Source organism: Rhyacophila brunnea, unplaced genomic scaffold (assembly GCF_057557595.1).
Source record: "Rhyacophila brunnea isolate RB1 unplaced genomic scaffold, BYU_Rbru_1.0 scaffold_12, whole genome shotgun sequence".
NCBI lineage: Eukaryota > Metazoa > Arthropoda > Insecta > Trichoptera > Rhyacophilidae > Rhyacophila > Rhyacophila brunnea.
Window position 1 is genome coordinate 17,656,354 of NW_028232774.1, and position 288,358 is coordinate 17,944,711.

Consider the following 288,358-nt stretch of genomic DNA (forward strand, 5'->3'; position numbering starts at 1 on the left):
AGTCAATCTCAAATCACAAGAAATTAATTTTCCAAAAAATCGAGAAATATAATTACTCGAGATATCATCAATGATATTCTCGAGAAATCAAGAAATTATCAATAGGGTAAGCTGCCTAAGAAAATTTGATTGCTCAGTAAAAAAAGCCCTCGGCTTCTGATTTTGAACGGAATTTCATAAATTTTATTTTAAGAAATTTCGAAACAATGAAGGTTCATCGAAAATCTCGAGAATTGTTGAGAAAACAAAGCTTTAGTCAGATGCACATAACAATTAATTAGCACCAGTGACCAGACAGATGTCAAAACTGGTTGTCATTTTTTTCTTAAACTTACCCATCAATTTTATTCAACATAATATGTTAGAAGTGTTAGAACTAAAATCGCTCTTGAATCAATATTAAAGTTTGAAACATAAAAAGTAAATAAATGATTCTTTCTAAGCATAGTAAGTACCTAGGTACAAGGCAGGATTGCTAGAAAAGACAAATTACCAACAGGCAACAGGATATAGGTAGGTACCTACATATTTTTAATTGCCAATATTATAATGTTGTTTCTATGTACCTAGGTAAGTACCCATTAGGTATTTAAAACTGAAAGTCAAAAAATAATTCAAATATTTCATAAATGTAGATCAAGTTTCGGGAGTTATTTCACATGAAATCTCGATAAACATTTACGTCAGTAGATACCTACCTTACACGTTGACTCACAGTGCTGACAATATTAATCTCATCTTTACTATGTAAGGATCATTTTACAACATCAACAATAAGTCGCAACTCAATGAGATAATTGTTATTAACTTTGCTTCTTCTTTCAACACTAATTGACTTTTCACCAGTGGAGCAGTGTGGAAGGCACAATAAATCGAAACATTTTTTTATATTTATTTGTTAAGTAAATACATAAGTACCTACTGTTTTTCTTCATTGCTTTACTTTTACAATTCCTATATTTCCGAATAAGTATTACACAATATTTGTGACAACTGACATCCATTCAAAAAAAATGATACTTCCCCTTACAATAAGTTACAACTAATGAAGTAACGTTACTGCTAATAAAGCCTTTAAGGCTATACCTCAGTTGAGGCATGGTCTAAAAAGATCGTGGCTAGGCTATGCGCGGATTGTGCAAATGATGCGTGTCGAACGAAATATAATCTGTCATATAAATCCAACATGCGTCCATTTAATGTTCTATTAGTAATAATAATAATATATTCATTGACATGGTTTCTTTTTCAAGTAAATGGGTAATGTTTTTTAGTCATTTTTCCACGATTTAGGGATTAATACCCCCGTCGCCATCACGAAACAAATTGACGTGGTCACAGCTCGACGTTTGCTCTCCACTTGCCAGCGAGTCCAAAATTTCGTCGCACCTATAGTTGAAAATTATTTGCCGTTTCACTGAAGTACCTACCGTCTTATTATTAATAACAAAAAAAAACGAGTAAAAAATTTGGCCAGTGTTAGCTATTGTCCGGAAATTTATACGTATGAGTTGGGTGTATTATGCCCGTATAGTATTGAGATCATAATTATGTCTAAATAAAATACGTAATAAAGCTACCGAAACACAATAGGAAGACAGAAGGAAATATGTTGGTAAATAAATTAGAAATACAAGTACTTATATCGTACCTAGGCACTTATATGTTATATAAAATTCTCTTAGCTGCTAAAATATCTAATAATAATGACGGTGTTAATAACAGATATTGATACCAACCAACATCAAATAAATGTTCACGTTGAATCTAATAAAATTGGTGTTATGCTCCACGAACAACGCGTTGCGTTATCTCAGTGCTATACAACCATCTCTTTCGGATAAAACAGCTCACGATTAAATTTAATACCTACGTACAATTTAGGTACATGTAACCACTACGGCCGAGCTTTGGATTAAGCATTGGCGAAGGGTGACTTTTGGAAAGAGGTAGGCTGTGGAGATCTGATAAAAAGAGCACTCATGTCAGGTATAGGTACCTACTTACTAGTAATAAGAAGATAATACGATATTAGGTACACACTAATGACAACGACACACTAATTCAATGAAACTTCAAAAACTCACTGACGACATTAAATTACGTATTTTTCAAAACATTTATCTCATATACCCATCAAAAATCAATAGATAAAATCTCTTTTTATTTTTAAAAACAATCTATGTTGATTAATATTCGATTAAAAGCCATAGAAATTATATTTTTAATTTATTCATTCTAATCTAATTATTAATTATTTTGGACAAAGTGCAGTCACGACAACAATATTATGCACGAATGTTTTTCATGGTCTCCCGGAGTGTCGTCTTGCCTCCGGGTTTGTTAAGTGCTTCGTCGATGATGTATTATTCCTTCTTCGTGTGTCTTAAAGTTAATTAGGTTAATACGTCGGTTTTTTATTTCTCTATATATATGTACCTAAATGCATATAGTAAAAATGCAGTTGTCAGGATATCACAATATATTTAGTGCACCTACGCCAATGTGATACCGGCTGTCAATCTCACGAGCACGCGCTTAGAATGCCTGAGATAGCGACACATCGCGACCAAAACATGGTACTTATTATCATCCCGGAGGACATGACAAACATTAGGAACCCAATACCCCCAGTCTGCAAATCACCGTCTACAACCGTGGTCAGTCTGCTCAGGTAGGCAATTAAGATAAGTGACTTGCATAAGTACTTCACCTGAGACGACATTATTCTCTCGATAAGTTTCTTGTCGCACTATAATGAGAAGCAAAATGGGTTTAATTGTTCGCAATGTCCGGTGTAGAATAAATAAATACCCACCCTTGCAAATTCTCCCACGATCGCGCAGAAATTCAATATGGATCTACCTTAGTTAAGATCTATTTTATTGAAATTGATGTCTTTCGTAATTTGATATTACCGATGATGCATGCATAATCTTTTTATCATAAAGGCCAATTTATTTATTTTCTCGGATAATGATAAAATATTCTCTCCCACATCCTGAAGCGGGCCTCCAGACCAGGATGTTTGGCGGGCCCCCTATCTATCGCCAAGGTTATGGGCAGTTAGGTGCTCTATAGTAGATTTTCCCAAAATGGTATTGCGCGGAACCGTTAGTTCTGCAAGGTATAAATTAAGGGCGTTCCGTATACTTACAGCATTTTTTTTTATATTTTTCAATAAATCCACTAGAATAATTATTTAGTTGTCGGCACTCTACATCATACCTCATACCTATTAGGTATAAAGCACTGATCGCAACCCCCTTTTATGGTAATCACTAATCAAGTAACAAGCGACCATTCCCTATATTGGATAAATAGCCATTTTTATTAGTCAAGAAACACTTAAAATAATTATAAAATAAAATTCTACACGTGAATTATCATTTAATAATATCAATCTTATCTCATAAAATTGCATTGCACAGACACATATTTTAAAATATAATATTTTTAAACAGGCGACTTTTTTTTCTATTTGAGCAAATTTGTGGTGCCAAGATAGTAGGTAGGTACGGAAACTCTTCAGTCTGCATTTTGAACAAATTTACAAGAAGGAAAAGTGTCGTTTATAATGTGTTTGTTACACTACAGTGTTAGGTACCTACACAATGCTAAAATGCTCATAGATTTCTTGTCAACAAAGATCATTTTGATATCGTCTATAAGTTTAGTAAGCAGTAAGTATCTTTTTCAAATGTATACAACTAAAAGTAAACCATGATTTGAATATTAATAGGTAGATAATATCATCATCAATCGTGGTCGATCCACTATTTGATATATGCCTCCACTAGCTCCTTCCACTCTTCTCGATCCAGGGTTCTTCGCTGCCTCGTACATTCACAGACCTGTATGGGTTCGTTGATCAAGCCGATATTAGGGAGTCCTTTTAGTGGACTATATATTCAACGTTTAAGGACCCTTGGGTAGTACCTACTGTATGTCTGAAACTCTATAAATATAAGTAAGTATATTTTTTGGCTCTCAAAAATTTGGCTGCTATCAAAACTTGGATAGCTAAACATGTTTACATAAATACAAATTAACTTTGTGGGGGTTAATAAGGCGTAGGTATAGGAAGTTAACTATATAGCTATTAGGTAGATACCTATATAAATATTATAAAATAGAAATTTACTAAGTTAACGCTTTTTGAATTTACGAAAGTAAAGTTTTCATTACCTACCTACTCTTAACATTAATGAGATAACAAGTAGGTATTTATAGCCAACGTTCTCACTAAGCTGTGTGGGCAGTTACACAGCTTTATTTATAATCAATCAAGAAGGATGTAATTATATTCATATTGTAATATCTACTTATGTGTTATCTACTTTTACTTGGCATATTCTACAGCTAATGCTTGCAAATTAGGTAAGTAGGTAGGTACCTACTAAGGTACTACAAAACATGATAATTTTTTTATTTAAAAAACATGTAAAGTATAAACACTTATTTATGTTCACTTGACCCATTATCTGTTCATCTAGCTAGCGGTCCGTCATATTTTATTGTGGTCACCACACCATCGCAGATGACAATAGGTATGGCCTCTAATTCACAGTAAGGATCTCTCTCGATTGAATACTTGACCCTAATCCTAGCCGAGCAATTCGCTCAGCGCTGATTTGCTCCTGCCTTGCATACTAATTGCTCATTTATTTAAACTAAGTATCAATATAAGTACACATAGTGTACAATAAAAAATATGTAGTAGATAAGATATGCATAAATATAGCCAGATCATTGGCAATATCAACTCGCAGTTCAGCGCATGGAAAACTAATAAGTATTTATGTAGGTGGGAATTTAGATTCAATTTGTTTTCCAATGAAGTGCGTGAAGGGTAGGTATAAGTGTATGAGTATATTATTACAATAATTGAAGGCGTCTCCGGAAAAGGGGTCTATATGCAAAAAGAAAATTGTTTAGGAGAGGAAAAAAACGTTTTATTCGATCATGCGGACTTTTGGAGTAGGTACCTACCTATGTACACATTATCTGTGATAATAATTATGTTCATGAAAACACTCTTTATCATTGCCAAATTTTTATTTTTTTTATTTTGGATAATAAAATAATCATACCTATAGACCCCTTTTCTACGGTAAGCATTTTAGTGTTGCCAATATCTCAAAAAGTGGGGCAGTTAAAATAATCAAACTTTCCAATATAGACCCGTTTGACCCGAGCAATCTATATAGACCCGTTTTATTCAATAAAATCACTTTTTGACATGAGGTAAATATATAGACCCCTTTTCCGGGGACGCCTTCATTTATTAATTCTGTATGTAAGAGAAAAGGGAAATAACTCTAAAATCAATAGGTATCTACTACTAAGTAGGTAGGTACCTACTTTTCAGGAGAGGAAAAAGAAGATTGAGTTTTAGACAACTTTGAGAATTTCTATTTAAAAATTACAAATTCAGTGACGTATATTTGACTCTCCCAATTTGCAATATTATTATTTTGGCATATTTAACATTTTTTTTTAAATTTTTAGACACCTTTCAATAATTACTGTAGGTACCAGGTCCCATTATTACATACACAGAATAATATATACAGAATTAAACGTTAAATAAAGCAAAGAATGCTCTTATAAACATTTTTTTAATTCTCAAATCTTTCGAATTATTTCGTTTTTTACACAATCACAACCCCGATCATAAGATCAACATCAAGTAGTACCTACCTAGTATATTAATAATTATAGGTACAAGAAAAATGTAATATAGGTACGAAAATACCTACACAGTACACACTACATGTTCTAGTATAGGGGCCCATTGTACCACCTGATCCCAATTTCCGTCCGCAACTGCTCAGCTAAAATCTACTTACATTCCGATGTTCCTAGCAGCGAATTTGGACATCATTTGCATTCTACCTAGATCTCTCATTATCTGATTCAATTTGTTGCAACAATATTAAATCGCTAATAATACCTACCTATTATTTTTATGTATAAACTTTCACAGAAGCACTTTCTTATCAGTAGGAATGCGTGGTGGTTATGATTCAAGTTAATCTGTTCAGTTAAAGGATGATGTTTTATGGTTAGTAAAAATAGTGAATAATCAAAACATTCATTGTACCTGGGTGTAGGTACCTAAGTAGGTACATACTAAGTTACCTACCGACGCAAACCTGTTGAGGTAAATAGATGAAAATAATTTTAATATATATATATTTGGGAAGGTACCTACCTACCTAAATAGTGATAGGTTTCGTTAGACAATTAGGTAAGATGCGCAGATCCAACTTCTTTTGTACACAGAAAATAGGCGGGGTTATTTTGTTTGTCATCTACGGTCGCTATAATCGACAGTGTTTTGGTCGCGCATGTTGTATTGCATTGTCTTACCCCTCACATTTATTTTTGCTTCCTCGACGGAAGGGCGCCGAGCTAAAAAAACCGAGTAGGTACAATCTGATGAAAGCAACCGTAACAATAATCACATTAGTCATTTCTAATTCCTGTACGTTTAACGTAAAGTAATAATGGTTTATGTTGATAGGCACTTACTTTACCTACTAGGTTACTGCGCCCTGTTACTTTCCAGCATAGGGTAAGCACAAGGCATCGCCACTCCCCTCGGCCATAGCCACATCCCGAACCTCCAGCCATGTGAAACTTGCAGCAAGTAGATCACGTTGGTAGCACCGCTGTACAGTGTAGAAAGGGTTCCCTTTATCTGTGCCGCATGGTGTGTAGTGTCGTAGGTACTCTGGCGTCATCCGGAACACATGTCTAAGTCACATGAAGCGCTTCTTAGTGATATATAATTGTCTGGCTTTTTGTTAACTTTTTTACGATGGATGGCTGTTATCCAATATATTGGTCCCTTGCTCTGGATCAAATATACATTGAAAATACGCAACTTGTCGCGTCCCCAAGTGGCTATCGAGTGCGCGTAGCCTATCGGTCATAATTATTAGGATCATTGATGTCCTTTTATCTAATCCGCACCGTCTTGTGTTTTAGACATGACGCATCAGAATATTCAAGCAAATATTAGATACCTCAGATGGTTTCACTAATTTATGAACCAGGAGTAGAGTGGTCAACCTGTTGAGAAATCATCCTGGTCACGGAGAAGGAGAAGAATTACCTATCTAGGTAATATTACATTAACCTAAATTATTTGTATTTTTTCGTTTCTTGGTGGGTCTGGGCATGAGCCCTTCCTCTCCCACAATACAAAATAAATACATCCATGATCCGTAATTTATTATTGTCATAATATTTCTAAGCTCTGAAGTAGGTATTTCGAATATGTATATAAAGTGCTAGGAAACATTGCTTCAAAGGCTAGGATAATCTACATTTAAAATTGTATTGTTTTTCGATATCATAAAATTTCGATACAAATGCACAAAAGTAGGATGCAAATATATCGAACAGGTATCTTCCTTTCTGAGAGAGCAAGAGGGAACATAAGGTATTCCGTAAGAACGAGAGCGACTGTCGCCTGCTTTTTATCCGTTCTTTATAGCTGATCCTTCGTAGATGCAGACTGACACCCGATGGACAAACAATTCAAACGTAAACTGCACTGCGTAATGCACAATTATATCATCATCAGCCGATCAATATAATACTTACATAACAATATTTTTTATAGAACCATCTAACACCAATGACTTAGTTTTGATTGTAGGCACCTATAAGCGATTAGAAATTAAATGATGATAAATATGTGGCAGCTTAACTGCAAGTATGTTAAAAGTGAGAGCAATGCTGTTAGTCAAAACTATACCTACATATAGATACTTACTTACTGATCATTTTCATTCAAAATAATCAATATGTAGGTAGGTACCTAAAAATATTTCAAAAATAAATTTACAATTAAAAAAACTACGTACCTACTTAGATATTTAGTAGTTATAAAATGTGCGTTCGTTGATTGACCAATATTTTTACTATTAAAAATTAAATTCTAAAAAATATTAAGTAGGTGGTATCTATTTAATTGTACCGACCTTCTTAGGTATTTATATGTTTCATTATTATTTACTTATACCTATCGAATCGTGCTTTGATGTGATCACAATACCAAAACTAGAATCGTTATAAGTAAATAAAAAATACTTATAGTTATACTAAAGTAAGTAGGTACCAAGGCTACAAAGTGTACGTATACGCGAGCTTTCAAAGGATCGCACTTGAGAAATTGATTTCTGCACATACCTACTCGTATCTACTTTAATCAAGATTTAATAAACCCTACATATTATAATTGTTTATGAATTGAAAAATAAATTAGTCCACTATTTTTTTGAAAGTACCTATATACCTAAATACCCACTTACTTGGGTATTAGGTACATAAAGTTTTGATAGTGATTATTCGTTTTTTATTTGCACTAAATTAGACGTGGTAGTACAGTCAACATTATTCGAATGGACACGGTGACAATTTTCAACATAAAGATGATAGGTACTCAATGTACCTATTACTTATTTGTATAATTTGTACAATCTACAATGTATATTTATCAAGTAGCTATATACCTACAGATGACAGCACTAATCAACGCATATCCTGAAACCAATATTAAAAGGAACGTGATTACACTAACTAAGAATAAAAACAAGTAAATAGATAGGTATCAATGTAATGTACCCAGTGTAACCATTGATAACATAAAAGAAAATGATCTTAAAAAGGTAGATATACCTTTATTAGGTATTACTAATATGCACTTATGCAGTTTCGTATAGGTATAACAGGTCAGTACAGGAAACTAAAATAGGCAAACCCGGGTTGTGAATATTTATAGATCAAGCGAGGGTTTTGAATTACGTAGGTATCTATGTACCGATATAGAATTGTCTTTTCTTACATATATACCTCAGTGGCGAAGGGTGGAGGTAGGCTGTTAAAATCCGCCATAAATAGTGCACATTAACCTTTTTAAGTCAAATGTATATATTTTTATTGAAATAAGACTACAATTTACAGATGATATTGGTTGGGTTTTAAAAATCAATTAAACCCTGTCTAAACCAAACCATAATAGTATTGTTATATTTTAGGCGATATGACAAAATTGTTCACATTTTTTCATTGTTACTTATTTGTTTTCGTTAGATTAAAAATACGTATTACACATATTGTTGGTTCATTTTTTTAATTCATCAAGCTTTGCCTAAACCAAACTATAATAGATAAAAATTATTATTCTATCTATAAAATATCCAAATTTATGTATGATTTAATTGAATATTTTTAGATATTTTATAGATATACGAGTATTTTTTGACTATTATCTATTATGGCTTGGTTTTCGCATGGTTTAATTGAATTATAAAAACTAACCAACACCATCTGTAAAATGTAGTCTTATTTCAATAAAAACAAGTATGTATGACTGACAAAGTTTAGTGTGCACTATTTATGGCGGATTTTAACAGCCTACTTCCACCCTTCGCCACTGATATACCTACATACCTACCCAGGTATCTATGTAGGTACATATAAAATCTCCTTCAACAAAATGTGGAACTATAATTTTGGGTGGAATATTTACCTAGTTTATCGTTTAATTAAAACTATTGACCTACATATACCATAAATTGTCATTCATACATCTGCTGATAGATAATAAATGTCGCTTCAACAATATATTCACAACATGAAATGAAAATGCACAACGTCATGGTGCAGCGTCGCAATGTATTGTTGTAGAAACAGTAGTGCAGTTTACGACCGTTACCCCAACTCGAGCAAATTATTTCGTCGTAGCTCTTTACTTTCGGCAAAGTCTCTTGTCGTACACAGGTGTGCGTGTTTGGACTCACACAGACGCTTATGTCTCTTGAGAGATGGGCGCCACTTGGTTGTAGTGGTGCACTCGAGAGTGAGAGACGCATTATCCTGAATAGCGACATCTCACTCTCTCCTCGCTCACCTGTATGATAAGCGATTTTAACCCTTACCGCTCGGTTTGTTAGAACGCGAATCGATCTCGCGGCTGCCGGAGCAATATGGATCTTATCGACAGAGTGCGCAAGGACCAATGGCCATCCGAGGGTTTGAAATTCGAACGGATAAATTTCTTCTCTCTTCTCATAACATCTTTGCGCGCGAAGATGGTCAGACGCCTTTGCTACATTGCCGCATCCAGATTAAATTTATCTCTTATCGATTTATGATCTCCTGATACTTTTGTCACAAAATTTAACTTAAATTCGTAGAGAGATAATTTTTACATCTCTCTTATTCCCGCGTTGTGCTTAATAATTATTTATTTATAAAATATTAACATAAAAATAGTGTGAATTTTAACAAAATATAAACCCAACCAAATTAAAGTGTAATGTTTTTCTTCGCACGGACATTCAGATAATATATTGTTAACAGTATCTAAATATGTGTAAATAACTAAATTTATAAGTTTTTTTTTAAATATTAATAATGTACAATCAAGTTTCCACCGACCTGTGTAAAAATGTGACATTATTGTGTGACGGAAAATATAGTTAAATAAATTTAAAAAAATAATCAGTGTTTGGTTTATTTTTTACGACTCTGACAAATCAGTTGAGACAAAATCAAAGAAATAAGTGACATATGCACCTAAAAAACATTGGATTTTAATGTGTCCTACAGTGACATTAATAACGCAACTATTATGTGGAAAATTGTGCAAAAATATGAAGTGTTTTCCGTCTTCTATAAGGTAAGAATTTTTACAAATTTAATATTTTACCAAAATTTATTTACTTCATTTTAAACAGAATTTTATTGACTAATTGGAATAATACCAAGGTATTTTTCTACCTACCTGAATTCGTAGTGAATGATGTTAATTATCATATTATATTACCTAATATTGGATCGAAAAAATATTTTTAAATGTCTTTAGCTCTACATGACACATGATTAATTTCGCATACTTACTTAAATTAATGCTGACACAAGAAATATGTTAGCATCCCATACCTGCAATAGTTTGATTTAAATGTATATGCATTTTGCAACCGTCGATTGTTATCAGCAATATTATATGTGCCTACATATTTATTGAGAAATCCAATAAAAATAATAATAGATACTGCAATTTATTTTGTCGTACTTTATTGATTTGTGTTTAGTCGCTATCACTGCATATGGCTGTCTGATTTTACGAATTTCTGATTTATTTCAAGTTTTATATATTTATTGAATGATTGTCGTTAATAATCAAATTTAAAAATAACTATTTAATTGATAGGTACCTACACTAACATACCTACTTATATATAAATATTAAGTATTTATTTATCAACGATCTATTTTTAATAAACAAAAATCGTGTTCCAAGTTATATTACCTATCTACCTACGTTCTTTTGTGCGTTATGAAAAACTCACTCTTTATCAAATCTGAAAAGAAAAATTAATAAAACAAAAATAAAATTTATTGACGATTAATAATTACCAGTAAGTAGGTACCTATTTTCATTTATAGATACCTACCGAAATTATGTCCCTTATTTGCATATTCTTACAGAAATAAAGTGGTTGGGTATCTTGTAGTAGGTATCTATATATCCACCTACTAAGTACATATTGTATATATACCTACTTATAATATACTCATTGATGTAGCTATTATATAACCATAACCCAGTGTTTTTCAACCTTTTTGAATTAGCATCAGATGTTGCAACTAATTAGTCGTTATCATGAGAAACCAAAATTGTTAATTTATTTTTTGCTTTGAAATAACGCATTTATTGCACGTATTCTCGGTAGATAGAAAAATTCACTACACACTGGTTGAGAAACACTGGTCTAATCTGTAATATGTGTGCTGAGCACCAAAAAAATTTAATTCCAGTTGTTTTATAAAAAAAATCATAACTGTGTCATTAGCAACTAGGTAAGTACCTACTAGTAGCCTACCTACCTACCTATCTAGATATTTTTTAGTAAAATAAGTTATTAAACAAATTAGTAAATATTACTTATACTTATGTATTTTTGTACCAATCTACCTAAATGGTTAATAATTGAACAGCCATGTGCTTATAGAATATCGAACACTTGATCACACGGCGATTACCGAAACCTGTGATAATTTATTATTGGCATAAGTAGGTGGGTACTTATAAGTTATATGATTTCTGAAAATATCTACCTACATTTATTATGCAATTGCGCATAATGTGACACTATCCTAAAGTAACACCAATCAATACCTACGCGTTTAGGTATATAGATACCTTTATTAATACATATTTAAATTGTCACTTATATCTATTTAATTTATGGATTTATTGGTTAGGTAGGTACAATATGAGATTTATAGTTGACTTTTAGTTGAATATCTATAAGTCTTAATCAGTTAATATCTTGGTATGCACATAGGTATACATATAACCAATATGAATATGGCAATTCAGATCCTATAAGTAAAGTATAAACTGCAAAGTGTAAAACTATCGTTGGCCAAGTTGAGGAAATAGACAACAAAGAACCTATGCAATTATTGTAAACTCTTCATACCTAGGTACCTACTTACCTACTTGTTTTTAATAATATTATGTAGGTATAATGATATATCATTTTAAAATGACTCTTTATTAGATACTTATACCTAATTATTATACTAATATATTAAAATATTGATATACCTATACGTAAAGTAGATATTTATTTATTTTTACGAATGCTGTTATTGTTTGTTTCATATTTAAATTAGAGACATTGCTATGAAAATACTAACATTTTATTCAAGTATGCACAGAAGAACATGAAGTGTAATTAAAACATTTTGAATAAACCACTTACCGGTTTACTATGAACTACCTACGTTGTAGAAGTATTATGCAGATAACGATATGCTCCTAATTTACTTTTTACTTATCTTTATGTCACACGGGCTCTTTTAATCCTCAGCACCTCAATCATTCGGTACCTAGGTACATTCATTTTATTTCGTTTTGTAAGTAGGTACCTATTTAAATAGGTATGTGGGCTAAGTAACTAGTAGGTATTTAAATTTTAAATCTCTAGTTTTAGTTTATACCTACCTAATACTATTGTCTTGCTGTGTTCATTTAATATGATGTTGATGATCAATACTCAATAGTATAGTAACACCTCTTGTTGATAAATATTTTTTTTTTGTCACAGTTTGCCTAAAAAAATCGTCTTCGCTCGTGGCTGTATTTCGACATTCATCATGTCCTAGATTCCTCGAGTTTGACCCAATTATTATAGGCGGCTAGAAAAATTTGATACCAACAACATTACGAGATTAGAATCGTAACTTCTACAAATATTTTGTGATCGTTATTATCGATTGTCGATTTATTGTTACAGCGAAACAATTGCAGAACATCCCTAGATTATGTGCCTACTTGGATCATTAACGCGTTTGAAAAATAATTTACTTTCTACGAAACTGACACTTACCTAAATTGGTCGCCTCGTCACAAAGTACCAAATTTTAAATATATAGGTACGTATCTTTCACAAACTGAATTTAAAAAATTCAATTAAAAATATACATTAGCCCTGGGGACATAATTATAAAACACATCTATAATAATATCTACGTTGCCAATGACAATAATTTATCGCTGAGACATTTTTTTACACGGGAGGCCTTTAAACCACGCCACTGAATATTGTCCCACATGGGATCTATTTTATTTCCCTACGCCTAAAATCTTGAATAAAAATTAATGTGAAGATGGTCTTTCTATGAAATTGAACATAAAAAGGGGCTCCTTAGACAAAAATGATGAATTAATTCATATGGTTTTACATTAAATTTGATTTAAGCTTTACCTAGCTAAAAATGCCTTGCATCAGTTTGATGTTTAGATGAAGAACCACGTAAAATATCAACGACTTTCATTTACCTATTTAGGTACCTACGTAATACTTACTTACATATGACATACCCACCTACCAGGGAACTCAGAAATAATCTGTTCTGTGCCACCTACATATCTACCAGTGGCGAAAGGTGGAGGCAGGGTATTAAGATCCACCATAAATAGTGCACACTAAACTTTGTCAGTCATACGTATTTGTTTTCATTGAAATAAGACTACAATTTACAGATGGTGTTGCTTAGTTTTTAAAATTTAATTAAACCCTGCGACCACCGAGCCATAATACATAATAGTCAAAAAATACTCGTATATCTATAAAATATCTAAAATTATGCAATTAAATCATACATGGCTTTGGATATTTTATAGATAGAATAATATTTTTATCTGTTATAGTTTGGTTAGGCAGGGCTTGATGAATTTAATGAACTAACAATAGGTACCTACCTATGCTTAGGTACTTAATTCTTAATCCAACGAAAACAAGTAAATATGAATGTAAAATTATGCACAATTTTGTCATATCGCCCAAAATATACCAAAACTAGTATGGTTTGGTTTAGGTAGATTTTAATTATTTTTTTAAAAACTAACCAATACCATCTGTAAATTATAGTCTTAGTTCAATAAAAACTAATACGTATGACTAACAAAGTTTATTGTACACTTTTTATGGCGGATCCTAATAGCCTACCTCCCCACCCTTCGCTACTGATATCTACATACATCCACCCCTACAGATAAGTACCTACCTACATATACTTAAGCAGATAGCTACTTAAATTATTAGTGCGTATAGGTACAAATGTTTAAATAATATATCAGTTGCTTTATTTGGTGAAGGTAACTAATCGACAGTGGAATCCGTTGTCATCCGAGCACTCCAATTGAAAATTATGTAAACAAATAATTAGGTAAACGCAAGTATAGGAAGATCTGCAAATAAATTAAATTAAAAGAAAATCTTTACATGAAGCGAATGTTTTCTGACCAATTAAAGACCGGCCGTTAAAATTCTTCAAGAACTAGCTTATTATTCAGACGTAGTTATAAAAGAATTTGAGAGGTGTCGTTGATTAAATTAGCAATAAAACTGTATGCGTAAAACTGAATAAATTTTCAATCATATCGTCGTAATCATATTTTATGCGTAAGTTTTATGATACCTTCCATACACCACGTTCACTTCCAGGGGCCATGGTATAGTTATACCTGTCCTATAAGCCAGTGGTCCCCAACCCCCGGTCCGTGGATCAAATGGTACCGGGCCGCCCAAGGAACATTAAATTATTTCCATTTTATTTACTGTGGCGACCCTTTTGTCAATAAACCAGGCGCATCTAGCATGTCTGTGCAATAAGAAGATCAACTGCTGGAGATTGTAAATGACGGCGGCCTTAAAACTACGTTCGAGACAACAACTCTGCTGGTGTTCTGGATTAAAGTCATGGCAAAATACCCTGAGATTGCCACCACAGCACATAAATCCCTATTACCATTTCCGATATCCTATCTGTGTGAAGCGGGGTTTTCTACAATGACAGCAACCAAAACAAAACAACGGAATAAACTGGACATAAGCAACACACTTCGGGTGTCATTGTCTCCTATTACCCCCCCCCCCCCCAGATGGAACTGTCTCGTTGCAAAGAAACAAGCTCAGGGGCCTTATGTTAGAACTTGCGAGTTGTAGTCACCCGGTCGACATGACATCATATGACATCATTATGACGTACTACCGGAGTGATAATAGCATTCGAGAAAATAACGCTACTAAAATAGTGGCGTTATCCACTGTCCCCATACACAAATAGGTGTTTCAGCATAATAATATCTATGGTGAGCAGTGTGTGTTGGGCGGCTTGTCTCGAGCGTGTATTGGCTTACGTCACAATTACGTCATGTCGTCGGGTGACTTTATATCACCAGTTAGAACATAGGGCTGCAGGGTTCTCATTGATTTAGCGTTCTAGTGAGTTAAAATGTTAAATCACTTTATATTCATTTTTGGTGTAACTGTATTTTATTGTGAAGGCATGTTTAAATACAATTAAATCAAAAATATTAAATCAAAGCAAATATAAACAACCAATGTCCCCCCCCCCCCCCCCCCTCAGTGGACCGCGGTAAAATTATCAAACGTTGACCGGTCCGCGGCGATAAAAAGGTTTGGGACCACTGCTATAAGGTATCCACCAACACTTAGTAGTTACTAACAATAATCAATGTTATGCCAAATTCATAGTCTTACCTCTTAAGTATCCCTTTACGAAACTCTTGTCTTATTGGAAACGATGAATTTAAGCGACGTGTTTAATTGTTATTCTTATTAGAGCACGATAGTTGTAGTATTACATTTCACCGTGGAATTTTGTATTGGAAATATATGGCCATATATTAAAGACAGTCCAACGTCTTTAGAGTTTAGTCTTTAGTATCTACCTACCTACCTACTGACATAAAATTCATGTCTAAATAAAACACGGTTCTTGTCGGTTTACACTTTACAGGGAGCCAGCAGCAAACGAATTTTGAAAATAGCCGATAGGCAAGTATACCTATTTGATTATTTTGTTAGGTTAGGTTTTCATTCTTAAATACATGAATTTTGCCAAAATCAGATATGAAAATTGAATTAACGTTCATATTGTATCTAATACAATTGGAGACCGAATAGTACCTAAACGGTCATCTCTTTCCGATAGAAAGCTCACGGCGAACTATGCCACGGTGAAATGTTTTACATACAATTTACATTTAACCGGGTTTTGAATGTGTGAATGTCCTACGAAAATGAACCACAAATTATAGACGTGCAATAGTGTGTGTTGCAATCTTCAAATACACCAATATTGAATAAGCGTCAGTGTATAAACCGAGAGCAGTTGTCAGAACGAATCACAAACTTAGAATGACGTATTCTTGACACGTGTTTAAGAGTATCCCATATTCTTGCACACTTGAGATCGGTTGCCTGTTAATCGACACCCTCTAGGTACCTATTTCGGTTCCCATTAATTTTGTGTACCCTACTAACCACCGACATATCTGAAAAAAATGTCTACACTACCAAAAGAATCTGACGGCATTCTCAATAACCATTTTTTTCTCAATGGTATCTAGGTACTTAAGGTTAAGTAGGTGTAGGTACCTACCTATTTTTATTTTGTTTGTTTTTTGTGTTTTTTTTTTATTCTATTGTTTTAAGTACCTACCTACATTTTCTTCATCTTCAACGTAATTTGGATTTCTATAAAAATGCTATTCTTATGTCTAAGTATATATTCATATAATAATATGATGTGGGATCCAATGAAACCAATTTTAGCATTAATTGTTCAAGTGGTTAGGATATTTACAAATACATGCGTAATTTATTATTAGCACAGGTATCTACTAAGTAAGTATGTACGTACCTACCTATATAAATGTAATTTACCTGATTGAATATTTGAGATAGGTACCTAGGTACATCACGTAAGTATCTCGTTAATTAAATTAAGATTTATTTAGACGGCCTTGTATCGACAAATTAAAACACAAAACAAATAAATTTTCCACTCACTTGCCTTTCACAGCGGAAATCTCAGTTTTTCGCGAGTAACTTAAGTATATCTTAAGTAAGGCCAAATTACACCGTTAAACTTAACTTGAATTTCTGGGCGACGTCAATACCGGTACATATCGTTGAATAAATTAGATCCGAGATACGCCGATCGCAAATCACGATCGATGGCGTGAGATCATTATTGTGATGAACTGTCATCAATAGTCTATTGACAGCAAACGTTGTATTATGCTCAGTATATATGTTTTACAAATAGGCTTTTCCATAAACGTGTCTTCTTATATCATCCTTACCATGGTTAATCATTTACGTAAGTACCTATATTACTATTTTTTTTGTCGTACCTATGTTATGAAATATTGTAAAATCATCTCAAGTAATTTATTTACGTGATTTACGGCCAAGCTACTAATATAGGTAGGTAATAGGTGCCATATTATATAGGCACCTACTTAGGTGCTAGGTAAAACTATGGAAGTAGGTAGGTACATGCAATATTTACCTATACTGCCCTCATAAGGAAAAAAGGCAGCTTTTCGACAAAAATCACAAATTGAGTTTAGTGTACAGATAATGCTTTACGTACAATTCTGAACCATTTGACATAAAGTCTAAAGCGGTATAAAATGTATTTCAGTATAATAATCAACACATTCTTTTTCGTTTTTTTTCACAAAAACGGTAGTTATTCTAAACAAAAAGACATTATAACGAGTTTCATAAGCAAAAACACAGCATCGATTGAAAACATACTAGTTTTTGCTTATACCATATATCAAATGATTCATCCACATTATTTAAAAATTTATTAAGAAAAGTTGAAAAAATGTTAATGTCTCATTATCTCAAAATTTGACTTTGCCAAAAGCTACCTTTTTGCTTATGATGGCGGTATACCTACATATAGCTATAGAAATATTAAAGAAGCATAAATCTCTGTGTATTGAATACCTACATCTTGGCTTAGTTGAGAACTCTAGGGGTGCATATTATAAGACAAATATCGGGTTCTCAAATGTGGGCAATTGATGACCTACCTATCTAATGAAAATATATAGAATAAACCGACAAAGCCACCGACAATCATTGGACCGCATTGAAGGAAAATAAGACTATTCATAAGACAGTCCGATCTAACGACTGAAAATCATATAATATTCGCTCATCGTCCGGCCATAGGAAATGAAAACTGGTGGTGTAATCGGCCATTATATGAACAAGTGCTGAACACCAAGAGAACTTGGTAAACATAATATTATTTTAATTTAGGCAGGCATGGAACACCTAAAAATAGTTTAAATCTGTTTTCATCAGTTCCAGTTGTCACTGGATCTAGCTATAGCAGATTATCTCACAGGTGCACAAACACCTACCTGTGCGCCACAGAATTGTGAAAAATTTATGATTAATTAAAATGACCATCTCATTGGCGTAGGTAGGTTACCAGTACAATATTTTACTATTCCCCATTTTATTTAATAGCATCAATACTTCAGATTCATAAACACCAATAATAAATTAATAGGTACTTATCTAGATAGGTAGGTACCTACTGTTAAAATTGCAGAAAAATAAAGGTTAAACTAATTTCAGATCGCGGTTCGATAAACTTTGACGAGAATATTTTGTATTTTAAGGTTGATCCAAAATGTTCTCATTATGTAGGTACCTACTTATAGGCAGGTTGGTAAATATCTATTAGAAAGTGCTAATCCCATGATTACAGGATAAATATTTTTTTCAATCGTGTAAAATTGTAATTAGAAAACGGTATTTTTATGAGGTTTCTATTTTTTTTAAATTTATAATTTAGGTAGGTAGTTACTTACACTTTTTTCATTGTCAAAAATAATTTAAGAGTTAACCCAAAATTTTCAATCCCAGGTTTTCGGGATTAGGTACCTAATACCTAAATTGCAATCGCGTTTCGATGTAATCGATCGCGGAGTGGATTTTGGTTGATCGCATCATAAGCACATAGGAATTGAGTTTTAAAAAGGTAAAAGCGTGCAGGTACCTACCTACATTAAATTTTAATAAGTATTATATGGTTTTATAAAAAAATGTCGAAGCATTATCAATTCCTATTATTATTTCCTGAACCAATTAACGTGACAGGTAAGGTATACATAGTTGTTTTAAAATTAACTATGAACCCGCGTGACTCCGTTTTATCATTTAATTCGTATTTTATTACCCATGATTTGTCACAGGAGTGAGATATAGAGAAGATGCGAATCCTCGCGCTTTAAACTGTTACTTATTTGCATGGTATGATAATAGTTTGACGATGAGTATCCAAAAGTACCAAAACCAAAACCTATAATTTTCACGATAGAAATTTAGTTTTTCTTTGTGTATGTCAAAGACAAGTTGCCTTGCCAAGACGCCTTACTATCATCAGCCACATATAACCCATTTATTCAAGTTCAAAATGTCAATGAGTGAATATGGTAGATCACTGCCAGTTTTGATAATGGACAGTACATCACAACCTTCCTACCTAATTGAAGTTGGATATGGATTACTCAGGTTTAAGATACAATTCTATACTATACTTAATTACGATACAATACACTAAGGGCGCAGACACACTGCATTGCAGTCGACATGCGTAGACGTGCGTCGACGCAGGTCTTATTAATTTGATGCCATTTGAATCCGATTAGAATCACCAATTGGATAAAACAAATCCAAACGGTGATTTTAATCGGATGTAGATAATTGAAATCGCACGTCTACGCACGTCTACATACGTCCACTGCAATGCCGTGTGTCTGCAGCTTAAATCCACAATAATAAAATAAAATTATTGATAAAAGGGACGTTGGTCTGACAATTAGGTAATAGTCACCTACCAACTGTACCAATACCTATGCATACTACTTAGATATTATCAAATGAATCACGTATGTATCTACATAATTCATTGATGATGAATCACCCACAACATCCCATATTATGTAGGTGTTGGAATCAGTAGGTATAAAACACACCCACTCCATTAGATTAAACATTTTCACCTTGTGATGATGATTATTTTCCATTCGATCTGGTTTAATAAACTGGTAAGGGATGTTTAAATGCCCCTAATGCGATCTCACCACCTAATCTCATTATTGTTACGAAACATGTCTGACTTGGGGTGTAGCATCCCTTCGCATATTATCACGATAACCTGATACACTGATACAGTGCCGTAGAAAACTTTATTTCATTATTCGCATATAATTATTGCAAAAATTTTACGTCATATTTGCACTTACCTATTACCTATACTCATAGTTATACTTATTTTTCACACATCGTTATTTTGTTATACATACATATTTATTTAGGTACCTATATGTACATAATTAGATATTATTATACAAAGTTTTCAGTGCGTTACTTATTTTTCTTTATCTATTGTAAATGTCATATTGTAAACGATTTGCACTTATAATTTGTAATAATCCCTCAAATAAATTAATTAATTTTAATTATATTTTTTTAAGTTATAGGTAGGTACCTACATATAACTATAACCGAAACAATGCTTAATTCTGATAGTTTATTTTTTATTTTAGTGATTAGGTAGGTACCTACTATTCCCACTTGTTCATACTGTATCTCTTATTACGATTTTTTTTTCTTTTTGGAAGAACGCTTGAATCTTGTACCTACCTACCATGGTTCTCTAGTTAGAATCGATACTTCATTCAATTCATTTCGAGTCATACTCAATGAATTGATTAAATGACTTACAACCAATCCCTATAAAAAACGAATAATAGGTACATTTACAGGCTGACCTCTTGTAACATTATATTATATAAGATTTTTTTAATTTATCATAGGTAACCTAACCTAACCTAACCTGTCCTTTTTCGTACGCTACTGTACTTAGATATTCAGCATCTCCTATTCTCCTACCCTGCTAATAGTCATATTAACCTATTGAGCGTATGCCTTTTTAGGGTCTATCACCCCATCATCCCTAAAGCTAACCGTATCACAACGATGTGTAACAATGGGCGCCACCCGTCATAATATCTATTGTAAAGTTTATTGACTTCCAAGTTTGAAAAAAACTTAATTAGTTACCTTTACGCAGATGTTTAATTAAATTTAAATATGCATTTATAAATTCTACATATCCACCTCAATATTCGCAAAATTTAGTAAATTAGGTTTAGTTAGCAAATAACTAATACCTACGTACATTATTCATATGGAAAGAAATATTTATATTTATATTGATAATAATAATTATTATCTAGTGTTGGATAGAGAACCAATCATACCTACCGTAATTTCCAAAATATTTACCTAAATAGATCCCTAGAAATAATATCAACAGTTTATACCTACATACACGGTGATTTATGGAAAGTAGGTAGATACCTAGGTACCTACTTATTTACATGCCTAAAATTTAACTATTTAGGTGGATAGAAAATTACTTATTCTTTTCCTTCATTAGGACCTCATGACTTTGGGTCATGACACGGATGAATTGACTGTGGGATAGACTTCTCAACGGGTTGGCCTCTACCCTATCGGCATTCTACGATACACAAGGCATGTAGCCACTAGAAGACCAATGACATTCATAAATTGATGCAACTATCTGGGGCTTGTGTTTAATAAATGTTTCCTTTAATATTCTGACGGTTATACGAACACGATCCCAATAATATTAATATGATAGTTAAACCGCATGCATTTAATAACCACTTATGGGTGCGACAACTCGCAACAACTCGTGCGGATTGTCGCATTGTTGCACTGTTGGGTGTCTGGGTAAGATGCGAGGGTTCGTGGTTGACGATTTGTAATGAGAAGCTATAAATAGTTGGTGGGGTAAATGCGGAAGTCAATGAAACCTGCTTGAATATGTTTAGCCGTCCCTTTTCGCTGCCTTAAAAATCAATACTTAATAAATTACTATGGATAATTTTTTGAAATCGACATTTTTCTGTGTGCGCATCTGATGTCACGTGTATCCTTTTAATCTTTAATGTAGGTTAGCTCTTGGTACTGAATATGATACATATTGTCATTTTTTTAAAGCCGAGAACTTTCCTTGCTACCATTGCGACCCTGGTATTGCATAGCTCAATGCAGGCCTCTTTGTATATGTTAAAATCTGCTGTTATAATATCACGATATTTAATTTCCTATATGTATCAATCTGTAAAGGGCAGACGGCATAATAAAAACAGTCGACAATTTCCCCTCTATCAGAGAGATAATGTTTCAAATCAAACACAAAATAATTCACCAATATTAATTGCCAACCTGTGAACGAATAAACTATGCGCAAATTTCAAAATACATTTTCGTTAAATCATTGATATTACAGAGGGTGAAATTAATTTAATAAAGTGGTGGAAAGGTGGGTAGGTTGCTATTTATTTTTATGTTGAACTTGGCCGAGAAATTTTGGGGCTGATGCATTTTTTTTTAAATCGATATCTAAGTATAATAACAACTCCATGTTATTTCATTATGACGTCATGATTCAGCCCTCTAAGTAAGTACCCACCTGACACCTAGGTAGATACTTATCTGTATTTAAGCATTCAAACTTAAAGGATAGCACTACGTATACGTATCACATGTAGCAACTTTCAATGATTTATTGTGGTACCTACCTAGTAACCTACATACTTTAACAGAGAGTTATTTCATTTCAAGGTGGAGTGGTAAATGATAATGTACTTATACACGACTCATATCTCACAGGATATATGTTTTTAGGCCGTTTATTTTACAATCTGTACCTACCTCATGGCCCACACAAGGGGGGGGGCTGACAGGGCTCTAGCCTGGGGGCCAGGAGTCAGGAGGGGCCCTGCGAGGCGAAACGACCAGATAAGTGAGATAAACACACATCAAAAAATTGCTTTACTAATAAAAAAGTCGCCTGCGGCGCTATTTCCCTTCAATAATATTATTATTTAAAGTTATGTGGTTATACGATACAATTTTTAATAATTATGTATATCAATACTCGACATCATAATTCAAATTGATGTATTTAAAAATACAATAAAACATACACATTAATTTTACCGCGTATGTCTACCATTTGGAAAACGCTACTTTAAAGCGACACATTGCCTTTATCCTTAGCGATAGGTAGGGGGGGCTGCCTAAGATTCTAGCCTGGGGGCCCGCTTCACGATATGGGGCCCATGACCTACCTACACTAAATTAGATCAAAGTTATGCATTGTTACAATATCATTGCGTAAAAAAAATAGAGTATGAAATAGGTATAGATACCAATATGACTTTCTTTAATAAATTTTAGTCACGAGGTGAGACTAAACTTTGACTGGTAGTAAGTACCATAGCACCCCATAATATTATGTTCCTTGCAAAGAATATAAGTAAATGCAGGGTGATCATTATAATGTCTTATATTATCTTACGTAATATATAGGTACCATCATAAATCGTCTGTTGTTCGAATTGTTCGAATTTTGAACCAGCTCATCATAGTTTAAAAAGTATTGAATGATATGTCAAATATTAGCATGTGGCGCCTTCACTCAGAGGACAACTTATAGGTACCTATTACTGGTGGATCTATAGTAAGTTATAAGTATATTAATATTTTCGCCGGTAAAGTAAAGCAAACATTTGGCGATCAAGTCAATTTGATCCAGATTTAACGCGAAATGACCAGATTGAAGAGATGAACTGGTTTTTAACAACTACGATCCGATATCCAGATTGAACATTTAATCCTGTCCATTTCCCCCACATTCTGAAGTGGCTTCTTATACAAGGATCTTTGGAGGGCCCTATTACAAACCAACGTTTCCCAAACGGTACCTATTCCGTATATTTTTTGCATTTTTTTGTATTTTAAAATATTGAGCTGTTGGCACTCGGCATAAAGCATCAAACGTAATCCCCTTTTATGTTAGCCAAGTAACATACGACCCCTCGTCATATTATTATCTTATTGATAAATAGGATCAGAAAACAACTTCTATCAATATTACCTAGTAGGTTAAATTTTAGCACAATCAACGCTATTTGTGTTCCTAGCGATTTATGGCGTAAGTCATAAACCAAACCCCGCTTCAAAACTTTGGTTCGTGGCGATTGCCTATTACATTTTTCTATCATATTAATCTATCCTGTGAGCCAACCCATAGGATCATTGCTCTGATTCATACATACATTGAAAAAACAACATCTGTTTATCATTTATAGATAATTATTTTGTAAGGAAGGATGTATCTTGTCTCTCTTGATATGTCTTTCTTTTTTCAGTAATGGGTGAATAATATTATAAGTTTCCAGTCAGAAGAAAGTATTCAAAAGATAGTTAACTAAATATACCCATCTATCAACAAAAAAACACAAGTAGGTACCTACGTACAGAGGTAATTGTAGATAAATTTATTGTATGTAATATACCATGTACCTAGTACCTAGTACCTAGTACCTAGTACCTACTTATATAATATGATGTTTATGTAGTAATTCTACGATAGCCTTTTAGTGATGCCTTCATCTACTAGACAGTACGGCAGACTACAGTTGATAATGATCTTGTCGCCTATTACGGCAATTATTATAACTGTGAAAGTATCAGGGTGGCAGAAATCGATACCGGTGCGACTCAACTTTTTTCGTCTCGATAATAATTAATTGCGCACGCTTCGTGTTTGTTACTGTTTGTCTTTGTTGTGTGCAGTGTGTTCGTAAATGTGCACGCGGCGTGCGTTCGGAAATGCAAATGAAAGTGAGCGAAAACGAAAAAAATCTAACATTTTTCGTCTCTCGTGACGAAATTGCGAGGGAGTTTGGTTTGCGCCAGTGTTATAAAACCTTTTATTTTTCTTATTATTAAGAATTTGCAGCCGTGTTAATATACAATATCTGTACAAGTGTACAGTGTACAGCAGTGGCGGAGGGTGGAGGTAGGTTGTTGAGATCCGACTTAAATAATGCATACTAAAGTTTGTCAGTAATACGTAGTTCGACTGCTAAATCTGCAAACCAGCTAACTACACTTTTGACCAAAAATTAGATATTGATGGCAATTGTTATAAAACATGTTTTCTATGCTCATACAAAATTTCAAATTTCTAAACCTATAAATAAATAATTTATCATTATTCACATAAAACAGCCAACTGCAGGTGCCAGATTTCCAATATCATAAATAACCGACTCCACTCTTTATATAAAGTTTCTTTAAGTTCTATACCTATAAAAGGGAAGCTAAACTAGTGTATTTATTAATAGTGTAACTTATTTGTCAAAAAAAAAAAAATCCACGTGTATTTTTGGAATTGTTAAATTCCACTCGATAGTTTTTTTTTCTCCTTCCTGAACCAGTTGCAGATTAAACAGTCGATTTGATTTCATTGAACTGAGACTATAAATACATTTTGAGTCTAGCGATAAATATCTCTAGCCAGAGTGTCAAGAGGAGTGGGTTCACTATCCTAAGTCATGAGATCCTGGTGAAGAATAAGAAGAAATGATTCTTTTTTTACCATTTACCTCTCCATCAGTCTATATTCTGTACGTCCCATCTGAAGCAGTTCTCTTTTTCTGAGACCTGGATAAAATTAATAAAAATAAAAAATAGATAAGTACTACGTTTTTCTATTAGAATCGCTTAGGTACTTCCAATATGTAGTTAGATACAAAATTATCCTACAGATCAGTAACAAGTATAGATATGGCGTAGAATGCAGATAGTATCAAATCTGCAATAGAAGAGAAGCATTAATAGGTAGGTACATATATTATTTCTACTGCTTACATAATATGCCAGAGAATCGTTATAAACTGAATCTACGTATTTAAATTATTATTCTCGCATCAACCGTTGGCGACCGCTGATTTAGACAGCGGTTGTTCTAGCCAGGCGCCATCGGTCTATCCCCAACGAATCAGGTCGCGTGACGCTCGCCGTTCGCTTTTCAAATCGCGCGGGGTAATTTCCCGCGCAATCAGCCCTAATGGACCGAACATTGGCGCCTTTTTTTCCTCTCCCGTCCTCTTCTTCCTGTTTTCCTCGCATTTATTTATTTATATTTCCTGCTCCCGAGTGTATGTGCCGTGCGAATGCGTCACAGAGGGAAGAGGGTCTTTACAACCCCCTCCACCCCACCACACGTGAAAAACGATTATTAAATGACATCATGAAAGATTACCATCGTGGGTTTTTGTTTGATAATATGACTAAGTGACCGTTCTATATATTTTTAGACACACTAATTAATATGTATGTAGGTACCTACTTACCATTAGTAATAAACTAATCTTTCCTATTTATTGTATGTATCTACGAGTATTTAAATAAAACCCAAGTATAGATAACCACGTAGGTAGGTACCTACCTTGGTTTGTTATGTAAAAAAACTTTCCATATTATTATAAAAATGAGAGAAACAAAGATCTTTTTGTTAGAACTTAGAGATACAGCTTAATTAAGTGGTTAACAAATAGAATTTTGACAAGAAATAATGTTATTTAAATAATACATTTAAATTTATAATGCTTTGATTGTAATTTATATGATTAAAAAATGATTAAATTATTAGGCTTGTTTGTAGTGTTGTATTAAGACGAATTTCACTTTTTTTAATGTTGCACATGTATTATATCCAATTAAGAAAAAAACCTTGTCTAAATGATAATTTTTATTTATGAGTAGGTAAATTAAATTAATTCGCTTGGCGATAATTACTTTATGAAGTTTGTAAAAAAATATCTCGACAGCATATAATAAGATGGTTATTTTTTCATACCTACGCCAATTTGTCATCGTTTTATTATTTATATGGGTAGGTAGGTATCATATTGATATTATTATTTAAACATGTTTTTGCACTTGTTCAATGTGTGTAGGTATGTCAGTGGCGAAGGGTGGAGGTAGGCTGTTAATATCTGTCATAAATAGCGCACACTACACTTTGTCAATCGAACATATTTGATTTCATTGAACGACTACAAAGTGTAGATAGTATTGATTAGTTTTTAACATTATGGTTTGGCTTAGGCAGGGTTTAATGAATTAAAAAGAAACTAACCAACACCATCTGTAATAATATGTAGTCGCAAATAAACATGTTTGACTTAAAAAGTGTACTTACACTATTTTTGTTGGATCGCTATTAAATCACCTAAACTGTTATGATTTTGTTAGGTATGGTTTAATTTTTTTTTTAATCGACTCACCATGTTCAAATTGTATTTTTAATTCAATGAAAACAAATAAGTATGACTGACAAAGTTTAGTGTGCACTATTTTTAAGTCGAATCTTAACAGTCTACCTACCTCCACCCCTCGCCATTGCTACGTATGGTGTGTAGTGGTACTGTAGTACCTACCACAGACATTGGAACACTTATGGACAAAGCAGAACATACTTTGAAAAGTTAAATTAATAACAATTATGTAATGATTCTTTCATTCAATTACGTAGGTACCTGTCCCATATTATATTTTATGTCGTAGGTAGGTATATTATATTTAAATACCACTGCCCGCTTCTTCCCTAAAGATTCTTATGTATTGAACAAGAAACGATAATTTAAATTTCTTGCAAAATAACTTCCTAGATATATATCTATTAATATACACAATTCTTCCGTAGGCCCACTTACCCCGATTTGATTATTTTTTTATATTTAACGCACTTTATGTTGTTATGTTTTGTGTAATACGGTTGTGTGTAGCTATCTAATACTTTGTTGTTTTTCATTGAAGTACACAATGTGAGATATCCTTTGGCCTCGCACAAAATTACTGCTACTGAATTTATTATTAATTTTTACGAACCTCAATGTTTTATGACAATCATGTGGCATTGTAATTACCCATTAACAAGATGCGTAACATTAACGCAGGTATCTGTTTATTTATTAAATTACAAATGCTCCGGCTGCTTGCTGATTTTGCTTTGATTTAATTAGAGTGATATGCGCGGCCCGCCATGGCTAAGCGGTAGTGCGTTTTCCGTTGATTACACAATAACTCGATCGAAACCTCCATATTTATTATGCAAGTAGGGGAGTCTGGGGTCGCAAGTAACAAGGAAAAAAAACATTTTTTTTATAATTAATAAAAATTATAAAAATCGTCGTGAGAGCATTTTATTATTTGTCACACTAAAGAGTCTTCTTTACTCTACTCTATTTCATTTGATATTGTCATATTGTAATTAAAATTATAAATCAGATAAGTAAAACAAAATATACTTACATATCTATAATACAACTGATGTAATGCTCTGTAATATTCACTTATATTACTAAATATAGTAATAAGAAAATTAATATAGGTACTTATAATAGGTACCTACTTATAAGTACTTATGTAAAAAAAAATTTAGAATAGGTAGGTTTATTACTTCATTTTCATCCTAGAGCCGGGAGTGAAAAGTTATGAAGAAACAACTCTACACCAAAATTGTCGAAAATGAAATGAAAAAATTTACTGCCACCACACATTCATTCGTTGCTGTTATGTTCAAGATATTTTCGTAAATAATGTAAATTTATATTAACATACTTACCTAATAGGAAGATAAATAACAATAAACACGTTTTTATGCTATAAATTATGAGATTATTACTGTTTGTTACGTTCGACCCCAGGCTCTTCTAACTATCTACCTACTTCAAATTCATCTATAATTGAGATCAAATTCAGCTTAATTTTACATTTTAAAAAATAGTAGATAAAAATAGCCCGAAAATGTTATAACTGCATTATCTAATAACCTAAATGTAGGTAGGTAGGTATATGGACAACCCAAATTAAATAATAATAATATGTTGAATAAAAACCTTCTTCCGTGCAGATATTACGTAAGTAGGTAGGTATAAGTGTATCTGAAAGAAGTGGTAGATACGATTAATAAGTAAATTAAATTAATGACGGTATCTGCCAATTATTGCTGAAAATTTGTGATAATTCGGTTCATGACTGAGGATCGTGATCCGGATGATTTAGATCTCGAATAACCTTCTTAACGGGTTGACTTCTCTCCTATTGGTAGGTATTCCAAGCAAGACTAAGCCTGTGTCAGTGGAACTCATGAATTGGTGATAGCATCTGAAGCTATGAGACAAATGTACACTAATGTTCCTAATAATTATGACTTTTGGGTCACGCGCATTCGATACCCACGTGTGGATATGACACGTCGAAATAACTCAAAAGCGTGTGTCTGGGTATGAGGAATCGGAAGTCAATGGTGTCACAAGTAGTCACAATAAAAATCTTTTTTTTTTTTTTAGAAATGTACCCCCTCTCCAATTTTATATGTGCGCATTTGTTCTGGGATAAGGATCGTAAACAAAACTGACAAAACTCTAAAAAATAATACTTACATTAATAGTTAATGTTATAATAGCTTAGTAGGTACCGTAGCATCACAGAAGGGATGGCTTACTACACACAGTGACGTCCCGTGGGAGTAAACAGATTGAGCGTCGCTTGGGGGCGGCAGTCACTCGAAGGGCGGCAAATCGATGAGAATCATTTGGTATATACTATAGAAATAGCTATCTATACTTAGTAATTACGAAAATATCTTTCCATTAAAAAAATCAGCTCACTGGTTGGAAACAAAATGTATTAATTGACATAAAAGGTTTAACAGGACTGTATTTTTTGTGGAGTTCGCGATGTCTAGTTTACTTCCGTTGCCCTTCGACGTTCTTGGTGACCAGAAACGACACATGCACGGATGATAAAAAATACTGTATACAAAAATGAGGCAGCATTTTGGCGCTGTCCAGGGTCGGCATTTTGTCTAGGGACGTCACTGACTACACACATCTGACATAGGTAGTACCTAGGTGTAAGTAGGTAGATACTCAATTTTTCATTCATTGATTGCCTGTAAAAAATATGTTCACCTTTAATTTTTATTTCGGGCCGTAAGTATCCGGCGAGCAGAAAAATAAATCGATCAGGTGCGGCGTTAGACGAGGACTCATTTGTTAGTCTAGTGACGAAACGTAGAGATAAAAGCACATTTCCCTTTGAAATGTAGTAACATCCAAGAATGGTGAACGATTACTAAAATCGTTAACTCTGGGATCTATCCCCCTATCTACCCGACCCATTTTATTATTCTTCGTCAACATGTTCATTACTGATGATCAAGATTATTCGCAACCACTATACTGTAGAAATTGAATACACTTTTTACACGATTTTTTTACAAGATTTCCAAATAACACGGTGCAAAGCCACCAACTCTGAATGTATATTCGACACCAATTTGGCCAGAATGTGTTAAAACATAGTGAATAATTTTTGTTACATTTGATTTTTTTAAAGTATTTTAGTGTAACCTATAATTTTTTTACACGTTTTTTTTTAACACGGTATTGCTTGGAAATGGGGAGTTCAGTGTATAGGTTCCATTGTATTCCGTCTTCGTCCAGCTTTGAGGTGGAAACCTAGGTACCTACTTAAAACTTCACTGACTGCGGATATCAATAATTTAGATTTAAAAAATCAATTAAACCCTGTCTAATCAAACCATAATAGTTTTGATTAGTATATTTTGGGCGATAATAGAAAATTGTGCATACTTTTTCATTCATATTTAGGCTGCAGACACACAGCATTGCAGTAGACCTGCGTCGACGCAGGGTTTTATTTGATTCCAATTGAGTCCGATTAGAATTACCAGCTAGATTTGTTTTATCTAATTGGTGATTCTAATCGGATGTAATTGGAATCAAATGAAACCTGCGTCGACGCACGTCAACTGCAGTGCGTGTCTGCAGCCGTATTTGAATACTTACATATTAGTTACCTTACACATATTGTTGATTCATTTTTTTTTTAAATTCATTAATCCCTGTCTAACCAAACTATGTATGTATAGATAATAGATGCAAATATTATTCTACCCATAAAATATCCAAATTTATGTATGATTTAATTGCATAATTTTAGAGATTTTTTTAAATGAGTATTTTTCGACTTTTTTTCAAATATGACTTAATTTTCGCAGGGCTTAATTGAATTTTAAAAACTAACCAACACCGTCTGCAAATTGTAGTCTTATTTCAATGAAAACAAATACGTATGACTGAAAAAGTTTGACGTGCACTTTTTATGGCGGATCTTAACCGCCTATCACCACCCTTCACCACTGGCAGATACTGTCGCAACTCAGATCTTGCTCGATTCCAATTGATTGGAAACTATCCAGGAACAAGACCATTCCAAATCTGCGTGCCAAGCCACACGGTGCTGTATGTTGAATGAATTAGCCCAAAGATTACTAGTTTGACATTTTCTCACAACATTAATTTTACGGAAACCCTAATAAAATTATGGTATGTGGGTATTACATCATTCATCTGTCACGGATAAGACTACCGTGTTAATGTTTCACCCGTACCACGGTCCTTGCGTTGCTTAGCAACGGCTGTGTCTATCAACAGAGCCGCGAATCGACTCCGGAGAACTGCGAGTGTGAGTGAAGAGTACCAAACCAACACTTTTCTGCTTTCGGCAATACCTACGTTCTACACCAGACACGAACAACGTCGAATGTTTCGTTTTCTGACTGAAAAACTGCAGGGTGGATAAGAAATTGATAATCCTCTTATATCTAGTAGATATCTAGTTTTAAGGCTGCAGACACACGGCATTGCAGTAAATGTGCTTCGACGGAGGGTCTTATTTGATTCCACTTGCATCTAATTAGAATCACAAGTTGGATTTGTTTTATCTAACTGGTGCTTCTAATCATTGGACGTAATTAGAATCAAATAAGACCTGCGTCGACGCACGTCAACTGCAATGCCGTGTATCTGCAGCCTAAGCCTAAGAAGACATAGGTACCATATCTAGTGCACGCATACCTACTTAAATATACAACGGTATTGGAAGAGAAAGTCTTGAACACTTATTTTATCTTCGGTCTATTGTAGGGGAACTTCTTACGCCCAAGCCTTAGGTAAATTTGGTGTATCTTGCCTGATTCAAATTGCAATCAATTGGAATCGGGCAAGATCCACCACAGTACCTGAAAGTAGCAGCGCCGCTTGGGCTGGCCATTAGGTGGTTTGGTTTGTTATCCATCTTTGAGATATGGTCAGTGGAATGGTGGATTATATGAAGGCACAACCAAGAAAATGATTGTGCCTTCCGTTCCAGATGCCACTCACGTCGCTTGCAGCTCCGAAAACCCATCTCAACATCTTCCTTTCAAAGATATCCAGTTCACTCTCTTTATTTCAAACTTCCACCACTCCGATTCATATGTCAATATGAATCCGATAAAGGTTTTGTAGAGTTCCATTTTAATTTAGTAAGACGAGCCTTGATCAAAATTCTCTAGATTCTAGAAGGATTTGTTTTACAGTGTAATATTTCTACTATCTAATTGTCGTGACGTTATTTTGCCGTTTTGAGGAGTGAAAGTCTTGGTAACTAATTGTATTTTTATGATAATAATCTACATTGATTTGTTTACTGGGTATGAGGTACTTTAATCTTTATATACTTTGGAACATACATGTTTCCCGTTCGCAACTTCTTGGTGGCCCTGTCTTTTTAGAGACTGATATAAAACATTATTTACTCAGTTGTTTGGTTGTCGCTGATAAAATCGCTTGAATTTTCGGAAGTTTATTTTGGAAACAATCATTTTTATCTAATGGTTATGTTGACAATTGATTTGATAGATTGGTAAGGTAGGTATCTACCTACATACTCACACGTATGTATATAGGTAGATGGGGGTAGGTACATATTTGTTGATTTGATGGAAAACATCATTGGCATGGTACAATCAATACTTAAAAGGTAGTACCTAATATTCTAAATATAAAAGCAATTAATTAGCATATACCTATTATTCGACAGACCTGCATCAATAACTGATACCTAACTAGGTAAATACATTTGCTTTAAAAACCTTATTGGATGAAACTAGAAAAAGTAGAAGGAAAATTCGACAAAAGTAGGTATCTACTTAGGACCTACCTATGTGATAATTGTAGATTTTCATTCCTATATTCTCACTTTATTGTGATCCTTCCTGAATAATTTGTTAATTAAGAAAAAAGCAATTTGTGCCATGAACTTGCTTCACAGATAGTAAGTACCTAATTTTCTTCAATACCTATCAACTTTTTTATGCCATATTTCCACTTAAAAAGTGATTTTTAATTTGTGCTGGCACTCGAGCAGCAGACACCCTTGGCGCGTCCCTGCATGGCAGCGAAAAACTATGCACCATAAAGAGTAGAAGGAGATATGGGAGGCCTTCATTCAACAGTGGATAAACCCCAGCTGATGATAATGAACATAAAATAATGCGTGCTTTAGGTATATATACATTTTTAATGCTTGCTTTATCTCTAGTTTTTATATGCTATTTTGGTATAGTAACGTCATCATTAGAAAGAAAAATGAATCATTTTAAATTCTATCCTGCGTCACGTAAGCCATTGCACCTACGTACATAGGTATCAGGAAAACATTAGCGTGGAAAGCTAGTAAGAATGTAGGTAGGTACCTACTCTCGCCGTTACTCTTATAGTCATAAAAATAATGTCCTGGTAATTATTTTCCCTCCTAATTTGCTGCCTGTAAACACTAGGTAGGTACCTACCCTGTGACATTTTTCACATTTTTATGCAGTGGCGTAGGTAGGTATAAGTAAGTACTTACTTGTATTTACAAAAAATAATTTATTTTATATGGTAGTAAAATTACTTAGGTATTAGGTACGGAGTAGATAAACACACAGCAATCCAGGTCCTTACTTCATTCAAATTGTATCTAATTGGAATAGTCTTGCTTAATTTCTTTTATTTTGTTAACTGTCAATTCATGGTGGAACTGCATTGTATTGTTGTTTTTATTCAATAAAACGCATTTTTTTTGTAGTAGGTACTTATTCCACTTTTAATCAATAGATTAGGACCGGTTTCGTCCGCCTCAGAGGGACATTTTCAACATTTTCAACACACACACAAACACACAATAGAAAAATTAAAGGGAACGTTGATAATGACCCTAGCAAGATTCTTATTGCACTATTCTTTCAAGAAAATTATTATTTATTAATCCATATAAGTAGGTACATTTTGACCGCGTTTTGATACAGTTGAAATAAATAAATCATCTTATTTTAATGAAAAGCTAATCATATTATAGGTATTTAAATATGTAGGTACGTAGGTGTATTAAAAGTAGATATACCTACCTTACTTACTAATAACTTATTTGATGAGTCAGAAAATTTCACCCTACGCCTTTGTGGAAACCTGCGTGGAGTATGTGGATGTACCTAGGTACCTACCTGTCCAACCCTGAGAGTATAATACCTACCTTCATGCTTATCTACCTGTGTGTGTAAATATGTTCAGGTCGCAATTCCTGGTAAAGCCAGCGAGTGACGGTCGCCATGGCAACTGGCCGCACAAACACGCAACGGAAGCCTCCCCCACCCCCTCCCTCTCCAGCTCTCCTCTGCGATGATTCAAATTTCGAACCTGCGGAGAGTGGAATCTTTTGTGCTTCCCTCCGCGGCATTTTGTTTCTCCCTCTCACTCCGGCCGTAGCGCTCCCGTCTCTCACTCCCTCTTCGTCTTTGGCGAGTCGATTTGAATTCGGAATCGAGAAGTCAGGTCGCACAAAGGATTCTCGATTGTGTACAATGAATCGGTTTTTAATACCTTTTGAAATGTCATGCTCTCCTGATAAGTTAGTTTTCGATGGCTTCTTGCGAAAAATAAAAAAAAGAATACAAAATCTAAGTAGGTAGGGAGGTAGCAGGAGCGAAGGGTGTAGGTAGGCTGTTAAGATCCGCCATAAACAGTGCACATTAAACTATGTTAGTCATACATACCTATTTGTTTCTATTGAACTAAGACTACAATTTACAGATAGTGTTGGTTAGTTTAAAAAAAAAACAATTAAACCCTGCCTAAACCAAACCATAATAGTTTTGATATAGGTACTTTGGGCGATAGGTCAAAATTGTACACTCTTTTTCATTCATACTTATTTGTTTTCGTTGGATTAAGAATTAGTAGGTCACAATACATATATTACCTACCCAATATTGTTGGTTCATTTTTTTTTAAATTCGTTAAGCCCTGCCTAAACCAAACTATAATAGATAGAAAATAATTAGGTAGGTAGGTACCTACATTTTAAATGTAAAACAATAATAATTGTGTCATCAGGACAGATGAGGGTTTTTTTCACTCATTGCTACAATGTCGACTAATTTCCTAGTATAATGAATCATAGGTAATAAAATAACAAACAAAATAGGTGTACTTAGGTAATAGGTATATCTACAATAAAACCCCTCTATGTGCCGTCTTCTAAATGAAGATTGCCAATAATATTATAGTTCATTATTTTGACTTTGAAAAATGACTGTGCATTGATTGACCATACACCATACGATCTATAGGTACCTATAGGTATTTACCCATGGTACCCACATCCTAAAGCGGGCCCCCAGACTAGGATCTTTGGCGGGCCTCCATACCTATCGCTAAAGATAAAGGCAGTGTGACAATCTACAGTAGGTGTACCAAATGGTGTACGCGATAAAATTAATGTGTATATTTGGTATTTTTTGTATATTTTAATACATCCATTTGAATTATGGAGTCGTCGGGTATACACAATTAAAAATTAAATCGTACTACCACATAATTTTAAATAATTATAGCGCCGCAGGCGACTTTTTTCACTATTAGAAGGAATTTGTGATGTGAGTTTATATCACTTATCTGATCGACTCGCCACGCCGGGCCCCCAGGCTAGAGCCCCGCCAGCCCCCCTTTATGGGGGCCATGTATTTACATACATACGTCCTAAGGCTGCAGACACACGGCATTGCAGTGTACTTGCGTCGACGCAGGTCTTATTTGATTCCAATTTCATCCGATTAGAATCACCAATTAGATAAAAGAAATCTTATTGGTGATTCTAATCGGATGAAATTTGAATCAAATAAGACCTGCGCCGACGCACGTTTACTGCAATGCCGTGTGTCTGCAGCCTAATTAGTAAATATTTTGTAGATAGATTTTCATACTAAACTGAGCAAAACATCCAAAGTTTGTCCAACTCTGCGTCGATTTTCGTTTGGGCTCTGTTCCAATCAGATAATATCGGACTGGTAAGATTCTAACCGGTTTCGGACTCCCCCTTCTTATAAAAATAAAAATAACCAAGGTGGGTGCCTATGGCCATAACTTTTATTGCTCCAGCGTCGCAGGGAGATGTATGTGTGTGTCTCGCGGGTGTCTTCAAGCGAAACGAGCGAGGAATAATAAAAATGGTCAGGTAGGTAGGTACCTACCCATCTCCCTGTCAGCTCACTTCAATGTAAAATTATATGACTTCTCGTAAATATTAAGGACTTCGTGACATTTTCTGCCTCGAGTCAATTTGTTTGAAAGGGGTGCTCGACGTAGTAAAATCAAGAGTCACGTCCGGTTAAGTTAAGAGCCTGGAATTAAAAAACAATGCTTGCAGAATTATTGCTGATAGTCAAGCAAGACTCAACTGGTTTCTGCAGGTTTAGTTTTTGTTGTTGTTTAGTTGTAGGTAGGTACTTACCTACCTACTTCCGCCCGTTTTTAACAAAGCGATAATAATTAATAATGGAGCAGAATCAGATGGTGCTAAATCTCACACAGTTTGAAAGCAACTTATAGATTTGTAAAATAACTTAGATAATATTTATTAATGTATCTAAATATAAATTACTCTTAGGAAGGTAGGTAGCAGTGGCGAAGGGTGGAGGTAGGCTGTTAAGATTCGCTATAAATAGTGCACACTAAACTTTTTTAGTCATATGTATTTGTTTTTATTGAACTAAGACTACAATTTACAGATGGTGTTAGTTAGTTTTTAAAAATCAATTAAACCATGCCTAAACGAAACCATAATAGATTTGGTCTAATTTGGGCAATGCGACAAAATTGTGCACACTTTTTCATTCATAGTTATTCGTTTTCGTTGGATTAAATATACATATTACACATATTGTTGGTTAATTTTTTTAATTCATTAAGCCCTGACTAAACTAAACTATAATAAATAAAAAATATTATTCTATTTACAAAATTTTCAAAGTTATGTTTGATTTAATTGCATACTTTTAGATATTTTAGAAATAGACATGTATTTTTTGACTATTATCTATTATGGCTTGGTTTCTAATGGTTTAATTGAATTTTAAAAACTAACCAACACTATCTGTAAATTGTAGTCTTATTTCAATGAAAACAAATATGTATGTGTGAAAAAGTTTAATGTGCACTGTTTATGGCGGATCTTAACAGCCTACCTCCACCCTTCGCCACTGGTAGGTAGGTAGGTAGGTACCTACCTATGCTACTAGGGAACACAAAAATACTATCTACGATTCTCATGTGTGGATAAATTTTATAATCAATAATATATTATTTTCAATATTTACGTCTGCATCATAATATTATGCATTCAAGTTAGTCACGTAAATGCAATAGGTAGGTACCTACATATACATATTGGTAATATTTGAGGACATTTAGAGAGCTCTGGTTTACTTGCGTTTAACGGCTTGACTTTCATTAAGTTGTAAATTAAAACTGCCTTCAAAGTTTTAGTCAATTGCGATTGGCTCGCATTTCTATCTCATTAATCTGTTACGTGTATGATACAGTAGGTACATACTATCTTAAGTTGATAATCTATCCTATAGATAGGGAGTATAGGAACCGAATCACAGTTAATTACATACTAGCATACCTATCATACCTTGCCCTTAAAGTCCTGGCGGTCCCGTGGCTTTGCTATCCAGGACGCCTGAATCCCTAGTAGGTAGGTAGGCACCTAGGTACCTAATAGGTATTTACCTATAACTATACTGCCCCCATAAGCAAAAACACAGCTAATGGGAAAAAGTCAATTTTGAGAAAAGAGAGGTTATCATGTTTTTCATTGCTGCTTCATTAAAAGTTAATCAATTTTAATAAATGTTTCGGTTTATAATAGATTATTTAAAAATTGATATTTTGATTACATAAAAATGGCAAAATTACAAAAATATTGATTATAAAACTTCACTATTGTCTTTTTATTTATGATTTTGAATGGAATAATGTCAGTTTCATAAGAAAAAAAACAGTAAAAATGTTTTTTTGCTTATAATTTAAATTGTAATGGATATTTTTGAAAAATTAAATACTTGTAATGGTATTTTATTTATTAAATAATATTGGAATGACAATATATATTTTTAAATATACAAAAATCCGTTAGTTTTGGTGGGAAGACTCCCAAAACGTCATCCTATTTGTAGGCATTGCTCTTCCTTATTTTTGAATTATGCATTTCTTCTTTTCCTTTATTGCATCTGATGGCTTTGACAATCATCATGTCCTTCATGTAGGGTCTACACCAGTGGTTTTTATGTGTGGCCCTGGTGGCCGCATGCCGCCACCAGCGCTTTACAGAATAATATTTCAAAAATGTATTTATAAAATTATGAAATTGGTTGAATACGCATGACTTTCTTTCCACGCTCAAAAATGATCCATAAACTGCTGACCTGTTAATTAATATTTAATTACCACATTTAAATATCATGTTAACTCTATCTAATGGCCAGTCGCAGTGTCAGCACTAAATGAGTTAATATTGTCAATTTTTCCTACTACTGTATACTGTGAAAGATTATTCAGTGTAATGCACTTCATAAAAAACAAATATCGAAGCCAGTTGACAGATGTAAACGTAGAAGCAGTTATGCGGCTCGCATTGGAAAAAAGGAATATTGAGGAATTTCCGTTTGCATTATTTTTAAATATCAAATGTTCAGAGACATAAGTACAAATATCATTAATATAATAAAACTAGATAGCTAGAAATGTGTTTTATGATAGATTTAGATTAAAATTAATAACCCATTTAGTGTTAACAAAGGGCTGGCGCGTTTTCAGTAGTTGGCCATTAGATATAATTAACATGATATTTAAATGTGGTAATTAAAAAGTAATTAACTGGTCATTCGCATTTTACTTGCCATTATAATTTCATTGGATTTTGCAGCATTTTGATCAAGTATATCCAATTGCATACTCTCCAAAATAAAGTTGAGAATCTTTTTTTCACGATTCTTAATCCAATTTAGAACTTAATCACATTTGAGTATTAAAATATCATTAAAAATGTAGGGCGATATGAAGTTAGTGAATGATTAATTTGAGGTTATCTCATTATTACCAGTTAGTTACATGCGGTATTACGTTTGTGTAAAAATTCTAGAATCATAAACAAAAAAACAGTAAGCCAGCGTTTATAAGCAAAAAACACAGCAAATCAATAGATGTGCTGTGTTTTTGCTTATGAATCATTATTTACTGTTTTGTTGCTTCGAAAAGCCTAACATTTTTGCAAAAGTAGTGAACACATTATGATGATTTCTATATTAAAATAAATGATTTCCAGTTTATTTTGTTATGCAATTATGTTCAGAATTTTATCTAGTAAGTCACCTCATACTTACTTTAATTTTTCATTTTTTCCCATTAGCTGTGATTTTGCTTATGGGGGCAGTATACCTATAACGTCATCTACGAAAAATGCATTCGAAAATAGTAGTAAAGAAGAAGGAAATTCTTGTGGAAAATTATTTAACGCTGTCAAACAAGAGTAGGTACCTATAAATAAAAATAGGAAATAGTTATTATTAGTTGCATTGGCATAAGATGTATTTGTTTACCTAAGTAGTATGGTACTTTGTACTAATACGTATCTAATGATATTTTCCCTTTTGATTCACATTATTTATTTTGCAGTCTCGCACATAGTTTAAAAATTATAATAGATAGGTACCTACCTAGGTACATATTATTATCAAATTAAATTGGTAGATAGGTACAAAGCCACTAAAGTTTATCGCCAAAATATTTGTGACCCTTTTATGCTAATTGAAACGCTCTGTGCAGCGTTGCGTGACAAAGTGAGGTTAGGTCGTAATTTTTTATCCACCTTTTCTGATATATTTATCGTGTATGATCTGACTGCATCTTATTCTTGCAACAAAAAAAAACTCAATTAATTGAATGGCTTCTTAAAAAGGCGTGTCGTTCAACTTTGAATGCTGATCGGTTTTTTTGTAACCATTGTTGGTTGGCTTCGGTTCAATTTTGCAGTGGCGAACACACTGTTCAAAAAAGGGTTAAGAAGCCATAGTAATAAAACTATAAAATACTGATTTAAGATGAAATAAGATGATCTAACCCTAACCTAATTAGCTAATTATGTTATATACCTATAATATGAAGGTATACCTATAACAGTGGCGAGGGGTGGAGGTAGGCTATTAAGATTCAACATTGTTCAACACTAAACTTTGTCAGTCATCCTTATTTGTTTTCATTGAACTGAGAATTTAATTTGCGGATGGTGGTAGTTAGTTTTTTATAATTCAATTACACCATGTCTAAATCAAAGTATAATAGTTTAGTATGCCACGGGTGATCTGACAAATATATTTCACCCTTTTTAGTCACACAATTACGTATGGATTAATGGCATAAATTTACATTATTACATATCGTAGTCTGTTCAATGAAAATAAATACCTAAGTAGGTATATTTAACTGACAAATTTTAGTGTGTACTATTTATATCGAATCTACCTAAGCAGATATAGGTACTAGATTCGTTGTTGTATTAAATTCTTATGTGTCTATAAGTAGGTGCATCGTTGATATATTTTCTATAAGTAGGTAGGTACTTATAGGTACCTACTTACATACCTATCACAAAAAAACAATAACACAAGTAGCATACAGATATTTATAGAATACGCGTGTTGTTTCTATAAATACTTCTTCGATAATTGGTGTTGTAAGTTGCTAGAATTCATCCCACGATTTAGTATTTTACTTAACTAGCCATGGTGTTACATTACCAAACAAAAAACCAACGCAACATAATTTAAATCATTTACAAACTAATAATTTGCAACCACGCGCCGCCCTTGTCACCTACAACAATCTGAAAGATTCGACAGAGGTGCTCGGTCAATAGGGACACTCGAGTTGTCGACCGCAAGAGTAGGACGGATGTATCTTCATCTTGCAAGAAGAAAAGAGAAATCCCAAACCGTTTCAGTCGACCAATCACGTCCTCGCATCTCGGGCATGGGCAGACGTCACAGACGCGAGATGAAAGACGTGCACCCACACATGCAGACTTAAATTACACCTTATCCAACTGGAGCTTTGGAATTCGAAAGGGGTTCCAAATACAAAATGGCCATCACTTGTATTGTTTCTTACATACTTAACTACTTACTAACTGTCGTGTACGATTTATGTGATCCTAATACTTTCTGAATTTAGGTAGGTGTAATTTCGTAAATCATTAGAATAAAATGAATATGATTAGGTAAGTAGGTATCTATGTACTTTATTGAGATTTTTCTTATTAAATCTGACGATGGGTCGTCTGTACCTACCTTCTTCTTGATCGTACACTCATGGCTGAGGATCGTGACCACGTTTGAATTTAGCCATCCTTTGAGCGACCAAGACTTTCCATCCTTCTCGATCTAGCTCGACCTACATATCTAGGTATTTATAATTAGGTATTCCAGTAGATTACACCCACGATGGCCGCGTGGCTTAAACGCCGGCCTATAGAGTCGAGGGTCCCAGGTTCGAATCCTGGGTCTGGCAAGTACACATTATTTTTCAATTTGTGTATGAGTCAGAGTATGGACCTAATAGGTTGAGTAAGTGGCTGACATCCATTTCTCGTAAAAATAAAATCTGTTAATACAAACCTCCACTCTGTGTATAGGGGAAGGTTGCGATCATTGGACCAGTGCTTTCATTGGACCACGTAGGTATATCAGAAATAAAAGACGTTAGAAACCATCAGTGACCTCACAAAGCAAGCTTTCCATGCCTCTTCTGTGCCTCTCTTGTTTCAGTCTCGTCTTGGATGTGGTAAATGAGTCACGTTCGTTGGTGTATTCATCGTGCATAAAATATAACAATCAAGTAAACTAAAACGAATGTAAGTATGATTCTATTTACTATATTTGGTTGTACTTACATCAATTATGTTAGGTAATTTATTACTATTTGCAACTATGATAGTAGTTGTTACGCTAATACTTTGGTTTTTTTGTGAAACTTGTTTTTGTGACAGCACCCGTAGTTGCTATCATTGGACCGTGGATAACCTCTACCATTGGACCGGTCCAATCATGGGAACGATTTTATAACATTTTTCACATTATATTCTTTTTGCATTCCATAATGGCGAAGAGAGGTAATACTATACCTGGAATGAGCCCAGCATGTCATTGGCATTACAGGCATTAAGGAAAAAAGAAGTAGGTTTGAACAAGACAAGTCGAATGTTTGGAGTTCTAAAAGCGACAATGAAACGAAGACTAGATGGAAGCAATCAAAAAGCCAAAGAATAAATTCAGATAGTTGGTTCCGAAGGTGATCTACCATTAGAATTATTAGAGACAGAGCTTTGCGAACACATTCTCGAGCTTGAAAATTCTTTGTATGGTATCACTCCAGTAGATGTCGGGCGATTGGCATTTCAATTTGCTGCGTAAAATAATATAAAGAATAGATTTAATAAAGAAAAGCAAATTGCAGGAAAGAAATGGTATTACGGGTTTATGAAGCGGCGTCCAAACTTGAGCCTACGACTACCGAGAGCTACTTCATTCAACAGAGCTACCGGATTTAATCAAGCTACAATTAAAGATTTTTTTGATAAACTTCAGACATCTATGGATATGAATGACATTAACGATGCTCGGCGTGTATTCAACATTGATGAAACGGGTCTCTCCAACTTGCAGAGAAAACCTAGAAAAATTTTGGCATTGAAGGGTAAGCACCAAGTTGGAGCAATCACTAGTAGAGAACGTGGCACAACGACCACAGCTGTATGTTGTGCCAATGCTGCTGGCCTATTCGTTCCCCCGCTTATCATATTTAAACGGAAGAGAGCAAAAGATGAATTGAAAGATGGAGCACCACCTGGTTCGATATTTACTTTCAACTCAGGCAGTGGCTATATTAATAAAGAAATATTTTTTCTATGGATGCAACATTTTGTGGAGAATGTAAAACCATATCCAGAAAAAAAGTTTTGCTTATACTGGACGGTCACACAAGCCACACCAAAAACTTGGATGCAATAGATATGCAAAGAGACATGGTATAGTAATGCTTTGACTTCCAGCACATACATTCCACAAACTGATGTGTCATTTTTAAGCCGCTGAGTAGTTATTACATAGATGAAACCGAAAAATGGCTTCGTCAAAACCCTGGGAGATGTGTGACGACATTTCAAGTATCTATGCTCTTTGGAAAAGCCTATTCTAGGCTGCTTCTGTCGGTACGGCTGCAAATGGCTTTCTGAAGACATGCATTTATCTCTGAATAAAGATGTATTTGCTGACTATGAATTTGTGATAGCCCATGAAGAATCGGAGAATGCTTTTGTTTCATTTTTATAAAATATTATTATAAAGCACCTTGATTGGACCACGTGTGTAAATTATTATTATTTTTTCAAAGTCCAATGATGGAAACTTAGTGGTCCAATCAAAGAGCATGTGGTCCAAAGACGGCAACAAACAAAAATTTGGTTTTCCTGTTAAATCTCGGAAATGGTTAATTTTATTGGATTGATGCTAAATGTATACATAATAATGTAAATAATACATTGAAATGAACAATTTGTTTTATTTTATCAATAATATTTGATGAGTTACACCATCACAAAGTTAAGTGGTCCAATCATAGCAACCTTACCCTATATATTAGGATGGGACATGGTCGAAAGAATTCCAGTAGATAAGTAGATACCTAATCAATTAATAATAATTAAGAAAATTAGAAAAGACTATACCTACCTATACTGTTCTAAATAATCTATCGACGTACATAATATCAACTATTTAACACCATGTTTGATTCGTCAAGGATTGTAAATGGAGTACTAACGTTCGGTCAGTGTCCATTGTGTCCATCGTAAAAGATGATTGATTTTTTTCCCGCTGACTGGCAAGGGTTAACTGCTTACGGATGATTCTGAATATTGCTATATTATGGCAACATAGCTGTTTACGAAACCGAAAGTAATCTTATACCTATCTACCTACTTAATAATTAAACATAATGACTCAATGTCACATTAGGTATTACCTAAAATTTCACTTTTTTTTAATATAAAACTCTAGTCATCCATAACTATGTAGGTACTTATGCCATTTATTTACCTAACCAAAATCTAAAATTCTCTATCCAATTTCCATCTTATCCAATATTCCAATCTAAACTGTCTCGGATTTGCACATCACACGTTCAAAAATACGACAAGAGAAGAAATCTACTGCGCCCCTTCTATGTCCGTAGTACGCAATAGTGACATTAATGGCCCCACTACCTAGGTACCTATATCATTTATTTCTGCAATAGGTACATAACATCGACTCCTTATGTTTGTGGGTAGGTAGGTACACACAATTTCTATGAAAACCCAACCCGAAAATCACATAGGCAGTAAATTATATTACCTGCATATTTACTTATGAGTGAATACTGTCTTTTTCAGGAGATTAATAATTAGGTTGACTTTTCAGGGAGGTCTATCAGCGCAATATTATGTTGGTATGTTTTTACATTGGCGCACGTAACAGTGGGTGCGCTCGCATATAGATGTCTGGGACACGCCATAATGCCGCATAGCAGATGAGCTTTTCGGCGATGGGCAAAATAGGGTATGCGAACTAATTACGTTTTTCCTTAGGCACCTACTGCTTACTACATTACAACATCCGGGGTTTCTCTAAAATATAATCAACAAATAAATCCATAACGTATGAATTATCAGATACTTACCCATTAGCTTGTCTATTTCCTAAATGTCCTGACTTCTGAAACCGATCTAGGTACTTATAAATACCATTTTCATATTGTAAATAGCAACTTCAAGTATTTTTTGATTAAAGCTCAGCTGCCTAATAAACTTAATTTTGTCCTCCTTGCTTTTTGGTGTAGGTAAGACTACAATGTGTATATAGTTTTTAAAATTCAATTAAACCCTGCTAATGGTCTAAAAATATTCATTTATCTATAAAATATCTGAAAGTATGCCATTAAGCCGTACATAATTTTAGATATTTTATAGATTGAAGAATGTTTTTTATTGATTAGATATGATTTGGTTAGGCTGAGCTTAATGAATTTTAAAAACTAGCCAATATCATCCGTAGTTAATACGTAGGTAGGTATTAGGCATAAAGCCCATTGACGCAGCGAGTGCGGCGCTCGCGCAAAATTTCTACAAGTGGCGCGTAAATCATCGAAAATACAACGTAATCAAATACGCCAGCGCACACTGGACTTGACGATGCCTTGTGTCCCGCCTGCCGCATGAGTCACCGTTTTTCGCTTCTCGGCGATACGATTTAATGAAAATACAAAGAAGTCCATTCATTGAACACGGCTTCCAAAATCACGCTGCTCGAGGCGTCGTCGATCGACGGGCGAAAAGCAATTATTTAATAACAGAGAATCATTGTTTAATTTTATTGCGTGTCCAGTTTATCGCTGGTTGAATAATGTCGTCGTAAATATTAATTACAAGCCCCGAAATAATATAATATTTTTATTGCTTTGTTATGAGAGGCGCTGTAATAATAATTATTTTGTGCTGCTTGGGCCGCTTATTACATAGGTGAAGGGTAATGCGCGGCACGAGACGTGTGATTATGGTTATGAATAAACGCTTCATACGCGGACTTCGCCCGCTCGACGCGTTCTATGGGCACTATCGCTTAGGGATATATTCTTATTTCAACAAAAACAAATAAGTACCTACCTACCTATGACTAAATAAGTCTCCACTATTTATGTCTACTACTGACGAAGGTATGCACTGATAATTACCACACTATCGAATGCCTTCACAACCACCCCTAACAAATGCCATTCTATTCTTTTATTATTCTAGAGTTCATAGTTATTATTCACACGACAAACCAGCAATGTATTAAATATTGCATTTATAGTGGGTAATAATTCTTTATAAAAGGCAAAGCTAGCATGTAAAATCGATTATGTACAACTTAAAATATTAAATATCTAAACCTCGAATGGTTAACAACTTCTGAATCCTATTTTATTAACGAATGCGAGAAACAAGATCTCGTTATGTCTGTCGTAAAAAAATGTTTTAAAAATATGTGTTCCACATATATAAAAAGGTCGGTCCTATTATTAACTATAGGTACGTTCTACTCAAGTAGCTACATAGATGCAAATAGTATAGACAGGTAGGTTATAAGGTTATCTATGGAAATAGTTAGATAGATACTAGATCATGGCCCCCACAAAGGGGGGGGCTACCAGGGTTCTAGCCTGGGGGCCCGGGCTCAGGAAGGGCCCGGCGTGGCGAGTCAACCAGATAAGTGATATAAACACACATCACAAATTCTCTCTAATAGTAAAAAAAAAGTCGCTATTGTTCTTCAATATCGTTATTATTTTTAGTTATGTGGTTGTACGATTTAATTTTTAATTGTGTATCGATACTCGACAACTCCATAATTCAAATGGGTGTATATTATGTACATTAAATATACACATTAATTTTACTGTAGAGCGTCACACTGCCTTCATCTTTAGCGATAGGTAGGGAGGCCCGCCAAAGATCCTAGCCTAAGGGCCCGCTTCAGGATGTGGGGCCATGTACTAGATACACAGGTAACAGGTACCTACCTACTACTTACGTGATAATACGTAGGTACCTACTACCTAATTATCTAATCCAAATCGATGTTTACCAATGGTAGTGTTTTTAATTCGAGACATTCTGGGAAAAGACTTTTCCCCTTGGAAATCAATTTAATTGTCAAACCTTGGTCTTGGCAATTTGGAGACTCCTAGCTATAGCTCTTTAAGGGCAATGAGAAATCTAGGCTTAGGTATATGTACTTACTTAGCTGACCATGTAGATACATTGATGGAAATGAATTTAACACCTAATTATACCTATCCACACATATTTGTAATGAAATGGTTACAACTGTTTCATAGTTATATAGTCATAGTACATTTCATAGTAAAGATTTATCACTTTATCACACTGTTTTCCATGTTTTATCCGCGTTACATTGAGATACTGTGAGTAAAAATACGTCTTCGAAGAAAAGGAGGTCCATGAATAATGCATGTCCATTCAGTGACCTGGAAAATATTTTGAAGATTGCACTCCGAAGTAAGCTCATGCGGCACGTTACCTGACTATTAATTATTTACCTGTGCTTCGCCGAGTCTCATCGCAAATGGGCAGTGACGCACGGAAAATTATGTGGTTTCCATGTTTATAGTATGAAAATTTTTGACAAGTAAAATAACTTAGGTAAGTAGGTACCTATATACCTAATAGGGAATCCTTGACGTTGGCAATACCTCGAAGAACTAATCTCGGTTTTGGGTTGCCCGAAACACCTCCTCATCACCTCGCAGGTGTTGTATAGTTTGGTCACGACGTTTTCTTCCATTCTTCTTTACCTCGGTACCCCTCAATCTTGCTCTCCAACATTAAAAAAGTAGTCTTTTAGGTAGGTACATTTTCCTGACCAAAAATGATAATTATTATTTTTCAAAATGTGATAGGATTTTCAATTAGCTATCGTCACCCATCCACGCTTTTAATAGAGAATACTAAAACTGTTAGGTATGTATTACACATAATACCTATTTCAGTTGTGTAGGCGAGAGGAAAACGATCGCCCAAAAGCCTTTTGCCTAGTTTAGTTTATAGGTATCTTTAAATATACCTACATATTATTATGTTAGGTATTTGCGAGACCTTTGTAGCTCGGCGGATAAAAAGCCCGTCAAAGGATCTGTGGCGTGAGTCCAGGTTATATATTTACCTAATATCTAATATTTTAAAACTTTTTATGAAAGAAAATTCAATTTCAATTCCCTTAAGTATGACTACATTAACACTTTTTTCAGTAACCCACAGCGTACCTTCTTCCAACAGGCGATCTTCGCCACTGATGTGGGTGCCTTTTTATTGTTTATTCGATTTCTTGGCACGCCACTGATTGCGCCCCAGTCTCGCCGCGAAGTTATAACGTTTTTAAGCGCAAGTCGGTCCTGACAGTGACTAATCAACTTTCATCAAATTCTTCAACCTCATAATAATAAAATAATCCGTGAATCATTATTTGATAAATTATCTTTTGTCTACCGATTATCCTCATTGCTTCTATCACCTGATACTACTTACTTATAATTTTCAATAAAGTATCAAGAATAGGTACCTACCTACCTAGGTGTATGTCATATGGCGTAGATATAATATGTAAGTACCTATATGGTGTCTACCAGTTGCGAAGAATAGAGGTAGACTTTTATGATCTGACATAAATAGTGCACACTAAAATTTGACAGTTATGTGTATTTTGTTTTCACTGAACTACAATGAGTAGATAGTGTTTGTTGTTTTTTTTTTAATTTCAATTAAACTCTACCTAATCTCAACCATAGTAGGTAATAGTCAAAAAATAGTCTTTATCTATAAAATATCTAAAATTATGCCATTAAACTATAGGTACATACCTAATTCTAAATACTTTAAGGATATAAGAATATTTATTATAATAATACCTACGTATTATAATTTAAAAAAAAAACTAACCACACCATCTGTGATATTATGTATTCTTAATTCAACAAAAAACAATAAGTAGGTAGGACTGAAAACGTGTGCAATATTTTTCTATTATGGCCCATAACATACCTAAACTATTATGGTTTGGTTTCGGCAGGGTATAATTGGATTTTTAAAACTAACCAGCACCGATCTCCAAATTGTATCCATTATTAGTTGAATGACAAAAATAGTTATGACTGACAAAGTTTAGTGTGCACTATTTATGTTGAATCTTAACAGCCTACCTCCACCCTTCGCCACTGGTGTGTAGGTTTACGTCAATTGAAATATTATGTTTGGTGTAGGTATTTGTAAGTTTGTGATATCCGAAAATAAATAATAAAACTATGTACCGAACGAAACTATAAATGGAAGGGGGTGGCCTTCTAAATCTATTTAAGGGCGTCACTTTGCCTAGGGACGTCACTGCCTACAACAGTAAATATAATTTTTTCTTAGTTGTAAGAAATTTTAAAAGTCACACAAATAGTCAATCTTTTCACGTAGCACTTCTAAAATATTCTTTATCAAAAACAAAGGTTTTGGTTTAAAACAAATTAACAAATTACAACCCTGAGTAGGTACCAGTGGCGAAGACTCCATACTAGGCGATTATTTAAAGCCTACCTTCTTAAGAAAAATATTTTTTAATTGCATATTGACATATTAATATACTTAATCACTTCATTATTTTATGTTATATAAAAATAATTTATTTTGCCAACGAGATCGCATATGTAGGAATGTATTACAGTATTACACAGTTTACAAAACAACTGCAAAGGTATTAAAAAAACCACAGCGCGCCGCGCCGTAAATTAAATAATAAATGCCGCGATTTCTCGACGTAAATAAATTTCCGATTATGTTTGGAATAATTCTGAATTTTTTTTGTATGGACTTTACGTCTCGTAACCTCAGCAAGTCTGCTGATTTGTACGAAATGAGGCAAGCTCCTTTCGCAGAGCCTAAAACATTCGCGCATAATATTGTTGTCACAACTGCGCACTTTGTCCAAAATCATTAATAATTAGATAATTAAAAAAATAATTTCAACGGCATTTAATCGAATATTAATAAATAAGTAAGTATAGATTGTTTTTAAAAATAAAAATAAAGTTTATCTAATGATTTTTGATGGGTATACATGTTTTGAAAAATACGTAATTTAAACACATCGCTCATTTTTATGTCGTCAATGAGTTTTTGAAGTTTCATTGAATTAGTGTGTCGTTATCATTTATTAGTGTGTGCCTATTCATTAGTAGTAAATATCGTACTATTCTCGTAAGTATACCTGACAAGTGTGCTCTTTTTATCATATCTCCACAGCCTACCTCTTTCCAAAAGTCACCCTTCGCCACTGGTAGGTACATATTAAGAAGATAGAAACGTCAAAAATTGGGTAATGAATATTCCTTTATCTCTGTGACTCAGATTCGTTGGAACGTTAGAATTTTCTGTTGACGACGCCGACGTCGCTGTCATGACAACGCCCTCTGACGTCACTGGGCGTCCGCGAGAGAGAGCGTCTGTTTTCACTCGCCGCTTTGCAGGTGTGTTTTTCTAGGTGTGTGTCATCCATCATCGTTCAGTGTAATGTGTAAATTTTACTTTGCAGTGCCAATCATTGTATGCCAGAATAATATATTATGTATACCTAATACCAAACAGTTAAATAAATTATACCACCCATTTATCTACCAATTTTGACGTAGACGTATGTAGATAATATTGTCTAGAATTATAGTTTTATTTGTTAAAAATAGTAGGATAACTATCCACCTTTATAGGTGCCTAACATACATAAAAAACGAATTTCTACCTTAGATAATGACTATCCTAGAGTAACGTCTCGTAGGTAGGTATAACACATTCACGCATATTACTTACCTACTCTACTCACACGAACAAAATGATGCGATGGGAAAAGTAACCATGTAACCACATAATGTTTAATAATTAATGAGATTTTCTTACCAACTAGGTACCTACATATGTACACATTTATATTAATGAGATTTACGAAAATATTATATCGTAGATGTAGATAGGAATACGGTCATCTGCCAATTGTATTTAGGTAGTAGGTAGGTATGTTTAGGGCGGCGATTCCAACCTTGTTTAGATAGAGAAAGCCTTATTTATAGCTTGTCTAGTTATGTCAATCTGTCTGGTTGGCATATAATATCGGGTAATATTAGGTTCAAAACGAGTAACAGCTTGGCTTTTACAAAAAACATTATGTAGATACCTACCTAGGTAATAATTAATTATATCTAAGGAAGAAAGTGACTTAATTTTCACAAAATTTCACGATCCACTCAAAAGAGGGCCACAATACTCCTATATATCTACTTATTTCTTACCTAACACCAACCTACTTATAGTTATAGGCATGCTTACTTACTTCACTTACCTATAAGCTCAATCATACGAGTACTTGTTGCAATGCCTCTCAACCGGCTCATTCTTCGATTACCTACCCATTAGATTAGGTATTAATTATTACTAGCTATGTAAATTACATACACATCTGCATACATAGACACCTATTTGCGATAAAACATAGAAAGATACTTAGCTGGTTATCTTTTTAGGTTAATTTCCCCCTTTTTCTTGCCGAACGCAGCTAGCTCGCAGTGAGCAATAAATTGTATAGTGTTACAGTGACGCGCAAAGATGATTATTGGAAAGTATTATTTTTTTCTTATCTAAGGTTTAACTTAATACGGATTTATTCACCTACCATCTATTTTCTGACGCAGTTTTGCAATAAATTTATGCACCTACTATTTTATTTTTATTTCATATTTACTTTGTGTATCTACTTAACTATTCATTATATTTTTTATGAATAAGGACATAACTGTTAGGTAGGCGTAGGTCCTACCCAGGGAGCTCAGAAATAATGGGAACTGAAATACACAACGGGTAAGGCGATAGCAGGTAACCGACTCGAGTAAGGAAGAATCTGGGTTAAACTTACACACGTGTTAAGAATACGTTTTACGTCGAATACTAAAAACTGCTCTCGGTTTATGCATTTACGCTCATTTAATGTTGGTGTATTACACACACTATTGCACGTGCATAATGCGTGCTTCATTTTCGTAGGACACTCACACATTCAAAAGCCTGCTTCACCATGCGGCGTATTGAATATTGCCTATCGGTATTCTATTTATTATCTGTTCTGTCGTCCTATAGTGAATTTGAAAGTTAGGTTCCCAGTTGATAGACGAATCCAGCGGATTTGCCCAAATTCATATTTTATTGTTCAATCATTGTATTAAAAGTAGGTACCTACCTACTTATAAATATTGTGTTTGTTGGCATGACGTGCGCGCCAACTTGGGTTGGTAATGTAGTTGTTGTAATATTATGTTATAGGTATGGAAAACTAGATTGGTAGGTACGCCACTGGTTATATCTCAATGTAAAATAAGCGATAAATACATTATAATTGAATGCTTTACCGGATAGGCGTTAAAATACACACACCTACATACCTACCATTTCTTAGATAACTCTATTGCATATGCATGCATTGATAAGGAGAATGTCACATCTTTTACCTATAGAGACACCTGGCTGGCCAATTACATTTTGCTATTAATAAATAAATTATCTACGTACCTACATATAGATAGGTACCTAATAATATAAATAAATAATGCTTATTTCTTATCGGTAAACAAATAATGAAAATTAAATGAGACGAATAATTATTTATTTTTCTGTAACTATAAAGAATCAACAAAGAAAAACCCTACAACTAAATATGTAGGTATGATCGCCACATTGATATTCAATGGATCGCCATTAGTTTTCTATACTTAACTTTTACCTACATAGATGTTTACGGATTTTATAACGATTACAAGATCTGTTGCCCATGTCTTTTTCTCATATTATCCAAGCTAGAAATTAACCAAATCCCTTCTTAAATAAATTCAAACGCAATTATGTATTCGATGCATACCCAATGGTTTCAAATAAGTAGATACCTAACTGAGTAACTAATCTTCTCATAACTTATTGAAGTGTGTGTAAGCACCGCTAATGAATTGTGATAACGGGATTGTCAGTCACCGTTTAAATAGGAAATGCGGGTTCAATATATAGGTAGATGCATTACGATGTGTGACACCTGGAGTTATTATTTCCCTTCGATTTCCACCAGTAAGTGAGAGATAGGCAGGCTTTAACAAAGAACCATTTAAATATCTAGGTACCTATATACGTGCATTATTGTTTACTGTTCATCTCTTCTCTTCTAATAGGGACAGCAATATCATATCACTACAAACTACAGCTACGTTTTGCGATATTTCACGCGACATAATCACGCAATTGTAACAGGCAAAAAATGCACATCCTAAGCAAATCAATAAGTAGATATGTATATTTATCGTTATAATGCTCACCTACTCATTTATAGCTAACTCAAAAGTAACCAAAACGTTTAAGGTATAAGGTAGGTACCTACTGTACAGTACCTATGTCAATTGCACAAAAATTAAACAAAACAATATTATGTTACTGATATTTAATCTATGTAGGGAGGTACCTACTTATCATCATCATCATCAACAACCTGACTATATCTACTGCATGATGTAGGCATCTCCAACCCCGATTCTATCACTCTTGTTATTATGAGTAACATGAGAGTAACCTGTGACCTCCACAGAATGACAGTATGTTCTCAAAATAAGTTTAAACTGACGTAAGATAAATTTAAGGACGGATTTTAGGAATTAGAACTAGATATTAGGTAGGTACATAGTTTTTACAAGCATATGAAGAATTCGTGTAGATTTTGAATAAAAACAATCTTGATGCTTTGAAAATTTAAATCAATAAACCAAGGTATATTTAATTTTGTTACTTATTTTATTCTCTTATCTAAGTATCTGTAATCGTCAGTTACCAACATCTGGAAGCTGTGAAATACCACTTTCAGACAAGGAATGTGATTTTATAAATGCAAGTAAATAATAAGCCATTAGGGTATATTACTATTAACTATTTAGACCGGTAGATATAGAGCAGGTATGTACTACCTACTTTTGATTAAAATAGCTGTGAATAGAGTGAATGCTCAGCACACATTTACCAAAAGATATTGCGTAAAGCCTAAGAAAGTACCAGGGTAACATAAAGGCATCACAGCACAAAAGATTTAATATTCCATTCAAACGGATTGCTTGTGTAAGAAAGTGAATATTTTCCTTTATAAAATATATGACAGATTACAATGTTTAAGCAAAATAAAACCTTTTTGGCGTAGACGAGTCGTAGCCTTGGGCGCGTAGATAATCCCTTTTTATCGCTAGCTCGTTATTATGATTCAACATATGAAATGAATGCCTTTCCATGTAGACTAGTTCTAGTGGAAGGATGTATCAGGCTAGAATAAAACGTCTAAGATATAAATTCGCATTGAAAATATTACAATCATTAATCTTGGGCAGTGGCTCTCAACTTTCGCTTTACATTAAGACGTTCGCGGATATTTTTCTATTCCTTGTTACTTGGGTCATCTGGTGAGTACTGTATTCTTCATCTGTTCTTAAAGTTTTAGACTAGTTACAGATTCGTCATTTTTTCGCCCACAAAATTCGACAATCCATAATATAATTTAAAATAAGTAAGTAGGTAATCAGTAGTTACATAAAGTTTAACCTCTTCCAAGTGCCTCCAATTAAAATTCAATAAATACAGCATAAGTACTTATTACTATACATAATAATATCTTCTTTGCTGTTGCATCTTATTTACGATATAAGAAATCATACCTATATATCTACCAACCTACCTACCGATGTAGGTAACAAAAAATACCATAAGATAGCGATCCCATCGTCAAAGTCGTGGTAAACTGACACTGACTTGGAAGAAGTAGCGATAAGTACCGATAGATATTTTTTTACGAAGCAAGTTTGAGTTCTTTGGTTGGATATATTTTTTTTGTTGGTTTGGTAGGTTCGGTAGGTTTGTATTAACAGATTTTGTTTTTTACGAGAAATGGATATCAGCCACTTGCTCAGCCTATTACGTCCATACCCTGACTCACACACAAATTGAAAAACAATAATATGTTTACTTGCCAGACCCAGGATTCAAACCTGGGACCCACGGCGTTATAGTCCAACGCTTAAGCCGCGTTGACACGATCCAAGTTGACTTGGACCGAGCCCACGCGTATGAGACTTCATACTAATGATTCCTATCCAAGCTAGCTTGGATGAGTGGGACGCGGTCCAAATAACTTGGATAGGAGTAATTTTAAGAAGATGTCCCGTACGAGTGTGCTTGGATGGCGCTCGCTCCAAGTGTACTTGGATCGTGGCAATGCGGGTTTAAGCCGCGCGGCCACCGTATATTTAAAGGGTTCCAAATTACCGTTGAAAACAGTTTGAGAAGCACTTTTCCAAAACATTCTATTCGAAATTCGAAAACCAAATTCATATTCCCGCTTTGAATTAATCACATTCAACGCTCGCTGATACCCATTCGCGGCTTCTATCCCAAGAACCGATTATTGTTAGTGATTTTCCGAACGAGAAATTCTCACTCAAAGGTGCCAAGCTGCCCCTTTGTACGCATTGTGCGGCCGCGTCCCATTGTACGGTCAGATAAATGGCGCGAACGCGATTTTCCGAACAGGCCTCTTCCCCGGACGGCGGCCATCTTTGTTTCCGTTCCATTTTCAAAAAGCCTCGATTTATAACATTGCCAGTCGCGGGGAATCGGTGATGACAGGCAGAAAATACATCTGCATTAATTTTGTTGGAGGTTTTCTTTCTACGCTTTTGATGAATGTTTTCGTCTGATTTTTCTTTCTGGTACTACTTACCTACACCTCTACTCACACAAGTAAGCTTACTTACCTACGTAGGTGTAGATACTTATGAAACACAAAAAAAGGCCATTATATTTGAATAAGGCAATCTAAAAATCCTATACCTAACGGTTAATTTATACTTGGGGATTATCCATGCTAGAAATGATTACGTTTTAATAGATAAATAGGTACCTCGATAGATTATTACAAACCGACATATTTTTTACAATACTTGAATAAAATAAATTCGAAACAAAAGATTTAAGAAAGTGGGTAGGTACCTACCTACCTATCTATGCCGAATGAAACATTATACCCCGTTTACACGTGCATGAATGTACTGTGCACAGTAAGAAAATGTATGGGAAAACATGTAGGTATTATCCTGCAGTTGGCAAGACTGCGTGCATAAATCAAACAATTTTGGAAGCTTCCAAATTGTGATGATTTATTACGCGCAAGTAAGATTATTTTCGATCTGCGCCTGAGTAGAGCGATAGGGGCGAACATGCCGGTAAAAAAACGAACTACTCATTTTGAGCTTAATCAATTTACAAAACGACCTGTCAGATAGTAGTATAAAATGATAACCTCGCGTCTCGCTTACTCTTGAATAATGAAATTGGAGAGACAATCACCACTTTTATGTGTAAACAGTTATTGTCATGATAGTTTAAAATAAGCACGATTGCCGACAGTAATTCCATGCACGTGTATGGGTACTATAAGATAGATATCTTCAAATCACAAGGGATAGAGAAGAGGGTCGGTGGACACTTACGTTTACTTTAGAAAGACACACAAAACTTACAAAAGAAACACCTATGCAGCTTTTTTACACTCGTTCTGACTGCCCTCGTAGTCCAAATCCGTGGACAATTTATTACACGCATGGTTAAATTCACATGTACATAGGATGTATCTTATTCTAAAAACTATTAATTAACAAACTTATCATTAACTATTAGTTACATTAAACACAATTTGTTGTATATTACCGATTTGCTTTGCTACAAATAATGATGGTAGTACGTATCGTAGTGTCTTCTTTAGAGTTTTAAATGATTCCGAGTAGACAGCAAGTTAAATGAGCTACTCCCGTTACACCAGTGGATTATCTTTTTATCCATTTCCGACTGATGCAGCAACAACAACGTGAACAAGTAAATTGTATAAAACTATAGGGAATAATAATTAATAATAAATATTGATAATAAAATAAAAATTTACCTTGTTTTTCGTCAGTGGTCGAAATTGTCCATTTCGGATATTTTCCCTAAACCGTAGGCACTAGCGTAGCAGTAGCAAAGGGTGGAAGTAGACTGTTAAGATGTGCCATAAACAGTGCACATTAAACTTTGTTTGTCATACATACATATTGGTTTTTATTGACCTAAGACTACAATTTACAGTTGGTGTCGGTTAGTTTTTAAAATTCAATTAAACCCTGCCTAAACCAAACCATAATAGTTTTGGTATAGTTTGGGCATAGTTTGGGCGATACATATTATTATCTACACATATTGTTGGTTCATTTTTTTACTCATTTAGCCCTGCCTAAACCAAATTATAATAACCTGATAAAAAATATTATTCTATCTATAAAATATCCAAAGTTATGTATGATGTTATTGCATAATTTTCGATATTCTATAGATAGACGAGTATTTTTTGACTACATATTATTTATTATGCCTTGGGTTCGGAAGGTTAAATTGAAATTTTAAAACTAACCAACATCGTCTGTAAATTGTAGTTTTATTTCAATGAAAATAAATACATATGACTGATAAACTTTAGTGTGCACTATTTATGACCGATATTAACAGCCTACCTCCACCCTTCGCCACTGCTATATATAGTGCCTACCGTTTAGGGACCAACATATTTTATTCTCATTTATTAAATTTTAATAAGCTTGCCTTGTAGTTAGTAGGTAGGTACCTACTATTACTATTTTTACACCTAAACAAACCATATGGACATCTATAGTGTGAAAGTTAAATTAACTTATTATTACGAGGAATGATTATTAACCATTTGCCCAACTCATGCATCGGATCAAACACAAGTTTAAAGAAGCATGCATTTTTTTTTGTTTGTTTTACCCATAGGTAGCTTAATTTTCATACGAAAATATAGAACTTTATATATCTTCCTCAACCTATCAGGTCCATACTCTGAGTTCAAACAAGAATTGAAAAACAATATGGGAATTTGCCAGGTTGAGCAAGTGGATAACATCAATTTCTCATAAAAACAAAATCTGTTAATACAAACCTTCACTCTGTGATACTATTATGATACTAGGTATGTGTTAGTATCGGACATGGTCAAAAGAAAATAAATATACGTAGGTATCTTCCTACGTAGTATATCACTAATCTTGATTTGGCTCTTGCAAAATTGTAATTTCAGACATTTTTTCTTTGTCATACAGATACTTATAAAATAAAAGTTCTCGAACTCCAGAGTGTCGAAACGAAAATTCACGTCATATGCATATTAAAATATTGTCATTGAAAACAGCGAGGTATCAATTTTCTTACATTGGTACCCAGTCCACTTTCTATTGGCCCATTGTATTTTGTCTTCTCGGAGAGCCTAACAACGACAATAAAATAACAATATTGTCTCCGGTATTGTGCCATTATGTGTTTCTGAGAGTTTTGATCTTACAATTGCAATTACGCGAGATTTTTCCGTTCCGAGTACTACCTATGTATGACAAATCGTTTCTTAACAAACCAACAGGCCATGCAAGATGATATTGTTATTCTGGCAGCGATTGTCAAAGATTTTCAAGTAATAACATTGTTTTGTGATCACGTAGAGCAGTGGTATTCAAACTATTCGCAAAACTCCGGGACGCCGCAGGAAGTTTGAAAAAAATATTAATTCAAAACAATTATTATTTTAATAAATCGCGCTGATCTATGACTACAATAATAGATTCCACCAGTGGCGGGTTTAAGGTTTTAGTTAATTTGAGATAATGACCGATTTTAAGGCCTCCTGTGGCGCTAACAACCTATGCATATTATTATAGAGAGACTAAAAATAATATAGGTAGGTACCACTGTATTTTGAGTCAAATGAATGGATGACATTTTGCATAGGTATGTCACCGAGTCGCTGTACCTACCTTGCTTAATTTAAAGGATTGAAAAACTGTATGTAGGTAGTAAGTACCTACAGCAAATTAATCGATCCTATTAATAGGTATTCAGTTGAAAAATGTACCTATCTACTTAATTATCATGTGTAAGTAATTATTGCAATAAGTATATTTCTATGATTATTTTCAAATTCGCGTGCATAGGTATATCTGACCTATTCTGCTAACATGTCTACTTTACTATAGAGATTATATGTGGAGGGATATCTATGTCACTGCATAAAACTTTGTTTATTCACCAAGGTTTTTATTATCATTCTGTTTCTAATCAATCTTTTTATTTCCATCTGTTTCAGGTACTTACCTATCTACTTACACGTCAACTTATTCTACTACCCAATTATATGATCCAAATCTATCCAACGGCCATGACGCAGTGACGTCTGCTCTTACGCACAGGTATTTTATTTGGGTACATTTTTAGAACGACATTTTACAATTTTTTTGTCGGAACAATACAGTATAAACAAATTATACCTAATGATTGATTATTGAAATAGGTACAAAATATAATATCTATGTACTTAATTAGTTATCTGCGTACGCAACAAATTGTCGCATCGTCGGGCTGTGGGGTATGGGGACGTCCTCGTAAGCGTAAGAAATAGCTGGCTTAGCAAAAAAAGAGCATGTCTATTTTTCAATAATTAACGTGTGTAAGTGTATATCTACCAGCGCTCGAAATTGAAAATTTTACGAAACGGAGCGTTTGATAATTTTACGAAAATATTAACATAATTATTCAATTTTATATGTATTTTATAAAAATAAGTGTTTTAGATTTTTTGTTATACTGTCTAGCTGAGAGAGTAAAATATATTTTCTACGAGACAGGGTGATAGTTTTGGGAATTCAGAAACTCCGGTTCATTTCGAGCCTTGGTATCTACATAACTACATAATGTATTTAAAATTTTGAGGCTATTGATATATTAACAATAAAATAATTCGAATCCAATATGTAGGTAGGTACTTACCTATAGGTTGTTTATACACATAACTTCATTACGATAATTCGATAGCGTAAAAAACAAGTGTTCATGTACCTACGTGATCATGTTTAGTAGCATATCGGTATTCGATACCGGACCGCCCCATATCTGTCCTGAATTCACCTATAGATTATTATATATTTACTATAAAATCAACTGCTCTTCCTTGAACACTGAATTGGCTCAGTGTGTTGAGGGAAGGCAACCAACCCTTAGAAATAATCCACGTTTAAAATCTTCATGTTTTAATTATTTATCAATTATGTATGAACAACTTGTCATCAATCATTAATAACAAAATATATATTATTATTAATATATTTTCTTCAGTAATAAAGAGCAAAATACTGAACAAATTACAGAACAAACACATTCCACAATAGGTACATGGCTAATTGGCAGATTTACGCGTACATAACCATAAAAAATCATTGAGCAACTAACGACAATAACCTATTGGTGTCTAGAAATTATAATAGTAATTAGGTATAGACATCGTAACATTATAGCCAATAATAATTTGATATTTCTTCAGCCTGTCACGGTCCAGCCTCAGAATAGAGAGCAAGCACCTATCCAAGTTATATAATATGATGGTAGGTACCTAGATATATTGGTACCTGTACTGTGCAAGAAAATAATATAATTTGTGCTTGAAGTTAACTAAGGTATGGTCAAAAACAATTCGTCAGTTGGTAATGTTGGTATGTCTCCCCTGTACCGTGTGTCGGACTTAATTGAATTTTAAGAATAATAAATTATTACTTCTTGTTTGACAATGATAGTATTGCAGTGAAAAAAATGTTGCATCCGTAGGTAAGAAGGTACTTAACCTACATATAGTAAACAATCTGGGCATATTGTCAAATTCGGCTTCATGTAATAAAATTGAAGATATTTTGACGACATCGCCCATAATTTTACTTTAATATTGTTAACTGTCAATTCTTGGTAGAAAGACATTGTTTTAATTATTACCTACAACATATAATAATGTGCAGGTACCTATATATTATATTTATGTCACATGTTTTTTCTTTCCCTATAGCAAACACAATATCTTGTACATGGCTCCCACATCCTGGCCTCCATCGCCAAGGTGTGACGCTCTACAGTAGCGTTTTCCAAATGGCGTTCACGGTATTAAGATAGGCATTTAGTGTATTTTTAAAACTTACATCCACTTGAATTATGGAGTTATCAAGTAATGACGTAATTAAAAATTACATCGCACAACAATATATTTTAAAATATAACCTTCACCAAAGGAAAATAGCGCCGCAGGAGACTTTTTCTACTATTAGAGCAAAATTATGATGTGTCCTTATCTCACTTATTTGGTCGACTCGCCACGCCGGGCCCCCAGACTAAAGCCCGCCCAGCCCCCCCTTTGTGGGGACCATGGTCTTCTATCTGGGTACGATACTACAATGCTTTCTTCTTACGCCTATTGTCATAGCAATACTACAGCGCATAAATCGTTATTGTAACTTTGCTGAGAGATATAGGTGACAATAACTATAACTGTGTGGTTGAATTATGAAAGCGTAGAGTGTATTCTCTCAGCCAGGTACCTACGAATTAGACGTTCAATCTGGATCCTAATCGAGTCAGTTTAATGCATGATTGCGATCGATAATAAACATTTCATGAGAAGATTGATAGATTCACAAAATATACCTATTAATAAATAGAATTCAGATAGGCTATACCCCAATACACTACATTTTGAATGAGAGTGAATAAGAATTTTGAATGTGTAAGTGACACACATTATAGACGTGCAATAGTGTGTGTAGAAAATTGCAACCTTCAAATACAGCGCTAAAATCTCAAGGACGAATCGTATCAAACAATATAATAATTACTATTTCAAGTTTTTGCTTCCAAGTATTAGTAGAAGATTCAATAGACTTGGATACAGTATAATATTAACTGAGTATAGCTATCTCTATGTATCCCGACCCGACCCCCTCCCCTTGTGTGCGCGCCTGACCATAACAAAAAAATAAATCTTCCCAAGCATAAACGTGTAAAAGTAATAAATTCACGACTATATAATAGTAATACCTAATATGATCTTTAACGCAAAAGACAAACAGTTTTATTAATTTATTTCATGCAATATGTTCTATATTACTATTCACAAGTAAACATGATTTAAATAATATACTTTCATACGTATATAAATCACTTTGAAGTCAATTTCCGCGATGCATTTTATGCATTGGTGGTTTTCTATGTCAGCAAAAAATATTTGGATATCGTTAAATTTAAACATCACGTCATTTTCGTTTGGTAGATACCTTCTTAATTACCTCCTATATAACATTATCTTCTTGGCACGTATGTACTTGTTTTTCCCTCCACCACACGTACCTCCCCACACTCGTACCTCCCCACACTCGTAAAGCGAGCATATACCTACCTGAGTGTCGTCTTGAGAATAACACAGGAGTGATCTTCAAAATCACGGTTGTTGTCCACGCCGCAGAATAACCTAATTTTATTATTATTCACGTGTAAAACTGTAGATACGACGAATCCAGCAAAACATTTTCACTTTTCAAGGGCTCTTCAAGCTTTATTAGGTATCTACCTATATGCCTCTTGCACTTGCACGATACCGTTACTTTACTGTGATCTTTAAGAAACTAAATCATTAGAAAGAATTCGTAACTATTTAGGTATAGGTACATATTGACTATAGATAGGAACTTCCCATCGATTATGATTACACAAAACAATCTGAATATACGTATGTAATAAGATTCAATTGCTTCAAAAAATATTTTTATACCTACCTAGTTTATATTTAAATATCGGAATTCGTTTTGTTGCACTATTTTTTTTAAATTACACATAAGCATTCCAAGAACATACTCATACAATAGTCACTATCATTCTATCTTGGGTGTGTCCTGACAGAAAGGATTGGATTAATATTTATAAGGAGAAGGAATATCAATTTCTATTAAATTGCTACACCGATCCCAGAACGGTGTTTCGTATGTACAATAAATTAGTAGTACTCTCTGGTTACGATAGGTGCTAGATACATAGATAGAATAGGTACATTGATACAATTTATAAATAAACACTCAAAATGATAGTTTTTTATTCACGCTATTTCTTTGATTGGGTAGTTATTTCCTTTATTGTAGGTATATTGCATATGTGAGGCGTCTAATTCCAAAAAGCGATAAGTCCACATTTGGTCAAAATCGAGAAAAAATACGCACGTATTCTTTGTATAATTTTACACAATATGTATTGATCTATAAATTTCAAAACGCAACATAACCCTACGAAAAAAATATTTTAAATCTTGATTTATTACAAAAAGCGCCAAGTCCGTGTTTCATATTATTTAAAGCTTGTTTGATTTCGCACGTGTTTAAGTCAACCAATAAGGGAACGTTCAATATTGAAAATGGCGTCTCCCATGCTGTAGCATCTGGTAAACTCATGACAGTGCCACGGAAATATGTGCTTTATGCATTGATATACTACTGGATGAATCATATGCTTCTTAAAATGACGCCCGATTTTCAGCGAGTCGGCCTTTGTTAAAACTTACTGGGTAAGCCCGATCTAGCTTGCATCTTACTCTAACTAATAGTCAGCGCATGACGACTTGCTCTGTCTGCTTTGCGTTGCAGCACCCTTAGGTTCACTATTCCAAGAACGCAAATTTAGTTTTACAGCCAGGGCAATACGGGTGAAATTCGGGAATCCATGTTATCGGTCTTAACGCATTATACCTACAAGGAAATATTATAAGACGATATTCATAATATCTTTTGTGGTACACTTTTAAAATGACACTTGTATGGGAACTGCTCATCTAGTAGTATATCAATGGCTTTATGCGGAGTAAATTAAAAAGTGAAGTACAAATAGCGCTACGTCCAATTTTATTTTGCCTATATTTATTACATTTAAAAGTTTATCGGCTGAAACAAACTGCCATTTGGTTCTAATTTCGACATAATAATCTCACGCTAAAACAAATAATTGTAGCTTGAAACATAAAAACGTTGTTTCCCGAAAATATTGAATTGTGGACTTGTCGCTTTTTGTAATTAGACGCCTCATTTATACTTATTTTAGACTTTCAGTGAGGACCTATCAAATAAAGTGTTACAAATGAACGTGGAATGTAAAATGTCCTTCAGCTATTTTAATCATTAGCCTTTATACCTGACCTTATCATCAGTTGAACATTAATATATAAAGGTTTTATCACCATATAAGGTTTTCCTTAAACATCTTTGATCCTGTCTGTGTTAGTAAAACTTTGCTTTTTATCCATTCGATCATGGATGGCATCATCATGCTGTATTTAAAATTATTATTGTTCGCGAGAGGTTGTAGGTAACCGTGTATTAAATTCAGTTTAGACCAGACGTTTCGGTTGGCATCGCTCACCCTTCTTCGCGCTCCAGTGGTCTCCCTTCCGAGAAGACGCGGGATCGAGTCTCCGCTATTACTGTGGAGTGTGGACAAGGACGCCACGTGAGAAAAACTAAAATAAAACTTAACATTACAAATTATAACTAAATGGTCAACCCGTGGAAACGTTGAAAAAATATAGGCGAATAAACAATATCGTGGTAAATTAACTGTATCTATAAAAACAATAATTGCAATAAAAATTGATTGTTGGAAAATTTATCGCGGGAAAATTGATCGCTTGAAAATTTATGCAACAATGGCGCTCGTTTCAGCAGTGCCGATGACCGTAACTATTCTAAAATGTAATCATTATTTGTGCGACAACGACTCTCCATACCTCGCGGTTCTACGCTTGTCTCAGGCCTGAGTGAGAGCTAGCTTGGATAAGCTCCTTCACTTGGTCACTCAATAGCACCGACGCTCTTCCACTGATTTCCCTGAAGTTTCCTTAAATCCAACTTCTTTGTATTATCTGATTGTATTGATTGTGCGAGAAATTGCAAAATCGTTTTATACATAATATCGACAATCGTTGCGATGATAATTGATCGCTTGATTCGTGGGTACAGATCTAGAAAGTAAACCCACAATATTTATATTTTCTGCAATCTGCATAATAATGTAGGTAGGTATCTACCTGCCTACATTATTATGTATATTATTATGAGTGTAAGTAGTATATAGGTACCTCCTACTGTTAAGTGTCAATTACATTGAGCTTCTTTACGAGCTGTTTGTTGGCGAATTTAATAGCGGGCGATTCAGCTACTGCGATTTGATGATTACACACAAAACTTTCCATTCGCTGAGAAGCCACAAGCCAGCGACTATTTTGACCGAACGTAGTTCGTTTTTTTACCGGGAGGTTGCTACTGCGCTATACTGCGCAGACGCAGTAGGCCCACACGCCGGCGTGTAGCGTGTAAAGTTGACCGGCTTTCAACTTTTCTCGGTAGAGTGTTTACAACCTGCTTGTTAGCTTGTTCGATGATTACACTGGGCGACTTTACAGGCAGATTATAAATTCGCCAACAAACAGCTCGTAAAGAAGCTCAATGTAATTGACGCTGTAAGTGGACCAATGGGCCTATTCTATACTTATCGACCGCTAAAGTGATAAATATTATCAAACTTAGGGTAGGTGTGTATCAAAATATTAGCACTTATTGGTCGATAAGTATAGAATAGACCCACTGGAGACGGAATTATGAAACATGCAATTTAATATAATTTATTTACTGGGCTCACATTTATAATGTACGATTTTATTTTAAAAAATCAGTACCTAACTACCAGATAATAAATACATACGTCGAAAAAAATCTGCGAATGACCATTTTATGTTTTTTTTTAATAATTGGGTATTATAAGTTTATCTTTGAGTTTGAAAAATGATTATTTTTCTTTTTAATATTTTAGATAAGTACATATGCATAGTGTAATTAGGTATTATTAATTGTCCGAATTGTCGAACATTGATACGAATGAACCTCCACCAAACTGTTCCGGGTAGCAGATGGAAGAGGAAAGATCGCCCCGATGGCGGACGACCACTGTCAGGGGATAGCATGTTCATAATTAGATAATTATTAATGTCATACCTAATTAGTAGGTACCTTTAGTCTAGTTCTAGTAGATTTACAGTAGCCTTACCTGCAATTCCTTAATATCAGTCTAACATAATATAGGTATCTACTTTTATATGAGTTACCTACATTGATATATTGATTACGTACTTACTTTATACCTACATAGGGTTGTTTGAGATTAAGCTATGTTTTGCCGCCAAAGTCCAGTGGTCTCGCCTGACAGGACCGCTTGTTTCACGCTTGAACCCTTTCCCATATATATAGGTACTTACATTTTCACCTCAACTATCACATACAGGTAGAACAACACAATATTTCTAATCTCCTTATAGTCGTACATACTTTGGCGCGCAACAAAAAAAAATCAGTGTCTAACCGAATTACAATACTATGGTTGTTATCAAACTTACCACAAAATAGAAATAGGTATGTATCTTAGACTATAGATACATCGTATGTATGCGTTTCCTTTGCGTGACATTTTTTTAATTCATACCTACTTACCTATATGATACAGACGTACATATTGAAAATAAGATATTCTTTAACGGCAATAACAACGTTTAAGGAATGTCCAGGGTTATGCTCTGAAAATACCATAAAAGCTCCATTTTTACATACGCTGAGCATGTGGGCCCTTAACACGTGTTGTGATCCTATATCTCTCCACATTCTAAATCCGTACCTTATTACAAGATAACCCACTTAGCATATTCCTATTATAATGAAATACTTATAGGTACCTACTTAGTAACATGATAGAAATTATAATTTAATATGACTAATGATGAATAAATAGTAGATACCCACCTATACTATACACTAATGTCAACGTAGAATAATATTGTGGAATTTTAAAAGTAGATGGTGATCGACAGTTTTTAAAGTTTAATTAAATCCTGAACGAAAAACTATACCCAAAACATAAAAATTTCACTTTTATTACCGCAATTAAATATAATATTTGTTTTAACGGAGTATAAAAGACCTTTTTGAAATGATCTAATATTTAATTAAGTAGGTACTTGATTGATTTCATTACCTATCAACTTTCAGCTGATTATGAAAAACATTCAACTTAAGTGGAAATTCCGATCTGATACGACAATTTTCCGGTAGATGTCAAGAGTTTCTATAAAAAAACATTATGCTTACATTTGCATACTGATTATTACAGCCTTTGAATGCACGAGTAAAATATATGACAACTGTTACATTATATTACCTATTATGTATCGATGTACTATAAAAATATTTTTTATGAAGGAAAATTTAATAACTTTAAATAATCGCCTAGTAAGGAGTCATGGCCACTCCTGCAAGGTGATGATGGGTCAACCACGGCAACGGAGTTTGTGCTCCTGAGCGACAAAAGTGAAAAGTTTCACCCTCATAGGTGACAATTTACTAGTAGCATGTTTTTTCGTTGCTACAATCCGTTATTTGATGTGAAATAATGTGATAAACACACAATTATCATTATCATCCTAACTATTAATTTCCTTCAATACCACAGTGATTAGAGTTATAACGTTTTTTTTCAATAAGTTGATAAATCTATCCAGGCGTCTAATTTTCGAAGAAGGTACGGAAAAAGATTACTTAATTCAAATTTATTTCTCTTGAAATGATCCGAAGTTGCTTCTTATAAAATATTATTAAGTTGTAGGTCCTTAAGACTTATTTTCTCATACATCAACAAAGATTAGGTTGACGCTATTTTTCGCGGTATATTGTTACATTTAGCTAATCCATTTAGTTGACTTTGAAAAAGCGCGCGAAGGATATCAAACGTTTCCCGCCTTTTGGCCTTCGGTTTATATTATATCGTGTACGCAATTATTTTGGCTCGCTGCATGTGCTTACACGCTCATATAAAATAATGTGTGGACGTTTTCTTTCCCGCCATGTCAAGACTGGTCTAATTCACCATATCCGGTCTGCAACAATTCAGCCGCCATGTTGTTCTCTTTTCAAATCTTGCCGGAAACAATGTTCAGTTTTTATTGTAACATTTTGTTTAATATAATACCCACTTCAATTAATTTATTTTAACACATTATTGACGTTTTATTCGTTTAATTCGTTCATAACTTGACTGTTCACGTTCACATTTTATTTAAAATAATACCTATTTCGATTTGTCGATTTAACACATTATTGACATTAAAAATTATTAATTCAATAGGTAGGTATGTTCATAATTTATACTCACTGTCGAGAGCTTTTTATAGCCATTCTTCCCTGAAAAAAAATATCTTCGAATTTGAAAAAAGTTGAGTTTTTGAGGATTGACAATATCGAAATTTCTGAGAAAATATTACTCGAGAGTCGAGTTCGTCTTTTATCATTACTTCTCGAGACGAAATCCCGATGATAACCTCTAATCTCACATCAGTAGAAACATTAAATACATCTATATATGTACTTCTCTGACAATAAACCTCAAAAGGACACACAATTAACAATTTATTACACCTATAGGTATGTATGTGTTATTAGGGAAACACATATTATGTACCTACCTACTAGCAGCAATTGAAGAGTTTTTATTTACTTTTCGCATACATTTAGAAACACAATCTTATGAGCAATATGAAAATTTATCATTTGGATAAGTACTAAGTAGGTAGGTAGGTTACCAGCAATCCCGTTGAGTTGGATTTGATTAAATATAACTCTCCGTAAATAGTTTAACTATGTTTGGCATAATCTCAGTATGATACATAGGTACAACTGATTTACATATCTCTAAACTAAACTAATATGGACCCGAAGTATTGCAAAACTTGTTGCATTAGCCTCACCGTATGTGATTAAGTCCAGATTTAATGTGTAAACCTAGTCCGAATAAATCTACTAATGGATGAAGAACTTCTCTATCTCTTACTGCTTTTTAGATGATCATTAGATATAATATAGTCATTTAACAAATTTAGGTACCCATTGAAATGTGGCAAAACATTTATAACTGAACCATAAAAATGGCATAAGAAATACATTTATGGCACCGCACCTTTCTCCGTGTGAGCTTCTTCTTCCTGGCATTTCACTTTCATGATTATTCATCATCTTACTTGCGCGCCCAACATATGGATTAAAGGCAGTGTCGGATCTGGGCTTCTTTTAAACCTCACACTACAATTCCACATTAAGTAGGTACTAACTCACCCACAATTATTTGGTAAACATTAAACAGATTTGTAGTTTTCTAAAAATTATATTCCGATATTGGTAATAATTCAGAAGAAAGAAAGAATATTAAAAAACACCTTACTTCCTCTGGAATCAGGGTACCTACATAATAATATCTTGTCGTAATTGATTTTTGGGCTTCCACTGTGTGTTCTTCATCCTTCTTTCCTTAAAAAACACTCAGAAGCCTAAAAATTTATTATGATAAAAAATAACCGTGAAAGTCTCAAATATTATAAGCATGGACCCCTACAGGGCTCTAGGGCATAGGAGGGGCCCGGCGTGGTGGGTCAACCAGTCGAGTGAGATAAATACAGTTCACAAATTTACTCTAATAGTAAAAAAAGCAATTTGATATGATGATTGGTAATAATGATAATTCACGCGTAGAATTTTATTTTATAATTATTTTTAGCTGTTGTTTCCCATCTAATAAAAGTGACTATATTTTATCCAATATGGCGAAGGGTCTCCTTAATATGATGCTTAATGCCGATAACCCAAAAGTAATCCAAATGAATTTATTTAAAAATAAAAAAAATCGTTAAAAATACACTGAATACCTACCCTTAATTTTACCGCGGAATCCCATTTTGGGAACACTCCTGTAGAACATCACACTACCTTTAACCTTAGTGTTAATATGTAGGGGGTCCGCCCAACATCCTGGCTTTGGGGCCAGCTTCAGGATGTGGGGGCCATGATTATAAGTTAAGTATTCAAAATTTTGTATCGACTTGAAAAAAAATTGCCCGTAGGTACCTACTAATTCAAATTGAATTAGGTAGGTACCTAAGTATTACAGTCAATGTAATAAAATTATCCACAACTTGTAACGAAGTCTTTAAATACTTAGTAGGTATAATAAATTTATTCCTCTGAAATCGTGACTATTTTTGTATAAAAATATAAATATATTGTTATTATTATTTTCGTTTGTTGAGACTTTGGCGATGACTTTTCGTGAAGGAAGGTAGATTGAATTGTTATATTAAATATGTCTATCAATCAGTCACGTATTTCAGGTAGATCAATTATGTCATAATCTTTGCACCGGCCCTGTCCATCATCAGCTAAAAGTAAACACTCCATCCGTCATGGTCCACCCGGCTCCGTGCTTCTCCGTCGGCCAATTTCATATTCGCGCATGCATTACCATTAACCAACTCAGCAGTGGTAAATGCTTATGATTGTACCAGTGATCATCATGCCTGTTCACTTTCTCTCTCGAATACCGGCGAAACATCTTGTTAGTGACTGGGCACGGTATGCGATATGTAATAATAACAGTTTCCATTTTTAATCGAGTTTTTTAATGAATTTCATAAGTGTCAGTGGCTTATGAGAAACGAGAGTAGAAAACTCGCGGTCAGCGTAACCAAGAAGCTGTACCTAAAGTGTAGACCTAGTGCTAAATCTGGAGGTGTAGCAACAGCAACCCTAATCAACAACTTAGATGGAGAACGGTTTATATTTTATAGATCAAGACGAAAACATACAGTTTACAATAATTATTATATAAATTAGAAAATTACAATAACGCGGCTCCCGAATGTGTTACCTGAATTAATTCTCAGATGACAGCAACTGACGATTAAATCTAATCAATTGTTCACTTCGGATGCCAAGCGCCGGTGTAACCTTCTCAGAAATGGCTCATTGGCAGATAGATGATTTTGGTAAAGGTATATTACCATATTCCAGTAAATCACGTGTGTACAATATTCAACTAGATATTAATATAATTACATATTAAATTTAAACTAACTATTCGTTCCCTATAAGATCACCAGAAGTTGGTTCCGGCCCAATCCCCTAAACTATAAGACATTATGTACATAATAAATGTCTTAGTTTTCTAGCCGTGAGATTGAATCCAAAAATACACTTATTGCAATGTGTAGGTATTTGACCCACTCTAATGATGATATAGATATGGAAATAGTACATATGTTTAATGTATTATTTATAGAAGTTTAATATTAGCGTGCGACTAAACATTGACTGCTAGTAATATCTTCATGACATACCACGTATGTTTATTTCTCTATATGAGCCACAAGTAACCGCATTAATTTTGTTGTGAGCAGAATAAGTCAACGAACGCACCATTGTCAATGGCGGATCCAGGAAATGTTTCGCCCTCTACTATGTATAATTCTCAAATTTTATTTAAATTGATTAGGTTACCTACTATGGTACCTATTGATATTCAATTTATTTATTTTTTAACATATTGTGGACATTACAAATTATAAGTTGAGGACGTCCACAACATGACATTTAGAAACAGTTAGAAACTCAGAGATAAACTGAGATAACATTTAGAAACAGAGATATAGTGGTATCTTAACTGAATGCAGTATTTTGAAAACGTTACAAGTCACAATCGTTGTGTTTTAGTCAAAATAGTCAAAACGATCCTACTTATATAAAAATCAATAGTGAAAAGTTTTTATGTAAAATATATTATTGTAAGTATAGTAAAATGTTAACTGTTGTCTTTTGATAGTCTTTTGTAGATTTTTGCAACTTATGTCACTCTTTTTAAAATGTGACTTGTACCTACCTAACGTTTTCGAAATACAGCATTCAACTTTTTTTTAGTTAATGCGTTATTTTGAGCAAAGGCGAAATCAGATTCGTACCCTCTGGTAGGGACCTATCCATATACCACAGATGATCACCAATAATTTAGTCAAGTATTAAGCCTACGAATTGTTGGTTTCCTTGCCGTATTCTTAAATCTTCAATGTTTTATACGTCATGGTTGATGCCAAATATGTTTTCTGCCCGTTGTTAAATTTTCTGCTTATTAGCATTCCGATATAAGAAAAAAAAACACGAAAATATTTTTCATTTTTGTACCAAGTATATTCAAGAAGGCATCAGAGCAGCATACTGTGTAAGCAGCTACTTAAGTAGATACCTAACTACAGCTTATCAAATCGTCACTGTTCTGGCAGAAGACACTAATTCGAAAAATGACATATTGAGTTAGTTATACCAAAATGTTCCTTATTTCAAACTTAACCGTCTGGAAACCTTCTTAATAAATAAACAGTCTTTATCTTAAAGTCATCCTTTTAACGATTACTTAATAAACTCACATGATAGACCATTTCAAACATTTTAATATCTTCAAAGTCAAATTACTCAAAACTAGTATTCTCCAGTTAGTGTGTTCTGCCAGAACAAAGACGAAATATGATATATGAAAAACATTCTACTTCTACATAATAGGTACTTATTTATTTATCTTGGATCAAAGCCAACACAAAATAACATATCAACCCCACCTCTTCTCATTTCTTGCTCCCCTGGCATTTACGAGAAAAGGTTACCAGGACTGCATAAACAGTAAAAGGTATCTTCTATCTCTTTTATGGCGCACGAAACGTCAACGTATTCTCTTTTATTAATTTCCTATCTCGCTCTCCCATGGGAGTCATAAACACGAACGGGCGAGATTTTCCGCAGAGGAAAATTGTTATTTTAATAATATTATTTTGTGCTTTATAATTTTAATAGGAACTTATACCTACGTTTTGTTTTTTGAATAGGCTTATGATGGTTACATTTTTTTTGTCAGTGAGTCATCTGCTACGAACTACATATTATATATATAGTATATATCGGCGGCACTTACACCATCCTTAAACCATGGACTAAATTAATTATAACTGCATGTTTATATATATATGTCGGTATCTGTATACTTATATATACTAGCATGACAATAAAGATAAACCTACATACATACCTACCTAACTATAATTATATATATAGGTATTAATAATTATTTTTAAAAAGTTTTTAGTAAAGCATGCACCTTAGAATAAATCAATAAAATATTACAGATTTTGATTATAACATAAACAGTGGTATTAGTGACACGCACTGTTTTGAGTCACGTTAATAAAGAAAATTTCGACGTAGATATTTTTGGGCGTAAAAATGTGCGGGAAACAATTGATCAGTTCAATCGCCAAGAGATTATGGGTAAATATATTTATCTCTAGCCTCCCATTGCTTTATTTTTTGTCTATCATCTGTCTGTCATTGCTGTTACGAAATTGTCATAATTATAAGTTTTAGAGTATATTAAGCTACAAAATACAGATATCATTGATATACTCTGTAACTCTATAGTATATATATAGTAAATATTGCCCTTTCAATGACATGGTGTGCGGCGCATATGAATGTTCAATCGAAGTCAAATTGTGAGGTAATTTTTTTTAAGTAGGTTTATTTCATGTGCTAACATGACCTAATCATCAGAGTTTCTCAATATTGATGGACCGAACCAAATATTTGTAGTTAGTTCACTTAAAAAATAATCAATTGCTTCAATCATGTGACCTTTTATTTGCCTTGATGTCAATATCAGATAGTTACGTCCTGCCTACTTACTTACCTGATAATTTGTAGTTACAAAGTACCTTCATTACAATTAATGTGTACCCACCTTAATGCCTTAAGTAAGAACATCTTGCATCTTAATGCCAGCATTTAAAAACAATAGAATGGTTTTCAATCTCAATATATGAGCAAATGACAAGTATTTTTTATTGCATTGACCATTACGCATTTCTGCGCTCCGGATAACTAGGCAGGTAGGTGTTCACCTTTGTGTAATTATTCTGACACCTTACGACCGCCCGTATAAACAGGTAAATTATTAGAGGACTGTCCGCGAAAATTGAGAGATGAACAAATTAAAATGGAATAATTCCGTATCTATCCAATTTGGCATTATTGCCTTTTAATAATATTTTAATAACATAAAAATAGGTACCTAAGTACACAAATTATGAATCAAAGAATTGATAAAAAATCACTACTAACTGACCTAAAAATAGTCTATTAAATTTTGAAAAACTATGTTGAAATATACCTAAGTAATTTCTTACTTCTAGAAGTAACTTATACAATTTATTAATTACCTTTTTTTATATAATAAAATGAAGAAACTACCTACATACTCTATATAATCGTACCAACTACCCAGATATTTGACCGTAGCGGAATATTTTCAAAAAACTATTACCAAATTGCTGTTGGTAAAAATTTAAATTAGTACCTACATACCTAATCACTATGAGATTCAGTATTGTCATATTTTTACATGCTGAATGTAGTCCGAAGATCTAAAAATTATAGTAGTATTTCTGAAAAAAAAAACTTTACCAAGTACCTACCTAGTAGGTATACGGAACAGTTTTTGTTTAGAATATTTCAAAATTACCTATTGTATTTTTGGCACAAAATTATAGTACATACATAGGTACTTATAACTTACTATTTTACATTTTTCGCGATATAACAATTATGGTATTGTACTATAATTTAAGCATAGTACCTAACTACGACTGGCAGCAATGGTGATGTTATAAAATAATATTATACAACCACTTGTTTCTCAAGAAACTATAAGAATACTATAATATAATTTCTACGGCTGAATTAAATATTTTTGTCGCTTCTCCAGTAAATATTGATTCGAATGAATACATTCATTTAACAACTGCAAGTGTGTGTTGCTGATTTGATGTTAGTGGTAATTATTTTTAGTTAATTTATAAAAAAAATATGGTTAAATATAATTGTGTTTAAATTTGGTAGCCGTACTGAGAAGCAATATGATGGTACCTGTAACGTGTCATAGTTAAGTTAATAATAATAAAATTGAGGTTCTACTGTGCGTTTTACGCAAGAAGCACGGCTTCATTTTGCCGAACAATACCCATTCTCTTTATAGGTATAATCACTCTGAGGTTACAACAATGTATTTTTCTATACCTGAATATTTTAGCTAATATGTAGTAAAGAATTATATCGTTTAAATCATGTACCTACCTACCTAATTAAATTTCCTATAAGTTAATGATCTTTGATTTTCGCCGGCGGTCTATTATTGTCTCCTGCGATAATTTTATGTGAACCCTCTTAATTATGGTGATCTTCATCAAATGCATAACAATTTAAATCACTCTCATTTCGCGAATATCGCCACAAAGTTGCAAGTTCAGGTAACCGGAAAACGTGAATAGGCAATGTTAATGAATAACTTTGTTTGAGTGATTCTGATAGCACCTGCCTATCTTTTGTATTATAGTTCGAACTCCCTCTAAGTAACCAATATGTTCCGACTGCACATGGGAACGGTCGAATCAGCCTACGTAGATAGTGTGAATGCGGAGTCAACGTTCATCAGTGTATAGAGAAGGTTGATACTTAGGTATATTATATTAAAGTAATTTTATTTTTTTACACAGCAATATTTCTATAAACACTTCTATTAATTATTTTCTCCTCGTTGAATATTGTGATTTTAATAAAATGGCTATCTTAAATTATCTCTGGTTATAATATCGAGATGTCCTATCAATTCCGCGTAGAGTCTACGCCGTAGACCCTTAATGTCTACGCCGACAACGAGCATTCGTCGCTACACGCGAAACACCTCCAATGTGGAAAAACCATGTTTGGAGATAGAGACAAAAGACTGTTGTATCTTGAACATAATAATTAAATAAATAATAATGCAGTAATATTATTTATACTATTTTGGATAATAAAATTATAGAATTCGTTCATAAGTTTTGCAGAAAATGATAAAGAAAAAAGGATTTTTTTGACACCAAAAAAAACTCATCGATGACTATTGTCACCATATTAGATTCTGACTATGTGACTAAAAAACTGCAGAGCTTTCTGAGGATAACTACTTACGAAGAGCAGGTAATTTTTCTATATTTAGTTAGAGAATTTAATTCAAGTGGTTAATAATGTCAATCTATTTGATCTTTTAAAAGTCATGTATTATTTTATATGACGTGTTATTGGTTACCTAGTGACTAACATATTATCATATAATAGTATTAGATGTAAGCAATTTCACAATAGTCACATCAGGTATATAAAAAAATACATAAATCTGTCGAGATAAATCAATATAATCAATGACAATAACGAATAATTACGATTCCAAAGATCAGTTTCGATTGTATCTACTAAGTAGGTACCTACTTACCTATATAAAGACAGATAGGCAAAAATACATTGTCGTTTTACTTTGTAATACCTACACACCTATTTTACATTAAAAAAGTCCACATTTCTTTCAGATAAATTGTCTATGAGTCACAAGTCACAACTATATAGGTTATACTTTACTTATCTACAACGTTGAATTCATATTAATATGGAGGTAATTACGTAAATTAAAATATGTAACTATATGTCTATATGTAAATCATTTAAAGAAAAGTGAAAACATTGTAACCTAATAAGCATGTCAACTATCAAAGTAAAATTTTCACACTACTTTGGTATCTTTTGATTAATAAAACATAACATTTCGAAAGTTTAGCTGGGTTGAATATTAACGTGGTGGTTTTTTTTTTGACAATATTCCAAAAACAATAATAGGTTATAAGTATTAACACAAAGCCTTTATAAGTACTTGGTTCACAATATTTGTTAGTTTGTAGTCATACTCATGATTCAAGAAAGTATTTTTTTGTAATTTTACCCCCTATTGAAATTAATATATTATCGAGAGAGAATAAATATGTTATCGAATTCTAGAACTAAAAATGTTTGGGAATTACTGGTTCACAATAATATATTACTGGTAAAATTATCGCCCTTAACTAATCATATTTAAAATGTCGCCCATATAATTAGGTAAGTAGGTACATAATAATATGTAGTTTTTTACATTTTTGTTTGTAATTTTTCATTTTATCATTAAGTTTCATGGCTATCTTAAATGGATACCTAACTTCAAATAAAATCTTTTATAATCAGAAATTCTGTCACAAAAATCAACGATTTCCACGAAAGCTGGCTTAAAGCTTGGAAAGAAGGCTTGTAATAATCGTACTTCACTAATTACCTACTTACGTACTGCTTTATGGAATATGTAGTCTATAAGCACCCCATGACTTGCCCATCCCAAAGAACAGTAGCGGTTTTCCGTGAAACAGTTGAAACGGGCGCTTCATCTGTTAGTACCCCACACATCTGTGGGTACCAAAATGCTAAAAAGGTTCTTATGTTTAAAAAAAATCAAACACAGCATAAAAAATCCTGAAAACATAACTACTTATCGCATTTTTTGTAAGAATGCTTCCAAACCTATCAGTACCTACCTCCCTCAAGGGGGCCTCCACGTAACTAAAACTGCCACTGCCAAAGAGACATCACAGTGACAGACCACTCAAGTGAATATTTGTATTCATTTCATTTATTAAACGTCCAACAACAGTCTTCGCCGCTGCGACTAAATTTTCGTAGCATGATGATGTAGATACCTTTTTACCTCACCCCTATTGTGTGGTACCTACCTACATACAGTTTAATTTCCTGTTTCGTTTGTTCAATTTTGCAGGTGCATCCAATCACATACTTGGGATATAGCACATTGATACCATTATATAATAATATGTAGGTAATACAAACTGATCGGAGTGCATGTCTGAGTACTAGAACTTGGATGCTTCCGGTTTTAGTAGAGTGAAGGTAATTGGGTGCGACAAATGGACGACGTTATGCATTTATAGACCAATAGTGACGTTTTTCTGAATCTGGGATACCTAATACCTGTACATTCAAATGTATTCCTTATGTACGTAAATATTAGAGAAATCGGCTTAATGATGAGTTGATGAGTGAGTGAAGACTCTCTCGTAATTTTATATGATTTTTTATAGGTACCTACTTATAGGTTCCTACAAAGGATTTTTAGAATGCAAAGGATTTTTCACTGATGTACATATTCGTATAAACTAGAAAACATTAGAAACATACCTCACAGGATCTAATGACTATGATAAGGTACACTTACATAATTAATGTTTTGAAATTCCGTCAACAGATGCCTACTATATTTAAGTATTATTGAATCAAAGTCTGTTTCATAGAGGGCGTCTCAAGTTACTCAAAATTTTCGTGTGACGTTTTATATTATTTGAGAATAATTTTAATATTTTTTTGTCTTATTAGGTAGGTAGGTACCTACCTACTTATGTTTCTCGGGTTTTCCATGCCATGAACTTTCTTTTATTAATATGAAGGTTAAGATAAGATTAATATATCAGCAGTTGTCATTCATAAATCGCTTGATCTGTCAATGCACAATGCGATCCAAATACCTACGTACCTACATTTTATTACGTTTGCGTGAGGATGAGATTCACAACATAAAGTTGATGTCTACCTTTATTTATCTCACGCGGTGTACATCCTTGTAGATTGGTATTTAGGCATGTACCTGCCTACATAGGTTAATTATCAACTCGTATAAATTATAATTAAATTATTAATTAACTGAACTGGCGTTTACGTGGTAGAACTCTACTATACCTAATAGTTTTAAAATAGAGTTATTTTTGTTAATTCCACTTTAACGTTGACATTTGTTTCAGGCTATAAACCCATCTTCGAAACGGTCAACTATCACTAAAGTTTAAGATTCGGATTCGGACAAGCTGTTTAAAATTTCGGACGGCTGTGATAGAGCGAGAGGGGTATTTATGATAATATCTTAATAGCAGTATTTCTTCTCGTTCAGCAGTGGCGCTGTCTCGTCTATCATTTTTAAGTTTTTATTTTTATATCAGACCTACAAATATCTTATATCAAGTATTGAACTAGTGACTACTGGATAGATTAACTTCTACACTGATCAGGTCTGTCTGACAAAAATAATAATTAATAGGAGACAAGGGATATTACAATGGGACTACGTTGCAATTACACTATCTACCTACATAATAATATGTAACGAAAGATTGGAGCGTTTAAACAAATATTGCCAGTGAAACTAAATTCAACTTTTTAGTACCTATATAACAACGAAGTAAGTATCTAGTTACATAACTTAGAAAACACGCCTAATAGAAAAATCCTAGAAAAATCATATAGATACTATGTACCTACCCTCCTTGCAGATCTTGTCAATAACTATTATAATTTACATAGTAAATTGCAGTAGGTATTCGTTATGTTCCAACATTTTTTTAAATTAAACAGGGAGCAGCTTTTACGTATGCTTAAAATATAACTGTGCGTAGGTATTCACTAAATCAGCAAACCGAGTTCACACATCACACCCGAGTGACCCGAGGAATAATAGTGGCACAAGTCCATATTTTCATTTTTAGTTAAGTATGCAGAAATGTTCCAAGATATCATCTCTATCCACACAAATAGCGGCATAATTCTTAAAAATATAATGGTGGCCTTAAAAGCATTTTTTTCATTATCATATTATAATATTTTACTTGAATTCAAGCAGAAATAGTGGCACAATGATCATTGTGCCATTGTTATTGCGGATAACATTCAAAATGAGATGACTCAAGTGTGCCAACTTAACGCTATTATAAAGTAAATTAAAAAAAATGATTTAACACACCAAAATAAAATATTCAAACTGCTCTCCTGCAAAAACATGTTTTGCCACTATTATTCCCCAGGTGCGACATAATTTGAGTTAAATTATATAGGTACCTAACTGAAATTATTAATTTTGTAGCCCTTGTGCCCTTCCCCTCTCTGCATATCGGCGGGAATCCATCAGGAATATTATTTCATTAGTCACTGATGCTCGTATCTGTATTTCTATCATCAGTCATCGCTTTTTATCTAAAACAAATATTATTCGAGTCAACTTCGGATTCGTTATCTGAGTAGGTATTTGTGCAGATTAACGTGTCTCGTTTGAGAAATTCTAATAATTCGTACCTACGTGTATCAATCACAATTGATAATATCAGTCTTCTTAGTTCAATGCTACAAGTGATGAAATTGTCATGAAACTAGATACACACCTACTTCATTGATACTTACTTAAAAGTTAAACATAAAAATACTAGGTAGAGTTGCCACTTTATAACTTTGCACTCCGGCTCTAGGATGAAAATTATATAATTATATGTACCTACCTATTCTAAAAATATATTTTTTACATATACTTATTACCCGTTTATTTATTTATTACTATCTGCATATTATATCTATTAATACAAATGAATATCATTTGAACTAATTCTATGCGAGGTAATCGGGCAAAGAGGCGTATCAGTGTAGTAAAAAATGCAAAGTTATAAAGCATATTACACTCTACTACAAATGACGGAATTAGCTGCAAGTCATTTTGCATTATATATTCATTTACAGCTAAGTTTACATTATTATCGTTTGCATCTGTTAAAAACCATAATCATTTCAATGTTAACAGCCAATAGGTAGGTATCATCAATTAATAATTATTAAATATGCAGGTATTGTTACATGTCAAGATAAACTCTCAAACTTGATAGTGTTATGAATATACGGTCACTATTTTAAGATTAATTACAATATAATATTAATAAGTAAATAGACCATTTCGAATAAGAAACATGATTGTCTTGTACCTACCTACCGAAAACTAAACATATTTACTAAACTATTTTTTATATGTCAAACTATGTATGTTCAATAATACGTTCTTAAATCTTGTGAACTATCCATTGCATAAAATATGGTTTATTAAATTATTAGAAAGTGCAAATCGGTAGGTACGAGGGTGGGTCAATAATTCCTTAGAAAAAAGCATTAAAACAGTTTTTATTTTTGTATTTTTTTTTTATTTCTCAACATAATCTCCTTGGAGCTCAATACACTTGGTTAGACGTTTCTCAATTTTTTTTAAACCGTCAGAAAAATAAGTTTTCGGAAGGTCCTCAAAATAAGCATTTGTCCGATCGATGACTTCTTCATTTGAAAAAAAACGTTGTCCACTTAGCCATTTTTTTAAGTTTGGGAAAAGGAAAAAGTCACTGGGGGCTAAATCTGGCGAATACGGTGGGTGGTCGACCAATTCGAACTTCAATTCTTCAATTTTAGCCATTGATCGTAAACATGTGTGAACACGGGCATTGTCCTGATGAAAGAGGATTTTTTTCCTGTTTAAATGAGGCCGTTTTTCTTCAATTTTGTTTTTTAGCTGGTCCAATAAAGATGCATAATAATCCCCTGTTATTGTTTTTCCTTTTTCCAAATAGTCAACGAAAATAATTTCACGTGCATCCCAAAATACAGTAGCCATAACCTTACCAGCTGATTTTACGGTTTTCGCCTTCTTTGGACATGGTTTGCCTTCGCAATCCACTGCTTTGACTGTTCTTTCGTCTCGGGAGTATAGTGGTGTATCCATGTTTCATCTACAGTCACAAAGCGACGAAAAAATTCATCCGGATTGCGTTGCATGAGCGACAACAGGGCTTTAGAGGCCACCACCCTATTGCGTTTATTGTCGACTGTGAGCAAACGCGGCACCCATCTTGCAGAAATATTTTTCATGCCCAATTTGTCATGTAAAATAGAAATGACGCTACCTTTTGAGATCCCTGTAACCTCAATTATCTCACTCAACTTTAATCTTCGGTCACTTAACACCATATCGTGGATTTTATTGATCATTTCTGGTGTAGTCACCTCTACAGGACGTCCTGAGCGTGGTTCATCCTTTGTTGATGTACGACCACGTTTAAATTCATTTAACCAGTTATAAATAGTTGCAAGTGAAGGAGCAGATATGCCGTGAACTAAATCCAACTCATTTTTTATTTCCTTTGCTGTTAACCCTTTTATATTAAAATGTTTAATAACAGCTCTAAACTCAATTTTCCATTTTTCCATTTTCCACAAGCAATTTTTTTTTTAAAATGTACGAGAAACACACAACAACCCGACCAATCTGATTGAAACTTCGCAGCATACTGAATCGGTAGTGCCGCTGCATGAAAACAAACCGCTTACAGTACTAGTCGCGCCACCTGTCGGCTTTTCTAAGGACTTATTGACCCACCCTCGTACCTACGTTATAACAAAAATTTGGGGTGATCCAGATATCGGTTAATTCAGGTAATTTATTGTTAAAATACAAAAGCCGATTTCCAAAAAGTAACGTAATGTAGAAAGTACTTCAGAGAGCACTGTATAAACCGCTAGTTAACTTAATTGCAATTAGATAGGACACGTATAACTTAGTGGTCAGAGCACACGGACACGAATCCGAATCGTACTGGGTGTCGTATTTATTCAAAAAGTTTTTTTCTAGTGGTTATATATTTCTTATACTTAAGTGTTTTAAAATTATATATTCAAGTTATAATGTCGACAGTAGGTACATATCGCGTAAAATATTGTATAGGTAAGTAGCCAAATATATAAAGTACCTATTATCAGTTAGAATACTTCGTTAGATGAACGTTCTTCGTGATATGACTGACCTTCTCCATCAAGTACATAATCTATTATAATACAAAAAATCACAACATTTCAACTAGTAAGCCTTAAGGTTGAACACAGGGCCGGTCGCCATTTCTAGCAGTAGATGTTTACAGACTGGAGAAGTTGAAAAATGTCCCCGCGGTGGAGTAGATGTAGAGTGCTCTACGTTGAAGTTGTATGTGCGAACTGTAATGCACGAATGGTCGAAAAATCACCAGTCTAGTCCAGATGGACCAGTAGATTGGACGACATCGTCGTAAAAATTATTTAATATACCTGATCTCCACGCTGTTGACGGCCATATTATTGATCCTTTTAGAAGTGAAAGTACGTACTTACGCTCTTTCAAGCCCTACGTTCCGGTCAAATATGTATGTTACCAATAAGTATATATATACCAAACTGGGATACTTCCCTGTATATGGAACTATCTAAACCAGTGGTTCTTAACCCTTTCGAAGTCAGGGTGCACTTTTGATCATAAGAAAAAAATGCGGTGCACCAAAATCAAACGGTCATAAAACAAAGAAAATATGCGAACATAACTATTATTACAAAACAGTCAAGAAAAAAATATTAAAGAAAAGATATATATGCATACATGGAAAAACTGTGACTAAAATTACCCTTAACAAAATGTAATTTATTTGATGTGAAAATCAATTAATGTGAAACCAGAGCTTGTCGGATTTTGCAGATTTCAGAAATATGAGGTCGAATATTTACATAGCTACCCTCAATAAAATTCTTCATCTAAATTGGTAAGTCTTTGTTATTTTTTAGTTTTTATATTAATTATTGTTGAGAAACCGAGCTCACACAAATATGATGTTGAAAACTGTAAATTTTCAGTGCCCTCATGTAGAGAGGTGGTTATTCGTCTTGGACAGAAATCCAGAATTCCTCCATAGTTATTTCATAAAATTTAATTTTCCGTTGACAATGTGACCAATTCCATCCAGTATCCATCATAATTTTCTGTATCTAAGGTAGGAAATTATTATGCAATATTTTCTTCCAATAAAGATAAATGTCCTGTTATAGTGGAAATAATTCCCTCGGCAATGTTTTCGTAAAGTGAAGATTTTTCTGTTTTTATCATTTTTATCATCGCGATGCACCAGTGCTCCGCGGTGCACCGGTTAAGAACCACTGATCTAAGCATTAAAAATTAAACGAAAATCATATCAAATGAAATCGATTTTTTACTCGGAATCACTATTTCAACCCTAAATTAGTTACCTACCCTATAGTGCGTGTAATTTGCTTGGAAATGTCGTTCCTGGGATGTGAAGCGGTGACCGTTGCCGGTCGCGATCGCCCATGCGGCACGCACCCTCGCAACACACCTGCTTCAACGATTTTACGATAATAATAATATTAAAACCGATTTTTTTAAAACGTTGAGTTTTGGCAACCATGTTATCGAGTCGCCGATCTAGGATTGCGTATAAAGTATTAGTAGAACCTACCTAAAATGATAAGGATATTTGTTTAATTTTTTTTTTAATTAATTTTATTTTTTTATTCAATACCTACCTACTGCATAGGTAATACACAATATTTAAGAATCTTGAATTCTTCTTACATTATAATTTGATTAAATTGTCGAACACGGCTTTGCTTCGTAAGAAAAATCTCATCTGAGTAGATTACTATTATATCATCCAATTGAGTGCAACTGTTAGTATACAGCGACATATTATGTATTTTTTATATTCATGTTAGTTATTCAAAATTATTGTACCTATGTACCTACTCTAACTCTTAACATATTATTGATTAGAACTGTTTGGTGAAGTGACAGGGCGCGCTCCGCCATGGAAGAAGTCCCGGTTTCCCAACTCAGCGCACATCGGCCTCACTACACCACTGCATATACCTAGAAATATTAAAATATCCTGGAAACTACATAAAAATAAATAATGACCCAGAAATTTATATAAGTATCTATCTAACTACCTAGTTAGAATGAATAGCTACTTCAGAATAGTTGACTATAGAAGGTGAATCTCTAATATTAAATCAGTATTTATTTTAAAACTACTTACACTCATCATTGATGCCACTAAGACCTACGTAGTCATTTAATTATTTTCAGCTTGGAACTAATTACTGTTGGATGAATTCATCCGCAAGCTCCTTCTCCTGGTCCCTAACCGGTCTAACCTAATCCTTCGCTGCCATGTACCTAAGTTTTCATCATTACTTAGCGACGTCGTCGACCCAGTAGGTTTCAGCATTCCAATATCCAGCTGTAATCCACTTAATATTTTGTCCCATTACCATTTCAGCAGTGTGGCAATCTCTATCTCTATCACATCAGATAATGTAGGTATCTACTTTCATCTGCCTCTTTATCCAGAGATTTTTTCGTGATTGTTTTCTCATCTTTCCATGTCACATTGTGTTGCTTTTCTTATCTTACCTACCTACATTAAATTTAACAACTTAATAGATATGTACTCGTACCAATTAAATATAATGAATTTTTCAATGATAAAAGGTTTCCATTAAATGTAATACGTGTTTTCTACTAGATTTTACTAGAATATATAGTTAGATCGTCGCAGTACGTACCTACATACCAATGGCCAAGTGTGGAGGTAGGCTGTTAGGATTCGACAAAGTGCACACTAATAAATTGCAAGATAGTGCACACTACACTTTGTCGGTCATACCTACTTATTTATTTACATTGAACTAAGAATTGGTACAATTTGCAGATGGTGCTGGTTAGTTTTTCAAAATCAATTAAACCCTATATAAACCAAACTATAGTAGTTTAGATAATATGCTATGAGCGATCCGAGCGACCTTTTCGGTGACTCTTAATTGTTTTCATTGAATTAAAAATACATAATATTACAGATGGTGTCTATTAGTTTTTTTTTTTTTAAATAATCGATAAAAAATATTCTTTAATGTATAAAATATCTAAAATGATGCATGGTTTGATGGCATAATTTAATATAAATTAACATTTTTTGACTATTATTTACTATAGCTTGGATTACGCAGGGTTTAATTGAAATTTAAAAATTAACAGACATTATCTACACATTGTAGTGTTAGTTCAATGGAAACAAATGCGTTTGACTAACAAAGTTTAGTGTTCACTATTTATGTCAGATCTTAACAGCCTACCTCCACCCTTCGCCACTGTTACCTACAGAGTGAAGGTACAACAACCTCGTTTACTTGTACAAATTCGATAGTCGCTCAGGTAAAGATGTAGGTACATAATATTTAGATTGTAATTTGTAATTCATAAATCGTAATCGAATAAAAATAAGCAATCTACGAACGTCGATATGAGTGAAGGCGTTTACACAAAGGTGTGGCAAAATTTAACATAAATTCTTGAAAAAAATTAGAGCAAATAAGTACATACATACATAAGTAGGTACTCAGCCTTTTGAGTAATACCACCAATAACATCATATTATCTAGAATAAATAAACATAGGTATACTTACGTTTTCGGAAAGTGTTACATTATCTAGGTACTTATTCTTGGTTATAGATTGTGACTTTCATTTTTTTCATCATTATTTGACATTCGTCTTTGACTCATTTGTCTATTTACTCTCAAAACGAATATGTTTATGAATAAATAGTACCTACCTCCTACTTAGGTACCATCACGTTATTTACGATATTTAAATATTGTGTAGGTACTTACCTATCTATATGGGTATTATCAAATTATTTGGTTCACAGTTAGATATTAGTATCTCCTTATAATAGGTAGGTAGGATTTATGTACCTACGTCTTCCTAATCATCTTGAAGATATAAAACACGTCAATGTGTGCATACTTATTATCATCAGCATCATCATGTCGGCCTGGTCTTTATCTAGTGCAGAATATAGCTCTCACCCACCACATCCAATTCTTTCCATCCTGCGCTGGTAACATACAGGTGGACCACGACGCCGGAAATTTGTCTAATGTCACCCACCCATCTTATTTATCGGTGACTCCTCGCCCTTTAATCGATGTGTGTTATCAACAATAAATTACCATAATTGTATTTTTACCAGACGCGAGATTGAACCCGCACCCACGGGTTTTGAAGATGGGCGCTCTCCCACTAGGTAGGTACATGCGCCAAATTCTATCCATGCATTTTAACACTCAATGGCGGCTTATTACAGAGAATAAATTTTATAAGGAGGCCTTGTCACAGAATACGAAAAAAATATAATTAGGTACACGAAATGGATTCATTAAATTAAAAAAGAAATTTTATTAATCTTATAAAATAAAATATTTTCAATTTATCAAAAGATTTTACTGTTGAGTAGAAAGGTGCTATGTGCAAAAAATCAAAAGTGTGGGAAATTAAGAAAAACGTTTTATTTGTTAAAAACATTTATTCGTTTTTTCAGTAATCTTACAATGCAGCTCCGATATTACGTTTTATATGTTACAATACTTAAAAAAGCAATATAATAATAATAGGTATGAAAAAAAAATAATGAAAAATGAAAAAAATGGTGTACAACATGGGGCACTGCCATTTGTTGATCGATCATAAAATGTTTTCTATACTCCTGGAGCTATAGCCCTTTTGCAATTTAACGAATGATAGTACTTGGCACCCATTCCACGTAAAATATGGTTTTTTCGTATTTTTGGTACTTTGCACCTTTCTACCCAACGGTATTCAATTCCAAAAGTATTGCATACATAGTCTTAAAGTCAACCAGCGTAATTTCTCAAGAATATACTGATACTTACACCTACTTTGCTAACGTAAAATATCGTATTATCATAATCGTGTGATTGCCAGTTTTTGGATTAGTAACATTATAAAGTTTGAGATCCGCTGGTTATATCAATGCTTGCTTCTGGCTTCTGACAAAACGGAAACACAGTGTCATCCTCCAAACTCCGAACTTATTGTCTCCTTTCCTCCCCACAAGCAGGCATATTGAATTTCACCGGACGGACGGGAGCTTTATTTGATCTCCTTCGCCAGAAGGCGAAAGAAGCCTCAAAAGAGGCTTAGGTACCAGATCAGGAATACTTTCCTACACCTACCTATTGTCATTTGTCTGAAAATTTAAATTCAATTCTCAATGTGGCTACGTTTTTTTTTATTAAGCTACGAAGTCTCAAATGAGTCTCACTTAGCTTTACGTTTAAACATACACTGTTAATACATATTACAATAATTACTCATACAGTTATTACAATACAAATTTACAGGAGAGGAAAAAAACAAAAACAGTATACACTTGTAGGCCACACTCACTCAGAAACACTTGGACACACTGGAACGCCTTGATATTCGGCCGAGCCAAAAACATCGCAAGATCCAGTGGCAATTGGTACTTTTGTTTACTTAGATCTTCAAGAAGCCGCTGTCTCTGGGTATCATACAGAGGACATTGCCAAACAACGTGATTAACATCTTCAACCTCACTTCCGCACTGGCACCTAGGGTCATTTATTATACCCAAGCGAGCCAAGGATGAGGCAAGATTATAATGGTCCGCTCTACAGCGATTAATTGTGACAGTAAAGTTGTTTCCCTATTTAACATTTTATTGGTACCTATACCATGGTTTGGTTTCAGAACTGTAATAACTTTTACTTTTTCCCTTTTGTTAGACCTTGTTTTTTTATATTACCTGTTTCAGCTTCGGCTATTTCTCTTGAATGTTTCAAAAAAGTCTGTAGGTATACGGTATGGTGAGTTTATCTATATTCCTCTCAAGAGTTGTTGTTTTTGCAAGGCTACGTTCTCATTCCCCAGAATTCCAATGTGTGAAGGAATCCAGTAGAATGTAATTGTGCTGTTATTTGAAGTAGTTTGTATAAATTTGTTAAACCTTTTTTTAAACTCAAATATAGTATATAAATTGGTTTTTACGCCACATTTTCTACTTTATGCAACTTTTCTCGTCCTCATACAATTGAAGCGCCTAGTTTCAAAACCTCTTGAAACGATTTTAGGTAGCTTTGAGATAAATGAGAAAAACTCATATCTATTACATCTTAGAACTTTATGTAGGTATTTATTATTTAATTCGTACATTCTATAGAGGATTTTGGCTTATCCGTTTTAGGGGTATTTGAAAACTACACCCAACCATTTTAGCGGGTTTTGAAATTTACCCTAACTTTTGATCATACGTATTGACGGTTTTTGGCGTTTTTTAAAGTTCAATCTTTGGCCATCATATAGGTAACAAAAATATTCATCTAAATATATACATATCTAACTCAAAAATTTTCAAAAACCGTTTTAGGGGGATTTGAAACTAGGCACTTCAATTGAGGGTCTTCGGGTACGTGCAAATAATTGCACATATGTAGAAAATGAAACTATTTTTACATCGCCACATCGTTTCATTACCTACTTATTTCACTGAAAGGATTCAAAAATCCAAAAAAAGTTATAATTACTTATTGTGTTCCATAAATTGGATTACGTACCTATTTATTTCATAGCAACGTATCTATTTTGAATATGTTTTCCTGACTAACCTACCTACTTCTTAAACCACAAAAATCATACACTTATAAACATAATGAAATATCAGTATTTTTCTTGTAATCCAGTTAGGTACCTACCTAGGTAATAATCACAGAACAGATTAATAAATTTAATTCAGATATGCTATACCCCAATATATCTATTATATTGAAGCATGGTTTTGAAAGTGTGTGTTGCAACCCCAAATACACCAATATTGAATGAGCGTCAGTGCATAAACCGAGAGCAGTTATCAGAACGAATGATAAGCGTGTTCTCGACACGTGTTTAAGTTTACCCCATATTCTTCCACACTCGAGATCGATTTCCTGTATTTTTAACTTAACTTATTTACCTTGGCTTGGATTCTGTTAATCATCAGCTCCTCAATTATTCTTCTATTAATGTTTTTGTACATAACGCGTTTAAACATATTTTTAAACACGACTCCTTTATTTTTACTTATGTATATTACGAACCACCTACCTTAATCTTCCGTATGTATTTATTTATTAAATGGTTACTTACAGGTAAATTAGTAACGATCGCTGTTGAAGTGTTCTGTAAATAGTCTCTGAATTTGGCAAACTTCTTGTTTAAATATTGTCGTAATATTATAGATGTTTAATCTCTTTGTGCCTTGGTATGTGAATTGATTATCAATATTTTATACCTATTCCCACTCATAAGTAAATAATATACTCACACGGTATTGTAATGATAGGTCTGTACTTATTTATATTAGTTATTTTTAGACTTTATCTCATCGTTTCCAGAAATGTCTTATCTATTCTAATTATTTATCCTGCTAAATATTTTATATTTATATTTTAATCTGATTTTACTTGAATATCTAAGATTTTTTTTATTAATTTTAAATGTAAATAAGTAATTTCAAATAAAAAGATCGAATTTAATATAAATTTAATAAATATCTACATCGCCCAAACATACCTGCAAAAATCAAACTATATTGATTTATAGATTGGTAGGTACCTACGCGTGAAAATGTTCATAGGTGAGTTCAGTAATGTTTACCTACCTATTCCACACCGGGTTGGATACAGAGGGGTGGATTTACACCCAAAGAGGTCCTGGGTTAAAACTTATTAGGGGCCCAAAAATGCAACTGAATAAAACGTATTAAAAAATGGTGCTTAAAGTAAGTTACTTTATGTATTTTTTCATTTATTTTTTGGGCTCCGGGGCCCTATCATTTCAGGCGCCTACTAGGAGGTCTACTAACAATAATATCACTTCACATATATGCCTATTATAACTCTCGTGGGTAAATAAATGCCATAGCAGATTTTCATATAATATGTAGTTCAATACGTAAAACATCAGCTTATTATCTCCGGGTTCGATTCTCAATGAGGTCTCAAAACATTTATTTATACGATCATGTCAATGCCTGGGTGTTTCATTGATTGTTTTACTTTTACTATAGGTAAATCGTTTTACAGTGGCACCATGGGTACGGCAAATGCGGCTTGCAGTTGTAGTGGTATTGTTTGCTAGCATTGAAACAGGCATTGTCGCATGCACTTCAATACACGCGCGAATCGCCTATGGTGCCACTGTAGAATTATTTACCTATACTACACTACTATAATTGCACTTCCATAACCTTTTGTATCAATTGTTAAAAAGAAAAAAGAGCATTGACATTACGAAAATCAGACCGAAATAAGGGTAGGTAGATCGGTAGATGTATCTATAATCTAAGGGTAGGTGACAACCAAATGGTAGTAGACTCACGTAAAAAACGTTACGCAGGAACCACTCCTATCTACCTATCAACCAGCTATTTACTTATATACTTACGTATTAAAAATTGAGTAATCTCTACGCTCCAATAGTCACCCGCTTGATAACAAATAATAACCAGGTAGGTACCTACATACATACAACTGAGTTACGCCATTTATAATATTGATGCATGTTCAATATGTACATTTCTGTATGTGCATTGTAAATATATACAGCGGAAATTTTCTTTGACGCAAATCACGCAACCGATTCGACTGAATTTAAAAATGGCCTCCAAACAATATAATTCAAGTCATCAAATTATAAAATAATCTATAAAAGATGCGTTGGTATTTCTCACAAATTAATGATTTAATTTTTTTAATACTAGGTATGTATCGATTTAGATTTCACAGATCAAACGCTCAACAATGTTAAAATCAGTGAAGTCCCGTGAGAATATTATGGAAATGATGCGTTGCTAAGAGACAGCAAATCAAGGCAGATATAAAAAATAATATATACCTACCTACATATTTCATAGAAGATTACATGGACGCAAAATTGTTGATTTTTTTGTCGTGGGGGGCCTCAAAATCAGTCGGTGAATCGTGCCTCTACGTCACTAAACGCGCCATTGCATAGAACATGGTACAAATAGGACTTAATAGGTACATATTATATTTCCTACTGGGTCTTATCGGAATACTTCAGGCCAGACTGTCTCCCATTTACAAGACTTGCGAGATAAACTGGCGATTTACTCATAGGTATTTTAGATAAGTATGTAAGTAAATTTTAATAGTAATAGTGAAAACGGTGAACTTAGTAAGTAGCTTCCAGTGGCGAAGGGTGGAGGTAGGCTGTTAAGATTCGACATAAATCGTCCTTACTAAACTTTCTCAGCCATACGTCTTTGTTTTCATTTGACTAAGACTATAATGTGTAGATTGTGTAGGTTAGTTTTTAAAATTCAATTAAACCCTGCACAAACCAAGCCATAATAGATAATAGTAAAAAAACTATGCATATGTCTATAAAATATCTAAAATCATGCCATTAAATCATATCTACATCATTTTGGATATTATATAAATACCTAGATAAATATTTTTTTATTTATTATAGTTTGGTAATCTAATAAGTATTAACTATGCTAATCAACACCATCTGTAATAATATGTATTCATAATTCAATGAAAACATGTACCTAAGTATGCTGAAAAAGTTTCCAATATTTTTGGCAGATCACCAATAACATACCAAAACTATTATGGTTAGGTTAGGCAGGGTTTAATGAATTTTTAAAAATTAACCAACAGTGTTTGCACATTGTAGTGTTAGCTCAAAGAAAACAAATACGTATGACTGAGATAGTTTAGTGTACACTATTTCTGTCGGTTCTTAACAGCCTACCTCCACCCTTTGCCACTGGTAGCTTCTCACTTACCTAAATAATAAATAGCTCTACATTGACAATTTTACATATTATTTAGCATTTCGCTATATTATATTATATTTCGCTTATGTACATAATTCTTCAAATAATATCACCTGAGTGACTCGACACAATCTCCCTCCGCCCGCCCAAATCTCCGTAGATGACTTACCAGTGTCGGCTGACGTAGGCGCGAGAGGCGGGCGGTCGCTGAGGCAGGGCGGCGGGGGACCTGCCGTGGATAGTATCGATCGGCGAGCCTCCCGTTGCCGCGGCGACGACGCCGATGCGACCAGCCAGCCGACCGCCCTCCGCCCAAGTCTCGTAGGGCGGATTGGGCACCCAGCGACGCGCTACAATTTCGTATTAGTTATTGTCATTTTCTGACATTAGGACGAGGTCATCCATACTAGATTTTGTTTGTAGGTATATTATCCTAAAATATAACGAGGCACTTAGCTATCTATATAACCTATTGCCGATTTAATTTAATTTAACTTAATCGTGGTTTTCAAATTTTGAAATACTTACCCGCTTACCTAAATCTCTACAACACAACTCTTTTACTGCAGGTAGCTAAATATTTTTAAATTTCAGTGGATGTCAATGACACAGGCCATTGAGTCGGCAATGCACAGGCTAAGCAGGGGAAGGCAAACTTTTTGGCTGGAGGGCCAAATTCAAGAATTCAAAATGAGTGGCGGGCCGCAAGTAAAATACCATTTTTAGATATACACTATTTATTATCACGAAAAATAAACATTATAAAAAAAATAATGAGAAGAATGAAACTGTTGTACATTTTTTTCAAATTCAGATGTTAATTTTGTAGTTGAAATTCTCAAAACTGCTTGTAAATGGGCATCGGAGATATTTGATCGTAAAGAATTTTTATTTAGGTTCATGATCGAAAATGTTTGTTCGCATATATAGATATTGATCCAAAAATAACGAACATTTTTCTTGCATAATCTTTAAGTTGGTCGAATTTGTCTGAATTAAGAGCATTGTAAAATTTGGAGATTTCTTCACGACGATGCAATTCTCTTAAATCAGTGTCACACTGCAGATCAATAATCTGAAGTTGTATCTCTGTCGGTACACTATCAATATCTATTGAAAATGGATCACGTATTATTGCTAAACAAATTTTAATCTATTGTCAATATTTTTTAAAAAATATATAAAAAAGTTATTCGTTATTAGAAGTACAATTAATGATATAGGGCCGCAAAAAAAATTTGCCCCCCTCTGGGCTAACGTTTTCAAAAGAAAAAAAATCGTAAGTGCTATAACATAGATATATACATGAAACAGATAACGCACGTAGGTACGCCAATCTGTTTATCCAAATTAATTAAATGCAATAAAAATTTTACCAATGAGGATGAATTTCTATCAATAGGTACCTATACCTAGGTATCTATCGAAATCAAATCCAAACGTTTAAAATCCAATAAACATCTTTATCAGTTTTAGGGTAGTTACTCTACATTGTTGGCTTATCAATAGACCGTAGGGCGTAGATATATATATCCATAGAATTTTATACCTATATTTTTAAATTAAATTCATTAGAGACTCTAATTATAAGTTAAGTAAAAATGCAGATGAAATAATAAATTCCCATGCAAATATTTTTGTTTCTTTTATTGTATTGACTATCAATTCATGGTGCAAATGCATTGTATTATTGATTTAAATAAAACACACATTTCATCGTCGTGATTTCACTTTTATTAAATATAACTAGACCGGTTTCGTCCGCCTCAGAGGGACATTTTCAACTTGAAATTTTCAATTGAAAATGTGCCTGAGGCGGACGAAACCGATCCAGTTATATTTAGGTAATAAAAGTGGAATCGTATAACAAAATTTGTGTTTTATTTACAATAATAATACAGATTAATAATTTTATCAACGGTATAAATGTTATATACCGAAGTATACTTATTAATCATAATTATATCACTTAATTATTGTACTTCTGCCCCATGGTGGCGTGTAGTCGGTAAACCGCCCGTCTCAGAAGTCATAAGCGTCGGCTCGTTTCATTTCTTTCTGACAAAGAACCCATTTTGTTTATTCAACATCAAGCGTGTACATATTATTTAGAGTAAGGTGTACATATTATTGGTTTTATTTTATCCAATTGGTGGTTCTAATCGGATGCTATTGGAATCAAACAAGGCTAAAAACCATTTCTCATAAAAGAAAATCTGATAATCTAACTATCTATTATAATCTCCACCCCATGGAGGCCAGTTTGATATTACTTGGGACCGAAACATAATATTTTAAAAAAATGCATTTCAAAATAATTTACTTCATAATTAAGATGATCATATAAAAGACGTAGCTACCTACCTAGTTCTAGGCATCTACGTCAGTTTTCAGCAATAAAACTTTCCAGACCCGCAATAAATAGGACTGACATGAAAATAATAGTAGCCAAACTACTTTAAAAAAAAAGGGCATACTAAATAAGAAGATAACAAAATGTGAAAAATTTCACAGTTCGTCCCTGCGCTGTTTCAGGAATTCTAGCCCCTGTTAAGTCTGGCTTCGTTCAGAAGGTCGATCTCACAGAGCCGCATCAAAAACGCTCCAACACTCTCTCACATCGCAGGCAAAAGCCTCCCAAAACTCTACTCTGCACCCTCATATTGTAAGACTAGAATCGCGTGACAGCGCTCGAGGTTTCGTGTGGATCTGCAGTGGGTGGATGACGCGAATCTGCAGATAGCCGAGTAAATAGAGCCTTATTGCGCATACAGTTGTAGAAAATTACCTGTGTGTTGGTGCCAGTTATATGTTATATTCCTACTTATACATATTATGTATAGGTATAAGTAATATAATAGTGGTACAGTTGTAAGCCAGGGAATAATCCAGTTGAAATATCAGTGGCACTCAAAAGTTTTATTTTCAAAATTAAATTTATTACTTATAGATAGTTAGATAGGTACCTATTTAGATATGCTAAAGCCATTACCAGATTTAGTGATTTTTATGGATTAAATGTGGACACATCATTTAACCCCTTAATCTTAACTTAGAATATGAATAAACAATCATGTCTAGGTATCCGTATTACTCCGGGCCAAGTCCAGTCCAGGTCTTAATTGATTCCAAATGAAATCCAATAAATTGTTTTTCTTCTAATTCTACCTATCTGTAGTATGTCACCAACATTACTGGTGTATGTAGGTATAGATGTTTTATATCACGAAGGAGCACCACTTTTCCACTAGGCATGATGCGTACCTGTTACCAATATTCTAACTAGGAACGGATTTCTTTCTACTTGGTTTGCATATTATGTGGACGGCGGATAGGGGACACGCCTTGGTGAGATAACAAACAATAATTAATTGTGGTGTTTGGTAGATTTATGATAAGTGAAAGCCATCCACAGAGTGTACATATACGTCGAAGCTACGGGATGCTGACATGACCTGTCCTTTGGATGATGCAAAAAGACTCACGAGCGACAAGGATTCTTGGAGGCGCCGTGTGGTGTCCATATCATATTCTAACTGAGTAGTGGATATAGATAAATAAGAAGAAGAAGAATAAAACTGACATTTTTATTAGAACAGCTTCCACATTTAGTTTCTCCCTGTAAACAAAAAATTAATTTGCATTAAAAATCGTATAATACCTACTAACAATGAAATACAATATAGGTAGGTACCTACTTATCATTATTTCAATTGTCTGAATAGACCAAAAAAATTATCAATTTAATAGGTAGATGCGTATCATAAAATGACCAAAGATCACGGATTTATAAGTAGGTAAGTGCACCCACCTATGTTAAATATTTATTTTTCAAAAAAGGACAATATTTTTCGTTTGCTTATTTCGAAACAATTTGACAACCACAGTAAACGGAGGCTATTTTCTCGTGAAATGATTTAGTGTGCGTGCCCTCTCTATGTATACCTACATATAATTCACCCAAATACACCAATACACCCAAGCATAATCTAGTTGGAAAAGTTCGGGGGCATTTTCTCCTAACTCTGAGCTTACTTTTAGAATGCAGAATCAAAAACAGCCCTACTACACGCTAATTGAATATAATGATTTCAGCTATTGAAACTTGGAGTATTGTTCATTTGTGTTGGTTTATTTACCTACGTGTTTTCTCTACATTATGTAGAGACGAATGGGAAAATCCATTTGGACTAATGTATAGGATTTTTCTCATTGTTTGCTTACATAACCTACATTATGTAATATAATAATGTAGGATTTTATGCTTATGAAAATAGGTGGGTACCTTTAAGTAATATCCATATTATGTTTACTATCCATAGGTAGGTAGGTACTAGGTAGATACTCGTACTATCAATTTATAGTAGGTACCTACCTAAAGTATGTCATTTCCCTTTTCTGTCTATATTTTTTCATCGTCATATAAATTGAATGAAATCAATATACATAAATGAACAATACAAAAATACTTTGGATATCATGACAAATGACAATGTGTTAAGTTAATAGGATAGTAAATTTCTCCAGCAGTGAATTTTACCGTAGGATGCCGCTATATCCATAAACATGATAGACAATATTAACAGGCTTTAATGATCTTGTACATTTGTACCGATTTTATCCTACTAGTATGTATACCGGTAAATATATATATATATATAAGTATTATGATAAATAGGTAGGTATGTGTAATAATAAGTGTTCTATAGTTTCGTAGTTTCGTTTTTTGTAAAGTGTTTTTTCTTGGGATACCTCCTAATGTAGGTATGTAAGTACGTACGTACAATATTTTATTTTCAAAAACAAGTCAGTCTTATATAATTCAATTGTATTACTTAAATGTATATACCTATATAACTACTTCGTACTTATACTGTATGTATACAATGCCATTTTAATACGAAGAGATAGATTCACAGAACATTTTAATAAATAGAATTCTGATAGGCTAGACCCCAATATGTTACATTTTGACGCAGGGTTTTGAATGTGTGAGTGTTCTACAAAAGTTAACCACATATTATATACGTGCAATAGTGTGTGTTGCAACCTTTAAATACACCAATATTGAATAAGCGTCAGTGCATAAACTGAGAGCAGTTATCAGAACGAAGGACAAGCGTATTCTTAACACGTGTTTCAGTTTATCCCATATTCTTCCACACTCGAGATCGGTTGCCTGTTAGTGCACATCCGTTAGGATCCCTATTATTTCTGAGTTTCCTGGATGGATTATCTAAAAATAAAATCATCATTGTAAATGACCCTGCTTGTAGACATCTAGCTTAATAACACGTTTAAGTATGTAAACAAAAGTATGTAAACAAAACAAAACAAAGATACAATGGTAGAATAATGAAGATTTCAGCAGTCATTTCCTGATACTGTCACTTCATCTAAAATTTCTTTTTTTTTTTCATTTTTGTTGCTATTTTATGTCACTATTAAAATCTTGGTGACTCAGCAGATATCTACCTACTTATACTCACAGATATCTACCTACTTATACTCACAGATATCTGAATTACATGACCTGATTTTTAATTGAGCATTTTTCTCTCCTTTTCAGGTAAGCATCATTTCCATCCACCCACTAGGTACTTTCCAATGACGTCGCCTCTATTTTTTAAACAATCCGCTAAAATAAGTAGGTAAGTGTCAATCAATGTATTTTTTTATAAGTGAAAAGTAACATTTTTAGTCATTTTTAGACATCCGTAGCCAAGATATTATAATGGTAAGGACTTATGATTCTTTTAAATTGTTATCGAAGATATAATTTAATAATTTTGTGTAAGTATACATATTATGTACGTTGGTACGCCACTGCTCTTACGTCTCTGAAAAAGCAGCTAGCGTTCCATGGGGTACCATAAAATCTACATATCTACCCGCTATCTAAGTTTTGCGAAGGTGTGGGTGCATGTTTACGATTATACCTGCTTATTTACCTGTGTGAAGTTCAGTGATAAACAACAGACAAAACGTATCTCATGAACAACACATAAATATTACAGATTTTGCCAAGATGACATAAATTTCAACAAAAATATCTAATACATTTTTAAGTCATTCTGCGTTTAAGTAAGCATCTGGTGAAACACACAATTCATGAAACCTTTTAATCTATTTATTTTACGATTGGTGTGCTTTATCAAGTATGAATATCAAGAGTTGGCATTTGAGTTCAGTGTAGGTGTGTCGATGTTCAACGGCTAAGATCTCAGACGTCAAATCGTCACACGGTGACACTACTCGTAAATGAAGGAACGCCGCTAAGCACACCGTTTCGCATATCGTTGGTATGAATATTCCATCGCATAAATGGAAATCTTGCTGCTCTTCTCTAATTTATTTTTCCATATGGATGACGCAGGAGAAATAAAAATTATTTCAATAGATATAGATACCAATAAGCCACAGATACCTAGGTACCTTCTTTATATTTTTAATATGTTGTTTAATAATCAAATGAAAATAACACTTAGGTACCGAATTAATAATTTATACATACTCACATAATATAGTAATATAGTGGTAGGTCCACCTTGAATTTTCAGTTAGTATTACCTAATTAAGAAGGCATCTAAGTATATGTATATTTATATTATATATATATCAGGATTCAGGAGATAATTTTCAAAAATAGTCAGCTCCAAATAAGGACTTTTTACTGGCAATGCTAAATCACCAACACTCTAAAAAGTACTCGACATTAAGTATGTGATTTTCAGAACTCAGAACGAAATTCAACTACTAAATATTGAACTAATTTTCAATAGTGAATCCAGCAGGATTTTTTTTCAAACAGCGTCAAATCCATTCCATCCAATCACGTCGTCGTAAAGGCAGGCATTTTGCTAAATATCATACATTATGAATGTGATCAAAGAGACGACGTGTTTGTTTTATTGCTAGAAGACACAAACCTTTTAGGAAGGAGGAGAGAAATACTTAAGTATCGCATTTTCTCACTTTGTCAAAAAGTTAATATCACCAAATTTGAAAATTACCTCTTGATAATAGGTAGGTATATACATGTCTTAAAATATATATCAAGATATTGGCGTTCAATATTTTTCCCGTTGAATGTCGATGCAAAGGGTCCTAAATCACTGACGTAAGGCATAGAGATAAGCGGGGGATGAATGCGAGAGCGAGAGGGGCGCGGGTGGGAGCAGATTATTGAGCCGAGAGAGCGGGACGGCATGCATCTCGTGTCGCTACTGAGATGACGCCATTTTGAGAGGGGTCCTTTTGCGCAGGAGGGGTCAAATCAAAATGGCGAAGCCTCCTCTCTTTGTGGAAAATTTGGAAAATGTATTAGGTGTAATATATCTTTACGATGTCCGTAGGTATTGAATTTTTAAAACATCTTTATAGGTACGTACCCAAATGATATATGACCTGTGCAGTATTTTTTAAGTTAAGGGTTAGGTAATTAAGACTAAAGTTCATAACTATTAAAAATATTGGTTGTTTGTGAATTATTTAGTTATGTTTTAAAGTCCGTATATAGGTAGGTAACTACCAGGGAACTCAGAAATAATGTGAAGTGAAATACATAACGGGTAAGGCGATTGCAGGTAACCGACTCGAGTAAGGAAGAATCCGGGTTAAACTTACACACATGTCAAGAATACGTTATACGTCGAATACTGAAAACTGCTCTCGGTTTATAAATTTACGCTCATTTAATGTTGGTGTATTACACACACTATTGCACGTGCATAATGCATGCTTCATTTTCGTAGGGCACTCACATATTCAAAACCCTGCATCAGGATGCGGCGTATTGAATATAGCCTATCGGTATTCTATTTATTATCTGTTCTGTGGTAACTATCTACGCAAGGTTTAAGAAGATGTTTATCTACGAATATAACATGTAGGCAGGTACGTAAATTTGTAGGTAAATCTGTAAAACAGATAATTATATACGTAAGTACCTAGGTATGACATGGTAGTTTCTAGGGATCGTAATCCAAGACAGAATTTTTAATCCTAGGGTTGGATAAAAACCAGAGAAGTTTTTATCATTTTTTTTTTTGTTTTATGTACCTATTGTCCGGTACGGATAGTTATAAATGAATTCATATAAATATATATAGGAACTAATAAAAAAATGTACTTACAAGAAATTTCACATTAATAAGTTCTCGACTGTTTTTTGACTAATTGTCCTCTAATAGGTACCTAGCTAATAATATAAACATACATAATGCATGGTCAAGGTAGCTATTATACCTATCCCATGTTTTTTTATTTATAATATTTATTTTTTCCGATCCTGTGTTTGTATGTTTTTGTGTATTAACTGTCCTTTTTATTTAAATAACTATAGGTACTTGTACCACTTAATAAACGAAAGTAACATGGTTCATCTTTATATCTTTTTTTTCCAACGCCAGAATGGACCACAATGCCGAAATTACAAACAGTAGTTGCCTACACATCCACAAGTATCATACTTATTTCAGATCATTCACATCTTGATAAAAAAATATTATACCTAATTGGTGCAAAAACGTAATTTCCGATACAATGATGATAAAACCAGTCGAGTATTTGACATTGGCGGTATATATACGTGCTGTCCCAAGGAAATGGATGGTTTAACGTTCACCTTGCATTTTTCCTATGTAGGTAATATCGTAAACATCCTGACAATACCTAGGTGTGTCTCCGTGATCTAATAAAATCTGTGATTGACTTTTCATAATCAAATTGTGAATAAATGCACATACGATTTCGGTGCTTACTTTCTACGAAGCGACCGTCCCATTAGCTTCTTAGAAAAATACTATTCGAAGTAATTAGTAGAGACTATGCTCGATTATCGTTTGCAATATTTTAAGGGTCAATTTAATTCTCAAAAACCTTAAATTTTTACATCATTCTACCTGCACAGGTATCTTGCGAGATATCATATTCTAAGTTATTATTATTGGGACATCATAAATTTGTCAACGTCAACGTCATTAAGCTCAACTGTTAATTACATCAGTTTTCTATTCTACGAATAAGTAGATAGATAATCAATTAACTTTCTCTTACCAGGGTCTACAAAGATTACCCAAACTTTTGTGCGTCTCAGATCTTATGCACGAATATTGCCAAATTTATAGACTTCTAAACATACCTACATAATGTACCTATCTATTTATTGCATTTTACTATTGCGCATCTAAGTAAATAAGTGCATTATTGATCATTTGAGAGTGATATTTTATTCATGTCATTTAATTTTTATGTGACGATATCTACACAATATAAAAATAATATTATATCAATAAGTAAATAAGATATACTTAGGTACGTAATACAGTCGTGTGATTCATGAAAAAGAACTATGCAGTAATTGTCACTTGGGTCATACTCATGATATGATTTTTTTTTAAAACATCATAATATCTTTTTATAGAGATGAATAAATCAACTGCTCTTTAAAATAAAATGTTTACCTAAATACCTAGGTTTCAGTGGTAAACACTACCTGAAATTAAACAAATGATCATAAAAATAATAACAATACACACGTAGGCACTCTGAGTAGTGTGTTATACGGTTATACCATAATAATTATACATACATATTATTACTTACCTATGATAACGTCAAGAAGGTAACGCGTGGAAATACATTCAGATATATTAGGCTTAACTGTAAATTTCATAATAAACTGAACAAATAAGATGTTACAGTAGGTATATATTACTTATATTTCTCCAATTAGTGTGTGATAGTTATTTATGTTCACACAAATATTCGTTACGATTACACACCCAATAATGGCATAGTAGCTGGCCCGACACAAAAAAATAATTGTTTGTGGTGTTTGTTTAGCATGTACCTACCACTGACTTCCATATTTACCCATAGATTCCAGTCGCTTCAGTTGTGGAGTATCGCACTTTTCCAAATACATTCACCATACCCACACACTCCCCACTTTGATTCCAGCAAAACGCCTGGCCTGCAGGTAGATATAACTAAGGGTGATCACTTACAAGTTATTGCGAGCTGTCGCACCCACAGGTGGTTATCGGATACACGTGGGTTAATGGTAATATTTATTAGAATCATTAGTGTCCATTTGTATCGTCCGCACTGTCTTGTATTTTCGACATGTCGCATTCGAATATTAAAGAAAACAATGGACGGCTGAGATAATTGCACCAATTTCTGAGTTCCACAGGTCGTAGATGGCCAACCCATGGAGAAGATTGTTCGACAGCCAAGTCATCCGAGTCATGAAGTCCTGACGAAGAAGAAATAATATACCATTTACCTAAATGATTTATATTTTTCGCCGTATTGGGGAGGGGTCCGGACCCGAAACCCCCCCCCCCCCTTGTGTCACGTGTCAAGAATACGTCATTCTAAGCTTGTCTAAGGTTTATGCACTGACGCTCATTCAATATTGGTGTACTTGAAGGTTGCAACACACACACTATTGCACATTATAATGTGTGTTTCATTTTAGTAGGACACTCACACATTCAAAACCCTGCTTCGAAATGTAGTGTATTGAGGTAGGTAGATAGTACTTATAGCCTATCAGAATTATATTTATTAATCTGTTCGGTGGTACTTACTCGTCAAACCTTGTGCCTTTACAGTAGCATATTAAATATCAAGAGATCATCTTATCATTCGCTTATCTAACCAGTGGGTAACTAACCAGCTAGATATTTGATTACTTGCTCTCATACGAGAAACATAATTACCAACAATAATATGTGAAATAAGATATTCTCATTTTCACGTGAAAGTGCCCACTTAGTTATATAAATACACTTTATGGCTGATTTTAATAAAGAAGAAAATGCTAATTTCCGATTTTAAAACATAATTTCAAAACGGTACACGCACGCGCCAAAAATTTTCACCGAATTACGCGCCATATTTTAATGGCAATACGTAGGTACTTACTTTTTTATGACTTTTAAGGCGGTTCGCATTCAGAGTGCACTTTTTATTAGAAGAAAGAAGAATTTCAATTGGCTTCAATATGTAGCTAATAAAGTGCTTACGCCTTATATCATTATTTGAGGATCGTGATTGCAATAAAAAAACTCTCCTCATATCGTCAACCCATTTTTATCTTGTTGTATCTACTTACTTAATTAACAGAAAAAATACTGTTAATGTTATAGTACCATCAGATAGCAAGGCCGTCTATAATCAGGCCGTGGCACTGAAATGCTACTTATAAGGGTAGTACTAGTTATTAAATATCTTCGAATGGAATGCGGTATAAGTACCTACTGTTCGGAGTAAATGAACATTTGAGATTACATATTTTTCGTCCGAATTAATTAACGTACCTACCTACCTATTTATTAAGTAGGTAGGTACCATTTATTTATATAGGTACCTATGTAACTATCATTATTTTCTAAGCCTAAATATTTTATCATGTTGCATTAGAACTTAGAAGTATGAGCAATAACTGGCACTACGATCTAAATCCACAGTTTTATGCCGCGGCCAGATCAGATGGATGATCGCCATCTTCTGTATCGAACCTCAATGTTTTCGCGGCTCTTGTAATGCAGTGCGTAAGGTGCTGGTCTTTCATTCGAGGGCTCCGGGTTCGATCCTGGTGAGGTCACCATATATTTATGTGATTTTCTCAAAGCCTGGGTGTTTGTGAGTAACTTATATTACTAAATATACTACTCTTTCACTACACTACTTTCATTGGACTTCTTGACCTATTGTAGTTTTATAAAGAATATTTTTATGTATTTTTATTATTAGTAGATACCTACCTATTATTATTATAATTACTTATAGGAGTGCATCCTTTGTCTCTTCTATGAAGAAGATATACTTAAATAATTTTCGTCGTTCATTGTATCCTCATTAAGCGACATCACATAAAAAAACACAGAGATGACTAGATATTAATTATCTTTGATAATATAATGTAGTTCTATGTAGGTACCTACACCTACGTTATGTTATATAAATACTTTCCAATAATTTGCCAACAGACTTTTCACTTAATCCCGTTTACAATGAGACCTGTAATAATTGTGTACCCTTGTACCAATAACAATAAGTCCTACATTTGCAAAGCATTATACCTACTATAATATTGAGTATACATAATTTGAAATCATCTCATGCATGTACCTACCCACTAGGGAAAAAATACCTACGACACTTCCTACTTAATTACGACGATTTTAACTAGTAGTTCTTACATGAAATGCTTATCAAATACCGTTACAAGATAATTTCAAATATGTGTGTTCAATAATATATACCTAATGTTGCACTCTCAAATCTAGTGTCTTATTCGTTGATTAAAAGAAATTGTTTATTATACTTAATATCATCATCAGCCGGGGTCAATCCACAGCTGAATGAAGGTCTCCCCAAGCTTCTTCCAACTCTCTCGGTCCTGTGTCGTTCGCTGCCACGTATTTTCGCCGTACTTTACCAGTTCGTCAATCCAGCGGCTTTTAGGGCGACCCTGTGGCCGTTTCGTGCCCCTTGGGTACCACTGGATGACGGCATTTGTCCAGCGGCCGTCCTTTCGGCGAGCAATGTGCCCCGCCCATCTCCATTTCAGCTGTTTGGCAACGTCTATTACATCGCGTACTCCTGTCTGCTTCCTAACCCATTCGTTTCTCTTACGGTCCTTTCGCGTGATGCCCAACATACACCTCTCCATGCCTCGCTGTGCGACTCTTAGCCTTTGGACATCTCTCGTGTTGAGGGTCCACGTCTCGCAGCCATACGTGAGCACGGATAGCACACATTGGTTGAACACCCTACGCTTAAGACATAATGGTAGGTCACTCTTGAAGATACTATTCAGACGTCCGAAAGCACTCCATCCCAGCTTTATTCTGCGAGCAATTTCACTTACTATAATAGATAGGTACTTATTAATAAATGCAAAATTGGATAAAAATGCAACAACCTAAGATAATTATATAGGTAGATACCTACCTATTTAATTGTGTTAACCCGCCACTGTCATCATCCGTAAAATAACGATCTCCATCTTTGACAGTGACGTAGGTATCTATGATAGGTAAGTCATTTATGTTTACATTTAAAATGTTAAACTTTACTTATTCTGTAACTAAATAATACTTATTATTCGTATGAACATTTTTTTATTCCAGGATTTAAATTTTTTATGTTATTATTATTTAGTGGCCATAGGTAGTGATACCCTCTCCAGGCTAATAGTCTAGATCTAGGAAGTAGCTTATTATTTATAGTAGAGATATTTCGATACAGCAAGAGACAAACATTAAATTAAAAATTATGTAGGTAGGTATCCAAGGTTTGTGTTAATTATTAACTAGCACCTAGGTCCTTACGGTATGCATATGTCACGTTTAACTGTTGATTTAGATACTAATAGATAAAAATACACGGGCCCCATAAACAACCCAGCTCATAAATTTGTCTTCCAGATTGACTACATAATATTATGAAAGTCGTTGAAAAACCTAGGTATAATGTATTCATGTCTACAACAACACTGTCATATTCTATTAAAGTGCCAAGTGCTATTGTAAAATACACTAATACTTATGTGTAGTTAAAAATAGATTACTTGGATTGCAATAAGGATGATTATCGTAGATATCCATTATCCAATCATGTCTTTGGCATATTCCGCCACTGCTAACTTTAATTATTGACACTGAGGGAGTATCTTGGTAGGTATTACAATTACATCAATGTACCTACTTACCTAGGCTTAGATAGCCGACTCATTGAAGTTAATGGTCCCACCAAACCACAACCTCTCCACACGACACCCGGTCTTAATCGGGCGATCACAGGACCCTACGTTTGACTGTAAAATCATTTTTTTATAAATTGTAATATCAGCAGTTACCCAAGCCTACGGTCGCCATGTACTCAATTATAGTGATTCCACTGAATTTGCATATAGTACCCATGATCGGCTCAGATCAAAAATAGTGTAGTGAACTTCCGCAATACAGACGATGGCATATTAGTGGGTACATATCTACTTACGTATCATTTTATCCCGCCTACGATCAAAGGCTCACGACCAAATCGCAGTAAGTAAAATTGGTTGGTAAATCTGTCTTTCCTGGGCCACCCGTAACAGCCACTCACGGAAGTTGCGTAAACGAGAAAACCTTCTTCATCCCTGGACTAAATTATCTTCTAGCTATATCCACATTATGAGCTCGACTCTGGAATAAATCATATGGGAAGTATGCAGCCTTTCTGCGATTGGTATAAGCTACATATTATAATACTTAGGTATTTTGTTGTTGCTATTTGTACATAGTGGGTTGATGTTCAATCTAAGTTGCATGTTGAATACAATTTCCCTCTATGGAAGCAATGTGATGACAGATTATGAATATTGATGTCCCAACGTTCACAAAATGTTCGCTCTGTTTACCACAAAAACATTTCACTTTTTTACTCTCGGCTCGACGATAATAATAATAAAAAACGCATCAAGGTAACCAGTTATTACTAAAAAGAAACTAAAATTATATTATTCTGATGCCGATGTTGCAGATTGCGAGAAAATGTACCAATTCGGCAAAGAGTCTGCAAACCAATCAGCTTGAAACAGTGATCTCATTCTTATCATTTTACAACTCTGAACAAGACAGGTAAAAATCTCGTACCTACCTAGTCGTTGCTAGTGATATTCATAATGCTTTGCCATACGTGAAATTCTCGTGTACCAATATTTATTGCCTTATTTATTTAAGAATACAAAACATTGTGGACATAACAAATCTAAATTCAAGACGTACACAACATGATATTTACATTATAAGTCAAACATTACCCTCACAAGAGAGAAGAAGAAAATATAGAGAAAATAGGTATATAATAATAATAATACCAAAAAAATCAAAACATACTTAAGTAAAATTTAATACAGAAAAATATAATTTTTGAAAACAAAAAACATACAATTTTATACAGAAAAATACAGTTTCAAAAACAAAATGTAAAGTACCTACATCTTTGAAAATGTCTATGTCTTTAGGGAGCGCATTTACTAATCTTGCACCCCTCGCTAATGGTGCCTGATAGGTTTGACACGAGGAAACGGTTTCAATCCAGAATAAATCATGGCTGCGACCATGTAGGTAATTGACAGGCGCATGTAAATTCAAATTCATTAGGACACCAGGATTGGAAACCATCCCTCGCGATAACAGGTAAAAGTGTTTCAAAAGCAGAAGAGACCGACGAGATTCGAGAGAGTGAAAAGTAAGCATGCCTTGTAGAAAGGCAGTCGGAAAATAATCATCTGACGAATTATAGAAAGGAAAATAGTTAAATGTTTTAAAATAAAGACATCGAAGAAATTTCTTCTGGACGCGTTCTAAAATAAGTTTATAGGAAACCTCATAAGGACACCAGATAATCGACCCATATTCAAGAATGCTACGCACTAATGAGACGTAGAGTGTACGTAATACATTTGGATTCTTGAATGGTTTGGATTGTCGCATGATGAATCCTAGAAGCTTACTCGTACATACGTATTATATATTACAATATGTATGTATTGATTTATGTATAACCCATGAGAGAAAGCATGTACTTATAGAAAATTTGATGACTACAAGATACGCAAAAGTGTTTACAAAGCCAAGGGCCAAGATACATAGCACTGCAAACCCACATAAACTGTAGTAGATAGGAATTTCAATCAGGTAAGATCGGTATTGGGGTCCGTTGAGATGCCAGAGTATACGTGAATTTGCAGCGCCGTGTGTCTTGGATCTAACGATCACAACGCAACGCTTGATATGAACCTGCATACCATCCTCACTCCCCGGTATGTGGAAATATCAATCAATCTTCTTGTTAAATGCCGCATGCAACATTTTCTTAGTAGTCAATTTTTCCAATGATTGTATATATTTTAGATAATTATGTAGGTGCTTTACTACCTTACCTAATATTAGGTACATAAATAATATTGATAAATAAATGCTTCTGGCACAGGTAGGAAACGTAGGTACCTACATAGATAGTGTGTAAGTTCCTATTTACCTGCTTAGGTATAACCAGTGCCGATAAGCTTTTAATCGACTGTTTCTATAAATTTTCCATCGTAAATTTTATTGCGAACAACGAAATGTTATTCTAATTGCCTCACTAATTTATTTACAATTGGATGTAAGTACTCCAAATAAATACAAAATAATAATTTCTCTTCTTATTACACCCTCTTTAAGCTTTAATTTAAATCATACTTAAGTAAGTCTGGAGAGGGCCTTCCCCGTATTCCTTAATTGAAGTAAGTAATTCTTACTTACCAGTATCGAAGGGTGGAGGTATGCTGTTAAGATCCACCATAAATAGTGCAAATTAAACTTTGTTAGTCATACGTATTTGTTTTAATTGAATTAAGACTACAATTTACAGATGGTATTAGTTAGTTTTTAAAAATCAATTAAACCCTGCCTAACCAAACCATAATAGTTTTGGTATGTTATGTTATGGGCGATTCGACAAAATAGTGCACACTTTTTCATTCATACTTATTTGTTTTCGTTGGATTAAGAATACATAATATCTATTACACATATTTTTGTTTCTTTTTTTAATTCATTAAGCCCTGCCTAAACCAAACTATACTTAATAGATAAAAAATATTATTCTATCTATAAAATATTCAAAGTTATGTATGATTTAATTGCATAATTTTAGATATTTTATAGATTGGCGAGTATTTTTTTACTATTAGGTATCTATAAGGTAAGTTTAGTGTGCACTATTTATGGTGGATCTTAACAGCCTACCTCCACCCTTCGCCAAGGGTACATACTTAATAACCTATCTTACTCTCAAATCGGTTGCTCATGCCTTATATATACCAACGCGAAACTTTGACAATACACCAAGTACATAAACGTTATATAACATAAAAGTAAACGATAAACCAGATCAATATAATATTACAACTTTACTAATGTTATAGAAAAGTATCAATACATCATACATCCGAGGAGGTAAATAAATATAAATAGCATTACGAAAACATCATTGAATGCTTTCCTATTTGAACAAGAGTCGAACTCAGGATTATATTATTATTGTATGTGATAAGAATGTTTAATTTGGAATAAGTTAACATCGAGAAGATGCTATAGGAAATCACAGGCTCTCAGCATAAGAGATACCTAGATAGTAATATGCTTATACTTAGTATTCATACAAAGGACTACGGGTTAATGTCCTGTCACCTGTATGAAGACAGAAACAACTAAGGTGTGTAAGCAGATAATAAAATATATTATTAACTTGACACGTGCGTTTGATCGGAAATAAGAAAAATAAATAAACCGTCTGTAATACTCTAATCTCACATCTAAATATAGGTAAGTACTTATTTATAATTTAATATGTAACACGGTGCTTATTGAAACCCATACCTATGTCGTTATTAACTTTTCTCTTATCTCGTTTATCAGCGAAATTTGTAAATCCTTTCGCAAAAACCTGTATAGGTACCTACATAGATTCCAAGAAGTACCTACATAGATAGCTGGATAGATTACGTATACGTATGTATATATTTACTGAAGGATCGTCTCCCAACTGATCACTGATCACGTATGCCCAAAGGAAGTTACGTAAGTCGTAAAAAGATAGGTAATATTTCAAAATTAATCGATAATAGTATGCGGATATTAATTATTTGTAACTTAGATATATATTTTTTTATTAATCTATCAATTTGTTTACGAAGGAACACAACATACCTATATACTTTCTAATCTACAAGTAGGTAATGCCTATACTTATAAGTATACATTATATATCTACCTATTACCAAACGGCTGAAACGAAAATTGGGTGGAAATGGCACTCACATGTTTGCTAATTCACTGTATTAGTTACCATTTTCACACAAGCAACGGCTGCTGGTCGCAGGCTGTTTAAAAACGAATTGATTTAGTTCGGCAGAAATCTGATAAGTACAGGAAAGGCTAGAGACTGAGAGGAGTGGAAAGTTCGGCTGTCCCAAATATAAACGTTGTATAATACTGGTAGACATTTTTGACAAAATTACTGAAAGCACAGTTAATACAAACCTATTTCAATTTGAACTTCTACGTTAGCTAATCATCCAGTTTATTATTTGACGTGTATGAGTCGTATAGTTTTAAATGATGTTAAGTCACATTGTCATAATTTCGATTAAACTAATAATTACTATATTATTGTAATCAACATTAACGTTTTAAAATATAAATACCTCATTAAAATTTTAAGTTTGGTGTTTAAAACCTTGAAATGAGAGTTGACCTAACTTGCAACTAATTGTGAAAATGACAGGAACAAAAAATGTACTAAGGAAACTTAAGTCGCCTAAAAAAATGACATCAGTGGAGTTAACAATGTTTGAAACTGACTATTATTTCTAATAACTTTCAGACCAGATGACATGTTTTAAATATAATAGACTAGTGAGCTTTACAGGTGGTAGGTACAAACTAGCATTACAAATAGTATCTAAATTCATTAAAGGTGGAGATAACTAATTTTGAAACTGTCTGATTCAATTATGTAGGCAGATTATCATTTTTTAACACTTGTTGACTTATGTGTTGGTATAATATAGTGTTTTTGCGTTATTACTTGATTACGTGATTATTGAAGAACAGCAACGAAGAAATTATTATGGTTGAAGGAACTGCGCACACGCAAAACTCCATATACCTAATATACATACAACTGCATTAAATAGAAAAGCGAAATTAATCTAATAGGTAGGTACTGTAATGTGCATGACCAAGTCAATTGCACTGGGGCTTTTGAGATACGATTGATGTCTATGTCTGACAATCACTGTACTTATGCACTTTTCCCCGTCGCGTCAATCATTACGTATTTTGTATTGTCAACGTTGTGGTAGGTAAAAATCGGTAGGTAAGAACTCATTGGACTCAATCATTGTTCGGCATTCCGTGAATTTTGTATAATTTCGTGTGGTTTTCACTCACTTATGACGCGTCGATAGCGGTTTCCGTTGCATAGATTAGTCAATTAAAGAAACGCAGAAACAAATCACACATTGTTATATTTTTCACAAAGTGGAGTTTAATTGTTTTGATTTCAACTATTTCAAAATTATCCTGGATTTAAAAAAAAAATGGAACTAACCTCTCTGTATTAGGTCATCATTTTATGAAGGGGAAGTATTGATATGTATTAGTTGTAACAAAAAATTATCAGAAGTTAGCAATACATAATAGGTAGGTACGCAATGCACGCTAACTATAAAGCCTTGATTTTATTACCTATTAACACTACCCAACAGTTATTACCCAGTAGGTAAATTATCTATTTCTTGATCTGTAGTCCATCCTTTGCTGGCGTTTCTATTTCGTTTTTAGATCTTTCTGTTATCGCTATCGATCCTTTGCCGATTATTGCATCAGTCTAATAGCATTCAAAGATTTCTCTCATGATATAAAAACTATTTTTGAACAGCACCGATCTCAGCCTAGCTAGGTTCCAAAATACTTTCAAAAAGATAATAATGTACAGTCACACTCATATGGACTTAAGATCTGAGAGAAATGAGCATAGCTCACACACTCACCCATGATTATACCATCGCGTATTTTTTAAGACGAAGTGAAAAACATTTTTATATTATTTTATATTCGTTATTTAAAAAAAAACCACTGTCTTATATCTATATAAGTAGGAATGAGATTCGTCAAGCTATAATCCCCCACAGTGATGTCCCTAGACAAAATGCCGCCCCCATTTTTTTTATACAATATTTTTTAATATCCGTGCTCGTGTCGTTTCTGGTCACCAAGGACATCCAAGGGCAACGGAAGTGAACTAGACATTGAACTAGACAAAAAGTCCTGTTAAACCTTTTATGCTAATAATTAATACATTTTGTTTCCAACCAGTGAGATGAATTTTTGAAAGGAAATATATTTTCGTTATTAAGTAGGTATTCAATGTAGGTAGTTATTTCTATATAAATATACCAAAATCTCCTCGGTGTGCCGCCCTTTAAGTAACTGCCGCCGCCAAGCGACGCTCAGGCAGATTGAGCGTTGAACCCCCATGGGACGTCACTGATCCCCCATGCAGAGATGATTTGGTGGTAAATTGCGCCTCATTACTAATAATATGTACCTACTCAGTGAAAGAAAGAAAATGAATTAATCCATAGAGGTACAATATTTCAAGAAAAAACAATCATTAAAGATTATTTTATTAATAATTTTGGTCTTCCGCGCTCCATCGATACCTAACGAACGTTCCATATCGCTTTGCATTACAATTCATAATGCTATATTATTTAATAGGTAAAATATGTCATAATTTTTGTTACTTATGAATATTTTGATGACAAAAAAAATATTTTTGAGTTTTGCCATATCATGTCCACTAAAATATAGGCTGGCACCCGGGCGGCAGACACCCTTAGCGCATTCCTGTCGATATAATATGTGAATAGATGTCTTAATAGTATATATACCTATTGTCAAAATCCTGCCAATCAATAATGTAATTCTATGTATTGGTGACAGTTTCATTTACGTCATCGTTCAAGCATCAAAATAACTTAATCTATCATTGGAACATAACCCATCATTCTAAATAAAATCAAACATAAATATTATATTATATTTTGTACCTACTTCTTTATTCATTCAGTATTTAAAAAATACTTCACTCTATCAGGAGCACAGTCGTCATGTTATGAGGAGTTTTTTTTTATATAGACCGAACACAATGGGCACATCTCATACAAAATTGACACAAGTGTCTCGGATAACATTTCTCAGAATACATCTCGAGATGTCAAACAAAAAACAAATACCTGAGCGATCTCGTGTCTCCGCCGGAAAATTGTATTCCAGTTGATCTTCTCATAGTATTGCACAGGTACCTACCTGCCTAGTCAAACAAGCACACACCTGTATCTTAATATCAACTATGCATAATTCAGATCATTATTAATTGTGATGTTGTCTTTTTCCTCTCCTGATATACCTATTCACGAGAACACTGACTAATTGTGAGACTCCTCCACGGTAAAAAAATATTTCATAAACACTAGAAATCACATCCTATTATTATAATTAGTGGTTTACGTTTATATGTATATAGGTATGTTTAGTACGTAGGTACCTTTTTGAGCTTTTTGGTTATGTTGTGGGCCCGTTTGATTTTAGTTGAAGGTAGGTGTTTTGTTATGCTTGTGTCAATATCTTATACCTAGGTACTCAATTTATGAGAATTACGTATAATTACGTAAGATTTTGGTAATTTTACGATTAATGTTAACTGTCTTGAGGCCCCCTTTCAAATCTTCTTACGAATCGATTGCGTTATCTACGTCAAAGAAAATCGTCCCTAACATACTCTATTAAAATGGCTTTTTTTCGATTTTCATGAAGACGTTTGAAAACATTTTGTTTTCGTTAACGATATCATAAGATTATAATCTACCTATTTACACATAAATATATTATTAATTATTACATTATATAAAATGAATCAAGTTCAATTTTTTGAAGTTACCTACCTACCTATTTATATTATTCTTAAAAATAAGCAATGCGTCGTGATTTCCTTCAACAAACGTAAGAAGAAATTTAAAATCTATTTTTATTATATGTGTGAAAACATTCCTATTGAGGTTAATGATCAAAATGGCCATAATTTGTAGTAATTTCTTAATAATTTTCTCTAAGATTTGTTTGACAGACATTACTTATATATACCAGCATAAAACATTTTTTTATAAATATAATGGAGCATAATATTTAGGTGAACAATCACAAAAAGCGCAAACAACAGTATGTAATATTATGTAAAATTGTATCTATAATACAATATCAACACGTGGTGATATTCAACACCCCAACGCGTGAAATGTTATTTTTTTCTCTGGCTATCAATTCAATCATACTAAAAGTAATCTGAGTTTACCATCAATAAGTGTTGTAGGTAATTTATAATAGTAAAAGTCGATATGAATCCCTCCTATACCTTGTAGGACCTACAATTTGGGTACCTAATAAATTCTACCAAGTAGGTATATAAAATTATTAATTATTGCTACTAAAAATCACCCACGGTGGCCGCGCGGCTTAAGCGTTGGACTATCACGCCGTGGGTCTCAGGTTCGAATCCTAGGTCTGGCAAGTACACATATTGTTTTTCAATTTGTGTGTGAGTCAGGGTATGGACCTAATAGGTTGAGCAAGTGTCTGACATCCATTTCTCGTAAAAAACAAAATCTGTTAATACAAACCTCTACTCTGTGGAGGCCCTATTAGGATCGGACATGGTCTGAAAAAAAATCAATATACCCACGATTTCCGAGCGGTATTTCGTCAGGCTTATAATGTCGTGAGTCTGGCAATTTTACATGTTATTTTTCAGTACGTGTTTGGACCCAGAGTATGGACCTAATAGGTTGAGCAAATGGCAAGTAGCAAACATTTCTATTTCTGGGGGGAAATAATAGGTTAATACAACGTCCATTCTGTGGAGGTACATATTGGACTGTCATATCAAAACAAAGTATCGTTTTATTGTGTTGTGATTCATGATAATATAACTATGTACCTATCTACTTATAATACTTTTTGCCAACCAATTCTAAAGGATAGTTGTTATGTTATGTGTTATGTTATATTTTATCTTGGATTGTATATAATATAAATACTATATAGGTATACCTACATTCCTACCTACTCGACATTATTACATTTTGTTATTTATTGTTCCTTGAAACACTTAAAGATTCAAAAGTAAGCCGCTTCGACAACTTCGATAAGGCGAGACTGTAACTATAAACCTAATTACAAAAACAATTAGTATTATCGCCTTCTTATAGCTAATTCGGTTAAGGCGATCTCGAATTCCGACAGGGACAGTCGTTGTCATCATCTCGCTCTGGGCGCGAATGATTTTGTCGCCAATCCTTTGTGATATTAATCATTCATTCCTAATCGGTCCGCCGATAAGAAAAGTCGCTCGATATCGCCCGAAGTCTGATCATTTTTCTGAACGGATGTGACGTGTGGTGTAGTGTTAGCTTTGAGATTTCTTTCCGGTACCTGATCGTCTTATAAAATATTATATGCCAGAGCCAGTATCTAACGATCGGTACATGGAGCAGGTACATTATAAATATCTAACCAATCAGTGGCTTTCTATTATGGAATATTATGAAACATAATATTGATTATTTGTTAATTACGACCAGTGAAGTGTTTATGTACGTCTGTGTGAGGATTAAAACACTAAAAATAAATACAGCATTGGGTGAATTAAAAAAACTAAACGACTTCTACATTATTTCGTCTTAATGCAGTGTTTATTTTGTGAATAAAACAGATTTCGCGTTGTAGAAAATTTGAGTGTTATTGTTTATTTGTTATTTTAAAAAAAAACACATGTGGAGATTTCAAGGCTTGACACATATGGATATACGGAATAAACATCTCTCGACAGGTAAATATTTGAGATATATTCCTTTTTAATAAGTACTTAGATACCTATTGAATATTTATAAAAATTCTTGGCTTTTTTTTCGAATTGTATCTAATATTTATTATCCCCACGAATTCATAGGCAGGTATATCGTATTGGTAAACATATTTCAGGTGTTGTGATTTGATAGAGAGGTACATTTTTCATTCATATTTTTAATTATCCTTGCCATGTCTCTGATGTCTGCCTAAACCAAAACATCCCACAAAGCCTATTAAATTAAGTGTGAAATGTTAATATATTATAAATACTGAAACATACAGTTCCCATTATGGCCCCCACATCCTGAAGCAGGCTCCAAGGCTAGAATCTTTGACGCGCCCTTTCCCTACACATCGCTAAGACGAAAGAGATTTTGACGCTCCTATTATGCTCTGTCGTCATATTGGGCCAATCAAGGCGAGTGTACGCCAATGTGAAGAAGAACATTATAAATCCACACACATGTGAGTACGCAATAATAGGCACATAGATACCTAAGAAGTCTAGAGTACTTAGTTATCAATACTTTTTTCCAATACTTTGGTATTGATATTTACTTTTCCGATTCTTATATACGATACTCAATCAATACTTATTGTTAAACGTCGAATTATAGGTACCTACCTGGACATTCCAATATCTCCGTTTCCGGACACGTATTTAATAAATTCCGGGCGAGAGCTTTGCTAATTAAGCTACTGACTAGTAATTAATATACTGTCTACTGTGACATAAATACGAAAACGCCTAGGACCTAGCTAGGAGAATAAAATCACTTAGAAGAGAGCTTCATCAAACAGTGTATTCATCCATGTTGATGATAATGGTATAGGACATAGGTATACTTTATTTGCATGTGTCCATTTTACAGGCGTACCGCATTTTTGTCAAAATAATTATGGATATGTAAATGAACTTTGGTACATATAAATAGGTAGATACTGTAAATTATTGAAAAATATATCATTATTGTAAGTAATTTCTCTCTAAAGTATAGGTACTTAGTGCTGCTGCAACCAACAGTGATCTAAGCAATAGCACATTACTTGGTTATTTTCATATTTAAACAGTAACTCATAATAACTTATATATATATATATATATATATATATAGGTAACTTAAACTCATGTCGTGATCAATGGTGCCTACGTGTCTACTTCAACTTAATTAAACCATGTCTATGGTAATTAGGGTTTGCCTACCCACGGCAAGCGTTTGAATTTTTGTTTTATAGTGCTGATAGATAATCCCAAACGGTTCTATAACAACAACTTCTTCATAAACAGACTAGGTACTTGGTAGTTCAATACGAGGTTAATAATTATTCAAAATATTTAATAACAATTCAAGTGAAACATCTACGATTTATTTTAACTGATTTCATTATTGCTAGCAACCAAATCGGTTATTAATTACATTCACCGCTATTCGCTTGTTCATATTCTTATTGTATACCTGAAGTGCATCACGTTATATACCTATCTACCTGAGATTTTGCTAATTGAATCTTCAACGTGTAACAAATTAATAGTAGCGATAAACCTATTTCATTAATTGGGAGCAATGTTAAAATGTATTATTTGACAACGGCCAACACCGAAAAGATAAATGCAGTGAAATAAATCCAAAGTCGATTACAGTGTAATCCATCCGTATGAAAAACAAATAATTAGGAACATACTAATTATCTTTACAAAGAACTGATAAGTGTATGGTATTCACTCTTCCATTTGATATGTACCTATCTAGGTACACACTATAAATGAATAATAATAGGAATCTATCTGTTTTCTTAACTATATGTAGGTGACAATAACTCTAATGATCACGTATACCTAGATAATTTGAAAACATCTCAGAAATATACTTACCCACTGGTCTTAATCCTGCATCCATTCCGGTCAATGTGCTTTAGCAATATTTAGCTACCTGCACCCTACTTAATTAAGACAAAATTAACTAATGGTCATGCAACTTTGAAAAGCAATTCAGTTGCATGACAGTGATCTAATTTCGCCGTGATTAGGTAGGGCACAAGTATGTGAATTGGTAAAGCACATTGGCTGCAATCCTATGAATGCAGATTCCAATCTTGCTTGACGCCACATTTCTGTCAAAGATTATTTCTAGTAGGTATAAATGTGAGATGTTTGCAAAGTATGTAGGTATGTTCAATAAAGAATTTTACCTTAAATTATGTGAATTTTTCGTAGAATTAAAAAAATATATCTATGTATTAAATCTATTTAATAACTATATTAATAAATAACCACAATGTACGATACGTATTTCATGGATATGTACGTTAATTTTGACTTTTTTACATAATATTTTGAACTTTTGTGTCAAAATTGACTGGACTTAGTTGTTGATGACAATTTTGTTCGATTGTTGGACAAAAGACGCAGGCAATAATTCTCTATATAGACTTTATTAGGTATTTAGGTATTAATTATATCGTGTCAAAAATAAAGGTACGAGAAAACATTGTACCGCGAACCTGCCGGAGATGTTAAATGTAATTTTCCACTCGTCTGTCTGCCTGCTTTCCGCATCGATCTGTCGCGCTCCAGCGGCCCACCTGATTGTCGATTGTTTCCAATATCGGACCATCCGGTTTTCGCGGGAGACAAAAGACAATCGGCCCGTTGATGCTGAGGTGGAAATCAATCAAGTCGTGAAAAAGTGTTGAAATTGTTAAGATAGTTGCGAAAAAAATGCGTCTATTGTCACTAACTAAAATATGACGTGAGCGTGTGGTTTTTAACGGGTTTTTTTTGTCTCCGTTCCTGTTTTCATAAGAAAATACCAAACTACAAGAGATAATGTGACATCGATTGCTTCATCGTATAGTCACCACTGCCACCCAGTAGCGAATACTTCCTACTGGACAAAAATAGACTACCTACCCACATATTATATCGTCACGAATAGAATAACAATAAGCAGACCATAGAGGTATTAAATAAAAGGCAGACAGACGTAATCAATCAACCTATTAAATTAAACATTGATGCTTTGATTTAATTTCATGAAATTCAAAAAAAAGTGACATTGTTGGGAAAGTCCCTCTGAGGCGGACGAAACCGGTCCAGATTTATATATTAAAAGGGGAATAAGTACCTACTAAAAAAATGCGTTTTATTAAATTAAATTAATAATAGGTAGGTATAATGCATTTCCACCATGAATTGACAGTTAACACAATAAAAGAAATTGATACTTAAGCCGAAATAACCTTTATGATATAAATACTTTTGAATCTTTATTATTTTTACGGAGCGTAATAATTTATAAACAAATATTTAGCATGAAAGAGAATTGCACCGCCGCCGACTTTTTTGCCTACCATGAAACTTACGAGACTAATTGTTTTTTTTTAATGTTGCTTTTATGACAGTCATTTTCTTAATTGAATTTAGAATTCATTCTTAATCTTCGATTTTCCACCCTATGGTACATAAATGCCGCTCTTCGGCATTAATCAATGTACGCGGATATATATTTCATCATTAAATTCAGTTTATTAATAATTGAGTAACGTATTTTTCAATAAAATCATTGAAAAATATTTATTTTCGGACTTTTGCCACCCCTTGCACTCTGCGTGTTTCGGGGCCCTGACACTATAACACTACCGCATGGCGCGACTCTGGTCTAGCCCTTTGATTAGTGAGTTAATTATTTAGCATAAACATTTTGAAGTTTTTTTTTATTTAGTAAATTTTTTTTGGGTTAATTTATAAGTTTTTAGAATATTTTTTTATTATATACTTACTATTACTATTTTTATTACACAATACATTATAGCAGTGTTTCCCAACCAGTGTAGCGACAGCACAGTATAGTAAAAGCAAGGTCAGTTGTTCTCAACATTTGAAAAAAGCTTTTTATGGAATGTTGAGAACCACTGTATTTATTTGACTATAATTTACTACCCAAGTAGTAATATAGTTTTATAAAATGTTGAGAACAACTGACATTGCTTTTACTATACTTTGATGTCGCGACACTGATTGCGAAACACTGCTATAATGTATTGTGTAATAAAAATAGTAATATAGGTACATTCTAAAAACTTAATTTAATAACTCTAATTTTGCTTAGGGCTGAGGGTGAGGGTGAGGTTTACCTAAAATCGGCATAATATCTGAATCTCTTTTGAGTGATTGAAACAATGGTAATGACCCGAAAGCAATAAAGCTGTCAACAAGAAATTGTGAAAAATATTGAAATGTGTGACACTGTATGCACTCATTCTTGTCCCGCGTTCGGTTATCTAAATGTAAACAAAATAGAGCTGTATCGGAAACTTTTGAAAATAATATTGTTTATAATAATTTGTAGACATACTATATGTATAAATGAATTTCTCCACATTTGGGATCCAAGCTGAACTGAAAACTGAATTTTAAATATTTTCGTAATAATTTATAAAATTTTGAACACAGTTGTTTCCAATTTGGGCCTGGAATCTTCGACAGAACATCTGTTTCTGATGGTAGAATTCAAAATGTTTTTCAAAAGAGCATAAAAGGGGATGTAGGAATTTTACGGAATTAGATTTTGTTCGAAATATTTGTGTTTATTTACGTATTTTTTTCTCACTAGAAACGAATATTTATTTTATAATAACATCTATAAAGTGATGATAAATGTATTTGTGTTGTCTGTAAATAATAATTACATCGAAATTATAAACTTGGCATAGAAAATTTCGAATGAAATGGTGTCGCCGCACATACGCGGCGATACTAATCAAAGGGCTAGAATAGTATTTTTGAGGTAATAATGAATTAAACATCAATTATGTTCACTTTCTCTATTGTTGAGAATCTTTAATTAAAATGATAATAGACCCCTTCTAGGGTAAATACGACCCTGCGCATGAATGCTGTTGATGAATACACTGTTGTATGATAACAAGCATATAAATCTTTATGTATATGCGTAATAATAATTTAATTAACAATCTGATAGCAAGTCTAGTAGGTACTCTGGGAAATTCCCTAAGGATTTTTTCGCCACGAGTGATTAGTTTTCTGTCTTGATTAGGTACGTCCATCTCGCAAAATGTCAGCCATCTTGCGGTCACAAAATGGCGCCCGGATGAGGCGTGAAACACAATGTGATAAAGTGTTATTGAATTCACTATAAGTAAGCTTACAGAGAATTGAATGCGGGATTTCTTTATTGATAACTGATAACAGTAATCGAAATCAATCGTCGAGAGTTTATCTGAAATACAAAGTTGAGATTTGTCTTGTTAGCTTATCGCGAATAGTATCTACCTACATATGTTATGGTTATGACTAATTATTAATTACTATTTTTATTGTTTGACTAATCATGACCTGATAAAAATAATCAAACATAATTTCTATTCTAGAGGGACCAAAAAGCTACGGGTTCAATTCTTAACTTGTTTAACTCGAAATTCGTGAATCATTATACATTGAAACAATTAACATAATACTTATACATATTTAATAATACCTATACCATATACCTACCCATACTTACCTACTTAAGTTAATCTGCATTCAGGTGATATGTTATTTGCCTTACATTCCATTTATTCGCGCCTAGAAAATTACACACCAACCTGTAAGTAGGTATTTGAACCATAGTGTATTAATTATTGGAGGTGTAGGTATGTTTGGAGAAGAATGCACATTTGCCAATTGCAGAAGACACTCGCAATACGTATTTATTAACAGCAAGGTTGCTACCACGCTAAGCATTTGGTCTGAATAATATCTATATATCACTAACATTTTGCTAGAATGTCATGTAGGTACCTACATTATCAAACATATTTCCCAATGTACAGCCAAATAGTCTGCGAGACGTCATAATAATGCCTTGTAGGTACCTACATATTTATATGTATTGCGATACTGCATTGTCATCAGATACATATTTAAGATATTTTGAAATGTTTGTATTGGTACCTATATGAATTCGTAGCGAATAAATACCTAATATAAATACCCAGTGCCGCGGAAGACTCGATATTGGTTTCTTGATTGTATGAGTTGTAGAATTATTATAAATTATATGTATATTATTTATTGTAGGTAACTAACCAGGTAGGTACTAGGAACGGCTGACTCCTTCGCCTAATTATGTTAGTAGAGGTTGTGATTAAATTTTTCTCGACTAATTTTAATCTTGATTATCGATTTTCAAGTATTTTAATTTTATAATTTCGTGATTCACGTTTATCAATCGTCATCAGCTATAGGTAATATAAAAAAAGAAAAGGAAGGGAAATATAAGCTTTATCCTGGAAGCCCTTAAAAAAGTATTCTCCTCGAGAATTTCCAATACTTATTCCTTTTTGAACGTCAAAAGTTGAACAAAAGTCGAGAAATCACAACCTCTGGCCCCCTGTTCTCATTTCTACTACTTTTAACGCTTAAGACTTTAATGAGAATGTATAGGCATTATTTAAATACCTTCTTTTTTTTTTAAATAGGTAGATACTTTACTATAATATTTATTTTTCCTGAGATCTAGTATTATTTTATTAATAAATATGTATCCAAGGCGAATCAATTGAGTCTTATAATACCTACTTACATTTTTAAAAAATAATTTATCCACCTAAGTAGGTACCTACCTATACATATTAATATTTGATGTTGGCACGTGGGTAGATAATAATAATAATTATCTTGCGTAGAAAAAAATACTGCATCTACTTATTTGGCTGTCATTTCCACTCCACTGTGGATTATGCTGTTTTGTAATTAATCAATAAAAATGCACACCTTGTGTTAAAAAGTAATTTCAAATTATTACATTTACTTATACCTGTACCTACGTTTAATGTCACGAGACGTCCTAATAAAATAGAACCGCACACGTGTAACCTTTGAAGCAAGATAGAAACAGAAAGAAAGATATATGTACTATTTATCTATATTATATTATCCATATTGCATTTTTCTCACGGTTTTTGAGAAAATGAGATGGACTTCTCGGATATCAGATGCACCTATCAGCTAGCTACAATCAGTCTGGACTACATTTTTTTCCTTCAAATAAGAAGTATTTATTTTCACTGTTTTTTGCAAGTAAACGGTAAAGCGTCATTACTGAATTGTCTTTTGTTTCATCTCACGAGAACTATCATTGAGTAGGTACTTAAAATTTTATGAATATTATCAAATAATAAGGATATTTTTTCCAACCCATTTATTAAAATTATTAACTCGCATATGAAGATAATAATGCTATATTATCTCTTTTTATAAGGTCTTTCTAATACTTAGGTATAAGTTTTCATCTAATCTATAAATTGTATGTAATCAATAATCACGGCTATTACCTACCTACTACTATAAAATAAGAGGTCTCTCCTTTTTTTAAGGCTTGTTACTGTAAAAACTACTTTCAATAATACCACCACGCGTAAACAGACTGAAATATTGATAAACATTAGTACTAATCATTAGTACTTAGCCCGTCTAAACAAGCCCTTAGTGACTACAGTGTGCAATGTTTAACCTATCATTTCGGAGTTTGGTCTTGGCTATATTCTTCAAACAGGCAACTACCCTCACAGCTATTATGACGTATCTACCTATTGGTGTAATCATAACCATCTGATGCGATTAATTACGGTCTCTCGTTGGATGATTGATTAGACAGTTTTTTTTATTAAGATATTATTTATCATGCGACACGATTGCAACATGTCGAAGGTATTCTAGATTCATATTTGTGCCGCGTGAAATTCACCTAAATGTAACAATATCTTTAGAGTTCCATGTTTTGTATTATGAATATTTGATGACTGTCCGCAATAATTCCATTTATTATGAAACATTGCTCCAGCTTATCCGCTAGTAATAAAAAATCATGATAATAATTCAAAGCCGTTGAAGATTAGCTCAGTTTCGCAATTCGCAATCAGGTTCAATATTTGTAAATATTAACCTTCTCAAATTTCATCTCTCCTGTTACTCTGATCTAATGAGTAATGAAATTGTAATCAGTAGGAAATCAATAAATCAGCAATACAAGATATCGAATAATATCTCTGTGTGAATACAAGAGTACAAAAAATAAGGTAACTCATGTACATATTTATTTGATATTATAGTAATCTGACCACTCTACTTTTGACATGTGGTTAGGTACTGAATCTTTTGATTAAACAATATTGGCCATTGTATTAGGTTTCCAGAAAAGTATGTCGATTGTTGCTCTTGCAAAGATTTTATTTCAATACGTCATTTTTAAGTGATACGAAACCTATATTGATATCGCAAGTTCAAACAAATAACTTCCATAATGGGAATTTCTATAAGTTATCTTGGAAGTGGAAGCTCCAGTACCTACTGTTGCCAGTTCATAACTTTTAATCCAGTTGAGATCGGACAACATTAAATCTCAAGATTATTGTACTAAATTGTTTTCTGTCCAATGAATTTGGTTTAATACATATTAGGTTTCCAGAAAATGCAGGAGGTATTTTATACATATTAGCTTTACGTATTATTTTATACAAATAGACAATAAGAATATATAGACACAATGCACTCCCATTAATTTGACACACACATCAAATTAATCAAAATTCATAATGAGGTGTAAAATCATTCTACTTATTGATTCAAACGAACAATCTTACGTATTCATTGAATCAGGCTCGCAGAAAATGAAGGAGGTATTTTATGCAGATGTATTTTTATTTATGCGAGATCATTGGCACTTCAAAATCTGCAACTCAATGTATTTTTATATAGGTACTTACTGGAAATCATCACACAAAAATGCATTCGGTCGACTATATTCGTTGATGATTGTAGTAAATTATTAATATAAATCATTCGTATTGCAAATACTTACTTAAGCACCTACCTATCTATGTGTTTATTGGATATTGATACATTTGTCAGTAGGTGCCTACAACTTACTTACATTATTGTTTCTGTTGGTAACTATTTTTAGAACACCTCGTAATTTCATATAAATCACGTACATATTATTACAGAATGTGTGTGTCACATAGGACTGAGTAGGTCATCATCCCAACGGGGTCCATATCAATATCAATGACCTTTCATTACCTAATAATTGTTGAGACTAATTATGATTGAGTATCCACTATAATTTTCAAACTTAGATGGAGTAGGTGTACCTGCGACTTAACAATAATCATTATCATATTAAAACAAAATACCAGGAGCCTCCAGGAGGGTATGCGTCGGTATGCAGAATTCTAGAAAAAGATTTGACTTATTATTAGATTAGACTAAACATTAATTTCGGATTTTCACTAAATTAAAAGATTGTTAAATGGCAAGGTACCCTACTCATGCCCCCCACAAGGGTGGGGCTGACAAACTTAGCCTGGGGGCCCGGCGTAACGGGTCGACCAGACAAATGAGATAAACACACATCACAAATTTGCTAGAATATTTTTTTAAAGCGTGGTTGTGATGAAATTTTTGATTATTGTGTATTGATACTCGACAATTCCATAATTCAAGTGGATGTTAAAAAAAAAATCTAAAAATAACCTACCCTTAATTTTACCTCGATCACCACTTGGAAAATGCTACTGAAGAACGTCACACTGCCTTTAACCTTAGCGATGGGTATGGGAGGGGGGGGGGCAAAGATCTTAGCCTGATCTATATTTTATTTATATCTATCAAACATAGCAATTTTGATTTTAACATGGCATTACCAATCAGTACCTACTAATGGATCTTATTTATTCTATATTATACTTAGGTAATAACTGCATCATTTAAAGTATTTAAACTTTCTCTTTTAGTATCTATTATTATTTTTAAACAGTAAGGTTTTCAATTTTACAACTCACCTAATTGCTTATTCATTTATCTTCTGTAAATCACAATTCAGGGTAAGAAATTCGTAGATACCTACATAGAAGTAAATATTCAATATAGATTAAGAGTAGAATTTGAGAACTTTTTAGATACTGAAGATAAACCTTATTCAAGAATTGCAATCTTTGCATTATTATAATCTTTATCGAAAAGGGCAATTTCATTAGTAATTAGTTGGAAAAGTAGGTCTGGACCATAGATTAAAGAATAATGTTTGGACTAAGGGTGGAAAATGATATATATATTTTCAGTCGAGAAAAAACGAAATCTGCCACAAGTAGTTCTTTTTGTTGGCTATCCGTTTATCTGGCGATGCATCTTGATACATAATCTGTAAATATATTATGTATAATAAAATATGGAGTACACGTATGTTTTATTTAAGGCGTCCATTGCTATGATCGAATCATTTCTACCAGGTTTACAGGAAAGCCTTTGAAAAATTTAGCGGCTGCGATAAGGAGATAATAATTATGTACTTATTCAATAATAGACTTGTGCTACAAGGATTTGTTTGCAATTTAAAACTTCAGATTGCCTCTGGTTAAGATTTTGAAACTCTAAACTGAAACGAGTGCATCCTTTGCTTCAAGAAAAATCACCGTTGTAAAAATAGGTCAAATATCATAGGTAATCCCGAAAACTTTTGAGACAATTTTAAATATACCTATTCCTTCGAGAGTGTTTTGAATTAAGCGTAAATTCCATGATATGAAGAATAGATACCATCTTGAAGAATTTGCTTAATCTCAGTTTCAGAACCGTCGTTTAATCAATCAATAAATAAATAACGGAAATCGTTTGAAAGATTAGTACCTACATCCGGATGTGTCATGATTGGATCGATTTATTTCGCAAAACACACAGCCAGGTAAATTACAGACAGGTAGATACCTAAATTTCAACACCAAGTATACAATTTATCGTATTTGATCTACGCAGACTTTAGAATAATAAAGAAAACATATTTCACCACAACAAAAATCAATGCAATAAATCACAAGACTGCAATGAAGAAATTGTATTATGAACGTTGGACAAATTTTTCTCTTTCACATTTTCGCCTATTGAAAACCAGATGGTAAATAACTGAATGCATGTTGCCCTTGGAGGAAAATGGCCAATGTCAATCTAATACTCGTCATGTTATTATTTCGAAATCAATGTCTCAGAAGTGATAAATATTCAATACCAATAAAAATAAACAAGTGAAATAAATGTATACTGAAAACAGTTTTGTCTCTTTACCACGACAAAGGGCAGTGTGGTGTTCGTTGCCAGAAGGTGAAAGCAAATACATTCTGTGTGACATGTAGCGGAATAAACATGTCGGAACAATTATTGTTATTTATTATTACGGAGTTAATCTAATGCGGAATATATTGTTTAATGTCAATTAGGATGCATGAGCTTCACATTCAAATTCATTTCAATCAGCAGGTGAAAATAAACATGGTTTGAATAAAAAAATAATTACCTAGATAAGTAGGTAGGTAGTACTTCTTGGGAGCCCACTGGGTCACAGTGGGATACTAGTATCCAACATTTTTCTTAAATATAAATATAGCCATACGGCGTACCTACATCATCGTATGTATTATTACTGCCAATAATTGTCATTCACAAAAATATGCTAAAATTTCTCAAAAGATTCTTCAAATATGTCATGATTAGATTTTTTTTAGAAAAACAAAGTTTTTGCATAAAATTAAAGCAGATAAGAATTTCAGTCATAATTTTGTATATAGAATTTATTTAATTATTTATAAGGTACAAACGATCAGCGTGTTGAATTTCAAGCAAAATATGTTATAATATTCTAGTTTAATGATGATACGTTTTAAGCTGTTAAAAACGCTATATTTAACGCCATATTATGTCGGATGCGAATTTTGCAAGGTAGATGCCTATTAATTCAAAAATACTAAATCCGACAAGAAAACCGCTAAGTTGGCAACGCTTCTTGAGAGGTAGCAAAAGGTGCAAAAAAAAAACAATTTTTGTCAATCAAATTCTGGATTTTAAACAAAAGCATGTAGGTACCTACCTATCCGCTTGCGATCATCGCATAATCGAAAACACTGCTAATATCTACGTGTATTTCATTCTCAACTCTTAACACAGAGTGGTGGTGCGCATGATTTAGGTTGAATGTGTGGAACGCAATTCGCAACTGAGGTATTTATACATCGAATAGTTTTATGTTTTTCACACGAAACAGTCTTGTCATCTTTTTATAATGCAGATTTTAATACAAAGATGTAAAACTTATAGAAGGTAGTAGGTACACAGAATATTTTTAGTTCTGAATTTTTATATTTTTTGGCTTATTTGGTGTAAAAATATAGTATAATTTATTTACTATTATACCTACTTACATTGGCTACGTGCGCTGGTACTAACATTACGAAAAGGGGTCCTTTTGAAACCGGGTTGGCAGGCTATACGCAGGCCATGCATGCACTGCGATGCGTTCATCTAGCGAACAAAAAATGCACGAATGTAGTCTGGGATTATAAGATGCGCCAAGAAATCAAATAATTATTAATAATACGAAATAGTCTGTTGTGTGTAACAATTTTCGTATTTCACATGGACGAAATCCTGGGTGATCGATTGTAATCAATACAACAGCAAGTCACCTCTCTTATTCGGCGAAGATGAAGACGATCATTAGGTTAATTTTATTGAATTATGAGACATATTTAGATAGTATAGATTCTTATCAATCAAACAACCAATACATGTGGCCTCAAATTCGTTATCTTAAATACTTTAATCTCGAATAATTTATCCTCTTCATATAAACAACGTGATATTCGTGCAGCGTCTACCTATATACCTATATATCCCCAATAACACAATATGATAATATCGATGTACTCTATTGGGAAATAAGAATCTATTTACAACAGTGTTAGGTACCTACATCACGCTCATCTTCTTTTTATCAGTATATATGGCATCCACGTGTAAGGCAAGATAGAGACGGATGGTATGACACGGGGAAATTTTTCCAGAAAAGTAATTTATTAAGTATTAAATTTTAGGGAAATTTTGAATACATTTTTATTAGCCAGGAAACACACTAAAATCAATTATAGAATAAAATATCGCCTGTTAAATTGCGATTTTTTTACAATTAGAGCAAAACTGTGGTGTATGTTTATCTCACTTAAATGGTCAACCCGCCATACCGGCCCCCCTAAGCCCGGCTCCCCAGGCTAGAGCCCTGTAAGCCCTCCCTTTGTGGGGGCTATGCATATAGGTACCTACCTACGTATTGTCAAATTAGAGTATATCTACGTTTTATAACTTTGCACTTGTTTGCACTTTTTACTATACTGATACGCCTCTTTGCCTGATTACCACGCATAAAATTAGATCAAATGATATTTACTTGTATTAATATACTTACTTATGTATCTAGTAATTGATAATAAATGTAAAAAAATATTTTTGGAATATATTACATCACATTTTCATTCTAGATCCTGAGTGCAAAGCAATGAAGCATTTATTATTCTCTATCAATTGTGATATTAAATATTACCTGCATACATTACTGGATTATCTCACTTCAAACAGGGATTCAAAATCGTTGTAGCTTATCTTAAAAATTAACAAAATTACAGATAAATAAAAACCCATCTGTAGACATAACAAAATATTGATCGAATGATATCATCTTCAAAAAGATAGGTACGGCCTGATATAGTATTTATGACTTTAATGACATTATTAATCTGTTAAAAACAACGCGTGTATGATTGTTACCTGGTTGATCCGATAGTGGTAAATATTGCATTTTTTATCGATCAGTGCCGCCCCGTGGGGGCAGGCAGGTCAAGTGTTGCATAGGGGCGACACATTATAAAAGGCGGTGAATGAAGGAACTAATATCAATATAATTTTTTGAGAGCAGTGATGGTTTTCTATGAAGCAAGCGATGCGGTCGCTTCGTTAGAAAATACCAACATCTCAATTTAAAAAATAAATTGAATCATAAAAAATCCTGACAACACAACTAGTAATGTATTATATTATAACACTTGTGGCAATAGGTATATACTTATTATAATGGTGGTTAATCGCGCTGGCAAAATTTTCACAAGTAGGTATGCCTCCAAAGCTGTCACTACCACAGACCTCCACGTACCTCAAACTACCACTGTTTGTGAGTAAGTTTCGTGGAAATGGTCTAATTATCAGTAGATGATGAGTATGTCATTTTAAACGTAATTGGTGTATTTATCTGTTTAAGATACTTAGTCAAAAATTTAATAATAAAACATGTAAGTACCTACCTATCGATTTTTTAAACAATTTGAAACTAAAAATGAAAAGGGGAAACATTTTGTCTAGGGACGTCACTGGACATAATATTAATTATTTATTATCAAATGTAATAGGTACCTAATACTATTAATACCTTATCAATAGGTGGAATGGTTTATGTATAAGTGGGTACCTATATAAATAGCAGAAAGTTAGACCAATCCTAGAAAAAAATCCTTTGCCTTTGTATTTAATTAGCTATCTTTAAATGAGGGTCTGATTATCTATTTATTCTCTTACCTCTCATCATATATCATAGAATTCACTTTAATTCTTATTTATCGAGAAATCATCGCTGAGGATCTTGATAATTCGAGAAATCGTTGGAGAGAGTTACCGACCTTGATCTAAATTGGAAACTTTGAAATTTTAATTCTCTGAGGGGAAAAGCACTGAACTTTGAACCGATTAAAATTCGTCGGTAAATATGTTTTGGCAAGAAAAAAGTCTCGAATCTGATCTCAAATGGATGAATGGAAGCATGTACCTACCATATAATATGCTGTGTGTTATTTTAATTAATATTCTTATCGTTGGTAGTGCATTATTTTTTCATGAATGAAGTTAGGCATTTATGATTATAGGTAACGATAAGAATATATCAAATAGATATAGGTAGGTATAGCATGTGAGACGCAAATCGGTATATATTGTATATTTATATTAAATAAGTACCTCAATTTGTTTGTAAGCATCAGTGATGCCTATAATTATTATAGTACAGTAGGATAATTTCAATTCCGCGAAAAATGTAAAATACTAAAATTTTACGCCAAATATACCAAAATACTATAACTTTTAAGGATTCAAGACGAAAAATGTTCCTGTACTATATATTTTTCAGAAATACTATAATTTGTACGCCTTTGTACTATAATCAGCATAGAAAAAGATGGCAACACTGGTAAGCGTGTATTAAATAGAACAATTTTAACCTTGAATACACCCAGTCCAAATGTGATTACTGATTATTATTACGGATTCTAATCTCCACCCTGACTTATATCAAGCCTATTCCACCGTTTTCTCTTAGGTAGGTACTCGGTTCCGCTGCGAATATATTTTATTTTCTGTCAAAACTATCAAACCTTACGCTTGTTATAAATTATGTTTATAAAAAGCATTCACCTGGTGTTGTGTGGGGTGAGTTATAGTACGTATTAATTATTATACGAACAAATAAAGTGAACACGTGGTCATATGTAGCATTGACGTGCAATCCATAGATCCTGTGGCAGCAGCAAATCCTTAAAATATTAATCCAATAATATTGAAATATTTAATATACCCACCCTTAATATAGATACATAATCCATAAATTTAAATAAAATCATGTTAGCTAGTTAGAATGAGAAATATATATTATTACGATGCCTACCTAAATACTACACGTATTGTTTTGATCACTACCTACCCAATATATTAGTAAAATTTGTATTTTGTTTTAATATCTACTTTCATCATAAATCCCGCATAAATAGATAGATAGATATAAATGTAAGTAGATATTTGTTCAAGTTCAAGTGCTTAATACATATAATCATTATTATGTAAATAAGTGACTCTTTTGTCACAATGTTCGGTATTAGGTACCTATTTAGTTACCTACGTGTATTAATAGATTTAATAAGATTAATTTCTCAATAACCATAGATCAGCAATTTCTCCTCTTTGTTCGCTATCCAGAAAGTAATAATACAATTATTTTGTAATATGATAGATGCCATCTGTGTTTTCTGTTGATGTCTATGAAATTCAGATTAAATTAAAATACCAAAGAGATATTTCAAATTTCACAACAAACCACCCAGAAATTATTATCGAAGAAGGTGTTGAAACTTTAAACCACACGTAGAGACCACACATCTCATCCAATCATCGGCATAAATAGTAGGTATAATGAAACCATGTCGAACGGTAGCTAATTCCAAACCAATGTAGGTGACTTTATGACTTACCTATTTGTGTCAACATCGTGTTTTTTTCTTCTAGATGAGGCAGTAGAGCGATCGCTGTAGCAGGCGACAAGAGTTCTTCATCAGCACAGGATCTGGAGAAATGCAGGATATGTCGTGCCTCTTCAGCGACCACGCCACCACACAGCAAAGACTTTTAAGATCAGGTAACTTTTTACCAACCGTTTGATACCTTCTAATCAAAATGCATTCTACACATTATTGAATTTGAGCAGTGACGTCCCTAGACAAAATGCCGCCCCATTGTTATACAGTATGTTTTATCATCCTTTCATGACTCCAATATCTAAGAAATGTGTTGTATGGATACATTACTAAGATAATAATATATACCACTAAATCTAATGCTATACTTCAATAGACAATATTGCGTGTCCATGGTTTCAGATACATTTAAATATATACTCACTTGACAACTTTAAAAACTCGCGAATGACTGACAAAAATATTTGGATAAATTAATTAGATCAGTATGTAGGTACCTAGATACCTGACCTACAAACTTATCTGAAGAATGGGATGGGGGAGCTACTGTCGAAAACTACCCAATCAAGACTCATAACTGGACAAAATCTGACATTCGAATGAAATTTTCAAAATGGTGTATGGTAGTTTGTAGTTCCTGTGCCTATAATTCAAATATCATTCGCAAATATGCACGTGTCATTGCTAGTCATCAAGGATGTGACGTCCAAGAACAACGGAAGTAAACTAGACATCGCGAATCCGACAAAAAACATCAGGCCTGTTAAACCTTTTCTGTTAATTTATAGATACATTTTGTTTCCAGCTAGTGGAAAGATATTTCCGTTAGTACTAAGTTTAGATAGGAACCTATTTCTATATACACCTAATGATTCTCCTCGATTTGCCGCCCTCCGAGTAACCGCTGCCCCCAAGCGACGCTCAATCTGCCAACCCCCACGGGACGTCACTGAATTCGAGACCTAAAATTACCAACATTAACAATTCAGTAGTAACAATAATTTGAAACTAATCCATTGTGACTGTGACCGTACACACATTGTGAGACTAAATGAAGAGATTCAGAAGCAAGTAGCGTACACTCCACATAGTTATTATTGATGTCGGAGAAAATTCAAGAGACGTGTCGACTTGCCCAAAATAAATAAATAATCAGACGCATTCCAATCCGTGCGGATAGATGAACAATAATTAACAGGACTTATTGATACGTGGGAACACGCACGGGCGAATTAACATTTTAACGGGCAGTAGATGCATGGTAAATTAATCATAGTAAACACAACACGTCCATGCGTACAAAAATACGAGAGATAGATCTGACGCGCAAGTCCAGCGGGTTAATCTGCCGCGATGATTCTAACTTACATATCCCTTACTAATAACAAACATTAAACTGAAGCTTATATCATTGTTGAATAACGCTGAAAACTATTAAACCCGGCCATTCTGCGCATCTATTCTATACACAATACTGCTATCGGCATTTATCGAGGGTAAATTTGTATCGAAGTATTAGGTAACAATTATTACAATGAGTTAGTTGTAATTGTTACAATAAGCTCTATGTTTTAACAGCACCTCCCTTGGGTGTGCTAAACTTTAGAGCGAGATAGACAGTTTTGACGGTTTAGACGGCTAACTTATTGTAACAATAATAATTATAATACTTCGATACAAACATATGAAAAACTACCCTCGATAGCTGCCGATTGTAGTCTTGTGTCTATTCTATAATAGATGCGCAGATAGGTCAATGAATGTAAAACTGACATCCATATGGTATAATATGTAATAACTTATTATTATGACCCATCACTTGTCGGTGTACTTATGACAAACGGACTGCGGGTTCTAATCTTGTTGATTGGATTTCTTTTCAAACAAGTGTAATTATAATTAATTCACTGTTTTGTAGCGGAATTTATAGTCTGCCTCTTGTTTCGAATACTAGATGTAGGTCTGCTGTCAGAATCCTACGGTGGACTGGTTGGTTGAATGGCCGTCTCTGAACCCGTGAGTCGCAAGTTCAATCCCGAAGCTAGTAAAAAAATGCACGTCATTTTTTAATGTGTGTTTGATCCAGTTCAAGTACCCGTTTGGTTTGGGCGAAAATCAAATAAGAATTTCTTGTAAAGAGTCTAATAATATAACCTCCACCCCGTGAGGTCCATATACTCCGTTTACGACCATAACACCTATTTTACTTTACCATTTTTTACAATTAGAAATCCGTTTGCGAATCGACTCCGTAGATATAGAGAGTAACAACTATAACTAATAGCAATGTGACTAATGCGTGCTATTACTTCTATAAAACGCTACATCTCAAGTTATAGTTGTTGGTCTTTATGTACCGACTTGTGATAGAAAATTCTCATTTTCTTAGCACTAACCGATAAACGTTATCTAAATACGATTAAAATAACGTTTTTTTGGTATTAATTTAACAATGATTTCTAACACTATTATTAGAATTTCCAGGTGATGCTGTATGTTTTGTATATTTCCGATATTAATTGTCATCATTCGCTAATTATTTAATTGTCTAATCTACATAAATGTATACCGATACAATTACTACTTACTACATATTGTTATAAATTATATTACAGTGATCCACTAATGCTCTATATATAAGTACATACGAGTACCTAATTAAATGTTGCATTAATGACAATAATAATATACACCCTATAATACATAATATATGTATAAAATACATATGTTTCCCAATTCCTTTTTTGTCGAGGATTCTCCAAGAATCTGTGTGACTAATCGGTGCGATAAAATCATTATTCCTAACGCCTAGTCCAGACGAAGATACACGAATTAACAAATTAACATTGTATAGAGTAGGTAGGTATAGGTAAAACCCGTTCACAAACATTTTGTATAAAAAAGTAGGTACTACTACAAAATAATTCCATTCAAATGACAATGTTGTTTTGTATTCCAAAACATGTGCAAGTGTGAGTTTTTGTTGTACTATTTCATCGGATGTAGGTACTGACGTGGTCTTATGAAATATTGTTTTAAATAAATTTCGCAATTTTATACAGTGTGGATAGTCCAAAATATAAAATTTTTGTTGGTAAAAAATAACACGATATTACACATTAGTGTAGCACTAAATTTTTCAAAAAACATTGTATAATTTTGTATGAGGGGCGAGGGCATATTATTATGGAAATTTATATTGTATGTCTGGACTATGCTTTATGTACTAAAGTAGGATTTATACTAATAAAACTACCAACAGCGCTAGTAATTCACTTTTGCTTTAACAGGATGCTACAAGTAATAATATCATTCTCTCACAGGAAACGTGCGGTTTCAGAAAATCCTGCAACTTAAATAAACCCAGCAGGAATATTTTCTCCTCACGATTCATTTATTAACCGTATATTTAGAACAATGCTCAAGGATTGAAGAGCATCTAGGAAGAAGGAAAATATTATTAAATTATCTGAGAATTCGATTTCGTCATCGTTGCAACTCGGTGCTTGATAGTGGGTATATTTTTATATTGTCATTGCTTCGACATAATATTTTAATGAATGTAACATAATATTAGTCATTTTCTTTTGTTTCTTTTATTGCTGATACATAGGTTAGGTATCCGGGATAATCGGGGAATACCAGAGAAATTCATGAGAAATCGTGAAACAATACTTAGAATAATGTGAAAATTAGATAGGAAATCATTATGTACAATAATAAAGCATGTAGATATAATATTATGAATTAGGTCGGATTATTCGATTACCGACGTAAATAATTAGGCATGTAGGTCGCAAAGTAGGACTCTCTTTAGCTAATTTCGCATAGGTTTTACGCGAACACAGATTTTGACATTTAAAAATGATTTTGACGTTTCGCGTACAATCGGGTCGGCTCATTAGTCACCCCATTGGTATAAGGCAGTTGTACAGCAAATTTAATGCAGTTGTATATTACTATTTTTAATCTAACTTCATCGTAGTAAACACTAATAGTGGGTCATGTACATAACATAAGCGGCACCTACAAAACAGTGATGATGATATATAAACATAATAATAGATATTATTAGTTTATTTTGTTGTGTACAAGTAAGTTAGTAAACACCTATATGTTTGAGTGGGTATGTTATAGGATCTTTTGATGTTAGTTGCAGGGATTTTGTTATACTTTAGAATTAGGTAGATAATATGTTATAAGTACTCAATTTGTGATAAATACCTACTCATCTTTTTAAGATTTTGGTTAAATCTAATAATTCCCCTCTTTTAAATTTAATCTTCTGACGAATCAATTGCGTCATCTGCATCAAAGAAACTCACCGCTGCATTTAAGCAATGACATTATAATGTCATTGCATCAAAGCTAGTGAGTGTCCTTGGAAGAATTACAAAGCTGCTGACCACAACGTTCTGCAAACCACTCATCCTCACACATTCTTATCGCCCCCAATAAGAATTTTCTTCGTTTCTGAAGGAAAACATTTAAAGATGTGGGTGATTTCGTCACTTCCGACATATATAGTTATATTATATAGCATATATGGAGCATTCGGGAGTCATATCAGCATAATCAAATCGGTAATCAGCGGTCCAGGGATCATATCCGGTGGCTTAGCTAAATTTTATTCTCGCCACAATGTCTTCCGGCCTGATCCCCAAGTTTACTCACAATTATGTAATTAATTACCTTGAGAAGTTGGCTTTTTAAATCGGCTTCGTTTGGCTAATCAAACTACAAAATATTGCAGTTTACTTAAAACTACTAGCTAATCTACATATCTACTACAAAGAAAAAGTTGAAATCGAGGAATATTTAGAAGACGGTACTTCAGTGAAACGGCAAATAATTTTTAACTATAGGTGGGACGTGGGGATTTTGGACTCGCTGGCAATCGGAGAGCAAACGTCGAGCTGTGAACACGTCAATTTGTTTCGTGATGGCGACGGGGGTATTAATTCTTAAATCGTGTAAAGATGACTAAAAAACGTTACCCATTTACTTGAAAAAGAAAACATGTCAATGAATATATTATTATTGCTACTAATAGAACAATAAACAGAACATTAAATGGACGCATGTTGGATTTATATGACAAATTATATTTCGTTCGGCACGCGTCATTTGCACAATCCGCGCATCGCCTAGCCCAGTGGTCGGCAAACTTATTAGTCAAAAGAGCCAAATATCAACAGTACAACGATCGCAATTTCTTTTGAGAGCCATATTTCTTATATTGAAATTATATAATATGTAGGTACACTGTTTATTAATTTAAACTTTAGTTTAAGAATAAAGTTTTATTTAAACTATAGGTACACTGAATAAAACTTGATATCATACTTAATAATGATATTATTTATTGATAAAAATTAAATTGTAAGTATGGTATCCATAGAATTAAATCATGACAATGATGACTGGCAAACACTCAATGTGAATAATGGCCTTGCCTCTCCTTGGAAAGTTTGGGTAAGTCAGGTTTGTATGTTGATGTTTTTAATTTTAAGCACGATTCCAGGTTTTCATCAGTAAGACGACTTCTCAATTTACTCTTGATTTCCTCTCTTAGAAATCTCTTTACTAACCACAAAACATGCAATATTAACATTGTTGGAAGATTGTATTCAGTAATTAAATACAGAATTTGATTTTTCTTGACTCTTCTAAAGTTCCTCAACTGCATCACCGACAGGATATTTAATGATAAATGACGAGTGTCGGTAGGCCATTTAAGTTTTGAATATGCCATTCAACTTCAAATTCACGGTTTTTGTCATCCATTTTTCTTTGCTTCTTCTTTGCAACCTTGTCAAATATGGCAGAGGGCATTTGTGGCAGAGTCGCACTCAAGGGGGCAAAGAGCCGCATGTGGCTCGCGAGCCGCGGTTTGCCGACCACTGGCCTAGCCCAATGATACTTAACTTTTTTTTTCTTCGGGCCAAATACATATATTTGTAAAGTAACGCGGGCCGCATCACTAATGGTGTGACGAAAAAAATCATGAAACCCCCCCTTTTTTACAAAACATTTTTGAGATTTTAAAAATTATAAACAAAAGTAATGTGTATCCAAGCGTTTATTTCAAAATTATAAATCATGTTCCTGATAATAAATGTGTTTCGGGCCGCACATAAAAGCTTAAAGGGCCGCAGGTTGAGTATCGCTGGACTAGCCACTGTCTTTTTAGACCATGCCTCAACTGAGGTATAGCCAATATCATAAATATGATGTAGTTTGTTTTCCCCAATAGACATTTTCAATACATTCTTCAATACTAAGAATCCATTCTCTTTATAATAGTTCGTCTATTGACGTGTGCAATACCTTCGTTGAGGCACTCAAACAATACAGTACCTACATATTTTTTGTTGAGTAGTTTTATCATACCATAGGTACCTATATATTATTGTACTATATTATTTTTTCCTGTTTCTTAATACCTCTTGGCGGGTTTTGGCGTCCTTCAAATCCATCCTCCATCCTCCTCCACCCTCCACAATCCAGCGCCGACGCTCTCCAATTGCTTTGACCGAGCATTTTTAAATCTCCCGTGGTGCAGTCCAGCCATCTCAATTTCGGCCGTTCAGGTACGATTAGATTATCAGTTCATTTGTACTTATATAATTTAATAGTTTAATAATTTAGTAAGTATATAATTTGTCATTCTAAAGTGCATGTCCTATGTATAAATAAATTATTTATGTTACCATATATAGGTAGAAGATATATAATATATTCTATTATAATATGTATTATAATAAATACGTTCTTGTGCTCACAACGGCTTCATCGTTATCGCTGTATCTTTCGATATTTAAAATCTAACGCCAGAAAAACTCAATTTAATACAGACTTAGGTATTGATTATTGAATATAAAACTTTATAAAGGAAGATACTTACATTTTTTTTTAATTCGAATGTATAACTGTATGTATATAAATGTATTTTCTATTTAAATTTTCTATAAAATAAAAATGTCTCGAACTTGGAATAAGTAGATAAATTTTATAAACATTGGATCGAACTTTGCGGAATATTAAAAATAAAAACAAGTCACAATAGATACGGACATGCCAACTACGTAGGTACTATGTTATGCGTGTTTCTCATACGACAATATGAACAATCGACGCGGATTTCGGATGAATCTGGGCCCAGAGCAGGATGTTTGAGGTTTCCAGCAAATGCGACATTTCTTTTTTTTTACATTTCAATAAGTCTATATTAAAAAATAACCGATCGCTGATTATGTATCCCCGTCATCATCAGCCGACGGGAAACGACTTATCCTTTCGACCTTATCGCGGTTCCTTGTAATTGTTGCAGCAACGGTTTATCCTTTTTCTCAGACTCGATATTTTTGCGATAACGTACCCACTTAGTGGATCGGCTATGAGTCGTGAATTTTATTACAATATTTCTGTAATATTAATAAGGTATATTGCGGACCACGATAGAATAAGCCCGGTCATAAATCAATATTTCCAACAATGTTGCAAGTTGCAACACTCTTCCTCACGCAAAGTTGGGACCCCGACGAACAAAAACTGCACCTGCACATGCGCCGACGTAGCATTTTGATATTATACCCGTGCCTCATTCAAAAATAATTTGTTACATACCTACAACAAGCAAATGTCGCACCGACGCTATGTGCGGCAGTGCATGTGTTTTGTGAATGACAACAAAATCACATCGACAGTAAGTTGCTTTCGAGACGAGTTTGTAGAGTTTAAACCCATAGAACTGAATGTATGCGAAAGAATGCCATATTGACAACTTTACATGAGAGACTTTTTAGTGATTAGATTTAGTTAACTATATTTTTTCCCTAATATATCTACTTATTAAATTTTTTTTTGTGTTCTTTTCATTTAAAAATATTTTTTTTAATGCCCAAAACTGGAGTTTTTTTTTAAGTTTACTTTAAGCTTTACTACTCGGACATTTTTTTCTTTATTATTATAATATACATTGTGAATTACTATTATATTGTGAGTTAACATGATAGTAACTCATTTTCACCACATTTGGACTTATCGTAGTTTGCTTCTCGTAGCCGAATTTTGGTCCAGCCAAGTGATGGTCGAATGACGATCAGGCCGTAACATGCTTGAAATACAAAGCATTCGAAATGACCTTAAATATTATGGATAAATCATTATACAGTGGCACCGCATCACGGGTAGGTAACGCAAAAGTGGCTTGCAGTAAATGCAGTGGCATTGTTTGTTAGCATTGCAACATGCATTACAGCAAATAATTCCAATACACCCAATGTCCAAATACAGGCCAATAATTAATTGCCTTCGGTGCCACTACTGCCACTGTATGATGATTTACCTATTATAGTAAGAACATAGAAATAGAATGCGCATCCCGGTTACATGACAAACTTTAATGCATATATGTAGGTACAGATCGTCAAGATATAACTATTAAAAATAACATATTCTTTAATACCCATTCCAGCTTATTCCATATTTGTCTGCACTCTAGAATTAAACCTTATTACTAAGTGTGGTACTTAGAAGTTAACACACTTCCGATTATTTCTGTGTTCCCTGGTAAAACCCAACGAAAACTTACATTATCAATGACTATCGTCCGCGTAAAATAAGGAAATACAATGTATATTATATACCTATTATGTAAACAATGAATGTCTCATTCAATTTGAAATTAATTTAATTGCCTGTTATTATTACAACGTTTTTATTAGGTCGTATTCTTATTTGTCCGGTGGTTGTTTATCCGGTACAAATCTTGCAATCTATTTTTAACTAACTTCTCGACTAGCTATACATTTGAAACTTTTAGAATATATCAGAACACGATGCCAATGCATGTTTTTAATACTTTTAGCCATCTTTAAGTAGAATTGAATTCATTTTCACTTTTTCAGTTAATTCTGTTATGTATGAAAAGTTATTTCGGAAGAATTCCGTAATCCAATCCACTATTATTGGTTGCTAGGGGTCTGGGGTTCTAGCAACTAAATTATTAATATATACGTGCGTTACTATGGAAATCAATATGACATGTCAAAATGACATTTCAGTATTATTTCTATCAAATACAAAATTTTTTGATCGTTTAAGCTAGTCAAGTCAAGTTTATATGATTCAACAGAAAATTTAAAAACGTTGTATATAAAAAGTTCTTTTTATCTTGTAATTATTTTTAAAGGTAATAACATTTAATTTTGGTCGGTGGCGTCTTTAGTGAAGCAGAGGCCCGACGCACTGACTAATTTGATGCCTCCTACGATAATTAAAAAAAAATATATTTTCTAACTGAATCCATGTATTAGAACGATAAATTTACCGTTTATATTTTTGTATAAATAATGCAAACACGGTTTAATGGAATTTGATTAAATGCGTAAACAGACTCCTTTTTTACAAATCACAATGCATACATACAGACTACAACAGTATACTTGACATTCAATTTGTGTCTGAAATACCTGCATTTTTTTTTATGCATTGTACTTATAATTTAATAATTCTATGACTGGTTTGAACTATTTGGAGGCCCCCTATTAAAATTTCCGACGAATTGATTGCCTCATTTGCGTCAAAGAAAGTCGCTGCCGATTTTGGTACTAATGTAAGATAAAGAACTAAGAACTTACAATGAAATGATTAAATTTCGTTTTTTTTAATCAACAGAAAACATAAGTACTTATATTTAAGTATATAATTTCTTTTGTATGTAACTATATAATAATATAACACTCGAATAAGCCCGCCCGACCACAACGGTTGACTGTAGGCGCGATTCCATCCACCCTCACCTCACCACTCCACCGTTGTTGATACTTACTCGTATCATACGAAAAGTTTTATCCATCGCCCAAATGCAGCTTCGTCTCGGTACGCAAACGGCGATCTGTTCATAAGTACCTAGGACTTACTTACGTGTATTTTTAAACCGAATGAAATTTTGAACGCATTCTTAATTCAAAAACATTAAATCAATAAAACAAAAGATTTTGTTTTCTATTATCTTTTGTCTTTAGTGTCAGATTAAGATAAAAACTGACCCACGTGGCTTGTTCGTTGTGTAACTTTTTTTGATTAGCCGATATTCGTTTGGTAGAACTCCATTAAAATGGCGATAAAGGGCATTGAAAGTTCGTAGGTACCTTACCTTTGTTTATGAATAATATAGAAAAATAATTTTATTTTAAATGTCTTGCTAAGAAATACATTAATGACACCTATTATCTAAGCCAACTAACATTACTATTTTCGTTTTCCGCCTTATTTCAAGAAAAATAGTTTTTTTCAACTTCCACGCATTTCCAAGAGAGTGCGTCATAAACTAATTTACTATATTAAACTTCCTGTTGTTTTTACAATCGTTTAATATTTAATAGTTTAAAATATTGTTTGCTCCTATTCAGGGTGTATTTAAAATCCGTATTAATGTTTTATTTGGGTCGGAAACTAATCGCAGTTTTTTTTATAATTTTTGCAGATACCGCGCTCGGGAAAATCGGGACAGACACAAATGAACAGAAAACCAAAGTCATACCAAAGAACAAGAAACAAGACACAGAAATAGACAACATCGCCAAAAACCTCGCGTCTAGTCCAAAAATCACCTCCGAAGACAAACCCGAATCGGAGAAGACTCCCACAGAAGATAACATCAATGCCAAGTTGGACAGCTCAGACCAGACATTTACTTGTAAAGTGTGCAGTAAAGTTCTCAGTTCCAACTCCAGTTTGGAGAGACACATGCTAGTACATTCTGGCGACCGTCCCTTTCGCTGCAAAATGTGTGACCTAACGTTTACGACCAACGGAAACATGCACAGACATTCGAGGACGCACAAAAAAGCTGGACCGCACGAGCAGACAGACAGCGATGATTCTGATGATGGAGGACCTAGCTGTCCTCCCAGAATGCCAGTAAGGAAGCGGAGAATCGAGTACAATAACAATGACGACAAAGCGGGTGATGGACCGGGAGGAAAGAAGAAATCGAAAATAAGTGATGAAGATAACATTGGTGGTGCGCACTGTCCTGTTTGTGGTAAATCAGACTTTACTTCTTCGGAAAGTTTGGATACTCACGTTGAGAAAGAACACCCTGAACATCGTGTTGAGTGTGGGTCTTGCACTGCCGTTTTCAAAGATCGTCGTGGTTTAAACCTGCACCGTTATATTGTACACCGTAATGATCCAAAATCTGGACCCACTGAAAAGATATCTGGATTTGACGATTGTACATTTGTTGATTTCTCAAGTGAAAAGTTTCCACAAATTGCAAGGTCTGTTTGTGAGAAGAGCCTGCACAAATCTGTAACTGAACAGAAATTTAAGTGTAAAAAATGCTCCAGGGAGTTCCCGTGTGAAAGTGCTCTCGATATTCATTGTGAAGATTGCTCTATCAAAGAAGCTGGTGATACAGCAAATAAACGACTGGCTTCTGAAGCGAGACGTTCTTCTAGTAGCGAGGAAGACGTTAGGCGTGATGATTTCTTCGCGAATCTGGATCTTCAAAATAGATCTCCCCAGTTTATCTCAGCTGCCCGTGTACCACCACCAAATGGAATAAGGAAACCAAAACACAGTGATTTTTATGGAAATCGGGATGATACTGTAAGACCTGCTATGGATAATTCCAAAGACCTGGCTGATATTCAGTCCATATTGTCAGTAACTTCTACGTGTGGGTTACTGGAAAGACTGGCAAGAAAAACGCATGAAAACGAACGCGATGACTCTTCGCAATCTGATCAACTAAACAGATCTGGTGACGACCACGAGGAGGTCCAAGATGTGTTTGCTTCCGAGTTCAGAAAGATGAAACTCCGTGGCGAGTTTCCATGCAGATTATGTGCGGCAATATTCCCTAACCTGAGAGCTCTAAAAGGTCATAACCGAGTTCATTTAAGTGGAAACGGCCCGGGTCCATATAGGTGCAATATGTGCCCTCAATCTTCATTGGATAAAGCAGCATTGGTTAGACACATGAGAACTCACAATGGAGACCGTCCGTATGAGTGTGCAGTCTGCAACTATGCATTTACCACCAAAGCTAACTGTGAAAGACATCTCAGGAACCGTCATTCAAAAGTAACAAGAGAAGACGTTAAAAGGTCTATTATTTATCATCCTTCAGAAGATCCCAACAATGACGATGTAAATGCCAAGCTCAATTTACCCAGAGAAGATAACATGAAGAGGAGTTTATTATTTACTGCTCCGGAAATTGAACGACATCATGAAGATGTTGAGAGGATTTCTCACTCAGATAGATTGACTCCCGTTTCTCACTATGCACGGGAGCCGTCTGCTATTCCTTTCAAGGATCATGGGATCACAATTCCTCTTCCACGTGAGTTGTCTATTATGGTGCCCCAACCAAGAGAAATCATGCGCGCGCATTGTTCCATCGAGCCGATTGTTAAAGCTCCTTTGGTTCAAGAACGGGAACCGACCCCGCCAAGAATCAAGGTGAAAGGTTTTGGGCAATTAACGCAGATACCGGATTATGAGGAATCTGATGGTGAAAGAGAACCGGATAGCGAAGAAGACGAAGAGCGGTCTGAAATATCTTACATTGGGAAACCTCTTAATTATTCTACGGAGACACCGATGGACTTGAGCACTACAGAGTGTCAAGATAATGTGTTGGATTTGAGTAAAAAGAAAAATGAGAAGCCAGTAGAAGAACGTGCTTCGGATGCGGAGCCTGATGACTTCATTCCGAAGACAATTGAATTCAACAACAATCATGCAGCAGCGGCTAGTATGTTCGAGAAGACTCAACAACAATTGGCACTGTTGGCCCAGCAGCAACTTTTTAAGGGTCAGTTTCCAAAGTTGGACAATCCCGCTAATTTTTATCAGCTGTCGCAATTATACAGAGGAGCTACTCCATTCCCGGGACTCGGTCTACCGCCAACTTTTCCTCTGAACCCATACTTTCTGCAACATCCTCATTACTTAGCCCAGCATGCAAATCCGCAGGATATTGCTGAGATGAAAGAGAGGATCCAAAAAGAGATAATTAGAGGTCTTCAAATGTCAGGCGGAGGGCTTGTGGGAATGGATCATGCTAATATTTTGAACAATATGGAACGTCTCCAAGCGTTTCACCAGCACAATATGAATCGCATTGCCAGCCCTGATACTCCATCGCCGGCCCCTGTAATAAAACTCGAAGAAGACTCAAAGCCACAGCTGAGTATCAATACGGATACGCCGACCACAATTCCATTTGCCAATCCGATGCTCTCATCACCGAAGTTACAAAAGAAAGAAGTGATCTCAGGACATAGTCCAAGCTCTGTTAAAATGGTGATCAAAAATGGAGTATTAATGCCTAAGCAGAAGCAACGAAGGTATCGAACTGAAAGGCCATTTTCTTGTGAGCACTGCTCCGCCAGGTTTACATTAAGATCAAATATGGAGAGGCATATCAAACAACAGCATCCTCACTATTGGTCTCAACGTCAAAGAACAAACATTGGAACTTTGCCCAGAAAGAATCCTGTCTCGATTATACCACAAAATATTACAGTGCCATCTATTAACTACGAGAGCCGTTTAAATTTTATCAAAAATATTAATCCGAGTCCTAAATTAGCAGCAGTGCTGAATAATGAAGATAAAGAGCATATCGCACAAAATCATGAAGCCGGAGTGCCATTAAATAAACCTTACAGCATGATATCCGATCAGGTGAAATACGCAATTCTTGCTCAACAATTAAAATCTCAAAATAATCTTTACAATCACAAAGACGCACGTAAGGACTCTGTTTCTGATGTTGTATCAGTAAATGGTGATATAGACGAAGAAGATGAAGATGATACGCTTGTTATCGACGAGGAAACCAATGATGAAAAAAGTCAAATGTCAAAAGAGCTGGATTTAACAACCACCAAATCACCACAATCTGAACATATAGATGTTGTCAGTATCGCAGACCCTAATTCGATGGCAAAAAAAGTGGCTGAGAAGATACTCATCGATGTATCAGCGAAAACCAGCAACGACATCTCAAAAGATTTCGACTGGAAGATAGCCGGAAGCCTGATCAGTAAAAATCTCAATGTTTCAAACCCAGTGATACCGACGTTCGTGACACAGATAGGAAACTCTGATAAAACTGAAGATAACATATCAAAGAGTGCGACGAGCCGAGCTGAAGAAGGTGATCTCGTTCCCGTTTCGAGATTGCTGGATAATGCCGTTACCCAGCTTCCATTCGGGCAGTATTTCAAGAATGACTTCTCGTCTCCAAACGGAGTGGCCATTGATGTCCAGCGAAGAGATGCTGTGCTGCAGACTCCAGGAGAAGGCTCCGAGGAAGACGAGGAAGGCCTAGTTGCTTCATCAGGATCTACCAGCGAAGGCAATAATTCTGGCAGTGATGAGAATCGGTGAGTAAACTAACCTATTTGATATTGTTCTTTCTCATGTTTAATACTTGCCACCGCACGATGGTAAACTAGATTTTTAATAGATAAATATACAGCACGTCCCTCCAAGACAACACTGCCTTTGGGTGACACCAATACATTTTAACACACCTATCAATACCCACCATTTCACTTGAAGAGACCTTTCCACAGCAGCAGATTGGTGATATTATATTTGTGAGTTTCGCAATTACTTATAGAGTGTGCACTGAAACCTTCAGACACTGATAAAAATCATTCAGTATCTGTAATTGAGTAAATATTGACAAATATAATAGGTATTATTCCGAGAAGTAACTGAGAATAAGCGCTTCCATGTTTTTGAGATATCAAATAATAAATTACACATTTTAGGAATCGGTAAATAAATGAATTCACTCCCACGATGGCCGCGCGGCTTAAGGTTTAAGGTTTAAGGCTTAAGGTTCGAATCCTAGGTCTGGCAAGTATTGTTTTTTCAATTTGTGTATGGACCTTATAGGTTGAGCAAGTGGCTGACATCCATTTCTCGTAAAAAAAAATCTGTTAATACAATCCTCTACTCTGTGGAGGCCCATATGATCCTATTAGGATCAGACATGGTCGAAAGAAAGAAGAAATAATTAAATGAATATATCAACAGCCATCTAATTAATGAGCTCAGGTATGTTACTTCTAGACAAACTGTAAAACCTTTCTCTACATTCTAGAATAAGAATACAATAATTAATTTGAACTATTAAAGCCAGGATACATTGAATTGACACAAAAAGACTACAAATTCACACAAACTGCGTTGCAGCACTGTAGTGTGCATCAGTTTGCAACAACCAATGTCTTGGCTCTGAGAAGTGATGTTAGTTGAATTTTTTCATATTTTAACTAAAAATACAAAAGGTTCTTGATACAGTCGATGTACTCCACAATGACTGACCTCAATCATCGAATTGAATTAAAAAAATTTATGATGTTAATTTCAGGTCTGAATCGGAAACCGCCACTCAGATCCCGCAAAAGAAGAAGTCTGCATACAGCCTCGCTCCTAACCGAGTGTCCTGCCAATACTGTCACCGGAAATTCCCCTGGTCCAGCTCGCTTCGCCGCCACATCCTCACGCACACTGGACAAAAACCTTTCAAATGTCCTCACTGCCCTTTGCTGTTCACGACAAAGTCCAATTGCGACCGCCATCTGTTGCGCAAACACGGGGGAGCTCATTCGAATCAGCAACGCCTCCAGCAACAGGTCGCCACGCAGAGCCCGCCGCTAGAGAACTCGGCGACATCTCAGCCGCCGCAAGCAGCCGCCGCCCAAGGTTTCATGATGAGAAACGTGCCGGAAAGACCATACAAATGCGCCGGTTGCCCCAGCAGTACTTTTTCAACCCTGGGGAATTTGAAGAAACACATGTCTTCGAAACACGGCATTGAAGTCAACGATAAAATTGAGGGTGATGAGAATATGCAGGTCGACGGGAGCGGGATTAACTCGAGACCGGAGAGCCGCGACGGATTGGCAATCGACCGGTGCGCCAGCTCCGACGACGAGAAGGCATCAAAATGCGATGACACCGAACTAATTGATGACTCTAAGATGACACCGCCACGCGACTGGGAGAGTCAAATTAACTCTTCCAAGTTTAGTCCGTCGCGGCTGCCGATTGACGGGTTATCTAACCCCCAAAACTGCGATCTGCCGTTCAAATGCCACCTGTGCGAAGGTTCTTACGGAGAGAGGCAAGACGCTCTGGACCACATCAAAGCGGTGCACAATTCTGAGTACGAGCTTCTCATGTCAAAGGGCGCGCTCGAGTCGGGAGTGTCGCTAGGGTGCGGGGAGGAGTTAGGGTCTTCAGCTCATTCGGGACATGGTAGCGAAGGGGGCGAAGAGGCAGGCAGCGAAGAGAACATTGAACAGCTGAGAGGAAAGTTTCCAGATTACGCCAACAGAAAGGTGAGTTTCTTTAGAAATAAATTGAAACACAAAAAGTAAATTTAACTGAACCAGCAAAAATTAACGGATGATCAATTACTGACCAGAAATGCAATACACTCATTTCTCTGGCACGGGCAGTTCATTCCATTACTGCTTGCTACGAAATAGAATTTCATTAAAAGAAACCAGCCATATCTGTAGCTGCCTATTGCTATATAAGTTTAATAGGTAACAAGTTTACACAAGGTAAATTATTAAATAAAAATAATATTATCAGGTTAAACGAAATTCAAAATATCTACATACGAACTTCAGACGAGGTTTCCCAAATTAATTACTATTCCTTTCACTTCGTGCCGTGTCCTCGTCAGATATAATTTTTGAAACTAAAAGTTTGCCCATAGTAAATAGTATTATCATTTTTCATCCAAAAATCACTATTAGCAGAATTATGGCAATTTTGAGTTAAATTTTATGCCAATAGATTTAGAAAAAAGTATTTTTAGGGCCTAAGGTTTTTAGGCTTAGGTCCCACTCACTAAGTGGGACAATGCCATAATCTAAAAAGATTTGCCGTCATTGCAGAATTATGTTTCCACTGATGGTAATTTTTGCCTGAACACTGAAGATAGGCAGATATACGTATTGATATTTATTTAAATGACTAACAAACATCTATTTATTCCAGGTTGTGTGTGCATTTTGTATGCGTCGTTTCTGGTCTGCCGAAGATCTCCGGCGCCACATGCGCACGCACACCGGAGAACGACCGTTCTCGTGCGACGTCTGTCGGCGTCGCTTCACGCTCAAACACTCCATGCTGCGCCACCGCAAGAAGCACACCGCTGCCTCTTCTGGTGCCGCCAACCGAGACCTCTCCGCCACCAGCGGTGACGAAGAAAACTGCTCCAAGAATTCAAACAGGACATTCTCTCCGTCGCCTTCTAATATACACCTGAACTCAAACAATACATCCACTCCGATCTCCAATAAACTTGAAAAATATCACCTGGCAATCAACGATAAATGCCTGACACACAGCCCCGAGATACCGAGCAATGTAAACAATAACAATTCACCACCCGGTCAGACCTACGAAGGTAAAGTCAAAATGCAAGATCTAAAAGGGATCCAAGACAAAATGGTCAACAGAAATCGATACTCCAGTGAGGACAACGAAGGAACTGCAGGAAACGATCTTATTGGAAATCTTTTAGGCATCAGTGACCTCGGAATGATCAACAAATTGCTTTCGTCCCCGGACGAGGCTGCTAAGTTATTAGGCGTCAATAACAAGTGACCTCAAACCATCGCCGGAAGTAAACAATTCAAAGGATTCACCATTTATAAGCGTCCCGACGCAACTCTCGTACTTTTAGGCTTGCATTAAATTCAAAACCAAAGTAATGTCTCAGTAATAAATTGTTTGTCAATTGTTATGCGGTATTTTGGCCAAATTTATTGTCGACGCTGTGGCCATTTTTTTTGATGAGACATTTTTTAATTTAATTTTCTGTTTTACTTTATAAAACTTTGAAGCCTTTTTTTTATTTCAATGCAATTTGGGTTTGTTATTGTAGTACTGATTTAAAATTTATTTTTCTCGAGTGTATTATGATTAAATAATAATATATTTGTGTGAATAGTAATAATGATAAGATGTACCGATTCGTACGTGACAGACAGACAGTAATGTGGCAGCATTTTGCCATTGTAGTTTTAAAAAATAGTCATAATGTGCGTGTCGGATTTCAAATAAATCTGAAATATTAGAAATGTAATAATACTACAAAGTGTAAATAAATCATTTTTTCTCTTTTTCAATTTATTTTGTAAGTACGAACCCAAATACCTACATTAAAATAGTTAAGTTGAAAAATGTTCATCTCCTAGTCAAAGATGTGACAAAAACTATAAATTAATATTGCAACATGGTAAATTACAATTGCGCTATTAATTGTAATTGTTATCAAATCTATCGAGAGATTGAAAATCCTAACCTCAATACATAACTCTTTGAAGGCAACTCAAGATGGGATTGTCTTCTAGAATCTTGATCAAATTAAGTCGAATCGGTGGTAGTTCAAATTGAGTCTTGGTCGAATTGGCTGTTTGTCAAATTGACTTTTGGTCGAATTCTTCTAATACTCTATCTATATAAAAAAAACATTCTTGAAAGAAAATATCTCTATACTTACAAAAATTTTAGCAAAGCTTAAAATTAATAACATAAGAATGTACGTAACAAACTAAAATCTCATTTAAACTGTAGAGTTGTTTGTAAATAGATATATTTTAATCATCCATTGAAATCTCTAAAGCTACCTAAATTAGAAAAAAAATGTTTAAAATTCAAAATTCTTTCATCACTGAAATATTAATATTAGTTATTTTCATGTACCTATAGGTATTTAATCAATCTTTTTTTTTGTACATATTATTAGCTGTTTCATTTGTTTTGTAGTTAGCATTGTTTGTAAACATTAAGCTTGATCGGAACTAAGACTTATTAATTTTATAGCAAAGAGGTGGACAAACGTTTACCAATATTAATAAATAAAAATAATTTAGAAATTGCCGGTGCCGTAGAAAGGCAGTGCGAGAGCAAAATGCAGCAATATTTAACCAATGAAAAAGTTTATTTTTAGGTTAAGTTTTCGATTTTCTTTTTTTTTGTATAAGTAACTTCAAGATGGTTATTCGATAATTATTAAGGCATACTTTGTAGCATTAGTTTCTCGATTACTCTCATATCTTAGCAATTGTCGCTTAGTTCGTTTTTTTTTATTTATTAAGAAAAATGTAAAAATATATTACAATATCATACGCGCTAGATATGCCAATAAAATTAATAACTTAAAAACAGTGTTAAAATAATGACATTGAGCTTAAACTCAATTATTGTTAATCAATTATTGGTTTTTCCACTTAATGGCAATTCACTTAATTTGTTCATGTTAAGTTATTATATTTTGTACTAAACCATGCCAAATTATTTTCGAGTCAAATGGCATTTTTTTGTTGTCGTTTATTAAATAATTGTCATTTATTTTTTACGGAAACATTTTCATATTGTAAATAGATAGGTAGTTACTTCAGTTACATAGATTTGTAGATATATATATAATTCTTTTTTTTTAATAGTTAATAGAGGTTTAGGTTTGGACGATTTTCATGTCTGGCAATACCATTGAGCCTTTTAGATATTAGATAACTGTACCCTGTTACGTCCTCATGTAAAGAATCTTAAAATTGGACGGACATCTACGTAATCATGTCATTAGTATAGCTTATAGATTTAAGTATGTAAAATTTGTCATGATATCGTGTCAGTGATTAGTTTGAATTTCAATTCTAAAACCATTGATTTCTCAAACGAATGAAACATTTTGTAAATAATTAAATATTAATTATCGTTTCAAAAAAAGTCCTACCGATGTATTTAGGAATAAGCATCAAAAATGTACTTATCATTTAAGTATATAATATATTATATACCTATTAAGTTATAACTTTTCTTCAAACCATGACATATCCATTTTTAATGTTCTCAATCAGCTAACTATTTATTTTCACAAGATCATATGGCTTGATTTATATTATTATTTATAGAAATTGGTTAACACTGTATATTGTAATCTATAAATGTTTCGGCTAGTATAATATATCTACAGGTCGGATCATCTTTTTTCTATGATAGATATGTCAGCTTTTGGTCGCAAACAATGGAAATGTACACACTATTTTGTTAACTTATAAAATGGCAGTTTCATGAACATCGAATAAAAATTTGATCTTATAAATAACATTCCTCATTATTAAAAAAAGTAACATAATTAAGTAATATTATCGAATCTGAAAGATACGTGTTTATAACGATGTAATATTTACTACTTATATTAATTTATTTTTAAGCTTTATAAAGCTGTAAGAAATGCACTATTCATTAAAAATCTTAAGTTAGCCACATACCTATCTAGTTTGTCGCGAATATTACAATACTTTATACTTACTGTTTCTAACCATAGATGTCACTGTAAAAGATTTATATCAACACTGTATTTTAGAATATTAAATATTATATAATATCACTATATGTATAATATAGAATGACTATATTTAAGTAATTATAAGCGAATGCATTCCACATGTGACTTAAAATTATTAGCGTAAAGTCAATGAAATTTGACTGAATATAATTTAAATATGTGCCTGTGCAAATAAAATTTATATTAGAATATTATAATAATTAGAATTACATTCTTTGCCTTTTTGAATAATTCAAATACATTTTATGTAAACTCATACAAGCCATATCAATAAATAATTATTGTAATAACTATTTTTTATTTTTTATTTAAATCAAAGTCAAGGAGAACAGCATATTTTAGTTTTTAATATAATTAGTATACTCTCTCATTTATTTTTTAATTAATCGTGACAACAATCATATTACCAAAATACTTGATAGATGTTGAAAAGGTTCTTCTGTCTTGTTACGATTGAAAAATTTTGATTCTCAGTCAATAAATTATCCATAAAAACACACTACAAAGTACTACAACACCAAAACATCATTAATAAAAAAACCTTTGGTTAGTTTAATTCAAACAGACACACACGCTCTATGAATTTAAAAGAAACTTTAGAATCAAATTCATTTTAATAACTGTTACCCCATTTAGACTTACCACCTATCCAATGTATTGAAATGAAAATTACGAAAAACATTTTTTACACTCCTATGACAGTATTTATGAGTTTAATTTTAAATTATAATGGTGCCTATATCGAGCAATATTATAAAAAAGAAACATAATTAATAAGTTATGAATATTTGCGTAGAAAAAGCTAAAAGTTGTTAATCATTACGATTTAGATTAAAAATAATAATTAAATTCGCCTTATAAATGAACATATGGCTTACATGATGTGATTATAGTTTTAATGTTGATTTAAGTGAAAAATTAATTTATTATTTAAAAATAATAATATTAGAAGCTTATTATTTCTTTAAGGCATATTGTTTATAATACTATGTTTTATTTTAAATCTTTTTTTTTTTGTAATTATTTCGCCTACAACGAATCGGTTGTACATCATTGTATACAGCTAAAACCAACAGATCTTAAAAAATAAGAATCTAATTTTAAGAAGCACTTAAAAAGTATGATAACTTTGCACCGTTTTTCATTTGATAATAGCATCACTTGTTTGTCGTAATCTTATTAATAGTTAGTCAATACTCGTTATGCTCCCCTTCACATTGGACCAAGCGAGACAAATGTACTCGAGTCACTATTTAATAGAGAGCGACATACGCGTCGTGTAGCCCACGGCTGGCAAATGTTGGCTTTACTTCGACTCCGTGTCGGTGGTTTCTACATAATATCAAACGATGTTATCATTCACCTTTCTTGGCCGGCAGTGAAGAGGGAGCATTTCAGTTAAATTCTTTCTTTATAATATTGTTATTATAATATTTATGAGATCGAGTGAAAATACTTTACTATCATTATTCATTTGAACCGTTCTCGTACCGTACAATTACCAATAGCGTGTCATGTCTTGTTCAATATATTAAAATTATTGAAATAATCTTTTATAACCTTTACAAAAATGAACGTTCCCCAGAAACATATCAAGTAATATTCATATTAGATTATAAATAAAATAATATTATGATGATTTTAAATCACCGTTTATAAAACTACATCTCAAATTTTGCAGAATCCTAACCTCAAAAATAAATTCATACAAGTGTTGACTAACTTGCAGTAAAATGACATTGTAAATTACATGCACTGAAATTGATTGTTTGTGTGTTATCAATGTTTTCGATATTTATTAAGGATAAAAACCTATTGATATACTTACAGCTTCTTATGATTTTTATTTAAAAAAATGTAAAATGTACGTCGAGTCCATTTGTGTTACACTTACGATTATAATAATCAGAGAAAAATAATTATCATACATAGGTTTTGATATATTTGGTGAAATTATGCAATAAAGATCTAACCAACAGAAGTAAAAACCGCTAGCTACTTTCTAAAAGCAATATTTTTTCTTAATTCAAGTAGGTATTATTGACTTGAAGACTTTTTTTCTTCTCGTAAATAAAAATTCATAGAACTTATATCAAATACATAGAAACTGTAATATAAAGTACCTATCAATCAAAATAGTGAGAAAATTTTACTCCTTTTTCGTAATCGTAAGACTTACTTAATAAATGTTGCATACTTACTACATTATGTGGGTACCTCTACTTCTTCGTTGTGTTAATGTTTTTATACAATAAATTATTATGGAACTCAAAATTGTTTTATGCCTATCAAATAAATTCATATTTTCTTTCTGATGAGAATAATAATATGTACTGCCATGACAGAAATTACAAATTAAGTGCCTAATAATAATAATATTAAAACATAAATACTTATGGCCTTATGTTCAGAGCGCTTCTTCTGATAGAGTGCCTTTAATATTGAAATAAATAGTTACAAACTATCATAGTTTGTTATGAATTTTCTCTGTTCGTAAAATTATCAAATCATATCACCATATATTTGAATATTCCATGAACTAAAATCTTTAATCAAAAACTTAGCTACTTACATTACTTTTAATTTAAAGCAAATTTGAACACTTCCATCTGTTAACTATTAACTTAGGGTGAAATATATCATGAATTATTGGTGCACATCTATAAAAATGTACTAAAATACCTTAGCAAAACAATATGCAAACAAATACTAGTTATCGTATGGTGAATATGGGTACTATAATCTATACCTACCGTTACACTTCCATCGACATTCAATTGGGCTTATTCCTAAAGTCGTTTTACTTTTGACATTTGTATGCAATTCTGTGTATTGACACTGAACTTAATTATTTTAATTTACATTGTTAAAATAATGTGCAGACGTATTCTGCAAGTTAGACTTGCTTTCGCTTCTTTTTTGTTTCTAAATTTTACCAGTGGAATATTCACCATTTTGGTTGCATATTGCTTCTGTTCAGCTATTTTGACAGTTGATCCTGTTGATAATTGTAACACACATTTGAACTTGATGTGCGTATTATAAAAATAACATTGTATGTAAGATTGTTTTGCAAATGTAACATCGAAATTTGACTTTATTAATAATATTATTACTGTATGCCCACTGAATTTTGATGAATATTATGTAAATACACGTTATGACATTGATTCAAATGAAATAAAGATTGAAAAAAATAATTTGATATCTTTTTATTCGTGTTATTACCCCATTTACATGTTGATACCGCCTAAACCATGGCATCCTCAGAGGATCCAAGGCCATGAGGCCTGAATCATTATTGGGCGGATTCATGCAAACATGAGTAGATCGACTACGACACAGAAATTTCTAGCCTGTAAGCTTAGATGTAAGAAAATTTTGTAGTCCCCCTTTAGAAACTTAGCCAACGAAGTCTAAACTAAATAAGTATTATTTCATAAATACTTAGGTATTCAGAATAATTACTTTCTCAGCATTAATAATTTTATCAGAAGCCTTGCCATTGAATTCGTCCCTAGCATAAAAAAATCATTGACCTAGCTTTATTAAAGAAAGAACATCCGTAAAAGCACTTACCTACTTATATTAAAGTCATGCATAATAATAATTAAATACCTATAAATTCATTCATTCCAAGCCATTCAATGTCTAATGTATTTAGTTTAAAATTATGTATATTAAGATTTTATTTATAAGAATATGTCTGTTCATTTTGTAGGTCAGATATTTCAAAATATGTACCTATCAAGCAAAGAAATGCAGTAATAATAATCCCAACAAATGCACAGCCCGTTTCAAAGCATGTACCTAGAAAAGTTCTGTTTCTGTGACCAGAAATTCTCAGTGAGACACAATGTACCTACAAGCCAGGTACATAGGGTGTAAAGGCTGTCTTCTTGTCATTTTTCAATGATAGAATTGTGAATTATTTGTTGTGTATTATGATTACCTACTTTGATACTACCCCAGCCCCTAGAAGATTTCAGTGATTCAGTCGGATTTTGGTCTCTCGGGGCGTCGGCCGCACCCGCTGGCGTCCCAGCCAATTAAATTTTTTTTTTTTTAATATTTTTGTCAAATATTTTCTATGCTGTAACTTTATGAATATGTAAATGAATTCCGAACAATAAAACGCCCTGTTTTCGCCTGTAATTCCGCGATGTCAATTAATAAGTATGTCCCCGAAAGGAGGAGTCAGCAGACGATAACCATGACAGTACATCGCGAGATTGGAGCGACATAAGTCTAATTCTGCGCTTCAATAATGCTACTCCTTCGCCAGCTAGCCGAGGAGGGGGGACGAGGTGAAAATCGCCAACGACGGCCTCCTCGCCCTTGAGGAGTAATATTGAAGCGCCGCTGGCCTGAATGTGCAGGTCAAGTGGGAGAATGCCGGCCAGGACCGGGAGCGCGTCAGTTGAGATAGTACGGTAGCGATGCGCTGTCCTCTTAAAAGAGAGATTCTAAGTTTGACACGGGCACCAAGCACTGGCGGCATAAGCCGCGATTCCCATAAAAATGGTGCAGTAGGCGATCTTGAGCGCCCTTACTTTTAAGCCCCATCCTTCACCAGCCATGCGGCCGACCCTCTGGAAGGCCACCCCAGCCTTGTGGACTCGGGTTTCGGTATGGTGTCGGAAATTAACATTGTGTCCATTTTGACGCCTAGATAGGTGACGATCTTCGACACTTTCACTCTCGTGTCACCGAATCGGACTATGGGTGGTCTCGAACAGCTAAGTCGTCTTGGTCCTTTGAGGACAATGGCTTCTGTCTTGGAAGGTGCGAATGATAGTCTAGTTAATCTACCCAAGCCTCAATTGATGCTAAGGCTTCGCCAACAGTGCTCTCAATCTTCGCCCTGCTATCGGCCTGGGCCAGCAGCAGCGCATCGTCTGCGTAGGCGATGACAGTACAGTCGGTTGGAAGCGGAATTCTAAGGAGATCGTCGAAGAGTACGTTCCAGAGAAGGGGCCCGAGGATTGAGCCCTGGGGACATCCCATGCTGGTGTTCCTCTCTATTGTGGTTGATCCAACTCGAAACTCGATCGATCTATTGGTGAAATAACTTTGAATTAACGCGAACAAATTTCCTGGTAGTCTCTTCAGCCGGAGCTTTGAAGTATAAGAGGCCAGGACGCACTATCAAACGCACCTGCAATGTCCAGGAAAATTCCTAGGACGTATATACGGCGGGAATTTTCACCAATGGCAATCACATTCCTTATGGCGTCGACTGTTGATTTGCCTCTTCTGAATCCAAATTGCTTATCGGAAAGCGGCGAGTATGTCTCCAGGTGGGCTTCAATCCTGCGGTACAGTAGCTTCTCCAGCACTTTGCCCAGAGCGGGCAGAAGTTTTAGAGGGCGGTAAGCTTTGGGGCTAGACGGTTCTCGGCTGCCAGCTTTGGGGATTACCTTAAGTAAGCCCCTCTTCCAGCAGTCGGGGAACGTGCCGCTCCTGATGCAGTCACTGAAGAGGGCTGTAATCTCTGGCGCGGCGATGGCCCATGTGCGTTTGACAAGTAAATTGTCAATGCAGTCCGGGCCTGGGGCTTTGCTAGCAATCAACGTGCGTACGATGTGGTTGATCTCCTGTTCGGAAGGCAACGATGAGTGATCCGTATCGATGGGAAGAGAAGCCTCGAAGCGGGCCATCCTCATGGCGTCATCATCCCTGGATTCATCATCCAGGGGGGTGAGGGCCTCGAGTAGGACCGAAGCCGTTTCAGACTCAGTAATGGTGAATCCGCCACCCGGTTTCTCGATACCGCACAAGAGGCTTGTCGGTCTGAGTCCCAGCCTCAATGCGCGATATGGAGGACCCCAGGGGTCCGAACCTCACTCGATGGTGACGAAGTTACGCCAGTAGTCTTTCTTGGCTTGAGTGATTGCTTTCTTGTATTCCATTCGGGTGGATTTGGCCATGGTTGCAAGGGGATCGATGGAGGCAGGTGGTTGCTTGCGCAGGCATGCACGTGATAGGCCTTGCGTACTTTTCTGAAAAGGTCACGCAGGCGCGAAACATGCTGCGTCCACCACGGCGACTGGCTTGGTGGCTTGGGCTTGCAGCGTCCGAGTGAAGCGTCGGCTGATCCGGTGATGTCTGCAGTCAGCCGTGAGGCGGCCGAGTGTAAGTCCGGAAAACGGGTTCTAGATGTCCTGTCAAGCTTTTTGGAAAGCACCTCTTCAAACTTTTCCCAATTACCGTCGCGCGTTCTAAATTACGTAGGCGGGGGTGGGGATACGTCAGAGACGCCATCGTGCGAGGAGTCAGTGGCCGCTGAAAATCAAAAGTGATCAACCGGTGATCACTCATGGAAGCGCTCTCATGGACTCTCCAGCCGCTGATCCGTCTCGCGACGGACTCAGTGGCCAGGGTGATGTCGATGTGGGTGCTTCCGCGGTTTGCGTGCGACACAAAAGTCGGCATGCTGTTGGGGTCGTTGAGGACGAGTTGCGAGTTGGCATCCGCACAGATGATGACATCCCTGCCATCAACTGAGCGTATGATGCAGTCGAGCACTGATGCCACGTGTTCCTTTGTGCTCTTAAAGCTGAAGTAGGCGGAGATAACCACCACGCTACCTCCTCCGGGAAAGCTTATGTCTGCGCACGCGACTAGCTCAGTTGACAGATGTGAGAGCGACAGCACGCCAAGGCGGGGGTCAAGAGCGAATACGCAGGCCTTTGGCTTTGCACATCTGGCACTGACGACAAGGCCCGCGCACCCGAGTCTCTTTTCAGTGACCTTGGGGCCTTTATCAGAGCCCCAGTGGTACGGTTCCTGCACCAGCACAAGAGACAAGCCCGCGGCCCGCATAGTCTCAATCAACTCCGCGGCGTCGCTCAGGTTGACGTTCAACTGAGCGAAGGTTATCATCGCGCGGCAGTGTAGTCCACCATCGCTCTCTCGCGCATCTCAGCATGTAGCCTTGCTGGGCAATCGAGACTGCCGGTGGAATGGTCAGACGGCTGTTTATGTTTGTGGCAGGCCACGCATTTGGGTGGGTTTCCTTTGTTGGGGCAGTCTTCTCGGTCGTGGCCGGAGATGGCGCAGTGGCTGCACGTTGGGGTCTTGTTCGCACACCCTTTGGCCATATTATTATGTCCGTATAGGTGGCATATGTTGCATTTAACCACCCCAACGTAGTCCCTCAGAGGGAAGGATTCCCATGTATAGCCTGTCTTCTACCAGGAGAGCAGACCAGATGGCCGCCGGGGCGAAAACCACAAAGTGGCATCTGCCTGTTCTAGGCCCGGCTTTGTGGCTTAGCCTGATGTCCTTATAAGCGGACTCTGGGAGGCCGGTCTGCTTTTTTGTAGAGGTGTATATAGCTTCCCGGAGTTGAATATCGGTGAGAATTGATGGTAGGTTAAAAATTATTACTCGAGGTTGCTTCTTCCCGGCGAGCTCGGCTCGTAGGGCAACCTCCAAGGTCTCCATGGCTTTTACAAGAGCCTTGGCCTCGACTTCAGAACGGGGGTGAACAATAACGCCCCCGTTCCTTACATTTCTGATCCCAGTTATTTGGACCCCAAGAGACTTGGGGTTGAAAGCCTTCTTCAGGATCTCCTTGGTGGTGTCAGATTTCTTCTCCCCAGAGCCGGTTGGGAAGAAAAGAACTCCCGGTCTGGGGGCGAGGGGTAAGAGGGACGGGAAATGGTTGTTGGTGTTGCCAGGAGCGGCGGCTTGAGAGACAGAGGTGGCGATGAGGGGGCAACTTTTTCGGCCGAGGGCTGTGGCCCATGATGTGGTCGCTGGAGTGGATGTCGCCGCAATGTTTGGTGTGGTATGATGAATAGTCTTGAGCGTCTTGGTTTGAGTATGTAGATCGGAGATGGCCTTTTTCTGGATCTTCAGCCCGATCGTCCTATCCTTCAAAAGCCCCTCCAAATACTTGTTTTTGGCCTCCAGAGTAATGGCTATTTTCTCGAGTTTTGACATGGCGAGGTTGAGCCGGCCTTGTGCTTCCGAGAGGTTAAGGAGAGCGTTGCTGATTCTCTCCTTAGCCCCGGCTTGTTTTCCTCTGAAGGCCACAATCAGCTCCTTCATGTTAGAGGATACTTCCTGGTAAATGGAGTCGTATTGGTCGGTGTGTATGTCTCCATAGTTGCCGGCCTCCTCGCAATCCTCGCCTGAGATTGAGGAGGAGGAAGCTTCGTCTAGGTCTCGCGGGTCTGGTTGGTGGCTTCTAGGTTTGTTCTTCTTTGGCTCTGGTTCATTTATTGTGTCCGGGGAAGATGTTGGCTGCGATTTTCGTCCGGGTGATTTAGGGGAACGTGTCTTGTTCTTTGCCGGGCGAGATGTCGAGATCGGAGCATGGCCAGATGTGGACGCCAGTAGGGATCGGGTGATGGGAGGGTCAGGGCCTTCTCGAGGAAGCAGTGGGGGGCGTTGCATGGCGCAAGGCTCCGGCTAGTATTGGTAGTGGGCAGTGATACGTCTAGTAAGTGGTAAGTATTGGTGACACGGTCGGTAAATTGACGAGTTAGCAGTATCAGTGTTTAACACTTTATTGCAGTTGAAATAAGAGTTGGTAGGCACCCAGGCAGGGGTGTCAAACTCAGGGGCCAGGGTCCGGATGGGGGCCTTTGACTTCCTGGCAGGGAAGGTCAATGTTGGGCCCGCGGTCTAAAAATGGTCCCTGACAAAAATGGTCAGGGGCTCAATTGAGGGTATGGCAGTGAGATCCCCGGGGTTCCAGCGGCTAGCTCAGGTGTCCATCGAACCCCGGATTCACAAAAAAAAGTACGATATATTTGAGGGTGGAATTAAATAAAACCACGTCTGTCTCGTGTAACTTGGTATTCCTTATATTTTACACTTTCTTTACATGTTTAGGTTTTTACAATTAGTTACGCAGGTCCGTATATGTCGGAAAGGGGACGCTTACTAATTTATTTCTTTTTTTAAACTTCGCGTACCCACGCCATTCAGCAAAAAGGACTCTCGTGATTGGCCAAATTTTATCGCGTGATCCTTACGATTTGACGAATCACGAGGACCACCTCGGCGCAGGCGCGCGAAGACTTCAACGTTGCCGGCAAAATTTATTATATTTGAATACTTATATTTAGTCTTAAAATTATCGCTTTCATCCATCATCATTTATACTTTTTAAATTAAATTAAATATATCTTAATTACACCTCCGCCCAATATGCGATTTTCACACACCGGACGAAGGCCTTTACTTATGATTAAAAAATACTTACGTGGTTGAGCAAGGAATCAGATTAGATGTTTTATGAAGCCGTTTCTAGAGGTCAGGGTTACGTTTCGACTTATAGCTACTAAATGATTATTTTACACCGGGAGAAGCCCGCCTGTAACAGGGGTGTATCAGCAGACCTCAGGGAAGAATGCCGGAGCAGTAATTATTGAAGATAACTAGAAATGAAATGAAAAATGCTAAGTGCCGTAGGTATTCCGTAGGTCCAGATTGGACTGGAAGTAGGTAAATATAAGAAATCTAAGAAAAATGCTAAGTCCAAAATGGGCTTGATGTAAGTAAATAAGAAATTTTAGCGGAGCCCGCCTCCTAAAAATTCGAATTCGTCCACGCTCCCGCCAAAACGCAGACGCAGTCTGCCGAAAACGGCCGCTCGCGCCGCCACTAGAATCCGTCGGTAAAACAGAAAAGTTTGCGACCGACAGACGAACAGGACGCTGCGATCTGTCTGTTGGATGGGCGCGAAAAGCTCTCTCTTGCCCCTGACGCTGAACGAACAGCATCGAGCCCCAAATCTCTCTCTTCAATTGGACGCCGGACAGCTAGCATCGCCTCTGCTCCCCTCGGACGCGAAGCCAAGCCAGCATCTCCAGATTCTCCAGCCCAGCCAGCATCGACCGCCAAATCTCTCTCTTGCCCCTGACGCCGAACAGCAAGCATCTCTCGGCTCGGAGTCGGACGCCGAGCGACAAGCACCACCAGCCCAGCCAAAAGACGGCATCGGCAAGCCGCAAGCCCTGACTCTCTTGCCTCGACAATACCCTGAACCCTGCAAATAACTAACTGCGACAATATAATAAACACCAGCCTCAACAGCCTACACATGCGTTTCTCTCATTCCACCCCGCTTCAGGCCTGCTAGTGATATGGCCATCACCATTCTCCTCAACGGAGAAAGGCCGGTATCAACGTGTATAGGCGCTAAATCTATTGAATATTGATTATCCATACGAAATTATGTAAACCCCAATAAACACAAACATAATCCTGGCACATTTTGTTTTTACCATTTATTTTGACATGTAGTTGTATGAACATGCATTTTTTGTATAAAACATTTTCGCAAGACTATACGTACTTAGTTAGCTTTAAACTTTTCTTGCATTAATCATTTACAACTCACATAATACGGTACTGCTTAATTCAAAACTCTGTCGAACTAACATCAATTTTATTATTGATAAGTTCTTCTTATTTAGCTTATTTTACTGGTTGATAAAATTGGCCAGTTATTCCCAACCAGGTCCACCAACTCATGTCTGGGTGTCCACGAAAATTTACGACATTATTATAAAACAATGAAACATTTAAAAATTTTAGCTTGGTTTCTGATTTTCAAAAAAATCAGTATATGAACAAAAAATCATTAGGTACCTACCTACTAAATTCTCATCATTCATTCATTTAGTTTAAACCTTTAATATCTCTACCCCTATAAATAAATTAAGAAAAGAAACTGCTATCATAAATTTTATAAAACTATCAATAAAATTAATACTATCATTATTTAAATACATGAACAATAATGATGCAGGTCATTAAAGTTTAGTATGCCTATTTTGAAATGGGCTATTTTATTATTACAACGTTTTTCTTAGCTCGTATTCTTATTTGTCCGGTGGTTCTTTGTCCGGTACAAATCTTGCAATCGATTTTTAACTAACTTCCCGACTAGCTAGACATTTGAAACTTTTAGAATACATCAGAACACGATGCCAATGCATTTTTTTAATACTTTAGCGATCTTTAAGTAGAATTGAATTCATTTTTAATTAATTCTGTTTTGTATGAAAAGTTATTTCGATACCATTATTGGTTGCCAGGGGGTCCTAGCAACTAAATTATTAAATAATATATACATGCGTTATTATGGAAATCAATATGAAATGACATTTCATTATTCAGTATTTCTATCAAGTTTTTTTTGATCGTTTAAGCTAGTCAAGTGATACACCCCTGTTACAGGCGGGCTTCTCCCGGTGTAAAATAATCATTTAGTAGCTATAAGTCGAAACGTAACCCTGACCTCTAGAAACGGCTTCATAAAACATCTAATCTGATTCCTTGCTCAACCACGTAAGTATTTTTTATTCATAAGTAAAGGCCTTCGTCCGGTGTGTGAAAATCACATATTGGGCGGAGGTGTAATTAAGATAAATTTAATTTAATTTAAAAAGTGTAAATGATGATGGATGAAAGAGATAATTTTAAGACTAAATATAAGTATTCAAATATAATAAATTTTGCCGCGCATTGCGCAACGGTGAAATCCTCGCGCGCCGGCGCCAGAGTCAGGCTCGTGGTTCGCCGAATCAAAGATCATGCGATCAGATTTGGCCAATCACGAGTCCTTTTTACTAGTCGGCGTGGGTACGGGAAATTTCATTCACATTGCCTTTAACCTTAGCGATAAGTAGGAGGCTCACTTCGGGATGTACAGGCGGAGGACCATCTTTTGATGAAAGATGGGGTATATTGTTTTTAACCGACCGGCTGACAAGTGTTGTCAGTTTAACGACAGTTGCCAACATTGGCAGAACGGTTAGCTGCGCTAATAAATAACTCACAAAATAAACTAAGTGTTCCGTTAAAATTTCCGGGTTTGCGAAGTGTTCCATTGCAGAAAAAGTTTGGGAAACCCTGCACTATTGCATGTCTATAATGTAGTTCATTTTTGTAGGACACGCATTCAAAACGCTCCATCAAAATGTAGATCTGATATAGGTAGCCTATCGGAATTCTATTAATCTGTTCTGTGCTAATTGCACTTACATTACACATATTCATGCCCTGGAAACCACGTGCACTATGATTATTTGATAAAAAATAGGATTGAATCAAATTATTTGTATAGTGCTTGTCCCTCTACAAATATTACAACTTTATTTTGTATGCAAACAGAAAAAGGCAGTACATGTAAGCCTAAAATCATTGCTAACTTTTTAGGAAAATCAAAAGAAGATTTAAATTTGAACCATGTTGTTTGGGAACTCCAATGTTTCTGTGTACAATTGAGGCGTTGATTTGACATCAAGCTGTATGTGCCGTTTATAAAAAATAAATTCATGGCATTTGGCATATTCAATTTTTCAATATGTAAGACTAATCGCCAGGAACTCAGAAACAATAGGCGCTGAAATACCTTACGGGTGTGGAGAAACAGGTAACCGATCTTGAGTGTGAAAGAATATGGGATAAACTTAAACACATGTCAAGAATGCGCGTTCGCATTCGTTCTGACAACTGCTCTCGTTTTATGCCCCGACGCACATGCAATATTGATGTATCACACACTATTGCAGGGTTTCCCAAACTATGTTCCGTGGAACACCAGTGTTCCGCCGAACCTGAATAGGTGTTCCGCGACCATTTGGAAAGGTTTTATACACTGCAATACATTTAAAGATCTTCTACTAAGTAGAAGTAAAATAAGTAAAACTAAAATAATTAAAGAATCTACTTCATATTGAAAGACGAGTGATGATCAATCTCCACTGATGTTTATGACGTCAAGTATCTAGATAGGTCATGGCTCCCACAAGTGGGGGGCCACTGACAGGCCTCTAGCCTGGGGGCCTGGGCTTACGGGGGGCCTGGTGTGAGAGATCGACCAGCCAAGTGAGATAAACACACATCACAAACATGCACTAGTAGTAAAAATTGTCGCCTGTTTCATTTCAAACATACTAACATTTAATAATATGTGGTTTTGCCATAAGTACTTACAATTTTTGATTATTATCGATATTTGACATGTCCATAATTGTGCATATAAACATAAAAGTGGGTGTATTAATAATACAAAAAATCGCTAAAAATACCTTTAATTTTACCTCGAACACTATTTGGAATATGCAACTGTAGATCGTCACATTGCCTTTAACCTTAGCGATAAGTAGGGGGCTCACTTCGGGATGTACAGGCGGAGGACCATCTTTTGATGAAAGATGGGGTATATTGTTTTTAACCGACCGGCTGACAAGTGTTGTCAGTTTAACGACAGTTGCCAACATTGGCAGAACGGTTAGCTGCGCTAATAAATAACTCACAAAATAAACTAAGTGTTCCGTTAAAATTTCCGGGTTTGCGAAGTGTTCCATTGCAGAAAAAGTTTGGGAAACCCTGCACTATTGCATGTCTATAATGTAGTTCATTTTTGTAGGACACGCATTCAAAACGCTCCATCAAAATGTAGATCTGATATAGGTAGCCTATCGGAATTCTATTAATCTGTTCTGTGCTAATTGCACTTTTCCTTTCGTACACAGAATTTTCTGATGTTGGGTTTATAGCATATGTCAGTGATTCCAAACCCAACCAATGCGAAAACCCTTGAAATATTTTGTAAAATCTAAGAGGATCTCTACCTGGCTGACACCAGACTTTATGTCAAACTTCACGGTTATAAGCAAACATTTTGTATGTTTTGTATTATGATACCTATATCAGTGGTTTTTGATGACAATTGAAATAATTACAAGATAAAAAGAACTTTTTATATACAACGTTTTTAAATTTTCTGTTGAATCATATAAACTTGACTTGTGAGATGTCCGGGGTTCCAGCGGCTAGCTCAGGTGTCCATCGAACCCCGGATTAACAAAAAAGAACGATATATTTATGTTTGTTAGGTTAAATAAAACACTAAGTCTTTCTTGTGCGGGTCTTAGCGTTATATATTTTAATATTTAGTTGCACAACGTTATTTTGTAGTCTTTTACATATTTTATTTTTACAATCAGTTTCGCAGGTCCGTACATGGTTTACAAAGGACGCTTACTAACTTTCTTTTTTTTCTTTTTAAATTTCCCGTACCCACGCCGACTAGTAAAAAGGACTCGTGATTGGCCAAATCTGATCGCATGATCTTTGATTCGGCGAATCACGAGCCTGACTCTGGCGCCGGCGCGCGAGGATTTCACCATTGCGCAATGCGCGGCAAAATTTATTATATTTGAATACTTATATTTAGTCTTAAAATTATCTCTTTCATCCATCATCATTTACACTTTTTAAATTAAATTAAATTTATCTTAATTACACCTCCGCCCAATATGTGATTTTCACACACCAGACGAAGGCCTTTACTTATGAATAAAAAATACTTACGTGGTTGAGCAAGGAATCAGATTAGATGTTTTATGAAGCCGTTTCTAGAGGTCAGGGTTACGTTTCGACTTATAGCTACTAAATGATTATTTTACACCGGGAGAAGCCGCCTTTACTACCTACCAGTGGCGGCCGGTGGTCTTCAGAATAGCATTTTCTGGTAGTGCGCAATGGTTTACCTTCTATAAAGAGAAGATCTTCTTCTTCTTTCACCCTGTCACGACCCAGCATTAGGGCATAGGGCAAACACAAGTTCGCGCCACTTCCCTCGATCCATTGTCAACTCTTGCGCCTCCTGTCATGTCAGACCTGCAGCACATAGGTCGTTTTTGTGGCACCGCTGCAAGATAAGGGACGGCCGGCCACGACGACGGAACCCTTGAGGCTGTGTCATAAGGGTACAAAATGTCACACCCTTTGGCGGCATCCGTCCCAGCCACGTAAAGCGTCTCTTCGTGATTACCTCAATCACTGAAGGCTGTTGTGTCCATAAGCTAAGATAGCTTAGTGTAAAATGGGTGAAACATCTAACTTCTCAGAAGGTAAATTAAATATGTCTTTGTTTATTTATTATATTTCTCAAAAAAGTTTTAGATTAGAAAAACACTTAACAGATATTACCTGCATCACACATAGTATGTGGATTTTTTTAAATTCATTTTAAAATACTTAGATCATTTGTAAAATTTCGAAGAATCAATATTGTATTTAGTGTTTACATATATTATATGAGATTGCTGTTTCTGATAGTAGAGGTTATTGAATAATAGGAAATAACTTACTTTTTATGGTCTTCTGGAGCGCTCATAAAGTAGATCACTTTGTTTAAAGTGCAAAGCAGTAAGTTTTATTTCAATCTTTCCCATTTTTATTAATTTATATGAAATTATAAAATGAACTAGCATCAAGTGGGTAATATGTATAACTTTCTTTCAAACTCAGTTTATTTGTAATGTTATTAAAAGTATTTTTCTCTTATATTATCTAATTTTCAGCTACAACCTACTACTCATGTATTGCCGTTGTGTTTTTTTATTATATTGAATGTATTTGAGGGGTTTAGAAACAAATATGGTAGTTTCTATTTTCGTAAAATGTTAGCGACTCATTAAAAATGTCTCACATCTTTCTTAAATGTACAATTTCTAAAAACATATTTATAAATATTGTTTATATACTAATAATATATGACATTTTACAATACATTTTTTATAAAATATAACTATAAAAAAGATATGACATTTTTATTAACTTGCCAACACTGTTATAAAATAGGAACTGGCGTTTTTGTTTCTAGAGTCCTAATTCGTGCGCCAATCTAAACTGTATAAAAAATGCTACACAAAACGCCAATCCAGGAACATAGGACCACCGTTTAAGTAGTATACAATGACCTCACAGTAATCCTATGCAAACTGAGTATCGTATTTGGATCGCGATCGCTTTGCGCTCATGGAAGGAGTATTGTTCATAATACTGCTACATGTTCCCGAAGTGAGTAATACCTACACATATGAATAACAATGCAAAGTTGAGCGATGTGTTAAAAAATGCAGGCAGTGCGTAGCATTTGCATGGTATTAGAGGAGCCGCCGCTGCTACCTACATCTATGAATATTTGGCACATCAGGTAAAACAAACCAAACCATCATTCCACTCTAGACAGGAAGTAACAATAAAAAAATTACGAGGATGTGTAATCAGCCACCTGCGTGATTCCAATTCAGAAGTGATTTATTCTGCAATTGAGGAGCCCAGGATAAAAATATCATTCTCATTTTGGCTAAAATTATGTTGATAAAGCTGTCTATGAAAATCGCCTCAAAAATATTTTTATCAAAAAAAAATGATTTTTCAGCTGACGAGGGTGTTTCCCGATTATGGTATATCATTTTATCCAAAAATATCATAAAATCAATATTATTTTTGTATCAACAAATTATTGATGGCAGGGAAAATTCCAGAAAATGCATCTAAGCGCCCATAGAACAGATAGAGATGTGAAAGCCAATTGACATAGATCAGGGCTTATTACTTTATTATAGTGAAGCCATAAAATGCAAAAAACACAAAACGTTGTCCTCAAACATTACGAATATTGAATGCGCGTTTCGTTTACGTGACAAAACTTAATCCATATTATTAATAATACAGACGTAACTATTGAAAATAATATATATTTTGACGAATAAGTTATGCAGAGGTTTTCAAGTTAACTAAATTTAATGTTTTGATTTATTTATGAATGAAATTAAAACTTGATTTTTTTCAAAACTAAGAATATGAGTTAACAATATTATATTATAGACCATTCAATGATTATTGTATACCCTAGTTATTGGGTTATTATAGTGTGTATTGTCTTCCTTCTTCTTTCTGTCGTTTCGAGCCTATTATGGCATACACTCTCAGGGAGACATTTCAAACAATATTCGTATTATGTACAATGATTCAAAAAACATTTGTGAATTCTACCCAGCTAGGTTTCTGTACCCACTGACAGAAAGTATGCTGTGTTAGCCCAACCCGTAACTGTGGTACAACAGTGTTAACTTTTAATGCTAGCACTTTTAGAATTCAATAACTTCAATGAATAATTTTTTTCTTCAGTAAAAAACAGATTAAAATAAAATGTTTTTATTTTCACACTAATACTGTACAGAAATTAACATAACTTTGCGCCGGACAGGTTCAGCATAGCCGATAAATCAAACCACTCCACGATTCGAATTATTTATATTTGCATTATTGTCATAGGGATTTTGTTTTTTCAAGTCTGACAACACCATTCCATACATAAAATAAGGGAAATAAATAGATGAAGAACATTGTAACATTAAAGAGTTTAATGATTTTTAACATTTTACATAATATATTTATGGCTATATTATTCAAGCAACAATAACAGTTAGTGCATGGAATGATTAGATATATATTATGAAGAAAAAAATTTAAACGAATGCTTAAATAATGCGGGAAAATAGAATCTAGAAACTGAAAATTAAATAATTTCATCAAAAAAGATAATAAATAACAACTGGTCTATTGAAAACACTCATACTTTCAAATTTACAGAAATTAATAATAATTACAATATGGAGAATATTATAATAATTGGCATAATTATTAAAAACGTGGAGAAATAATAAATTGCAGAATTATGTGGAAGACGATTGTAATATAAGATATAGCTGTCAAAATCGTCAAAAACTATTTTCAATAATTATATTGAGCTTTTAATATCATTCCTCCACGTTTAAAATAATATTTCAATAAATTTACGCGAAAGCTAAAATATCACTAACGTAATTTAAAACGCAGACGACATGATCTTCTACTATTGTCAACAATAATAAATATTTTGGAATTGAAATGATGATAAAAAAAATCTTTTCGAATTATATTTACATGCTGGAGTATTTACATAAGTCAACACTGATGACAATTAATTATTAATGTTCAACGCTATATTAAGAACAATCATAATGATAATATATATTTGTTTTTTTTTAATGAACAAAAACGTGAGCAACAGAAAGCTGTAGGTTTATTTACGTCCGTAATGACGCGCCACCGCTTTGTGTTGACGTTTTGCAATTAGAGTAAGGTGGGCTTATTGTTTAATCTACGCGGAAATTGATGTGAAGTTCTGGCTTGATTTCATAAACCAACTTGAGAATCTCCAGTACCACCTGCAAAGAAACAAAGATCATGTTTAAGTCGAGTACACTGGGACTACTTAACGGCGTCAACTGCCAATTCTTGATGGAATGACATTACATTAATCGAAATAAAACAAACTTTATACCTAATAAACATTGTTTTTTCTAATAGAATCATATGGGCCTCCACAGAGTGGAGGTTTGTATTAACAGATTTTTTTTACGAGAAACGGATGTTAGCCACTTGCTCAACCTGTTAGGTCCATACTCTGACTCAAACACAAATTGAAAAACAATGTGTATTTGCCAGATCCAGAATTCGAACTTGGGACCCACGACGTTATAGTCCGACGCTTACGGCAAAGTCTTTACCTACCACCACTTTTAATGTTTTCAGATACTTAATTACAGATATTTATTAATTAACACAGTTGAAATTGTAAATTATCAAAAAATGTTTCAAATTGCAAGCTTCGTATTTTTCCGCTAGGTGCCTCTGGTATGTGAAGACATCGCCTTAAGCACCTCGGACATCGTGGGTGGAATATAGCTAATATACATAGTGGGTATTTAATCCACACAATTTAAAAACAGCCAGAATCGGTTGACGATGTTTCTTTTAATGATCAAGACCAGTACAGGATACACATATTGTTTAATTCTAATTATTTGTATATCAATCCCACAATCATGTCGAATTCACATCTTGATTTTAAACAATGCGTATTCTAATTCAGCATAATATGGCGTAAGTAAGAGTTACTTGAACGTGTAATAATAGCAATCCTCCTAAAAATAGTTGTGAGATACCGCACTGTTGATTCCGTCACGGATCCCACATCTAAAAAGTCATCAATTTTATTGTGGAGGTCTATAATATTGTCGATCTATCTTAATCTTACAAACCTCATAAATCCAAGGATTCCTTGTCTTTTTTTTCCATTTTTTAAATGTAGACGTTCTGTTTAAAATGAAAATTAGACAGTTTTTACTGTCTCCAAAGGAAAAACTTGTTTAGAATTTACGAGTTGAAGCAGATATTGTAGGAAAAAATGGTACATATTGAGTTGTAAGATATTCATTAATTATTGAGTTGTAAGAGTCAGATGGTAAAGGGTAAAGAACCGATCAAGCGAGTGACAATGTCACTTGTTGGTTATTGATCATCCAAGACATTTAATGAAGAAGACGTAATTGTCTATGTTTAAGAGATTTTTATAATTCCCAAATACGACTACAACAAAATTGAAAAGGTTAATCATTTTGGTAGAATTCTAATGAATAATTTACCTGTTCTTTGTGCACCGTCACAGCTTTGTTCATTTCTTCGATCTTGGCTTTCGTTTCAGTCTCGATACGAGCTGCAACATCTTCACGGGATCCCATGTGCTGTAATGATTTGAGTTAATCAAGATTAATAACAATCAACATGAGCAACATAGAATCATGCTTAACATCACACGCAGAGACAAAGAATATAACAGACAAGAGATCAAATTTCAGAAGATCCATTCCAAGTAGGCAACACCTTGACAACCATTTGTTATTTTTCTCGATCCGAGATACAAACTATGTGTTACAAAATTATTGCCATATATATTCACAATGCAAGGCAAAATTGCAAGGTAACACCTGTCAAATGAAAATATTCAGTTATTACACTAGAACTTGGCCAGAACGGTGCTGCCGTGCGCAATATAAGCCACTGACTTTCGTCAATTGACTTTAACTAACTTAAGATGTGATTTCGCAATTGAAAAAGAAACAAACCAATCTATTTAAGTAATCAACCGTCGCAATGTCACTATTTTATTTGATTCCAGGGAACTCAGAAATAATGGGAACTGAAATACCTAACGGGTAAGGAGTCGCAGGCAACCGAACTCGAGTAAGGAAGAATCCGGGATAAACTTAAACATGTGGCAAGAATATGTCATACGTCGAATACTGACAATTGCACTCGGTTTATGCATTGACGCTCATTTAATATTGGTGTATTACACACTATTGCACGTCCATAATGCGTGTTTCATTTTCGTAGGACACTCACACATTCAAAACCACATAATTATGTTCACGGTGAGATACTTTATTTACCACGTTATTTTTGCCAAGCCCCACTTCAACGCTTCAAAAATCTCCATGTTCCCCCTATCAAAATTGTATAGTTACATAACTAATTCTGAAAAAAAAAAATGCACATAGGCAACACTATTTTTAATTTAACTTTCATAAGTAAATATGTATATTAAGTTATATGTACAATTCAGAAGAAAATTAGTGCAATCCTTGTGCTATGGCATTGTCTTCAAATTATTTTCAAGATGACTTTTTTGCCCCCCAAAACATTTAAATTGCCCCCCGGTGTACGCCCCACATTGGGAATTACTACTTTAGACTGTTTAATCCTTTCATTTATAATTCATTAATTAACTGCGGCAAAATTTGATTAGAATTAATTTTGGGGCATGTTAAAATGCCCATTGCAACATAGACTTGATTAGTGGGCATGATTACACGCTCAGCGCAGTGTACGGGTTAATATCAGTACAAATAGGTGTTTTATCCTATTTTGGTGGTGTTTTACAATTCACTAGACCAGCGGTTGGCAACCCAAATGCATTGGCGTGTCACAAAACAGGTAATTCAAAGTACTGGACTCAGCGTGCCACTGAAATAAAACTAATTAATAAATAAAAAAGAAATAAAACGTTGAGGTTCAATTTTGGAAGCTAACACCTCAATATTTGGTTCATTGTTTGGAGATTTAATTTTATGCACATTTCTGAATTTTCTTCAGTTGAACGATTTCGATACGGGTTTATTATATATCGTGGATATTCTGCGAAAAAGCACTAAGTCAAAATTTTGCTGTTTTGACTTAATGATGAGGTAATCTTATTAAGAGTACGTTCTATAGTCTACAAAAACACACACAGTCATATCTATAAAACTGGCGAAGATAATTTATGTTATAAGTCAAAAAGACATACATCTATTCAGAGAAAAAGCACTAAATGGACTAAGTGCATTTGCTTCTCTCATTCTCAGGCTATATTCACAAAATTCTGCGTGCGAAACTGCACTAAGTCATACTCAAAGCAATATCGCAGAAAGGAATTTGCCTTTTATATATATAAAAAATGTTAAGACCGTCCAAACTTTCAAACTCGATTATCTCAAAACTAGTATTTTTGACTTAATGCTTATTCGCAGAATACGTACGATATTTCATAATTGAGAATGTTTGCTCACAGTAGTACATTGTACTGAAAACACTTCAAAGAGCGAATGCGGCTTTTTTAATACAATAATTTCAGAATTGTTAAATTCGATTAACTCTAAATCAATAAACTCAATGTTCAAAAAATTCTTTATCAATTTTCTAACTGTCTTTAATGTCAAGCTGCAAAATATATTAAAACATGGGTAAGTTAGGGATTGCAATACCGGTATTTCTTAAACATTAAAAAAACAGAAGTAGGTCCTTATCAATAAATAAAGCTATTAAAATCTTTTAAAAATATTATTTTATAGCAAAAACCTACATACTTACATTTATTATGTTGACATTTAAAAATATGTATTGAACATAATTGTAGAACTAGTGATTTTTTATGAATATATTGATAATTTTAACTAAAGCCCTCAAAAGTTCATCAAGTGCAAATAAGTCCCGGCTGCAGGAAAAGCTTCTTAAATTCAACGCTTGTACAGTCATCAATAATTATAGAATAATTGAACATTTTTGTCATGGATGTTTTCTATTTTGAAATAATATTATGATAATTCATCACCACAATTACTTATATAAATATATTTGATGAAATTTGTTTTATTATTTTTTCACCTCTGTTGGATTCACTCAATATATTTGCATTTAAGCAGCACATAACTTATAATTCATTTTCAAAAACGTAAACGAGTGCGCTTTCTTAATAACGAAAACTCCGGTATTTTGGATTTTTAAAACCGGTATTTCGGTATTGATAAATAAATACTGGAATACCGGTTTTGAAATACCGGTATTGCAATCCCTAGGGTGAGTGTTTTTGTAAATCCTTTAACCTGTTTATGAAATACTTCTGCAAATACCTATAATCCATTATATCAGTTATTACAAAGCTATTACTTAGGTACTTAAAGTGTCCACAAACTTTTATAAATTTGGAGAATATAAAAAACTTTTATATTACCAAAAATAACTGAAAATTTTAATAAATCGTCATTTTCGAGGCGTGCCAGCAAAAATCCTTTCGCGTGCCACCTAGTGGCATAGATTGCCGGGCGCTGCACTAGACGTTTGCAATTGCAGAACCAAATAAAAGATTTAAAAAAATGAAATATAGGTAACTAAGTACCTTAGCTTCGAATTCTTTGAACGCTTTAACACGTTCGGCCCTGTACTTTTCGATTTCCTCTTGGGCCTCCTCCTTGGCTTCCTTCAACCTGCGGGCCTTACCTGTAAAAAAATAATCAGTAAATTAATTTCTGCTATTTTACGCAAAGCTTGCCTACCCAATTTCTTCACTTCACTCTGTAGGCATATTATGACATATTGTATCAAACATAAAGTTGGTGACAAATTAGAGCATTCTCTTGTAACAGAAAATTGAGTACGCTTTATTGTGTCCAGATGCAACAAGCCATGCAGCACTAGTCTAGTTAAATGTGAGTACATGCCATGTGTGCATTGCGTTCAATCCAAACATTAGAGATATTAGCAGAAAACTCTGAGGTGTCCAATTAGAACAAGTTATGCTGATAATTTATTCGATGTCAATTATCTCGGAAAATAGATCAACAGTGCCCATGTTTCTTTTTGCACTTCTTTCTATCTGAAAACCGACCACGAGGAATATTTTGACCAATGTTCCCATTGCATTAATAAAGATTTTACTAGGTAGGTCTATTGAGTTCTGCAATTATCTCGATTCGATTTGTATGACCGGAGTCGGTGACGAGTGCTTTTTTATTCAACAGATGCCCGTGGACCAATTTCAATCGCATGTGATTCAAACTTGTTGCTAAAATTGATAAAACATTCTTTTGCTTGCCAAAAAATGTCAATATACAGGAGATTGTGAAAGAATGAATGTATAAAGGACAATCACGTGTGCTTTGCCTTGCAAAACCTGGGCGTGTCGAGCATTTTTAAATTGTGCAGATTTTAGCTGGAGTTTGCGTTGTGTAGTTCAAAAAATATTAACTAAAAGTTAAATGGGAAAATGGATTTTCAAAGGAGGACTATTGCTTTGGCAGTGACTAATCGGTTTGAGTGAAATACTTATGAAAAGCAAAAGAAGGAAATGGAGGTATCATATTTTTATATGCTATTTCTATTTTTATTATTGAGATTCTTCACGTTCCATAAACAGGGATACGACTTATACTATAGTTTAATAAAGTCAGCAATTAGTTCTTTCGACGACAAGCGGATATCGATGATTACAGTTACATGTAGATCAATAAAACAACATGTGGTAAAGCGCACCTGGCATAAAGCAATATGACTCGCATGAGACTGGTAAAAATGACAGACCACACACATTCTTTTGACCATCGACTGTACTTACACACACACACATGCTATTTCACGTTAAGAGTATGCACACCACATAATCACACAGGAAAGTGCCTGCGTGTAATGGCCCTCTAATATGCGCAGATGCAAATTTGATTATTGTCCCGGTTTCTATTCCTGACTTCACTTGCAGCAAACCAATTGCATCGCTTTCTCTCGCTCGATGCTGCTCATACCATAACTTATTTTCTTCAAAAACGATAATATTTCACATTAATATGATGTTTATAGTAAGTCAATAATCACATTGCGTAACTACTCTTAACTACTTTCAATTAATTAGTGATCTTTCTGCTTCATAAATGTGCCTAACATGCACTTTTCCCTGCCATGTTGCACTATTCATTTTTTTGATATCATTTATAAGTAATAAGGCTCCGTGTTTTGAGCATTGGTAGAATGGAAGTTTATTGAAAATGAGAGGTCACTTCTGAAAATACCATTTATAACTATAGCATTATATCATGAATGCGAAAGTATTTGGAAAGAATTATGTATCCCTCCGCACTTTCGCTCCTAACCCCCCCACCGAAGTCTCTACCACTGGATTACAGCACATTAGGTACCTAAAGTTGCAGCCAAGATAATATGGTTTTGGAATAGCAGTCTGAATGTATTGTAATGCATATGTCCGAATCGTCATCAAATTAGTTATGAAGAGAAATAATTAATTGGATATTAAAGATTGCGAATGCAAGATTATAATTTTGACAAAAGTTATTGAAGATGTACCTGACGTATTACCGAATAGATTTATTTACACGTAAAAACCATTAGCAATCAATAATATGCAAATGTTAAGATCAGATTTGTGAAAAGTATTGTTATATTTATTACCAAGGGCAGTTTTCAAAATTGAATTAGAATTAATACATACCTATCAACGATTAGAAACCAATTAAAAATTTAGTATAACTAAAATATGAGCATTCCTTTGGATTGAATTAGCTGTTTTCCGTCTGAAATTACTGTACGTAAGTATGTATATATTAAACTTTACTGTAATATTCAGACAATTTTAGGAATACTTCAGGTTACACCCAGAAGGAAGACTGAATTATTGGTTTTCGTGTTTTCTAAAGATTATTTAGGAAAAATAGAATAACTTACGCTTCCTAGCTTCTGCGACCTTTTCTGCAGCTCGTTTTTCAGCCGCAAGCAATTGCTGGATTCCCTGAGTTTGGCTAGCCATATCGAAGAATTATTTCACTACAATAACTAGACGCAATGAAAACTCAGATCAATAGATTTTAGACAAGTGACCAAAGTCATATGATCCGCTGATTTGGCCATCTGCCGATAGGTTCGCTACTAAAAATCAGGCGACATTCATACACTGGTTGCATGGAAAATATAAAAATCAAAAAATAATAATATACCTACATACATACGAAGTAGTATTTGAATAAAGATGAACTCATGGAAAGTTAAAGTTTTTTTAATTTAAGTAAAATATATTTTTTCTATTTATCAAATATAGCAAAATAGAAAATCAATGTTACAAGTAAATATTACCTAAAATCTCTATGGCCACCTCTATATAAAGTATCACCAATGAATAGAGATGGGCTTCGACATTTGCACAATCGAAGCCAAATATCGTATTTTTCGATAGACGCGCATCTCTATAAATAACAAAGAAACAAAATTAAAATATTGCGCAATAGTTGAAAAAATTATCGACATAATAAATATTTCTAATTTTGATACATTTGCTTAAAAACGCGCAGATTCAAATAAAACATCTATAGATATATTTTTCGTAATTTACCTACATGTTTGAAGGACAGGATATAAATTAGTTTTAAAAGTACATTAGGTATAGGTAGGTACCTAGTATTATTTTGACTGATTCTATGATATATTTTTAAAGAAACTTTTTAGCTTGCTTTATTTTGTATCTGATTAGTACTTCAAACAATGAGTCCATTTTTAGAATATAGAAAGAGCATGTCGGCATAGCTCTTTTTGTAAACTTTAGAAACAGATAATAAATAATCTAGGTACTTACTTATATTAAATTCTACAGATAAGTTTATCAATAAGCAGCTATTTTCGTTGTCACACCATTATCAAGACTCAAGAGTATAGGTGTGTTAACAAGAGTTGAGGCGAAACAATACTAACACAGACGCATTGTTTACACAGACATATTTTTAAATCGACATCAACATATGAATACGTGTATTAAATAAGGCTCTAAGTACCAAAAAGTAGTATTGCCTGTAGTTACAAAATACCGAGTCATTGCAGTAAAATTTCATGAAGCAGACCTTTTGAAAAATGTAGTTTTACAGTGTGAAGCAATCACGGCAGCTTCTATAATTTTAGGTATTAAGAACTCGCAAGTGTCAACACACCATCGTCAGCTATTTTATATTGAATGCCATTGACCACTGCAGAGATACTTACACCATTATAAATAAAACACGCCAACGGACTTACAACGTCGACAGGTTTAATTATATTGCTGTATTTTTTTGACTTGCTTGAGGCACTTAGACTATAGTTGAAGTTATTGGCGTTGGTATGTAGAACATTTTTCTATAAAATGTCTGTTTTTATTTTTTTGGTACTTAGCGCCTTAATTATTACACGTATTCATATACGCATGTCCTCTTTTCGCTATAAGCGCAATAAGTAGGCGTAAGCAAGACAAACGGCTGTTTCTTGCAGACGTTGTGCAATGCCCGTTGCCTCAGAAATGCACCAATACACACAATCTTTTGTATCTTTGTTCGCACCAACTCTGGCTGAGAGACCTATACCTTGTCTTCTACCTACGTCTTGCTAATGGAATGATAACTGAAACAGTTACCAGCTAATACACCAACCTATATAATTTAATAAAACTTAAATTATACTTAAAATCAGATTTTACCGAGTAGATGCTATCTCAATTAACATCATTATAATATAATATGAAGCAAACCATCAGATTTGTGTCATGGAAAAATTATAAATTAAAATAAGAAACCAAAGCTTGTTCTTTAAAGTTTTATTTCAATAATTATTAATATTGAGTGCATGAACATATTATTAAACCAACATTCAATAAAAAAATAAAAAGTATTCCTCTGACAATAATCCTCCTTATGGTTTCCTAAATTTACAAACTTCTTAGTGAATAAAACTTATAAATGAAATAAAATGCTTTACTCTCTTTTTACATGACATATTTTTTGGACTGCGACAGATTATTCATGGCTAAATGAGTATTTCTAAACAAATAGAAAATATATTCCCAATCATAAAACTTAACTCTCATGCCGGCAGGATTTGAAAATGTCTTTGATGCTACTAATTCATATTATTGCGTAAATTATACAAATCAAAAATAATTTGATTTACCAAGGAGCGTTGATCTTTAAATTCAGTTACAATTCTCTCTGACAAGTCTGTCCGACGTGGAACGTATGTGACCAATAGAACAAGTCTTCTATAAAAAAAATTGAAATACAAAATCTTTCCATTATTATGCAGGCAACAAAGCCATAGCTGCTTTATAGGTGTGAGTGACCAAATTAAGTATTAATTAAATATAAAATATGAAGTCGTCCCAGTCAGTGACCGGCAGAGCCAATGAATTATCGACGAGCGAACGCTGAATCCCTCAAAAACAATAAATAATTAATTACAATTTGGCATTTAAAATCAGAAAACAGCAGACATCAGCATCATCTTCAGGTTTATTTTAACATAATAGTTATGCATATTATACATATATATATATTTCAATATATAATTGATAATCGTAGCCGTTATCATCTGCATGATATCGTTTAGGAGCCGAATTTGAAGGTAGTGGGCACGGACGCGGGGACCGTGAAGGCGTAACCTCCGCTCTGTTCTATCCGTTTGCTCTCCTGTTGAGCACTCCGTTGCTCGGCCAGCACAAAGATGTCTTGCAGCGCTTTGTTCTGTTCGGCGTTGAGGCTCCCAGTCAGAGCACCATAGAACGCCGGCTCCGACGTGGACAAGTTCAATATGACGTCCTTGAAGACGACGTACTCGTCCACGGGACAATTTTCTTCATCCAACGGTGTGGTGAAGCATTCAAGTGGTGTCTCATTGAGGCCATCATAGTCGTCGTCGCCTTCGTAATCGCTATCGTCGGAGTCATCTTCATTGTTGACTTCATTGATGCTGAGGCCCTGCTTGGCACCCTCCTTTTTGATCTTACGTTGCAGACTGTCCAAATACTCAGCCGACTGATCGTCAATATCATCGTCATCTGTCGACAGAATGTCTTCTCCGTCATCAGAGTCGTCCTCTTCTTCAGATTCTTCCTCCTCCTCTTCGGCCGCCTTCGCCATGTAGGCCCGTTTCAACCCGTCGAAGAGAATTATCAACGCCGGCATTATTTTGGTGAGGCTCTCTTCCAAAAGAGGGGGGCGGATGGGTCCCAAGCTGAGGAGCGTGCAGAGTCCCAGGACGCACATTTTTCGGTCGTGGATGCTGAAGAAGCAATCCGTGTCGTGGATCCACTGCTTGATAAAGTGTGAGGTGATGGATTCCGCGGGCACCAAAGCGTGTGGCTTGTCGAGCACGCTCAAGAGGAGTTGTGGATTGTAGTAGAGCGACGCGATCACCACCTGGAGACACATGGTGCGCAGTTCCGAGGTTTTCACCTCCCTCGTTAGCCGGGCGAGGACCAACTCCACGATGGAAGGTATGCAGCGGTCGATTTGCCCCTTGCATTGCAGAATTATGACTTCTAGAAGTTTGGCCGCGTAGCATTCGGGATCCTCCCCTGAATCCCCATTCAGGACCGCTTTACACATGTTGAATATGGCTAATACGTAATTTTCATTGGATAGGAAAACTGGAGTGTTGATTGTCACGTAATTGTGAAGTGCAGGCATCATGTCTGTGAAATAGTCGAAGCCATCCTTCTGGAACATCTGATAGATGAGCTCCAGCACGTTCCACATGTCCGGAGAGATCGTCTTACATGTCAGATCGTAAACCAACGTGAATGCCTCTTCGTAGAATTCGATAACACCTGTTTGGAATATGTGCACAACAACCTGTAGGACGTTGGGCTCTAATCTGGACATGACCTCGTCGTTATCCGACATCACATTCACCAGCGTCTGGATGGTATTGAGGAGCCCCATGGATGTTATGGCTCTCTCGTCTGAACCCCCATCTCCCTCCAGCACCTGATTGAAAGTCATCGCTAAATTTTGGCAAATCATAACCGCGATCGGCATCAGCTGTTCAGTGAACGTACAGACAAACTTTTGCATAACGGATGTGATGTCGTCGTTTTCCGTTTCCCGTATGAGGTTTAGCAGATGCATGGTTATATTATTGATATCGGGTTCGATAATTTTTTCTACTTTTTCGTGGGCGCTCAGAAGCATTTGAAGAGCTATGGCCGCTTCTACTCTCACTGGGAGTTCGGTCTCCGTCAGAAGAGCGTTGACTATTAACCTACAGGCCTCCTTCAAGACGTCGTCGTTTCTCACTTTCATTTCTGCGAAATGATGCAAGACCCAACATGCCCTTGCTCGCAAATAACCTACTGTATTTGAAAATTCGGGAAAAACGTGTTGAACTATCATGGAGTCGATTTCGTCTTTGTAAATTTTCTTTTTTAATAAAACTTCGGCGAGAGCCCCGATCATGTGTAGCCCTCCATCCTTTTGACGTGGATCGGAAGTCTCCGGTGGCGCACGCAGCACTTCCATGCAGAGTTGCATTGTCTTCTGCAGCATGTCTTTGCGCTTTTTACAACTGTGCAAAAGTAGAGATTGAGCGGCGGTGACAGGTGAGACAAAATCTTCAAATATGTCAAATTTGATTCGAACGTATTCGTGCGGGTCAGTCAGCCACATGTCCTCATCCACGTCCGAGAAGGACATAATGGGGAAGAGGACATCTTTAATGATAGTGAACATGTGCGGCTTGAGGAAGTTCCACGAATGGGCATGGCTCACGCTCTGTGTCACGTAGTTTAGAGTCTGCTGCAGCACCCGGGGGGAAATGTAAACTTTAGAACGGTACTGATCCAATATTTTAAGGAGTACTTCTAATATGCCTCCTGAGAAGGTGGCGAGGTACCAGTCTGCAAATTCCCGATAATCTTTGCTGACATAGCCAGGGCTGCCGTACCTTTCAAATATTCTGTGCAGTGTGTGCAAGGCCCACTTCTTGCACTTCCACGAGGGATGCTCCTGTCGCTCGTCCTCGTCAATTTGCAGCGTAGCGGGGGGGATGGCCTTGTCGGCGGCGACGCGCAGCACTTCCATCCACTGCGAGAACGTCTCCTTCGTCATGAGATCCAACGGCAGAGAGTACTGTATCAAGGCGAAAAATATTTTTAAAATTGACTTCTGTAGCAGCAGGGAGTCGTCGGACTCGTCCGAATAGAGGGTTATGATCAATCTGTGCATCAGAGGAAGGAGGAGATTCATCGCGGCGATGAGATGAACGCGCTCGTCCGTCTTGGTGTATTCATAGTTCTTCACCAGCTGGTATAGCGCCAATAGAGCACCAGACCACGTCGACGCATCGGGACTGTTAAGATAGAGTCCTATCTTGTCGACAATTTGCGCCCAGCATCCCGGGAAGTCATGCTTTATTATCGTTCGCGCGCAAAGGGCCAGTTGCAATTTGATAATCTCCGGCGACTGAACAATGGCGTCGACGATCGTTTCCCGGACGGCGGCGCGGTCCTGTTCATGAATCCGGAAACGCAGCGGCTCCTCTGACTCGTCCTGGTCCTGCCAGTTCTGCGTGATCATGTTCTTGAGGTATATTACGCCGGCCTGCCGGACGGGCATCTCCACCGCCGTCGACATCACTACCTGCATGAGCAGCGGCGAGAATCCTATGATCTTGTGGATCTGCGTCAGCTGGTCTTCGGCCTGCTGGCGTTGGTCGGGATTGATCGACGCCCTCAGCACGTCGGTGAGCTTCCCGATGTCCATGTTGCGAGAGGTCGGTCGATTACTTTATCGGGGAAGAATTCAAAGAGTTCAGCGACGTATTTGACGTCTAAACAGGCCACAGAGCCCCAAGGGCGAGAGATTTACACCACAACACCGATCACGTGGCCGATTAAACCGATTGTCATTTTAAAACGTCTTGCACAATTTATCGCATCCGCGAGGCTGTCTGCTGATAATTAAAACACACAGATGCCTCAATTATTGATATACGATCTTAAATGCAGCCGTGAACAACTAAATTAAACGAAATATAAAACGACAGATTAACCTGCAAACCCCGCAAGGTCGCTTTGGACAGGCTCAACAATATAAAAATAAGAGAAAAATTAACTGTCAAGCGTTGAACAATTTGAGATGTGCAGTTGGTAGCATTGCGATCGCTTTGCGAATTGCGCGCCTGCGCAGCCATCTTGTCAGATGAAAGGGAAGATATCGCTTTATCGCTCTGACGAGCTGCAGCTGTTCAAGAAAAAGAACCGAAAATTTATAAATTCATTTCTGTCAGATACGTTACGGAGTATGGCCGTTGCCACCAAACGAAATCAGTTTTTTTTCCACAAAGAATACGCGATAAACATAACAGTGTCGAGAGGATTGAGACAAAGGACTTATTTAGAATACTTTGAAGGAGCGAGGTGAATAAAATTATTAGTTATCGGAGGTTTTAAAGTGTAAAGTTAAAAATATCATTCAAGATGTTGTGCTTAGTGAGCCAACCAAATTCGGTTGTTTTGGAGATAAAAGTTGACCCAAAGGCCATCGGGCAGGAGTGCTTGGAAAAGGTAATGTTGAGTTCACTAATCTTCACTATTTTCAGTTATTTTTAACTCATACAATTTTTACAATACTGTTTTGCTCGTAGTATTTTCGTTGTTGTTCCACATTTTGCCGCAGAGCGATAACGGTGTGTCAAGACTACATAATATTTTAATAATAATAATATGTAGTTTACAATTTACATATTATTCATTTTACCCCATGTATTGCTGTCTGTTATTCCTTCCTAGGGTAAGGTGTAAATTATAGTAACAATACTTCCTTATCCTCGTAGCTTATTCTTTGATTAAAAAATAATGTTTGTATGTACCTACCTACCTAAAATTCACATGATTTTCGTACCTATTAATTTCTATTCGCTACGTATGTACTCAATTTATTTTTAAATATCCTTAGAGGTTATAATACTTTTCTGCCAGTGAAAAATGCAATAGGTATAATATGAATTTCTTATTCACATTATGGTGCTTTAAATCGGAGAATTATTGATCTACTCACTACTGTCATTAAAAATCACATTTTAATGTGTTATCGTAGTAACGTAGTAGTGTTAAAGTACTTTGGTAGGTCCTAATTAATTAAAAAAAACCATATTAACAATTTTCTTCGATAGGTACGAGATTTCCCAAATAATAAGCTAATTATTCAAACAAATGTATTAAATATAAATAGTTTTGTAAATGTTATGTGTACGCATAGGCCATAGAATAATAATAATATCATACCTAGCCTAGGACAGTTTTTTAACCCTTTTAGTAGCGACACACTTTACTTATCAATTAAATTACGTACCCTACTAAGTATGGCGTAATATCTGAATAATATTCTCGACACCTGAGTTGTCCTCGTGACACTGTGGTTGGGAATCACTGGCCTAGACAATTAATTAATTAAATTATTTTTATTTTTTGCTATTCCTTGTGTACTGAATATCAGTGGCGCACCCAGGGAGGGCAAGGGGCCCTGGCACCCCAAACATGAAAATTATCAGAATAGTTTTAAACATTGAAATTGAAAGCCAATAAACTATACCTTTGGGCTTAGACAAATAAAAACACGGCAAAAAAATGATTTTTAATAATTCTTCAGCACCCTTTTTAGAAAAAAATCTTAGATTTTAATTTTAAACACAAAAATTTCGAAACACTAATGTCAGGTTTTTTAGAAACCCAATCCCTAATGGAACTGCAGAAAAATTCTCGGTGTCCACCCGAATTCCGGAGTGGTGTAGGTCATGGCTGGGAATAGCTGACAGGGCTCAGAGGCTGTGGGGGGGCCGGCGTGTCGGGTTGACCAGATAAGTGAGATAAACACATCATAAATTAGCTTTAATAGTAAAAAAGTCGCCTGCGGCGCTATTATACTTCATGGCCATATATTTTTTGATTATTATGTGTCGATGCACAGCTCCATTATTAAAGTAGATGTATTAAAAATCGCCAATAATTAACTCTATAAGTACCTACCCTTAATTTGAACTAAAACACAATTTGAAAAACGTTAATGTAGTCTTTAATCTTAGCGGTAGGTAGGGGGCCCGCCAAATATCCTAGCCTGAGGGCCCGTTTCAGGATGTGGGGACCATGGTATAGGTACACCGAGTGCAATAGACAAAATACCGATAAACGAGAAATTAGGCTGTGAAGAAGAAAAAGAGTAATTTACATTCTCCTCCTTGCCCCCCCCAATATTAAATCCTGGGTGCGCCACTGCTGAATATAATACATACTATTATGTATCGTTCAGTGTTACCATATTTTTCTATGCCGATTATAGTACAAAGGCGTAAAAATTATAGTATTTCCGAAAAATATATAAGTAGTACACGAACATTTTTCGTCTTGAATCCTAATTTATAGTATTTTACATTTTTCGCGAAATCAAAATTACTATAGTATTGTACTATAATTGTAGTACGGTTGGCATCAATGGTATCGTTATCGTTTTGTTTCTAAAAAGCACTACTACATAATAGGTATTATTACTCTGACCACACGTTGCTTGCAAAAAATGACACAACATTACAGTTTGCTCCAGCTGGAAAAAGATTAGGCTAGGAATTGTATAAATAAACCTTCTCTACTCTACTTTATAATTTTATTTTAATACTGTGCATTTTAAATTAATAGTAATTTAATTTAAAAATATCTAGAATATTAATATAGTGTAAGTACTACCTTTTTTTGTAGGCTGAGGTTCCTCGTTAACTTATTCTGAATAAAATTCATTAATTAATTTCATCCATGATATGAGCACAATAATATTGATTGCAAAGTAGAAAAAAATGTTTGCCATTAAAAAAACAACTATCGAGATAAAATGATAAATTCGGTTTTTTTTTATTGTGAATGCGAACTTTATTTTCAGTTTTTAGATAAGTAACTGTTTATATTTCACCTGTTTCAATATTAATTTCACCGAAACGAACAGCTTAATAAATTATATTAAATTCAAGGACCTATTTTAGTACGTACATACCTACCTACCAACACTGGATATTTTTTCTTTTTTTGATAGCATGAGTGAATATTATTTTTTCATCTACCCTGCCAAAATAACGCATAATATTTATTTTGTGTTAGGTAGGTAACACATAATTTGAATACTTGATCAATCGATTAACGTAATATTTTATTACGAGCAACATTATATTGGTACCTAGGTACCCACTTGCTAAGTTGCTAAGCATAGGCCCACTTAAATATACATAATATTCTAACGTGTAATTATTATTCTTCTATGATATGCCTTCATAACAACACTTCTATAGAGATTTAGGCAAACAAAGAACCAACCTCTGCGACGTCTATTTTACATACAAACTCGGAAATGAGAGAGTTCCATACAACAAAATATGACACTAACGTCAAACTGGAAATTTCTTCAGCGATTATTGTATGGACATCACAGGAGGCTCCATATGGAAGAATATTTAACATATTTCCATTGTTTATAACGTTAATCCTTTTTTCATGTACTTAGGTAGATTGAATCTGAAATAGCTCCATAAAATCAGAGAATTAACCCTGCCTTTATGGCACAATGAAAATCCAAAAGAATTGACCCAATCCTAACATATTAAAAGAGTTTCCATCCTCGATCAAAGCCTTTGTCCGAGTGGGTTTTCATCGTGTTATCAAACAAGTATGTTGCCAGTTCGATAGAATATAATAATCTAGATTGCAATCGAACATAGGTAGGTAGGTAGGTGCACCTATTTATCTTTTAGTGTTTTTATTACTTCCCTATCCAAGTTTGTTCCACGAAAATACTTCCACCTACCTTAGCATTCATGACTAATAATATACATCTTGATTACTGGTGCAAAGACTCAGGATGCAAAGTCCAGCGAGGTATTTTAATAATATCGATTGCTTAATCAGCCGCCACCACTCATCGCATAGGTATCACTTTTTTGCCGCCTATTTTTTCACATTCCAAATAAATTATCCGATAATACTTAGTTGATAGCTGTATGCTAAATACATTACAATGTAACACTAAAATAGTCAATGTCACCAACCGTCAGACTTGTAATAGGTATGCATGATGTCCTTTTTCTTCTAGAGTCCAAAGTACGATCGGTGTCCAATATTTGCTTTTACCTTGACCGTTTGGCGGGTTTTTTCTGTCTATTAATAGTCCGGATTGGTTTATACTTTTATAACAAGATTTTATTTGAAAAAAAAGCATTCTAGTGTGAATGAAGCCTTGTGCATCCATCTTCCCGCAAACAAATCATACAGTTGTTTGCATATTTTTGCCTGTGGCCATTCGTTTACACCAAACGCACGAGTATCCTCATCTACAAATTTAATATTCTTATTAAATTTTATGTAGGTACCTACTTAGTACAACATCTACATTGCAAAATATTTCGCTCCACGAGACAACACGTCTATGATAATGATAAAATAAAATTGATAAGACTTCCGTTAAAAGAACGATCGGTTTCCCGCAAATATATCCACACATACTTATTACTTTATTAGTATTACAATACAATGCAAAAATAAACATGGCATTTGTGTAAAAAACAGTTTAAATGTTTTTAAACGCTGCGATAATCGGTTGTCCTAAAATTGTAATTAAATTATGATGAAATAGGTAGATTGGTAGGGAATTAAATTTACCGCGCTTGCGAAATAAAACATAGAGTTCCTACCTACATACCTACCTTTTCTACGCATCGGTAATACATTTTTTACATTACACATCCATCGATGTCTTCAATTTGTGACACGCGAATGATTTCCATGTGCGATTACAATATTAGAAGTACCCACTCGGAGACACTATCTTTCCATATGTTCACGTAACCCCAACTTTCGGGTCAGGAAAGTCAAGACGTCATCCATCATCTGTCAACGAAATTTTAGCAATAGAAACTTATCTTCGCGTACAGTTGTTTGCCGCGTATGGCGACCGCTCAGTTCATTTATTTTTATATGGGACGTCGGTTTAAATTAATGTAACCATATTGAATCTTTGAATCAACGTTGAATGGCTTCTCATGGTTAGTTTCGTGTACAGAAAATTGTACATATGCAGTTCACCGGTCATATAGCATTGAGATAAAATCTGTGTCCTAAATAAAAACACTTAAAATGCGTAATAAATTCCGGAATACATGGAAAAGACAAAAAATATGTATGTAAGTAAATTAAAAAATATACAATCGTTTATTAATTATTCAAAATGTACAATTCTGAATTATTCCAGTGTATTTTAATAAGTAGGTGCTCGTAAGTATCAAGTCAAAATAATGTTCCTGTTGAATTTAATACTTTAATTGGAACAACATTACTGGCTGCAATGCTCCACGAACAACGCGTCATTTTTTATCTCAATTCTATACGGCCATTTCTGTTCGGTATGACAGCTTACGCTGAACTGTGATTCTGATAAATGCAATACATATAATTTACATATCTTTCACTGCTGCTATTCATCAAAACATTTTTCATTTTTATCAATTCCTACCTCATCTTAAAAATTGCTACAATAGTAGACTTTTCATGATTGGTACTGCCTGATATTCTTAAGAAGTGTGGTACGACCTTGGTACGACAATAAAGAAATGAGTTTTGTATCAGTGGGTCCTACGTCCCCATTAATGTAGGATGGCAGCAGCGTGCCATCAACTTTCCCAATATGTAAGCTGGCTTGCCTGTCTTCGTATTGTAGAAACAAAGTACTTAGCTGAATATATTTTACCTCGCTATTAATATTTCCACAAGCATAGGTATAGGTAGCGGTACCGTTAAATGCCATCCGGTATTGACAGAGCTGAGATAACTTCCAGCAGTGCCAAATAGCTATGGTTGGAATACCCATGTTAGTATAGCTTCAGAGGATGTTTGCAAATTCCATTTTTTAATCAATCACATTTGAAATTAAAATATCGCAAACAAAAGCCTTCGGCATGGGTATCCTCAGATTATAATTAATAAATAAACCTGATCGACTATCGATCACCTAATGATTTTAAAAATGCCTTTGTTTTATTGTCAAAAGTAGAAATCCTTGGTTATTTGGCGATGCATACGGCGAGTGGTCATAAATCATAATATAATATACCTACCTATGTTTAGTAGTGTAGATGTTATGATAATTCAATGCAATTTGCCTTTGAACGACGTATCATTTTTTTTACCTACACATCGTTCTGCCGCCGATCCATTGACGTGAAGTTGTGCGGATTTTGTGGTAGTCGGTAGGTATTTTTTCTCCTGTGAATCGCCTTGAAACCCGGTAAATATAACGTACTGGCAAGCAGATTTCGTAGTTTTGAATTCCAGTGAATGATTTGTCGGTATTTTATGCCAGGGTTTCGAGGTGAAAATTTTCTTCTTTTACTATGTATAGTATATGGATGATACGCAGCGCCTGCAAAATCGCTGTTGGTTGGCAGCCTTCTGGCATTGTATAACCCTGTGAATGGTATTTAGCGGTATTCCAAGACGCTGGAATCAGATTTGCTTGGAAGAAAAGGCGGTCCAGATTGTGACTTTCTTGAAGCATCTTTAGCACGTTTCTGACACATGTCCAACGTCGCACTTTCGCCTTAGATATGAGAAGTGGCTGCATGGTTTGCTGTCTTCACTGCAAGAATTGGGCTGGCGGCATTTAGTACTGAGTATAACTGCCGTGAGTTCCAGCCATTTCCATATTTGGGGTAGCGAATTCTGTCTTTCCAAATTGCCTTATCATGTGATGTGGCATCTCCAGTGTACTAAGCTTCGAATGAGCGTAAAACCATCGAGCAAGAACGTGCGTGTGTACTTACTATAAGGGTTCGTCTAGCGACGGTTTCAGCTTCAAACCAGAAGAATAACGAAGTACTTACACTACTTACAATAAAAATAGATTCGTCAATTTTAGAGATGGCATGGTCACCCGGAAGATTTGATGCGAATTATTATTTATTAGCGATAGTATAATAGTGTGTGTAGTTTGGATGATCGCATCGTTCCCCGGTGACTGGCCGCCCACAAGATACTGGGCTCCATGTGATCAAACAGATCAAACACTCGCAAAGAAAACGTCCAAAGTCCAGAACGATTACATGCAGTGTACACTACCCACCAATTAAAGTGTACATGCCACTCACTGTATAATAAAATAATACCTCTCTGGTTGCCATGTGCGCCTGATACAAATCTCACGCCTCCAACTAGCTATTTATTTTTTATTTATTAAATGGCCAATTAATGTTGGATCAGCCAGCAATGTTTTAATATGATACTCAACAATCTGTTTTGTATTGATCTTCTAAAATCTAAATAATAAAAATAGGTATTATAAATTAACCACTGACTAGAGGAAGCATGAAACTATAATGTAATATAATATGAAAGTGTATTATTAGATTAATTTTATTTATCTCGGAGTTTTTTTTTCATTTATTATACAATATACCTACTTATTTTTAATTCGGATTGCGGTTTGATATCCTCGATTAGTCCGCATTACAATCATTACACTTGAATCTGATTCAATACCATTATCTTAAGCTAAGTGAAATATAAAAACAAACAAGTCATGTTGTGCAATCGATGTTATGGTAATTTGAGCATAAATTTTAATTAACTCCAGCTTTCACTTTACAATCTATTTAGTAAATTTCTAATGCAGTGTTGTTTATTGTATCATTATATTTGCTACATTCTGCTCTTTTGTTCATCGTCATTTTACATAATACATCTTAATGTAATTTAATTTTTTATTAATATTTGCCTGTCCTATCAAGTTTTTGTTGATAAATTAATACATGTGTTGTACTTTCTGTGTTATTTCCCGACTGGCATGTCATTGATTATTTGAATAATACATGGATTGCTATTCATTCGCATTTCGAGTAAAACAATTAATTTTGCAATTATCGTCATTCCTTCGGTTCTGTTCTATTCATATTGTCACATTGTACCTACTTATTTATTGTTTGAATATTTGCAATCAATGTATGCTTCAAATTAATTAAACATTGAATTGCTAAGTAAACATGCACAATTCAATGTGTATTTTATGTATATATTATTGAAACTCATTAAATAATACTATCAATTATTTATCTTTCGTTTTAAGTATTTATTTATTCAATTTACTGGGTACTTACTTATTTAATCGCAGTAGTTTGGACTTTGTGATCTGGGCCACACCTCTCCTCCGGATAGATACAAAATTATCAATTTGTGTTTTTATTTTTGTTGACAAAACCGTACGTATGATAAATCAATAAATGTATTACATTATAACATTACGTATTGTAATGAATGTAAATGATGCTTATACGATACGGTTTTGTTTCAGGTGGTTTATCTTATTTTATTGCTTTTCAATATGGCTAAAAATGGCAATCATTATCACCTATACTTCAATAATAAATTATTATTGTCCCGTTGCTCTTGATTACTGCAAAGTGTATTATAATATGCCAATTACACGGCCCCCACAAGGGGGGGGCTGACAGGGCTATATCCTGGGGGCCCGGGCTGAGAAGGGGCCCGGCGAGACGAGTCGACAAGATATCTGTGATTAGATCAAAACACACATCACAAATTTGTTTTAATAGTAAAAAAGTACCTATATGCTATTTTCCAACAATAATATTTCTATTTACAATTATGTGGTTGTAGGACACAATTTTTAATTGTGTATCAATCAACTCGACAACATCATAATTCAAATGGATGTATTAAAATATACAAAAAAAAAACACTAAATACCTATACACATTAATTTTACCGCGTACATCATTTGGAAAACGCTATTGTAGAGGGTCACACTGCCTTTATCCTTAGCGAAAGGGGGCCCGCCAAAGATCCTAGCCTGGGGGCCCGTTTCAGGATGTGGCGGCCATGTGTCAATACTGGAGCCTTTTTAAAGAAGTTTTAAAGTCACGTTTGATATTATTTCAACAGTAAAATTCAAGTATGTAGTACATATGCTTATGTCCATATTATCCATTAATCCAAACAAATACATATTTGGATAAAATTGTTATAAATCTACCATGTATAATATATTATGTAGTAAGTCTGACTTTATATTCAGTCGCTGTACTAGCGCTGTAAATGTACACAAGTTAGTACTTTACGCCTCGATATAAAATTGAACCCGCAAAATATGCAAATATTTTTTTTCTATGGATTGTTTTTCGCTCTTGCCTGTATGCGAATAAACATCGAATTCATTATATTATTATGTGCCTTGTCTGAACAGGCTTCGCATAGTAATCGACGCTAATTTTGTTTACATCCAAAAACGTTCGTAAAGGTCAAATCTTTGTGGGGGTGTTCGCATGGACCATAGCTGACTTTGTACGGACCGTATGGTCAAACACGCACCTACTAATGCTTATTAAAAATGTGAAGTTATATTTATACATACATAATAATATATTATTTATTATAATCTATTGAAAACAACCTGTTTTTAACAAAGAATTGGTTGCAATTGAGTTAATAAATATGTTGCATAAATTAATAATTTAATAAGATATTAATAATTATGACAAACCCTGATACCGGAAAATCGTGGTTTGATAAATTTAATGTAACTACTTAGTAGGTGCTTTTTTTCTAAAAAATTTGTTGACATTATTCTTCAACTCGAAATGAACTATGATCTACATATTATTTGACTGGAAACCCAATAATTACTTAGTTATGCAAAATAAAAACAATAATATTAAGTACCTACCTATTTGGTTTTGTATTGAGTAATCAGTAAATAGAAGTAATCAACGCATGTGCTGTGGTTTTGTCTTGTGGCTTTTCGGATTCTCTATATTTTAGTGTGACACTGTGAGGCATTGCGTGGATACTCAAACTAACCATGTTATGAAAATTTCTCAAAATCTTGTAACTATGAGTTATTTCCGTGTCGATTCCAATCCGGCGGTATTGCCATTATAATAAAATTAATCAAAAACTTCCTTAGCGTATGTGCCTAGTCAGTGTGGATACATTATAATACCTAGTAATGTTTACTGTTCACTTGTTTGTCGCCGTTAGAAAAATTTTACATCAATAAAGGTACGGTTGCCATAATTTCTCACGGCCATTTCCTGACAATCGGTCGGTTTGAAAGGTGTATGATTGAATTAGATATAAAAAGCTCATCATGGTCTGTCTAAGCCAAAGATTTAAGCTAAAATTTTGAGACTGCGAGATACTATAATCGGTCTCATTGTATGCTACATTGTGAATTGTGATATAGCGCGTCATATATTTTCTTTAAAAACTGCTTCATTTTAATTTTGGCATTTACATATTGATAAATACCGATTATCACCCGTGAAGGCACATTGTTAACGTGTCGGCTTATAATGCCGTGTATCCCGGGTACTTATGGAAAATTCACATGTTGAACCCAGAATACGGGCCTTGCAGCTTGAGAAGGTGGCAACATCCATTTCTCGCAAAAACAAAAATCTATTTGTACAATATACACTCTGAAGATTTTCATAATATCCATTTAGGATCTAACTTATACCTATGTGTGTAAAAATATTATTTAATGACATTGCTGTGCAAAAAATAGATAAATTATCTTTAAAATCGGACAACTCGAGAAGGCTTGGGATAGGTACTTGGGATTTGGGTGATCACGTTATCAATACAATGATGAATTTATAAGGTTTTAATACTATCCAAGAGAGTCTACAATCTACATAATAATATGTGTAGGTAGGATCTAGTTCAGGATTGGCGAACCCTTTGACGTAGGCGTGCCAAAATTTCCCAAAAAATATTTTTTGACTGTGACGTGCCGACCATTTTTTTATGGGGAAAAATTTAAAAAAAAAAAAGGTTTTAAAAAATCTACTGAAAAAGTTTAAAAATTTCAATGGAGTCTTGAGTCTTTCAACGTGTTGTTAGCGGAAGGCATATCTTTTATTCTTTGAATAATTTTTTCCTTGTTTTAAATTTTTTTCAAAAAATCATGGTACGATTTTGATCATTCTTCCCTCATAAATTCAGTGAACGGTTTTCCTTTGTTAGCGATTATGTTTGAGGCAAAACAAGTAGCCATTATATTTGAATGATTGCCGATACATTTAGTATGGTTTGTTGATTGAATATTTTTATATTTTAATCGTTCCATCAATAAATTCTTCAGACCGACCTTGCAATAATTATATTTTTACATTAAACGTAATAGTTATTTTTGAAGACTGTTTGCCTCCTATTTTTTATACAGTATGATCCTGTCATATTATTTTTATGCATACATTTCATCGTTTCCGTTCACGCATCTATTGGTAAATATTATGGGTAAAAACAATATTAAAAACCGTAGAAAATACGCATGGCCATAACGTCATTTTTTTTTTTTTTTTAATATTATCTACTTATGCATTTATTTGTAAAACATTTTTTGAAAAAAAATATTTTTTTTAAATTATAATAGGTAGTTTTTTTCTCTTCAAAATAAAACATTCGCGTGCCATAGGTTCGCCATCCCTGATGTAGGTGGTACAACTACAATAATTTTTATGCTTCACGTTTGATAGAATATGAGTACCAGTGTTGCCATCTTTTTCTATGCTGATTATAGTACAAAGGCGTAAAAATTATAGTATTTCTAAAAAATATATAGTACAGGAACATTTTTCGTCTTCAATCTTTTAAAATTATAGTATTTTACATTTTTCGCAGAATTAAAATTATAGTATTGTACTATAATTATAGTACGGTTGGCATCACTGATGAGTACCTATCTACTTGTTTTGTTATCTGTTCATTGCTTTGAATCTCAAATAATCAATTTGCATAGCGCTTGTTTTACAATATTTCTCTAATGGCGAGAGATAGAGGCCTGGTTGCTATTTCTTGTTATTGTTGATTATTATTCGCGCATGTAATAATTCCATTTATAGCAGAGAAGAGTGGTGCTCGCTTACTTCCATCACGAAAACCGGTTCTAATTTGTGATGCTGATTATGCTAACGCAGCCTGCTTCTATGTTCACTTTTTTAAATAATGCTCAAAATTTACCGGGCGCCATTATTGTCTGAAGTAAAATTTATGTTTCTGTTTACCTGGTTTATGCTTTTTTCTTATTATAATGAAGATATTTTGCCAATGTCAAAATCTGGCCATAAATTAAGAATATTATTTTTTTACCTTGAATAACTTTATTGCGTAATTTGTTGGGACAAAGACAAAGTAATTTTGAAGAATATAAACCTATCATCAAAATAATTGCTGTTGTAAAAATGTAAAATAATTATGTATGTTTAATTAAGTGACGAGTCACGACACTCATGGCTAACTAAGTCGGCTTAAAAAATATATATATTATATAATTTACAGGTACATAGTGCTTAGTACGATTGACTAAATGCTTACAATAGGTAAGCTAATTTGTACCTAGTGTTCAAGCAGGTGACAGAATTCTGATAATCAATGAATACATTTGAAGGTGCCCTGTAAAATTTGCAACAATATACATGTGTCCATAGGTCAAGCAACAAAATACAAAAAATATAGTTTACGGATGACGGTAAGTTGCTAGTAAAACCTTAATAGCGTAATTATTGTACGTAGGTATCTCAATTTCACAACAATGTCGTTAGGTCTATAAATGTACATTGCATTAGCTACATTTTAGTTTAGAATATAGCTTGGTACAAATGGTTCCATGAATAAACAGAACTTGATAAAATAGAACACGAAGAAACAGAACGGTGACAAAACAGAACAGCCAGGGGAAAAATAAAACATTTATCTTTATCGTACCTATCTATTTCTTAATCAAATACTTTTGTCACCGTTTTGTTTATTCATGTTCTGTTTTGTCCTGTTACTTGTACAAATACTCAAAACCCTTAGCAATATAATATGTAACTTATAAACAATTTTTGTGTGACCGATGCAATACTATGGATCCATCAGTATACGTTGTCCGCTGAGTGAGGGCTCCACGTGCTAGCATTTGACATATCATTTAATACTTTTTATACTGTAATGAGCTTATTAGTTCTAAATTCGAACACCTGACGATTTATGATGGTACATATTAATATACCTACTATGATCTTTGCTCCATCGGCGTTGTTTCCAATATGAATATCCATACCCAAAATTTCAATTGTCATGATGAATATTATCTGAAAAGTACCAAGCTTATATTATTTAATTATTTTTACTTCCTGTGTCGTTTTCGTCTATTAAAAATGTATGTAATGCCATCCCTAATATGGTCAAGCTACTAAATTGAAAGATGATTCTCTTGTCTCGGCAGTATAAGCGGTCGTAGGTTTTATTAAATTGACTTATTCCATAACCGGTTAGGTTTAATTTTAAACCGTGTCATAGACTGTTAGCTAGCTTCATGAAGCGTGGCACCGTCATACAATCTTAAGGCCGAGGGCATTTCATGGTTTAATAAATAATTGGATGTAACTTATCTTAGTTTTGTTCCAATAAGCATCTACGCGTGAACAGAACTGAACTCTTTTGAGGTGGCCTTCGGATGTCAACGCGTTTCGCAGCAGTGATCGCAGAAGTTAAAACTGGGTTGGAAAACAAGTAAATCTAGAGAAATTTTAAAATGCGTAGGAGGAGAATACGAAATGTATACTCACTGACGATGAGAGAAGAGTTTGATTGAAACCTATTTTATTCTAAGGAATACAGCGTCAATATCCACTGGAGAATGGATATGACTGACGAAGTTTTTGTGTGTGAAACAGGCAGTTAATATCAAATACCAACTGTTTGGTTTAGTTATTTAGTAGGTATCTACATCTTATATTTCGTTTATACCCACCAGTTTATCTTCCGAAAGTACCTAAATCTTATTCTCAATCTTCTTGCGCTACTAATCATGATCGTGTATTTTTTAAATCCTGCTTTTTTCCGTCCGTTTTTCCGTTTTTCATGTCTGCTGGTTTTTATGAACTCGTCGAAAACAATGCGCACTATCGTCATTAACAATGAACCAATTTCTATTTGAGTTGACACTTATTAAAACATAAAAATGATATGCACCATACCCATTACCCATGGTATCTATGTTCATCACATAAGAGCCAAACGTATTATATTCCGGGTTGACATTTCTGGTTGGTGCTCACAGACATTTCTTGAATAATAATTTTGTTTCAACTGTATTTTTAGCATTGTCAAAAGAACAACATATAACACACTTACGCGTATTTTGTTTATCGCACGGTTTCTGTTTTTCGTACTGAATAACTTTTGAATTATTTCATGAAGAAATAGACTTTGAATCAAATTTAAGTTAAGTAACTGTCACGAAATTTTACTTGATGCATTTTACCCAGCCAATTGTGTAAATTAAAATTTCTTGGTATGCCTCTACCAATTTTATCATGAATGTACTTGCTCTCTCCCTGTATGGAAAAATGTAAAAAATATTTTTATTTAATGTATAACATACTTAAACCTGTTTCCAGGTCGGTGCATAAGATATTTAATTTATTGACACTCACTGATCTCATAAGTATATTATGCGATATGTGACTTTCAAATATCCTAAAATTATTATCCACTGAACTTTTATTATTGGGTGCGTATTAATTTAACGGCCACATCTACCGGTTTATTTGATTAAATAATATCTAGTACTAGTAGTAGTATTACGTTTTCTAAAATAATACACGAAGCTTGCCAGACAGGCCTATCGAAAATCTTTTAAATTACCAAACTAGTTACACTACACCACAGCCCCCACGTCTCAAAGCGGGCCCCCAGGCTAGGATTTTTGGCGGGCCCCCCTACCTATCGTTAAAGATAAAGGCAGTGCGACGCTCTACAGTAGCGTTTTCCAAATGGTGTACGCGGTAAAATCAATGTGTATATTTATTATATAGTGTTTTTTTGTATATTTTAATACATCCTTTTGAATTATGGAGTTGTCGAGTATCATGTACTAAATAAAAACATTATTGAAGAAAAGTAGCGCCGCATGCGACTTTTGTTACTATTAGAGAGAATTTTTGATGTGTGTTTATATCACTTAACTGGTCGACTCGCCTCGCCGGACCCTTCCTGAGCCCGGGCCCCCAGGCTAGAGCCCTGTCAGCCCCCCCTTTGTGGGGGCCATGCACTACACATCAAGGGAGTTCGTTCTATATAAACTGCACATTTCTTACACCTACCGAATGATAAAATATTTATAATATTATAATAATGGAAGGGGATATAAAATTGTCGATGGGTTAAACTTGGTTTGAACAAATAGTTTATTGTGATTAATTGAACAGCCGTAAATAAAATTATGACAATAGGTTACCGCAGGTTGGATCTACTTATACATCCATACTAAATGACAGTAATTCATGCATACCTACATATTGTTTGGGTTTTGCGTTAGGTGTTCTGTCAACTGTTATAATTTTATTTTCCGTTATGCATTTTGTAATAAATTATAACTATTTTCCACCTGCAAATCGAATAATACATACCTACTATGTACTTAATTAGTATGCGTTGTCATATTTTGTAGTACATTCATCTATGCTACTTTTAGTCACATTCACACTGTATTTGACTCCGATCTGGTTTTTTTCGGATTTATAAAAACAAAAGTAGTGTTCCAATTGTTCAAATATTTCTTCAGATTAGACTTTTCTTATCTATGGTATTGTTTTTTTTCTGTCCGGTTTGAGTCGCACATTTCTCTGTATAATCCCTTGTAAAGTTTATTGCACCTGCTTTGTGACTAATCTCAGTATTTAAAGTGCGTATTTACATCAAGAGCAAACAAACAATTCGGATTATTTGTCACGTTTCATCAAATCTGCACAGTATTACTGATAATAGGCATTACTAATCGCTATTGTTTTATTAATACATACGGCCTTTTTCTAATTAGCGCAATCGTTATACACTAGGTAGGAGTGGAGTACCTAAGTGCTTATTTTAAGTTAAGTATAGGTAAATCGTTTTACAGTGGCACCATGGGTACGGCAAATGCGGCTTGCAGTTGTAGTGGTATTGTTTGCTAGCATTGAAACAGGCATTGTCGCAAACAATTCAATACACGCGCGAATCGCCGCCTATGGTGCCACTGTAGAACGATTTACCTATACCTACCTACTCACGTTTCCGCTACTTTATATTATTTTATTATATACCTAGGTATTTGTTCTTTTTATAATAAACCTGATGTTCCTTTGGTATAATATGCTCACCTGCTCATTGTCACGTATCTATTGTAACTTGTCATTGAATTCGTTTTTCACAGCTAACATTTCGTTGACTCGTGGCTACTTATAATAATATACCTTATTATTTCCTATACCTACTACCCAAACACCAGGTTTAAATAAGATTTAATTTATTCACAATTTCCCCATGCATCTTCCCAGTTCCAGCCGATATACATAAATACAATGTCAAAGACACTGGTCTTGCCTAATTCTGTGACGTATTCAGTCACCATCCATCTAACCGTCATATTTACTTGCTGCAAATTGATGTCCATCTGCCCATACCTGTCTTATTGGTGTATGTTCGTGGGAGTTCTTGTCTTGAAATCATTTCCAGTAAATTGACCATCGTGTAGTAAAGAAAAAAAACCCATCTAACTTTCTAACCATAATTTTAACATTCATAAACTTGTATATTTGATATTATACTTTTATCTATTTTAGGTGTCGAGGACAACTATTAAAAAAAACTACAAAACTCTAACGAGTTCGTTATCTTTTATGTTGTAGATTTTTTTTTAACTCGCTAGCTTGGGTTGTTTTTGGCCACACATATGAATTACCCACCTAGTTCAGCTGTTCAGCAATCTCAAATATCTACCTACCTATCTCACGAGAATTATCACTAATTTACTGAGATGGTGTGTTACGCAATAATATTGAATGCCGTTGTCCAGTTATTCGTGTTGAGTACCTAGGTACATGCCTATTGTGTTTGGTGAGAATTCGTTGGATAAAATAAATGTACCTACGCTTGTGTCAAAACGTACCTGTGTCTTATGTGTGTTGATTATATTCGTTGATTACAATATGTATGTACCTATTGAAGACAAGTGGATAAGGAAGCAGACAAGGGTTTGCGATGTAATAGAGATCATTAAAAGCCTCAAATGGAGATGGGCTGGACATATAGCTCGAAGAAGAGACAATCGTTGGACAAATTTAGTCATCCAGTGGTATCCAAGAGGTACAAAACGTACGCAAGGTACCTAGACCTAGAGGCCGCTGGATCGATGAAATGATAAAGTTCTGCGGAAGTGGCAACGCAACGCACAGGACCGAGAGAAGTGGAAGCAGCTTGAAGAGGCCTTCATCCAGCAGTGGATACATTCAGGCTGATGATGATGATGATTGAAAACATAGTTAGGTACATACCTACTTATTTATTTAAAAGACACAAAAGGTTCTTTTAAAAATCCGCGATGATGAAATTATTACCCAAGAACAATAATATTTATTCCGTTTATTATTCCTGTATCCTGTACATCTTGGACTAAAATGATTAAATTGATGGAAAATAATTGTCTTTTATAATAATAGGCTCAACTATTACTTACTTGACTTTACAAGTTTTCCTCAATTGCAATAGGTGCCTATCTACCTAGTACCTATAGGGTTTTTTGTACCGATTTTTACCGAACGCATACAAAAGCAGTAAACACTGAACACATTTAAAAAAAAATAGAACCGACGCTATTCGCTGTGAAATTCAAACCGATGAAAATCAGTTCCCATTTTCACGATTTTTCAAATACCTACGTAGATAAAAAATTATAAACAGAAGCCGAAACATTGTACATCTGTCTTCTTCCGTCCCTAGCCATGTTGTACTCGTCCCTTCCCCCTCTTATTAAACACCGTACTTCCTTTCCCGCGGATGGCTTTCGCCGTACGAAGTCCAAAGTCCACGCCGTGATCGCGTGCTCCCAGTATTGAAGTCTGTTACCTTGTCGCCCCGTCTCTCTTGCTCTTGGGCGTTGCGTATCATCGTCCATCTCGCGTGAGCACGTGCTCGGTGAGTGACAGCGCGGTTGAGAACAATCTGATTTCGAACGCCGAATCAATTTGATACGGCATCCATTTTTTATACGCCTGTTATTTGCAATTTTATTCAATGTTATATTGACAGTTTCGATTGCTAAGTGTATAGGTAAATTGGTATTTGAAAACGGTGTCGACTGATTTGTTACAGATTTTTTTCTGAAGATTATCATTGATGGTCACCACCTATTTATTTAGATGCAATAAAACCGAAATACCTAGGTACTTACCTATTATTTCTCCGTATTGCTCAATCAGGCACTCATTCGTGAGTCAAAACGGGAAGCACATTATATTCCAATAAATTGATCTCTATTATCTATAAATATTCGGACTAGTTCAAGCTTTGTAATCAGATAATACTTATATCAAATTTGTCTGTTCGTGTTGAGTCTCCACAAAGTGGAGGTTTGTATTACTTATCAGATTTTTGTTTTTACGAGAAATGGATGTTAGCCATTTACTCAACCGATTAAGTCCATACTCTGGTTCCAAACACAAATTGAAAAACAATATGTATATTTGCCAGACTTGGGACCCACAACATTGTAAGCCGACGCATAAGCCACTCGGCCATCGTGGGCATATGATATTACATTATCGATTAATGAATACATACCAAATAGGTATTAATGACAATGGCTACGTTTTACGAATCATTTTAATATATTGTGCCTTATTTTGTAGATATGAATTATAATTTACGTGGTATTTGAAATAGGTACATAATATAAGTATACCTGTGTAGGTACTTATATATAATAATATTGAACTTGGCACAGGTAGGCGCAAAACTGGTTTGTTCAGTAAAGAACTAAGAATATGACACAGGTCGTGCCCCGGGGATCAATTTCAGCTGGGCATGTTTTGATCATTGAATCATAATATTTATACCTATCTACATTGGTGGTTGAAAGTATTACCTACTGACGTTTAGTACTAAATCAGTTTAGGGAGTGCCTAGGTCACGCCTATCTCTTCCTGCTTATAATACTTTTAAAAGCATTTTCTTGTTTTGCTGGCTCCATTAATTGATTATATTGCTATAGGTATGCAATAATACCCTAATACATTTATTTAACTTTATAGATAGAGATCACTATGTGATCTCGAAACGAAGTCTTCGTTTCGTAAAAATACAAAACGTTTGTATTGCCAATTGAATCAATCGCGTTCATTGCTTGTATTGTATTCAATAGTTTGGATGGGCCAGTTTTTTTTTTTTAATAAAAAGATACCTACAACATTACGTCACGCTTTGCGACTACTGTTTACTTTTACCTGTAACACCGAACAGTAGTAAACCAAGATAAGTCCGTTTATCTCTTTCCAAAGCATTTCGATTAACTTTTAAAATGTAGTTGGCCGTCTTGCTCAGTTTATTTATAAAAAAAATAACACCTGGATAAAACGTTCTTGATTTGAATTTACACATTTAAAATCGTGTTTAAATTGAATGCACAAAAAGAAAGTATGATATTCATCGCCTACTTCACACCCGTTGAAATAATTGAATACTTCATTGTCATATTGCGAGAGAACCGGGTCCAAAGTCCATTTTGTAGCACTCAGTATGTAAAAGGTCACATATGAAATAAGTTTGATTATCAACAATAGTCTTTATTGCCATTAGCATTCGGTGTAATGTAGGTATTGCTCATATATTTTGAATGTTTCTATTGTTGGGTACAAAGTCCAAACGTGTATCACACAGCGTTATTAAAACGTGACAAGTGCCATACTCGCGCTGCCATTATGACACTTGTAAATGTGTGCGTTATGGTTTTTTATTGTATGAATTGGCTGCATTTAACATTTCGTGATTCGTTGGCCGTTCCATTTCTACTAAAATAGTTGTATGTCTTTGGGAAGTGTTCTAGCTATTATGATATCACCGCCGCATGTCCATTTGGTCTATTTTACATTATCGTTTTGCTCATGTTGAGGCTAATTTTATTGGTTACGAGACAGTTACGGAGTTTTATTGCTCTCTAGGTCCAAAGTACACAATTTAGAATTTCGTTGATCGTTCGTGTTTGATTATCAGAAATGCACAATCAAAACAATTTTATCATTCATAGGTAACAACAACCGCACACAATAAATTTAATATCTCAATAGGTATATATGGCACAGTTTTTTGATTTCCATGAAATACGTTGAGATAAAACCTGTCTGTAGTTTTGTAAAAAAAAAATACATTTCATAAATAAGGTAAAACCCCTCAACTCAATTATTTTGATATTCGCCTGCCTCCAGAATGGCTTTATGCTTTTTTAATCAGATTGGGATGAGAGTTAGAATGAAGGTCATAAAACATGATAAAATTTGGTAAACTATGAGATTATAACGTATAATCATCAATATAGGATACTTATGCGTTCTATGATACCCACATCGAATAATGTTAGAAAACTAAATTTTAAATAAAATAATCGCAACCAAAGTAAGTATTATTCGTATTATTATTATGTACAACGTACCTACATGATGTAGGTTTTAAAGGCCATCGTTTTATCTGCCCAAGTATCCTAAGTAGGTACCTACCTAGTTCGTTTTTAATTCAGTTTATGTGGGATGGGATGGAATGTCAATTTCGACACAAAGTTAACACATTACAATACAATGTTATATGTTAGTAGTCGATAGCTATTTCTGCTTCTTCTTTTAGATGAATAACATAGGGAAACCAAAACGTCGACGGCAGTTTTGGAGTATGACTTAGTGAGGGACGCGTCAATAAACGCAAGAAATACAAAACCCAGAATATCCTAAAATAGTATCAGTATTGAATGCGGGTTGCGCTTACGTGACAAATTGTTATGCATATTATATTACAATACAGGCGTAAATATCGAAAATAACACGTGTTTAAGTTTATCACATATTTCTCCACACTCGAGAATCGTACCTACCTTGTTACAACCACACCCGGAAGATTACACATTTCTGATTAATTTAATGTTTGCAAGAGTCAGAGACAGATTCAATAATAAAACAAAACTACTAAAGGGGATAGGTATTACCTACGCATCTTCCAACTTCTTCTAAATTTTGTTATGACTATTTTGATAATATTATTGATCTTAATTTATAGCGTGATCCATTATTTAATAGTATTAACTTTGAAAACAAATCTATAAAGTGGTGCTTCTTTTTTTGTTTATTGTAAAATGTAGTCTCGCTGGTGTTGTCATCTTGGAATGACAGCATAATGGAGAAAATAATAATACATCCTATATTCAAAGACAAACAATTTAATAATATGTATATTATGTACCTATACATTCATTGAATTCGGCGTTAGTGGATCTATGTACTTCCAGAGTACAGACATAAACGGCCTTCGGGGCCTTTGAACCTTTTCGAACCGTGAACCCGTGACCCAGCCTTCTGTCACTGACAGATTGTAATACGAACAGCTGACTGCGCTGGTAATGGCGCCCGCATACTCGCTCTTCCGAGCGCCCAATAAATAAAATTGACCCGAGGTTCGAGCCCTTATCTTTGTTTTGATTTTTAATTCGTTTCTTTTTATCGTAATTACAACATACTTCTTTTTATTGTCGATGATTATTATTCCGAGTCTCTTTCGTTCAACAGGTTTCACTTTTCTCTCTGGTTTGCTGCGATAATTTTTTTATTTTCGGAAAGAGTAACGATAATAACCACTGTCGTATTTTTATTCTACAATATTTACAATGTTTACCATGTTTATATTGTTATACCTATATTATATGACATTTTAATTTTAGTCCACGTCGAGATTGCGCATTTATTTGACGTTATTACGGGGCTGGGGCAAATTCACAAGTTATTGCTTTCTCTCCAATCAATATGTGCGAAGCTAAATGGTTTTGGACGCGAATTTAAAAAATAAAGAAAAGTACCCCTCTATAGCCAATGTTGGGAGATCTACTCCGGCTTGTATAAAAAATGATACATAGGTATTACATTGTTATTATTCACTTTTACCGCTAATCTCATTTCAGTCATTTTGCGCCAATTCAAAATTGTTTGTTGTCCCTTATTTGAAAAATATTACTGTCAAACGGTTGTCAAACATTCATACCAGGCAACTGAAAGCAGTTCCTACCTCCGTGTGCCTAGTATGTGGTGATTCGGTGGTTTCCAACCATTTGGTAAGCGTTTGGGGCTGAATAATTAAAACCGATGTGGAACATGAATTCCGCAGGCAGTAGGTATACCATCGTCCACTAACAATGCTTGCTGTTAGGTATACTGCTGATTATTATGGCCCTCGCCTTGGTATCGTAGGTATGTGCCTTGTCGATTCGATCACTTATAGAAAGAAGGTAGTGTTTTATTTCATGCTATTCGGTCAATTTTTTAATTAATTTAAAATATTATTGTTACAATAGAATAATCGATCTTGATTGGTTTTTTGATTGGTTATTTTTATCAAGACGAAAAAAACATATTGTAGGTATGCGAAAATGAGATAATCGTTTTGCATGTAAAATGAAGGATACATTTATTATAATATCTCAAAATAATGTGCTCTCGTAAAATCATTTAAAAAATTTCACATTTTTGTTGCTTTTACACACGCGGCCATCTTCCCACTCGCATTTTCGCATGTGTTCAGGTAAGTGTGTAGTTAGGTTAACTTAAAAAACCAGACAGACAGCTTTTTGAAGAAACAGCACGTTGACTTGGTACAAACGTTAATTTATTGCAAAGCAGCCATTTTTGTTTACCTACTTACTACACTCGTGGATTTTTATTTTTGGAAAACTCAATTTATATTTTTTTATAATATTATGGATCGTTCCGTTTCGTAAACTTTTCTATTTCGAGCACTGCATTAGAACCACCTCTAAACTGGGTATTGATTAACCATTCTACAGTGGCACCATGGTACTGTAAATGACGGTAATAAACGGTCAATGAAAATCGTAGGTAACACTTTTGTTCCATATTCTACAAACTGCCTGGCTTGCAGATTGGTAAGAGTTAACTCTTCCAGCCTGTGTTGACATGGAAATTTCGGCACGGACGGTCCACTTTCTCTCGATAGCGAGAAGCTCAGATTACGTAAACGGAATAATATTTAAATGTATTGACTCTGTACAATATTAGCTTAAAGGTAGTGCTATATGACTAATCCTTTTTCTCTGTAGCCATTGTCACCTATTTGCGAATTTACGACGATTTTCCGGCTATTTTACCCTCATATAAGCAAAACTGCAGTATCTACACTTCATGTAATTTTGAGGAAAAGGTAATTTATAAAACTGAAACTCTTGAACTGGTACGTTGGGAGTTGTTATGGAAGAATTATTAAAGTAAAATCAATGACAGGCGAAATGACGCGATTTGCACTTACTGCACGTGTAAATATGCCTAATAATAAAACGTTTAGTTACACTTGCATGGGAAATAACCATCGTGTTTAACATTAACTGTCCAGTTAATGATAACGATGGACTGTATACCATTCTAAACATTTCGCAGGCCATCTAACGTGCAATTAAATAAGAAATTATTAACAACTGACAACAGGAAATACTGTGCGAAATGACACCTGATAGCGTCGAAGTTGGACGCCGGATACGGAAATCTCTTTAATTATATTAATATTGAATGTGGTATGTAGGTATATCTATTTTTAACATTGAAAGTTACCTTGCGGTTTTAAATTATCTAATCGCCTTCTACTGTCGAACTCGTTTGTTCAGTATTTATATTTAAGTACCTACTGTTTGTCGTTATTTTTCATAAAGTTCTAGAGATTATATTTTTTATTGTTTTGTGTTTCCACGTATCTTATCATAAGGCAGATAAAGAAGAAGAAAAATTGCTAAATGAACTGGTTCTTCTTATGATTTGCTATCATATTACGCAGTGAAAAGAGAATTAGTCTTGGATCATTTTATTTATATGCGTATTTTTAATAAATACTAATTAAATTTCGATTGTTATCAATTATTTATCATGTTGTATTGTTTTGATAATTTATATTGAAAATCCTTTCGTTTCTCATTTACTATCGCTGTCAAGTAGGTCACCCCGAAGTTGGCGAAGGCCTCGCTTTCCTCTGTCATTTGACAGTTTCCTGCAAAATCACAGGCAGCTGGTATATTCAATTTGAGCCAGAATGTCTGCCCCTTTCCTGATTCAAATGATGAATAGGTATATTCTTGAATTAATAAGCATTCATTTAGCCACTTTGCGGCGGCATACAGCGATAGGAAGGTATCTGATCTAGGATCGACTGATGTAACAATAAGAGCGTGGTATCATATATATGGAAGATCCTTTAGTTACGACACTGTAGACGTGTGGAAAGTGTGGAGACGTGGCGGATGGGGAAAAATCATATATGCAAATAATGTACCTCTTCAATTCCGAAATAATTTATTTATTTATAGGTAATGAAATAGTAGGTACCTACTTGGTGTTTTTTTTAAATCAAGAGTCTAGAATGTTATATAATATTATCGTAAATGTATAAGACAGTCAGGCAGCCTCCGACTGCTGATGTCACTATAAGGGAATACGAATTAATTAATCACCATAGTGACAACTTGCATGCGAATGTAATGATTTTAATGATAATTACTTGGATTTTCCTAACATAAGTGGGAACGAGTGCACTTAGAATAATATTACAATGTAGTTGTTACTTTTTTTAAACCTAACCTAAGCGAAAAAAGAACTGTATACACGATTGAATTAAGATTAAAAATAATTATTTGAAAAAAAAGTATCAAGGCAAACATAACATGAATCAGGAGGATATGACTGCGGCTACGTGATCGCAGCCACGCGTTCGACCTCTGGTTGTTTCGCTCGCGTGCATTTTCGCGAAATTACACTTCTGCAGAAGAATGATGGCGGTTTAGCTTTATTGCAAAAAGTTGGCTTTTTCTTACACGTGCAAAGCAACTGAGCCACTAACTAGGCAATTGACTGGCTCTCGCACTTACACTATTAATTGATTACAGTTAAATGCCTAGTTAATATTATAAAAATAACTATCTCCGTATTGTGCTGTGTTCCTGATACCTACGTGACCATTATTGGCGTTTTGGTGTAACCCTAAGATCGTCTTTATAAAGTAAAACACATCGGTTTTCAGTTGATATTAATGAAGCATTCAATATACGGGGATCTGTGAACTTTTACTGTCTATTAATTTGTATAGATGGCGATTAACAATGTCTTTGTTCAGTATACGCCATGCTGCTGATGCATTCATTGTTTCACATATAAGACAGTCAGAATGAGGTTTAATTGAACAATGTATGATATATTTACTATATTATAGGAAATATTGTGTAATGGTTCGGTGTATGTATTCGTGTAATCAAGTATCAACAACAGTTTCAGCTCTGGTTGATATAATTAAAATTATAACTAGGGTAATGTATAATAGCTATATGATGCGAACTAATCAGGTTTACTTAACAATGTGAGAGTAATTTTACAATACATACTAGACATTGATCTGGCTCCTTAAAACAGCAACAATTAAAAAATATATAATTCTCAGACTTAATTACATAATGTGTCATTAATAATATTTTTTTAATCTTAATACAAGTATAAAGTACCAGTCCAAACTCTATACAAGTCAGCCTCAAAATAAAGTTGGTTCTATTGCTTTGCTGCAAGTACACAATATCACAAAATACAACTGCAGTCAACGTATTCCAACAGATTCCGTGTAGTATTTATCATCCATAGAGTATTTTAAGCCAAACTATTTTTATTAATACAATCTTTCTCTATTTTGTTTCAGGTATGTATCTCAGGTGATGTTGCACCAAACTAAGAAAATAGTATTATGCGAATCCACCCATTGAAAGGTTTGCCAAGTCCAATAATAATTATTGATTGCAATTTCCTATAATAGTTTAACCATAATTGAATCATAATATGACGTAATATTAATATTATGTTCTAAATAATATTACGAAACACAATAAGTAATACATCGATGCACTATATTTTATATCGTGGATTTACCCATTGAAATTTAAAAACTAACTTATAACTACTTAGGTAAAACTTTTTTTTAAATGTAACAGATTTTTATAATAGACTTTGGCTTTGGTACACACAATACCATATTTTTATCGTCAGTGTTGATATTGAAAACGATTGTGGGATTGTGTTTTTGCAGATAAGTATATTTTTGTTTTTGGGTTCAAAGGTTTACCAAGTTATTGTTAAAGATATCCAAAATGATAATTTATATGTGATTTCAAGAATTCATCAATCATAATAGTATACCTAGTATGTATTAGGCACAATATACAAATACATCATGATGTTATTAAAAGGTTTATAGAATTAAGAATTTTGTTTGTTGGCATAGGTATATAATGTAATCAATTATCATTTCACCATATTATCTCTTGTATGTTCATGGAAAGTTTTCGTTTTTGTTGTGATTATAATTTTTTTCTCAATGGAAATATCCTTGTTGTTGTCAATTTTTGATCCATATCTTACTACGCATTTTCTAAAATGAATTGATTAACTATAATACGGGTTTCAAGTAGCTTCTCTGACTAATATTTTTTGATGTGTGATAATGATAACATTAAGATTTATTTGATTGACATATTGGCTTAAAATGAATGCAATCGTTGTGAATCATTTCTTAATATTCACCAAGTAATCCCGGTCCATAGTTCAAAGTAGTAGGAAGTAGGGTATAATTTATTGATTCTTAAGCACACATATTATACTAAACCTACAAATAATATTATACAGAAGTCGCAATCCTAGATTTAATGTTTAAATAACGGTTGTTTGTGTATTTCATCTTGATTTTTTCCCTTGTAGATCCTAAATGTATTAAATTTAGTCTTGGGTAAAAACACCCACCTGAAACTTCATACGTATTATCAAGATTTTTTAAAATGACATTGGGCTAATTTTAGATTATGGACAATCAATTCCAAGTTTTAATAAAATAAAAAGGTAGTATGATTGTTGCTGGGACGGGTTTCGGTGTGAAGCACTTTTTTCGTTTTGTAAATCTAAAAGAGGATTGAAAATTATTCAAAGCGAAGGATACTTATCTTATAAATAAAACTAGTTCGAATGGGCGAGACAAGCTTTTTTTTTAATTTCTGAAGTAGGTATGTTTTTAAATGATGCAATATATCTGTGCAATTATTATATGTCGCGGATTTTTTGTACATTTTCGTGATTTATGCACGTATAGCTTAATTATAAATTCACGTACGTATGCTGATATATTATATTTGTTTATTTAAATATTTAATATGACCTACATAATATCATAGGCAATATAAGTATTATGTTGATATTATAATTAATTCACTTATCAGATCTACGAGCAACTTCTGACTACAGATTTTTAATTTACCCCCAAACCATTAATTGGTATTCTCAAGATTAATTAATTATTAATGTTTTGCCTGGTAGATAAGTCTTTGTGAATCCAACACTTATTCTCACATGCCCAGCCCTTTGTCATGGACCAGTGATAATATATTCCTATTGTTTATTATTTAACAGCTAATCAGTCTAATCATATATAACAATGCCAGCGTTACTATGATTCTAAATACATTCTAGCTAGGTGATGAAATTTTGAACGCAATCTTTCACATTTATATTATGATGCAGATGACATGACGTTCGGACTGTTTAGTCTAATTCATATCAAACTCTACACGAGAATTAGAAATGTGCTTAGCAACACTTTCCCGAAAACATGGCAATCCGTTGGTACATATGCCAAATTAATAAATTGCCCCCGATGAGAAGACGATGGGCAATCGTCCAAGAGATCGGAAAGAATACAGTAGTAAAAAACGAGGAAATCCGAGGGTTTTTTCACGCGAAAGTGAAAGCCCACGCGACTCATTTGTATTTGGAATTTTCACACACGGATTCCAAAATGTCAAGTTCGCGTGGAGGGTACGTGATTGGAAAATTTTTCCTCCGTCCTCGACTAGATTTTGTCCCCGTATTTTCTCTTGCATAACTCAATGACTAAATTCTGTCGCTTCATGGATTGGCGACAAGCAAATAAATATATATGATATTATTACTGACCAATACAATATTCAATAACCACGCACTTTGGTCTTGTTTGAAAGTACCTAAGTACTTGTTTTACAGGCAATTTACTTTACGTGGTGCTGGAGATTCATAAATCTTAGACACTTATTATTAATTGTCTTAGTTTGTTGGACAGCTGAAACTTTTCCAAGAAATATATTAAAAAGTAAAATAATTGGAAGAGTTGTCTAAAACAATTCTACGTATTCCAAAAGAAGAAAGCAATCAGGGTTCCTGTTAAATTTTGAATTACTCGTTGGACAATATAGGTCAATTATTTCTGAATTTGTAAATCTTCCTTGCTTGAAAACTTTTGATCTTATTATATTTTGGTAATAGTTACATGTTGTTTCTGCGGTTTCAAATAAACAAATTAACCTTGTTATTTATTGTCCATGTTTAGTAATATTTTAACGATTAATTAAATTTTTAATATGTTGAAATGATCGTATCAAATCAAAAATTATTGCACACCGTGTCAGATACTCCGCGAAACTAGTTGTCGCCCAAACCGGATGACCATATTAAATTTATTTGCAGCGCCCGCGTTAGATACCAGTCGGACATTTTTATTATACTATCGAAACCTGGCATAGCCTATATGGCTCGAAGCTTTAAAATAACTGAAAGCTTTGATTAATAGCTGTATGTACGTATTAATTGTGTGCGAGTACTGATTTTGGAGATAACTACTTTCTTACACCATCATTATACTAAATTGCTGGGATTGCCAATGAATTCAATTTAGTATGTTGATGACTCAAGACACGCAACTGACGCAATGTATGTATGTGTACTTTGTATATCAGTAAATCCATGCAGGGTTTATCAACATTTGTCTGTTCCTTGCGTTATCCTTCTTTAGATGCTATAAAAACAATCGTCAGGATTGTTTGTAAATCAACGTGAAGAAACCCAACGTTTTGTGCAATAGCACCTGTCCTGATACAGATTTCCTCTGATTAGCGATGGGCAAAATCCCGCTATCCGAAATGCATGAGAATGGCTGGAGCAACATTCAATTCGATGCGGACCGTCTGGGACTCACGGTTGTACTCATTCAAAACCAAATGCCGCCTATTCGACGCTTGCATTCTGACGGTGCCGCTTTACGGTAGCGAATCATGGCACCTTGCGAAAGTTCAGAGTAACCGTATATTGAGCTTCGAGAACAGATGTTTGCGACGGATACTAGGTGTGAGTTTAGGAGTAACGAGGCGATTAGATAAGGCACCAAGCAGCCTCATCACGCTGAGAGTGCTTGCTCGGCCACGTGCTCCGGACGTCAGAAGAGAACCTCAACTATCTATAGAGTCTATACGGCGGAGCTACAAAATGCTGGTATGACCTGGAACGATGCAAAAAGATTTGCTAGTGACGGATTCTTTGAGACGCCGCGTGGTGTCCATATTCTCCAACTAAAGGGTGGTTATGGCCGAAGAAGAGATGCTAAACTTTTCGCCAAATACGTTCTACTGTTCCACAATTTGCCGTATTGATAGTTTTTCTTATTATCTTTTGTGGTTTACGCCATTATATTTATAGAAGACTGTCATTTTGATTTTTACTTTTTAATACTAAACTTATTAGTTTTCTTCCATTTTTGAAATAGTCTGTGATACTTATGTATGCCAACACATTTATTCACGTAATTCCAGTAATCATAATCGCAAGACGTATTGATATCATCTGCTCTAATAAAGAAGTATTGGTTTTATTAATTTATTTGTCATCGGATGCGCTCCCAGCCCTTCTTTGCCAAAGTGTTGGTCAAAGATCATAGTATGCCATATTTCTTGGAGTTTGACCCGATATAACTACCCGTGGCCCCGTCAATTCTGGGTGACCTCTTTTCTCGAGCAGAAGTGACCACCGCCACAGATCTTGCACGGCATCATCACGTTCAGAACACGAGGTGGCCGGCGTGCTCAGGTGGCAGCGAGCCAAGGCAGAGTACTGTACCGTCGCTCCTCCGGTTGTTCTGAACTTAACATTTTCTTCTACATATATTATAATAAAGCTAGTTGATGAAATGTTGCGAGCAAAATTATCAATTTAAACATTTCTAGGATAGGAAAAAAAACAGGATCACGTGTGACGAAGATGTACGGAATATTAAAACGGAGTCTATCAATATTTATATGCCTATCAATTACCTCCGTGCTCGCAACCATAACTTATTCTGGGTCAGAACTGTTTCCTCGTGTCATGCCTATAAGGCATAATTAGCGAAGGGTGTAAAACTATTAAATTCTCTCCCCAAAGACTTCAGTGATGTGCTGTGTATTTTGTTTTTGAAACTTTATCTTACTGTATTATTTTTTATTTTTTCTTCTAAGTAATAGGTATTAATAATTATAATGTAAATCTCATCTTGTGAACGTCTTGAATTTTGAAAAATACAAAAAAAAATCGCTAAAATACACTGAATAGGTACCCTTAATTTTGACTGGAACATTATTTGGAAAACGTTTCTGCAGAGCCTCACACTGGTTTTCACCCTAGCGATAGGTAGGGGGGCCCGACAAAGATACTGGCCTGGGGGCCCGCTTCAGGATGTGGGGTCATGACGTTGATGCCGCTACTGAAAAAAATGGATTTATTTTATTCGCAAGAACCTTGACGGGTTGTCAAAATTATTTTTTCATTTGCCACGTTAATGCTCGGTAGTTTTATGTGGGTAACACTGAGTTCCCTGGTACCTACCTACTTTAAAGTTAGAATGTAATTTTAATTTATTACTACGTACGTACGTACCTACTTATTTTGTAAGCATATTGTTGAGTCCGTGAACTCTGGCTGGACAGATCTGATATCCTTGGCGATCCCTCATTGATAGAATAAAACCGTGATGTCTCTTATAACCCGTTTCCTGTATCCCATTTTGCATTGATTTTCAACTGTATGTGCGATGTGACTATTATTTTTTTACGTCTATGATCCTATGTATTAGCTACAGATTGAATATTGAATAAACCTCGTTTCCAGGCGCGCCATAATGTCTGGCTTGTCTAATTACCGATCTACGCCCTCCACGACACGTAGGTACTGTCGCCGACTGACTGTTTATTACAACAGTAAACAAAGTCTATGTATTTAATTGATAGATCTATTCAGTTATGTGAATTTGTATCATAATTATTGGTGTTCTCGATTAAATGTCGAATTATCGAGTGTGTTTACCCTGGATAAAATAAGTACCCATGTCTTCGGTATTCTCGATTGTATTTTATATTCTATCGCATGTATACTTCTTTTTTACATCGATAAGCGATAAAATGGTTTTTAAACCAGATTGAAATTTTGGTCGTACCTATTCATTCTTCCTCAAAATTGCCATTCCTTGTGCACGCCACATCTATGGAGCATTGCTTGAGATTAGTCCGTCTGGTCACTTTTACGAAGCGGAGGAAGCCGTGGGCACAGCACAGTGCGCAAAGAAAGTGCCAAGCGCGCATCGCACGGTCACTCGTAGTGTGGTTTGGCCCTATCACGTCCTTGACTTTGCTGGTGACTACCAGCCTCTCCATATTGTAAATTGTAAATCCTAGAAACCAACTATGGATCTGTACGCGCCATTTTTTACGACTGTGTTTCCCCTGTTGATTAAAATGATATGTTACATAACTCAAAATAACATAACGTAAAAAAAAATACAACCATTAAATTAAATTCAATCTAATCTGTAGGTACATTTCTATTACAGCTTCATAAATTTATTATGATTAATTTTCATAGACTAAAATAAATAACCATCTCTAGTGTTATTCATTACTGATTCTGTTCACAATGTTTGAATGCACTTTACTGTCTTTACTTTTGACAGATAAATTGGCGGGATTTCTCACTGAATGTGTCACAGTGTTGGCAAGTTTTTTTTTTCGACTGTGGATTTTTCCAAATCGGTTTGGGTCGCATCCAAACCTAAAAGTATTTTACTTTTATGTTAATGATGTAACTCATACACCTAATATATCATGACACATTATAAACCTATTATAATATATCTTTTGTTTTATAGATTGACACTAAAGAGTATTTTGAAAAAATTTAGAAAGAGTCATATTAAGTAATGAAATCAATGGATACCGCAAAAGCGATTCGAAGATCTATTGGTATTTTCTCGCAATGAAACTCATTGCACCAAACAGTACCAATACAGTCGCGAGCTGCTTTTTCCATACTCATTGTGCACAGGAGAATTGTTCCAGTGTAGGTACACCTCGAGGGTTGTCTGCACAATAATGACATTTTCAAAGAAGTAAATTTTACAGTAGAGCAATATTAAGATTTGGAATAACATATGATATAGGTATTCCGTTACAACATAACGTCACTGTTCTGGCAGAAGACACTAATTCGAAAAAATTACATATTAAGTTAGTACCAACTTCCGTTACACCGTACAAGTTCTTGTCTGGAAACCTTCTTAATATATAAGCAGTCTTTATTTTAAAGTCAGCCTTTCTACGATTACTTAATAAACTCACATGATAGAGTATTATTTCAAACATTTTAACAACTTCAAAGTCAAATTACTCAAAACTAGTATTATCCAGTTAGTGTGTTCTGCCAGAATAGAGACGAATTAATATCATTTTTGTTTTCTCTAAATAACCGAACGCGAGTTGCCATATGAAAATATCGGTATATAGAACAACTACAAGAATTGCATCAAAATCTCATTTTTGACCGATTGTTAAGAGCATACTTCAGTGAAACGGCAAATAATTTTCAACTATAAGGTGCGACGAAATTTTGGACTCGCTGGCAATCGGAGAGCGAAAGTCGAGTTGTGAACACGTCAATTTGTTTCGTTATGGCGACAGGGGTATTAATTGGACATAGTTATGCAAAAAGTAGCCAGTCCACAAAAAATGAGATATGATATAGATCAGATGCGAGAAGGTTTTCTCTACGTTCTGCTGAAAATAGCCAAGCCGCAAAAATATTCTTGAAACAAAATAGATACTATTTACAATTTTACATACATTTTTAATATCATATTGTTGCTAAAGTGCCATTATCTCAGCTCAACATTATTGTGGACTGGCTACATTTTGCATACCTACGTTCAATTCTTAAATCGTGTAAAGATGACTAAAAAGCGTTACCCATTTACTTGAAAAAGATAACATATCAATGAATATATTATTATTGTTACTAATAGAACAATAAACAGAACATTAAATTGACGCATGTTTAATTTTTATGACAAATTATATTTCGTTCGGCACACGTCATTTACACAATACGCGCATCGCCTAGTCACGATCTTTTTAGACCGTGCCCCGGCTGGAGGTATAGCCTTAACATGTCACTATTGTACAGACAACACTTAACTGGTAGATTTTTAATATTATACATTCCTGAATAACGCAACACACCAACCATAAATCTAACTTTACTGTAATGTCGCTTACCTATTCTCGCCGAATAAACCCGAGGGGCGCCTAGCGCGAGAGTGTGGTATATCAGCTCGCCTAGGCTTTATATTTATCGCTCGCTGAGTGTGTGTACGCATGGTATCTAAACACATATTTGGAAACCAGGCATTATTGTCCCGAACCGTAGTTTTCCTATCACCATTTAAATTGAATCTGAAATTCGAATTCGCGATAATGTTATACAATTTTTTTTCCGATGATGTTGTTTAAATTACTTCAGTTTTTTTATCAAATTATTTGCTTTGTTGGTACCACAACATAAGTGAAGTACCTAAGTGTATCTGTCAAATCGAACTTGGACTCGACTCTATTTCGACGCATGTGCCTCTTTGCCAAGGTTCGAAGTCCAAACGATCGATACTTATAAATTATTTATTGATATTTTTACAATTCTGATATTAGTATTATCTATATTCTATAAGCTGAGGTGAGTTCATCGCTTTATGGCTCATGTATTGATTATTATTTATTATATTATAATACCTGTATTTTTATAGCAATTGTATTATACTACCTTACCCGTTGAATGAATTATGGATATGTAGGGTACATAATGAGGTATGTGTTATATGAATAGAAAATACAGTTTTTAAAGCCAGTTTCGCAAAAAATGTCACTAAATCGATTAATTTAATGGATAACGCTGTGCATAAATTATTGTAAATAATAATTTACTATGGATTTACCTACCTATTTATTTAGCATAAATTAAAATTGCTTGATGGTAAAATTTATTCATAGAATATAATCAAGGAACACATAATTTGTTCTGTGAATATAATATGACGTATATTGATTAACAGTGTATTTTTCCGCATATAAAAATCCCGACTGTGTCTTTGTTGAATCGGTCACAAATGATATTTTTTAAATAAAATAATTAATTATTGTCGTATTATATGTACATTTAAAACCAATATAGTGTATTTAAAATGATTACCTTCACCTAATTTGTAACCGTTAGTGAATCGGAATTACTTATGAATATTCAAACATCTTATGATCGCTATTAAATTGTGTAGTTCAGTACCTGCTAGTTAGATACATTTATATTTTGCTTTGTTTTATATATTCACTATTGGTTTGCCATATATTAAGGGTTATTAGCTAAATTCGTTATACGTTTGGTGCGTAAATATTTTTTGACATTTCGTAAGATAATCGGCGCCGTTCATTGTACGGTCAAATGGTGAGTGTGTGCGGATTGAATTCTTTGTACCTACAATTTGTGCCTCCATCAGCGCAATGAAATAATTCAAACCTCAATAATATTCACCCGCTACCAAAAGTTCACAGTAACAAGATTGACAAAATTATTACAAAATTAAAAATCAGTTATTTTACAAAACTTCAAATTTATTTACTTTAGAAACCACTACAAATTCAAGATATGTTTAGAACTTCACATGATATACCTACTTAATGATAACTCAAAACAGTGAGATAATACGTACAAATAACCAGAGTCGTCAAGCAAGGCACTGTTGTTTTGTAACTTCATACTATTATTATTGAATTTGAATTTGTTATTAACTGATATCGAAGAGTTGATATTTTAAATAATAATATTATGCAATTGCTATGTATTCACCTGTTTCCCTTATTGAATAGTGCGCATTATCTGAAAAGTTCATATTTATAAATATTATCAGTGAAGCCGCTCAGGTCAACATATTAAATGAATAATAGACCAGAGTCCACTATATTTGTTGATTAGAAATAAATTATATAACACGTGAAATAATTTATTGAGGGTATCTTCTACTATTTCCTGTGTTACGTCCCTGACCTTTCTAACAAAAAGCCACTAGGCGTAGGGCCCAGCGAATAAAAGTAAGTAAGTAGGACCTATTTGCCTTTAATCAACCATGTTTAAAAGTCTATTATCACAAACTTACACACGTCTGTCACCATGTATATAAACTTAAGATCGTTATTTATTTTTTTTGTTAAATACCTAAGTTATTTTGTATTCCGCCGCGGATGATAGCGAATTTTTGATTTGGTGGAAATGCTTTCAAGTGTGGACATCCACCTGCATTCACTACCTGTCAAACTAAACTTATGTTTTGCCCATTTGCACCATCACACACGTACTCACAGTAGTTCCAAAAACGAAATTTTCAATATTACAGTTAAAATTTAACTTTGACGCCTTAAATTCGTTTACCTCCGGAAACCGAATTCGAATTCGAAAATGAATTCGTTGTCGGTTTGAAAACTTCAAGATTTTATCCATTGTATTCTATTCTACGCCAGTCAGGTCTTTGGTGACATTGCAAACCACCGAAGCTACCGCGTGCCGGTTGATCTGCATAATATTATCCACGAAACGCTTTCCTGCATTGGCCAGTGAATCCTTCCTCAAAGATAATATCATACACGTTCGTACACCTTGGTGGGAGTCCAACACTCTGTCCAAATGGTACTAGGTACCTAATACATTATTCATTATTGTTTCGAAACGCATTTCCGCGTTTATAAATTAAAGAAATACATATTTGTGTCGTTTGGAAAAATATTTATTATTTAATGAATTTAACATCGGCGAATATACATACTGTTTTCATAATGACTGTATCGACGATACACAAAGTCCAAATATAGAAGGAAATTGTTCAATCTAATTTATCGCTTTGTTGATACAAATTTTTCATGCGGTGGGTACCTATTACGTTATCGTCTTCGTAGGGGGGTTCGTATCAACAAAAAAAATTGTCAATACGGCACCGGTTACTTATCGAAAATACTGGTAGAGTCCTACAAACTTATCTAAAGAACGGTCAAACATAGAACTACGAACGCCATTTTGAAATCGTCATTTTTGAATGTCAGATTCTGTCCAGTTGCGAGTCTTTATTGGGTAGTTTTCGACAGTGCCCCCCCCCCCCATCCATTCTTTAGGTAAGTTTGTAGGTCTGTGCATATCACATCGGAAGACTTTTATCGATCAAAGAGAGTCAATACTTTTTTGACATCCCTAATAATAATTGTGTGGCAGTAAAATATTTTCACCTGAGTCAATAAAAAATAAATGTAAACAAAATAACATGTTCGCACCTTGAAATGTATGTATGGATATTTTAATATTTTTGTCTACTATCTTGCCGGCCTATTAATTTGTCGAATTCAGAAACGATAGTAATAAATAAAATAGTATACGAACTGCGCAGTTTATATTTTGAAATAAAAAATAGTCACGTTTCTGTTGTTTTTTTTAAATAGTCGTTCCCCCATACATTGTCTTGAATGATATTTTTAGACGGGGAAAAACACCACTTTTAATGAAAATTATTAATTATATTGTTTATTTCAGACCGGTTTTTTTATAGTAGATTTTTTTTATGTAATACTGTTTGCCACCCACGTGGGGCAGAAGTAACCACTGGATCCAGGCTATGGAGAAGGGTGATCAGATAACAGCCAAGCGCAAGCCTGATAACAATAATGGTGCCTAGTAGAATGTCAAATTATGTTGAAGAACCCGTTTCTCTAATCACGGGGGCGTTTTATTTGAAAGCGACGTTACTAATAGTAATAAGTATAATGATTAAATAAACTGCTAGTAAATTATTTGTATTACGTAATATTTATTTGTAGCAAGTTTCACTTATTACAACTAAAAATAAAGTATTTTACAACGTTTTTCTTAGCTCGTATTCTTATTTGTCCGGTGGTTCTTTGTCCGGTACAAATCTTGCAATGGATTTTTAACTAACTTCCCGACTAGCTAGACATTTGAAACTTTTAGAATATATCAGAACACGATGCCAATGCATTTTTTAATACTTTTAGCCATCTTTAAGTAGATTTGAATTAATTTTCAGTTAATTCTGTTTTGTATGAAAACTTATTTCGACACCATTATTGGTTGCTATAGGTATGGGGTCCTAGCAACTAAATTATTAATATATACGTGCGTTACTATGGAAATCAATATGACATGTCAAGTACAAATTTTTTTGATCGTTTAAGCTAGGTCAAGTCAAGTTTATATGGTTCAACAGAATTTAAAAACGTTGCATATAAGAGTTCTTTTTATCTTGTAATTATTTATACTTACATTGATTCATAGAATATTATACTTGCAAGACGTCACAAAACACATTTTCATTTACAATCAATGCAGTCTCATAAGGTCTCGCTAGGACTCTCAGTGCAGCTTTGTAGGGTGCCTAGCATTCGTTACGCCGCGGTATACGCATAACGGATGTGGATACGTGGTAGTTTATTTGAGCTTTCCGCTCAAGTAGAAAATGAATAAACGTGAGAAAATTGCACTGGTTAACTTTATTTGTACGATTTACTACATCACAAAATTAAATCGCCCTTGTAGGGTTAGGGTTCACGCCTTAAATGGCTTACATTTTGGTTCATGCAGATTATCATGGATTAGGCCTTTTACATTCGTCTTCGTGAGGGATAATCTATCTACTAAGCAATCTTACATGTCTGTATTTTGCACGTGTTATTAATAATTGGCTCCCGATTAATAACTGGTCCTTTTCCACAAATAACAAATCGTTTCCACGAATCTAAAAGATCGTTGAACTCTTTCCACGATGTGCCTTACGTCTTTCTGTTAGTAGTTAGATTATGTAGTAGTCTCAAAATTGTTTCGGGCCTGTGGGGAAACTTAATTTTAGATCTCCACCACTTGGATGCGTTAAAAACTCAAATTCAAAACCGATAGACTGGTATACTGACACACATGCAGAATAATATTACACACACATTGTAAATGTCAATAAAAATATTTATTTGTTTTTCTTATTTTCATTTTTTTTGTGCGGTTTTTCGCAGATACGAAAACTGCTATCTTATCACTAATTTGGCATGCGTAAATACAATACGAATAGTTAAGCAACACTGTTTGTTGTCTGTGGTGAAGTTTTCTTTGTAGTGTTTTATAATTATAAATATTCCTGATGCTATCCTTTATTTTATTTGTTTATGCGTGACGTGTAAGTCAATTGGATGATAAGTAATTGAAGCAGAAGAAATAATTATATGATATACGATGAAAATCTACAATAGAGGAATAAAATACAGCAACCTTTATTATGTTCGTCCCTAGAGACACCCCAATTGAGACGAAGTTAGTGACGAAAAAATGAGCGATCAAACTTCTTCATTACGTAACCAGAATTTTGGTGACCTGTATCATTTAAATATTTAAAACCAAGGTAACTATCCCATATGTCTGATAATGGAATTTTTGGCAAATGATACATGAATTTTTTTGCTTTACCACCAATTCTCAACAAATTGCAAGCAGCCAGAGTATGAGCTCAGCACTCCATCCCTAAAGCAACAAGATACATAGCCAAAATCATCGCTGACGTCCAATAGTGTATATAGCACAGAACGAAGTAAAGGAAAATTTAATGTCACCCTTACAAATCCACAACATGACGTAATAAGTAATAACCTAATAACTAATACCACTGTCAACAAACATTACATGCGTTTATTCATACTTTTGAATTAATGTATATTCAAAAACTTTCTCATATAATTCGATTGTTTACAGTAACCTGTATGCACGGCTCGATTTTGATTTGCGTGATGTAGTAGGAGGCCTTCATCAGGTGATAAGAAAGTCGAAGGCAGCGCTGATAGCGAGATAGCATTGTTAATATCACGACGCAATAGAATAGTTAGGAATAGCGTAAACACGACCATAAATTAAAGCGCATACATAATATCGCCGTGGGAAGACAAACCACATGTTGATTGAGACTAATTCCTCGGCTGGATTAAATTTTATTCGACTCAAGGCTATATATAATAATTATAATATGTATATGTTTTGGGATTAATTAAATCAGTGATAAGCGAAAAAAAAGGAGAATAAATAATTATCAATCCACATTAATTTAATTTGTGCTGTCACGTAATTTTTTTTGCTATTCGTTTGTTTTCGACGCCATTTTAATTAAAGCTTTTTGTGCATTTCAACATGGCGCGAAATGGCCGGAATTACGAATAGTATAATAATGTTGATACAAAGATCTTATAGGTTTTCGTTATATGCAATGGTTTGCATGAAAATTAAAAAACAAGTTTTCATTTGATTTACAATAAACAGGAGAATGCCATATTATAATATTATGCTTTTACAATGCCCTAGAAACAAAGTGGATTCACCAAATCATGACATTCACATTTAATTATGATGAGGTTAACCACTGATCAAATTCGTATTTATAATTTCCTGTTTTCGTGTTGATTGATAAAATTATCTACTACTATCGCTTTTCGTTTTGAAAAAAAATGTCATTTCGTTGTGCGCAGTGAGTAAAATGCAAATATCTGAATGTCATTAAAATAGGAATGTTGATTATTTTTTAGCTGTTTTTATTTTATGTTATTCTACTTAAAGTTATATCATAACCTAATTAAAACCATACAAGTAAGTGCCAATAGTATGTATATAAAATGAGTTTACTTATGTTTTATTGTGCCTACTGAATTTATTTCTTTGGCATATTATTAGATATACTTACCTAATTTATAAAACTATATGTCTCTTCGTTTAAATATGGAATATTGATTACATCTTTTTGGCGGCAAATATATTTTCTAACCCCCTCATCCCGTCATCATATTGTTTTTTGACGCAACACAGAAATGAATAGCGCTGCAGGAGAAAATATTGTCCAAACACATTATATTGCTAGTAGACAATTAGTTTCGTTTGAAAACTGGAATCCAACGCGAATTCATTTTGAATATGTTGCCAGGTGAATGATAAAACTTGATGGCGGTGTTACAAGCGAGAATCCCTTTTTCTAATTTACTTTGTGAGCATCCCAGGAAGAATTTTCCATGTTGTCAGGTGGTAGTTGGAACAAATGTAGGTATACCTAATAGAATCCGCACAAAAAAAATGATTCTAGAGTTTATTTGCCAATAATATTGACCAGTCTGCAGACGTGATATATCCTGCGATGAACTAAGACTAAATGATATGATTATTATTATAATAATTAATTGTTGATAACCCTTTCGAGACAATTCTTCATGTTGGTCAATCGCAGATAATATTATAATAAAATGATTGATGTTCAGTGTTCACGATGCAGTTTCATGATTAATAAATGGAATTGATTATTTTAAAATAACCTGTTCCAATCATATTGTTTCCATTGTACTTGTAGTATTAATTGACCATCCACGATTAGAACGGGTGCTGTTATACGTATACATTATCGTTGATTGACTGCATTTATATTGAATAGATAGGTGCATGATGCGCATGCGTGGTGCATCTCAGCTGCATTCGACATTGCATTGGAATACCGTGAGAATAGCATTATACCTATAATAATAATGCAAGATGTAGTATTATTAGCATCGTTTAATATGTCAAATGGCATAGCTTTCTGATTGGTAGGTACGTTCAATTCATTACACGTGCGGTTGACACTTATTTGATACCTATTGGAAATACCACATTTATCTGCTACAGTAAAACACTTTGCTGTCGATGACTGAATGCAAATTATCCAATTTATTTTGTGAAACTTATACACCTACCTACTCGTAGTTACGATGTCAAATTAATATCAATAATGTTATTACATTGAAACTTAAAATAACCGTATCTTTGTACAATTTGTAAGAAACTACTAAGTAAGTATGTATATTGAAAATATTCATGGGTGCACTTTAATTTTAAGTCCCTCTGTGTTTTCATATTATAATATAAACATACGTACCTACACACGTCATTTATTTATTTGTAGATGTAGTGTAGAATGTCGTGTATACATAGGTACTTAGTTCTCAGTTGTCACAATCTTCACTTTTTAAAGAATAGTCTGCAGTCACGTGATTGGGAATTTTAAAAAAACTCCCATATTTTTGTATTATTTTTAAACTAATTGAATTCATATCGGAACTGATATTGCTAATAATTCCAGCACACGGCGGATTCTTTGTTATTAATCAAAATTAAACAAAATATAAATTATAATAATGTCTTTGTTATTGTCATATTAATGTTGTATTAATTTATTTAATATTCGTCATAAAACCAACCGATAATAAATAATGATACAATAATTAGTAAACAATAAAATATCACCTACATTTTTAAATACTAAACAATAATATATTATTATTATAGGAAAGTATTCGATATTTTTCATAATCTTGTCATGTGAATACTGTGAACCCAAACACAGAATCTATTTAGGCCGGTGACATTAAAATAATAAATTGTTGGCTTGCGGATTATGGCATAAAAATAAAAATGGCGTCCGGTTTGCGAATCGAAACGTCTTTTTGGCAAACAAAGACGCGACGGGCGACAAATTAAAAATAATATGCCGTTTGCATTTTCAATGAGACAATGTACGATGCTTCCCCGCTACGGCCTTTGACTTTCAAGGCAAAGTGGTTTCCAGGAGAGGCTTAATATTAAGCTTCCGGCGCCATTTTATAATATCAATCTGTAAATAAATGTCCCAGGATAATAAGGAGGGCAATTATTTTGTTTGTTAAACGTTTGTGTCAACAGCAGGGCTATTTTAACATTATCAATTTTAAATGTTAATACGGCTGCTCATGACCGTGTTAACTATTTTACAGCGAAATAGAGTACTACACTACTACACAGTACTACACAGTGTTGCCATCTTTTTCTACGCTGATATAGTACAAAGGCGTAAAAATTATAGTATTTATAAAAAATATATAGTACAGGGAAATTTTTCGTCTTGAATCCTTTAAAATTATAGTATTTTGGTATATTTGTCATAAAATTATAGGATTTTATATTTTTCGCGGAATTAAAATTATAGTATTGTACTACAATTATTATAGTACGGTTGGCATCATACATAATATTGCCAACCGTACTATAATTGTAATACAAGATGCCAACATCATACATAATATTGCGAATTGAGATGCAGCGATTTTGAAAATTAATACCAGCTAGCTTAGCGCCACAAGCGTCGTTGAGTAGTACTGCAATATATTTTGTTAAATGCGTCATATTGCAATGGCAATATTAACCTACTTGATTAAAAATACATCAAATTCGATTGTTACCATTATTTGTATTATTGTAAATAACCGCCTTGAATACTGAATTTCCCGGAGTGATATCCGTATTACTTTGGATCAAAACAATAACGAAAACGTGTTAACTGCTAACCATGCCAACTGGTGTCGTAAATTAAAAAAATGAAAATTCGCCGACAATTTGACTAAAAGGTGTACCTGTGTACCTAGTTGTAAATCTTGTACCTCTTCCACAGACAGGATATTTTTTCTTTCTGTGACACGATGAATGTATGTCCATTCAAACTCACCCAACGCAAAGTGTCTGTTTTCTATGAAGGGTATGTGAACATGCAATAATGATTCATGAAATTGTTTGATTAGCGCGCCACAGCATCCAAACGTCAGAATAGACTAGGATCTTCAACTAAAGACTGATAAAAGGAGCTCAAACTATCACAATCATTAATTGATCAGTGGTAGGTAGTAAATTTGATGGTAAACATACACAGTGTGGGCACTAAAAACGAGTGACTTATTGTCTAAATAGATTCGACTTCCTCAATTCGGATTACTTTTATTAAATAGGTCATCATGACTATTTATTGGGCTAATAGATTTGTTGTCTGGATGTGGCCTAGATATAATGGTACATTAAAAAACATGTTTTTGTTATTCTGGTATCTACAAGAAACAACTTTTTACTTGCCAGATGTAACATTTTAATATGCCGTTTATAGTGTCAACACTCAACAGTCAATTCACGGTGGAAATGCATTGTATTAATTATTATAATAAAACGCAATATTTTGTAGATACTAATTCCACAAAAAAGTGAGACTAATACTAAGTAGGTAAGTATTTATTATATTGCGTTTTATTTTAATTAATTTTAACGTGCATTTAGCTTCCAAAATATGCGTATGGCGTACAGCAGCGTTAAATCTAGCGTTTGTTCAACACGACAAATCACTTTTCTGTAGTACCATAATCTTTATTCTCGTGAAACCAATGTGATGATTTTTTACTAATATATTTTCCAGTTTCCTGCACAACTCCACGCACTATTTACTGCAATATTTATTTATTTAGAAAAAGAGTATTACGGCGTTACAGCGATTGGCCAATGCGCCATAATACATAATAAATACAAAATTATAAAAATGTCTTTATTACAAATAACAACTAATATAACAAGAAAGTAGAAAAGACAGCATATGTTTAAAGACAATTAATAATACCTAATTAATAGTCACTATAACATTGCAAAACAACAAGTACATACTACGAACAACGTCAAATTTTACGGATTGGGGTGAATTTGCAGCCAATTTGATGATATTCATTACTTACTAACCACTCACCATCGTCATCATCATCATCAGCCGGGGTCGATCTACAGCTGGATGCACACTTTGTGATACTCCCGTAGGAACCTACACTCTACTTGGTCCCTAGTTCTTCGCTGCCACATACATACACCAAATGTTATGGGAGCCGGTTTTAGGGCGTCCCTGTAGTAGTTTAGTGCCCCTTGGTGACCACTGTATGACAACATTTCTACAGCGGTTGTCCACTCGCCGAGCGACATTCAATTGCCCGCGGCGTTTATGTAATTTTGTAAATTGAGTTTTCTGTAAAAATTTCGTTAAAATTCGTTCTCTATTGAAATTTAGCAACCAAATTGCGGATTATCTATCATACGTGGATTGTTAAAACAATAATTCCAACGTAAATAATAAGTATCTAGTAGTGCCATAAGCATAGTACCGAATTACCGTGGTTATTTCTGAACCACAAAGAATATATTATGAAGACAGTCATACAAAAAAAGACTTCGCGAGGAGAACATTATTATTTAGATCTCGTTTTTATTTTTGTCTGTAAGTGAGTAGGATCTTTGTTGTCATTGTTTTTTTTCTTCTTTCATTATCATGTTTTTTTTACGCTCAGAAAATGTGACATTAGTGACTCACGTTTTAAGTGGACGCGTGTGTTGACCCGTGGACCCGCTTTTTGTGTGTTGCCAATCTAAATGACATTTCACACCAATAAATATGATTAAATAATTGCGAATTGCGATAATGCCGTTAATGCTAATTGGGATGTGACCCCTGTTGTCAGAATGTATTTTGTTTTTTTATAAGTAGATTAATCTATTTTGAGCACCGCCGTCAGTCCGATTGAGTTTCGGTTTTTTCAGTTGTGTAATAAATATCAAACGTTTTAACTGCCGACGACTTTTCACACAGGTATCTAGAGGCTTCAAATTGGTTGGTAACTATGGTTGGTCCAATGCATTGTTTTTATCACGTACCTTACCTACACGTGCTACGACCAACATCACGATTCATTTTTCTCCATCACGATTTCGTGTTAGAATGGGTCATAGAAGTGCTGCGCGAGGAATTTCCATGCCAGGATTTTTATCTTCGTGTGTTTAAAAAAATAGACTGCGCTTTCCTTATCACATCTTGAAAATAAAACGCTGTCATATCCAAAGATGTTGAAGAAAACCTTTTTATAGATGGAGTCTAACAGTTTGATTGTGATGGTGAAAAAACTACCCCCGGTCTACTAATTTTCATTCAAACTGAAGATGAGCATAATAATATGTATGTTTGTTGCATAGCAAAATGTCACTTATTGGTTCCAACGTTTTTGATAGGGAAATCACAGAAGGCCCCATATGGCAAGAGAGGTGCTTCTTGAACATCTTTGGACAAATATTATTCAGAAATGATTTTTTTCAATTGGTTTCCTACTGGGAACATATTTTTAGGACGCCATGAATCGAAAAATTTGAAAATCACTGAACCATGGTATTGGTTCATTAAAGTTGAAATCGACCATCCTAGATGGCGATTATTAGCGTTGACACTACTCCGCAGATATTCGCAATACTTTTTGCATGTTCTCTAAAATAATAATTATTTTATTACTTATATTTTATACCATACATATGCGTCAAGATGTATACTTTCACTTTCATTCAACTAAAATTAATAGAACGGATGCGTTAATTAATGGCAGTTTATTTCAAAACCATTTCGACTATAACACGAATAAAAAACTATATATAATTACGGCCTGAAAATTTATCTAGTCGCTTTTAGCTTAATTTAATTTAAATAAATAAAATATAATATTCCATATCGTTTGCGGTTTCGAGAGAATAAATTTAATATCACGTCCTTGTTTTGATCGGCATATTATTTTTTTGGCATTTGACGTTCAGATTTCCTGAATAGGTGAAACAAGTGAATCTGTAAAATTCTTCGTTTGAAAAAATATTTAGTTCTCTCAAAACGTCAATAAATTGTCAAAATTCAAAATGCTGGGTATATGCTCAGTTTTTTCCAAACTGTTTTCGTTTTTTACCCACAGAATTGTAGATGGTTGAAGGTAGGTATAGATTTGCACCTCCTTATCAAATTATTTGACCATCATGCGGCATGCTGGACCACTTCGATAGATTTGCCTTATTTTTACGATGTTATTTGTTACAGATAGGTATATTTTTGTAATTGCCTATTCAACCATTTTCAGAGTCCAGCGTTGCCAAATTAGCATTTTTTAATGCTATGCGCCTCGATTCTAGCCGTGTTAAATTCAGAGTTTTTTTTATATGAAACAATTTCCCATAGAAAATCTAGACTATTACCTACACCAGATTTGTTTAAAAATTAATGTTTTGGCCTGTTGGCGGATACCTACATAATAATATCATATTATGTACCAATAAACTTAATGTAACATCGTGTCTTGGCCAAAACCCTTCTATAGTATGTTCGAGTAGGTAGGTATCCCTTTAATTCATTTCATTTCATTTTTTATGACAATTATTTTATTCTTACCTACCTATAATAATTATCTGTTTACCTACGACGCAATGTTTTTAACGCGGGTTTAGATACCTATATTAACAGCCTCGCCGTGTCAAAAGAAAGAAAAAATATTTGGTTTAGAAAACAGTCACGTTTGGCAAATAAAAATGTGTTTTCCACTCGTTTTGCAATGTCAATAAAAATATGATAATGTTAAAATGGCGCACCTATTTGAACAGAGAGCTATTTTATTTGCTCGAGAATTTTTATCCACTGCCGAATTAATTATATATTTGCCATTATCGCAAAAATATGTTTTCGTTGCGCTCTTCCTGTGCGACGAATATTATCATCATCATCATCATCAGCAGCGTCGATCCACTGCTAGATGGAGCTTCCTTTAATATAATTGTACAGATATTATTTTATTTTAAATGCCGTTTGGTACCTAATCATTTTTTCCGACAGTGTTCTTATGTCCTAAACAAAATAATATAACCATCACCAGAAGGCATAGACAATAAAGAAGAGTGGAGACTTATGCCTACTACGTTACGTGGAGGTTTTTTTTTTCCATTTCAACGTCAATGATAAGATTGTGCCATTCGTTCAACTCACTTGGAACATCAGCATGACACAACCTCTTTGGCACAACACTATATTTTCTCCCTATCCGAAATAGATTAAATGTGGTTTTAATTAATCAATTTTTGGATTTTCTATATCAGCTGTACTAGTCTGGATAGTATGAAGATGTTTTATATAAAATATTTTAAGACGTAATCGATTGACAGTTTTAAAAAATCAAATAGCATTCATTATTTGCCTTTTTACCGCAATCGTTCAAAAAAGAAAACAGTTGTTCATTTATCTACCTACATCTACAATTTGTTATTCAATTCGCCATTCCTCTATCTAACAAGTATAATAAAATATTGCTGTTATTGCCGATATCTTCGATATCACGTTATGTGTGGGTGTATTATTGTGCTAAGCGTTTTCTCAAATATTTTTCTTCCTTCGCGTTGTTTACTGACCACTTAACGCGGCTGTAAACTATGTTTACCTTTCAATTTTACGCTTTGCGGAGTGTATGATATTATCTGCGCCAAGGGATTTGAAATTTTGTCACTGTTCTACTTATTCTAATCTTCATCCTTTTAAGCTTATTTGCCTCTGATTCTATTAACAAAATATTATCAGGATATATTATGTACTTAATATTAAGTAAGGTAGGTACCTAATCGCAAATAAGAAGTTAATATTAAAGTCTGAAAGCTCTAGGTAGGTTTAAACTTAATAATACCATCTTATTATCAATTTATTATTAATGAATTTTTGATGGGGTCATAAATTATTGTCAAAATAAGTAAATATTAATACCTCATTTCTAACGTAGATACCTAGATACCATGTGTACCTTACAAAATAATATCGTAGGTGCCGGCACGTACCGCCCCATTCCATTGTGCAAAAGCACGGCCAAAGACAATAGTCAAATCCCGCCAGAAAACAATGGCAACACTGCCAAAATTTAATTGTTGCTATTATTAAAATACTCTTACTTTTTTAATAGCGCGAAAGGGTTGTGTGTATATATTTTGAGGTGAGGCAAGTTGAATAACAACTATGTAGATTTTAGGACGTAGGTGCTATGTAATGTAAGTCATAAAATAAATAGATGGGTAGGTAGGTAAATATGACATGAAATTGATATTTATGAAGAGAAAGTTTTTTTAAAACATTTATAATATTATAATATGATAAACAACGTGTTGACAGACAGCTAGTCTACATAGCCTCTATATTATAGACTCTTGAATTGATATAGAAAAACCAAACAATATATTGCTGATAACAACGAAAGACTTGTGATAAGATAATTAGTTGGAAGTGAAAATTATTTTTTATGAGTAGGTATGTTTGATTAGAGGAAGAGTAGGTTCTTATCTGTAAATTGTACACATTTTAATTTTCACTTTGTATATTCAGCAATAATTATGTTCAGTAAAAATAAGAATAGATGAGTATGTGTTTCCTTCAAACTTTGAACATTATCAAGTAATTCAATATTTATATTCCTTGTAGTAAAGTAAAACTGCTAATTTGACAGAATAATATGGGCAATTTCACAGTATTGAAAATATATTTTCTCTTCCCCGAAGGTATGCGAGTATCTCGGCATAGGACCGGAGGCAGACTACTTCGGGCTGAAACGTTCGCCATGCATCGGCGCGTCGGGCGACATCGCGATAGACACCCCCATCGCGGCTCAGGACCACCACACCCACACCAACAATCAGAACAACTCCCACCACCATCACCACCACAACTCGGACTCATACTCCGGGTCGTGGGTAAACCTGAGGAACCCGCTTCCCCCGGCCGCTAATCACAAGGCCTTGAGGATGATGCTGAGGGTCAAGTTCTGGGTGCCGCCGCATAGGCTGCTGCTTGACAGCACGAGGAGGAATTTCTACGCCCATGCCAGGGCCGATTTGGTGCAGGGCAGGATTGTGGTTTCGGATTGGGCCGTCGTCTGCAAGCTCGTCGCTTTGATTGCTCAGGTAAGAATAATTATTCTCCATCAATATAATCTACTTCAACCCAAATCGTTTGAACCTTCAATCCTAATCTTGGTTTTGATAATGATTTTTATAATAATTTGACTTCAAAATACAGTCCAACTCAGTTATTACGATCACGGAAATAGCGAGATCTCGGATGTAATGATGAAACATTCGTTGACATTTTAGTTTATGATTTTCTCCATACATTTATTCACTTTTATAACGAGCTACTTCTCGGGTGTACCGAGCAAAAATATCGTCAAAAATTTTCTTAAAACTGTTAATGTGTCGATCGTTTAAAAACAACATTTTCGACCCTAAGCAATAAAATCCGACCGGGGAGTTAACTAGACAGATCCCGCCGGGATCGGATTACGTTTATGACACTCTAGTTAAGTGTCTAAGAGCGGAATGCAGAAACATTTGTCATAACTAAAATTTCCTTAGCAGAAAACACTATGCAGAAACACTGTCCTTAGTTAAGATCATTTCTATTGAAAATAATACCATATTTAAAAATTCTCGTTAGGTAAATTAGGTAAATTATTTTATAATCGTTAAACGATGACAAAAATATGACAACTGCATTTTATAAATGCAATAACTATAAATACATATTAATATTTAATTATAATACTCTTATGTTTCCGTTATAAGTCATTATACGTGATTCCACAGGCACCACAAGATTTTTTTAACATGGTAACACTAGCTTCTAGTGTCATTCCATATCTGGTATTTTGTATTTCTGCGGGCTGGCGTATAAAAATAAAATAATATTCTGCAAGTACACGCCAAACGAATTAACACTATCAATATCCATATTGAGATACATTGTTCAATGAATTTGAGTGTATGGACTGTGTTATAGACATGCGAATTTATTTTGACAGCAGCTGTCAGTGGTAAATGGTAATAAAGAAGGGGGCGTGTTCATAACAAAAGTAGTCTATGGTTAAGGATTCCTTAACTCTATACTCAGGATTGTCTATAGTTAAGTCATGCTTTTCGGCGACTTATCCTTAGGAACGAAATCTTAGATTGTGCATTCCGCTCTAAGTACCTAATTAGTGTTTTCGCCGACAACATTGAAAAAGTATCCACGCATATGGTGGAAATTGCATGTAAAAAATCCAAGGTTTGTGAAGTCAGTAGGTACCTACCAGCGTTCATTACAATAAACAACTTCTTTTGTTGTTTATGAATGCCATACTTGTTTCGGGGATTTTTACGATGGTTTTCAGATTTTTTATGTTCTATGCTTAAATAGAACGTGGCGCGCAAAATGTTATATAATGATATAACGAGTAATGCTTATAACAAGCAAATTCAGTCGGTCCCATCTTCCTCGTAATAAACAAATTCGACTGTACTTACAAAATAGACAAACTTGATTATATTTACAACACACAGAAGTAGGAACGGTCGGAACATCCCTCTCTGAAGTTGTCGGTTGCGGGTTCGAATAATGCATCTAGAAAATGTTGAATATTGCTTTTCCAATGTGTGCTTGATCCATAACGAGAACCTAATGCGGTAGATATAATAATGGAATTTAACGATGATCATGTGGAAGTCGAATTACTTCATTTATTAGCTGTTATACCTAAATGGCAATTTAGTACCTGGAATATCAAATTCCTTTTGTTTTCAACTGTGACATGTAATTTAACTGATTGATTTGCCCTCAGGCTGAAATCGGCGACTTCGATCCCCACATGCCGCCGACATGCCTGTACAACCAGTGCCAGAACATCGGTCCGCAATGCGAGAAACCCGCAGACTACGCTGCTAACATTGTAAACTGCCACCGCGAATTGATCGGTATGAAGGGATCCACCGCGGAGTACCATCTGCTGAAAGAAATGTCAAACTTGGAATCTTTCGGCGAGGAGTTGTTCTTCTGCAAGCCGTCCAATGAGAACACGGCACACGCACTTTACAACCACATGCTGTACCACGGAGGGAATCCTATGGATGACAATGAGGAAAGGGAAAGAAGATTGAGCAAGGATGATAGCATGTACGCCAGTCAAACAGTCGGGTGTCTTACGACAGGATCCGGGGGGCATCAAGACGAAGCCGTGGGTTGCGGCTGCAGGTTGGGTGTGTGCGTCGGTGTCGGGCCACAAGGAATCATGGTCTACCGTCCTGGAAATGGCACGCCTGATGAAGAAAATCAGAAAAAAAGGTTTGTATTTTTATACATGTATGTATGGTATAAAACCTGGTTTTTGATTTACGGTAATTCGTGAATACAAATTGTCCCATAAATATCTATGTATGTAGGTATACTTGTTGTTGCCCACTGTAGATTCTGGTGTATTTTAATGCCAAAGAACCTTTAATATCATGGCCCTCGAGTGTACACATTAGCATTTTTTTAAAACGTCAGCCACACATTAGTTTCATATCTACATACATTTAGAAGTGACATATACCTACTACAAGCTTAAATGCTGCTTCTTCTCGGGGCTTGCATGTATGCTAACGTTTTTTGAGACATTTGTGGTGCTTCTGAAAAATGCTAATGTGTAAGGAGACTCATAGTCATACCGCAAGCCTGAAATTTCAAGTTCTGATTATCTGCTATGTATTGTCTAATTATTATGTACATGCAATGATGTGAACTGTATTACTGTTTTTTATTAGAAATAATTAAGATCATTTTGTACTTCATACAGCTCATTGCATTCAAACAGGGAATTCAAAATTGGTGGGAACTGGCTTACCCTACCGGTGTGGTATAAACAGTATCCTGCTTCAAAACCTTGGTCCATGGTGATGGCTTTCACATTTCTATTTATTAATCTGTTCTGTGCATTCAAAGTGTTTAAGCAATAAGATACTAGCACTAGATCGAATTTTGCAATTTCGCTGTGTGGCATGACTGTAGAGGGCCATGTTTAAAACGGATGTTCAATCGCAAGCTCTATTAATTGCTATTATAAATTTTTTTCTGATTATATATTATCACTAAAATAAAAAAGAGGTCATTTTTAATGGGTCAATATCATGGCAATTTGAATAATTTAAAATGTTACATAGGAATTGCAATATTTACAATCTGATAATATACTTAGTATAAACAATTAACTCATGCCTAATTTAGTTGCTAGGAGGGGAGTAAAATTTTTAATCATTTTACCACTTCCATGTTTATTTAATTTAAAATAAAATAGTAGATAAAGTTATGTAAACATTTTTCATAGTGATGTCATTCTAATAATTATATCAAAAAGTCCATTGACATCTTGTAATAATTTTAATCTGAATTTTCCATGCTAGTTATCTGCGCTGTTATGAAATATTATCAAAAATGAATAGTCACTGTGGCTTTATCTCATGTTGCCCTCCTTGACTACAAACTTTTTATTCCTGATTTATTATTTTTTTTATCTCATAGTAATAATTAATTATTTCTCAGTTCCTATCAAAGATTTTTTACATAATAATTAATTGATATCTTATCGAAGTATCACTGTACGTAATTCAAAAATTAATTAAATATCGCAATGTCCAGAATTTTCCTGAATTTAAAGTTATGACAAGTTCTATGACACTCTTACTGCTTAAGGCCATGCATTAGTTGAGGCACGGTCTAAAAAGATCGTTGCTAGGAGATGCGCGGACTGCGGGTCGCGGGTGCAAATGACACCTGTCAAACGAAATATTATTTTTCATATAAATCCAACATACGTTCATTTTATGTTCTGTTTATTGTTCTATCAGTAACAATAATAATATATTCATTGACATGTTTTCTTTTTAAAGTAAATGGGTAACGTTTTTAGTCATCTTTACACGATTTTAGAATTAATTGACCCGTCGCCATCACGCAGCAAAGTGACGTGCTTCTGACTCGAGATTCTCTCAGTGAATGGCAGCGAGTCCAAAATTTCGTCGCGCCTACAGTTGGAAATTATTTGGCGTTTCACTGATGCGTCACCTTAATTAGAATTTGTCTTATGTCAAATTGTTGAATGTTGGATCGGCAACAATTAATTGCAAAAACTGTCAAAAACATATTATTATATATTAATTAATTATGTTCAATGTCTACTTTAGCATTGCCGCTGCTTTCAAATAATTCTTAATATTCATGATCAAACATTTTCATTAAAGCCGCGTTGACACGGTCCAAGTACCATCCAAGTTAACTTGGATTGGAATAAATAGTATGAAGCTGTCACTTGGATGAGACATCTTCATACTAATTATTCCTATCCAAGACTACTTGGATCGTACTTGGACCGTGTTAACGCGGCTTTAACTGAAATAAAGTACTAAAATTGTGGGTAAACAGTGCAATGACATTCGTTTCAAAGCTGTCAAAAAACCATAGAATATAAATACATACATAGCTATAAAATTTATATTATCCAAACTAATTGTTGCCCATTTATTTCGATAGGGTGGTTATGATCTTTTTTATGATGTTATTGAATTTTTCTTTGCTCATTGCATCATTGTCAAATGACAAAAAAAATATATAAAATTGCATCATTATTCAATTTGGAGATAGGCAAAAAATCCATCGAAACATTTCTGGAAAATATATAATGAAATTTAATATCAAGTTAGTAAAATAATACTGACAGATGGATGGGTGGGTAACTACTTAATCGATTTTCAAGTTTTATTAGTGACGACTCATTTTTATATTTTATATTTTACATTTTTAAATTTATAAATGCACTAGGTTGTCAAGTTGAGCGATGAATTTTAAACAGATATATTGGCAAATTCTATCACAGAGCTATTTGGTCTAAAGTTGTTTTATTTTCTTTCCATAGCATCCCGTACACAGCGATTATACGCGCTGCACCAGTCCGGCGCGTCTTCCAGCTGCACTACCTCAGCGGAGAGGGGCGAGAGGCGCGTCTCAACGTCAAGATGGCCAACTCACGACTTGCGGCTGCCTTGTACAGGGCCGTCACTGAAAAGCATGCCTTCTACTGCTGTGAAACGGTTCGCAGCGATGTAACCAAGCAGTTCATAAGAGATCTTAAGGTACCTACTATTCAATTTAATTTATATCCTAAAGTCAAAAACAATGTGTATATTTTATTGAGCCTTAATATTGAGGTTTTTCAAAACCATTATAGTGGAGTGCAACAGCTCCTTCCTAGTTGTGGGTGAAAAATACTAATGGTTTTTCTCGCTCTCGATTTTTTATCATGTGATATGATATGTCCATCTGGATCTAAGAAATATAGCTTATATCGTCGTCATACAAGAGAAAGTGACCAAGTGTAAAATAGTAAATTGTTCAGGAGAGCCATTTTAACATTTGTAATCTATCTAAAAAATCCTTATATTGCATTCACATTTCTGATTATTTTTGTGGGTGTAGATATGATATTTACTTTCAAAATGAAATTATAATATCATAAAAAATCATTTTTGTTCTAGCTTTTAAAAATACAAAACGAAGTTGGTCAGTTTTACCACCCATGAATTAATGGAAAGATGGTCACTTTTCATTCTTGGAATAAAGGTGAAACAAAAATGAAGTATAGGTATTTTTCTTTCAAATTGACTTTATTTCTAGTGCATTCTGAATAGAATGGCGAAAATAGAACACATTTTTTTTAATTTTCGATGGAAACTATACCCAGTTGCTTTACATGTCACAGTCACAAAAATATACATAAAAATGATATAATGTAAAAAATTACTCTGCTTCAGATTCAGAATCCAAGTTTGATTCTGGTGCCCTGTCTGGCATGTTATGTCCAGCAAGTGATCTGTACCATCCATGATAATCACGAGGAATTGCTCCAGTATCACACAGCTTTACTAAATCCCTCTTTTTTAACCTGGTTATAGTGAGTTCTTCTTTGACTAAGTATTTTAATGGGGAAAACGTGGTGGCTGACTTCGCCCAAACACTAACAGGGTTTGAAAGTCGTCGTTATATGAATACTTATAGAGAATGTGTCCTGGTCTGTCATGATCATACCGATTTTTCATAATTTTGGCAGCAAGTAATTTAAGATCTTCTTCGGCCATATCAGCCCTTTAGTTAGAGCATATGGACACCAGGTGCCTCCAAGAATCTCTGTCGTTCGCCAGTCTTCCTGCATTGTTCCAGGTCACACTAGCATCCCGTAGCTTTGCCGTATAAACTTTATAGATAGTATTTAGCGGCCTTCCAGGATGCTGGAATCCGGTTTGCTTGAAGAACAGGCAAGCCAGGTTGAAATTCTGGTCCAACGTCGCCTCTTCATTCTCTGAAGAGAGGCTGCTTGGTGCGTTCTTTAATCTGCTCGTTGCTCATAAAGTCATACCCACCGAACACCCAGTATCCGTCACAAATATCTTTTTTTCGAAGTTCAGTATAAGGTTGCTCTGAGCCTTCGTAAGGTGTCATGATTCGCTACCATAAAGCAGCACCATCAGAATGCAAGCGTCGAATAGGCGGCATTTGGTTCTTAACTCATTCACTGCATACGGCTCACTATTTTTATTTTTATTTTGTTGGCATTGAGCTGCTCTGAAGATGTTTATGTTTATACAATGGATAAAAAAAATAGATTCCAACTCACCTTTGTCTTGGTTTTGACACATTTCCACCATTAATTTACTTCTACAACTAATTTTATGAACGAATTTTATCACTTTACAATGAGAAAAAATTGAAAAGTCAAACGTTTCGTAAGAAATATATGACTAACTTCGCGGCGTTGAGAATAACCACTACAAGGAAAACTGCCCAACTGTCACTTGGTCATTTTTTATTGTAAAAGATTACAAAGAGAAATGACCATGTGTCCAATAGTCAATTTTGCTTGGCAACAAAATGTGTTTCAATGCAGATAGTCATTTTGATAAATTCGAGATAGTATGTTTCCAGGGTGAAATTCAGTTGGTAATTTTTTCCAGACAACCATTATGTTAGTAAGATGTCAAATAGTCAAAAAAACCAATTTCGTAAAAAATGCACTTGGTCACTTTCTCTTGTATGACGACGATATGTTGATTATTAAATGAGCAGCTTTATATTGTAAGCATTTTTTAGATTGTCTGTCTATTGTCATCATTATGGTCAAAAGTGTATCTACGTCACTGACCCACTTAAATAAAAACATCTTCCATACTATTGTATAAACTTCAAACAATGGAAATATAACTGCGATGCAATGACGTGCTTGTTAAATGTTTTAAAAGTACATAGGATTGCAAATTGATTTAGGTATAAGATAATACAAAAACTAAGTGAATTAATTGACTATATTTGTAGGTAGGCATGTTGTTATGAAAATCACATAATATACATTCCACTCTCTCAAGCAGTTGACCAAATGGCTAACAATATTTCCTAGTGATAAATCATTAGTCTTGGAGTGAATATAAAAATAGATTCCTGCTACATCTAGACATAATTGTTGAGACATGTATTTTTCATTGAGTGTGCTGGCAATTCAAGGGAAATTAACTATGTATAGCCTATGTATGTATTAAAAAATATTGTGGGATTAATTTCACTTGTTTTCCATTTGTGCAGGGCACGATTGTATCAATATTCAACGAGGAGTCGACGCTAGGCAAAAGATACGTGTTTGACATCAGGCGCACATACACTGAGGTATACGACAGCGCACGCAGGTCACTATTCCTGGCAGCTTCGGCAGCCCGCTCAACGGATCAGTGCGCCGGGTCACTTACAGGAGAATTCTGCCCGCCTCACAGGAGGGGTTCGCAGTGCGGTACCGAATGCCGGGTAAGAATATTGTTCATTCTATTGTCAAGTGATTTATTGTAGTTCTGTCTTTAAATTGACCACATTCAAACAGTGCTAGTTATTGAAATATATTATGCAAAATACTTTTCCGTCCGTCTAACAAGTGCACACATACTGAAGTAATAAATAATGGACATGCATTTCAGTGGTGCACACAAAGGCGCCGAATTCCGCTTTAACAGTCGACGTGTCTTCTAGTGTTGGCCCCCATGCTCAATCTTTTTCCTATATATATTTCCGACATGCACATTTTTTGTTGAAATATGTTCAAAATACCATGTCTTTACCACTAGTGCCATCTATGATGTAGAGGCGTAAGCTTGTTGGCTGATGTATTGTCTATGAATGGAAATAAATTACTTCACTTTTTTGTGTTGACAGTCAAGCATAAATCAAAATCAAATCAATCATAAATATAACATTTTTTTATTTTATTATTAAATCTATCTATATATATGGGGAATGTTTCTCTTGCAATTTTTTTTATCATCTTTATTGTCCTTCCAGGAATCTCGTGACCGAGTGAACCACAGTCAAATGGATATTTTAGCGTGCCGCGTCTGCATGGACCAGACCATCAATACTGTGTTTATGCCCTGCAAACATCTTCTCTGCTGCAGCGAGTGTGCTGCAAGGTAAATATTAAAATAATCTATTACAATCTGATTTATACTACTCATCTCAAACTGTCTGGAAAACCATACCACATCAATTATAAAGAAACACATATGTCCTACGAATGTATGAACAAAAGGCCTGCAAAGGTGTACCTATAATCGCCAATATAGTTTTATAACCGCTATGTTTCATTATCAATCCAGACACTATTAAAATTTAGTAAAACTCTTTATGTAATTGTTATAATACAGTCGAACTTGGTTATTACGATCACGGAAATAGCAAGATCTAGGATGTAATGAAGAAACATTCGTTGACATTTTAGTTTATGTTTTTCTCCATACATTTATTCACTTTTATAACGAGCTACTTCTCGGGTATACCGAGCAAAACTGTTATTGTGTCGACAACAACATTTTCGACTCTAAGCAATAAAATCTGACCGGACAGTTCACTAGACAGATGCCGCCGGGATCGGATTACGTCTATGACACTAGTTAAGTATCTAAGTACTTAATTGGTGTTTTCGCAGACAACATTGAAAAATTATCCATGCATATGGTTGAAATTGCATGTAAAAAATCCAAGCTTTGTGAAGTCGGTAGGTACCTACCTGCGCCGGCGGCTCAGCACTTCATTATGATAAACAACTTCTTTTGTAGTGAATGAATGCCATGCTTGTTTCGGAGATTTTTACTATGATTTTTTATGTTCTATGCTTAAATAGAATGTGGCGCGAAAAATGTTATATAACGAGTAATGCTTATAACAAGCAAATTCAGTCCGTCCCATCTTCCTCGTAATAACCAAGTTCGACTGTATTTTAATTTTTATTCAGCATTCAGCCACATTTTACAGAAAATAAGGTTAAGTAGGTACAATGACATGCAAACAGAATTCATATTACATATAATTTTGTGCTTGTATACTATTCTCTCTATACCAAGCAAAATTCAAGATTATTTTTTATTATAACATATATTATTTGAGTTATCGATCTAGTAGTAATAACCTTAACAACGGTGCATAATAAATTTGTCAATTGTTTTTTTAAATTTATCTTTGTAATTTAGAATGTTTCTGATTGGTTCTTTTGTTAATTTACAGATGTACTCGCTGTCCGTTATGCAGGGGTGAATTAACAGAGTTGCTGAAGATCCATCTTCCAGAAGAGTACACTCGACGCAGCTCAACATAAGAATCCCTCCGACCGAAAAAGCCAATATAGGTCTTGTGTAATACGGTCCGTGCATTTGAAATGCCAAACCAAAACGTCCGGCAGGGCCCTTTGGCTACAAACTTGCGTTTGCTATACGCGAGCAGCGGGCAAAGGTGAAATATTCATAAACTATTTAAATTATTTTTGAATATCTCTACAAAGCTGCCGTCGATGTTTGAATGAAATTATTTGGCCAAGTGTGTCGAAGAAATGTGCCTAACTGTGAGAATGATTGTCATCTGCCGAGGAGTCGATGATTCCTTGTGTTGAAAATATGTCTGAATTAACGATTTAAAAAAGAAATTCAATATCTTCCACCTCGTTGCCAGTCACATCGAGGTATGGAAGATTTGAAATTCAACGCAGACTAAAACTTAGATGGTTTAGAAGTTGTGAAAAAAATGAGACGTGACAGAAGAATAGAATGCAAAATGACACAGTATTTTATCAGAAATAAAAACTACCCCTACACGTCGGTATTGAAAATTATTCGATTCAATAATCTAAAATGACTAGTATAGAAGAGACATCTATATTATGATGATATTGCTGCAATATTATATTGGGACGGCGGAGAACATTGGGTGTTGTGATATTTTTGACCAATTTAGTTGTGAGGACGCTCTCCCAGTGGAGTGAGAATCTGACTGAACTGCCTCGTGATTCGCACCACCGGGACGGGCAAAGGATGAGCGGAATATTCTTTGAATATTTTCAATAATAGTTGTATTACGTTAAGTGTAGTCTGTAATTAATATTACTGAAGATGTTTCGTTGTAGAAATATCGTGTGGCTTCGTACACATTGGAGGAAGAATGTTATGCATTGTGACCATATTTTATTGGTACACAACTAATTTTAGTTTGCTTTATTAATAATATGTACTAATTTTCTCTTCGTGTATTTGTACAACTTAATGTTTACAATTTGCCTCTTGTTATGTTCAGCATACAAGATTATTAAAACTGCACTTTTTTTATTTATTTTTGTTTGATGTTTCATTTTTGAGAAATTCTATTAATGCTATACTATCCATTGTTAATTATTATTGAAATGTATTTTTCTCACTTACTATCGAAAATAACTACCTATCTATGTAGTTGGTTTATTTTGTATGAATTTTTAAACAAGTTTATTTAATTTAATAATTATGTTCAGTGCATCTATTCTATACACATGGCTGCTATCGGAAGCTATCGAGGGTAGTTTATCATATTTATGTATTGAGGTATTATAATTGTTACAATAAGTTATCTGTCAAAACTGTCTATCTTGCTTTAAAAGTTAACACAGCCAAGAGAGGTGCTGTTAAAATATAGCACTGTTTGACAGTTCAGAGAGTTAACTTATTGTAACAATTAACTGCCTCAATACATAAATATGATAAACTACCCTCGATACCCGTTGATAGCAGCCTTGTGTTTAGAATAGACCCACAGGACAGGATAATGTGAAATACACAAAAAAAGCATACTGTCATTGCAAAATAAAACCATTACTATATTATTGAAATATCTATCAAATGATTTGTGTTATTGTTAATTAAAAATTTTATTACAAAATAGTCAAACCAATTGTGAAGATGCATTATCAAATATATTTCTCATTATAAAACAAAATTATTGTCTTAAAAACACTGTCTTTGCAACAAACATATAAGTATTGTTTAACTTTCACTGATATCAGTATTTTGTATGTTAAATCGATAATGGTAATATAGTTTTCATTGTATCGTATCTAATACCAAATGTATTTAAAATATGCTTGTTTGGCAATTACCATTTCAATGAAGTCACATCGACACGTGTGACATTATACAGCCATTTAATACTTTTTGTGGATATTTGCAACAAATGCACATCGTTTCTCTATGTACCTACTACATATTATTAAATTATTCTAAAAATCTGTTAATCATGATGTATTCGTAACTTTTGTATGCATTTATTGATTTATTCATCAATTTATTGTGTTATTGTAATTCTGTCTTTGTTTTTAATGTTGATTTCAAAAGATATACGTTCACGTGTGGTGTCCTATGAATTTTGGAGCTTCATGCCTTTTCAATATTTTAAAATTTATAGTTTTAACATTTTTTTACATGTTCTGTAAAATCAGGCATTGGTTATTTTATTTCTTATAAACTGATTAATTGTTTACCATCTAAGATCACGTAAATACACTATTAATTTTAATTAACTCGGCAATAAGAACAGCATTTTTAATATGACATAAAATCTATGAAATTTATAAAAAAATTAAATAATGAACACCATAAACAAACAAAAAATATTTGAAAAATCCATTTTTATCTACTTTTTAATGTTAAGTTGCATTTTATACCACAGCATATGTCAAAATAGTGTATTTTTATTCTTTTTTAATTTAGAAATTTAATTTTTTTAGCCTTACCCATCGATTTTTCTTTTATAAATAAAATTATTAAAATGTAATAGTGCTATTTAAAAATTTGGTCATTCTTATGCAAATTTCTTAACCCTTTAATGTTTTTGTAGTGTTTACTACTTTATCATATTGATTATTTTGAATCATCAATTTTGTTAGTATGTCATACTTTATTAAGCTGAACCAACCAGTTCAAAATATTTCTTTATGTTGTTAAATGTATCATGTCAATAATAATTAATTATTTGAATGGTGTATAATCAATAGTAAAATTATTTATATTATTATTTAACTAGTCCATGAAGCCTTGTTATTTTAATCCGAATCAAAGTTACCCACATTTTCCATGACCAATTAAAATTAAAATAATTTCTCATTTACTGCTTATAATAAATCTTTTGTTTATTTCTAATTTCATTATGTAGTAAGATGAATGTGGATTGATCTTTTTTACTTGAACTAATAAATCACAATGAAATGTTATTAACAATTATTGTTTTATTATTGGGAAGTACATAACAGTATTTCAGGGCTTTCACAATTGGATAGATTTCATTATCGATAAAGGTGTACCAAAATAATATAATAATATACCATGGATTTTAGTATTTTAGTGAATATTGTTTGCAGTATTAATTATCCACCATTTATAATTATTACCACAGTTTTATTATATTCATTTTTATATAATGTTCTCCGTTGTATTAAAAAGTATTTTCAATAATAAAAAAACACAGAATGTTGAAATGAAATATAACTTATAGTTTTAATACCTACCTAAGAAAAATCCTTCCCCGATTTGTTTTATCATTTCTCAAAATTATAATAATTACATACGTTTTTTAATTTTATATTTTGAGTTAGTAATTATTGAGTTAGCATTTACATGGTGGAATTCGATTTTACAAACAATATAATATGAATTATATTAAATTCCACAGATTGGCTTATTTGTTGATAACTGTTCCGTTTGTTTCAGTCTTCACCAGAATAATAAGTAGTCTTGAGAATTGACACGTGTTCATCACCCTGTTCAATCCTAAAACGATCTTGTGGGCTTCCACAGAGAAAAGGTTATACAGTCGCTCTCGGTTATTACGATCACGGATATAGCAAGATCTCGTATGTAACGAGGAATCATTCGTTGACATTTTGGTTTATGATTTTATATAACTTCACTAATTTCACTTTTATAACGAGCTACTTATCGGTTATACCGAGCTAAAATATTGTCAAAAATTTTCTTAAAACTTAATATTTCAATCGTTTAAAAACATTTCTAACCTAAGCAATAAAATCGTACCCGACAGGATGCCGCCAGAATCGGATTATGTTTATGACACTAGTTAAGTGTCTTAGTACCTACCTAATTGGTGTTTTCACCGACAATATAGAAAAAGTATACATGCATATAGTTGAAATTGCATGTAAAAAATCCAAGGTTTGTGAAGTCACTAGGTACTGCCCAACAGGATCTTCTTGGCTACGTGTTTAAACTGTGAACTAACAAGCTCCTCCCATTTTTAACCGCACTCCGATTGAAGCGCCTTCCGGTTAGCGACCAGTTATCCACGTGTTAAAACTGTGAACCAACAAGCTCCTCCCACTTTTAACCACACTGGCGACTTTCGGTTATTGCCTAGCTAGATTTTCTTGTCGGACAGTATCTACCAGCATTCATTACAATAAACATCTTTTGTAGTTTATGAATGCCATGCTTGTTTCGGGGAAATATTCTAATTGAATTTTTGTTTGAATTGAGACTTTTTGTGTTTTGTGACCGCTCATTTAAAAATAACTATTCTCTGATATAACGAGTAACGCTTATAACGAGCAAATTCAGTTGGTACCATCTTCGTCGTAATAACCAAGTTCGACTGTATATAATTTAACAGATTTTTGTTTTTACATGACATGGATGTTGGTCCAAATTTTCCAAACCCGGAACCTGCAACATAATATGCCGACATGTTACCGCTTGGCCGTTGTGGGTATTGAAAATTTACGCAAATTATTTGTGACTTAAATAACTTTACTAATGAAAAAGCTATCAGTACATGGACATAATTTACATGTTGTTTTCCAATGTCTGTTTGGACCTAATAGGTTGAGTAAGTGACTAACGTAAATCACATAAATGTATTGTGTCCTCACTGGGATCGAAACCAGAGCTCCTGAATGGAAGGCCAGCGCGTTACGCACTGCACCACGAGACCCGCGACTAATATCTATTTATTGTAATAATAAAAATCTGTTAATACAACCTCCACTCTGTAGAGTTCCTTATGATCTTAGGATCGAGCATGAAAAAAAAATATAATAATATAGTAAAGTAATCACGCTCAAAGAAATCAAGTCTATGTTGCGCTGGACATGCACGAAATTAATTAAAATCAAATTTTGCCACAGTCAATCTATATGTTAATTGGTGGGCGTAGAAAGGATGAATACATAACATATATTGCAACGGTGAAAGGTGGAAGTTGGCTGTGGTGATTTAACATAAATAGTACACACTAACTTTTGTCTCATACTTATTTGTTTTCATTGAACTAAGCCGGCTCACACATCTAAACTCGTCTCGACTGCAGCACGTCGATGATGATGATGTGATTTTTCTGGTATTCACAAAACACACGTAACCTAATGGACCTCCACACACTACTGGAAAGTAACATTTTAATTTGAAAAAAAACAGCTGGTGTCGCTAGCAATAAATTTCACCCGACTCAGACCGCATTCCCACATGTGTTGCAGTTACGAATGCGCAGATTATACGAGTCGGACATTAATTTCAACGTCAAACTCACCGGTCGCCGTATCTCACCTATTCACCCGTCCTACCCATATCTATAGCAATCGATATCTGCCTAATTGATAGATGAACCCAATATTTTCGCCTTCTATTCGGCGGTATCAATACATAATAATCGCTGTTTTGGCGTATGATGGCATTTTTGTGCAATGACATTTAATTTTTATTGACTACGTTAACGTTTCGAGAGGTTGCTCATACCATTGACTCTAGGCGCCTGTGCAGCCGACTATGCAACATGGATCTGACATTCCTACTAGATTTCTTTATGTCTGTGTTGCAGATGTGACGATTTTGTATGTGAGACACGGCTTAGAATACAAATTGGCAAATGTTAGGTTTTAAAAAGCAAACCATAATATGAGATATATTTAGATAAAAAAATATTCTTCAATCTATAAAATCCTATTTAAAATTATGCAATTAAATTACACATTATAATATTAGCTATTTTATAGACAGAGGAATATTTTGTATCTACTTAATATCTATTATTATTGTTTGCTTTAGGCAGCTTATAATTGAATTTAAAAAGCCATCTGCAATTTGTATTCTTAGTTCAATGAAAGTGTGATTGACAATGTTTAGTGTGCACAATTTTTGTTGAATCTCCAAAGCCTGCCTCCACACTTAGTGACTGGCATAATATTTTCCTGGCAATTAGAATTTATATATCACACATAGGTACTTCAAATCTAAAATAATTGGTATTGATCATGAGGATCATGTTATAAATTGATACACAAACTGAACAGTTCTGAAATCGTATCTCCCGAACGGTTCCTGGATCGAGACCGAAATACTGAGAAGAGAAGAGAGGAAAAACACACGTGTAAACCCCAAATATGGTTACAACCCACTGTGAAAGTTTTCACTAATGGATGGATGTTTCACTTTATTTACATTTTTTTTTATTATTCTCTTCAAAACTGTAAGATATGCGTTTCACTGTATCTGAATTCATTAATAGATCTGATTATTGTATATTATGTATGCCAATGTTTACCATTAAATTTAAGGTGAGTTGGGGTAAGTGTGACATATAATTATTCAATGAGATGAATTTCAACCTGATTCATGATGAATAGGTATGTTTTAAACAGTTGAAAACTTTACCGTAGGATCTACAAAAGCATTACAATTAATATGTACAGAAGGAACCCACTGTATATCTTACTATAATACGACATTTTAATATTTTTTGATCATTAGTCAGTTTGTTACACTTACCCCAATATTGGGGTAAGTGTAACTAAATTCATCTTTATTCCAAAAGTACTTCAAAACCATAATGTATTACATGCATAGAAAGGTAATATTTCATTTAATGGATATTGAGTCTTGAGTTAAAACTACAGTTAGAGTTTCAACAAAAATGGACTAAAACATTTTTTTTGGGTAAGTGTGTCATACTAATGTATGAAATGCTAAGATGTCCCGAAAGAAAAACGAAGTATTTTTTATTAATTAACGTAGGTAGTTGACGGAAATCCGATGACACTAACGAGTTTACTTTTTGAAGGATCATGGGAAAAACTTGTTATGTCAAGTTGACAGTCAACATTATAATATATCCTTTGTGGACAATATTTTAAATTCAGGTTGATGAGTGTACTCTTTAATAAGACAAGTTATAGTACCAATTGATTACAAAAGGATCGCAAACTTTTTTGCGAACATATTCTACGGCTTGCGGTTATTAGCATGTAACATGCTTTTGTCTTGACCACCCGGCGGTATTCGTTACGAAAACATCGCACAGGCAGCAGTAACGAAAACATAAAAAGAAAGCAGCGCGGCGCGGGCTGGAGTGGCTTCAGTCGGCCCCGGTCGCCCCGAACAGCGCTTCGGAAATGACATGTGACATGTGACCCGCGTCCCGCAATTTATTTTACTTTCCTTCAAATTTGGACAACCAGCGTTCAGAGAATCAGTGGGCAAAGCATGTCCCATGTTTAATAATTTTAGCCGTCAGGGTTTAAGCAACCGTCATATTTAAATAATAACTTATTTCTTTTAATAAAACCTATAAATCAATTGTGTCCGGGTACTTCGTTTTTATACGGTGAGTTAATATTATTTTCTTTAATATACTGTCCAATTAATTCGAGGACTACTTTTTTGTGAGACATGCTTTTCCAACGTATGCAAATTTTCTGCCAAAGATGTTTCAGTCTCTTTGGGTAATATTGTACTTCTGCTAAAACTGTCTTCTCTTCTTTCGTAAACATGATTATACATATCCATATTACATATCCAGTTAATAGATTGTTTTTTTACACATTCAACTGTTTTTTGCAATTTTCCTTGGTCGTAAGCTCCTTTATTTGTCTTTCGTTTATATTTACATGTGGAAAAATGCACATTAATTATTATCACATGTTAAATAAGCACTTATTTTAAAAACTTGAAAAAACTTTAAAAAATGTATTAAATTGAAGCACATGCACTCTTCCGAGTACCTATTCAGCTAACATAAAATTATAAACATTTTATTTCAATAACGAACATTTTTTCGATCGATATAAATAATGAGTCGTGTCCCATCACAAGTTAAAATAATGACTATGCGAATTCATAGAAAATAATATATGGGGGAAGTGTGACACAAAACAAAGGTGCACTTACCCCACGCGTTTACTTGCGTGGGGAAAGTGTGTCTACTCGATTTAAGCTTTAAAATGCTTATCAATAAGTAAAACGATAACAACACGTGAAGCAGAGTATCAAAACACATATACTCACAAAATTTTACAACCATAATGTGCAGATGTCTGTGTTTTAAAAAATAGTTTAGTAACAGCTACTATCTCACTCGTCGACTTCAAAATGTCGTCTGGAGAATAATCCATGTTAATCACCTCTAAAAACATGCTATCGACACCATTTCTGATTATTTTTATAAATCAGTAACTGTGCTATCACCTTTCCATAGATGGGATCATCCAATTTGTAGTAGATACTGAGATATCTTAGTGGCTACACTTACGGCGGTCAACGGCTGGTCGGCCCCAACACTTTGACGCATTGACGCCAGTAGATGTGTTCATAGCAAAAGTTGGGAAATGCCAAACTGCCAGCAAGTCCCATCTGCTGGCCTCCCCGCGGCGACCTCCGGGCAATGCAGTGTAAGCTGTAGCTAACAGCAGGAAGCGAAGGGCGAGTGACCGGCGCCATAAAACTGGCCTTCTGGCTAAGGGAAGGAAATCCCCGACAGAAAAACCTGGTCGACCCGACCTTCAGGGCCCTCGTGGCTCAGGACTCGGGAGCGCTGGGCTAATCACCTTGCCTCCTTAAACGAAACAGATTAACAAAACACCTACACAGCAGCCTCGGACGACAACCGGCTCTGTAAAACGACGACCTTGCATGGAAATGGACTATGAAACAGGTAGAGTAATCCTCTCTAACAACTCAGTATGCGCATTGGGACATATACTGTTCACACCCTGCGTACCCCCGGAAAGGACCTGCACGCCACACGCATCATGCACACCTACGGTGTGGACATCCTAGGGCTGAGTGAAGTGCGCTGGAAAGGAGCCGGGAGAAAGTTGATTGAGGGTTACTCTATTGTCTACTCAGGTCAGGAGCAATACCATCGCCAGGGAGTGGCAGTATTGATGTCAAAGAGAGTGGCCCGTTGCCTCGTGAAATGGGAACCAATCTCGGAGAGACTGATACGTGCTTCCTTCAAGACGCCTGGTAGCTCCTTGACCGTCTTTCAGTGCTACGCCCCCACTGAGGATGCCGACGCGCAGATAAAGGATGCTTTTTACTATTCTCTCCACGCGGCAGTCTCCGCCATCCCCCGAAGAGACCGCGTGATTGTAATGGGGGATTATAATGCGAGAGTAGGAGCAGACCCGGTGCTTGGCCCCACGGTGATGGGACGACACGGCCTCGGTGACCCCAACGATAATGGTGAGCGGCTCGTAGAATTCGCCACTCTGAACGAGCTCGCAATCGGAGGCACTGTTTTTCCCCACAAAGACATTCACAAATATACGTGGACGTCTCCTGATGGATGCACGAGGACGCAGAAAGGAACTTCTCGACGTACGTACTTACAGAGGCGCCGATATCCATAGGGATCATGAGTTACTTATTGGAAACATCCGAGTAAAACTCAGTCGCCAGGCGAGGCCTCCAAAGCGCGAACGAATTGACGTTGAGAAGCTCCGACGCCGAAGAATTCGGATCGACTTCGAAACTGCTGTACGAGATAGTGTAGATCGTATCTACGAGTGGCACAAATCTGAATCCGACCTCATTGAGGCGGACTGGAGCCTCATAAAGAGTGCGATTGTGTCGTCGGTTCGTACCGTCCTTGGTACGAAAAGGAGTGAGCAGCCAAAGTGGGTGTCTGACGAAACGTGGGTTGAAATTGGTGAACGAGCCAGGCTGAAAGCCCTGAGAGACGAGGAGACAGACCCCGACCGAAACGAGGACCGCCGGACTGACTACCAGACCCAATACAGGGTAGTCAAACGATCCGTGCGGTTGAACAAGCGCAATTTTATGAACCGGCAAATTGAAGGGGCAGAGGAGGCAGCAAGCAGAAATGACACCAGGAAACTCTTCCGAATCACCCGTGAAGTCTGCGGCAGGCGACCACCGACTCCCGGAGCCATTCGTGGTCCCAGTGGAGCAATAGAGTCTGACGCAGAATGCGTCAAGAAGATTTGGAAGAATCATTTCTGCGGAGTGCTGAGCCGCCCACCCCCTTTGGATCCCTTTGACATATCTGCGGAAGCTTTACTTTTGGACATTCCCCGAGCGACCGACATTTCCGATTGCCCGCCCACGCACACCGAGATAAAATCGGCTGTGAAAAGGCTCAAGAAAGGAAAGGCACCGGGGGGAGACGGGATTCATCCTGAATTCCTCAAGTACAGCTTGAGCGCAATCCTGCACCCTATGTTACATCTCGTCGCTATAGGATTTGTTTCCCGAATAGACCAAATGTAAATTTTTCAGGAGACGAAAAACAAATTTCATTGTCGTATTATGAAATATCAGTAGATGTATCAATCATTTTTTCTACACTGTATGATTGCAACATTATCTAAGAATAAATTCCAAGAATAATATACTGGTATAAATCAGTAAATGCACAGAAAATGCGTTTTATTTACAAGTACTCGTTGTGGATATTCGGGAAATTTTTAGCGCTCTCTCAGAATAATGGATATTCGGGACAAAACAAGGACATTCGGGACTTAAGACCGTAGCGTATTGCTGCACGGCCCACGGATTACTGAGTGGTCAAAAAGTACGCACCTCAAATGTTATATTTATTTACACGATAATTGTTAATGATTACTTTTACTATTTAAATACCTAATGATCGTAATAACCCAAGTGTGTAGGTAATAATAACATGCGGCATTCGCTTTTTTCGGTTTTTTTCGTAATAAGTAATAAAATAGTTTTTATTAATCTTTTTTTATTCAACGAATAATTCACAAGATTTAAGAATGTACCATTCTAATTATTGAACATACATAATTTTTAAAATCACTTCTGAGAAAATATATTATAACCAATAGAAAAAATCTTTTTGAAAAAAGTAAGACACCCGGCAGGAATCGTCCCTGCATCTCCTGGGCTTACGACTCAGTCCACAAATTATCCACTATGCTACGAGGTGACATACTTATGACGACAAACTTTAACTATTGGCCTTTTAATACCTGCTCATCAGTATTCTTCAAAATCAAGCGACTATCGGCGATCGGTTTTGGTTTATTAAATAAAAGTAGGTATCTACTACTTCAATTACTAACCGACGTCACGGATTTCTCCAATATTTTATGATGGTACTTACTCGTACTTGCTAACAATTTTATATTAATACTTTTTCCAAAAAAAAAAAAAAATCTATGTATATATATCTGTATATTATTATATCTATATATTTCTATAATTAACAATTAAACTTATTACAAACCACCAAATAAATATTATATATTAACTATTGGAATGACAATACAAAATATTAGCATCAATAAATTAATTACCATTGGCTGCTAATATTAGGTAGGTACCAATATCCAAGTATATAATATTTACCAAATAAATAGTTACTAACATACATATTAAATTAAATTAACTATCAGCGCATTCAAAAATAAATAATAGCATCGCCTTTATTTTCATAGAAATACCTAGATTAAAAGTAAAATAAAGACAAACAATGTTTAATTAATAATAATTTGAAATAATAATTATTTTTTACGTCATAGTAGCTGCCGGGTCACACTGTAGAATTCATATAACCGTTGGGATTTTGTGTCATTTATCAAAACAAAATGCAGTTATTTAGGTTAAAATACTCACTTCCATAACTTTACTATAAGTTCAGGGCGAACGGGTGATGTATCAGCTATAAATGATCTCTTCAAATTTGATGAATTCACTATTAAAACAATAGTAACTTTAAAAACAATATCAATAAGACGAAATTTGAAAGAGCATTCCGGACGGCCAAAAAATATGAAAGTAGGCGTGATTGTTTTAGAGCTGGACAGCGTGAATGTGGGAGCGAGATGCACGGCGTCAGCGCGGTTTGATTGGCTAAAAGTCATATTCGGGAAATAAAAACTCAGCCAGAGATTTATTTCGACCGAAATTAACTTGGATATTCAGGTACGAATAGTTGGACATTCGGGAGAACAACACGGAGTAATTGTAACTTAACATGGCGTATTCGGGTTTTTCAAAAAAATATCTCTGTTCCTAGATAAAAATATATTGTTTTTATAAACGATTTCGGTAGAGTTCGATAAAAGAAATTGAACTGCATTAAAATGTCGATTTCGACAAAAATGGATATTCGGGAAACAAATCCTATAGCGACGATCTGATGACAAAGGTGTGGGAAGAAGAGCGATGCCCAAGGGACTGGGTGAACGGTGAAATCATCACACTTCTTAAAAAAGGTGACCCTCTAAGCTGCGACAATTACCGAGGCATTACGCTACTCAGTGTTCCGGGAAAGATTTTGGCAAACATCATTTTGATGAGAATAAGGGACCCACTAATGCACGTCCTCAGGAAAAACCAAGCCGGGTTTCTACCTGGTCGAGCGTGTGTAGACCAAATCCACAACCTTCGATGTCTTCTCCAGCAGAGCCATGAGCTGAACAGTCCGATGGCTTGCTGCTTTGTGGATTATGAGAAGGCTTTCAACAGTCCGTACCGCCCCTCCCTCTGGATGATACTGGGAGCATACGGGATCCCTCCCAAGATCATTGCCATAATCAAAAGCCTGCACGAGAATAGCGAATGCTGTGTCAGAATTGGAGACACTGTCACAGAATGGTTCGGGGTCACGACCGGAGTCAGACAGGGCTGTTTCCTTGCACCATTTCTCTTTATCATTCTCTTTGACTTCATACTACGGAAGTCAATACCACCCGACCGAGGCATACCTGTTACCCCCACGGTGAAGCTATGCGACCTGGAATACGCCGATGATGCTATCTTATTCGACAACTCAATTGAGGGCATTCAAGAGACAATCGACAGGTTGCATAACAACTCCTCTCGCGTTGGTTTGAAAATCATCGCGAAGAAAACCAACGTCTTGTGCAATAGCACCTGTCCTGATCCAGATTTCCCTCTGATTAGCGATAGCCAAACATCGAGAGCGTCGACAGCTTCAAGTACCTGGGGGTACACATCACGGGAGATGGCATTTTGCAGAAAGAGCCTGCTATCCGAATGGGAATGGCTGGAGCAACATTCAACTCGATGCGAAATATCTGGGACTCACGATTGTACTCGGTCAAAACCAAATGCCGCCTATTCGACGCTTGCATTCTGACGGTGCTGCTTTACGGTAGCGAATCATGGCACCTTACGAAGGCTCAGAGCAACCGTATACTGAGCTTCGAAAACAGATGTTTGCGACGAATACTGGGTGTGCAGTGGTATGACTTTAGGAGCAACGAGGAGATAAGAGAACGCACCAAGCAGCCTCTCATCACGCTGAAAGTGAAAAGGCGACGTTGGATCTGGCTCGGCCACATGCTGCGGATGCCAGAAGAGAACTTTAACCTGGCTTGCCTGTTCTTCAAGCCGACCGGATTCCGGCGACCTGGAAGGCCGCTAAATACAATCTACAGAGTGTATACGGCAGAGCTACGGGATGCTGGTTTGATCTGGAACAAACCAAGAAGACTGGCGAGCGACAGGGATTCTTGGAGGCGCCGCGTGGTGTCCATATGCTCCAGTTAAGGGACGGATATGGCCAAAGAAGACACTTACCCCAAAGTTACACTTACCCCGATTCACCTTACTATTATCTATTGAAAATATTTTTGAACTGTTCATAAGACGTGGTTTTACATATTGTGTTTTATATTTATATAAAAAATAGGTATGTTAGATTTTTATAAAAATGTGTCGAACTTGAAATCCTTCTTATTTATATCAAAACGAGCTTCAATATTGTGACCATACAGCGCCATCTTCGTCGGCAATGGACCATACCAATTATTCATCGACTTTTCCTAGGGATGTCACTGTACTTACATTGTCTATGGTCACTGTATTCTGGTATAGGTAACTACCTAGTACCTACCTACCTTGTTTTTATTTACCTAATTTTTTGTTTCTACGCAGATGGATACTATTGTCTTGATCTGGAATAGAGTTTAGAATTCTGATTGGCTTTATTTTTAGCCCACAGCTGAAGGGAAATAATGTTATTCTACTAAAAACTTCGGAAATTAATATTATGAAACTATCTGAATGACTATTTTTAATTTATTATGGAAGTACTTATAGATATTTCTTTTGGAGCAAATAGTAGGAGAAAGAGACTTGTCCACGATGAATATAATATTGTATTCTACAACCTATAGGTAACCAATATTGTCGAAAACAATGGATAGTAATTATATAGTATATAATATACCGTCCAACCTCTTTGGTCGGAAATCTTAAATGATAATATCACTGATACTCATTAAATCTATTTAAAAAGCTAACATTTATAGTTGCCAGAACTAAATATTTTTATTTATCAAGAGTACAACATTTGTATACATCTGTGAAATAATTGCTTCTAGTTCTGACCGATAGAGTGAAACACTATCCCATAAACGGCGAATAATGAAAATACATGCACATCCAATCAAGATGGCCGCCGAATTATGTCGATGCGGATCGGGGAAAGTGGTTTTCGTTTGAAAATCTGTCAAATATACCGAGCTTTCCTAAAGTTTTGTGATTATTAGTTTTTATATTGTCGTTATTAGGCTGTGTCCCGTGTCGATTCTGAGGCAGTGCTAGTGAAAAGTGTCCAATCAATGGGAATATTGTGAGATCTGAATAGACAACCTACGGAATGGCATTTGCCAAGTCTAATCTGAGATAAGAAATTTGTGCGTAATGAAGTGATATTCAGTGTGTTTCTTGTGAAATGCTGTTCAACGCATGATATTACATTCATAGATGTGAGTATATTTTGCGTATGACGTATTGAGACCGTTCGCCAGCTACAAATCGAAAGCTGCGAACTCTGGTATTTCGTCACGATTGAAAATGCTAACCCATTTATCTGCAATCTGTTTTTGTATTTCTCCCAACATACAGGCAGATGTATGGGTCGTGAATATAAACGATCGGAAATCCTGCCTGGATGTTTTATATTCGAATATATGTAATGGTGTCGAAGTGATTCGCTTAAATAAACAACGTCGCTGTTGGTTTCAATCCGATGTCGTAGTGTACAGACGTTCAGTCCGCACAGTCCTGCTTGGCCTTATGTAAACAGTTTTTTTAGTCGGGCACATATAAACCATGGGCCTTGCCAAAATACGAGAGAAGTCCAGTCAGATTCACCCCAATTTAATTTGACATTTGCTCTTTGACACGACACCCAATCGATTGCACATCCATCATTGCAGCGAAGTTATTTTGCCGTAAAACATCTGATGCCGTTGTTGGCTGTGTACGAAATGTTTCTTTCTCGTGCCGCGAAGGCTCCTTCCTGCATGAATTGTAAATTTATGACACGACAAATGTGGTTTTTCTACGTTATAGTATTCAAATAAAAGTATTCACTGCAATGACAGAATAAAATCATAGATTTATTTATATGTTCATTTCATAAACAATAGCCATACGCTGATATTTTACTTTATCATTCAGCAATTATTCAAAATGCAATCACAAAAGTTAGTACGTATTACACTGTTTCCTTGCATGCATACAAACAACATTTCCAACAGATGGGGACAATAAAAGGTCAACGAGGCCTGAAATTCAATATTGTCGTTATTAAGAGATACGATGTTTGATATTTCAGTTCATAGAAATGGGACACACCAACAACTGTAGTGACAGTAATCGGTCGAATTTGTATATTCCACAATGACCGATAGATTCAATAGTTAACCGTGCATTTCTGCTGAAAAAAAGGACGGTGATTACTTACTCAAAACGTTTGCTCTAGGTATCTATCTACATAGGGAGTAGAGGATATTTATAGTATCGTCGCATACATATATTAGGATAGTACATAGGTACCATAATAAATGTACGTTATGTGACTCAGATACCGTTTTTCTGGATCGATGAATTGTTCATGTTCTGGTGAAATACGTGGCAGAGAAAACATAACGATTAGAGAACTGGGAGGAGCTAGCAGAGGTCTACATCCAGCAGTGGGGCTACAACGACTGACGATGATACCTATTGGCATACGTAAAATTTTCACAAATGTGTTTAAGTAAGCAGGAATGGAATACCTACGTATAGTTGTATAAAAGTTAGAGCTGGGTTACCATAGCTGTAGGGCCAAAGGGGTATAGGCCAGGGTCTCTAAATTGGTAGGGGGACCGTGCCCTAATTCTATGCTCGTTTCCAAAAGTTCGAATGTCATGTACCTACTTCACTAATTTTATTATTGCAAGACCCAAAGCTCATTTTCCACATTATCACACATTAAAAAAAAATATTGAACCAACACGATTGAACAAAATTGATTAAGTTCACTTGTGCAATCTTAAAAATAGTTATATGTAAGAAATACTTATGTTTTTGATGAAATACGTACTTAATGTAGGTAATAAGCGATATTGCGAACAAGCAATATTTTTTTTTTTTTGAGGGCATTTTTAGCGTAAGTGTGGCCCTGGCAGAACCTCTTAACGATTACCTAAGACTAATGCCGATACGTAGAAAAACTCATTTATCATTTTGGCTGTATAATGTAAATTTGTAAATGATATTATTGGTACCTACTTACTTTGCTATTAGAATAAAAATGTGTATCTGAATACAAGACATGCGAGATGGAGCCAAGAGTATGGAAAGTGAAGCAGAAAAGAGGGCTCTGGAACCTCTAATTCTCATACAATTTCTCCACATTCTCCACCATGTTCCTATATTTTTTTTTTCCATTAAAACATGGCACTCACATCAAACAGAAACTTGTTTCAGTGGTTTTTATAAGGAAACCACAATATAACTCCATAATTATGGAAGAAGATTCAACATCTTTTGTTTTGTCCTTCTTCCCTTTAAGGATAGGTACTAAATGGGGCTTACATTATATTCAAAACCTGTACCACCTATTCTTCCACAAAGGATATGTTATATTGTATTTATACACACCTACTCAATAAATTGCATAAAGCGATGAATTACGTTTCGGAAGAACCTTAATTTATTATTCTTTATTGTCATGCACAGAACAGCTAAAGATAATTAATTATTATTATTGTGTTCCCTGAGATCAAGTCTTTTATTTTTTAAGCTCTGAACATTTCCTTGAATAATTATGTTTGAAAATAGTACTTATATATTATGTTTGTTCATGTGATTTTACCTTCAGACAATATTGAGGTAGGTAATACAGTTATCAATTTTATTTGATTTGCCAAATAACCGTATCTATTCCAATTGTTGTCATTGCTTTGGTTAATTTACTAATAATTTGCCTTTTGTATGTATCCACTTTTATTCACTGCAATGTCTTGTCCACCCCAAGATACACTGGTTCGTGAATAAATGAACATTCAATACAAACTATTCGAAAATCACATCGAAACTATTTAACGTACCTAGGTACGTGTATTTTTGTATTTCGACGCTGATGGATACAGATGCTCTTGTTCTTGGTCTCTACTCTCAATAATTGCTTACAGCTTACACGGTAATTGTGGATGAATTAAGTAGGTTCTTATGGTGAGTAATTTGGCCAAGTGAATTGAAATAAGCATTTACTTTGACCTAAAATGTTTCCCAGACGTAACTTATAGTAGTAAACATACTTAATTATGTAGTACTTATTTCTTTCAGTCAAATTCTAGCATCGGATCATAATATGACAGGCACAAAGTTGCGCCATTTCCCTCGGTCGAGCGCCATGTCCGCACCCTCTGTCATGATCTCCGATTGATCTCCGTCATGGCAGGTCAAGGACTCGAAATGCTTGTAACGCCTAAGATTAAACGGAGACATCGTTATAATGACTAGGTATTTGAGACATTCGTAACCTATGGAAGTCATCAACCGTTGGATCCGCTGCTGGATTCAGGCCTCCCCACACCTTACACTCATTTCGGTCCGTGTCTGTTTACGTATACACGTTTTCTACTCTACGATACTCTTGCTTGATATTCTTATATTATCGTGTTATTTTGCGCTCATTCCGCTCATACCCAACATACACATTTCCATGCTACACTGCACTAATACTTTGGATTTGAACAAGTACTTAAGCTCTATTATTTTGCAATAATTGGATGTCCTTATTATTTCCTGCGCCGAACAGAACGTCTGCATCTAAATTCGTAGATCACGAGATCGAATCCACTGCTTGGATCAAATTAATATGTCGATCTTTCTGCGTGTGGTCATGGTCATCCATTAAGTTTAAATATTCAGAATATAGGTAGTTATTATTCGGTACCCTTCTCGTATAATTAAGTACAATACAATATTATAGTAGCAGTACAATTTTCCCCGTTTTAATCGATTTTCTTTATTATCACTGGCATTTTTTTTTATGATACAATTGAATAATTTCTCTACTAGGGTTTGCTAACCACAAATTAACTGCCAAAATATTATTACTTATCGTTTTCCTGTGGTTTATTAACAATAACTCTAACTACTTCACGTTTTTTATCTATTACCTTATATGCTTATCTATCTGTGGAGTTTGCTCGAATACCCACATAATCTACAAACACTGTGGTTTTGTTTATTTAATTCTAATATTATTACTTATTTACATAATTTGTTAACTGTTTAGCATTGAAAATTTCTTAACAGAGGAAACCGGACTTGGTTAATAAATTGTTTACAATGAAAATTGGATAAAGTATAATACCTAATAAAAAAACGTATTATTCATTGTTCAATTACAACTGAATAACTGTAAAGTACTGATTTTCCTTATATTATGTAGTATACATTTTGAACTGGTAAAAAACGCATTTATGATGCCATTAAAATGAGGTACATGGGTACATAATAAATATGCAATTGACCCCCTTTTTGGGTTTATAATATTAGGTATATCTGTGATCTTTGATCAGATTACGATGACTCCAAGGTTTGAAAAAATTTAGATGTGCACCTACTTATATCGGTAGTTTGTTTCTGTACTCCTCTTACGATTTTATCTTCTTTTCTTGTACTGTACATTGTATAATATGTATACTGTACAGAGAGAAATATCACTTAAACAATTGCGCTGCTTATACTTGTGAATGTCTGAGATGCGAACGAAACGCTTGTTACGATTCTCGTGGCCAGCGAATTTTTGGCCTGCCTCCTCTGCGTTTGGATTGTTTGAAATTAGGTACTCCCTGTGCTGGTGACGTTCACATCACTTAACCACTGCAGTCTCCCGATCGTGATCGATTGAACTGCAATTTAATCAGAGCTCAACATTGCATTGTCTCCTTAATTGTTTCTGTCTCTGATTGGCCCATAGATTGCATCAGAGAATTTTTCTTCCAGTAATATTATATAGTTAATGTCCAGGTTGCCGAAGCGCAGGCGAGCACAGGCTACACAAGTGTTATGTAAAGCGTGGTTTTTTTTTTCGAGGTAGTAGATGTGACTAAAAAATGTCTTAATAGACCGAACAGCATCGCTGACATTTTTTTGTTTTTTTTTTGTGATATGTATACGAAACTATATCACACTTAAGTATATGTTCAAATAAATTAAGTGCAGTTTCTCGTGGTGTGTGAAGACAAACTGTTTTAATCTCGTTTATATTTATATTAGCCAATGCTGTGAAAGCCTTTTTCAGCGCTGAGTATGATGACATGACAATGGTTTCGTCTCATCTGTGTATGCCAGCAGTCAGTCGATTTTGCGCTGCTGCTGCAGATATCAATATCTGCATAATGTGTTGCCTTTTTCAGTGCAGATAGAACTTTTTGTATTCTTACTTCTTATGTAGTAGTCTTGTCAAAATTAAATTAGTAGGGTCCAGTATCAGACCTGGCAGTGATCTAGCACACTCTCCCATTGTCATTCTTCAACTTTGAGCACACGTATTATAATTTGGCATCACAAAGAAATACTCAATTTCTTATTCGTTGTGAAGATTAAAAGTTTTGATCTTCTTTTGGGCACTCATCGTCAAATTATTCTCCTACTGCACGACGGCAAAGAGACTACGCCTCGATTTAGAGCGCGGGGAGTCGCATCTTCTCCTTTTTTCACATTCGTGGCAGGTATTTGGTGATGCAAATGTATCAAGTGATACGACGAAGACACGTGTGCTTCCTCACGACTTTCCGGTTAAGGAATGGTTAATGCTACCACTTTAAAATCTTAATTAAATCATATTACTTTATTAGAACTGAATGTACACACTTCGCGATCGACGCATTGGACACGCCTGCTGTTTAGGCTTATTTTTGGTAATGAATGGTGCAGGAACACTCTCTGGTTTGATCGGTGTATGATGATTGATGAGTGTATGACATTTAGAATTCCAGTGTAAACCGATAGAAACAAATACACGAATTCGTAGTTCTTGCCTATTGTCACGTTATTAACACTTTTCACTCTGTAAATATAAAAGTAGACACTTGGGTATTAAAAATAAAAAAATTAAATTGCTAGCGTGCAAAGAATAACGCTCAAATTGCTTTGTAAATATGCGGAATCATTGTCAGTTTAAATTGGTTTTTTTCAACACTGCCAAGTGAAAAATGGTGTAGCACGACTCCCCCACCGATTATTATTACACAAAATAAAATTGTATTTTTTAACCCAAAATTATCCGATGCTAATCAATCGGAATATACTTAGGTATACTGCGGTCTAATAAAACAAGGGAGACAAGTCTATTGAATGTCACTGGTACCAGTGTCAACAAATTTTGTAACGAGGATTATGGAGATAAGTATACAGTACTGTTGGTCTGTAAGTAAATATATTATACATAGGCAGCTAAAAAGAAATTGCAAGGAGGTACTGAGTACTATTTCTAAAATAACAACATTGTCAATAACTCCTGAAGGTACAAATCTACGTTTAAACTCGCGCATACTGGTAATGGTGCAACGCGATCTTACCTGAAGTGGTTCAACCTGGGTGAAGACAACGCATGTCGTCTTGGTGATGGCAACACGTCCCAATACTTACCCCCTTTGGTGAAAGTTCAGTAGTTGTTGGTAACTAATTGTAATTCTCTAGTGATTGCCTACTTTTGGCTAAATCTGGACGAATTATTATACCACGTTATCAAATGCGACTAAGATATACCTACTTACCTAGGTACGTTTTATGTCTATGATATGTAAAGCCTAGTACAGATAAGACATACATCTGTCATCAAACAAATAAACATTGTATTAAAATTATGTATGAAATTACATAAATGAAAAACATCTGAAAATTAAACTGAACATGAAAAACAAGTAAGTGTGACTTATTTACGAGATTTTTTAAAATGTACCGATGCGTGGTCTCGTGGAATGTTGTTTTGATCAAAGCGCGCAAATTTTTACGATGTGGATTGTCCACATCGCATTTAATCTGCAATGTTTACATGTGTGCAGATGCGCTGAGTTTCGAACAAATGTATGTGCATATTTGTCGTGGTAAAGGTTTACAAACAATAACTTTATTATTATTGGATGATTTGTTTGCGGGGAGATGTTTGCCGGACTTCGATATTTTTCACCATCATAACATAAGTAGACATGTTCATGTATATGGGAATTGGGAATATAACGAAAGAACTTTCTTGAATAAATTTGCAAAAAAATCTTCCTCTCGGATCCCTGCCGAACATATTAAATTTATTCACTGACCCACTTGCAGGAGACCCGCCGCTTTGTGAGTCTATTGGAATAACTTAAAAAAACACTCCGAACAAAAACATTCCTTGTGTGGCGATAAATTTTGCATACTGTGGTCGGTGGTGGTTGAGTTGCATTAATATTTCTATTTTTTTTTGTTTGTGTATCCATTCCAATGATCCATCCCGAATCTGTGCATTGTTTTGTTTGAGAGACCGCGGCGTGGTCGGTTTAGCTGACTATTGTTTCGAAGTTGGTGCCTTCGGTCGAATCTTGGTTGATATAAAATGAATAAATTGGCCTAATCCTATTGGGTTCAATTTTTAGAGGGAAATTGAGGAGTTAAGGGTTATGTTAAAGTGATCCAAGTGCACAAGGATAAACCAAGTTGATTAATCGACTTCAAATGTAAATAAGCAATTAGAAATTCGTACTTAACTGTGTTCTCAAATGATTCTTTATTACTTACTATTCCAAGGAAAAATATTAATGGTTTTATTATTTTAAAAGGTTATTCATGTCAGGAAACACAACTTTCAAACGTAGATGCTTAGGTACGTTCTACGAAAATATAATCACATTTTTCATTTAAGTTTGTACAGGACCACATGGAGTATAATCGAATGTAAGGAATAAAATGCTTATAACTAAACTAGGCTTACCATAATTATTATGAAACTCTAAACCGGGACAGGAACGGGATATATGGCAAAGAAACAAATTTAACCACAACAAATTGTTTTAAGTACCTTTGTATGTGCAAAAGAAGAATGCAGGTCTGCTGCAGCAGAAATTTAAATTATTTTAAGTATTTATTTATTGTACCAGTCGTACTTCTCGCTGCAATGGACTTTTTTCGCATCCTTCCCCGCCGTCTCATCACGTATACGCTACTACGGTTAATCATGACAATTTATTATTGACAATCATTCATACGCCGAACAGCCGGGACAAAATACAAAACCGGCCGGGACTAATGTATGAAACCGGGACAATCCCGGTCAAAACGGGATGTATGGTAAGCCTAGTTATAGGGAGTATGTCACGTAAAAATCAATGAATGATATCAATGCTAAACCACTAGTATCTGAATGAAGCATGACTAAAACGGGAGACAGTTACTTAATCATGGGTTCCGTAATTGTCTGGAGTCGTCACGGTTCTCTGCCATGAGGGAAACGACGGAGAGGACGTCATCTGCGTCACGGGCTGGGATCCCACGGTTGGCTCTCTGTTTATCAGTCAAATTCATAAATCTATTGAAATCTGTTCTGTGATTGAATTTCTCTTGCACCACCATGCCATCTCTATTATGGAAAAAGAAGATGGAGATAATATTCATTCTAATATCTGCAAATGCCTACACCACGAGCGTTGTGTTAGTACTTACTACTCATGTCTCTCAACAAAATGATTCGACAAGCTTCTGAGATCCTATCAATGAAATTATTAATGTAGCACAATATGCATTCTATCCAGGAAAAAAGAAAACTATATCACTTTAAATTGACTTAGATTGTTTTTATCACTCATTAACCATCACGTGGCATATTGTTTATGCAATACGATCTATTGTTATCAAGTCAAATATAAATGTATAGCTAATCTTTCTATCTGTTGCACTGATCAGCCATCTGAAGGATTACGATCTTATCCAACAACAAGAAGTAGGTACACTTTAGCCCCTTTTCCGGTGATTAGATTGCTGTTGATAGATATTATCGGTGCATTTCCGTCAATGGATGATGTATGCAGTGTTTTGTCTTACGTATTAATGTAGGCGTAGGAAAAGGTGGAAAATAACTCGTATCTATTCAAGTCAGATTATTTTAATGAATCTTAACGCAGTTCGCATTTCTCTAATGTGTCGCTGTGCATGAACTGATAACAATTTTAAGGAATTTAGGTAGGTATTTCTTAACTGATCTGGTCCGGAGGAAAACGATTATTGGTATCCGATTGCAGTATAATGTGACATTTAAGATTTTAAAATTTCCGCTGTGTTGAATTAAGTGTCAATCTTCGTGGTCATTTTGTACCTATTATGAGTTAAAACTGCCATTATGTATAGGGAATCCAATCCTGAGCCAAAATTCTGATCCCGGGATTTCGGGATTACAATTTGACAATCCCGGGATCCCGGGACTGGTCCCGGGATTGGGATTTTTTTCCATTGTTAATATAAAATTTTTATACTTACAAATAACATTGATAAAATCGGTCAAAAATAAACCTAGTATAATTTATACTATTTAAGACATTTATTGTTAATATTGTATACGTTAAATCTTGGAAATACACAAGTTTAATGGAGTAAATAATATTGTAATATAAATAATAATGTGAATTTAATATGAGATTGCTATTTCTGATAGTAAAGACATAATGAATAGATCAGCGAGATTTAAAATAGTAAAGCAAATAATCATGGCGTACTTATGGCCTTTCCGCTTCATAAATCTAATTAGTCAGCCAAATATGAAACTGCCGTAAAACGTATGATATCATGGTGGAATTACTTTGTTAAAAGTGCGAAGCATTGTTTTTTTACCAATCTTTCTCATTTTTAATAATCTATGTGAAAAAATAAAATGAATCGGCAACCTACACATCAAACTTCATTCAAACTCAGTTTATTTCTAATGTAGTTATTTTGTATTAAAAGTATTTTTTCTGTTATATTTTCCATAAAAATTGATAAAAAAATCAATCCCGAAATCCCAGGATTATGTTTATCAATCCCGGGATTCATAGGTATCGAAAATAGCTCGGGATCCCGGAATTATGTATGTATTGATGTTTACGATCTCTTCCGATTCATACGAAATCAACATACCATAATGAGTATGAGCAAATAGTATTTTTTTTTCATTTCGGAAACAAACAATGCACGTACCTATCAATTTGCAAAGCTGTTTTGTGTGGCAGCCGCAGCCGGGTGCATTCGGCTTCTTTTGTCAATTTATTTACTTTTTTTTTTCGCCATTCAAATAATGCAAACACGATGTTCGTTTGCCCAACCTTTTGGGCGCGGACGAAAATATATTCAAAACTCTTTTAACAATATTCGTCTAAAGAAAAAAAATATTTTTTTTTTAATGTTTAATCACTCGTTGTTTTTCATCACGTTCTACAAGAATTATTTTTGACACGTCTTTATATTACTCCTGTTCTGGTAATGTCTGCTGACATGTTCTTAGCAAACTAACTATAAATACCTACACGTGTTGAAAAGTGATGGGTCACATCATAATAAATATAATTCATATCATGTTGCAATACGTTCGGGTTACAGTCCTGTCAACTAAGCTTGAACATAGTCACTTATTTTTTAGCTTTCTTGTACATTTTTGTCATTGATTATTTCCATATCAATTCGGTGCCGTCCGTTGGTAATGCAAGCATATATTATATGAATTTTTCATGAACTCTTCAATGTTAATAGTACCTTCTTACCTTCCAATAGGAAATACTATACTACTTATGCATTTATATAATATTATAAGTATTAAGCTGTTTTCCGCACCACATGCGGGCTCTCTAAAAACGTGCACCGGGGCACCATTCACTGAAAAGGTTAATTCAGTTTGATTTGTGTGCACATTATTTGATTGCGCCTGCATGTGTGGGTGCACTTTTATTTGTGTGCTTATTTACCTGTTCGTGTATTATTGCGCTTCTGTCATATTTACATTATGAGGGTATTCAATTTATTGCCACTACTACAAGAGAATAGTGGCGAATGCGAATTTTTTTTCGATGTTATGATTTATGAGCTATTACTTCTTGGCATCATCATCTTTGGCTCCACAACGCAGGGCGGACCTCCGCCTTACCCCTCGGCTACCGATTCACATATCGTCATTGACGTTGACACTATCAGCCATGGCCACCACATCCTGAAGCGGCCCCCCCAGGCCAGGATATTTGGCCCCCCTACCTATCGCTAAGGTTATAGGCAGTGTGATGTTCTACCGTAGTATTACATAAATGCTATTCCGCGGTACCTCAGGGTACCACTTCAATTATTGAGTTATCGGCACATATTATTATGAAACACTGATCTCGACCCCTTTTTGTGGTAGCAAGTAACATGCGCATCTTTGCCACCCCTACCTATCGCTAAGGTTAAAGGCTGTATGTCGCTTTACAGTACAGGTTCTCAAACTTATTTCGACCACCGCCCACTTTGAGATTTAAAAAAAAATCTAGTGCCCCCCATATTTTTTAACTTACCTTTTTACATAACATAATGTTATTGCAAATATAATTTTTAAACATGCATTATTAAATGGATATGATAGATATGGTGTGACCCATATCCTATTTCTGAGATCAAAGAATATTTCAATGAGAGGAAATAAAACTCACACCTTATATTTCACGTCATATTTAGAAGTATTTTTATTATCATTAAAAGAAGACTTTGAATTTAAAACTTATATAATGTGAAGGATGAATCTGATGCATTTCGACGAGTTTGTTAATATCTGGCTCGCATTAAACTTATAAACAGCCACAAGTCTCTTTAATTTAACCGTCTATACGGAACTCTCAAGCATTCGAGTAGTAAATTGCATCTCAAGTGGTTTTGTGTCTAGATTCCGTCGGATTTTTATAGAGAGAATTTGTTTGCCGTCGCCCCTTTAGATTTCCTTAACGCCCCCTAATTTTCTTTGAGCCTTCTACTGCCCCCCTGAAAGCCTCCAGCGACCCCAAAGGGGCGTTATCGCCCACTTTGAGAAAGACTACTCTAGTGTCAAATAAAATTCAGATGCGGCTCTCGTGGTGCAGTGCGTAAGGCGCTTGTCTTCCACCCGAGAGTACCTGGGTTCAATTCCCGGTCAGAACACACAATATTTATGTGTTTTTCTCAAAGCCTGGGTGTTTGTGATTGTTCAAAATTACTAACAACCACCTTGTACGAAAAAGCAAGGACATGGTTATTAATAATTCTAAAAAAAGAAATAAAATTCAGGGTATTTTTAGCGATTTTTTAACACATCGAATTATGGAGTTATCGAGTATCAACACACAACAACCAAAAATCGGATCGCACAACCATATATTTAACAATGGTTATAACCCCGAAATAAATGACGAATTTTTTACTATTGGAGCAAATTTAAGATGTGTGTTTATCTCATTTATTTGGACGACCCGCCACGCCCCCCCCCCTGAGCCCGGACCCCTAGGCTAGAGCCCTGTCAGCCGTCGAAGCCTCTGACGTTCTCTCTAACTTCAATGACTTTTAAAAATATCCGCTTGCACGTGTTGCAGTAAGTTATTCATGCGTTGCCATGTGCCGTCTACTGAAATCCTACAATCGAAATAATACGGCGTGCGGATTTCTTATTCTTGTACCATATTATCTACATCCATGAATGTAATACGTCACACCCAATAGACACGAATTCGGCTATAGATTTTTCGCAAAACTTCATATTACCTGATTGTAAACACATTCTTTGGTGTATCTATCGAATTCGATCCATACTGAAATTTAGCTGCGCGCTCTCATCTGGTCATGGATTGATTTTCTCACCAATTATACTGACACGCTAGAACGCTATGCTCACTTTATCATTGTTACAATTCATAATATGCCATATCGTCACGTCCTTGCGATGCTGTGTCGTGTCTGCCGTTTGCTTGGCGAGAGGTCGGGACACTAAATTAAAATTACTCCAGCGGGTTGACACTGGGTCAAGTGGGCTCGTTACAGTCGGCTCGGCGGCCATATCGCTGGCCAGTTGCAACCGGTTCTAATTACGCGACAGCACTGACTCACGCGCATACTATGTATTGATTAACTACTAGCGCAGTGGTTTTCAAGAGAATTTTCTCTATCGCCGATGCGGACGCCGAAAATCGTAACAGAACATTTATGGCGAACGATTGTACATATTGGTCACAAGTTCATCTTATTTTCTTCTATTGGCAGCCCCAAAAGTAAAATGGCGGCTCGCGTTCTGGTTTGAAGTTTGATGTGCTTTGTTTACATCAACTACAGATTGATGTGTGTATTGCTTTAGGTTTGCATACATAACATTGACGTGGGATTATCTTTCCACAGATATTTATTGCTAAATTCTATATTACGTCTGCTTTGATACGGAAATAGGTATGTGAGATGCATGTGATATCAAATTGAAGTCGAATTTAATTATACACTGTCCAATACTATGAATCTAAGTGGGTATTCAAGGCTTATTATGGCTATGCACATCGATTCATGTATGTAAACTAATCGGGTGAATCTGAAATTATAGTGGAATGTCATACCTACATTGTAGAAGTGTGAAGTTCTGTTCAAATGAACCAGTGATGCGAAGTCACTTGTAGCTGACTTACGCAGTATTTATACCAGAGGTCCATTATTGAAGAATTTGCCCGGGAAAGTACGGGGATCCGCGTAAATGTGGAAGTCGGTGGCGTCTGCTAGATTGTGTTAATCCGCCGCTTTAAAATCTATAATGAATTATAGATATTTTTCGAAATGGAACCCCCTCCGACACCATTTTTCTGTGTGCCCGCCTGAATTCAACCACACCAGAATCGCCATAAATCTGTAATACCTATTTACTGAAATATACCTATACTTAGGTAAATAAGACTTCCTCTTGTTATATTCCAAACTCAATTTATCTAGTCTTCTTTAGTTATAACTTTTTTGTCACCTCTGCCAGAAAATTATTGCTCACCTACGACATCATTATGTCTACGCAACATTTGCAAAAAAACAAAGAAAAGCGGTTATATTGTGCAAATTACTCGAAATAACCACAACGAATTTCTCGCACCCACAATGAACGAAATTCCGATCATTTTCTTGCATAACGAATTTTTACGAATCATTTATTTTTTGCGCTGCGAAGCCTTTTTAAAAATCTCAAGTTTGTTTTAAAGAAAACAAAAAAAAAAGTCAAAAAAAGAGTTAAATCTTTAAATTATTTACGGCCTGCAGATGTTTGTGATTGGTTTATTTTTAAATATAGTTTATTGTTTCGCCTAGATCGTGTTGTGTTTTTGGTGCTAAAATAAACCTTATAATATTATAGGGATTTCGTTTTGTTTTGGTATTTATTAAATTAAAAATAAATTAAAATTGCATCAAATACGGTGATTATTTAATAATATAATAACAAAAAAATATGACCTCTGACGCCGTTGAGTCGATAGGTAAATGGCCAGGATCATTGCCCACTGAAGAAGGAAGCCGATACATTACACGACTGGTCCTACTTTTCGCCCCGCCCGTTGTCTATGGATGACCTGTCATTGTCTGCCATTGCCTATAGAGTGCTCATACTGTGTTCACTTGTCTGAGTATTCTTAGTTTCAGATTTCTTTCAGATTATTTTAACGTATCTTGGAGACCTTGGAGTTCATCTGATTTAGTGGTTATAACTTATTTATAGTCTTCAGTCATTATAGAATACCAAACTCTGCTTGCAAGTACGTTATCAATAAATAGTATGGCAGTGGACCACTCGTTGCTTGTGCAAAAAGTTATACTCAGGCTTTATTAATATAAAGATGGCGGTGCCAGGATACATTAATGTCGTCGTTAAATTACCTAACAAACATAATAACCAAATAGTGGCAATCTTATTGTATCTGTCAAAACAGTTGAAACAAATCTATTGCGTTTTATTCTGTTTATTCGACGCAAGATGAAATGAATCAATTTAGGTTGAAATTTAAACGAAATACATCTGACTATTCATATTCAGACAGTTGTATCTTGCGTTTCTCAATTCCGACCAGTGGCGGCCGGTGACAAGAATATGAGGGAGTGCAAAAAAGACTCACCTATTTATGCAAGAAGTCCATCCTCCGATCCTTGGATTTTGAAAACACGTCAATAACACGAATATTAAAGTCTGGTATTGACGATATCAATTGTTTTTCTATACTAAGCATCGCAAGAGCATTTAGCCTGCCTTGAGACATGGTATTTCTCAAAAATGACTTAACCCTCTTTAAAGTTGAGAAACAACGCTCACTTTCCACTGAAGTCATCGGAATTGTACAAATTATTTTTAATAGGGTAACACTTTCACTAAATACTTCCAGTAAATTATTATTAGTGAAAAGTTGAAGTATCGACAATGCTCCATCAGTAACGTAGAAATCTTCTCTACTGTATAAGACTATTAGTTCATTTTTAAGTTTAAATTTGTCAATAATGTCGTATAATGTGGTTACCGTATTAAAATCTGTAGTTGGAAAATTTGTATGATAATCCCGGAACTTTTCACTAAAAAACAATTTGGCTATTACTAAATGACCTTTATATTCGAAACGATCTTTCGCTTGGTTCACTATAATGTCGCATACTTCATTGCATATTACAGAATGAGGTAAATCATTGGGACGACGTTTTTTCGATGGTTGAATTTGTGACATATGATTATTTTGACGAATACATTGTATAGCACGCGTAAAGTGTTCAATGTCCATATTTATCTCCAACACGTCCTTTGACCTCGATTGAAGTTGTTTAAAAAGTATATCACAGTTTGGCATAATTTTGGCAAAGAAATCTAACCAATAGTTAAAATTGTCTTCGTTTAAATACCGTAACAACATTCCAGCTTGATTAATGGTATCGGCGTCTAAATTTTCAGATTCTAAAATGTGTTCCATGCACTCTTTTAACTGATCGCGATAAGTATGCACAACAGTAACTGTTCTTATATTGAAATTCCACCTCGTTGTTGGTGCTGCTGGTATTTTTCTATGAACTATTTCTTTCAAGATATCAGTTCGCTTCGCAGACCTCGAAAAAAAAATTGGAAACGCTCGTAAATTAGCAAAAAAGTTTCGGACTATGGTGTTAGCTGAAACACTTCTTTCCATTATCAAATTCAATTGGTGTGCATAACAATGTATGAAGTGTGCGTGTGGATACGAAGCTTTTATCAAAGCCTGTACACCACCTAATCGGCCACTCATCACGGATGCGCCGTCACAACTCTGGCCAATTAGTTGTGCTTGTTTAATGTCGAGAACTTCTAGTTCTTTCAAAATTTCAGATGCAATACCTGCCGCAGTGTGGTTTTTCGGCGTCATAAATTTCCAGAATCGTTCATGTATCTGTCCGCGTAGTTCATACCTTATGACCAAAACAAGTTGTTCTGTAGTAGATATGTCCGTTGTTTCATCTGCTTGTATAGCTACAAACTTGCTTTGTGATATTTCATTTTTAATTTCGTTACGGCACACCTCTAGAATCGAATCTAAAATGTCATTTTGAATCGTTTTTGAAGTACCCTTAAAAACACTATTGCTCTCCAAATGCTGTTTCATGGCTATGTCAATTTCCGAGACAAAGTCAATAAGCCCTCGGTAAACACCTGGATTATTTGAATCTGCAGATTCATCATGTCCTCTAAGAGCTAATTCAAATGCACCACAGAACTTCACACAGTCAATCAATCTGGATAAAATATAACGATTTTTGTCAACACGTTCGTTAAATTGTTTCACAGATAAACGGTACCCTGCATCCAATTGTGAACGTATATCTATTTCTCCCAAGACTGCAAGTTGCATTTCATTTAAAATATGTTTTTCTGAACCACTGTGTTTTTTGATTTTTACTGACAGGTGGACCAAGTCTTGAATACCATGGACCGTCCAGTTAACATCTCCGCCGAACAACAGACACGGAAAACAAAATAGGGTATTAAGAATATTACATCCGCAAAGCCATTGTGTTTTTGAGTACATTTGCACATTAAATTTCCGATTAACAATCTTCGATTTCACTGTACACTTTTGAATTAAATTTATACATGGCAAAGGACGGCCTGCCACTTTAATATCAATTCGTTTGGAAAAATCGTGACGATTGTCCTTAAGGGGACGCTCTACAGAATTGCCCTTGAGAATTGAAAATATGATTTTTTTACATGTGGTCCGGAATTGTTGCTCTACTGGTAATATGCAAAGGTCGCCGACAATGCTTTGGTCTAAAGTAATAATAATGATCTCTTATTTAATTTAAATCATAACACTGTCAAAGTGTATAAAATATGGGGTGACCAAAAAATGATATCTTCTAATATACGTAAATGTTACTAAATTCAATTTGTTAATCAGGTGTTTGGTGGAAAACATTGCAACCAATATGATGGATAGCCACGATATAAACTTAATAATAATATATTAATAACGTTTTAACCTGAAATTGTCCGAGAGCTAAACATACGAAGGATGTTGAAATACATATCTACCTACATTTTTATTTCATGTGCTATCCAAAAAACATTATTAATGAACAGTATTTATTTTGAATATGTAAGACCTATTACATAACTATTTAAAAAAAAAATGGGTACATATTGTTTAATTCTAATGCATATTTAAAAAAAAAATAATATAGTGATGTCTGTTTATTATAAAAGAAAGTGACTTTTTATTAAAAGAAATGAAAACATAATTAATTATATTTTCATTTCTTTTAAAATGGAATTCTACCAAGTAAATGCTAACTCAATTAATGACTTTTTATTACTTACCCGATTAGTTTAATTAATTTAGTCTGACACTTTTACAAACAAGTAACGCAACTTTACTTTTAGTTGGTAGGTACAATAATTATTAATTAATAAAAGCCAATGCAAGAAATAATTTATACTCATAAAAAATGGTCACCCATAGATTTTTTTTTATTCAAAGCTAGCGATCGCAGAGAACAAGACAAAAAAAACTGCCGACTTTATCGAATCAATCACCCAGGGCTGTCGAAGATGTCTTACTTGTTTTTATGATAAATTGTTTTTAATTGTGTGCAATTTGGCGGGAAAATATAATATATACAGTTGCCTACCATTCGGTTATCCCATGAGCTGGGTTTTGTTTACTCTTTTGCTGACATCCTACAGTTTTATCTGATATTATAAAAGTCACACAGTACAACAGTGTTTAAATCTAATATGTAATTGCACCGGTTTAATTAAAAACTATAACGAAATTAACATTTTAATGATTTACAGATTTTCCTATGTTATATCAACTTAATAGCAATTTTAATGAGACCAGATACATATGACGATATATCCAAAATACACATCATCAGATAATATGTGAAATATTTTGATAAGCAAAAAAATAAGAACAATACAAAAATAACATAACATAATCAGCTAGTCTTTTCATAATTATTTTAGATGAATGTTGTATGCCGTTTGACGCTTGGAAGTATGTAATTATTCCATCGGTACAGTAAGCTATTTTTAACTTTAAATTTGTAACTCTTTAAAACGTAAAATTAGATTGATATTATTTTGACAGCCCTGTATTCGTTCGGCCGGTTTCAGGTTACGTCGCATAAATGTTATGTTTGAAGGGAATAATAATAATGATATTCGTTCGACCGAGAATTGTAATTAATAATTATTGCGTTTCTTAAAATAAATCCCCGATGGTTAGAGGTTTTTGAGGTTAGACTGAATTAAAATGACGTCCTTTCAACGCTGAGGTTTATTTCTGACTAAACTATGAATGACCTTGTTCCTGTTCAGCTGAGTCTTAATATATGCAATTGAATACACGGTACTCATTGTAAATACTATTAAATCTATATTATAAACCCAACTGTCGAACGATCAACCCATAGACTATATCAACCAAACTAACAGTCGTGAATATGATTATATTTTTGACACAATATGCATCGACATGAAGTTCGTCATTTCATTATAATAATTAGGCTTCCAACTGTACCTCGACGCGTCGCCTGAGTTATATGTAGGAATATTCATATTGGTTTGTGAGGTTTGTGTATAAAGTCCAAATGACTAGCTTATGTGTGTGTGCTTTCGGCCGGTGCACTGTACTTGAAATGAAAAGAATATGAAAAACATCGTTTCCAACGAAGACTCATGTAGTCTTATAGAACTTTGGTGATTTTGATTCTACAAGCTTCATTTCTTTTGTCGCTGTGGTTGTCCGCTATAAATGTATGCGTGAAAAATGTGCGTAAATTCAAGGAACACTTCGAATAATGCTCCTGCATCGATGGAATTATTACGTGTGTATTGGTCGCGTCTCATCGACATTGTTTTTTCGACATTTGTGTGTATGGGTGGCTGAGGCGAAGTGTTGAAACGCTTGCGTCACCATTGTTCGAAAACGCGCGGAATTTAAAATGAGTGATTTCGCATAAGTTTTCGATATCGCATTTTTCTGAATACATGGGGGTTTTATATTACCTATATATTTTTATTTAATCTATGACGGGAGTGCACTGCACACTTTGCTCCTTTACTAGAGCCGTCCCTGATTCCGACACTGGAATATGGTCACTCACTGAATAGGCGATTTCGGCCGCCTAACACGCTGTTTTCCGACCAGTGTGTCTATTTTCCAACACTGATGCGTCGCGACTTGCGTTGATAACCTTTGGTGTGCATTTTTTTCGGAAACTCTTTAAGTGCAAATGTGTTATTATTTCAAGAAAAACTGTTTAATTTAACAATTTTGAAGCGTGTCACTAATTCAAAAAGGTTGAAAAACACTGGATTACCTTAGGCGGTAAGCATCTGGTCCGAGGATATTAATCTGATGGTGAAGTAAAATTAGTAGGAACGTAAGTTAACACCCACGATGGCCGCATGGCTTAAGCGCCGGTCTATAATGTCGAGGGTCCTAGGTTCGAATCCTGGGTCTGGCAAGTACACATATTGTTTTTCAATATATTTATGAGTCAGAGTATGTACCTAATAGGTTGAGCAAATGGCTGACATCCATTTCTCGTAAAAATAAATCTGTTAATACAAACCTCCACTTTGTGGAGGCCCATATTGACCCTATTAGGATCGGACATGGTCGAAAAAAAGTTAATTATGAGCATATAGGCCTCCAGGGTGGAGAGATGTTTACGAGGAATAGTGTTTAGCCATTCGCCCAAACGTTGTAATGGATCAAATACCTACACATTGGAAAATAACATGCACATTTTTGACCAGCCGCAGATTCGAACTTTGATTTAAAAAATATTAGGGTTCGCATTATTGAATAGTCTATATACTCTATATGGATAGTACCTACCTACTTGAGTCGGATTGCGATGGATTTGGGTTCAAGTTCCATTTGGTCCAAGACTTTTCGAATATTTTTTTTCTCTAGGGGTACCTATTCCAAATTATGAATATTTAAAACAAGTATTCTTAGTATAATACCGATGGTATATTGTTCAACATCATTTTAATAAAACATGAAAAAAAAACCCATTTAGTTTTTTTGTATGCACTTACATAATATATAAATGGGAAAATAACGTCCATTTGTGGTTCATACTTTGCACACACGGTTGATTTTTTTTTAAAAATGTTTAAGAGTATTTTGTTTTTATTTACGCTTTACTCTAATCCCAGTATTGAGAATATACGGATACCGTTATACATACTTACTTACAGTAATTTGTTTCTGAACAGCCAAAATGGTAGAATGGCATATAAAACTTATCTGGAGATCGACAACCCGAGATAGGCCCTAGCCTACTCCAACATATCTCTCCCTCTGTGGCTATTGCAAAGTGTTCGTTTTCAGATTCAGTACCCTAGGCAGTTTTCGGTATCGAATGGGTCTGTCTAACCCAGTGTTCCGCAACCGGTGTGCCGCGAGACGATGCGAGGTGTGCCGCGGTGCAATAGCCAAATTTGCGTAAATGGTTGGTAATATATTTGAGCACCTGCATGAACTTCATAAAACAATGCAAAAAATTAGAAGAATTCAAAAATAAACTCGAACTTTGGCAGGAGTCAAGACAAGGATCTCTACTAATATTCCAAAGGAACTACCAGACCACCATTGAAAACAAGCAATTAATTTTGGATCCGTCTCAAAAACATTCAACGTTGCTGCAAAAGATATTTCATCAGTACTTTCATACAATCAATGCGACTAGATACGAAACCCTTTTGCAACCAATGCCGAAAATTCTATAGAAGCGCTTTTCCTATAATTCGAGAGGTATTTGATGAATTGATAAACGACGGGACGCTAAAACTGAACTTCGCCGATGTTCTATTGGCTATTTTCTGGATGTCGGTTAATAAAAAATATCCTTGGATTTCCGACAAGGCTATCGCAGTTTAGCTCCCATTTTCGAGTCAAAAAAGTCGCCTGCGTGGCCATTTTACTACGCTAGTATTAATATTTTAAAACATGTGATTGTAGGATACAATTTATTATTATTGACTGTATAATACTCGACAAATAATTATTCCTAACCCGACAGCTAACCATAATTATATTATATAATAATATAACCCTACAAAAAATCGCTAAACATAAAATCAATACCATTAATTTTACCTCGAACACTATTTGAAAAACGCTATTTTAGAGTATCACACTGTCTTTAACCTTAGCGATAGGTAGGGGGCCCGCCAAAGATCTTGGCCTGGGGTCCCCATTCAGGATATGGGGTCTATGTTTTGGTGTATAAATGGTTTTATGTGTGGTGTGCCGCGGAATTCTGAGAAGACCTTTGGTATGCCGTGGGTGGGAAAAGGTTCACTGGAGCACTGGTCTAGCCAACGATTGCCCGATATTACTGACATTGCTTTCTTTGCCGGCATAGTATAATAAATTAATTATTAATAACTTCCCGATAATTAACTGGACAATTGGCATTATTACTATTGCCGGTAATGGGCTTATCATACCAGACGCATCTACCGCTCATTTTATTATTATATTGTTGTCGAAAGTACCATATTCCCACGTGTACATCCTGAGTGGCAGCGTTCGGCGCAGCGTTGAGCATTTTGCGCAACTCAAACGTATAACCGTATAAATTTATAACCAAAAAAAGACATTTTCTACGAACATTTTCACACACGGTTATACGTTTGAGTTGCGCAAAACGCTCAACGCTGCGCCGAACTCTGGCACTGAGGCCTCACACTAACGTTTCCGTAGTAATAAAGAATTGGCATACCTACACTAATTCACGAAGATGCTAAATCCCTCTTTAACAATAAGCACGACATCTAGTCATATAGAATCTAGAATCTAGATCAAATCGACTGGTTTTACACATTGGAGGAAGATTTCAACGACGTCTACCGAGAGTGACACATTTTTTTGTTCAAGTCATTCAATATACAGTTGGAGTTGATTGATAAGCTTGTCGCATTCTTTGCATAGACAAGTTCGGTAGGACTCCATTTATCCATCCGTCTTGTGCCTAAATAAACAACCAGTGCTTGTACTTGTACTAAGTTACTTTCATTTTCAAGTAAAATAAAAAAAATCAAATTTAAACAATTATCCATGGAATCGCTCAGTGTACTTGCTTGCACTATACATTAACTTATTTTATACTTCGCTTTATTTTACTTCAGTTGCGAGCTAATACTTCTGGAAAATTAACAATTTTTGTTAATTGTTGCCTACTGAGTATACCTATTCTATTCTTAAATATTTCGATATTCGAAAGTATCGTCCTATCTATATTGATTTATACTTAAGAATATTTCCCTTATCTAGTTATTGAAACTAAAATACCCATCCGTATTATAATCATTGTGTTACTAATTGAACACATATTGACTTTGTTTGGATGTGTTATTGTTATTATCTTTTGATACGATGGTGTGTGTGATTAATAATAATAATAAATAATAATAGTATGCAGAAACTATTGTATTGATATTGGCACCGCTTCAATCCAGTTCCACAGCAAATATAGGTCAGAGTCAGGGCCACGGTGAAACCTGTTTCAATACTTTGCGCCAGTAAGTACCTAGTCACCCAGTAGTTTAGCTGTGCGAATATTTAATTAAATTTATAAATGCATCTTAACTCATGTACATGTATGAGTATGACACGCTTTGGGGTGAATTTACTTTGCGCAATCTATAAATCGCCGATTTGACTCATTTTTGAAACTTGGAAATTATGAAACACGAGAACCCAGTATGATAACGTCGTTTGTGTTATTCAAAATATAGTGGAATTATATTATATTTATATTTTGGAAACATACCTACTCATATTTTTGCGGTTTAAATAAGTATGTCTACTTGTCTTGATTTTGTCATCTTACAATAGCATCTTTCCAGGTTGTCAACGTACATACCGCTTGTAGAAAGTCGGTGTCATGTCTCTCCTCATCTAGTCTCGACCAAAGCAACAATAGGTCATACTAGGAATCCTGCGTAATGCTGTGTACGCCATTCACAACCAGGGTCTTGTTAAGATCTTCTTGGGACGCATTCTCCACAACTTTGATGGTAAAACACGTGAAAGCGTGTGAAATATGGCGGCTACATGGTACTTATATAAAGTTTTCCCTATAAATTTAACTTTGTTGTGTATTTTAAGTGAAATATCTATTATAAAACGTAAAATGTAATATTTTATGTTTAGTAAATTGTATCAGTAAAATACCTACTTACGATGAAACAAAATTCAAATGAAAGTCCCGTAAATATGGTTGTCCTAGGACTTTTTTTCGGTTACCTACGACATCCTTCATTCCTTGAATAGGTACCCTTCGCCACTGCTACATTATTTGTCTTGATTATGATGTTATCTTAGCCTTATCAAGTTTCTCATTGTTTGTATTTGCTCCTCTATATATTATCTTGCTACACATAATATTATGAATATGCAAGGGTAAGAGGTTTATCATCATACATAGCATTCAGTGGCGAAGGCTCCATACTAAGCGACTATTTAAAGCCTACCTTCAAGAAAATTATACGAGGGTGGGTCAATAATTCCTTAGAAAAAAGCATTAAAACAGTTTTTATTTTTGTATTTTTTTTTTATTTCTCAACATAATCTCCTTGGAGCTCAATACACTTGGTTAGACGTTTCTCAATTTTTTTTAAACCGTCAGAAAAATAAGTTTTCGGAAGGTCCTCAAAATAAGCATTTGTCCGATCGATGACTTCTTCATTTGAAAAAAAACGTTGTCCACTTAGCCATTTTTTTAAGTTTGGGAAAAGGAAAAAGTCACTGGGGGCTAAATCTGGCGAATACGGTGGGTGGTCGACCAATTCGAACTTCAATTCTTCAATTTTAGCCATTGATCGTAAACATGTGTGAACACGGGCATTGTCCTGATGAAAGAGGATTTTTTTCCTGTTTAAATGAGGCCATTTTTCTTCAATTTCGTTTTTTAGCTGGTCCAATAAAGATGCATAATAATCCCCTGTTATTGTTTTTCCTTTTTCCAAATAGTCAACGAAAATAATTTCACGTGCATCCCAAAATACAGTAGCCATAACCTTACCAGCTGATTTTACGGTTTTCGCCTTCTTTGGACATGGTTTGTCTTCGCAATCCACTGCTTTGACTGTTCTTTCGTCTCGGGAGTATAGTGGTGTATCCATGTTTCATCTACAGTCACAAAGCGACGAAAAAATTCATCCGGATTGCGTTGCATGAGTGACAACAGGGCTTTAGAGGTCACCACCCTATTGCGTTTATTGTCGACTGTGAGCAAACGCGGCACCCATCTTGCAGAAATATTTTTCATGCCCAATTTGTCATGTAAAATATAAATGACGCTACCTTTTGAGATCCCTGTAACCTCAATTATCTCACTCAACTTTAATCTTCGGTCACTTAACACCATATCGTGGATTTTATTGATCATTTCTGGTGTAGTCACCTCTACAGGACGTCCTGAGCGTGGTTCATCCTTTGTTGATGTACGACCACGTTTAAATTCATTTAACCAGTTATAAATAGTTGCAAGTGAAGGAGCAGATATGCCGTGAACTAAATCCAACTCATTTTTTATTTCCTTTGCTGTTAACTCTTTTATATTAAAATGTTTAATAACAGCTCTAAACTCAATTTTCTCCATTTTCCATTTTTCCATTTTCCACAAGCAAATTTTTTTTTAAATGTACGAAAAACACACAACAACCCGACCAATCTGATTGAAACTTCGCAGCATACTGAATCGGTAGTGCCGCTGCATGAAAACAAACCGCTTACAGTACTAGTCGCGCCACCTGTCGGCTTTTCTAAGGACTTATTGACCCACCCTCGTATTATGGAATATATAAATATCCTAAGTGATTTAGTTGAACACAGTAGTTATTGTACGCTCAATTGGCATTACCAATGTCAGGAGTTCTGCACCTTGGGAGAATAAACAAATGATGTTCCCTATTTATCAAGGACACACGTGTCAACACTAGAAAGAATGACAGAATTCGGATTTCCACCCCGTATAAGTCTTAAAAATGTATATGTATATACTATTCAAAGGGAAGTATCTTATCAATCCGCGATGTGGCTGCTAACCAATCACGTGATCATCACTGTATACTGAGTATATAGAATATTTAGATGCACAAACGACTGTTGTGCAAACGATAGTGGTTTTATGAATCATGCCTATGGTGCTAAACGTATCGAAATCGTAACGAACAGAGGTGTTTATAACAAAACTACCACTCTGTCTCAATGCTTACTCTAATTTCAACAGCTAAAAAGATTTTTTGGCGTTTTTAATAAAACTATCCGATTTGATATTTTTTATATTAAAATAGAGTCTACCTGCTTTCAAAGTAAGTAGGCAGACATTACCGATTGATTGTGTAATAAAATGCGTTTATCAAAAATGTGTCGCAGTTGGTCGATTTTCGATAACAAAAAAATATATCACGAGTCCAATTCCACTGACCTGGTCTTGAATCAGTTATCTAAAATGGCTATTAGCAACTTATAATAGTTTATTATTGGGAAATCGCAAGAAAGTTCCTGAATAGAATAAATTAATCAATTCTTGTTTGAATTAGCATGTGAGATATGACAGAATTTCCAATGACGACAAAAAAATTTAATTCCTCGTATTCGAAGTGATTCAGAAACGGCATAGACATTACGCGATTATAATATTTACTATGGCCTTTCCGTTATTCTTGCAAGACACCCCCTCGGTCAGACAGAAAAGGACCCCCGTGCCACGTGATGGGCTGTCATTTCGCAATGAAAAAGATCGCGGAATAAAAGTAATATAAAACAGTGTGCTATTTTTGGCGCTGGACAAGGAGATCAACGACGACTTCGACATCTTTAGAAAGTTTTTTAGCGCAACGTGGGCTAGGGTCGTTACGCAAACGAACAACCGATTGTTTTTCAAATTTCCCCTCAGCTCGTGACCATAGTCACGTGGGTAATAATATTGTAAGCGTTTTTATTATATTAATAAGGTTTCCTACTTCATCGTGGTACCTACACTAATCTTATACAACGCTAACTTGTGTTTGGGTAATAAAAATTGCTTAATAATTACAATGTTATCGTTATTAAGTAGTGTTATTTTTTAGTTGGCATTATACATCCATTGTAGTGTGGCGCCTATATGAGTATCTATGTATATACTTAGTATGTATTTTACATGATTCACGGCAAATTCAGAAGGATTAGTTTTAAGTAATTTAATTCTAAGACTTTTGAGACATTAGAATTATTCATTATTAGAATGATGACACCCCAATTGGTATTATTAAACGTTATTTGTAGTGCAACAAAGTGGTAGTACAGTGGTAATCATTAATTTTCTTCATTGACACAGTGAGAAGGTAACGTTTATTTGAATGCCCGAGCCACCTACGTGAGACAGGAGGAGGCCTCTTCTCATCGGAACTCGGCCTAAATATGGAATCTTGTACTTTCTACAGCTTAACATTTACTGCCAATAATATGTTGAGAAGTAATTCATGGGATCCACCCAGCACAACTTTATAGGGGTTTCTCGTTCGTTGTACCAGAGTACATGGCCGGCGATGGAGAGGATGTGTCACCTAGCTCCTTACACTTCCGTCGATCGTTTTGTCAACAGTTTGAAACAGTTTCGGGGAGTGCATTTCCTAAGATAATGCTCCTGCCTCTTTACCAACAGAGCTTTCAAACTAGACCTGAAACTTCACTAGTATGTCCTCTCAATTATTTTCTATCGATGGCGGCATAAACCAGGAAATATCGCGACGACTTACGGCCTTCTAAATGTGGTTGTCTTCTCAAAATTCATTAGAAACAAACAATCCGTGTGACAATAATGTTGATCATGGCTCTCACATTATAAAACGGGCCCCCAGGCCAGGATGTTTGGCGGGCCCCTATCTATCGCTAGCGTTAAAGGTAGTGTGAAGTTCTACAGTAGTGTTACATAAATGCTATTCCGCGGTACCCCAGGGTTCCGCAATGTAAAATTAAGGGTATTCCATGTATGTTTAGTGATTTTTTGTATTTCTAAATAAAAATCCACTTCACTTATTATTGAGTTATCGGCACATATTATGATGCACTGATCTCGACCCCTTTTTGTGGTAGTAAGTAACATGCCATTGACATATTTGATAAATAGCCATTTTTATTAGCCAGGGAACAAACTAAAAATAATTATAAAATATAAATATCATTTACTTATATCACATGAAATTGCATCACACAGCCACGTATTTAAAAATATTTTAAGTATAATAGCGCTGCGGGCGACTTTCTTTTCTATTAGAGCAAATGCTCCTCTAATATCGGGCCCCTAAGCTGGAGCCTTGTCAGCCAACGCTTCCCCCTTGTGGGGGCCATGATGTTGATGTCCTCAAACGAATGATGTAGAACCGAAAATTTCTGCGCCATACCAAAACTAGAAAACTACAGTACCTCGCTACATTATGAAAGGACATTTCATAATAGTACAGGTTTTTTCCTCAGCTCATTATCCATGGAATCACCAGTATACGTGTCAGTGGCGAAGGCTCCATACTAGGCGATTATTTAAAGTCTACCTTCTAAGAAAAATATATCTTCAAGTATTCGATTTATATTAAAATATGTAAATAAAAAATATGTATGCAAAATGTAAAAAAAATTGGTAGTTATCTATCGTCAAAATTTAGAATACCGTTTAATTTAGTTGAGTTTCGAATAAAAAATAAGTGGCCATAAGCGCCATCTATTTTCAACTGAATTAGCTTCGGATTCCGATTGACGGAATCCAAACTACATTTTGTATCGCTATGACGTCACATAACATCAAGCATGTCTGTAAATTTGAACCGAATCTATAAGCGCTACAGAATACGCTTACTGTAGGCCCTATACTCTTTAGGAATACGTTTATTGTCGATGTCTGTTGCTTTAAGCAAATAATAAATACATAAAATGATTTAAAAAAATAATTTCTATAGGATTCAATGAGATATAATTAAAAATTGATTTTAAAAATAAAAAAAATAATTGTGTCTTGTGATGTGTGTCATTGTGTTGTGTACATATTCATCAGTAGTAATATCGGATTATCTCCTTATTACCCGTAGGTATATCTGACAAGTATATATTTTTTCTCATATCTCCACAGCCTACCTCTTTCCAAACGTCACCCTTCGCCACTGATACGTGTAGCAGAGGCAGACGCCGTATTTAGTGACATAAGAACCTCCATGATCGGTACTAGTGCGGCTCCATTGAACTGTTTCGGATAGCAGACGATTAAGTGAAGAGCACCCTGATGGTGGCAGGTCTCTGATAGGGGATGGTACAAGAAAATAATCAATTCGATATTCCAACGGAGTGTCCCTAGGCGTCTTAGTTATCACATTCTATTTTCTACAACCTTCCGAACCCCATCTCTGAGATTACCTTATATCAGACCCCTCCAACACCTTATGGCGTGGCGTCATATATGGATGACCCCGTTTATGTTTAAGAGCATACATAAGTGAAACGGAAAATAATTTTCAACAGTAGGTGGGACGAAATTTTTCACTCGTCGCCGATCGGAGACCGACAGCCGAGGTGTAAGCACGTCAATTTGTTTTGTGATAGCGTCGGAGGAATATATTCTTAAATCGTGTAAAGATGACTAAAAAACGTTACCCATTTACTTGAAAAAGAAAACGTGTCAATGAATATACTATTATTATTACTAATATAACAATAACATAACATTAAATGGACGCGTGTTGAATTTTTATGAAAAATTATATTTCGTTCGGCTCGCGTCATTTGCACAATCCGCGCATCGCTAGTCACGATCTTTTTAGACCATGCCTCAACTGAAGCATCAGCCTTAACATGTATTTGTCCAGTGGTAATTTACACGCTGAGCGGCGTGTGGAGTGACGTGTTTACTGTAGCCAAGGCGGCAAGGATCAGGACGCATGCATCGCGTCGGAAAAGCCATATCCATTTCTCGGCATCTGTATTCGTCCCGGATTTATTTATTTCCCAGAATAGACATTTTGTTTATTTCCGTTCTGGCGGGTCGCCTTAACACTTTACGGTCCGGTAACGCCACATTGGCGTCCTTTGCAAGCCGAACGTTACGATCCGGTGACGCCTACGTGGCGTCCTCACATAGGCATATCTTTACTGTGAAAAATAAATATGAAATTTAATATTTGGTTGCAAGATCTATCGACAGATGGTTGAATGACATGTGCAAGAAGTAAAAGCACGATGGAAAAAAAATATTGCGCGGTTTTTACAGAGATGGCGGACGTAATACCATTCAGTATTTTTTTGTACCTATACCATTTTTTTAATTAGTTACAAGCCCGTTTCTAGGCGGGTGAATCACGAGACATAAACAAAAAAGGTAATAAACACTCAATGTTATATTCCAGTGTCGTCACTTCAACTTCGAAATTTTATTGTCGACCCTTTTCAGTGGTAGTCAACCATTTATCAACCTGCATTCTTTTTTTTTAAATGAACGCGATTTTTATCTATGAAATTGCGTGCTATTTGATATTTTGTCTTTAATGGTTTACTACCCACGAAACGTCCACCATGCTTCATCATCCATGATAGAAATTTTATCTTGAAAATGAGAACAGTTATAAATGTGAACTTGTATCGCGTTGTTATTTTCGTTCGCTTTTTTCGGGAGATTATTGCTTGTGTAACTGCATAAATAATAGCTATTATTATTTATATTTGTTGCACTAATTTCATTGAAAAAATAATTAATCTATTATTTTTTATTAGTTTTATCTCCAAAAACACTTTTTAAAATGGAGGACCAATCGTTTTTAGAGGAAAACTATGCGGATTGTATGTCAGATATTCCCAGTGACTGTGAAGATATCGGAGATTTTAGTGATATTGAAACAGACTCATCTGCTCTTCTGAGAACACGCCCACGTACAAAATATTTCGCGAGTGATTCTGAGGATCTCCGCCAAGAGAGAACAAGCTATTTGAAGGATTATCAGGAGTAACATTTGACACTGATAATTTAAGTCCGGAAGCTAAATCTAAAAAATGAGTGGACATAACCATGTCGGAGTTAAAAAAGTGGTTCGGGTTGGTGATAATAATGGGAATTGTCAGAAAAGCGACTACATCTTATTGGTCGACAAATCCACTTATAGAGACTCCCATATTTTCGAAAACTATGCCACGTAAGCGGTTTTTCAAATATTGCGATATTTACAATTCACTAATAATGAAAAATGAAATTTCACGATTTTTTGTTGAACATAAAGTTTGGATCGAGGATATACAGACATCTGAATCAATTGATGTTGCGGAAACGCATGCACCTTCTATATCTTCTGATACAGATTCAACCCATAAAACCAGTTCACGTACTTCATTACAAAGTATAGGCAGTATAAAATTACATCAAATATCTCCGCAATTTTCAGTCACAATCAAATATTTCCGCAACTAATAAACGTTTAAGAAGAAAGTGTGAAGTGTGTTCCTCACATAAACTTCGAAAAGAACCTATTTACATGTCCAAAGAGTGTAAAGTACCTCTACATCTACATATTGGTAATTGCTTTTCTTATCATTTAAAAAAGTGTATTAGTTGTTAGTTCATTTTACATTCATAGTTTTATAAACTATTTCAAATAATTTCAGCTTTGAGGTTTGATTTGTTTTAAATCTACTCGCACACTATATTATTATGTGCCAATAATTATTTCGTGCCTAGCCAGTTTATCTAAAGGTATTATCCATAAGATTGAGTGTTCATTCAAATATTTTTGTGGAATATAAGTAGATGTTTGTTTTACAATTTATTGCTCATAGATTTTGTTATATGATTTTTTTACGCACGCCTCTGCACTGTTATTAGATTGTCTCGATTCTTACAAAAATACCAAATTGTAATAAGCGGTGGGAATGTATATGCGTGCATTTTATTTAATTGAATTTACTCGAAAATATGCACGCCACTGCACTGCCTCAGCCATAAAACCCATAAAACCAATAAATCAGATTAGTGTTCGTTCGGAAATGAATGTGCATTTATTTTTAAACACTTCACAGTTTGTGTGAAGTCTTTGTTATTTTATTATATTTGATAATCAGAGATATGAGTAGCTAGCGCTAAAAATGAATTGATACGTATTCTATAGCGGTGTAAAACATTTTGTATTTGAATATTTTATTACATTTTTTAATTAAAAACTAATATATTGTGATTGCTTTATATCAATAGGCTGTTTCCTTTACATTATATTTAACAAATTGAACTAATCTAATAACATATAATAAACAATTTACGAAAATTTACAAATTATATACTTTACCTTTATGGAACGCGGGCCAGAGGTTGACAAGTGTTGAATAAATGACACAATTTGATGCATTGATATATTTTAAGTATTTTCTGAAAATTTTATTGAAATATATCAATAGGTTCAAAAGTTATATCATTTTTAACTTCGCGATCGAAATTTGTTGATTTTCATTTAAAAATACCGGATATTGGTGTAGGTACGTCGCGAAAATTCGCGGACCGTATAGTGTTAACATGTATTTGTCCAGTGGTAATTTACACGCTGAGCGGCGTGTGGAGTGACGTGTTTACTGTAGCCAAGGCGGCAAGGATCAGGACGCATGCATCGCGTCGGAAAAGCCATATCCGTTTCTCGGCATCTGTATTCGTCCCGGATTTATTTATTTCCCAGAATAGACATTTTGTTTATTTCCGTTCTGGCGGGTCGCGTCGTGGTGTGCGT

The 288,358-nt window shown here is 34.7% G+C and overlaps 4 protein-coding genes across 5 annotated transcripts; 2 read left to right on the forward strand and 2 right to left on the reverse strand.

Moving 5' to 3' along the window:
- Window positions 1–10,086: 10,086 nt before the first annotated feature.
- peb (zinc finger protein pebbled) lies at window positions 10,087–150,808 on the forward strand. 2 transcript variants are annotated; one of them, XM_085960872.1, is made up of 5 exons: window positions 10,087–10,699; window positions 132,139–132,268; window positions 142,600–146,521; window positions 147,520–148,492; window positions 149,163–150,808. In XM_085960872.1, exons 2-5 carry the CDS (start codon window positions 132,205–132,207, stop codon window positions 149,772–149,774), a joined length of 5,571 nt encoding a protein of 1,856 aa, XP_085816998.1. In that variant the 5' UTR covers window positions 10,087–10,699; window positions 132,139–132,204; the 3' UTR covers window positions 149,775–150,808. The 2 variants fall into 2 exon arrangements, with proteins under 2 accessions (XP_085816998.1, XP_085816997.1); XM_085960871.1 differs by lacking the exon at window positions 10,087–10,699 and adding an exon at window positions 115,402–115,914.
- An 18,682-nt stretch (window positions 150,809–169,490) lies between these two features.
- On the reverse strand, window positions 169,491–177,375 carry Vha13 (V-type proton ATPase subunit Vha13). Its single transcript, XM_085960873.1, has 4 exons — window positions 177,226–177,375; window positions 174,893–174,993; window positions 171,822–171,920; window positions 169,491–170,561 (listed from the first exon to the last, which is right to left on the reverse strand). Exons 1-4 carry the CDS (start codon window positions 177,305–177,307, stop codon window positions 170,490–170,492), a joined length of 354 nt encoding a protein of 117 aa, XP_085816999.1. The 5' UTR covers window positions 177,308–177,375; the 3' UTR covers window positions 169,491–170,489.
- Window positions 177,376–179,098: 1,723 nt separating this feature from the next.
- On the reverse strand, window positions 179,099–183,054 carry msk (importin-7 msk). The gene has a single exon (XM_085960884.1). The coding sequence runs from the start codon at window positions 183,051–183,053 to the stop codon at window positions 179,898–179,900; it is 3,156 nt and encodes a 1,051-aa protein (XP_085817010.1). The 5' UTR covers window position 183,054; the 3' UTR covers window positions 179,099–179,897.
- Window positions 183,055–183,578: 524 nt separating this feature from the next.
- On the forward strand, window positions 183,579–246,580 carry dnr1 (E3 ubiquitin-protein ligase defense repressor 1). The gene is made up of 7 exons (XM_085960889.1): window positions 183,579–183,856; window positions 231,886–232,287; window positions 233,982–234,481; window positions 237,087–237,303; window positions 239,801–240,016; window positions 240,545–240,672; window positions 241,763–246,580. Exons 1-7 carry the CDS (start codon window positions 183,770–183,772, stop codon window positions 241,851–241,853), a joined length of 1,641 nt encoding a protein of 546 aa, XP_085817015.1. The 5' UTR covers window positions 183,579–183,769; the 3' UTR covers window positions 241,854–246,580.
- The last annotated feature ends 41,778 nt before the right edge of the window (window positions 246,581–288,358 follow it).

Coding starts and splice junctions, on each gene's coding strand:
- Vha13 (XM_085960873.1), bottom strand. CDS start 177,307: ATGGCTAGCCAAACTCAGGGAATCCAGCAATTGCTTGCGGCTGAAAAA. Junction 171,921..174,892: donor TCAAAGAATTCGAAGCTAAG/GTACTTAGTTAC, acceptor AAATCATTACAG/CACATGGGATCCCGTGAAGA. Junction 170,562..171,821: donor TGACGGTGCACAAAGAACAG/GTAAATTATTCA, acceptor GTTTCTTTGCAG/GTGGTACTGGAGATTCTCAA.
- msk (XM_085960884.1), bottom strand. CDS start 183,053: ATGGACATCGGGAAGCTCACCGACGTGCTGAGGGCGTCGATCAATCCC.
- peb (XM_085960872.1), top strand. CDS start 132,205: ATGCAGGATATGTCGTGCCTCTTCAGCGACCACGCCACCACACAGCAA. Junction 132,269..142,599: donor GCAAAGACTTTTAAGATCAG/GTAACTTTTTAC, acceptor TAATTTTTGCAG/ATACCGCGCTCGGGAAAATC. Junction 146,522..147,519: donor TCTGGCAGTGATGAGAATCG/GTGAGTAAACTA, acceptor TGTTAATTTCAG/GTCTGAATCGGAAACCGCCA.
- dnr1 (XM_085960889.1), top strand. CDS start 183,770: ATGTTGTGCTTAGTGAGCCAACCAAATTCGGTTGTTTTGGAGATAAAA. Junction 234,482..237,086: donor GAAGAAAATCAGAAAAAAAG/GTTTGTATTTTT, acceptor TTCTTTCCATAG/CATCCCGTACACAGCGATTA. Junction 240,673..241,762: donor TGCAGCGAGTGTGCTGCAAG/GTAAATATTAAA, acceptor GTTAATTTACAG/ATGTACTCGCTGTCCGTTAT.